Source organism: Rana temporaria, chromosome 10 (genome assembly GCF_905171775.1).
Source record: "Rana temporaria chromosome 10, aRanTem1.1, whole genome shotgun sequence".
Taxonomy (NCBI): domain Eukaryota; kingdom Metazoa; phylum Chordata; class Amphibia; order Anura; family Ranidae; genus Rana; species Rana temporaria.
In genome coordinates, this window is record NC_053498.1 from 78,491,657 (window position 1) to 78,746,656 (window position 255,000).

The 255,000-nt window shown below is 43.9% G+C and overlaps 3 protein-coding genes across 8 annotated transcripts in view; all 3 read left to right on the plus strand.

Annotated features, from left to right (window-relative positions):
* Positions 1 to 8,294, plus strand: part of OAF (out at first homolog) — a 92,570-nt gene extending 84,276 nt beyond the window's left edge. For both annotated transcript variants that reach the window (XM_040325535.1, XM_040325534.1), the window contains exon 5: positions 7,518 to 8,294. In XM_040325535.1, the coding sequence (XP_040181469.1) occupies positions 7,518 to 7,792 (275 nt within the window). In that variant the 3' untranslated portion in view covers positions 7,793 to 8,294. The remainder of the gene's footprint in view (positions 1 to 7,517) is intronic.
* Positions 8,295 to 33,215: 24,921 nt separating this feature from the next.
* POU2F3 (POU class 2 homeobox 3) lies at positions 33,216 to 170,221 on the plus strand. 3 transcript variants are annotated; one of them, XM_040325536.1, is made up of 13 exons: positions 33,216 to 33,379; positions 64,719 to 64,787; positions 106,276 to 106,310; positions 130,768 to 130,869; positions 136,783 to 136,885; positions 155,281 to 155,366; positions 155,482 to 155,658; positions 160,159 to 160,300; positions 160,431 to 160,567; positions 160,672 to 160,833; positions 165,514 to 165,580; positions 167,902 to 168,034; positions 170,133 to 170,221. In XM_040325536.1, the coding sequence occupies exons 1-13, from the start codon at positions 33,352 to 33,354 to the stop codon at positions 170,170 to 170,172; spliced, it is 1,281 nt and encodes a 426-aa protein (XP_040181470.1). In that variant the 5' UTR covers positions 33,216 to 33,351; the 3' UTR covers positions 170,173 to 170,221. The 3 variants fall into 3 exon arrangements, with proteins under 3 accessions (XP_040181470.1, XP_040181471.1, XP_040181472.1); XM_040325537.1 differs by lacking the exon at positions 33,216 to 33,379 and adding an exon at positions 63,876 to 64,113; XM_040325538.1 differs by lacking the exons at positions 33,216 to 33,379; positions 106,276 to 106,310.
* Positions 170,222 to 200,307: 30,086 nt separating this feature from the next.
* ARHGEF12 (Rho guanine nucleotide exchange factor 12) overlaps positions 200,308 to 255,000 on the plus strand; it is a 254,728-nt gene continuing 200,035 nt past the window's right edge. For 2 of the 3 annotated variants that reach the window (XM_040325540.1, XM_040325541.1), the window contains exons 1-4: positions 200,308 to 200,601; positions 237,925 to 237,948; positions 239,574 to 239,680; positions 251,531 to 251,587. In XM_040325540.1, the coding sequence (XP_040181474.1) occupies positions 200,570 to 200,601; positions 237,925 to 237,948; positions 239,574 to 239,680; positions 251,531 to 251,587 (220 nt within the window). In that variant the 5' untranslated portion in view covers positions 200,308 to 200,569. The remainder of the gene's footprint in view (positions 200,602 to 237,924; positions 237,949 to 239,573; positions 239,681 to 251,530; positions 251,588 to 255,000) is intronic. The other variant, XM_040325542.1, reaches the window with a different exon arrangement.

The window sequence follows — 255,000 nt, forward strand, 5'->3', positions numbered from 1 at the left end:
CGATGCGCAGTCGTATCTTTGTTTTGTATCCACAAAACAAGATACGACTGAATGTGGGCTAGATCCGACTGACGTAAGTCTTAGTACGCCGTCGGATCTAAGGTGCATATTTACGCTGGCCGCTAGGTGGCACTTCTGTTGATTACTGCGTAGAGTATGCAAATTAGCTAGATACGCCAATTCTCAAACGTACGTCCGCCCGGCGCATTTTTTTACGTCGTTTACGTAAGGCTTATTTTCGGCGTAACGTTACCCCTGCCTCTATGAGGTGTACGCAATGTTAGGTATTGACGTCGGGACAGCATCGAATTTCCAGTCGTTTACGTTGTTTGCGTAAATCGTTCGCGAATAGGGCTTTGCGTAAGTTACGTTCACGTCGAAAGCATTGACTATTTGCGACGTGATTTTGCGCATGCGCACTGGGATACGTCCACGGACGGCGCATGCGCCGTTCGTAAAAATCGTCAATTACGTGGGGTCATACCAGATTATCATACAACACGCCCACTCCAAGCCTACTTTAAATTACGCGGGCTTACGCCGGCAGATTTACGTTACGCCGGCCCGCATATGGGAGCAAGTTCTTTGAGGATACCCTAGGAGCCACTCTGATTTACGGCGGCGTAGCGCATATGAGATGCGCTACGCCCGCCTAAATATAAGCCCGTTTTTGTGGATCTGGCCCTAACTGTCTCCAGCTTGCGGATGGCACTGTGCATCTCACTGCACACACAGACCAAACAATCCACAACCTTTTTTTTTTAAGCCTATTACAACACCCCCCTCCCCCATTGGAATCCATGCATGTAGACCAGGGGGCAATTATGAACAAGCCGCCACTGCATCTTACAATCTGATTGTACAAACTCATTTAGATCTACCAACAAGTATGTAGTACAAGAACTTGCCTGATTGGATACAAATTGGACAGTTCAAGTACTGTATGTATTAGCGTATAACACTCACTTTTTTACCCTGAAAATAGAGGGTAAACTGTGCCTGCGTGTTATACGCAGGGGGCTATGGAAAGTTTTTTTTTCTGAAACTTCCCTCTTAAAGTTAGGGTGCATGTTATACGCCTGTGCGTGTTATACGCCGATAACTACGGTAGGTCCTTTTCATATTATATTGTTTTTGCAAGTCTAAAATCTACAAAGGTTGTATAGTCGGATTGCGCCATGTATGGTGACCTTGACTCTTTTGGCTGGGAAAAACCTAATGCCTGCTTTTCTGTTTTAGCATTTGCGTCACAATAAATATTTCTAAGTGCTAAGTTTGTTTAAATCAAATGGTAAAAATGCAAAATAAATAAAACTAAAATTCCAAGTTCTAGGACAACAAAGTGAATAAATGTTCCAGAGTCAGAAGTATTGCACCCGTAATTTTGGTCTGCTTGTGTGTGTGTGTGTGTGTGTGTGTGTGTGTGTGTGTGTATGTTTAATCCTTTGACTGGAATAACAAGTTAGATTTATTCATTTTCTCTGTGCTTGAAACCACGTCATCTCTTCTACGTGTGTACAAAGTAGGGTATCTGGGCATTTGCTCCAAGGCCTTATTTCAGCGTGCCCGTCAAGTGGATGAGTGGAATAGATCTTCAAAGGGCTGCCGAGGGCCACGCCTGTTTTAATTCCAGAAAAATATTCTAGCACCTTTGTGATGAACAGTATATAATTGCTGTTTACAACAGATTATCTCAGAAAGGGGCTTTAAAGCATCGACTGAAGAGCTCAGGAAATGTTCAGCTACAAAATGATGTAGTGAGATCGTCCATCAACTAAAACAGCTAGGCACTCATTGGGCCAGATCCACAAAGAAGTTACACTGGCGTATCTATTGATACGCCACGTAACTTCCAGTTTGCTCCGGCGTATCTTTGTTTTGTATCCACAAAACAAGATACGCCTGAAGCTGGGCTAGATCCAACTGGCGTACGTCTTAGTACGCCTTTGGATCTAAGGTGCATATTTACGCTGGCCGCTACTAGGTGGCATTTCCGTTGATTTCCGCGTGAGGATAGAAAAACAGCTAGATACGGCGATCCACGAACGTACGTCCGGCTGGCGCATTTTTTTACGTTGTTTCCGTAAGGCTTTTTTCGGCGTATATTTTCCCCTGCTATATGAGGCGTATCCTATGTTAAGTATGGACGTCGTTCCCGCGTCGAATTTTGAAAATTGTACATCGTTTGCGAATAGGGCTTTGCGTAGAATGTCATTCACGTCGTAAGCATTGGCTTGTTGCAGGTTAATTTTGAGCATGCGCACTGGGATACCCCCACGGACGGCGAAATGTCCTTATTTCTTCTGAGAAATCCTCACTTCCTGTTCTTCTGTCTGTAACTACCCACAGTAATGCGAGGCTTTCTCCCTGGTGTGGAGTGTCGTGCTCGCCCCCTCCCTTGGAATACAGGAGAGTCAGGACGCCCACTAACACACAGATCCTTTTATCTGCAACGTAGAGAGCGTCCTGACTCTCCTGTAGTCCAAGGGAGGGGCGAGCACGACACTCCACACCAGGGAGAAAGCCTTGCATTACTGTGTGGAGTTAGACAGAAGAACAGGAAGTGAAGATTTCCCAGAAGAAATAAGGACATTTAAAAGCAAAATGGAAGGATGAGGTAAGTGAAGAAGGACTTTATGTTTGCAACCCCTTTAAGTGGGCCACTATGCCCTTTTCACCCCCTAATGGAGATCACCCCCTAAGGCGATTCAGTTCGCATGTGTTGCGCTTTACAAGTTTCTCACTCACTCAAAGAGGGAAGTTAATGGGATCGGGGCGAATCAATGGTGTTAATTTACTCTCCGCTGATATATAAGATAGAAAGTTAAGTTTAAATGATGTGAAGAGGATTTATGGTCTATTGTTGTTTTTTTAAGACTCTTGTCATTCTTTTTTCTGTACAAAAGAAAAAAATCGAAAATAAAGAAATTGGGGGGGGGGGAAAATGTAAATCTGTGAAGGTCACAAATGGTTAAAAAAACACTGATTTTACATGCCTACCTATTGATTAAATACTTTCTAGCCTGTAGAATCCAAGGCTGGAAAATAGAAAGCAGAATGTTTTTTGAGTGGAAATGATGCCATCTACTGGTGAACTGTCAGACTGGAAATGCAAACTTTTGGAAAACATTCGGTTTCTCATAAGACTTAAAACCTACTGAAATAGAGAACCTAAACATAAAACTACAAAGATCTACAATTCCTGTAGTCCTGACTTACAGTTTGAACAATAATTTGCTGTGATAAATTTTTAGGATATGCAGATTGCAATCAGGATGTAGGAGCTGCACGATGGTATGACATGTTTCACACCATGTTTTTGTTTTTTGTTCATTCCTTTTAAAGTGTGTATTTCCATGTTTGCAGCCAAATTGGATTGACAACTCTCACACTATAATCCAAGGGGCCATTTTAATATCGTACCCTTCAGCAAAGGACAATCACAAGAGAAGATGACCCCCCTCCTCCACCCAACCAGTGTCAATCAAACACCTACATCAGTCACACAGAACCCTCCGACATCTGAGCCGTAGAGTCATTCCGCAGCCATTTGGACCACACTTCCCACCACATCCCGAAGCCATTTGGACCACATGTTGTCAAACTTTTTAGGGCAGTCCCTATACTGTATCTTTCCTCCGCATTTTCAGAGAGAAAAACAGGGGCAGGCTTCACAGTTACTGGTCACTGTGGTAGCCAGTCGGAGGATATAACAGTGATCAGGTGACCCAGCATCGGGAGTTCTGGGTCCTGATCGTTAGTACAGGACCTGGGGCTCTCTGTGCTGGGAGCTCTCAGCACACAGACAGATATGCATATATGCGGCCCCACAGAAAAAAGCCCAGTCCAGTGAGGCTGCATATATGTGTTGTGTTAAAGCTCATACAGTGTAAAATATTACAGCAAATCCCCTTACTAAAAGCCAGTTAAGCCGGTCATAGATGGATCAAAATCCAGCCAGCTCATCAGGCACCGGAGGACTTTTCTTCCATGTATAGGCAAGGATGTTGTAAAGAACTCAATCTGCCGATTAACATCTGTACAACTACCCTGTCCAGTTTACTCTGCTCGATCAGCACCGCAGGTTATAGCCAGCAGCGCAAACAAGTGTCTCCCCACTGTCAGAATACAACAGCTCAGCAGCAGGAATATCCCATCCACACATTCGATAATAGTGTTGACATAGAGTTTAAAAAAAAAAAAAAAAATGATTAATCGGTGGGCTTTGTTATTGTTCTGTATTATGCCTTAGGCTGATGCCAGATGGGCATGTCAGGTGCAGGAGACAAATCACCAGCAGGAGGATTGCTTAAGACTACCCCTATAGAATCACTCCTTCTGTAGCCAGATGCATCGAAATGTCACTCTTTGCTGTCCCAAACACTGCTGAATCTCATTTTCCAACAATGGGGGTGACCTCTCTCTGCCTAAAATCCAATGGGTGTAATTAAATTGTAATGCATTAATGTAATGCAATACCTTGGCTATCATTTGAGGAACAATCTATCCTACCATATCACCTTCAAGGCCTTCTATGGTCCAAATCCATTAAAGCGGAGGTTCACCCGCACATGACACTTTTTCCCCTTAGATTCCTGCTCGTTTTGTCTAGGGGAATCGGCTAGTTGTTTTAAAATATGATCTGTACTTACCGTTTACGAGATGCATCTTCTCCGCCGCTCCCGGGTATGGGCTGCGGGACTGGGCGTTCCTATTTTGATTGACAGTCTTCCGAGAGGCTTCCGACGATCGCATCCATCGCTTTACGATTTTCCGAAAGAAGCCGAACGTCGGTGCGCAGGCGCAGTATAGAGCCGCACCGACGTTCGGCTTCTTTCGGCTACTAGTGACGCGATGGATGCGACCGTCGGAAGCCTCTCGGAAGACTGTCAATCAAGAAGGAACGCCCGCTCCCGAAGACCCATACCCGGAAGCCGACGGAGAAGATGAATCTCGAAAACGGTAAGTACGGCTCATATTTTAAAACAACTAGCCGATTCCCCTAGACAAAACGAGCATCCATCTAGCATCCATCTAAGGGGAAAAGAGGAAAAAAAACATAATTGGGTGAACTCCCGCTTTAAAACTCCAAAAATTGGCCACCTCAACAAAGTGGTACATCAGGATTTGTTATTATGGCACAGACATAAACATAAATGTAATGTTTCTTCAGAGATTCCCCCCCTAGCCTCCTTCGTTGGGGACCCCCTTTTTACCCCCCCAGACCTAAACTCAAATCAATATGCTTTATGGCGTCTCCTCAAACTATCTAATCTAAAATCACTCACAAAAAATAATACTTTTCGTACATTCTCAGATTTGCAGTCAGAATATAACCTCACAGGTACTGAACTATCTGACTACAATAATATCAAGCTTTTTTACCAAAATAATTACCTTCTCACCCTCCAATCCCCTTTCACGATATTTGAGCAAATTTGTCTTACATCTCCTCGCGATAGAGGATTAATCTCCAAAATGTATAGGGACCTAAATGAACACAATATACCAGACAAAACACGTCAAATGTCACAGTGGGAATCGGATCTGAATGAGTCCTTCTCCACAGAACAATGGGACACTATGATTAACAACTTACGAAAGTGCACAAAGGTGGCCTCCATCAGAGAATCTGCCATTAAACTCCAATACAGGTGGTACCTCACCCCAGACAAAATTAATTCATTCTATCCAACAGCCTCTTCCCTATGCTTCAGAGGATGCCCAGACCAGGGCTCCCTTTTACACACTTTCTGGGATTGTACTCACCTCAAAACCACATGGCAAATAGCTATAAATAAAATAGAACAAATTACAGGTAGAAGTATTGTACTGACTCCTAAAATGTGCCTCCTTTTCTATCCTATTCCAGATATCCCTATAGCCCACACTAGGCTAATACACACGTTGTTCAGCTCAATACACTGGGCCATAGCCCTTAACTGGCGATCCTCTACTGTGCCATGGTCCCAAATTATGAATCGCATGCAGACCATCAAGCTATCAGAACACATTCATCACACCCTATTTGACACTATGGACACATATGATAGAAAATGGAAACAGTGGGATCTTTCCCTGCTGATTAATTGAACTACAAGTTGATATGATTGGCCTTTTAATTATTGTCAACTTCATTAGGTTTTTATGCCTTTACAATAGATCATCAGTGATTGTATTATACTTCACTTAGAACGTTCCCTTGACTTCTACTGCTGACTTTTAATAAATGGCCACTTACCTGTCCAGCGCGCCCTCGATGTCGGCAGCAGAAGACGAGCAATTGCTCGTCTCTCTGCTGCCCCCGCCGCCATCCTCGGTGAGGAAATAAGGAAGTGAAGCCTTGCGGCTTCACTGCCCGGTTCCCTACTGCGCATGCGCTAGTAGCTCAGCGCTTTCCCAGTGGTCCCCGCTGTCTCCTGGGACCAGTATGTTTCCCAGAAGGCAGCAGGGGGGGGGGCTTGAAGTTGCGTGAATCCCGTGGGAGTCATTTCCGGAAGTGGGTGCAAATACCTGTATTATACAGGTATCTGCACCCCCCTCCCCCCTGAAATGTGCCAAATGTGACACCGAAGGGGGGGAGGGTTCCGAAAAGCGTTCAGTTTTTGGGTGGAACTCTGCTTTAACATTTCTCTACAATTTCCAAAATCAAATATGTTGTTATTTATGGTATTGAGGCAATGCTGTATCCTGGCCTAGGCCAACAAGGCCCAGGCCTAGGACAGCACTTTGCATGGGGGCAGCACAAAAATAGCCCCCGCCGGCTTGCACTACACTGTTGGGGAAATTAGTCTAGCGCCCCCATAAAGCGGCCCCAGCATTCCGCAACTGTGTGTGTGGGGGGGGGGGCGGCTTCTAATTTTGACTGTCCTATCATCCTGGACCACAAACCTTCCTCACTGTGCTATGTTTCTGTTGCACCATTGGCATGGTTATATCTTATTAGCCCTCTCAATAAAATTATCAGAAATTTTTGCTTAAAGTAGAACTATAATCAACACTTTTTCTCTCATTTTGGAGTAAGGGAGGGTTATAACCCCTGTCAGTTTTTATTTTTTACCATCCCTGTCCAATTGCGGAGATTTCCCTTCACTTCCTGCCCCATAGCCAAACAGGAAGTGAGAGAAAAACTATGCAAATTAAGGGAATCCAATGCCCCCCCCAGGGCCCTCAGAACTAGTGTGCCCCCCCCCCCGAAAATTTCTTTCTGGGCGGGTCTTAAAAAAACAGGGTGTGACCTTGACAGGAAGGGGTGGGTCATTTTACAATTAGGAGGTGCAGAAGTTTAGTCAGGCCTAGGGCAGCACAAAACCTAAATACACCACTGTATTGAAGTATGAACATGCACTACAGACTAGTGTACATTTGGAAGTCATATTTTAATTTAGTTTTAGTCTTGGTCTATATTGCATTTTAGGTTTAGTCGTATTTTAGTCATCTCAATTGTTTTAGTCGACAAAATTCCAGCGGCTGGGTTACTTCGTCATTGATCTATTTTTATTTATTTTTCTTGTAAGGTGTCGACGGATCGATGTTTGAGATTCTTCCACAGTCTAACTCGCTTCCAGTTTTGCACCCCTGCAAGCTTTGCTCTCATGATTGGAAACCCTGCATCTGCTCATATCGTCTAAGCTTGGAATGGATACCATGCAGCCTGAAATATTGCAAAAGTCGGGATTCATCGGGCAAGACCACTTCTTACAAGTGTGGCATCCGCAGCTGCCAAAAAGGCTACAGCTTCCACTTCTATGTGCCCCAGAAACAGCTATGCCTGTGGGACGAAGAGACATAGCAATGTCCGTTTGTAGCTTGTATGTACACCATTGTGCCCAGAAATGAAAGAGGACCACAACTTCTTGAGATCCAACAAGTGCATTTCCCTAAAGTTACTTCTGTACTGTGAAACTTTAGGATCTGGTAAGAAGTAGACTCTGCACATTCACCTTACTTTTTGTTGAGAAGAAACAGGCTTATCTATTTTTTTTAATTGCACAATGACTGAACCTTCTCAGCACTCCTTAATGTGCCTTATCACAAATATGAATTTTCTTCAACTCCAATAAGTATCTTATCAAATGTAGGTACCGACCTCTAGTGGGACTTTACTGAAACAACCAGTATTAAAAATAAACTAAAAACTGTGAATATTTGGGAATTAACCCTTCCCTTGTCAACAGGACCAGTACTTCATGCCACAATGCCTTTTCCTGGTCCCTGTGGCAACAATGGGTTAAATACTTCCTGTGCCTTCATTTAATATGATGTATTTTGATATAGTTCAGATATTTTTTTTTTCTATGAAGATGCCTTTTTTTGTATGAAAGAAAGGTGAAAAGAAACCTTTTGAACAAAATATTTATCATTTGTAAAATAAATAAAAATGATTTTTAAAGTACGTTGTGTGCCATTGGCTTGCTTTTAAAGTTTATTCTGCTGCTTTTTTTTTCCAATACATTTCATGTCCGTGGAATGGTAGAAATTATGGGGTTAATTTACTAAAGCTAAAGAGTACAAAATCCAGTGCAGCTCTGAATAGAAACCAATCAGCTAGCAGTTTTGTTCTGTTTGTTTTTTGTGCTATAAAAGAAAAAAGTGGCATTATATATGCTATTTCTAGATCTTAAGGGCCGACTTGCATATAGTACTATTACATAGACATAAATAAAAAAACGAACCAATAACATCATAGCCATGTCCCCATCCTAATGTAATATTAAGCCCAAAAGCAAAAAATTTATTATATGGCAGCTTACCAATTCTTAGTTGTGTAAACACAAATCCCTGTCCTCAGGAGAGGAGAAACAGATTGTGTTCCTACTAGGGTTGTCCCGATACCACTTTTTTAGGACCGAGTACAAGTACCGATACTTTTTTTCAAGTACTCGCCGATACCGATACTTTTTTAAAATGTGTCCCCAAATGCAGCCATGTCCCCCACGAATGCAGCCATGTCCCCCACATATGCAGCCATGTCCCCCATATATGCAGCCATGTCCCCCCACATATGCAGCCATGTCTCCCCATACCTAGATGCCGCCGCCTAGTTAATCAGCATGCGGGGAACATTACAGCTTTCATTTGAATAGCTGTCTGTTCCGCGCCGCGTATAGACACTCCCCCTTGCTCGGGATTGGACGGGTGATCTGCACTTTGATAGACAGATCACCCGTCCAATCCCGAGCAAGGGGGAGTGTCTATACGCGGCGGGGAACTATTCAAATGAAAGCTGTAATGTTCCCCGAACGCTGATTAAATAGGCGGCGGGGGCGTTGCGATATGGGGGTAGTATCGGATCTGGCATCGGGGGCATTTGCGGGAGTACAAGTACTCCCGCAAATGCTCAGTATCAGTCCCGATACCGATACTGGTATCGGTATCGGGACAACCCTAGTTCCTACAAAGTAGAAACAACGATATGTCTCCTCCCCAGGGCTGTGGAGTCGGTAGATAAATGTTCCGACTCCTCAGTTTTATGTACTTCCGACTCCGACTCCCCGACTCCGACTCCTCTGTATTAATATGCGAATGTATTTTATACATTCCTTGAGGGAAAGAAACGCAACCTACCACAGGACTACTGGCTGGGAAGCCAACAGTCTACTGTATTGCACAGTTTAAGCAAAAGACAAACACAATGAAAACAAAGTTTTATAAAAAAAATAATATTAATCAATCAAGTGGCTGGATAGTAGCAGCAGGCATAAACATCAGGAACAGGATCTTTACCAGTTCAAAAATACAAACCACATTATTTGGTTGTTTTAGAACAAAAACAAAGCTTATCTATAATGAACCAAAAACAAAATCTGTAAAACCTAGAAATGGTTTATATTAATCTTGAAATGTAGTTATAGGCTTAGCAAATGCAAATCAATTCTATGTAGAGTTCTAAGGAAGAGAATTGCCTCTGCCAGATCCTCTTTCATAGAGGCTCTTAAGTCAGACTTTATTATTTTTAGGGCTGAAAATAATCTTCCGACACGGACTTGGGTGGGTGGCATTGCAGTAACTATTCTGGCCACATCACTAACGATCTCGGGATAAACAAGGATGGCTTCTTCAACAGTAAGTTTTGATGAGCGATCATACTTTTCAACTTCTTTTAGTGCTTTATAAAACTCCTGTTGGAATTTTTTTATTTGGACACTTACTGGTTCTCTAACATGCGTTCCCTGTAAAAGCAGGACACAACACTATGGAAAGTATAAGTATTGCAGCTCCTAATTGTGCGTTGCGTGCCATATAGTGAAGCACATGAAAAGCATGCTTATTCACGGTCACTTAACGTGTTCGTTTTGCGGTTACGTGAGGCACTGCATGCATTGGTCTTTATTCTTACAGTAGAGAAGTCATTAATTATAACTTTTTGTGAATTGGGACATTTAAACTTGCTTTTTTTTTTTATTATTCCAATCTAAATTTAGTAGGAGTCGGAGTCGGTGCATTGTTTGCCGACTCCGACTCCAGGTACCCAAAATTTCCCCCGACTCTCCGACTCCACAGCCCTGCTCCTCCCCCAGTCAGTCCAATCCCCTCACAGTTAGAACATACCTAGGGAACACACATTTAACCCCTTGATTGCCCCCTAGTTGACATTTATACAGTAATCAGTGGCTATTTTTAGCTCTGATCACTGTCTAAATGTCAATGGTCCCAAAAAAGTGTCAAAAGTGCAGTACACCCTACAACCTCGTACACACGACCGGCTTTCCCGGTAGGAAAACTGCCAGGAAAGCATTTGGCCGGGAATCCCGGCCGTGTGTATGGTGCCTAGCAGTTTTCCCATTAAGAAAACAGCTGGGAATCCTGACAGGAAAATAGAGAACCCTGCTCTCTATTTTCCCGTCGGGATTCCCGGCAGAGTGTTTCCTGCTGAGAAAACCGGTCCTCTGTATGCTTACCTGCAATGTAGTAAAACAGCGCATGCTCGATAACACTTTAACGCATTAGTGGTAGCATACAACGTTGGTCTGGGGTGTAGCAAGATGTCGGCGATGGAATCGAATGTGAGAAGACACTGGCTCGTCGTAATCGATGACGTCACCGCGTTCTTGCCATTCAAAAGAACGGCGGATTTTTGTGTGGCCGTCTGTATACACGGCTTTTCAGGGCAAGCCTGCCAGGAATCCCGTCGCGAAAACCAAAAATGTTTTCCCCAAACAGGATTCCCGCTCGTGTGTACAGGGCTTAATGGTTTTGCAAGAAACCTACCTCATGTATATATTTGAAAACCTTATATCCAAATTTCTCTATACAAGACAGAATAGCCAAAATCTCCAAAAAAATACAGGGTGTACCAAATCCTCCTCTTCACAAGATAAATGCTCCAGCCTCAAGCAAAATTTCCATACAAAGTCAAATTTGCAACCTGCAGATAACTCTGAAGTGAATCCTTTTCTGTGTGAGTGATATATAATACAGTATAATTCAGTACTGTGCTGAGATTAAAGCAGGGTAAACACCTTGGGCCAGATTCTCGTCCAGCGGCCTATCTCTGCGGCGGCGTAACGTATCCGATTTACGTTACGCCGCCGCAACTTAGACGGGCAAGTGCTGTATTCTCAAAGCACTTGCTCCGTAAGTTGCGGCGGCGTAGCGTAAATCGGCCGGCGTAAGCCCGCCTAATTCAAATTTGGATCGGGGGGGCGTGTTTTATGTAAATGTACTGTGACCCGACGTGATTGACGTTTTTCCCGAACGGCGCATGCGCCGTCCGTGGAATTTCCCAGTGTGCACTGCTCCAAAGTACGCCGCAAGGACGTCATTGGTTTCGACGTGAACATAAATGACGTCCAGCTCCATTCACGGACGACTTACGCAAACAACGTAACTTTTTCAAATTTTGACGCGGGAACGACGGCCATACTTAACATTGTTACGCCGCACTTATGCCACCATATAGCAGGGGCAACTATACGCCGGGAAAAGCCTAACGTAAACGGCGTAACTTTACTGCGTCGGCCAGGCATACGTTTGGGAATTCGCATATCTAGCTAATTTGCATACTCAACGCGGAATTCGACGGAAGCGCCACCTAGCGGCCAGCGTAAATATGCAGCTACGATCCGACGGTGTAACACAGTTACGCCAGTCAGATCTACGGGAAATCTATGCGTAACTGATTCTAAGAATCGGGCGCATAGATACGACCGCGCAACGCCCTTGTTTTTTTTTTGGTCAACCAGCGGGATAAATGGGAGAAGAAAAAAACATGACAGATCACCGCTTTCACACAAGAAATGTGTATGCAGAGATCTCTCCCACTGTGTGCTTTTGTATTCTGACAGCTGGAACTCCTCAAGCTTTGTACCGTCACCACCAGCTGTAAGAACAAGCTCCATTGGTATTCCCTGTCCTGCATCCTTCCAGCGTCGGCCACTGGGCCATGAATAATCTGTAGTTTCCCTGCCCATACTTGCTTGACCTCTAGTCTGTGATTATATGGACCTTGCTGCTTACGGTGTAGTCCAGTGATGTGGAAACATTGCCTTCCATGTGATGGTAAAGGGCAGGGATATCCTTATGCGTGGAGATATGACAGCTGGGAACCTGCAACTGTGGTGCAGCACAGGATGCACATTCCTAAAAGAGGGCAGAATCCACCAATTGAAAATGCAGGCATTGTAAATTTAGAAATTTGGCCAAGGGGCCTTTAGACACTGGGCATGGGGTGTAATTGTTGTTTTTCTCTAGTATCTGGGGCAGCAGAATTTACCTGCTCGATGCAACAGCTCAAAGGGTTGGGCTTACTAAATCAGATTAAGGTTGTAGCCTACACATGACCCTACCCTGTGTGGCCCCATGCAGACTCTTTCCCAATGAAGGAGCCATAGGGTACACCACTGACACCCCCTTAATAGAATGTCATCCCTAGACTACTGAGAGGGAATTATGTATAGTGTGGGTAGAGTTGGAAAGAGTAGCTGGGAGGAGAGGTGGTGAGAGGTCAAATGTCTCTTTACAAACTTGTTAGCCAAACTTGATGTGCTGGACGCAGTAATAACTATGGTGCCAGCTGCTGCACATGTGCTTACAAAAAGCTGAGCTATGGGGAGTGGACAACGGTGCCCTGCACCTTTTGGAGCTCTGCCATCCAGCAGAATAGGGCAGCTGTTTTCTCCGCCTCTTTGCTAGCTGCCTCTCTAGGGTCTTACCTTTCCCTCACTTTCCTCCTCTGCTTTATAAGGCGGGTATGGTCAGAGAACGCATGATCATACCCAACTTCCTCATCACTGGAGCCTGATTGGCAGTATGTTGTAGCTGTGGGAACATCACTGTGAATTGATTTTCCCTGCCAGGTGTCTCCTCCTCCTAAACTCTCATTACTCTCCTCCACAGCCTTGGAGCCAAGTAAATACTGGTCATATTTAGCATGTAGCCAACATTCTGCTCACACAATCCAGCCAACTGCCCTGCAACAGTTGGCAGAGCAATGGCAGGAGTAGCTGTGGGTAAGGAGTTGGAATAGGGTGCCTTGGCAGCTGTGGTAGTCTGCGTCTTGGTTAGCCACTCCCTCACCTCCTACACATACTCTGGCTGTATAGAACACCTTGCACCTGACAAAAAAAAGGGCAAACATGGCCTTTCTGTAGATGATGCACTAATCGGTTACGCATAGATATCCATTAGATCCGACAGGTGTAAGTCTCTTACGCCGTCGGATCTTAAGTGCATTTTTTTTTTGGACCGCTAGGTGGCGCTTCCGTTGAAATCCGGGTCGAGTATGCAAATTAGCTAGATACGCGAATTCCCGAACGTACGTGCGGCCGACGCAGTAAAGTTACGACATTTACGTTAGGCTTTTCCCGGCGTAAAGTTCCCCCTGCTATATGAGGCGCAGCCAATGTTAAGTATGGCCGGCGTTCCCGCGTCGAAATTTTAAAAAGTTACGTCGTTTGCGTAAGTCGTCCGTGAATGGGGCTGGACGTCATTGAACCTTCACGTCGAAACCAATGATGTCCTTGCGACGTCATTTGGAGCAATGCACACTGGGATATTTTACGGACGGCGCATGCGCAGTTCGTTCGGCGCGGGGAACACGCTTCATTTAAATGATACATGCCCCCTACCCGCCGAATTTGAATTCCGCCAGGTGATTTACGCTACGCCGCCGCAACTTACGGAGCAAGTGCTTTGAGAATACAGCACTTGCCCGTGTAAGTTGCGGAGGCGTAACGTAAATGAGATACGTTACGCCCGCACAAATTTGCGCGGCTGTTCGTGAATCTGCCCCAAAAAGTCTAACAAAATAAAACCCCATAAAAGAATGCACCAACACAAAAGGTCAAATTAAAAAAAAAAAAATTAACCCCCAAACACCCATTTAAAAGCATTACAAGCAAAATATAACCTTTACTATTAGGCCTAATGCCCACGGCCGTTTTAAAAACCGGGCTGTAAAGCTAGTACAGATGTTTTTAATGCAACTTTTTTTTTTTGCATTGAATTCAATTCACGTTTCGCTGCGCTAGCTTTCAGCTGCGTTTTTCTTTCTCTATTCCAAATCAATGGTTCCCTATGGGAGCCCATTGATTTGAATAGAGGTCGCATCAGAAGTCGGATCAAGGGGGGCGTGGCTTGCGCGCGCACGTGAATGGACGCCTGAGCTGTGAGCTCCGCAAACCGGACCGGACAACGAGCGAAAATCGGGTGCACTCACCGCTCCAACCGTCACCACGGACACCTCCCCGGCTCCCCCGGGTCCCGCAGACACGATGCCCCGCAAGAGGCCGCAGGATCGCGGCCCAAAGAAGCTGGAGACCTTCTCCTTCCAGCCGCGCCGAAAAATCCAAGATGGCGCCGGCGGAGGTACAGCGAGGCAGATGCTGGACTATACAGATCTCCCCACAGCACAGCCACATGAAATGCACTTACCTCAGCACGCCTTCCCGCCTGACACATCACCTGCTACCCCAGGGATGCAGAGCCCAGCGAAATCCAGGATGAGGATGAACAACCACGAGCAGGCCGCGGTCACAGTGAGTACAGGCCTGCATAATGAATCTGCCATATCAGCCTTACAGTCCTCCATTGCCCAATTTCCAACCACAGGACAACCAGTCCTAGACACTACAATGAAGGACATGTTAATGACCTTGCAGTCCTCCCTCATGACTAATCTGTCATCTCTGATCAACACATTCTCTTTAGAGATGAAACACATGGACAATAGAATGCAGTTCATAGAGAACAAAATGGAGGAGTGCACTGACACAGTAAACGAACTAGTAGATGCTTATGCTGAACAAAAAGAGGACACGTCCTGGATCAAAGCGAAACTCGCGGACCTCGAGGACAGATCCAGGCGCAATAATCTTAAGATCCGTGGGGTCCCAGAGTCAGTCCAACCAAAAGAGTTGCATGCCTATGCCACTGCATTGTTCTCTAACATGCTCCCCGAGCTCACCCCTATTGAACTCACTGTTGACAGGATCCATAGAATCCCTAAACCCCGCCATCTTGAGGCCGATGTCCCAAGGGACGTGCTGCTAAGGGTACATTTCTACCAGGCGAAAGAGCAGATTCTACTGAAAGCAAGGGAAATGTCACCGCTACCAGAGCCCTACGCCAACATTCAGCTGTACGCAGACCTTTCGCAGTACACACTCCAGATGAGAAGGCAGCTCAAAACCATCACAAAGGCATTCCACAACCACAAGATAATATACAAATGGCGACATCCAGCAACCATCCTGGTCACACATAACGGCATACCCCACGCCATCTCCACCATGGAAGGGGGCTTGAAGCTCCTGCACGCCTGGGGTATCCTACCAGAAACCTCCCGCAACGCTCCAGAATACAACGGGCAACCTAATCCATTCACCTTTGGAGCTGAAAAAGGGAGACCCAAAACGCAGCACCCAAGACAACAACCACGCTGAGCGACAGTATAGTCCGGTTCGGTCATGCGACCCTCCACCTGCTCACCAGACTCTCCCCCATACTTAGTCAGCCGCTCTCACAGAGCAGTTAGTAGCTGACACCTACTGGTCCCCTTAATAAGGGAACACTTCTCAAATTGTTCTACACTGATTGTGCCTTCATTGGTACCTGTTCTCACGTTTGCATTTATCTTGTTTGTTCCTACTTGTCTGTCTCTACTTTGAGTTTACCCACCTGTGCAGGACTCTTCCACCAGTGGAACTGTGCTTCCCTCAATAGCACCAACGGCACAAACTGCTCCCATCGAACCACTGAGGGAACCCACATCTACCACCTTTTTCCACACTCCAGCACGCAGAAAAGATCCGGATACCTGCCCAAGGAGTCGACTCACTTCTCCGGCACCCCCGCCCAACTTCCTACCCACCACAAGGAACTGTAAGTAAGCTTTGAATTACCACACTACCTCACACAAGAACATGGGTATTAAAATACTCTCCCTTAATGCCAAGGGTCTAAACCACCCAGCAAAAAGAAATTCTCTGTGGTCATCAGCTCTTACCCACAATTGCGACGTATTATGCGTCCAGGAGACCCACTTTGCCCAGAACGCTGCCCCCAAATGTTCACACAAACAGTTTCCACATGTCTTCCAAGCCCAATACACCAAGAAACAGCGGGGAGTGATGATAGCCATCAGAGACTCGGTCACCTTTCTCCTGCACCAATGTGTAACTGACCCGGAAGGTAGATACATCTTTCTAGACTGTGAAATCAACAAAGTGCACTACACCTTAGTGTCTATCTACGTGCCGAACCAAGGCCAAATGTCGTATCTTAGGAAAAGAATAAAAGCAATACAACAATTCCAAACAGGACACCTGCTCATCTGCGGGGATTTCAATAAGGTACCCAATAACACGTTGGACTCTACCGCTGCTCCACCACGCTGTACTTCATCTTTGGACTCATTTATTTCCTCTCATAACATGTATGATGTGTGGAGGTGTTGTCACGCGAGCGAGAGGGACTTCACGTTCCTGTCGCCCCGTCACAACACCTACTCAAGGATCGACCTGTTTTTAGCCGATAGCTGGATACTGCAGAGGGTTGTAGACGCAGAAATACACACCACCACCTGGTCAGATCATGCCCCCATAAGTCTCACTCTCTCTGACGATACCTCCCACTCCACTCCCTACATATGGAGGGTCAACAACTACCTCCTTAACACCCCCAGCTACTCAAACATCATTAAACAAAAATTAGAAGAATACTTTGAACTCAACCAGGCCTCTGTCTCTGACCCGGTGGTGATGTGGACTGCCCACAAGGCAGTAATCCGAGGGGTCTTTATCCAAATGGGAGCAAGAGCAAAGAAAAATAGAACCAAACAGATAGATGACCTCACTCAGACTCTGACTGCTACGGAAGACCTTAACAAATCCAATCCCTCCCCTGACTTACAGGCAAAAATATTCACCTTACGACACGACCTACGGGCGATTCTCCTCGAAAAACACCAAAAGGCATATAAAATATTTAAAGCACAATCCTACTCTACAGGGAACAAAGCAAGCAAAGCAATGTCCCTCAGAATCAAAGGGCATAGGACCAAAACGAAAATCCCCTACTTAATCCACCCCCTATCAGGTGAAAAACTTCTTAAACCCCAACTGATTGCGAATGCATTTAGTACCTACTATGAGGGCTTATATAACCTTAAAGATGACCCTGCCACCATCCAACCTTCCCCGACCATGATCCGACAGTTCCTGGAGAGTGTAAATCTACCCTCAGTTACTCCTACACAGCTGACCACACTAAATAGCCCCTTCACAACGGAAGAAATCTTTAGAGTAATCAACGAACTCCCATCCTCCAAATCCCCAGGCCCAGATGGGTTCACAGGGGAATACTATCACAAATTCCAACACATCCTAGCCCCCACAATGCAGCACATGTTCAACAGAGCCACTGGAGCGGCCTCGTTCCCAGCAGAAATGCTTGCAGCCACAGTAGTGACCCTACCCAAACCGGGTAAAGACCCCGACTCCCCGAAAAATTTCCGCCCCATTTCCCTACTAAACGTGGACCTAAAAATTTTTGCTAAACTGATTGCCAAAAGACTGGAAAACATTCTCCCCTTGCTCATTTCCCCTGACCAATCAGGATTCACCAAAGGGCGACAGGCATCTGACGCCACTCGGCGGATGATAAACATAATACACCATGTTGAGACTACTGGAACGCCTTCTCTGCTCCTTTCCCTGGATGCAGAGAAGGCGTTCGACAGGGTCCATTGGGGATACGTATCAGCAACGCTGACCAAATTTGGCCTAGTGGGCAGCATCCACGACGCCATTATGGCTCTTTACTCCAACCCCTCAGCACGTGTACTCTCGGCGGATGCCCTCTCTACACCCTTCCAGATCACCAATGGAACGAGACAAGGATGCCCCCTATCACCCCTAATATTTAACCTTGTAATGGAACCCCTAGCAGAAGCTATACGATCAAATAAAAACATTTCAGGAGTAAAAATAGCAGAATTAGAACACAAAATCAGTCTATTTGCGGACGATGTGATCCTCTCAGTCACAGACCCTGAGCGCTCCCTCCCTGAGATCCAGAGGATGCTAGCCTGGTTTAGCGAGGTTTCCTTCTACAAAGCGAATGAAACCAAATCATACATGCTTGACCTAGGAATCGGAAAAACCTCTAAGAACCACATAACCAGCAATGTTCCATATGTATGGGCCAAAGATAGTATTACATATCTGGGGATTCAGCTAACTCCCACCACTAAGGCCTTATTCGCCACCAATTTCCTCCCGATTCGATCCAGATGGCAGGCGGATCTCGCCAGGCTGACATCCTTTGAGCTCTCATGGTCGGGCCGCTTGGCAGCATTTAAAATGCTCTACCTCCCGCAAATACTGTATCTGTTCAGGACACTTCCCATACCCATACCCCGTAAATACTTTACATCATTGCAAACGATACTGTCAAAATGTGTTTGGAAAGACAAAAAAGCTAGGTGTAGTCATGCCAGACTGGTGAAACACCGCTCAGCAGGAGGCATGGGGTATGTCGACTTCAGAGACTACTATTTAGCCTCTGTGTTAACACAAACTAAAGAATGGTTAGCCCCCGGCCCTCCCTCCACACTATGGGGAAAAATAGAAGAAGCTTCGGTCCCGCATCATAGTCTACCAGCCTGGCTTTTTGCCACCGCACTGGGGGCGAAACCCCCCCCCCTTATGTCCCCTACCGTCTACGCGACCCTATCGGCCTGGTACCAACTCACACGCTCACTCACGACCCACGACATACAATCCACACTACCTATCCCAATAGAAACACTACAGATATTTATGGTGTCCACTTCCTACTCTCGCTGGAAGGCACTGGGGATAACCCATATCTCCGATCTGATAACAAGTAACGACATGAAGTCTTTCCCAGTCCTTCAAACACAATTCCGCATCCCAGAATCTGACCAGTTCCTCTATCTCCGTACCCGACACTGTCTCCTCTCAGTAGCCACGTGGACTTGCTCTCTCCCTCAAAAAGCGTGGATCTATTACAGATCCCCTTCGGTCCACAAAAAGGGAATCTCAATCTTTTACACTCTGCTCGGCTCCAAAACCACGTTCACCAGCTGCAATGCAATAATTAAGTGGGAAAAAGACCTAGGACAAGAATTTTCCTTGGCACAATGGGAAAAAGCAGGCCAATCCACGTACAAAGCCACGTGCTGTTCCACCCTGTGGGAACTGGCATTCAAACTGACCTACCGCTGGTATATTACCCCTGACAGGATCTCCAAATTCGACCCCACACGTGACAATACCTGTTGGAGGAAATGCGGCCTGAAGGGTGATCTACTACACACACTTTGGGGATGCCCGAAACTAGACCACTATTGGACCTTAGTATTCAAACTCCTCAAGGACGTCACAAAGATGTCTTTGGACAGACAACCGGCCGTGGCGCTCCTTTCACTGAACATAGAACGTGTCCCTACCCCATCAAGGATGATCACAATGCATATCCTCTTGGCAGCACGCCTTAACATCACTAGAAAATGGAAAGACCCAGACCCTCCTACACTCAGTGACGTGGTACACACCACACATACCCATTTTATATATGAAACCACCCTAGCACTCCGCCACGGCAATAAGACACAAAACCTCAAGAAATGGCAACTATGGACTGACTGGGTAGGATCACCAGGACTAAACGAAACACTTTCTTCTCCTCTTTGACTAACCAGACGCAGTGACTGGCCACACAGTAATGGGTATTACTCCTGGTTCCCCCGGGAGGGGGGGGGGGGTCCTCACCGGGACACAGTATAGTTCCCGAAAGGGGTGCCCCGGGAGGGGACCCGCCCTACCCTTCAACAGGAACTATGCAAAGATCCTTTAAAGCCTTGTATGTTCATTTAAGATGTTGAAAGTTCGACCCACGAACACAGGGCAGAAGGAAAACCTGCTCTATTTTTGTATGTTAATACATGTATGTTATATCATGTGCTTCCTGACAATGATCACAACGGATAGAGGTACTACGTGTTCTGTAATGGAAAGCTCTTAATGTTCCTCATCCGTAAAGAACATATGTAAAAACTGTATGGCACATGCAATGTTGAAATGTATGACAATTCAATTACCAATAAAAATCTATTGAGTTAAAAAAAGAAGTCGGATCAAGATTATCCGACTTGCAGGGTGATTCGTGTGCTGAGAATCTTGAAGGGGAACCCAGCGGAAAAAAAATGTTTTGCGTGATTCCCTAGACACTCTTTTCCGCCCAGGTGAATGTATAGGGGTAAAAGGGGTCTCCCAGATTCCGATAATCCCCCTGCCCGCAGACCCTGACAACCAACGGCCAGGGTTGTCGGGAAGAGGCCCTTGTCCTCATCAACATGGGGACAAGGTGCTTTAGGCCCCATGTTGCGGGCATGTGGCTTGGTATGGTCTAGGTGGGGAGCGCTTGCTCACCCCCTTTCCTGACCTGCCGGGCTGCGTGCTCAGATAATGGTCTGGTATGGATCCTGAGGGAACCCCCACGCCATGTTTTTTTTTTTGGTGTGGGGGGTTCCCCTTAAGATCCATACCAGACCAAAGGGTCTGGTATTGTCCTTGGGGGGAACCTCACCCAAATTATTTTTATAATTCTCACTGGGTTCTTCTTCAAGATTCTCAGCACACGAGTCGCCCCGCAAGTCAGATCATCTTGATCCGACTTCTGGTGCGACCTCTATTCAAATCAATGGGCTCCCATAGGGAACCATTGATTTTGAATAGAGAAAGAAACGCCAGACGAGGCTTAACACAGTGTTAAGCTTCGTTAAATCGCGTTTAACACCTTTTGCCAGCGTCTGACGACTTTACAGCTTAAAAACGCCTATGCCATTTACAGCTCAAAAAGGTCATGGTACGCATAAGGCTATAGGCTAACCTGGAGAGGCATTTTTAGGCTGCAAAAAATGCTCATAAAAGTGGCTGTAAAAACGTCCGTGGGCACGAGGCCCAAGACCAAAGAAAAGAAAACTGCTATAAAAAAAAGCAAAGAAATTACCCAAAATAAAGAAGAGGGTGGGGGGGCAGCAGCAACACAGCAATAAACACAGATGGTGTACAGAACACTTCCAGTCATATCATTTCCTGCCTGTGTGATTGGTTTACTTATTCTCCCAGAAGTCTGCACTAAGATACAAATCAGATTTTGAGCATCCCCTGCAACAAAAATGTCATTTTTGGCGTGATACTCTCAAAGGGAAATCACATCTAAAGGGATGCAGACCCTGCAATTTTAATCATTAGAACCCTGCAGATGCAGCAACTAATTGACTCCCATACAGATTCATTTTGCACAGGGACACAAACAGCTATTTCTTCAAAATAACAAAAGGTAGGAATCTGAAACAGTTTATTAAAATCCTTGCAATGTACACAGATCACCCAGTGGGGAAAGTTTTTTTTTATTATCTTGCTTTTTTTTCTCAAGTGGAGTTGCTCTTTACCCACTTAATGACCAGGCCATTTTTTGCAATATGGCACTGCATCGCTTTAACTAACAATTACGCGGTTGTGCAACGCTGTACCCAAACAAAGTTGACGTAATTTTTATCCCACAAATATAGCTTTTATTTGGTCGAATTTGATCACCTCTGTGGTTTTTATTTTTTGCGCTATAAACAAAAAAAAGAGCAACCATTTTGAAAAAAAACAATATTTTTTGCTATAATAATTGACCCCAATTAAAAAAAGGTCGATATTATGTTCTTCTACACTTTTTTGGTTAAAAAAAATTGCAATAACCCTATATTGATTTTGCACAAAAGTTATAGCGTCTACAATATAGGGAATAGATTTATGGCATTTGTATATTTTTTTATTTTTTACTAGTAATGCCGGTGATCTGCGATTTTTAGTGGGACTGTGACATTGCGGTGGACAGATCGGACACCTAACTGACATTTTTGACAGTTTTTTGGGGAAACAATGACACTATTACAATAATCAGTGCTAAAAAATATGCACTGTTATTGTATTAATGACACTGGCAGGGAAGGGGTTAACACCAGGGTTGATCAAAGGGTTAAATGTGTTCCCTGCAGGTGTGTTCTGTATGGGGGATGGGCTGCCTGGGGAAAACACACAGACCCGTCTTCCTGCATAGCAAAAAGACAGGATCTGTGCGATCTCCCCTGTCAGAACGGAGATTTGCCTTGTTTTCTGTCACTGCGGGGAACTGGGTGGCTGGCGGACGTCAAGTTGGCTCCCCCGCTGGCTAGTGATGGTGATTCGCAGTGGGCTCCATTCACAAAAGGAACTTGCATGCAATATTTAGGTGTCCAGACACATTTTGGCCAAATATCGCAAGCGATTCTGTAACTGTCAATTGACTAACGTTTTGCGGTATTTACAGAAAATATTGAAAACGCTTGGTAAGTACCACATGAAAAGGCATTAACCGCTATACTGCAGCAGGATGGCAGGATGCGCGTGCCCGACGGGCGCAGTGACCGCCAGGCACCCACAATCTCTCGTGACAGAGCAAGAACTGGGATCTGTGTGTTTAAACACAAATCCCGGCTCTCTTGGGGAGAGAACACTGATCAGTCTCCTCCCCTAGTCAGTCCCACCCCCTCTACAGTTAGAACACAATTAACACCTTGATTGCCCCCTAGTGATATTTATATAGTAATCAGTGGCTTTTTTTTTAGCTCTGATCGCTGTATAAATGTCACTGGTCCCAAAACAGTGTCAAAAGTGTAAAATCTGTCCGCCGCAATGTCGCAGCCACAATAAAAATCGCTGATCACCGCCATTTCTAGTAAAAAAATTATAATAATAATAAAAATGACATAAATCTATCCCCTATTTCGTAGACGCTATAACTTTTGCACAAACCAATAAATATATGCTAATTGCGATTTTTTTACCAAAAATATGTAGAATATATATTGGCCTAAACTGAGGAACATTTTTTTTTATTTTTTAAGTGGGACATTTATTATAGCAAAAATACAAAATAGTGTTTTTTGTTTTTTTTTTTAAAATTGGTGCTTTTTTTTGTTTAAAGCGCAAAAAATAAAAAACGCAGAGGTGATTAAATAGCACCAAAAGAAAGCTCTATTTGTGTGGAAAAAGGAACATAAGTTTTGTTTGGATACAACATCGCACGACCGCGCAATTAGTGTGCGGGGACCGCCCTGTCAGCCGCCGGCTCAGCAGGGATTTTACGGAGCGATCCCCGTTGAGCTGACGGACACACGGAGGCGGATCATTACTGATCCGCCCCGTGTGAAAGGGCCTTTAAGGAGCAGGTGGCCGCCGCATCCTTAATAACCAATGAGTCATCTGCTGTCAGCGGGATTCCCTGTGTAAAATGTAAAAAAAAAAAATTGCCAGCAATTAAAAAGTACGAGAAAAACTGTGCCCCCTGCCTGTAGATCCCTACAACCATCAGCCAGGGTAGCAGAGAAGAGCCCCCTGCCCCAAAGCACCCCTACCCCTCACGTTAAGGGCATATGGCTTGGTATGGTTCAGAAGGGGGGTCATCGGCTGACAGCTGATGACTCTTGGGTTGTTAAGGATGAGGTGGCCGCCCGCTCTTTAACCACTTGCTGACGGCCGTACGACTTTGTACGGCCTCAGCGCGGTTCCCAATCTCTAACAGGCCGTGTTTTTACGGCCTCCCCTTTGCACGTTACCCGCGCGCGCTCCCGAGCGCGCAGCGGGGAACTGCTGTGCTGGCCGTGTCCCTTGGACACAGCCAGTCACAGATCGCCGTGAACGGCCAATCGGAGCGGCCGTTTCCTAGGCGATCTGTGCGGCCAATGAGAGATGATCTCATATGTTTACATATGAGATCATCTCTCATTCCCGGCTCTCGCAGACAGCGGTGCTGTCAGGGGAGAGAGGAGACGGATCTGTGTCTCTTGTACATAGAGACACAGATCGGTCACCCCCCCAGTCACCCCCCCTCCCCCACAGTTAGAACACTAATTAGGGTACACATTTAACCCCTTCCTCACCCCCTAGTGTTAACCCCTTCCCTGCCAGTCACATTTATACAGTAATTAGTGCATATTTATAGCACTGATTGCAGTATAAATGTGAATGGCGCCAAAAATGTGTCAAAAGTGTCCGATGTGTCCGCCATAACGTCGCAGTCCCAATAAAAATCGCAGATCGCCGCCATTTCTAGTAAAAAAAAAGCATTTTTACAGTAATTAGTGCATATTTATAGCACTGATTGCAGTATAAATGTGAATGGCGCCAAAAATGTGTCAAAAGTGTCCGCCATAACGTCGCAGTCCCAATAAAAATCGCAGATCGCCGCCATTTCTAGTAAAAAAAAAAATTTATACAGTAATTAGTGCATATTTATAGCACTGATTGCAGTATAAATGTGAATGGCGCCAAAAATGTGTCAAAAGTGTCCGATGTGTCCGCCATAACGTCGCAGTCCCAATAAAAATCGCAGATCGCCGCCATTTCTAGTAAAAAAAAAAAAAAAAAATAATAATTCTGTCCTTTATTTTGTAGGCGCTATAACTTTTGCGCAAACCAGTCGCTTATTGCGATTTTTTTTTTTTTTTTTTACTAAAAATATGTAGAATACGTATCGGCCTAGACTGAGGATAAAAAAAAAACGTAAAAAAAAAAATTTTGCTATTTATTATAGCAACAAAGTAAAAATATTTTATTTTTTTTCAAAATTGTCGCTCTATTTTTGTTTATAGCGCAAAAAATAAAAACCGCAGAGGTGATCAAATACCACCAAAAGAAAGCTCTATTTGTGGGGAAAAAAGGACGTTAATTTTGTTTGGGAGCCACGTCGCACGACCGCGCAATTGTCAGTTAAAGCGACGCAGTGCCGAATCGCAAAAAGTCCTCTGGTCAGGAAGGGGTTTAAGTGCCCAGTAAGGAAGTGGTTAACAACTGTGTTTACTGTTTGTCAACTCCTTAACAACGCTGTGTTAGCTAATGGTAATAAATATACAGGTTGTTGCTAGGCATTAAATTACTGCATGCTTTCACTACTAAAGATACCACATGACTTTATTAAATAACTCATGCAGTATTTTAGTAGCATTTTTTAGTGAATGTCTAAAAACGTTTTGAAAAACGCTGTGCTGTATACTCGGATGCAGTAAGATACCGCTTTGTGAATGAAGCCCATCTTTAGCTTATCTTTTTTTAAGCACTTATAGCCAGATTCAGGTAGAGATACGACGGCGTATCAGTAGATACGCCTTTGTAACTCTGAATCTGCGCCGTCGTATATTTAAGCGTATTCTCAAACTGAGATACGCTTAAATGTTGCTAAGATACGAGCGGCGTAAGTCTTCCTACGCCGTCGTATCTTAGCTGTCTATTTACGCTGGCCGCTAGGGGCGTGTACGCTGATTTACGCCTAGAATATGTAAATCAGTGAGATACGCCTATTCACGAACGTACGCACGGCCGTCGCAGTAAAGATACACCGTTTACGCATGGTGTTTTCAGGCGTAAAGATAAACCACCAAAAAGATGGCGCAGCCAATGTTAAGTATGGACGTCGGAACCGCGTCAAATTTTTCAATTTTTACGTTGTTTGCGTAAGTCGTCCATGAATGGGGCTGGGCGTAATTTACGTTCACGTCGAAACCAATGAGTCTTTGCGGCGTAATTTGGAGCATGCGCACTGGGATACGTCCACGGACGGCACATGCGCCGTTCGTTCAAAACGTCATTTACGTGGGGTCATGTTTTTTTTACATAAAACACGCCCACCTCTTCAAAATTTGAATTAGGCGCGCTTACGCCGGCACATTTACGCTACGCCGCCGTAACTTAGGACGCAAGTGCTTTGTGAATACAGCACTTGCCTCTCTAACTTGCGGCGGTGTAACGTAAATTACATACGCTACGCCCGCATAACTTTAAGCTGCTGTACGTGAATCTGGCTACCAATATGTATTGCTGTTTTGTTCTTTTAAAATGGTCTGAAACTGTGCCACAAGATATTTCTTTCAGCTCCGATGGATGATGTCATGCACATATACACAGTTAACTCTGCGTTTAGGGCACACTGCCTGTGCCGTGAATGCAGAGTGCCGCATGCCATGATGGAGCATTCCTTGTGTATTCAAGAGAGTGACGTCATAGCGGCCCAGCCGTTCAAGCGGTCGGAGAGCACAAACCCGGAAGGAAGACTGGGCGAACATAGAAGTATCAGGATCGGTGACAACTGTGGACCCGGAAGGCTGTGTTTCACAGGTAGGTCTGTCATAATGTGTTAATATGCAGTACATACTAGCACATTATGATATATAATAAAAATAGAGGGGGAGCTTGAAATCAAAACGACTTTCGCCAGAAAGTCCACGCTGAGCAATTAGTAACTGTAGAATGCTAGGGTTTTAGAAAGGTAGATCTAGTCTGAAAAAAGCTAAACCATAAACATAGATAGAAGAAATATCATTGATAAAAAATGGCTTCAGCCAAACACTAACCATGTGTGAAAGAAATGTTTTTGTGTTATCATTCATATTCTCTGAAATATGGCCAATAAATCATAAATTCTGGTATGTAAACTTATGAGCGCAATTGTATTTCAAGCATTTCTTTCTTTTAATTTTGATGTTTATGGCTTATAGCTAGTGAAACCCCGCAATTCAGTCTCTCAAAAAATTAGAATATTACATAAGACTAATAAAAAAAAGGATTTTTAATACAGAAATGTTGGCTTACTGAAAAGTATTAGATATAAAAGTGCTACAGCGCTACTAAGATAAATGCAAAAGGAAAAAACAACAAAAATAACCAAATAATAAAGCTGCATACATAAAAGGTGTACTAAACCAATAAAGAAGTGAATAAAAGGTTAATAATGCGCTAATATCAGCCCTTGCTGCTATACAGTGCACAGCGTATACAAAAAGGAGGACAAGGACTACACGATATATTCTCACTCACGAATCCCTGGACATATGACTTAGTCCATATGACTAATTCACGTGACGAGGGACATAACGTGTGGGGGAGGAGCCGAGTGACGCGATCGATGGAGATCAATCCGTATGAGGAGATCGTCGCATTGAGCGGCATCAGAGGCTGTTTTGTGTCTATTCTGTCCAGGGATTCGTGAGTGAGAATATATTGTGTAATCTTTTTGAATTGCTTTGCTGAAATAAATTAACTGTTTGATGATATTCTAATTTTATGAGATGCACCTGTATATATAGTTGCTCGCAAGGTTTTGTGCAGATTTAAAAAAACAAAAAATTACAACTTCAGAAAACTCTCAATGCCTCTGTCTAAATACCTTGGACTGTCTACTTTCCAAAAAGGGGTAATTTTGGGGTTATTTGCACTGGTACTGTGCAGGCATTATAGAGCCTCAAGAAATGAAATAGGCCCTCAGTACATCAGGACTGATCAATTTTCAAATATATATACCATAGTTTGTACTATGGCAGTGTTTCTCAGCTCTAGTCCTCAAGGCGCCCCAAAAGGTCATGTTTTCAGGATTCCCCTCAGATGAAACTGCTGTGGTAATTACTAAAGCCTCGAACACACGACCGATTTTCCTGCCAGGAAAACTGTCAATAGAGCTTTTGGCCGGGGAAACCGCCCGTGTGTATCAGTGGCGGCCCGTCCATAGGGGGCGCCTGGGCGCCGCCCCCCTCCCCAAGTCAGTAAAAAAAATAATAATATAAAAAAAAAAAAATTTTATTTAAACATGTCCCTTTAAAAAAAAAAAAAAATCGAAAAAACGTCCTTATGTGCACTGTGTCCGAGCGCCGGGCAAGTGTAGATTGAGTAGCGCCACGTCTGTGCAATCACGAGATTGCAGATGTGGCGCTACATTGGCAGAAAAAAAATGCCTTTGTGGCGGAGCGCATCGCGCCACAGCTTCCGGCGCGATTGACTTGGACTTGAGCCGGGCGCGTGCACGGCACCCAGTATATATCTGTGCCTGTGCCGACGTCAGGAAGTGACGTCGGCACTCTGCAGCCCAGAGGGACGCACCTCCGTGAGCCGGGCATGAAGGAAAGGTAAGTCTGCAGCATTATACATTCCCCTCAGCAGCAGAGCAGTTTTCACAGCAAAGCTAGCTGCCTTATGTTCAGTGAAGCTAGCGGCCGGCCCCCCCCTTATTAAACTTCTTAATTCTATTTTGGACGAAAATAGCGGTCGGCTCCTGGTCCTGAGAGGAGAGGGACCGAGAGAGCCCGAGGAAGAGGAGGACACATCCTGGACAGGGTAAGTGTTACTGACATGTGATGGTGCGAGGAGGTGAAGGAGAGGGACAGACGAGCAGCTGAGAAACGGAGTGTAACAGCCTGTCTTCTACACAGACAGGGGAGAGATCACTCTGACAGGAGACACGTGGGTTGGAGATGTACTGTACAGTATAATGGTGTGGGACATAGCAGATATACTGATCAACCCACCCTCTCCATCTCCCTCCCCCTCTCTCACTTCCTACACCTCCCTCCCCCCTCTCTCATGACCCCCCTTCTTGCTACACCCCTCACCCCCCTCTTTCTACACCCCCATCACCTCTACCCACTCTCTCACTACCCCATCTTCCTACATCCTCCACCCCCTCTCTCACTACCCCCCCACTTTCTACACCCCCTCTCTCACTACCCCCCCACTTTCCACACCCCCCTCTCACTACCCCCCCAATGCCTACACCCCCTCTCTCACTACCCCCCAATGCCTACACCCCTCTCTCACTACCCCCCTCTTCTTACACCCCTCTCCTTCTCTCTCCCTCTTCCCCCTCTCTCACTACCCCCTCTTCCTACACCCCCCAACCACCTCTCCCCCTCTCTCACTACCCCCCTATTTCTACACCCCCTCTCTCACTACCCCCAATGCCTACACCCCCTCTGTCACTACCCCCTCTTCTTACACCCCTCTCCTTCTCTCTCCCTCTCCCCCCTCTCTATCTACCCCCCACTTCCTACACCCCCCCCCTGGGTTGGAGATGTACTGTACAGTATAATGGTGTGGGACATAGCAGATATACTGATCAACCCACCCTCTCCATCTCCCTCCCCCTCTCTCACTTCCTACACCTCCCTCCCCCCTCTCTCATGACCCCCCTTCTTGCTACACCCCTCACCCCCCTCTTTCTACACCCCCACCACCTCTCCCCACTCTCTCACTACCCCATCTTCCTACATCCTCCACCCCCTCTCTCACTACCCCCCCCCACTTTCTACACCCCCTCTCTCACTACCCCCCCTCTCTCACTACCCCCCATTACTTTCCACACCCCTCTCTCACTACCCCCCCAATGCCTACACCCCCTCTCTCACTACCCCCCTCTTCCCCCTCTCTCCATCTCTACCCCCAATGCCTACACCCCTCTCTCACTACCCCCCTCTTCTTACACCCCTCTCCCTCGTCCCCCTCTCTCACTACCCCCTCTTCCTACACCCCCCAACCACCTCTCCCCCTCTCTCACTACCCCCCTATTTCTACACCCCCTCTCTCACTACCCCCAATGCCTACACCCCCTCTCTCCCTCTGTCACTACCCCCTCTTCTTACACCCCTCTTCTTCTCTCTCCCTCTCTCTATCTACCCCCCACTTCCTACACCCCCCCTGGGTTGGAGATGTACTGTACAGTATAATGGTGTGGGACATAGCAGATATACTGATCAACCCACCCTCTCCATCTCCATCTCCCTCCCCCTCTCTCACTATCCCCCCCACTTTCTACACCCCCTCTCTCACTACCCCCCCTCTCTCACTACCCCCCACCACTTTCCACACCCCTCTCTCACTACCCCCCAATGCCTACACCCCCTCTCTCACTACCCCCCTCTTCCCCTCTCCTTCTCTCTCCATCTCTATCTACCCCCAATGCCTACACCCCTCTCTCACTACCCCCCTCTTCTTACACCCCTCTCCTTCTCTCTCTCCCCCCTCTCTCACTACCCCCCTCTTCCTACACCCCCCAACCACCTCTCCCCCTCTCTCACTACCCCCCTATTTCTACACCCCCTCTCTCTCTCTCTCTCTCTCTCTGTCACTACCCCCTCTTCTTACACCCCTCTCCTTCTCTCTCCCTCTCCCCCCTCTCTATCTACCCCCCACTTCCTACACCCCCTTCTCTCACTACCCCCCAATGCCTACACCCCCTCTCTCACTACCCCCCTCTTCCCCTCTCCTTCTCTCTCCATCTCTATCTACCCCCAATGCCTACACCCCTCTCTCACTACCCCCCTCTTCTTACACCCCTCTCCTTCTCTCTCTCCCTCTTCCACCTCTCCCCCTCTCTCACTACCCCCCTATTTCTACACCCCCTCTCTCACTACCCCCAATGCCTACACCCCCTCTCTCCCTCTGTCACTACCCCCTCTTCTTACACCCCTCTCCTTCTCTCTCTCCCCCTCTTCCCCCTCTCTCACTACCCCCTATTTCTACACCCCCTCTCTCACTACCCCCAATGCCTACACCCCCTCTCTCCCTGTCACTACCCCCTCTTCTTACACCCCTCTCCTTCTCTCTCCCTCTCCCCCTCTCTCACTACCCCCCAATGCCTACACCCCCTCTCTCACTACCCCCTCTTCTTACACCCCTCTTCCTACATCCCCCAACCACCTCTCCCCCTACCCCCCTATTTCAACACCCCCTCTCTCCCTCTGTCACTACCCCCCCCCCCACTGCCTACACCCCCTCTCTCACTACCCCCCTCTTCCTACACCTCTCTCCCCCCCCCTTCTCTCTCCCTCCTTCCCTCCCCCTACCTAAATCCCCTCCTCTCACCCACCCTCTCCTTCTCCATCCCCCTCTCTCGTTTACCCCCCTCTTTGTCTGTCTTTGTTTATAGCCCAAAAATAAAAGTGACACAGAGGTGATCAAATACCTCCAAAAGAAAGCTCTATTTGTGGGAAATAAAGGACATAGATTTTATTTGAGTACAGCGTGTGTGGGTGGGGACACAGGGGTCCTATGATCTTATTGCCCCGGGGCCCCGTGAGTTGTCAGTCCGTGCCTGGTTTGGGCTGCTCAATCTAAAATGCCTGGGCCTATTATTTGTCCCAGTCCATGCCTGATGAGAGATGTCAGTAAGGGACATGAATTGCAGTGTATTAGTATGAGAGATGTCAGTACAGGGACGTGCAGTGTATTATATCAGTATGAGAGATGTCAGTACAGGGACATTGCAGTGTATTACATCCATATGTGAGATATCCCTCCCCCAATGCAGTATGTCTGCAGTCTCTGGTAATTTTGTGCAGTATGTTCGCAGTCTCTGATAATCTTGTGCAGTATGTCCGCAGTCTCTGGTAATCTCATGCAGTATGTCCGCAGTCTCTGGTAATCTCGTGCAGTATGTCCGCAGTCTCTGGTAATCTCATGCCCATTTAGAGTCCTTCATTACTAACAGTGTAATTTTTTAGTTTGTTTGCGCCGATCTGTATGGCTGCGCTATATACCATGATTTGTGATGCTGGGGCTATATACTCTGTCCTGTGATGCTGAGATGTATACACCTGACACTATGGGTGGAAGCAAGTGGAATACAGGGGACGGAGTGGGTGGATTCGATAAGAGGTGTGGCTTATGAGAAGTGGGAGGGACCACATGTGGAGGGGCGGGGTCTTGCGCCCCCCCATCCTAAAACTTCACCAGCCGCCACTGGTGTGTATGCTTCCTTGCAGTTTTTCCGACAGGTAAACTGCCGGGAATCCCGGCGGGAAAATAGAGAACCTGCTCTCTATTTTCCCGCCAGGATTCCCGGCGGTTTTAAACCCGGCAGTTTTCCTATGGGAAAACACTGCGAGGGACCATACACACAACTGGGATTCCCGGCCAAAGCTCTCCCCACAGTTTTCCCGACGGGAAAACCTCTCGTGTGTGCACAGGGAAAGTTACTGAACAGGTTTGCGGTTTTCCCGTCGGAATTCCCAGCGGACTTTATGCTGCCGGGAATCCCGGTCGTGTGTACAGGGCTTTAGGCAGTAAAACTTATGAAATCACCTGTGCAAAATAATGGAAAGCCTGAAAACATGACCTGTTGGGGCGCCTTGAGGACTGGAGTTGAGAAACACTGTACTATGGTATAACTTTCACACAAACCAGTGGTGATCAAATACCACCAAAATAAAATATATACATTTAATTTGTGTACAGTGTTGCATGACTGCGCAATTCCCAGTTAGGCTGCATTCACACCTAATCGCTGTGTTTTGTCCCGCGAATTGCGGTGACAAATTGCGGCGTTTTGTACCGCGATTTGCGGAGACCCCCATTAACCCCCAGGTCCACATCTCCTATGCCGAACGCCGAAGCCGCCTGAAAAAAAGGGTCCGGGACTTGTTTTGAGCTTCAGGCGTTCGGCGTGGAAATGTGAACCATCTCCATAGAGGGCAATGCTATTTCTCTCCTCCAGCGTATCGAGCGTCGGGCGTCGGGCGTAAATACGCCTAGGTGTGAATGGAGCCTAAAAGTTGCACAGTGCTGAATAGCAAAAATGCCCAGGTTTAAACCTTCCGGAGCCCAAGTGGTTAAACGGCATGGGTTGTTTTACAAGGTGAGAGTTTGCATATAATTCAATTTTGGATAATATACTGCAAATAATAAAGTGTCCTCTAGGTGGCAGTGTTTGATGGAAATGTCTGAGCATCCAGCGCAGGTGACGGGTAAAGCAAAGATTGGACAGGTGTCTACCTTACAAATGGGTTAGGAAGGTGTGCCAACTGCCAGCTGCTCCCATCCCTTTTTCCTGCTCTCCTGGCCCATCACGCTATGCAAATAAATGTTTTGCATGGGCTGATAGCCAAGGGCGCAGGATGTTGCCTTGTGCAGGAGAGGTGTGGTGGTTTTTTAAACTGGAATTCTCTGTGCCCTCCTAGTGCCAGCATCTGCCCCCCTGCCTCCAGCACCTCCATGCCATCCACAGCAGGCACAGCACAGAGCCCTCAGCAGGATGGTGAATGTGGACTATTGTCACCCAGGTATGCTGCATTGTCAGGACAGTGATAGATGTGCTGGGATAATACTGTCATCATTTGGATACTCTGTCATGTGTGTACTCGTCTCTGTTATGCCACGCTCCAATATAAACTGGTGCTGGGAAATAGACATATCAGATCACCTGTTGGCATGAAGCATCACTGTGGTCTGTACAAGCCATGTGATGATGACACAAAATAACATCTGCTTACTATATTAAGATAGTTTATTAAAGTAGATCTAAACCCTGGATGGCATTTAGTTTGCTAAATCATAAACTGTTATGTTTTTTTATTATTATTATTGTTTTTGCCTTTTTTTCATCCTTTTTCTCTTCTTAGTGCTGCTGATCCAATGCAGCCTTTCTGTCTGCATTCTTTGGCTCCAGCAGGGGCTGCAAAGTGTTGCTCAGGTTGGGCTTCCTAATGATGGCAATGGCAGAACATGCCTGCACAGTGTTCATTGGCATGCTCATTGAAGTCCTCACTGGAAGTGAATGTGACAACGCTTAGGAGCAATTAGGAAACAGGGATAAAGTGTTGTCACTCCATAACAAGTGCCTGAACAAGAATCATGTATTGTGTTAAACTGAACGTGATTGCTAACACATTTTTTTCTTAATTGCTTCCTTTTCATCTGTTAAATATGCCTTTGAAAGCATTTTATTATATCTGTTAGATAAGAGCAATAACTTAATAAATAAAAAGCTGCTTCTTCAGCCAGAAATCTTGAAAGCTGATAACTTCCTGTGCTTTCTGCCTCTGGATTGTCATCTGTTAGCATTGTTCCCTGCTATCCCTGCGGACTACAAAACACCTTCCCCTCTTATGGAGAAGAGATAAATGTGTTCTGTATTCATGACCATGTTATGTAGTGCTAACATACTCGCTTTCCTGGGGTGACAAGGCTGCTCAGTACAGTTGTTACCCCAGGACAGGAAGTGTGTTAATGGCGGGATTAACAGGATAAAATAAAGGGGGGGGGGAGAAAACTAGTGCAGCCACCACACCTAAGGACTGGTAAACTGCAATATTATTGTTTTTTGCTTGGGATTAGATATGCTTTTGGAAAGTTTTAAATATTGAAAATTGACTTCTCAAATTACATTGACATGTGAATAAATGAATGAATGAATTAATGAATGACTTGTATAGCGCTACACATGCAAACTGAATCGCCTCTGGGTGCTTTTTCCAGCCAGTATATACAGTATACCGCGCACCCCTAAAGTTGCCCCCGAAATTCCTGTAAAAAAAAATGTTATATGATTTCATTACTTACAGTTTTGGTGTCTTCCCAGCATCCATCGTCCGGTCCGGCGTCCGTCTGCGGCCTCGATGGTGTCCTCCCGGCTTCTCCAGCGCGCGCGCCCTAAGTCGAGTCCCTGCTTCCCGCGCTCAGTTCGAACGCCTCCGCCGACATATACCGAGTGCAGTACACTCGGGTACATTCGGCAAGGCTCGGCGTCGCTCGCGCTCACGCTCTGTGACGTTTATGCGTGAGCACGAGCGAAGCCAAGCCTGGCCGAATGTACCCGAGTGTACTGCACTCGGTATATGTCGGCGCAGGATTTCAAACTGAGCGCGGGAAGCGGCTATCGGCGTATATTGCGCACCCACTATTTTCCCCTTATTTTAAGGGTAAAATAGTGCGCGATATACGCCGATAAATACGGTACATGTGAAGCCCTGTACACACAATCGGATATCTGATGGAATCTAATCCGATGGATTTTTTCGTCGGATATCCGATGAAGCTGACTTTCATCAGTCTTGCCTACACACCATCGGTTAAAATTCCAATCGTGTCCAACGCGGTGACGTAAAACACTACAACGTACTGAGAAAATGAAGTTCAATGCTTCCGAGCATGCGTCAACTTGATTCTGAGCATGCGTGGATTTTTGACCGATGGATTTCCCTGCAGACGATCGTTTTTTTAAGCATAAGAAAAATTTAAAACAGGTTCTATTTTTTTTCACCGATGGAAAAAAAAACGATGGGGCCCACACACGATCGTTTCGTCCGATGAAAACAGTCCATCGGTCTGTTTTTATCAGACAAACCGATCGTGTGTACAGGGCTTTAAACATTATATGAAAATGTGATTATTAGCTTAAGATATACTTTAACATTTGACATTTTCAGTTTTGTAGTCATTTACATATAATGTTGCTTTCTGTGATATTGATGATGATTAGTTATGCTGAATAAGTGTGTAATATTATTATTATTATTTAGGTACTTATATAGCGCTGTCAATTTCCGCAGCGCTTTACATATACATTGTACATTCACATCGGTCCCTACCCTCAAGGAGCTTACAATCTAAGGTCCCTAACTCACATTCATATACTAGGGCCAATTTTAGAAAGAAGCCAATTAACCTATCAGCATGTTTTTGGAGTGTGGGAGGAAACCGGAGTACCCTGAGGAAACCCGCGCAAACTCCAGGCAGGTAGTGTCGTGGTTGGGATTCGAACCAGCGGCCCTGTTTACTGCTAGGCGAAAGTGCTACCCACTATATGCATATTAATGTGCAGAAATGTGAACATACTACCAATATATTCTATATAATTGTCAATATATGCAGTATGATTATTAATCCAGGGTTTAGAACTTTATTTCTCAGCTTCATTACAGCAGCTATTTGTTATCTCTCCTTTGGTGTGTCATTTCATCTCAAGGACCCCTAAAGTAGCTTTTACTCTTATAGCAAGACATCGCTTGTATATCAAGTCAAAATGTATTAAAAAATGTTGCTTGTCTTGGAAAACGCTCTCAAACCAAGTTACTCTCAAACCAAGGTTTTACTGTATCTGCTTCCTATCAGTAACCACTGACACCGAGGCTCTTTTTTTAGCTATCTGTATGGGGGGCATGCTTCCCACTGACCACCAATATAAGGAGTGTTTTATCACTGATCACCAGAATAATGGGACACTTCTTTTACTGAATCTTACAATGACCACCAATGTAAGGAGGCCCTTCTCCAAATAATCACCAGTCTAATGCCGCATACACCGTGTGTAGGTCCCATCGGACATTTTCTGTCGGTTCTCAAATTTTCCGGCAACAAAATCCTTTCTCGGAAATTCCGATCGTGTATGGACAATTCTGACTCACAAAATTCCATGCATGCTCTGAATCAAGTAGGAGACAGAAGCGCTCGGTCTGGTAAAACTAGCGTTCGTAATGGAGATAGCAAATTTGTCACGCTGTAACGGACTCAAAAGCATGAGGCTATAAAGCGCGAATCGTCTCTCACCAAACTTCTACTAACACGATTGGTATTGAACTTCCCTTTTCTAGTGCCATCGTACGTCTTCTACGTCACCGCGTTCTTGACGTTCGGAATTTCCGAAAACATTTGACCGTGTGTATGCAAGACAAGTTTGATTACAGTATACTGTATGTGTACTATGTTTTTATTTATTTTTTAATTTAGCGCCGATCCCTGCCCCCATGCGTCGCAACGTCACAGAGAACGGAGCTCGGCGGCACTCGGGCACTGTGTGAATCGAGCGAGGAGACAGCTTGCTCACACATCAGGGAGACATTGCAGGATCTAGGGGACAAGGTAAGTAACTCTGCCTGGATACTGCGATGCGATCCCGAGTCTGGCTCGGGGTTACCACTATTGGTACTGAAATTCCAGACTCAGGAGTACCGCTCAGGAGGTTAAACCCAAAAGCAAACATTTATTATATTGCAGCCTACTAAATTCTTAGATGTGATGGCTACTTCAGTTTTCTTTTTTAGGCTTTCTTTCCTTTATGTTCACCTAGTGATCCAGCTAGTAGGTCTGTTGTTTTTTAACAGAACAAGCTCCCCTGCAAATAAAGTGTTGAGACAAACCATTTATCACTGAACGGGGTGCTTATATTGTTCAGCTTTTATTTATTCTTATACCAAAAAAAAATACCTGTTGCTATGTAACCATTTGTGTAATTGCAGTGTGAGCTGGAGTTTGGTTTTACTTTGTTAGTGCATTTCAATCTGCTAGTACATGTAACACTTCCTTCCTCCCAGACTGACAATGCTGCTGTCCAAAGGTGCCCCTGTTGCTCCTTAACCCAGAGTGGAGGCACTCTAATACAGGTAGTGTGTTACTGGCCAGATCACCAGGTAAAATCACACAGATCAGAGAGGGAAAAAATAAACAAAAAAAATAAAACTAATGCAGCCACCACATCTTAGGATTGGTACGCTGCAATACGTTATATTTTTGGTTTTGGGTTTAACACCACTGTAACGGAATGGCCCGTGATACCCAGAGACTTTTGAAGGATGTGGGGTACTCCTGTGCCAGCTTCACCAATGACTCTTACGTCTAGGGTCATCGTATGTCCAATAGGGGCATAGGATGACTGAGAAATGATATCTCGGATTACATGAGATGGGAAAGTAACGATAATTCATGTATTGCAGTATATCTTGAAATATTACAGGTGGTTAATTCTGACCCCAACAGGTCAATAGCAGAGTGACTCATTCATGTGGGGACACAGACTGTTGAGGTGCTAATTAAGTCTACCTGGCTGTAGTGATAAAAGCTTGCTGTGTTTGCATTCGATTGTCTATTGTGCTAATTAAGTCTGTCTCTCAAGAACCTTGCATTGTGTATGCTAATGACACTGTATTGTGTTAAAGTTCTTTTGATGATAGATATGTGTTGGCAGTCTGAAAGGTCAGATGTCTGACCTTTCAGGTGTAGTGGATTAGCATGTCAATTATGTTTACTAAAGAATGGCCCAGATTCAGGTACGATTTGCCCCTTTTTTACGGAGGCACAGGGCAGCGTTTTTGCCCTGCGCCCCCGCAAAATTATCTGCGCTGCGCGCGATTCACGGAGCAGTAGCTCCGTAAATTGCGTGTGCGCTCTTTAAAATTGCCCTGGGTAAGGGCGCCTAATGTAAATGATCCCGTAGGGGGCGGGAATCATTTAAATGAGGCGCGCTCCCGCGCCGAGCGCAGAGCGCATGCTTCGTCGGGAAACTTTCCCGACGTGCATTGCGGCAAATGACGTCGCAAGGACGTCATTTGCTTCAAAGTGAACGTGAATGGCGTCCAGCGCCATTCACGAATCACTTACGCAAATCACGTAAATTTCGAACGTTGCTACGCGGGAACGACGGGTATCCTATAGCATTGCCTGCGCCTGCTATTAGGATGTGCAACCTTACGCAAAACCCGACGTACGCAAACTAGGTAATTTGCGTACGCAGGGCTCGCGCAACGTTGTGAATCAGCGTAAGTATGCAATTTGCATACTATACGCTGACCACAAGGGGAACGCCCCCTAGCGGTCATAGCAAGAATGCAGCCTAAAATCTGCGTGGCATAAGAGCCTTATGCCACGCAGATTTTAGGCTGCAGTCGGCGTAACGAGTTCTCTAAATCAGGAGAACTCGTTACGCCGGCGCAAGTCAGCAATTGCGCTGCGTAACTATGGTTACGCAGGCGCAATTGCTTACTGAATCTGGGCCAATGTGTTTTATGTAGCAGGTGAGAATAACTTATCGCAGAGTCAGAACGTCTGGGGAATGATGAGTAATTAGCTCATCTGAATGTCATTATCTAACGGAATGTGTATTGAGCACCCATTGTGTCATGTTGTGGGTGGAAAACCTGAGAGTTTACCATTAAAGTGTTCATTCGTTTTGGAACCAGAGACAGAGCTGTGTGTGTCTCGTTTCTGGGGGAAATCCAATGGGTCCTGTCTGCTGAATTGTGGAGTGTCGGTAAGCTGTCGTGGGTTGGTGGAATGGAATATCGTAAACAGTGTTAACCCCTGACCGTTACAACCACCCTAAAACAGTAGAGAAAGTCTGCCTTAAAAGGTGTGCATTTATTATCCTTACCATATACGAGTTTTCTTAGAAGTCACTAATGCTTTTATAATGGTTATCCTTGTTTGTTTGATAGAACAGTATGTCAATTGTGTAACTTTCAACTCAAATTGAGTTTATTTTTCTAGGCAGAACCCACAGAAGCTGTGAGAAGTACATTACATGTTGAAAAATCTAGAATGCACTGTATGTGTGTATTTTGCAATATTTTGCAATGCATTAGCTTAGAATGTGGGTGGAGCAGGTTTGCACAATATATTACAGTAGATATTATATAACTGAACGTAGTCATTATTTTACATTACAGAACTGCCGTTTTGGTGTAATAGTAAATGCTTTATTTGCTGAGGTGAAAAGATTCTGTTTTTCATGATGCCGTCTTTTTGCAAATTATTTTGCTCTGGTGCGATGGACAATTTTTAGTTAATCGGCCAATGACTGCAGTCAGCACAATGGATTTTTGTCTTTTGGAAAACAGTAGTTTTGGATCATCATCTGCACACACTTGTGCTACTTTATTACTGCAACTGACTCTTGTGTGTTCCTCAGATTGGTCAAATTGGCCTTTAAAAAGCCAGTGAACCTTTTCTCATTTGCATATCTACAACTTATGCTGGATTTTCCACTCAAAAGAACAGAGAATTCAGCCAATTGGACAAAGTTAGGGATGGTGTAGGGGGGTTACCAAAGCAAGGAAGTGAAGCAACGATCCTTGGGGGATTTCTTCTACATGAGCTCTAAAGTTTGTACCAACCTAATGGCTGATTGAACCCACAGCAGTCGCGTAACTAGACCCTAGGGCCCCAGTGCAAGAAACCATAAAGGGCTCCCTTCCCTCCGAGCCCGGTGGTGGAATGCCAGGGCCCTGTCACAAGTGTAACCTTTGTGACCCTGGTAGTTCCTCCACTAGTGTCAATCGTTTTTCTTTTGTTTTTCTTCTTTATATTAGTTTTTTTTCAACTATTTTTTTCTTTTACAATATACCATTATTTTGCATGGAAATTTTGCGTTTTATATTGTAGGCCTGTAATTCTTAGAAATAACTCACTTAAATCTGTCCAAAAAAGAGTCTAGTAGACATCCCGGGTATAATACAATTTGAAACACAAAATCATAAATTATAATACAATAACTAAATATAAATAATTATAACAAATAATATAATAATAATACAAATTATTACTTTAAATTTTTTTGATGACAAATTTCCCCACAAATCACTATCACTCAATTCTGCTAGTGATTCTAATTTATTATCGCTGTTTTTTAGCTGGTCTAAAACCACTTTTGACATAAAGGGACACTTTTTTGGTTGCTATGGACAATCTCCAGTTTCCAGGCAGAAAGAACAGTTTTTATTATATAAAAGTGCATGTAGGACACTGGGCAGCCCACTAGGGACAAAGGGGGTGTTGTATTTTTTACATACAGTACTGTAATCTATAAGATTACAGTATACTGTATGTATTGTGTTTATTTACTTTTTTAAATTTGGTGCCGATCTCTGCCCCGTGCGTCGTAACGTCGCAGGGAACGGAGCTCGGCGGCACTCAGCACTGTGAATCGAGAGAGGAGGACACCGCTCGAACACACAGTGGGGCGGCATCGCAGGATCCAGGGACAAGGTAAGTAAACCCTGCCTGTGGACACTGCAAGGCGATCCCGAGTCTGGCTCGGGTTTACCGCTTTTGGTCCTCAAATTCCACCCTGAGCCAGACTCGGGAATACCGCCAGGGGGGTTAAAGTGGAAGTAAACCCTCTTATCATTTTCGGCCAAGAAAGCTGCCATCTTGGCCTCTGTTTAATCTCCAACTGCCATGATGCTGCAAATGTGATCAGTTATGACACTAGCCATTGGGTGGTTTGACAGTTTGGTTGACCGCACAAGCAAATGTGACCGTAAGCAATCCCGGCATGCCGGGAACATAACTGTTTTCTGAAACCTTTAAATCAATGGGTTTACTTAAGCTTTAAGGACAGAGAAAGGAGAACACAGCCCTCAATCTCAATCTCAGCAGCTTCAGCAGAGCAGAATGAATGGATAGGAATAGCTCTGCAGTGAGACTCCCCTCCATTCACAAATTAAAACAGAGTAAACACAGTTTACTCTGTTTCAGTTATCAATGGAAAGAATCAGTGATAGGTACGGATCACTGACTCTCCATTCAGAAAAGGAAGGGGCTGGTAAATCACACATTTACCTTCCCCTTCCCTACCCTCCACCCTGACAGATCCCCCCACAGCAGCTGGCAGGAGAGGGGAGGTGGGAACCCGGCAGAGCTGCAGGGGACAAGGGGGGCCATGAAAGAGCAGGGGGGTGGAAGGCAACCAGGGGGCAGTAGAAAAAAGATGGATAGGAGGAGCGGTTGTATGTAGAGGAACCAATCCCCTCCATTTTCAACCTGTAGCCCCTGAATTACCTGCTTCTCCTCCCCTCCCTTTCACAGACATTCTGCCGCTCCTCCTATCCAGGTGCTAGGGGGGCTGTATGGCCCCCTTCATCATGGGGCAGGGTTGACATTTACCCCTGCGACCCCTGTAGAGGTGCGCCCCTGATTTACAGTACCCACACATAACTGTTTCTGAATGTTCAGCTTAATTGAAATTTAAACAAAAGATGATGGCAGTGAACAAGATCCTCCAAGCTGATACAAAACTACACAATAGGCATAAGGCCTCGTACACACCACCCAATGCCCGCGGACCGTTTTCATCGGACATGTCAGCTGGGATCATTTGGTCTGATGTGTGTACACACCATCAGACCAAATTCCCCGCGGACAGAATACGCGGTGACGTGTCGGCTACGTGGCGGCGACGATGACACCGTGACGTGCGCGCACCAGGAAGTTCAATGCTTCCACGCATGCGTCAAATCACTTCAACGCATGCGTGGGATTTCGGGCCAGCGGACATGTCCGATGAGTCGTACTGACCATCGGACATGTCCGACGGACAGGCTTCCAGCGGACAAGTTTCTTAGCATGCTAAGAAACTTTTGTCCGCTGGAAGCCTGTTCGCTAGGCTGGAAAACTGTCCGGTCGGCCCTACACACGACCGAACATGTCCGCGGAAACTGCTCCGACGGACCAGTTTCAGCGGACATGTTCGGTCGTGTGTACAAGGCCTAAGAGATAAATATCTGTGATCCCAGGAATAATCTGATATTTGATCACACTGCATTTTGTAGACATAATCTGTGAAATTTCTAAAAAGTGCCACAGATATTCATTAGAAATTGTAGTAGTGGAGAAATGCCACCACTTTTGGTAAATATATGTCCCTTTTGGTAAGGTATTGAATCTGTTGTAGAATTGTCCCAGAAGAAAACCTTTGTCTGTGACACAAAACATACATATGCAATACAATGTATTCAAACATGGAAGGGATCTTTTTTATCCCCACTTACCTTATTACTGACTTGGTAGTATTGCTCTATGAATATGTCACAACAATAGTAAAAGAGTTGCAAAAAAAAAGCACATGAATGTGTGGCACATGTTCGTACTTAAATGAAAATGTTTCACAATGTTTGCTCTAGGCTTCTGACTACAACTATACTGCTAGAAATGTGTCGCAAATGCCTAACTCAATGTACACCAGTGCCACTCCCCATCACCTTTTTATCATTGTCAGGTTTTTTCTATAATTTGCTGTCAAAAACTTAAAGTGGTTGTAAATCTCAGTCATGGAATTTGAGCAAACCACATACAGTATATGTGCAGTGTTTACTTATCTCTCTCCAAAGCTCTAAGTGTAGTTTTTCTCTGGTGCTTTGTTCCTCTGTTAGCATGTACTGTAGAGCTGATGTTCTACATGCTAATAACTTGTATTTTTTGTATATGTTTATTATTCCAAAGGGGAAAATATTATGGTATACCGCAGCACTGTCTTAGCTGACTGCCATACTTTTATGGCCATCTTTAATGTTTTGCTCCTGACAAAAAAAGAGTCTGCTTCCAGTGCTTCTATTACCGTGTTATGTGGGGCTCCCGGTAGCATCATCCTGCCACTGGCACCCCTCCCAGCGTGAAACAACCTCCCAAATGCTGCAGCTGAGCTGCCAAAAAATAACTACAAGGGTGTGGGACGACCATCCATCCTTCATTTGCTGGTAGCTGCAGCAGTTGAAGGATAATCCTCGCCTTTCCCTTCTTCCAGATTAATTCCCTAAAAAGGGATTCTATCTTTTAAACCATTATTTTCCTATCCAAAATGTAGAGTTATGGAGCATGTAGAGCAATTGTGGCATCCAGATCATTTTAATCAGGTTACTTTGCCCTGCCGCTGATAGGGGGAGTCGGCCCCAAATATCAGCTTTTCGCTTAAATTTAACCAGAAGTGGCACTAGGTTATTACTGATATATTGGTCTGGGTCTCGTGTTATCACAATCCCTAGATAATTCATCTTTTCCACTGTTTTTAACTGGGGGATTCCAGGTAAGATGGGGTTGCTAACTGGGTCGCCAGGTAAAAGTTCAGATTTCTCCCAATTTATCACCAGACCCGAAAACCGTCCAAATTCCTCAACTATCTGCATTGCTGCCCTTAAAGATGCCGTAGTATCCCCCAGAAAAAGCAGGGCATAGTCCGCATACAGTGCGATCTTTTCCTCCCCTGACTTCCTCTGGAACCCTTGTATGCGCTGATCTAATCGCGATTGCTAATGGCTCCATTGCCAGGGCAAAATGGAGAGGCGACAAAGGGCACCCCTGCCTCGCCCCCCTCTCCAGCTGGAACATCTTTGAATATTCATTTAAAAAAATTATTTTGGCACTTGGGGCATTATAGAGTATTTTTACCCATCTAATGAAGAAAGGCCTAAACCCGAAAGGCCCGCCAGAGATAGTCCCACTCCAGGCTATCAAAAGCCTTAGCGGCATCTAAGGACAGAATGGCTCTTGCGCCCATATTCTCTGTTGGGGTCTGCAAATTCAGATACACCCTTCTGATGTTAGTACTGGTCGATCTATTGGGAATAAACCCAGATGTATACGTTTTTGAATACTTTTATTCAGCCTAGCCGCCATTATTTTAACATTAGGCCCCGTACACACGACCGAGTTTCTCGGCAGAATTCAGCCAGAAACTCGGTTCAGAGCTGAATTCTGCCGAGAAACCCAGCCGTGTGTACACTTTCGGCCGAGGAAGCCGACGAGGACCTCGGCGAGGAAATAGAGAACATGTTCTCTATTTCCTCGTTGTTCAATGGCAAAAGTCGGCCCGCCGAGTTCCTCGGCGGCTTCCACCCTGAACTCGACGAGGAACTCGATGTGTTTGGCACGTCGAGTTCCTCGGTCGTGTGTACGGGGCCTCAGAACATAATAGTGCTATCGCTCTATAAGAAGATGTATCCAGCTGATCTTCCCCTCTTTCTGCAGCACAATTATAGTAGCCTCCGACATCGAGGAGGGCAGCCTCCCCCTTCTGCCATCCACTCCAATGCCCTTAGCAACTCTGGAAGCAGAACCTCGCCATACTGTTTGTAAATCTCTGCTGGTAATCCATCTGGCCCAAGAGACTTCTGGTTGGCCATCCCCGCTACTGTCAGTTGACACATTAACACATTTTTAATAACGCTATAATCTTGCAGTAAACAGAATTGATAAATGTTTCCTTGTGTGTTTCATCTGGCCATAAACATGAGAAAATAGTAAGCAAAGTAGGATCTTCTAATGTGTCTTCTTGCACAGATTTAGTTGAGCTGTACAGGGAATTATGGAAAAAGAATATCAATTTAAAAGGATAAACATTAGATTATGTTGCACACCAAAGCAATGTTAAACAGGTCATGTGACACATTTATTACAAGGTTACGGCAGGAGTCATAAATTCCCGCCTCGGCTGCTCCAAAGTCGTGACAGTAAAGTGTAAAGAAAAGTAAATCTGTAACTGAATCTAAAAAGTGACAGATTTAAACCTGACCCTGACCAAGTCTTAATTGTGCATCTTGGGAATATGTGTCTCATTTTCAGCATTAAATCTGTCTTCCAATTTTGAAAACTGTTGCACTTGGCTGCCCAGGAATAAAGACGCACAGCTCTGTAAATCTGTCAGAGACTTTGCTGATAAAGAGGCAGCCTGATTTGTGACTAATTGTGCTGCTAATTGGTTTTGTTTTCACAACTACATAAAGAATTATTTTCTAATCTATATTTCTGTATTTCCTTTTTAAGGGGCAGATTCACAAAGATCTGCCCCGGTGCAGCGTATCTGAGATACGCTGCGCCGCCGTAACTTACTTGTTTTGGTTTGAATCCTGGAAGAATTTGCGCCGTAAGTTACTCTCGCGGCGTAACGGCACCTAATTCAAATCGGCGAGTAAGGGGAGTGTTTCATTTAAATGAAGCGCGTCCCCGCGCCGAACGAACTGCGAATGCGCCGTCCCTAAATTTCCCGCCGTGCATTGCGCTAAATGACGTCGCAAGGACGTCATTGTTTTGATGTGGACGTAAATTACGTCCAGCCTGATTCACGGACGACTTGCGCAAACGAAAAAAAAAATGTAAAATAATACGCGGGAACGACGGCCATACTTAACATTGAGTACGCCACCAAACAGCAGCTTTAACTATACGCCGGAAAAAGCCGTCTGGAGACGACGTAAAAGAATGTGACGGCCGCTCGTACGTTCGTGGATCATCGGAAATAGCTAATTTGCATACTCAACGCGGATTACGACGGGAACGCCACCCAGCGGACGCCGAAGAATTGCATCTTAGATCCGAAGGCGTACGAAGACGTAGGCCTGTCGGATCTAACCCAGATGCCGTTGTATTTTGTTTTGAAGATTCAAAACAAAGATACGACGCGGGAAATTTGAAAGTACGCCGGCGTATTAGTAGATACGCCGGCGTACTCGCTTTGTGGATCTGCCCCTAAGTCTCTTAATGCATCAGACTTTAAAAAGGTGTTCCTTTTGGCCATATCAGAGCAGTTTTAGGCCCCATTTCCACTTGCGAATAATTTTAATTATGGTTGTAAGAATCAGAGACTTCCAGCACTGTAAATAGCTGCGGCTGTAGGCAGGTTTTCTACAATAAGGATTTTTGCTTAGCAAGATGGCTAGCCTGCCTAGGCTGGGAAAGGGTTAACTGGGTCCGGGCTCCTTCCTGGGATTTTTTGGGACACCCAGGGGCTCTGTTGAAATGTGAACAGACTGTCCAGAAAACAATTGTTTACTATATACCCTTACACTGACTGGTATTGATACTGCACAAGAAAATACCAGTCACCTCACCAAGTATCATATGATATTGCTGACATACAGAACAAATGTACACCCAATTTTTTGGGACAAATAGCTATATAATTTTTTTTAATACACCCTTAGACCCCTTTCACACTGAAGCGTTTTTACAGCATTTTAGCGTTAAAAATATCGCTATTAAAACGCTCATAAAACACTCTCCATGCATCTCAATGGACCCTTTCACACTGAGTCCTGCAAGCAGCATCTTTGGAGCAGCTTTTGGGCGGTGAAAAAAAAAGCTCCAAAAACACCCCTCTCCATTGAAATGAATTGAAAGCGCTGTAAAAACGCCTTACCCTTTCACACTGAGGCACTGCAAAAATGCCCTAAGGCCCCTTTCAGACTGGGGCGGGAGCCGTGGTGGCGGTATAACGCTGCTAAAAATAGCGGCGTTAGACCGCCGGGATTGCAGCGGGAATCAGCCCCTAGCGGTGCGGTATTAACCTCCGCTAGCGGCCGATAAAGGGTTAATACCGCCCGCAATGTGCCTCTATAGAGGCGCATTGCGGGCGGTATTGCCGCGGTTTCCCATTGTTTCAATGGGAAGGAGCGGTATACATGCCGCTCCACTCTCACCGCTCCAAAGATGCTGCTGACAGGAGATTTTTTTGTCTCCCGCCAGCGCATCGCCTCAGTGTGAAAGCCCTCAGGCTTTCACATTGAGTAGGCAGTGAAGGAGTTTTTCAGGCAGTAAAGCAGCGCTATTTTTAGCGCTGTACCACCTGAAAAACTCCTCAGTGTGAAAGGGGTCTAAAACGTTAGGGTCTTAGCGGTGCTTTACCAGCACATTGGGATTGCAGATGAGGCTTCGCTCGAATAACGCTCGAAAAACGCTTGAATAACGCTCAAATAACACTTGAATAACGCTCGAAAAACGCCCCAGTGTGAAAGGGGCCTAAAAGTGATTCTTAAGCACCTGGTTTTGGCTAGTTTATGGTAAAACGATGTTCTTTCCACTTCCAGATTATGGCCCCAACAGTGCTCACTGGAACATTCAGAAGTTTAAATATCCTTCTGTAACCAATGCCATTAGTATGTTTTGCAACAATAAGGTTGTGAAGGTCTTGAGAGAGCTCTTTGCTTTTATCTATCATGAGATGTTTCTCTTGGTAATGAGACACCTTTTTATAGGCCATCAGTTGAGACAGAACCAGTTAATATGAATCTTTTATGACAAAGGGCAGGATTTCTTTCTAATTACTGATAGATTTCAGCTGGTGTCTTGTCTTTCTGTGCCTTTTTGCACCGCCCTTTCTTGATGTGTTTAATACATTTTCCCTGTGTCATTCTATTTTATTAAACATACATAACCTAATTTCTGAATGTATTTGTTTTCATTTCTTTGTATGTATGGGTTGCATGGGTTGTTACCGACATGTCGTGAAAATTTCATGCCAATAGCACCTTTCAAAATATATTTACATAGCAAAATGGTGAGGTGTTCAATGCTTATTTTACCTGCTGTATATAAGTACCCGAAATAAATAAAATAAATAAATAAATATGGCCCTGGAAATTCCAAAAGTGTTTGCCAGTAGTCTCTGCAGAAAGGTGGGGGGGGGGGGTTGTCCCTGAAAAGAGTAGGCAGAAGAGAGAGAGAGGGGGGAAGATTTACTAAAACTGGTGCACTCAGAATCTGAAGCAGCTGTGCATAGTAACCAATCATCTTCTAACTTCAGCTTGTTCAATTGAGCTTTGACAGAACAACCTAGAAGCTGATTGGTCACTATGTACAGCTGCAACCCACATTGTATACAAAGGCTGTTTGATCCTGTCTTCTTTGATCCTCCCCTTCTTCCACTGTCCCCAATCTATCTTCTAATAGAACAGAGCCTTGGGGGCACTCTGCACATGCTCAGTTTGGTGTGTTGCTTGAGTGTTTTTTTTTTATTCTTGGGAGGGTGCATGTGATCAGCACAGGGTCAATCATCACTGTCCAAATAGAGGGTCAGGGGTGCTGCAGCCTCATAGGACAATCGGGGTAGAATGAAAACTCCTCGTACAAGCTTTAACCAGACAGTGATAGAACTTACAAGACTGCTATATACTGCTGCTGAGAAAAGGTATTTAGCAGTTTATATTCACTAAAGTAATTGCATTTCCATTTTCTGTGTACTGTAGGAGATCAGATATAGTGAATGCAACACTTTAGGGGTCCATGCACACTGGACATAAAAAGTGCTGCTTATACAGGCATGTTGCATTTTTTTCTTCAGCCTGTAGAACAGTGTTGCCAACCTACCAGATTGACATTTACTGGCACGACACCCGAAATTTGCTGGCGCAACCAAGTTTTTACTGGCATTTCACAAGAGTTACTAAATTACATTTTTAGGTGCAAATTTCAGTATTTAGGCTACAAACAAGTACGCTAGGCAAACAGCAATGTGATTTAAGGTAGATATTAAGGTAAAAAAAACATATTTTTGTTATTTTCGATATAATAAGGGCAAATTATTTAGTCACATCACCCCCTGCCTCCATCCCCCTCTGCCACCAACACCCCCTGCCTTCACCCCCTTCTGCGGTGCCACAATCTCCCCTTGCCTCCAATCTCCCCCAGGCCCCCTGCCTCCAATCACCCCCTGCCTCCATCGTCCCCTACCTGCATCCCCCTCTGCGGTGCCACCAACAACCCCTGTCTCCATCCCCCACCCTCTGCGGTGCCACCATCCCCCTCTGCGGTGCCACCAACACCCCCTGCCTCCAATTACCCCTTGCCACTAACACCCACTGCCTCCAATCTCCCCCTGCCTCCATTGCCCCCTGCCTCCATCCACCTCTGCGGTGCCACAGCAGCCACCATCACCCCCTGCCTCCATCGTCTCCTGCCTGCATCCCCCTCTGCGGTGCCACCAACAACCCCTGTCTCCATCCCCCACCCTCTGCGGTGCCACCATCCCCCTCTGTGGTGCCACCAACACCCCCTGCCTCCAATCACCCCTTGCCACTAACACCCACTGCCTCCAATCTCCCCCTGCCTCTATTGCCCCCTGCCTCCATCCACCTCTGCGGTGCCACCGCAGCCACCATCACCCCCTGCCTCCATCGTCTCCTGCCTGCATCCCCCTCTGCGGTGCCACCAACAACCCCTGTCTCCATCCCCCACCCTCTGCGGTGCCACCATCCCCCTCTGCGATGCCACCAACACCCCCTGCCTCCAATCCCCCCTTGCCACTAACACCTCCTGCCTCCAATCTCCCCCTGCCTCCATTGCCCCCTGCCTCCATCCACCTCTGCGGTGCCACCGCAGCCACCATCACCCCCAGCCTCCAATCACCCCCTGCCTCCAATCTACATGCGCAGTTCCAAGCCGAACCAATCTCGGCTATTTTTACTGGCACATTCCCGCAACCACGGACATTTACGAACGGGGGGAAAAAGTGCCAGTTTTTACGAACTGTCCGTGAAAATACGGACGGTTGGCAACACTGCTGTAGAAGCAGCTCTATGTTAGCCTTTGTGTCTATGCAAATTAGAGACTTTACAGGCATATTGTCAGAGGAACGTTTAGAAGCAGAAAAAAAATACTTGCGAATTGTGTTTTTGAGAGGAGGATTAGGGAAGAAAAAAATGCTTCTAAGCATGTCTAAACATGACATTTGGGAGTGTTTGGCATTTTCAGGTGTACATTGATTATAGTGAAAAATGAGCAGAGGAGAATGTTCTGGACAAAAACTTGTAAAAGCAAATGCCCATAAAAACGCTCATGAACTCTTGTGCGATATGAGCCACTATGAGCATTTTGTATGTTGCTTGTTCTGCCAGAGGTTCTGTGTACGGACCCGAAAAGTGATGCCTTTTGAAGCCCAATGCACCTTATATTATACAGTAAAACCTTGGATTGCGAGCATAATTCATTCCAGGAAATGTGCTTGGAATCCAAAGCACTCGTATATCAAAGCAAATTTCCCCATGATTCCTTCCACAACCATTTATTCATAAATCCTGCAGTTTATATAAAGAGATTATAGCAATGTTGTGTAGCCATAAAATGTCCTTCCACAAATGGAAGCCTCCACAAGGGGATTAGAAGCAAAATCCAGCAGGAGCTACAGAGTATAAAAGAGAAGTGAGGCGCCTCTAAGTGTAGCAATATGGTTACATTTAATGAAGGTACAACATTTAGCAACTCACATCGTTGATGATTAAAAGAGGCACATCTAAGCATGCAGGGATCCGGGGTAAAGCTGTCCACGTTGACCCGGGGTAGGCAACCTTAAAGAGGTGGAGATCTACCTGAAGAACATGGGAGAAGTCAAAGATCACCAGGCCCAGTGTCGTCCAGTGTCACCTCCTCACACCCGATTTAAACCTCTTATGCCGCGTACAGACGGTCGTTTTTTGTGATGAAAAACAAACAACGTTTTGAATCATGAAATAAAACGACGTTTTTGAAACTTCATTTTCAAAAACGACGTTGCCTACACACCATCGTTTTTTCAACATGCTCTAGCAAAGCGCGGTTACGTTCAGCACTCTTTTCCATTGAAGCTAGCTTCATAACTTGCTTCTGAGCATGCGCAGGTTTAAAAACGTCGTTTTGAAACGTCGTTTTGCCCACACACTATCATTTTCATTGACACAAAAAACAACGTTTTTAAAAACGACACAAAAAAATTCGAGCATGTTCGAATTTTTTTTTGTCGTTTTTCAGAAGACATAAAACGACGTTTTCCCCACACACGGTCATTTTAAATGACGTTTTCAAAAACGTCGTTTTTTTTCATCACAAAAAATGATCGTCTGTACGCGGCATTAGACCCCATTCACACCTGAGCGTTTTGTAGCTTGAAGCCTGAAGCTACAAATCGCTGGAGGGGAAAAAATCTATTATTCTCTATGGAGATGGTTCACATCTCCACTACAAAACGCCTGAAGCCAGAAGTTCCAAAACGCCTGAAGCTCAAACAAGTTTCTGATTTTAACATTGGTGACCCTTTAGACCTGTCCAAAATCGCGGCAAAACGCGGTAAAAAACGCTGCAAAAACCGCAGCAAAAAAACTGTAAAAACGCAGCAAAAATCACGGAAAACGCTACGCTCAGGTGTGAATGCAGCCTAATTGCCATACTAGTGTTTTGCAATTATGTGCATTGCAAAGTAATAATGGGGTTGAATCAGGTGGTTGAGCAACATACTGCCTCTTCACCACTTGTCAAAACCCACAGGATATAATAGAAGTCTATAGCTAAGCACAGCAAACCCACAGGAAAGCTGCAGGTACACTGCACTGCACCCACGATGTGGGTAAACCGCAGCACACCAGTGTAAAAGCAGCTCTATACTATTATGCCCAGTGTAATGCTTTACACCATGGGTCTTTAAACTATGGCCCTCCAGTTGTTCAGGAACTACAATTCCCATCATGCCTAGTCATGTCTGTGAATGTCAGAGTTTTACAATGCCTCATGGGATGTGTAGTTCCGTAACAGCTGGAGGGCCGTAGTTTGAGGATCTCTGCTTTACACTAACCTGAAAAACTCTTCTTTCCTTCTTCTGGCACCACTCTGGAGACCTCTAGCCAGGATAAAAGGTGGAGTGCATTTGGTATCACACCGCATGGGACAGGAGCCAGCACTACAGAGGAGGCATTGGCTTATGTAGATTTTGCTCCCTACTACAACTTCAATGTTACAAGTTGTCGCTCTGTACTGCACTCTGTTCGATACTCTGGATGGCATCCATCCACGGATCCTAGGTGAGTTGAGCTCTGTCATTTCAAAGCCACTGTATCTAATATTTAGGGACTCATTAAAGACAGGAATAGTACCACTGGATTGGCGCAGGGCCAATGTGGTGCCCATATTTAAAAAGGGAACAAAGTCTTTACCAAGTAACTATAGACCTGTTAGTTTAACTTCTATAGTTGGGAAGATACTGGAACGTTTAATAAAAGACCACATGGATGAGTTCTTGCTGGAAAAAAACTATTTAAGCAGCAGACAACATGGATTCATGAAAGACAGAAGTTGTCAGACAAACCTGATTTCCTTTTATGAAGAGGTAAGTAAAACCCTGGACAGAGGCGTGGCTGTGGACGTGATATATTTGGATTTTGCAAAAGCGTTCGATACAGTTCCGCACACACGGCTCATGTGTAAGGTAAGGTCTACGGGATTGGATATATCGGTTTGTGAATGGATAGAGAACTGGCTGAAAGACAGAATTCAGAGAGTCGTGGTTAATGATTCTTACTCTGAATGGTCCAATGTTATGAGTGGTGTACCCCAAGGTTCAGTGCTGGGACCCTTACTTTTCAATATATTTATAAATGATATTGGGTCTGAGATCAAAAGTAACATTTCTGTCTTTGCAGATGACACCAAGCTATGCAGTGGAATAACGTCCTTACAGGATGTCTCCAATTTACAAGCCGACCTCAATGCACTGTCTAATTGGGCGACTAAGGCCGGGTACTCACGAGCAAACATGTATGGTGAAAGCGGTCCGTCGGACCGTTTCCACCATACATGTCTGCCAGAGGGCTTCTGTACGATGGTTGTACACACCATCGTACAGAAGTCCGCGCGTAAACAATACGCGGGGCGTGTCCGCGGTGTCGCCGCGTCGATGACGCGGTGTCGCCGCGACAATGACGCGGCGACGTGGGCGGCCCGCCTTTAAAATGCTTCCACGCATGCGTCTAAGTCATTCGACGCATGCGAGGGACGGCGGGCGCCTGGACATGTACGGTAGGTCTGTACTGACGACCGTACATGTCCGAGCGGGCCGAATTCCAGCGGACTGTTTTAAAACAAGTCCACGAATATTTGTCTGCTGGGAAAAGGCCCGGCGGGCAAATGTTTGCTGGAATTCGGCCCGCTCGCGCCCACACACGACCAAACATGTCTGCTGAAACTGGCCTGCGGGCCAGTTTCAGCAGACATGTTTGGTCGTGAGTACGGGGCCTAAGTGGCAGATGAGGTTTAATGTAGATAAATGTAAAGTTATGCACTTGGGGGCTAAGAATATGCATGCATCATACATACTAGGGGGAGTACAACTGGGGGGGTCTGTAGTGGAGAAGGATCTGGGGGTTTTAGTTGATCATAAGCTCAATAATGGCATGCAATGCCAAGCTGCGGTTTCCAAAGCGAGCAAAGTCCTTTCTTGTATTAAGAGAGGTATGGACTCCAGAGACAGAGATATAATTTTGCCCCTGTACAAATCATTAGTAAGACCTCATCTGGAATATGCAGTTCAGTTTTGGGCACCAGTTCTCAAAAAGGATATAGGAGAACTGGAGAAAGTGCAGAGAAGAGCAACCAAACTGATAAGAGGCATGGAGGAGCTCAGCTATGAGGAAAGATTAGAGGAACTGAATTTATTCACTCTTGAGAAGAGGAGAATAAGGGGGGATATGATCAACATGTACAAATATATAAGGGGTCCATACAGTGAACTTGGTGTTGAGTTATTCACTTTATGGTCATCACTGAGGACAAGGGGGCACTCTTTACGTCTAGAGGAAAAGAGATTTCACCTCCAAATACGGAAAGGTTTTTTCACAGTAAGAGCTGTGAAAATGTGGAACAGACTCCCTCCAGAGGTGGTTCTGGCCAGCTCAGTAGATTGCTTTAAGAAAGGTCTGGATTTTTTCCTAAATGTACAGAATATAACTGAGTACTAAGATTTGTAGGTATAGTTGATCCAGGGTAAATCCGATTGCCTCTCGGGGGATCAGGAAGGAATTTTTTCCCCTGCTGTAGCAAATTGGATCATGCTCCGCTGGGGTTTTTTGCCTTCCTCTGGATCAACTGTGGGTATGGAGTTGGGTGTATGGGATTTTACTGTGTTTTTTTATTTTATTTTGTTTTTTGTGGTTGAACTGGATGGACTTGTGTCTTTTTTCAACCTGACTAACTATGTAACTATGTAATGGCGGATCAGCAAGCCCTGACTGTGATCTACCAGTAATCTGTCTGCGATCTACTGGTAGATCCCGATCTACAGGTTGCTGACCCCCAACGTAGACTATCCTCCACCGTCGGCTCTCACCGCTGTCAGCCTGCAATCGTGACTGGAAAGACTGGAAAGACTACCCTGCAATAGAACGATCTAAAAAGCGAGGCTTCAAGCGCTGTGTGGAAGGGATGATGTTGATGGCGGTGAGGAGGATGGTCTGTGTGGACAGCTTTACCTCGGATGCCTACATACTTAGATGTGTTTGTTTTAACTGCTTGCCGACCGCCCACCGTCGTTTTACGGCGGCAAGTCGGCTCCCCTGCGCGAGAGCGCGTAACATAACGTCGGCTCTCGCGCACGCCCCCGACTCCCGTGCGTGTGCCCGGCGGGCACGATCGCCGCCAGGCACACGCGATCGCTCGTTACAGAGCGGGGAACGGGAGCTGTGTGTGTAAACACACAGCTCCCGGTCCTGTCAGGGGGAGAAATGCTGATCTTCTGTTCATACAATGTATTAACAAAAGATCAGTAATTTCCCCTAGTGAGGCCACCCCCCCTACAGTTAGAACACACCCAGGGAACATACTTAACCCCTTCCCCGCCCCCTAGTGTTAACCCCTTCACTGCCAGTGGCATTTTTACAGTAATCAATGCATTTTTATAGCACTGATCACTATAAAAATGCCAATGGTCCCAAAAATGTGTCAAAAGTGTCCGAAGTGTCCGCCATAATGTCGCAGTACCGAAAAAAAACGCTGATCGCCGCCATTACTACTAAAAAAAAAAAATATTAATAAAAATGCCAATAAACGCTTATTGCGATTTTTTTAACGAAAAAAATAGGTAGAAGAATACCTATCGGCCTAAACTGAGGAAATTTTTTTTTTATATATATATTTTTTGGGGGGATATTTATTATAGCAAAAAGTAAAAAATATAATTTTTTTTCAAAATCGTCGCTCTATTTTTGTTTATAGCGCAAAAACTAAAAACCGCAGAGGTGATCAAATACCACCGAAAGAAAGCTCTATTTGTGGGGGAAAAAGGACGCCAATTTTGTTTGAGAGCCACGTTGCACGACAGCGCAATTGTCAGTTAAAGCGACGCAGTGCCCTTTCTCAAAAAGTGCTCTGGTCTTTGGGCAGCAATATGGTCCGGGGGGTTAAGTGGTTAAACATCAACCATGTGAGTTGCTAAATGTTGTACCTTCATTAAATGTAACAATATTGCTACACTTAGAGGCGCCTCTCTTCTCTTTTATACTCAGTTGTGACGTGACACTACTTGTATATCAAGACATCGCTCATTTATCAAAAAAAATTAGCTTGTCTTGCAAAACCCTTTCAGACCGAGTTACTCTTAGAGGTTTACTGAATAGGTTTGCTTTTTGGATACTTGAATCCTAGCCATAGAGAATAGATGAGTATGCCTGTAGTAAGATATACTGTATGTCGTCGCTATATATAATATGTACATATTACACATTTACTGCGGTGTATTAGCATGTAAACTGCAGATGCCTTGTGTACCATCCAGGTGTTAAATACTATTGGCCATTCACCGTCCAGCTTTTAGACAAACATATAATTCTGTTTGACTAAGAAAGGTATGTCTGAAGATCTTGGCTCCACTCCAGGTCTCACTGTAATATCTCGGCATATGCTTTGTAAAGGTAACAAAAATAGTTTGAAATCATATTCAAGGATAAAGAAGACCAAACATTTCATGTGAATATGTATTTACTTTTAGCATCATCTGGTAGAGCTAACAAAACAAGGGATGTATTTATTTAATAAACTGAATCAAAAGTAGAAATGTTGTCCATAGAAATCACTCAACTTTCAGTATTCTTTCTCTAGGAGGATGCTGCTTGGTATCTAGTTGCTATGGGCAATGGTCCTACTTTAGCTGCAGTGTGACAGTGTTAAATAGGGCATGTTCAGCACCAGAGGCGGCTCTCTAATTAGGCAAATTAGGCGGTCGCCTAAGGCCTCGCACCCACAGGGGCCTTGTGACCACCTAATTTTCTGAATTAAAGAGCTAGAGGTGGGTAGGAATAGCAGCGCCCGGGTGGCTGGAGGATGGGGTGAGTAGCAGGTCCCCCTGCCTCTACCGCACTGGCTGCTTTGTGTCACCTTCCCTACTTGTGTGTTCTGCCGGTCACCGGCTCTTCCGTGTCCCTCAATCCTTCCCCATGCTGCGCCGCTCATCCCAGAGTCCTCCTCATCCAGAGCTCTGCCCCCTGAGGACAGGGACCCCCTTCATCTCCCCTTGGGACAGGGACCCCCTTCATCTCCTGGGGGGGGGGGAGAGAAAAAGTGCCCTGACACCAGCACTGAGAATACGCTGACACCAGTGCTGAGAAAGAGTGCACTGACACCAGCACTTTAAGGCTCTTAATAAATGCAATTTATGCAGTTAATTTTTATCGCTTTAATTTTTTTTCCATTACGGGGGCCTCATGTCTAAGTTATGCCCAAGGCCTCACAAAGCCTAGAGCCGCCTCTGTTCAGCACAGTATCTGTGGAGACACATTGAAGGGGCTAGGGCCCTACATAAGATGCTGAGGAACCTGTTTAGAGGTTAGTAGTATATCACTTACCACTGGCCTCTGGATTACTTACTACTGACCTCTGAACTCTGCATCATTTATCACTGACTCCTGACCTCTGCGTCATTTACTACTGAGCTCTGAGTCCTTTCTGACCTCTAAACTCTGTGCCATTTATTACTTAAACTTTGAGTCACTTACTACTGAACTCTGCATAACTTATTACTGAACCCTGAACCCTGAGTCACTTACTACTGACCTCTGGACTCTGCATCACTTACTGATCACTGAACTCTGCGTCACTTACTACTGACCCCTGAGCCATAACTGACCTCTGAACTCTGCTTTACATTCTACTGACACCCCTGAGCCATAACTGACCTCTGAACTCTGCTTTACATTCTACTGACACCCCTGAACCATAACTGACACCTGAACTCAATCATCTACTACTGACCCTTTAACTCTGAGTCATTATTGAACTCTCAACTCTATGTCACTTGCTACTGACCCCTGACCTCTGTGTCACCTACTACTGACCCCTGACCTCTGTGTCACCTACTACTGACCCCTGAACTCTTCATCACTTTCTACTGACACCTGAACTCTGAATCACCTACTACTGACTCATGAACTCTGCATCACTTACTACTGATCTCTGAACTCTGCGTCAGTTACCACTGACCTCTGAGCTCTGCGTCACTACTGACCCAAGAAATCTGCATCTCTTACCACTGACCCCTGAGTCGTTACAGAACTCTGAACTCTATGGCACTTTCTACTGACCCTTGCCCTTTGTGTCACTCACTAGTGACCCCTGAACTCTGCATTCCCTTACTAATAACGCCTGACCTCTGAGTCATTATTGGCCCCTGACCTCTGAGTCACTACTAACCCCTAAAGTCTGCACCACCCCCTACTGACCTCTGAACTCTGCATCACTTACTACTGACCCCTGACCTCTACATCACTTTCAACTGACCTCTAAATTACTACTGACGCCTGAACTCTACATAACTTACTATTGACCTCTGAAATCTGCATCACTTACTGACCCCTGAACTATGTGCTACCTACTCCTGATCCCTTAACTCTGTGTTAGTACTGACCTCTGAATGTTATTTTACCACTGACCTCAAAACTCTGAGTCACTTACTGCTGGCTCCTGAACTTTTACTGCTTACCCCTAAACTGTGCATCACCTACTACTGACCCCTAAACTCTACATCAGTTACCACTGACCTCTGTGTCACTGCTTACCCCAGAACTCTGCAACACTTACCACTGACCTCTGAACTCTATGTCACTTACTACTGACCCCTAAACTCTGCGTCACTTACTACTAGCCCCTGAACTCTTTGTCACTTACTGCTGACCCCTGAACTTTGCATTACTTACTACTGACTCCTGAATTCTGAGTCACATACTCCTGACCCCTGAACTTTGCATTACTTACAGTACTACTGACCCCTGAACTCTGTGTCACTTACTATTGGTCCCTTAACTCTGCGTCCCTTACTCTTGACCAGTGAACTTTGCATTACTTACTACCGACCTGTGAACTCTGTGTTAATTATGACTGACCTCTGATCTCTGCGTTACTTACTACTGCCCTCTAAACTCTGTGCCATTTACCACTGATCTATGTGTCACTTCTGACCTCTGAACTCTGTGTCACTTACTACTGACCCATGCATCACTACTGACTTCTCAGTTACTTACTGCTGAGTTCAGGGGTTAAAAGTAATCAATGCAGAGTTCAGAGGTCGGTATAGACACAACCTCCCTCTGCACTGCTTACCACGGCTCTCCTGCTTCCTGGACTCATCCCAGTACTCAGGGTACTACAGCTCCAGCTCTTTTCCCTCTTCTACTATTATCTGGTCTGGTTGGCAGGGTTAAATGACAGCTAATCATAGCCCTGTCTACTGGACCAGTAAAATAGAAGAAGTACTTGGTGCTGGCTGGACTGATTGGATTCAGCTTGTCAGAGCAGCATATGTTTTGGTCAGGACAATACAGGGGTCAGGAGTAAGTAATGCAGAGTGCAGGGGGCCATAAGTAAGTAATGCAGAGACCAGAGGTTAGGAGAAATGAATGCAGAGTGCAGGGCTTTAAAGAAATGAATGCAGAGAGTGGATCAGATGTAAGTAATGCAGAGTGCAGGTATCAATGCTAAATAATGCAGAAAGCAGGGTGGACTCGGGAGTAAGTAGTGCAGATTGCAGGGGTCAGAAGTATGTAATGTAGAGACCAGGTTTGAGGAGTCAGTAATGCAGAGTGCTGGGCTCAGGGGTAAGCGGGTAACAGTGATGATGAGTAAGTAAGATGCACTGAGTCCTGGCCCTGCTGACTGAGCTCTGGCCTGACTGATTGGCTGTATTCTGCACTAAATGGCTGCAATGGCGTCACTAGGGTGGGGGCAGAGGGGACCATGACCCCCCAACATTATCCTGTGTCCCCCCCCCCCAATTGAATGAAATTAAACTGACACTGGGTGCAGGTACATACACTATCATTAATTAAAAAAAGAGAATGAAATCCCCACTAAGGGACTTTATGGGCCTAAAGATATCCAAAACTCAGAGGTAACAATGACATTTAAAATCTCAATACGATTTTTTTTAAACAAAGTGTTTGAAATACTTCGAGGCTGACATCATTGTGCAACAATAAGCAGTATATACAGGCATACCCCACTTTTAAGTACACAATGGGGTTTATATACTTAAGCTGGCTCACTTCTGCATAGAAACCAATGAGCTTCCAGGTTTTATTACCAGGCTTAATTGAACAAGCTGGGGTTAGAAGCTCATTGGTTTCAATGCAGAAGTGAGCCTGATTTTGCGCTTTCCAGCTTTAGTAAATAAACCCCATTGTGTACTTAAAAGTGGGGTATGCCTGTACGTGAACAATGTTCTACAATATCTGTTGACATCCAAGCATGATCCAACAACAACCAGTCAAACAGAGGTACCCGACGCGTTTCAGGATCATATCCTTGATCATATGATCCTGAAACACGTCGAGTGCCTTTGTTTGACTGGCCATTGTTGGAATACAAAAAAACACAGTCACTTGCAGCGCTAATAGGTCTTCCAAGGTGTGATGTAACAGATATCAGATAAAATGGTGGTGTGAAAGGTATATATGTTATCCCAAAACTAGGTGGATGCTGCCTTCCTCAGATGGGGTAATCCGAAAGGAACTACAAGAAAAACAGAAATGGAGGGCGCGCACACCTAGTGCATTAACAGAGATAATTTAATAATAAAACATTTTTTAGTATAAAAGTGGGTACCCCCTTCCTAGCTCTGAGGAAGGGGGTGCACCCCTGAAACACGTTAGCTGGCCCCATGTTCTGTGCATGTCCATGCACTGTGTTTATGGCCTTTTGTCAGTTGCATTATGTGAGTACCCACTTTTATACTAAAACATTTTTTATTATTAAATTATCTCTGATAATGCACTAGGTGTGCGCGCCTTCCATTTCTGTTTTTCTTGTGGCCATTGTTGGACAATTCTTTGATTTCAACAGATATTGTAGAACACTGTTCACGTGTATACTGTTTGTTGTTGCGCTATGATGTCAACCACTAAGTATTTCAAACACCTTGTTTAATACAATTTGTATTGAAATTTTAAATTTAAAAATTACAGTTTTGGATCTAAATGCCCATAAAGTCCCGTAGTGGGGTTTTCGTTCTCTTATCGTTCTCTTATTTATTTTTTTTGCATATAATTGGATGTTGGCCTAACCTTTCACAGACCTGACCATTACTCACTTTAAATATACTATCATTAATGCGAATGGACCTTATGTTTTAAATGAAGTCTGTATTGAACTGTATTGTTTTTGGCATGGTTTTGGGTTATTAAAGTGGTTATATATAGACTGTTTTGCATACATTTTTTATACAACAAAACATTTTCACTCTGGATGCCATGAAGTACCTGAATGATTTCTATACTTCCAACTTGTAAGACAAATACTTGGCCTCATAGTGCTCATGCAAATCAGCATACCTACCATCAAAGTAGTCAATATTAATAAAACAAGTGCTTGTCTGACTCAGATGTCTATACTTTGTATCAACACTTCCCTGTTATGGTCATTTAACATTACAACAGCTCACTTAAAGCGGAGGTTCACCCTAAATTTTGACTTTGGCTGAATTAAACCACTAGCCATCGACAATACCTAATCCGTTTTTTTTTTTGTTTTTTTTTATCGCGATCTTTACCTTTGTAATCCAGCAGTTTCTGTCCTGTCAATCACTATTCCCCGCAGGAGTGCGTGTGTATCATATTTTTCCCCGACCAGCGCTATGTCTCCTGGGAGTGAGTCATGAGAATCCCAGGAGACGTGCTGTGCTGTAATTCTGCGATATCTCGCGGGTCACGTGACCTTTTCTATCAGCTGCTCAGTTCACGTTGTGAGCTATAGCTGATAGATAAGGTGTATGTCTTCACAACGGGGCGTGACCTACGCCAGCCGTTGTGATGGCAACAGTGCAGTGTTGACGGCGACGCTCGCCTTCAACACTGCGCATGCGCGGGATAGAGCGGTGAATGCTGGGTAGTCAACATTCACCTCATCCCGGAAACACATCCTGCTGGGCTTCAGAGTGCCCACACTGAAGATGGAAATGTCAATCGAGGAATTTTATAAACTATCGTTTACGGGCCAAACACAATGCGGGCGGCTATAATAGTGAGACACACGAGTGGCTGTATTAGAAAGGTAAGAGTGCCCGAGGGATTTAAAAAAAAAAAAAAACGAAAACCCGCGGAACCCCTGCTTTAAGACTTCAGGTGAACAGTGTGGGGTAGAAATAACATGATGTAAACACAAACATATAAAAACATCACTGCGTTGGCAGATATGTGGCCCCACATGCAGTTTAGGGACAACAGACATAACCTGGTTTTGGTTGGAACAGTTGTGTGTTATAAAATGCTGTACAGAATTATAAATAATTCCCACATATATCATACCGATATTAATTTGTAAAATTAACATCATTATATGTGAATGAATGAGCACTGGGACTAGTAGTTACATAGTTGGTGAGGTTGAATTACGAGTCCAGTCTATCCAGTTTAACCTGTGTGTGTGTGTGTGTGTGTGTGTTTATGTCACTACTATTTTCCATAGCCCTGTAGGTTACGCTCGCTAAAAAATATACATCTCAACTTTTTTACATTTATCTACACTCCTCACTGACAACACAAACTGTGGTAGGGAGTTCCACACCCTTATCGCTCTAATGGTAAAGAACCCCTTACACAGTTTAAGATTGAACCACTTCTTGTCCAGCTTCATTGTGTGACCGTGTGTCTTCTTTAGAGACCTTAGGTTAAATAGTTTTCTCCTAATGCTAGAGTCACCATTTAAAGATTTGTATATTGCTATCATATCCCTTCTTAAATGCCTCTTCTCCAGGGAGAATGAGTTTATTATTTGTGGGTGCTTCTAAAGACATCGCTGTTTGATGATAAAACGCATTAAGCGTATCTTCCTCTGAGTCACTTCCAGTCCGTAGATGGAATGTACGCCTGGTCACGGACAGAAACCATCTTATTGGATGTAACAGCAGAACCAATTTGTTTGATGCTTTATGGAATTTGTAGTGCTTTTTAACTATTTTTAATAAATATACCAATATACACCTTTTTATGGGAGGTACTCTAATGGGCTTTCCAATGGCATTTATAAAATGGTTGCAGGTCCTATATAGACATCCCACAGCTGCAGTATATAGGCGTGATAATCTCGCGCCAAGCTTCTGAATTTGTCTCCCTGAATTTCACTCCGATCCTAGGAGATATTAGGTTAAAGTTGAAAATGTGGGAGTCTTTACCATTTTCCTTATTGGGATGTATTAACCTCCTAAAAATGAAAATTATAAGAAAAATGTATACATAGAGCATATATCACGCCACACAGATTTCAAAAGTGAAATTCTGTGTTCTCATCTGAGTGTTGGCGGTGTGGTGCTGCTCAGGGGGATAACACACACATCTTCTGGACTTGCCCATATATCGTTGTTTTTTTTGTTTTTTTGGGTGGTAGTAGTGGATTTGTTGAATTATATTATTTCCGCTCCTTTACAGCTCTCAATGTATGTATGCTTGCTGGGTCTGGTGGAGGCTAGTGAGTGTTTGCTAACATTACATTATTTTATGCGAGAAAAGTCATTGCTTTACATTGGAAGATACCCTCTATACATACAGTATATATATATATATATATATATATATATATATATATATATATATATATATATATATACTGTATATGATGCCTGGGGCCACTGTGGTTAGAAGGAACTAAAGTCATTGCTTTACATTGGAAGATACCCTCTATACATACAGTATATATATATATATATATATATATATATATATATATATATATATATATATATATATATATATATATATATATATATACTGTATATGATGCCTGGGGCCACTGTGGTTAGAAGGAACTAAAGTCTGTTTTTGCTATATTGGATGTGGATTGATATTTAGTGTGTTAAATGGGATGGTTTAGATCCTAGCCCAGTTAAAATACTTAATTATATTTCTCTTTTTATTTTCCATTTTTTAATTAATGGCTGATATGTAATGTGATTGTATCTCAAACTTACATTAATATTTTGCTCCAATATGTATGATGTTTTGTCTGTTGTTTATTAAGGAAATGAAAAAAAAAGATTGAAGAAAAAAAGAAATGTAAATGTACGCCTGTAAGTGTGTATGATTTTGATGTATACATTGGACTAGTATGTATTTTGTAATAGTTTGATGTCTTTTAACAAGGTTGGATCTTTCTTTTTGCTTTTACTTTATTTCATTTTAGAATGTGGAAAAAAAGTTTAAATGCCCTGAAAGCAGCACATTGTTATCTTATTCAAATTTGCAATGACTGACTGCCTAAGGCCTATGCAAATTCTCTGCTTTATCTGTTTGGTTTACCTGTGTGCTAAGGGTTAAAGAGCTCCCAGGAAGGGTGGTGGAGGGGGGTCAGTGTCATTTGTATAAAATATTCCTTTTCTCCAACTGACTTCTTTCTCACCTGGAAAAGAGAAATAGTGCCCTGAATGAAGACGCAGCTACAGGTCTCATCTGAAGCTGCCAAGTTATAGTAAATCTGGGAGGTTGTAAAGGTGAGGAAATAGATGTGATGGAAAGGGGGGATCATGTGTTTATGAGGAAAGTTGAGTGAATGTGTTAATTTGTGGGCAAGGTAGAATGAGTTCCTTTTAATATTGATAGGCAATATTGCCAAGCCAACCCATTGTATGAATGTAGTAAGTATTATATATTACGTAAAAAGCTGCACTTCATTGGCTGATTGCAATAACTGACAGCTATTTGGAAGTGTCTGTTATTGGTATTCATAGTATTTTAAACAATATGTATTTACTAACTGGTCAGAATTTGACAGGTCATTGGTACTTCCAGTACTATTGCAAAAAAAGATGCTTAGAAGACAACATTACATTTTATAGGGAAAAAAGGTTTCCTCTGTGTTAGTTTCTCTGCTGAAGCAAAAAATGGAGAGCCTCAGGTCTGCAAAGAAGGGAACAAACTCAAACAAATTTAAAGAAATTCTAAAGGTTCCGCCACTCCCTACATGATGAATATGATAATAGCATGTGTACTCTTGAATTTGAAAGTCGAATGAATTTTATTATAATACAATGGTTTTGTTTAGAAATAAATCATATGCATTATTAAAATCATTTTTTTTCCCTTTGACTTCTCTCAGATATTAACATGAGCCGTGAACCAGATTCCACAGAGGAACAGCAAAACGGAGAGGCACACTTACAGAATGGTGAGTGTCTGAGATAATAGCTAGTAGAGAGATCTCTAAATCAAGATTTGGCTTCCTATGGTCACTGAATATGCTGGAACGTTAAAATATGACATTTGATGGGAAGGCTTTACTTGCTTTGAACTGTATTTTATTATTATTATTTTTTCAACATTTTTGGCATATTGTTTTTTTTTTCCAGGGTATGTTAGGAAAGATAAAATCAAATTTGGGCTAGTGTACTTGTAGAGAAGATCAAGTTGGATTTAGTAGTTATTTCAAAGCTCCTGAATGAATTAACCACTATCATATTGATTTCTTTGTGTTCCGAAAGAGCTGATTGCCAACTGATGCCGCGTACACACGGTCGTTTTTTGTGATGAAATAAAACGAAGTTTTTAAAAACGTCATTTAAAATGATTGTGTGTGGGCTTCACATTGTTTTTTGTCTTCTAAAAAACGACCAAATAAAATTCAAACATGCTTCAATTTTGTATGTCGCTTTTCAAAATGTCGTTTTTTGTGTCATAAAAAATGATCGTGTGTGGGCTAAAACAAAGTTTTAAACCTGCGCATGCTCAGAAGCAAGTTATGAGACGGGAGCTTGAATGGAACAGAGTGCCGTCGTATGTGTTGCTTGTAACCGCGCTTTGCTAGAGCATTTTCAGAAAACGATGGTGTGTGGGCAACGTCGTTTTTTATGATGAAGTTAGAAAATCTTCGTTTTTTTTCATGATGAAAAACGTTGTTTTATTTCATCACAAAAAACTACCGTGTGTACGCGGCATAACAGTTACATCAGTAACTTTTTTATAAAAAAACGATTTTCTTTTGTGTTATTAAATAAAGGGAAGCAGCTAGGATTTCGTACCTAAAAAACTAACACATTCTTTGTGCTTCGTTGAATAATGAAAGAAAATAAAAAAACTGAGATATTCAAAATATTAAAGTCTCAGCTAAATTCTTATCTTGTGTTAAATTGTACCAATAAACCTTTATTGTACAACTTAGGGTTCGAAGAAAAAAATATTATTTATCCAGCTTACCCAAGAAATAATATTAGGGCAAAAATGACAGTGAGTATAACCCAAATAGATTTTTTGTTGCTTAATTAAAACATTTAAAATAGCTTGGTTTGATTGTAATATGCCCCGATGGAAGTGGATCTGTAGCTTTCAGTACCTGTAGACTGGCAATGTCATCTTTTAGCACAGTATTGTGAGAGTATAGTATAGTGGCTCCAGGCAGAAGAAGAGAACTATGATACAAAAAGGTTACCAAATTTTAGGAATAGTAAGAAATTGAGAAAAAAATAGAACTGGAAAAATTGACTTTATAGGTACCGCTGATAAAATATATACATTTGATTAAACACGCCACATAAATATAAAAACAGAATTGAAAAAAATCCCAGTAATTCTCAATTACTGTTTTTTTCAATTCTGTTTTTATATTTATGTGTTTTTTTTTATAAAATGTATATATTTTATCAGTGGTGCCTATAAAGTCAATTTTCTCAGTTCTATTTTTTCTCAATTTCTCACTTTGATAGGACATGGCGCTTTGTTATCTTTGTACACCCACAGTGCTAGTTGCCTAGGTTTTTCTTAATATACATTTTAGGAATAAATATACAATAAGTTTAGGTTAATGTTAAGGTCAAGCATTAGGAAGGTAAGTTTAAATGGTAGGGTTAAGGTTAGGATTAGACTTTAGTTGGATGAACGTTTGAGGGTTAAGAGTTAAGGGGGCATTTTAGGGGTAAGATTAGTGATAAGAAGCAATATTTGTGGTACCAGGTTAAGTGTAGTGGAAGTAAATGATCAAGTCAATATTTTACGAGTTAAGTATTAAAATAGGCAGCATTAAGGTTTCTATTACGCTTACTTTTCTGGCTGTCATCCTGGTCCAACAGTTTATTGTGGGTTGATTATCTAAAGGAAAATAGTCTGTTTATTTGAATTCACTTTGCAAGGGAATTTTTCCTTAGCTTGGTGAATGAGGTGAATCTCAGCTGACTCCCATCATCCAACCACATGCAAACAAGGGGGGTTTTCATCACATTTACTAAGATAAAGGAAAAGTCCTTTGCAAAGTGAACATTACCTTGAAAAGTCAACACCATTGACTCCAAACAGGTGTGCAGACTGATAGTTCATTGAGGTTCTGGAATGTAACAGTGTAGGAATGGTTGTATTCATATTTGTGTTTTTATTCTTTAAAGCCCAGCTAAACGTTCAGCTTAAATTGGCTAAATACATTCCAGGTCTATTAAAACACCCCATAATGTATTTTATATGCAGCATGCTCCTTGTCTCTACTATCTTCCCAGCACCCCCTCTAATATCCCTTCCTCCCACCCTCTTCTTATGCCCCCTTCTTTTTCAAGTCTCCCCAGATGAATTGTATTAATCCTATAATAATGATTGGAAAACTGTCCCAAAAAATATGATTTTTTTTAAATGTAGCTGTATATTTCTTTTCACTACCATGACCGACCACCAGAAAAAAACTAAAATAATTCTCACACTCCTGAAATGTATAGGCATACTACATAGGTGTTCATTTTTTGTACCTGTAGAAGGGCTGAGAAACAATAGTGTGCAATCTTTTTTTTTTTTTTTAACACCAACACTGACACCAATTCTGACACTAAAATGATCCTAGATCAAACTATGATTTAACTATTTTATCTCCAATAAAGCAGGGAGAGCAGGGAGCTTTACTGATTGCAGAGGAGGAATGTGTACAAACATCAGAACATTTCCCAATGCAATTAGTAGCAGGGCCATCTTAATAGCATCATTGGGCCCCTGGGCAAAGTAAAGCTCTGGGGCCCCTACGAAGATGACAGTACAGGTAAACAGACATCAAGTAGGTAGGAGGCAGACTGCCTCCCCTGTGCATCTATCACTCTCAGTGCCATCATGGGGCCTCCAATTTTGGGGCAGCGTGGGTTCAAGGATCAGCTGCTTTGGGGAAAGTACAGGGGCCCCCCATGCTGCTGGGGCCCCTGGGCAGTGCCCAGGTGTGCCCTCTCATTAAGACAGCCCTGATTAGTAGACACCTTTAGGCTAGGTTCACACTAGTCCGGTGCGAATTGAAGCTCTGGTTTCCCTGTGAAGGTACAAATGATTAATTCAGTGGTTCCTCTCCATTGTAGCCATTGAGTGTGGATGCAATGCACGTATGTAAACCATACCCATTGAAAATAACATATGCGATGTAGGCCGCATCCAATTTGCATATGTGTAAACCCAGCCTTAGGGACACTTTTACATGCAGTCAATCCATGTTTTTAAATGTGTTTTTAATGCTGAAAGCCCTCCACCAAAAACTTCCAGCTCCTGGCTCCATTGTTAAAAACTAATGTAATGTTACAAACTGCCCTAATGTTTTAAAAGTTAACTTTTTATAGAATGTTTAGTTTGCTATGTGTTTTATACAACATATCATTTAACATATAATATTTTAATGTTGTATTAAACCCAGAAGCAAACATTTAATACATTGCAGTATACCTATTCTTATGCCTGGTACACACGATCGGAATTTCCGATGAAAGAAGTCAGACGGAATTTTTTCATCGGATATTCCGACTGTGTGTGGGCCCCATCTGACTTTTTTCCTTCAGAGTTTAGAAATAGAACATGCATTGAACTTTTTCTCGGCTCATCGTAGTGTTTTACGCCATCGCTTTTTGGACAGTCAGAATTTGGTCTGACAGTGTGTATGCAAGACAGCTTAAACAGAATACCGATGGAAAATTCCATTGGAATTTAACCCATCGGAAATTCCGATCGTGTGTACAGGGCATTAGATGTGGTGGCTGCATTCGTTTTCTTTTTTAGGCTTGCTTTCCCTTATTATTACCTGGTAAACTGGCCAGTAAGAGCCAGTTCACACAGGGGCGACTCTTCAGGCGACTCAGCCGCCTGACAAGTCGCGCTTCGCTCTGTTCAATGGAACTGTTCTAATAGGAGTGACTTAGAAAAAGGTTCTTACGCTACTTTGGGGGCAACTCGGGGCGACTTGCATTGACTTCAATACAGAAGTCATTTTGCAAGTCGCCTCTGACGTCGTCCTGAGATCGCCTCGAGTCGCCCCCAAAGTCGTGCCGCCCCTGTGTGAACCGCGTCTTAGTCTCTTGTTTTTCAAAATAACAAGCTGTCATGCATTTGTAGCAGTTACAGGGATGAGACAAACCTTTTACCACTGACAGGGGTACTAACAATGATCAGCTTTTATTTATTTATGTAAAATCTTTACTCCAAAATTAAAAAAAAATGTTTGCTGTAACTGCTTCTATAAGGTTTGCCTAAAAAAGAAAACAAATGTAGCCACCAGATCTAAGGATTGCTAAGCTGTAAAACATTACATTTTTGGTTTAATACCACTTTAAGCTTAATTTTGACAAAAGTAGTTGCTTTTATTCAAGTTCTTATTAAAAAAAACACAGCATAATATATTTGCAAAACTTATTATTTCCATACTTTTGGTACTATATTTATATAATGTGATCTATTGCTCTCTTTTGTGGTTGTTTTCTTTCCTTTTTTGTTTCTCAGTTTATAGCTATATATGATCTCGGGACAGAAATGCCAATCATACCTTCTGGGTGTTGGATATCTATCTGACCACTTTAAGCTGAACATGCTAATGTACAAATATTCTGTTTTGGCTATAAGTGTGATAATGAGATTTCCAGGTTCTGCTTGCCATAGGTCATTTGTCATAGTGAGGAACAACTGTTGGCTGTATGCACATAAAGATAATTTTTCCTTGAATTTATTTTCTTTTCTTCTGCATTTAAAATCCTGCAATAATCCCTATCGTATACATTATGCAGTTGTATAAAGACCCTGTCTCCTCCTCCATTGTATAGTTGAAGGAATCTGTTATTTTTTTCTGTTCAGTCTGCAGGCTGATACCAGGAACCAGATACCAGGTTTACCATACGTTGCTAAGACTATTTACGTACATTGCAATAAGCTCATAATATCCAGTCTCCTTTATAAATTGGCCTCCACGTGTTAAATTAAATTGTAACTAGAGTTAGTAGAACCACAGAGTTGCAGTGGTGTGACAAAACACGTCAGGGGTGTGGATGTATGACGTCATCATGCAAGAGTGGACCTGAAGTGAGATACCCTGTACATGTAACCGGTGCTAATGTATCCCTATGGGGATATAGATATTAAAGAGGTGGTTGCTATGTGTGCATTGGAATTCAGTGTGCGTATTTTGTTAGTGTGTTTTTGCTTTAGTTTTAATAAATAATTATAACTATATACTGCATAATGAGAGCTGTTTTATATCACTGAGCTATCTAAGTGCAGTAAGTATGCAGTTTAATAAAAAAAAAAATTGAGTACACTCACAAGATTGTGGTGATGACAGGCATAATGGGGTTTCATCCGCTCCGACTTCCAGTTGAGGGAAGAGTCCGATGTCACTGGTGTGGACTGGTGTCGGTGATCAGGTCGGTCCTCCGGCCACACTGCTGGTGCACGGTGCTTCCAGATGGATGGGACTACGATCAGTGGTACACTTCGGATGACGTCACTTGTGGGTCGGGTCAGCGGGGCGGTGCACCCGACCCGGAAGTGACGTCATCCGAAGTGTACCACCGATCGTAGTCTCATCCATCTGGAAGTCAGAGCGGATTAAACCCCATTATGCCTGTCATCAGCACAATCTTGTGAGTGTACTCAATTACGTTTTTTTTTTATTAAACTGCATACTTACTGCACTTAGATGGTGCTGATCTCTGTTCCCTTTTATATTTTAGAGTTTTCTTTTTCCTTCTAAAACTTTTTGAATCACGGCCTTCTCTATTCAGTTATTTACTTATTACTATTATTTTGAACTTTACATGGACTAAACCCTCAAATAGAATAGTTGCTATTCCCTTGGCCTCCCCACCCAATCTCTTATTTGTACAGAGTCTGAACCTGAGTGCACCATATTATCCAATCTTGTTTATATTACTGAGCTAATACTGCTGGAGGAGCCAGTGGAGGTAAAAATTGCAGAGGAGAGTGTAATTCATGGGGCTGGAGGAGAAAGTGGTGACATAAGATGTAGAGAAGATTGTATTACCTGGTGCAACCTGGAAAAAGTGGCCCTATTTAAAGGGCAAGGCATGCCTTGATATTACTGCAAAGCGGATCAATCCTTTTGCTAAGCAGTCTGTTTGAATAGTGGAGGAGCACAGTACTGGCGGTGAACATTATTATTGGTGGCACAGTTAAGATTAATATTGGTGACACAGTTTTGATAAATAGACTGAAGACACATGACTCTTGGGACTTTTATTGATTAATAATAGCAACACAGACATTTGGATTTAAATCTTTATTTATGCAGCTATAATTGATGTAATTATGAAATATATGTGTATTGGATAAGTAGCTGAAGGAAAGTGGTTGCACTATTTATGTTGAAGATATTTTCTACATTTTTTATTATTTCTTTTCCTTTTATTGGTTGAATTAGATAGACTTGGATCTTTCTGTGACACTGACCCTGGACAAGAATGCTGATCAGGAAAGTTAGAGTGAAAAGCAGAATGCATGATTTGCATACTGGTGGGCCAGTGACTAACACAAGTACTAAAGAGATTGAATGAGCAGATAAGGAATGACAGCCTCTATACTTCCATATTGCAGATTGACTTTGGAACAATATACTGGTTTACCTTATAGAACATATGTTATTTGTTATAGAGGAAGGCTGTTAAATCTTACTAATATGAGTTTACAAAAAATAAAAATAAATTCTGCTGTAGCAACATCGGGGACATCTGGGATTGGGCTAATCTTCCTGGGTGAATGGAAACTCACATTAATGAGGCACCAATCAGTACACGCCAATAACTTCATGTTGTAGCATTTTCATTTTAGTGGATGGTTAATAGGTATTTGCCAGCCAGTTTTTTAGTAGAATGAGACTGAAAGCAATAATACACAGTAATGCCACCGGCATCGTCAGAAACGGGCTTGAGGTACTGTAGGTATTTTTTTCTTCTAATTTGTATTATTTTTTAGCTTTTTTCTGTTGTGTTTTTTTTATTTGAGGGTTTAGAGCTCCCAGATTAGTGGACCTTACATTTTTATGTCATATCAGTAATTACCTTTTGATAGTAGATGCTGTGCGCAATCCCTGGATATTGAAATAAGCATTTATTGAGGCCATATAGATTTGTTCAGGGCAGTCTATTACAGGCAGCAAGAAAAATTTTTTTTAGACAGAATAAAATCAAAGCATTAATTAAAGCGGAGTTCCAGGCTTTTTTTGTTTATTAAAAGTAAGAAGCCACAAAAAGTTTAGCTGCTGACTTTTAATAAACAGACACTTACCTGCCCCACGGTCCAGCAACGTGGCCGCCCGGAGCGTCGCTTCTTTCCCCCTCCTCTCCGCTGGTGCCGTCATAGCCACTGTGGGCACCCGGCCATGACAGCTTTCGGCTTCACGGCCGGGCACACACTGCGCATGTGCGAGTCGCGCTGTGCGTTCCCAGTGAAAGGCAATCTTCTGGGACCTGTCACATGTCCCAGAAGATTGCAGAGAGGGAGGGGCCACCTAGGAGGAGAGGAGGAGTCGCCTAGGCGGCCTGTGGGAGGAAGGAGGAAGTGGGACAGGAAATCCCCTTCAAAAGTACCCACCCAATCCCCCCCAAAAAATACATGTCAAATGTCGCATATAAGGGGGCGAGGAGTACTTAAAGCAGAAGTTCCAATTTTGGGTGGAACTCCTCTTTAAAGCGGAGGTTCACCCTCAAACTTAACTTTATCACAGTCATGTCTGCAGCCTTAATACATGCCTCTAGTGTTGTCTTTTTTTTTCCTATCTGAACACTTACCTGTCTTTAGCCTCACTTCCGGGTCTTCTTCCCTGCGGGGAGTGGGCGTGTCGCTCCTTTTCCTCGACGAGGCGTAATTGGAAGCTGTGCGCAAGGTCTCCTGGGAGTGACGTTTCAACACTCACAGGAGACCATCTGAAATAGCTAGGCGTGTATTCTCGCGCTAGCTCGAGTGTCACGTGACGCGGGAAGTGGGTCACATGACTCGCAAAGCGTGTCATGTGACTCGGAATCCAGGAAGTGTTTGCTTGTGGGATTCAAATTGCCCACAAGCAAGATCAAAAAGGCCAGGACTATTTTTTATAAGGTATCCTTTTTGGCGAAAACAGAGCGGACGGACGTACGAGCGGCTAGCAGGTAGTAGCCTGCTAGCTATATAACCATGCATTGGAGATTTAAAAAAAAAAAAAAAAGCGGAACCTCCGCTTTAAGCAACTGAAAGAAACCCTGTTGCAACAAAAATGTTCCCATAAGATTATAGGTATGTGATTTTAACATATATTAGGCTAACCATACACCATACACTCTGACTGTACATTCTCCTATAGATTTAACAAAAACTATGCAGTGCAAGGGCCTGCTTGATTTAATACTTATTGCATATATTGTTTAGGTTTGTCCTCATATTACGTAGTTATGGTAAAGTTAAAATAGATTGTACTGATATTGTACAATCAGACTGTATAGTGTATGGCCAGCTTTAGGCATGTTATTTACCTGTAAAAGCCCCTCTTGTATAGACATCCAAAAGTTTAAGTTAAGGCTCACCTTAACTCCTCCCATGGTAGCTAAGTAAAAGGTTATGCAGGAAGGGTGAAGGGAGAAGTGGAGGAGCTTGGCCAGCACTGACAGTAATTACTGTATACACTCCCAAGACATTTATGACACAGCAAGGGGAGATGAACTGTGGTTGCTATAGAATTGACACTTCTCAAAGAAATCAAATCAGCTGGAAATTTTCAAGTCAACAGGCATTGCAAGTTCTTTATCCGTTCTGTACTTCTATTCTTTTCTTTGCTTCCTTTTACTTTTCTTCTTAACGTTCTTATCTTATTTTGTTTGTGTAAAAATTAGTGCAGCGCTACAGGTGATATAAATTCCAGGATTATTAATGACAAATATACACATGAAATAATATGAAAAATCACTGTGATTATACATTAAAAATATAGTGATGATTAAATAAAGTCCAGGATATATAAAATCCACAGTAAAAGTCCTAGGCTCAAATCAAGTGATCACCATGAAAGTCCATGTGTGTTCAAAAGTAGCAATCTGTGACAAATGTATAAGGGGGGGAACTAAGGCACTAACCAAACTGAGAAAACGAATAAACAATAAGTGAAAATCATAATAAGCAGCTGCCACAACCATTAAAGTGTTCACACACTAAACAGAATTGAGATAAGGGGATTGTTATAGTGCTTACTAATACATTACTAATTAATAATAAAGTGCTAAGTGCAATCAATTGTGCAATTCCAAAAAAGTGCATAGAACTCTAATGACAAAAAAAAACGCTGGCAACAGTGCGTATCAGCTGGCAAAATGAACATAAAAATAATCAATTTCCAATATCAAAAATCTCCATAAATTGCTAAGTGCAATCAATTGTGCAATTCCAAAAAAGTGCATAGAACTCTAATGACAAAAAACGCTGACAATAGTGCGTATCAGCTGGCAAAAATGAACATAAAAATAAATATTCAATTTCCAATATCAATAATGTCCAAAAGCAGTGAAAAAAAATAAAACAAAAATTGATAAATATATAAAATACAATAAATGAATAGTGAATGCTCTGTAAGAATCCAACTGTGATAATTTCTTCATGCAAAAATAAATGCAAAAGTGCAGCTGTGAGTCTCTGTGCAATATTAATTGAAGTCCAATATCATGCAAAACATTCCAACATCCACAATAATTCCTGAGTGTGCAAGTGCTCCAATCCAAGTGACCCCGTTTCCCCCAGCCTCTCGCCTTGGCTGGCTTGCAATCAAGCCTCTTTAATCCCACAATGGCAGCAGCTCCTGAATGTTAGTGTAACCTTTACCGGAACCTTTACCGTGGAGGGATGGCTCTCAGTAGCAAAATAAGAAAAGAGGGGGCTCCGTAGTGTATTACCGTTTTCAAACGTTTAATAAAAAAGGATAAATGCACTTACACTTAAGACGATAACAACATGCGCGTCTAACAATAACAATGGCACTTCCGCTCTCGGCCGCGAGCGGAGATGACGTCAACGCTGGCTCTCCTCCCTGTTTCTCCCTTACACGTTACGTGGCTGCACACGCCACTTAATCATAGGGTAACTTCAATTAATATTGCACAGAGACTCACAGCTGCACTTTTGCATTTACTTTTGCATGAAGAAATTATCACAGTTGGATTCTTACAGAGTATTCACTATTAATTTATTGTATTTTATATATTTATATATTTATATATTTTTATTTGATTTTTTCACTGTTTTTGGAGATTTTTGATATTGGAAATTGAATATTTATTTTTATGTTCATTTTTGCCAGCTGATACGCACTGTTGTCAGCGTTTTTTTGTCATTAGCGTTCTATGCACTTTTTTGGAATTGCACAATTGATTGCACATAGAACTTTATTATTAATTAGTAATTTATTAGTAAGCGCCATAACAATCCCCTTTTCTCAAATCTGTGACAAATTATGTCACTCTGTGATCCACCACCATGTGAAAACCATGAACGTATACCAGAGCGAGTGGACTCCTATACACTAGTCAATAATAGAGTCAAGCAGGATTCAGGATCAGGAATAACAGAGCCACAAAACTGAAAGACAATCCAGCAAGGATTCCATGCAGGCCTCAGGTTTAAAGTGGTTCTAAAGCCTAATGTTTTTTTACCTTTATTGCATTCTATGCATTAAGGTAAAAAAAAAAACTCCTGTGTAACTGTGTAGGAGCCATTGGCTCCTGCTGCTGTCAATCAAATTCTGTGACAAGGGAGTGGTGGCGAAGCCAAGCCGTCCTGTCTTTGTCAATAAATGCAGACAGGACATCTTGGGAGCGAGTCCAGGTGAGTGCCCTCATAGGAATGGCTTCTTTGGGGGCATTCGCCAAAGAGGAGCAGCCAGGAGCTTCGGCGGGAGACCCCAAAAGAGAATTATTGGGGCAGCTCTGTGCAAAACCATTTCACAGAGCAGGTAAGTATGACATGTTTATTATTTTATCAGAAACAAAAAAAGAAGCTTTAGAATCACTTTAAATAGTCACTGTGCACCAGAATCAGCGATGGCGATGCACGTCACTGTGCGTGCAATCCTATGTAGGTATTCGTGGGCATCATTGCATGCTTATTTATGCCTTGTACACACAAACTAGAGAACATGTTCTCAATTTTTCCAATGGAAAAAAATTATATTTGAACTTTCGTTCGTCTGGATGCAATTCCGATGGACTAAAAACCTTGCATGCTCAGAATCAAGTCGACGCATGCTCGGAAGCATTGAACTTAATTTTTCTCGGCTCGTTGTAGTGTTGTACGTCACCGTGTTCTTGACGGTTGGAATTTGGCGTGACCGTGTGTATGCAAAACAGCTTAAATGGAATTCTCTCCCCATCGAATGGTGCCTGGGACGAACGGCACATGCGCTGTATGCCATAGCACAACAGCTGATTTGCCGATCAGCTGGGCTGACGTAACCATGGCGCATGCGCACATCGTAGGAGGTATCTCTCGATGGGAGATACCATTTTAAAGTTAAACCTATACAAACAGCGGGGGGAGACCGTAGTTCTCAGATTGTGCATTGCTGTTGCTGGAGGGTGGCTTGTGGTTGTGTTGAAGGGCTGGTTTTGTCTGTGTTGTAACCCGCCCTTTCACACAGGCTACACTGGTCGTTCAGCACACTGTAAAGCCACCCCGCAACAGCGAGGCAGAATGTGACAATTCCGGTCCCGTCCCGTCCCCCGCTGTTTGTATAGGTTTCAATTGTGCCTGTAAAATGGTATCTCCCATCAAGAGATACCTCCTATGATGTGTGCTTGCACCCTGGTCACGTCACTCCAGCTGATCGGCAACTCAGCTGGAGTGCGGCTTCGTCCTGCGGGCACTATTCGATGGGGGGCACTTCTCGACAGAACACCAGCTCTCAAGTTCACACATTTATGGGGCAGCCCCAATCTGTACAGGGAAAAGGGTCCTGTACAGTGGTGGCCCGTCTGCCTCCTCTCTCCACGCCACCCCCTATATGAGTCATGGATAGATTCATGCATAGCATGAATCTATCCATGGCCACCCCCAATTCAGGTGTCTGGCCCCTTTCAGGACACCGGGCGCCTGAATTACAGAGGCGGGGGGGGGTGTTTTTTGGAGCACCTGATTAGAGCCATAGGCTCCAATAGGCTTCAAAATAGGATGGGCCCGGAGCGCAGAGCATTACGCCATGAGCCCACCTAGGTGTTACAACAGCGAATGAATATCATTCATTCTTCTAGAGTATTTATTTTTCTGAGCATTTTTTTTAGTTTATTTTGAAAAATAAAACATGCATGTCCTTCATTAAAATGGTAAGAATGTGGGAATTGATGGCCCATCGGTGCACAGTAGGCATCCTTTATCTGTTCTTTCATTATATAGATTCATTATTTTTTTGTTTTATTTTTTTTTCTTTCCTGTGTCACCAATATAACATCCCTGGTTGCGCGTGTTGCATTGAGGCTCAGTTTACGCTGCTGCGATTTGTCATGCGTCTTGAGAGTTCAAAGTTGCATGGCAATTCACACCCCATTAATGGCAATGGAACCATTCTAATCGGTGTGACTCAAGTCACGGTGACTTAGAAAAAGGTTCCTGCACTACTTTTGGGGTGACTTCATCTTGACTTGCATTGACTTCTGTTAATGAAGCCCAAAGCAAGCCGCAATGAAGTCATGCAGGATGTCAGCTGTTAAAGTCATGCGACTTTGATGTCGCATAGATGTGAACTGGCGCTTAATGAGATACACCACATTACTTGATGTGCAGCTGTTTGCAAATTTTGCAATCTTTATTGTTGCAAGGACTGTACTCAACTGTGTTATTGCAAGAGCATTACTTACAATCATGCTAGCTAAAATACCCGTAACTTGAACCTATTTTTGCTACAAATACCAAATCATATGCTTGTGATTTTCCTGTTGTTTTTTGTTTATTTGAGTTTTTTTGGTTCTCCTGCACATGATTGGTTCGTAGCACCAACAGAATTATTATTCTTCATTGAACCTACAATTAATCCCACTGTGCTAATTATATAGCGGTACAATACATATGAAATATAGTACCATGGTTAGCATTTTAGCAATTTGCTATTAACGAAACATATCCCAGTAATTATGGTAAATGTAGCAATTTTATTTTGCTCTGTAGACTATTGTTTGCGTTATGTTTACCAGCACTATTTGATTATGAAAACCACATGTTTCCAATGTGTATTTTGGCTGCATAACATTACAATCACCTGCTTCCCACTGTTTACGCTTCCCGTGAAAATTGGTTTTATGGCGTTTGTAGTGCCATGATATTTTATCTTTCTTCCTATGAGCCTATTTTATCTTATTTAATAAAAGAAAAAAAGAAAAAACTTGGATGGAATTTGTCTAATTAATAATAATAATAAAAATAATAATTATTATTATTGTCTGAAAATAGGAATAGTGAATAAACTTTTATAAACAAAATTGGGAATATCTGACCTGTTTATATCGCTCTTTTAATACTAGAAAGTGTATTTTTCCTATATATAAAACTATATAAATGGGAATAAAAAAAAAATTGTATCCCTCTCTATGTGAAAGAACAACATTTGTTTGACTTCAACTTACAAAACAGAAAGAGCACTGATGATATGTATGTCAGAATAAACGTAATGCAGAAAAATGCAAAACGATTGATTCCATTTACAGTATATATTGGCTGACACCGACACAATTAGGCTGTTCATCAAAGGAGAAGTATAGCCAAAGCTCTCTTGGCTATACTTCCCCTATGAATCACAGTAAAGCACTTTGTTCTGCACTCCTGTGACCTGTTTTCACAGAGCAGGTCCAAGCTCTGAAAACATCCCAACCATATGGTTGGGATCCACCCAGAACACTGGACTGGCACCTGGCTCAGCCTCTCAGCGACCTGCTAAGAGACTGAGCCAGCCCCTCCCGCCCCCTGATTCTTGTCAAGCTTGACGGGATTCTTGTCTAGCTTTCCTTGCATACACACTGTCAAGCCAAAATCTCGTTGTTCTCAAACGTGGTGACATACAACACGTACAACGGCACTATAAAAGGGAAGTTCGATTCCACTGGCGCCACCCATGGGGCTGCTTTTGCTAATCTAATGTTACCGCGTGTTAGTAAAAGTTTGAGAGACGATTCACGCTTTTCAGTCTTCGTGCTTTTCAGTCTGTTACAGCGTGACAAATGTGCTATCTGAGTGTACTAAACCCCCTGAGCCATAATTGGCCAAAGCCACCCTAGTCTCTTCCACAGCAGAGACTAGGGTATCCGTACATAGGACGACAATAAGGTGTACGCTCCATAGAGTTGGGCTTTATGGCAGAGTGGCCAGAAGAAACCCATTAACAAACAACAAAAAACAAAATGGCACATTTTGAATTTGCGAAAAGGCATGCAGGAGTCTCCCAAAATGTATGGAGGAAGGTGTTCTGGTCTGATGAGACTAAAATTGAACTTTTTGGCCATCAAATAAAATGCTATATCTGGCACAAACCCAACACATCACATCACCCAAAGAACACCATCCCAACATGGTGGTGGCATCATCATGCTGCGAGCATGTTTTTCAGCAGTTGGGACTGGGAAACTGGTCAGAGTTGAGGGAAAGATGGATGGTGCTAAATACAGGGATATTCTTGAGAAAAACCTGTACCACTCTGTGTGTGATTTGAGGCTAGGACGGAGGTTTACCTTTCAGCAGGACAATGACCCCAAACATACTGCTAAAGCAACACTTGAGTGGTATAAGGGGAAACATGTAAATGTGTTGGAATGGCCTAGTCAAAGCCCAGACCTCAATCCAATAGAACATCTGTGGTCAGACTTAAAGATTGCTGTTCACAAGTGCAAGCCATCCAACCTGAAGGAGCTGGAGCAGTTTTGCAAGGAGGAATGGGCAAGAATCACAGTGGTAAGATGTGGCAAGCTCATAGAGACTTATCCAAAGCGTCTTGGAGCGGTGGTAGCTGCAAAAGGTAGCTCTACAAAGTATTGACTTTAGGGGGGTGAATAGTTATGCACGTTGACTTTTTCTTTTGTCCTATTTGTTGTTTGCTTCACAATGAAAAAAACATCTTCAAAGTTGTGGGCATGTTCTGTAAATTAAATTATGCAAATCCTCAAACAATCCATGTTAATTCCAGGTTGTGAGGCAACAAAACGTGAAAAATGCCAAGGGGGGTGAATACTTTTGCAAGGCACTGCATAGGGGTGGGCTACACACACTTGTATTGTATTCTTTTTGTTGTTGCCAGTTGTTCGGCACAGCGGTCTGTCTAAATTACTGTACCTTTGCGCAGGTGATGTTTGTGTTATTAAAATTCTAATAAAAAGAGTTAAAAAAACTCAATAAAAATTACAATGTATAGTTAACCCTTAAAATGCTTCTTATCCAGTCACATAAAATATATAAAAATGATCTAAACTACAACAATTATATGAAATTGAAACAGAACAAACATACATAACACAACATGATGGAGAAATAGATTAAGGCCAAATCAAACCCTATTCAGGTATTAACTTTGGGACTTCCCTTTAGCACTGACAGATATCAGGGAGAATTTTGCCCAATTTTGTTATTTGCAGTCTAGTTTAAGAATGTCTGTAGGGTTTCTCCAATGACCACTTACATTTCCTTACCAATCCTTCTTGTGGAATTCAATCTTCTAAGATTGATATTTTCTGCCTAATTGCTATTTACCTATCCCTAGAGTGCATTTTTCGCCTTTATATAGCGGAAGATGTGCACATTCAAGCTCCAGCAAAAATGATTTTCTTGCTCCATTAAACGCACAGCGATTATAGCAATCTGATTGTTGTATACAGATTAGTTTACCACTATACTGTATATTTAATGTAATACAAAAATAATGGAATAGCTATCTTTGCACAGGCGCAGCTAATAACCAGACATCCTGATAATTACAGAATTGCAGTCAAGGGCAATCAAATTGAAAAAACTCTCTTTGTAGCACCTGGCAGTGTCAACTGTGACAATACTCGTTCTTGATCTAAAAAAATATATATTCCAAAATTAAGGACAGTTAGCAGGAGAATTGTCATCAGATTTGGTATACTACTGCAAAACGGTAGAAAAGGAAACAGTATAACAGTACAAAACAGTAAAAGGTGCCATGGAAGAGGGAAAGAGAAACTCTTGGGTATAGATGCTGAATTCTAGGTAGATAGTAAGAAACACGTTAATGCAGCTTTTTATTTTTAATGCAAGCCACGAGTCTTACCTATTATTAACCACTAGCAGCCACTGTATAGTAGAAATAGGGTGTTATAGGAAGAAGCAGTGCTGATAGGAGAATAAAGCAAAGTGACAGAGATTAGTTTATCATTGGACTGCTTCTCTTTTCACTGTCTAGCAGTGGCGGCTGGTGCTCCAAATTTTTGGGGGGGTGCAAAAAAAAACAATTGCAGCCTCACTGTGCCCATCATACACAGTTACTGTGCCCATCAATTGCAGTCATTGTGCCCATCAAAGGTAGCCACTGTGCCCATCATACACAGCTACTGTGCCCATCAATTGCAGCCACTGTGCCATGCCATCAATTGTCGCCACTGTGCCATCAATTGTCCCCACTGTGCCATGCCATCAAACGCAGCCACTGTGCCAATCAACTGTCACCACTGTGCTATCAATTGTCACCACTGTGCCCATCAATTGTCACCACTGTGCCCATCAATTGTTGTCACCACTGTGCCATGCCAAACGCAGCCACTGTGCCATGCCATCAAACGTTACCACTGTGCCCATGAATTGTTGTCACCACTGTGCCCATCAATTGTTGTCACCATTGCGCCCATGAATTGTTGTCACCACTATGCCCATCAATTGTTGTCACCACTGTGCCCATCAATTGTACTTGCCACTGTGCCCATCGAATGTACTCGCCACTGTGCCCATCAATTGTACTCGCCACTGTGCCCTGTTAAATTCTGCCACTGTGCCCTGTAAAATGCCCCCTCCCCATTTCAGCCCGGCACTTACCTTTTTGGAGTCAGCCATCCTGCTTCCACCGTCCCTCGATGTCTTCTCCCGCCCTCGATGACGCTTCAGCCAATCAGGTTACCAGGTTACCAGAACCGGTGAACCTGATTGGCTGAGACGCCTGTCAGTCTTATACAAGGAGCGCATCACTAGTGCGTTCCTTGTATAAGCTTCCGGGACCCGAGGGCTGTACTCGGAAAAGCCTATCAGAGCCGTTGGCTCTGATAGGCACTTCCGTACAGTCAACCAGCTGCCGTTATTTAGATGGCCGGACATGAGCGCCGACCATCTGAATAGAACAGCGGCAGCCGCGATAATAACATAGATTCATGCAATGCATGAATCTATGTTATTAGACTCAGTGGCGGTGAGAGCCAGAGGGGGTGGCGCTCCAGCGCCCTCTATGGACGAACCGCCACTGCTGTCTAGTATCAGACTGGGACAGGTCTGGGACAATTTGAGCTCAGAGGAAGTAAGTTGAATGATGGTGGCCATCTGACTGAAGTCATATATCTAAAGGAAAAAGTTATTTGGTGGAAATCTCTGGATTAAAGCTGAATTAGGTAGCAAAAGTTGGTTTGCTTATTTTATCTTTAAAGGGGGTATTCATTTTTATCTTTTTTTTTTATGGCATTTTGCTTTAGGAGTAATCCTTTATTTTCATTGTAACTGCTTAGTCCTCAGTAACCTACCAGTTATTTTAATCATTAACTATTCAATTTAGGCATATAAGATCTTAGGGCCTGAGCAAGTGTTGACGGTTGTCTGTTTCTGGTTAAGAAGGCTTTATATTTTTTTTATATTTTTTATAGCTTCAAGACTGTGGGACATACAGGGTCAATTTCACAGTTCTGTCTGGGCTGCAGCAGAAGCTGAGGGTAGAACATTTACTCCAAGATGCGGAGAACGGGGATGCACAGTACTAAGAAACTCAAAATTACAGCAGATATATAGTGACACCCTCTATTCAATTTTATTTAGAGCATCACTAAACATCTGAGCATCCCCGGATGGGCTTGCCCTGATTTCCACATATTTCAGGTTCTACAGGCTTTGACTCAAAATACGATGGACCAAACTAGTAGCCCAATCCTTCCTTGCCTCTCCAATTCTTGTCTTTTTTTTCTTTTCATGTGTTTACAAGTGATAGTGCTGAGCAGGGAGCAAAGGGCCTGAACCAGAGGTGGTGGAACTGAGTTCCACCAAGTTCCAGGGTTCAACTGTATACATGTGATACTGGAGATGTCATTTGATACTTTTGAATCTTATGCATTTTACTGTAATAAACATATACCGATCCACCAACACATGAGGATAAATCCTCTTCCGTTTGCTTTTAGTGGATCGGAGGTAGGCAGGTGTAAACTGACATAAGTCTGTTTATTTCCACCAGTCCACAGGAATGTCTGGTCCATCCGATCAGGTCCGCCTGAAGAACTGACAGGTGGACCTGATCTGATTGCCTTTGTGAAAGGGACCACTCTTTCCTACAGGGCCCTAGGTTTCTGTATAGCTTGCCTTGCCAATAATCCATCTCTGCATTGATGCACTCAGTAGAACTCACTTATTATGAAAATAGAACACCAATAATATATTTCTCCCACTTTGTAAAGACACAAACTGTAAACCATGTGCAAGGTCTATGCTCTACTAAATCCATTATTGTCTGTACATTTATTAGAGCATCCTGTTGGATAAACCCACCACTTAAAGTGAACAGAATGGCATTGCCTCCTTCCTATTTCTCCTGGCAACCTTCAAAACTGTACTTAAAAATCTCTATACCAAGAAGCTTCCATACATGAGACAATCAAATTCTGTGAAGTGGGTTGATTTACTAAAAGCAAATAGGCTGTTCACTTTTCAAGGGAAATTTCCCTCAGCTTAGTGAATGAGGTAAAGCTCTGCTGACGTCCATCATCCAATCATGTTCAAGCAAAAATATAGTTTTACATTTTTTTTTTAATCTTGGATGTGTTTGGGTAATTTTCTCCTCAGTCACTAAAGATGGGGGGAAAATCCTCCTGAAAAGCAAACAGCCTATTTGCCTTTAGTAAATCAACACCATTGCATGACCCTGTGGTGACTGGATTGACAAGACTGACATAGTAAGGCCTCGTACACACGACCGAGTTTCTCGGCAAAAACCAGCAAGAAACTTGCTGGGAGATGTTTTTTTGCCGAGGAAACCGGTCGTGTGTATATTTTCGTCGAGGAAACTGTCGAGAAACTCGACGAGCCAAAAAGAGAGCAAGTTCTCTATTTCCTCAACGGAAATGGAGAAACTTGCCTTGTCGAGTTCCTTGACAAGCCTAACAAGGAACTCAACAAGGAAAATGATGTGTTTCGCCCGTCGAGTTTCTCGGTCGAGATTTTGTCTTGACAGTGTGTACGCAAAGAAAGCTTGTCAAGATTCTCGACAAGCCTAACAAGGAACTCGTCGAGGAAAACAATGTTTCATTTACGACGAGTTCCTCGGTCGTGTGTACGAGGCCTGACACTCACTAAAACTTGGGTTACTACCTAGATGAGTGGTTAAACATCTTCAATACGACAACATGAGTTAAGCTGAACCTGACTAATCATTGCTAACTACACCATGACCACACTGACAATGCACCTTCTCTTTGTGTGATGTGATGCCATTCATTGTGAATGACATCCTAACGCACTGTACAGTAAAGTGTTGCAAGATGCACTGCACTGCACCACGATGCACATAATGTGTGTTGTGATGCGTTTCATTACTAAAGAAGGGTCATGTGCATTTTTTAATGAATAGAATTCCTTAATGCACTGCATGAAAATGCATGCCCTGAAAAAAAAAGCACTCATTAACACATGTGCATTACATGTGTGTTACATATGCGTTAATGTGCTGCAACACATCGCTTAAATTTGAATAGGCCCTTAGAGTTTTGTCTGCCTCCCTTTCGCACTACGGCAGTCCCTAATAGACATATGCAAATGAGCATCGTCTTTAAAGTTGGATTTTGTGTATGGCTAGGCATGCCCCCAGTAGAGTATTTAGGTTTTGTGCTACACTAGGCCTGACCAAACTCGTGCACCCGCTAATTTAAATATGACCCATCCCTTCCTGTCAAAGCCACACCTCTTGCTGTTTAAGACACGCCCTGAAATTTTCGAGTGGGGACACTAGCTCTGAGGGCCTCGGGGGGCAACATATGACTTATAGACCCCAGACCCCTCCAAAAGAGGACTTGTCATGCCCTACATTATAGGAATAAAAATAATCAAAAACATTTTTACAGGAAAGTGTAAACGTTTTTAAAGTGCACCTCATCCCCTCGTGCTTGCACACAGAAGCAAACGCATACGTAGGTCGCACCCACATATGTAAACAGCGTTTAAACTGAACATGTGAGGTATCGCCACAAACGTTACAGTGAGAGCAATAATTCTAGCACAGGACCTCATGTATAACTCTAAAAAGCTTACCTGTAAACATTTTTAAAGCGTAGTCAATGGAGATTTTTAAGTACCGAAGTTTTGGCACCATTCCACGAGTGTGCGCCATTTTAAAGCATGGCATGCTAAGTATCTATTTACTCGCTGTAACATCATTTTTCACATTATAAAAAAAAATGGACTAACATTAGTGTTTTGTTTTAATTCACAAAAGTGTTTTTTTTTCCAAATAAGTTTGAAAAATTGCTGCGGAAATACTGTGTGACATAAAAAATTGCAATGACCACCATTTTATTCCCTATGGTCTCTGCTAAAATATATCATGTTTGGGGGTTCTGAGTAATTTTCTAGCAATAAAATTATGAATTTTACATGTAGGCGAGGAATGCCAAAATAGGACTGGGCTGGAAGCGGTTTAACTGTCACTAGGATAGGTCAAATCGGGACACAGACAGCAAAAATAACCTGACAGAGCTTCCAACCCCTCATCACTCAAACCAAGAAAAAAAATCAGCCTTTAAACATCACTTCAAACTTATTTATTAAAAAATAAACATCCATATTACAATAAAAATGGTTAGTGAAGCATAATAATACATTGACATAGAGGCATGAAATACAGAAAAGGCATGACCAAGCATATTTTCAGATATTGAAGTGATGAGTTGCAAATAAAGTCCCAGGGGATTTGAGATCTACAGGGTTTGCCTGATTTGCATGTCTACCTTAGGTTATGAGCTTTAAAATTAACACAAATTCACAACAAGTGAGGGAATATTCATTCTTCTTTTGAACCTGTAAGAACCCGAGATGTAAAAGATCTTTTTAATGTTACTGTTATCGTTACTAGAAGTTTGAGGCATGTGTTATTTTTTCTTTTGCAATTGTTTGTTTAAGATTTTGCCTGAAGTTATTCAAGCTCATCATAAATCAGCTTGAAGCAGATTTAAAAAAATATATATATTAAAATGTTTCTAACTTCAAAGGGGTTTGAGGTTAGAAAATAGGCTTGGATTTTTGGTTTTGAGTTGACAGGAAGCCGGCTTAAGTGTTCCAATGTAATATTATAAGGTTTTGGGATGTATGAGTAAGCACACACTTTACTACAAGTTATCAACTGTAAATGTGCGGTAGCCATGTAGGAAATTATCTTACTATATCAAAAATAATTTGAATGCAAGCCACATAATGGACCTCAGTTATGTAAACTCAAGCACAGAATATACAGTGGTATTCCCTGACCCATGCTTACCCTTCAAAATGAACATATGAAGCTGAATGGTTGAATCCAGTTTTCTTTTCTCTAGTGTTTATGAATCCATTCCAGGGTGTATGCATGCATGGAGTTCCTGGTGGTATCTTAGGACAGTAGTTCTCAACCTCAGTCCTCATGTACCCCCAACAGGCCATATTTTGGGAACTTCCTTTAGATAAAATAGCTCTTAGCAATACCATGTCATTGATATTGCTTTAAAACAGCTGTGCAAAGTAAAGGAAAACCTGAAACTATGGCCTGTTGGAGGGTACTTGAGGACTGAGTTTGAGAACCACTGTCTTAGGGGTTCCAATATTTTTTCAGTCAATTTGTTTAATTATTTTTACAGACTATAGTGAATTACTTACTCATGAATTCGAATATATACCGTATTTATCGGCGTATAACACGCACCCTAACTTTAAGCGGGAAGTTTCAGGTAAAAAACTTTCCATAGCCCCCTGCGTATAACATGCAGGCACAGTTTACTCTCTATTTTCAGGGTAAAAAAGTGAGTGTTATACACCAATAAATACAGTATTTCTTCCCTTTTGGTTTTATTTCAAACACCTGGCTATGGTTTTCAGTGAAAACAGGTGTTTGTCATGATTGCGGATTTAACAGACAGATCTCCTTTATGTTAACTCTTGTGGAGCGGACATAATAGACCTTATTTGAATTTTAAACATTTGGATGACTGGTCATGAAAACTGTGAGCCTCAGTTAGGAAAATATGTCCCATCTCACCAAGCAGCAATATGAAAATGAGCAGGTTATGCAAATAGGCTAAGCACAGTTCTCATAGTAAAGCACTATACACATACAATAAACAGTCATATCATGTAGGAGATATATATATATATATATATATATATATATATATATATATATATATATATATACATTTTTTTTAAAACATTATTTCATTTTCATTAACGTTTCTTATAACATCAATTTTTCTCAGGACATACAGACTTGGAAGTATTTTTTTACAATTTATTTGCCTGTACTGTTATTATAGCAGGTCAGCAAACATGCCAGCTCTTTCTTTAGACAGATAATCATTTATTTTTTGGTGTTAGGTGAAAAACATTTGTAAAAGATAACACTATATTACCAAAGGTATTGGGACTCCTGCGTTTACATGCACATGAACTTTAATGGCATCCCAGTCTTAGTCCGTAGGGTTCAACATTCTTTGAAGCTATAACAGCTTCAACTCTTCTAGGAAGGCTGTCCACAAGGTTTAGGAGTGTGCCTATGGAAAAGTCTGACCATTCTTTCAGAAGGGCATTTGTGAGGTCAGGCACTGTGTTGGCCGAGGAGGCCTGGCTCGCATTCTCTGCTCTAATTCATCCCAAAGGTGTTCTATCGGGTTGAGGTCAGGACTGGACAGGCCATTCAATTTCCTCCACCCCAAACCGGCTCATCCATGTCTTTATGGACCTTGCTTTGTGCACTGGTCCAAATCATTTGGTGGAGGGGGGGTTATGGTGTGGTGTTGTTTTTCAGGGGTCGGGCTTGGCCCCTTAGTTCCAATGAAGGGAACTTTTAAGGCGTCAGTACACCGAGACATTTTGGACAATTTCATGCTCCCAACTTTGTGGGAACAGTTTGGGGGTGGCTCCTTCCTGTTTTAACATGACTGCACCAGTGCACAAAAAAGGTCTATAAAGACATGGATGAGCGAGTTTGGGGTGGAGGAACTTGACTGTCCTGACCTCAACCCAATAGAACTCCTTCAGGAGGAATTTGAGCAGAGACTTTTAGTAATATAGGAAATTGAAGCTTTGCATGAAACATGTCATTGTGAATGATAGATATGAATACATTTAGAAGAGTTGATCTAATTCATTTTGATTAGATGCCGTTCACCACCAAGGGTGGTCCATCATATGAGAGAGCAAAGAAATTATTAACTAAGCAACATAATATAATAATCTAGATTCAATCATACAAGATTTACATAATAATCACAATAGGAATAATTTGGGATGGAAACATGTCATTGTTTATTCGGGGTGCGTTGGGTCACTTTCATCCTTCTTTAATAACATAGTGTAGCTTAGGAGCCCATTTCACATTTTAGCTTTTGGACCTGTTCATTTGGCAATGACTTTCCTATTGCGTGACACCTGACGCCCAAAAGAACTTCACTTCTTTTGGGGCAACAGGAGTCCCACAATTCTGTTTGTGCGTTTTTACTGCGATTCGTCAGGTGATAATCGTAGAAAAAAATTGTTCCGTGATTTGGGTGCCATTCAAAGTAACAGGGATTGCAAGGGGGTCCCACGATTTGTGGCCCACAAAATGGAACGCCATAGTGTGAATGGAGCCTTATGCCTCAAAAATAAATCAAACAAGATGAACAAACATGATTTTCTTGTACAGATAGTATTTCTTTTTTTAATCTGCAAAAAGAGTAGCTAATGAAAGCATGGGAAAAAAATAAGATATTAATTAGGACTAGTCAGTGATAACAAGGAAGTATTCAGGGAAAAAAATGTTATATAAGGTTTTCTTCAGCAACTCCGGGGAAAATACTTTATAATTAGCATCTCTTGACAGTTGTAACTAATTACAATGTATAAACTTAGTTTACATTTTAACAAGTGCTAATGGCAGATCTGCTACAAAGATTTGGATCTTTGTAGCACCTACTATGTAACTACGTAAATCTTGACTGCCAAGCTGGAGCCCAATGGGGAAAGACTCCAGGATGTACTCAACTGGTTAAACTGGTTAAATGAAGGGCCCATTCACATGGGTTTTCATGCACTGAAGTGTGTTGAAACAGACTATGTTAGGCAGTCCATTTCAAATAAATGAGTTAGGTCTCTTTCACATGGGCGGACCTTATGTACGCTTTTTCATCCATCCGTGTACGGATGAAAAAGGGACATACATTGATCCCTATGAGATTGCAGGTGTCAGCGGATGAACATCCGGGTCCGCAATCCTCCGATTCTGCAGACGGAGGAAAACCATATTTTTCCATCTGTCTGCGTATCGGATCAGGTGAACACGGACAGACAGTCCGTGTTCATCTGATCCTCCCATAGGGGAGAGCGGAGATCTGACAGGGCGGTCCCTGCACAGTGTGCAGGGACTGCCCTGTCATCCGCCAGCTTAGCGGGGATCAGCGGAGCAATCCCTGCTGAGCAAGCGGAGGTTCACCGGGCGGATCATCACGGATCCGTCCCGTGTGAAAGAGGCCTTGGGTGTACCTCGATGCACACAAAAATAGGTGCACTTTGCATTTGTTCACAGAGCAATGCCTAAGAAGTAGTGCGTTGTGCTGCAGCCAACGCTGTATCCTGGCCTAGACCAACATGGCCCAGGCCTAGGGCAGCACTTTGCTGGGGGGCAGCACAGAAAGAGTCCCCGCCAGCTTGTGCTACACTGTTAGTGTAACACAAGCTGCTTCTAATTTTGACTGTCCTATCAGCCTGGACCACAAACCTTCCTCACTGTGCTATATGTTTTCTGCTGCACCATTGGCATGGTTATATATTCTTAGCCTTCTCCATAAAATTATCAGAAATTTGTGCTGATCTGAGTGTCTGTCTTCTGGCATTGTGAAGGGTAACAGTAGTGACTGCTACAGAGAAGTGTTGTGCCATTCCTCTGCCCCCCTTTGCACTGCCCTGGACTTCAAAAAATCTCTCTGATATTATTTAACATTTCAAAGGTACTGCATATATGTACTCCTTACCCCAATCTATCCACCTATATCCTTCTCTATCAGCTTTTAAAGGATCCCTGAAAACCCTCCTCTTCAGAGAAGCCTACCCTTCCCACACCTAACAACTGTATTTTCATTTGAGTCCATCTGATCATCTCCCACAGCTACTACTCTTTGTTCCACTTGACCCTCCCTTCTAGATTGTAAGCTCTAACGAGCAGGGCCCTCTGATCCCTCCTGTATTGATTTGTATTGTGACTGTACTGTCTTTCCTGATGTAAAGCGCTGCGCAAACTGTTGGCGCTATATGAATCCTGTATAATAATAATAATATATTGGGCAATTCATTGCCTGGTTATACCTTTAGCAATGTCAAGTATGTTAACTGCCAGATGATTGTACCACTTCTTATCTCCATATATCTCCACCCTGAAGTCAGATGCTTGGCTTTGACCTCAGGGAAAGAAAGGGGGGACTGCCACCTAAGTGCAGTATTATCAGTAGTGGCTGGTGCTCTATTTTTTGGGGGGGCGGCAAATAAACCACCCGACCTCCCCCTTGGTTCGACCGGTCAGTCAGTCAAACCCCCATGTCGCTCGGTCGGTCAATCAGTCAAACCCCCCTCATCACTCGGTCGATCATTTGTCCATCAGCCCTGCACTTAACCCATCCATAAAACAGGAAGAAGTTCTGGACAGCCGCACTCCAAAAAAGTTGTTGCCTTTTATTCAGAAAATTCAATTAAATCAAAAATAGATGACGCATTTCACACTAACAAACAGTGCTTAGTCATCAGCCCTGCACTTAACCCATCCAGGCAGCTTCGGCGGCTTCCCCCTGCATCTCTTCTTCTGTGCCTCCCCCCCTGCTCACAGCCAATACAGTCGCTTCTCCTCTCGGCCAATTGGGGCTTAAGACTCACTTCCTGATTGGCTGGGAGGAGAAGCAGGAAGACATTGATACGCTTTTGTCACACAACTGGGTGAGCTCAGGGCGCAGTGCTCTGCTCCCCCGAGCCCATCCTTTTTTGAAGCCTCAGGCTCTAATCACACGCTTCAAAAAAAAAATTAAATCCATGCGTCCGGTACCCTGCATGAAGATTAGGGGCCGGGCGCATGGATTAGGGGCCCATGATCTAGCGTTTTGCGGTGATACCTCACATGTGTGGGACGATCGCCGTTTGCGTGCATTTGGGACCGAGGCATGCGTTCACCTTTGTGCATTATTGATTTATTTTATTATTTTTATTTTTATTTTTACACTGTTGTTTTATTTATTTTTATTACTCTTGTTGCTGTCATAAGGACTGTAAACATCCTTGTGACAGCAATAACCATGTGACAGGTGCTCTTTATGGAGAGATCTGGGGTCACCGTCTATAAGACCCCAAATCCCTCCTCTGTTTTTGAATGCTTTTGATTTGGTGCCGTTGACATCCGGGGAAGCGGGAAGTGATGTCAGGTCATTGCTTCTGGGTTACCATAGCTCAGAGCCGATCAAAGCTGATCCCGGCTTTGTTCGGCTCTCCAACCAACTGACGGAAACAATGGCTGGTCAATGTGGACTAGTTAGTAGACACGTGCAAACATGAAATATTTAGTTTCGGAATTTCGTTTTCGTCCAAAAAATTCATTAAATTAGTTACTCCCGAAATTCATTTTTATTTATTTTGTTTCGTTAAAAAATGCATTCGTCCGAAAATCAGAATTAATTAAGGTCGAATCTGTCATGGAAGGCTTATGGTGTCTGTCGAATGTTCTAAGAAGATTCGACGGAGCAGCTAAACTGTACAACGCCGCAATCGTACATTTCCGGTCGAATGTTGCGCCTACAAGCTATAGAAGAATTCTAATGTTGTATGACACTAGTAATAATTATATTTATAAATTATTATTACTAGTCAACTAACATTCTAATTCTTCTATAGCCTATGGGCCGAGCATTTGACCGGAAATGTACGATTGCGGCGTCGTACAGTTTAGCTGCTTGTCGAATCTTCTTCGAACTTTCGACAGACACCATAAGCCTTTAACCTCCCTGGCGGTATGATTCTGTCTGGAATTACGTACCAAAAGCGGTACAATTATTTTGCAAGGAAATTTGGCGTTTTATACTGTAGGTCTGTAATTTTTAGGAATAACTCACTTAAATCTGACCAAACAAGAGTCTTGTAGGCATCCCGGGTATGATTTTTTTTTTTAAAACAAAATTATAAATTATAATATAATAAATAATTATAAATAATTATAACAAATAATAATATAATTATAATAAAAATTATTCAATAATGTAATCAACTCAAAATCACTGAAATTTGCTCAGTTGCAGAATTGTCGCTGTCATTACTTTTATTTTTTTATGACGTATTTCCCCACAAATCGCTATCGCACAATTCTGCAAGTGATTATAATTTATTATCGCTGTTTTCTAGCTGATCTAAAACCATTTTTGACATAAAGGGACACTTTTGGACAATCTACAGTTTGCAGGGAGAAAGAACAGTTTTTATTTTATAAAAGTACATGTAGGGCACTGGGCAGACCACTAGGAACAAGGGGTGTGTGTATTTTTTACATACAGTATTGTAATCTATAAGATTACAGTATACTGTATGTATAGTGTTTGTTTACTTTTTTTAATTTGGCGCCGTTCTCCGCTCCCGTGCGTCGTAACGTTGCAGGGAACGGAGATCGGCGGCACATGGGGACACTGTGAATCGAGCGAGGAGGACCCGCTCGCTCACACAGCGGGGTGGCATCGCTGGATCCAGGGACAAGGTAAGTAACTTGCCTGTGGATTCAGCGAGCAGGTAAGCCGCGCCGCTGCACACTCTGCACATCCACCCCAAGCGTGACTCGGGGATACCGATCCTAACAAGGGGGTTAATGATTATAGACAGGAGTCAAGTCCTGGGGAAAAAAGTGTGGGAACTCCCACCCAAGATAAACTCCCCCACCGAAACATAAAATTATACGCTCATATGCATAATTACTAAACCGCATGTTTTTTTTGTTTTTTTTCCCGATCCACTGTACCTTAGTAATCCTTTATGTTACTGGCCGCTTCCTGTATATGGATTCATCGGGTAGTGTGTGGGTATTCCATCACTTCCTTGATGCCGCAATGTCTCCTGGGACCTTTTTTCATTGTTCCCAGGAGACATTGCGGTGGTCTGCCGCGAGTTATCGCGGGATTTAGAAAGAGCAAGTTCTTTCTAAAACATTACTTGCCTGCCCCTGACAGTGACTCGAGCTGGGCATCGCCGCTTAGTGAAGGATTGGCTCGGGCGGCTCGGCTGCTCAAGGCTGCTCTAGTCCTGCAAAGGGAACTGCGTTCCTGCTGTGAAAAAAGTGCAGGGACTCCGTTCCCACGCGTTCCCGCAGGACTTGAGCCCTGATTATAGAGCTGCGTTTTCACAGGGTGTAGTGTATGTGCATTTATGTGCACTTTTGGCACACACTTTCGGTTTTAAACACTTTGGCCCAGATTCAGATACATTTGCGCTTTATTTGCGGAGGCACAGGGCAACGATTTCGCCCTGCGCCCCTGCAAATATTTTGCGCTGCCCTCGATTCACGGAGCAGTAGCTCCGTAAATTGCGAGGGCGCGCCGGCAAAATTGCCCAGCGTAAGCATAGAGCGCCGAGCATAGAGCGCATGCTCCGTCGGGAAACTTTCCCGACGTGCATTGCGGCAAATGACGTCGCAAGGACGTCATTTGCTTCAAAGTGAACGTGAATGGCGTCCAGCGCCATTCACGATTCACTTACGCAAACGACGTAGATTTTAAATATCGCGACGCGGGAACGTGGGTATCCTATAGCATTGGCTGTGCCTGCTATTAGGATGTGTAACCTTACGCAAAACCCGACGTACGCAAACTACGTAATTTGCGTACGCAGGGCTCGCGCAACGTTGTGAATCGGTGTTAGTATGCAATTTGCATACTATACACATCTCACAATGGGAGCGCCCCCTAGCGGCCAACGCAAGAATGCAGCCTAAAATCTGCGTGGCATAAGAGCCTTATGCCACGCAGATTTTAGGCTGCAGTTGGCGTAGCGATGTTCCTGAATCAGGAGCATTCGCTACGCCGGAGCAAGTAAGCAATTGCGCTGTGTAACCTATGGTTACACAGGCGCAATTGCTTCTTGAATCTGGCCCTTTATCTTGTCATGCATTGTACAACATGAGGGGGGAAATTCAAGTATACAAAATTGCTATAGATGTGGGATATGAACTGGCCACATAGTAATACATGAAATTTCTATTTGAAATGCTTTTCTGTGCATTTAAATGTATGAGCCTAACTGCAGGAAAACATCCAAGTGTGAACAGGTCTTTGGAATAGGGCACTATCCGCCATTTTAATCTCTTGCTACTGAAAGGTTTAATAACTTGTTGGCAAGTCATCTCCTTTGTATCACGCTGTAATCAGTATGCTGCTAAGGTGATGATTGTCAACTAGTGGGTACATCTCTTAGCAGCAAGAGACTGGCACTGCTCAGGTTGTCCTAGCCTGAAATCATCAGCTTAACTCTGCCCTAGAATAATGAAAAATCTCTTATACTGTATCCATTCATGTCATCTTTAAAGTGATATTAAAGCTTTGTTTTATTGGAGAAATAAATCGCCTCTAACGTTGGGTCTTCTACTTGGATTTGTGGATGTTGCTGCATTATGTAAAACTAGAATTAGAATAGTTTTTACATTTTAGAATGGGCTGCCTCGGGACTGTCCATCATTTTTAAAGGGTGCCTTGACTGAAAATAGGTTGAGAAACACTGCTCTATAGTTTCTTGGTGTAACGGCTACCCATGTAGTGAGAGGGTCTCAGCCGTTGGAGACGTCCTTTTCCCTGGCAAGCTGCGATATGCAGGTACCGCCGGTATATCCCATCGAACGCCCTTTCAAGAAACGAGACGGGCTATGTTTGCAGAGTCAAGCAGGACTGACTTTTAATGCTACATTTTACCTCCTTATATCTGGTTACAAACTGTACAAAAACAAATGACACTCCCCCCCACCCAGGGGGGGCTTCAATACACATACTTTGAAATAATGACATTCCCTTGAGCCAATCAGTCGCTAGCCGTTTTGGCTCCTAAACTTAGCTTGATCAGACAATAGAATTCAATTAACCTTTAAAACAATTATCACTCACACATAATCCCCATCAGCATACACCTCACAGGAGGCTGTTACCTACACAAAAGAGAGTTCATTAGCTATGCAAAGGGTACATTAGCATTCAGCAGTGAAAGAGACCCTTGTCCAATTAACCCTTTGAGCTCAGAATACAATGTGGTACATCCAATTGTGACAAGTCATGCAGTTCCTTGTAGTCCTCCCTGCATGAAGATTATCGATGTCCCGGCAGAATACATAGGTCTGTTACACTTGGGTCACTGGATCAGCTATCTAATTGGATGCTGGTGCTCCACGTGACCCAGGCAGCCATCTTGGGTCAAGCATAGTCTTTTACATTTACAAAGCCAGCCACAACTCGGCCCCCAGCTACATCACTAACCTAGTCCCAAAATACCAACCAAGCCGCTCTCTTCGGTCCTCCCAAGACCTCCTGCTCTCTAGCTCCCTTGTCACCTCCTCCCATGCTCGCCTCCAGGATTTCTCTAGAGCTTCCCCCATCCTTTGGAACTCCCTACCCCAATCTGTCCGACTGTCCCCTAATCTATCCATATTTAGATGATCCCTGAAAACTCTTCTCTTTAAAGAAGCCTATCCTGCTTCTAACTAACACTGTTTTACTTCCTCCATCAGCTCATCCCCCGCATCTATTACCTTTTGTATCAATTGACCTTCCCTTTTTAGATTGTAAGCTCTAAACTTACCACAACCCTGGTATTTTTGGGAACAGCGTGCATTTTTCTTTCAGAAAAAAGTGGTCTCCGTGACTGATTCGCCGCAAGATCACTTTTATCGGCAGCAGGAGAGGTGCCCCCCCTCCCACAGCGTTCCAGGCATCTACGCCGCTTACCGAACCCGCCGGTAGCGGCGGAGATGATCGCGTCCTCTCCCATGTATGTCTGGCTGCCGACTTAGGGGAAGATGGCCCCTGCTCGGTTCCATGGCATGGGAGGGCAGAAGCGATGTCAAACATCACTTTTCGCCCAATGCTCTTAAAGGAGAGATTTTTATTTTCAGTATTTTTTTTTTTATTATTGCATTTTAGTGTAAATATGAGATCTGAGGTCTTTTTGACCCCAGATCTCATATTTAAGAGGTCCTGTCATGCTTTTTTATATTACAAGGAATGTTTACATTCCTTGTAATAGGAATAAAAGTGACCCAATTATTATTATTTTTTATTGTGTAAAAATAAAAAAATAAAAGTAAAATAAATAAGATTTTTTTTTAAAGCGCCTCGTAGAAGGCACACTGAAGCGAACGCATACGTAAGCAGCGCCCGCATATGAAAACGGTGTTCAAACCACACATGTGAGGTATCGCCTCGATCGTTAGAGTGAGAGCAATCATTCTAGCCCTAGTCCCCATCTGTAACTCAAAACTTGTGACTTGTAGAAATTTTTAAACATCGCCTATGGAGATTTAAAAGGGTAAAAGTTTGTCGCCATTCCACGAGCGGGCGCAACTTTGAAGCGTGACATGTTGGGTATCAATTTACTCGGCGTAACATTATCTTTCACAATATAAAAAAATTGGGCTAGGGTGTTAGAATATATATATAAGTAATTTTCTAGCAAAAAAAAATATTTTAACTTGTAAACAACAAGTGTAAAAAAGAGGCTCGGAGGCTGAATTGGTTAAGACCCCGGCTTGGCATGCATTTCACGGGTGGGTAGTGTAAAACAGGTCACCCGTCTGTCAGGGACAGTGCTTGGCATCAGGGAGAGGTTTGAGATGAATAGGGACACTGCAGGGTCACGCAATTCTTCCTGGAAGCTTCCCTACTTGAGTACTGATGGGCCAGGCTGCATTCTGCCCCTTGACACAGACACTGACGGCATGCCTGAGACCTACTGCTACCACTCATCGCTGTAATCCTGTGAGTGCCCCCAGTCGGGTTGTCTTCCCGCCGGGCTTGTTGTGCATTGTTGTTGTGCGTTTATGAACCTAAAATTTAAAGTTCTGTTTACTGCAACTGGACTTTGAGTGTTGCCACTGCATCACACTTTGCCTCCCCACATGTGCACTGCACTATGAATGTATTTAGAAATTCTAGAGCATTTCAACATTTAACAGCCTTTAAATGACCACATTTTACAGTGTACGCCTTTTTTCATTAGGCTGGCCATACACTATACAATTTTCTTGTACAATTTCCCTTTAATATAATATGAGGTCAACCCTAAACACTTTCAATTTGTATGCAATCAGGCAGGCCATTGCACTACATGGTTCAAGGTAAATCTATTTGAACATAAAAATTGTATAATCTATGGCCAGCCTTAGAGAAAAGATCCTGGCAAATGTGTTTTCCTTGCTCTGGATATTGTGCTTTACAAATGGGGAAGTGACTCCCAAGCAATAAAATATTTATTTATAACTTTTCTCTAAGTGTCCATTTTCCATAATACTGGAGACTGAAGTCATTGCTTCAGAAGTCATAGGTTCCCCATCTGAACTATTTTTTCCAATTGATATTATGTTGCAAATGTATACAGATACAAATTATCTGTGACCATAAATTATTACCGTAAGAGAAGCTTAAGGCCCCTTTCAGACGTGCGGACCGTATGTCCGCATTTTCATCCATCCATTGCGGATCAAAACGGGACATACATGGGTCCCAATGTGATTGCGGGTGTCAGCGGATGACCATCCGCTGACACCCGTAATCACCCGCCTCCGCAAAGATCCGATTTTTCAGACGGAACAAAATCCTATTTTTCTTCCATCTGGCGGATCGGATCGGGAGAACACGAACATACGGTCCGTGTTCATCCGATCCCCCCATAGGGGAGAGCGGAGGAAAGACAGGGCGGTCCCTGCACAGTGTGCGGGGACCGCCCTGTCAGCCGACGGCTCAGCTGGGATTTTACAGAGGATCCCCCTGTGTGAAAGGGCCCTAAAGCTGATGCAAAGTAAGGCAGACTAGAAATGATGCACGCTATTCTAGAATCTATAATTGCATGTTCTTTGAAAAAAAATTCACATGTACCTGGATAAACATGCTTCTATTAGTATGTAACACAACTTCACAATCAAGGTTTTAAATTATAACAAGTACACTGATGTTTGAATCATGCAAACTACATTTTCTTGCCCCAGGGCTGCATATGCAAAATTTCCTTCTGAATTATCAGTATAGGTATGGCCATAAATAATAATGTAAAGAGAAGAGTCTACATGGGTATACAAGTGCAACCTAGGGGCAAACTGACAGCTCACGGGGCCCCCGGGCAATTTGAGATCATGTGGCCCCCTGTGTCCCCTTCCACACTCTAACCACACCCACACAAAGCACCATCTACATATTAGCTTGGATCAGGGTTCTCGGAATAAAAGGGCCAATCCACTGTCTTCCTGACTTTAGGAGGGCCAGACTGAGGCCAGTGGAAGTAGAAAATGCTCCAGCGTCAGAGGGAGTCCACAATGTCTCTGGCTTGGTGGTCAGTGGGATTTAAAAAATTACATAGAACCTGAGGTTAGTAGGAGGAGAAACAGTGCTCCATCCTTGGTGCCAGATGGAGGAATAGTTCCCCAACATTGGTGTCAGTGGGATTATTAGTGCCTCATCATTGGTATCAGTGGGAGGAATAGTGGCCCATCATTGGTATTAGTGGGAGAAAGAGTGCCCCATCATTGGTGTCAATGGGAGGAATAGTGCCACATTATTAGTATCAGTGGGAGGAATAGTGCCCCATCGTTGGTGTCAGTGGGAGAAATGGTGCCCCATCATTGGCGTCAATGGGAAGAATAGTGCCCCATTATTGGTATCAGTGGGAGGAATATTGCTCCATTATTGGTATCAGTGGGAGAAATAGTGCCCCATCATTGGTGTCAGCTGGAGGAATAGTTCCCCATCGTTGATGTCAGTGGGAGGAATAATGCCCCATCATTGGTGTCAGTAGGAATAAATGTGACTTAATGGCTGGACAAAGGCAAGCAAAGGGTCACATCCAGCCCTAGTGCCACAGTTTGGAGACCACTACCTTATGCCATGTACACATGATAATTTTTCGGCATTAAAAAAAAAACAATGTTTTTCGACATGTAGAAAAAACAAAGTTTTTCCAACTTCATCATTAAAACGACGTTGCCCACACACCATCGTTTTAAAAAAATGCTCTAGCAAAGCGCGGTGACGTACAACGCGTACGACGGCACTATAAAGGGGAAGTTCCATTCAGATGACGCAACCCTTTGGGCTGCTTTTAGCTGATTCCTTGTTAGTAAAAGACGATTCACACTTTTTTGTCTGTTACAGCGTGATGAATGTGCTTACTCCATTATGAACGGTAGTTTTACCAGAACGAGCGCTCCCGTCTCATAACTTGCTTCTGAGAATGCGCGGGTTTTTAACATCGTTTTAGCCCACACAAGATCTATTTTTACTACCCGAAAAACGACATTGTTTAAAACTACGTTAAAAAATGCAGCATGTTCGAATTTTTTTTTGGTCATTTTTCAGAACCTGAAAAATGATGTGAAGCCCACACACGATCATTTAAAATGAAGTTTTTTTAAAAAGTTTTTTTCATGCTGAAAAATGATCGTGTGTATGCGGCATCAGAGACTACTAAGAAATACCCTACTTGGAAACCTTCAGATACCTCTAAATCAAAACAACTCTATATTAGCATCCTCATCAAAAATTGCTCAGGCAGTCCCTTATGCCTGTCACCGAAGATAACTGCTTATGTGATTCTCACTCTACAGGAATAATAACTAAGATACACACAGCCCTTTCCTCTTCTGCAAATAATTAGAAATGTCCCTATTGAAATGGGAAAGCAATCTAGGAGGGTCCTAGAAATATCGGAGTTGGAAAAAAAATTGTGGACTGCTGCAGCAAAATGCTCAACCAACATTCTAGTCCAAGAAAATTCTCAGAGATGGGTTATGCTAAAAATGAACCCAACATTCTTAAAAGCTCTATTAAGTAGACCCATCTTCAACCTCTCCAAATATATAAAGGAAATTGGTAACCTTTATCTTTCTTGCTATCAGGCAAGCGCTAAAGCATGGAAACAATAAACGTTGAACTTTGCAGAAATGAAGCAGAGTGTAGTTGGCACCATTGGCAAAAATTCTCAATTACTTGCAACGACACTCACTCCTAATTTCTAAAAATATGGTCCCACCTGGAGTACAGCAGCCAGATGAACCTGGACCAATCATTACTTTCACTCTGAACACATTATACAAACGTATTATGGTTATTATGGTCCCATGCTCTCCCTCAGCCTTCCTCTCCTGCATATTGTCCTCTGGCCTTCTCCCCCTTTACTTGATTCTGGACAACTACTGTCTTAGGTTGGATTCACATCTATGCAGTTTTAGTGCTTTTTGTATTTTGCAGATTTGCACTAATGAACGTGTTCCATAGGAAACCATGTTAAATGGGCTGTAGTGCAAATCTGCAAAATGCAAAAATCACTAAAACTGCATAGATGTGAATCCAGCCTTATGCCTTGTACACACGATTGGTTTTCCCGGCAGTAAAAAGTCAGCCGGAAAAACCAAGGAGAAAACCGAGAACCTGCTCGGCAGCTTTTTCCCCTTCACACGGCCGGTTTTCCTGGCAGGAAAACTGCCATGAGAGCTTTGGCCGGGAATCCAAAGTCGTGTGTATGCTCCATCGCAGTGTTTCCCATAGGAAAACTGCCAGGAAAAATTCCGCTGGGAATCCGGGCAGGAAAAAAGAAAACATGTTCTAATTTTTCCTGCCGGGATTCCCGGCGGTTTTCCTGTTGGCAAAACTGCCATGGAGAATATACACGGCCAGTTTTCCCGGTGGGAAAACTGGTCGTGTGTACAAGGCATTAGATCACTCCCCCTGCTAACGACCCAAATTATCCTCCCTCTGCCTAGATCACATCTTGTCTACTCTCTCTTCACTCTACCCTCTACACCCAATAGGGGCAGAAACCCCAAAAATACATTTTACAACCTTTATTATATCATGCCCATCTTTGACCACCTGAACAACTTCACACTACATTAGAATCCGTAATGGAAAGCATTTTCTAACTGTACTATTGTAATATTTAAAACTATGTAAACGATCAATGAATGGTGTCAACAGATCATCTCTGGGACATCCCATATGGAATGCCACAAGTATGTTGGCATAAGGTCTGTGCATTTTGTGGAAATGCCACTTTGCATGCAATGGAATACAGACCTTTTCTACATCCACAGAACTATAAAATGTACGTAGAGACCCTAATTAGAAGGCACATTTTTATTAGCCTTTAATATACTTTTAAAACATCTCTGTTATTTTTTTGAACATTAAAAAGTGTGTGTCTCTTTGATTTACTTTTCCATCTTTACCATTGCTCATCTCTTTATAAAGATATACAGTATATACTTTCCTTTTTCTTTTTTTTTTAGCCCGCTCCAATAATCTTATGTGATCTGGCTCTCCTATGTCAGTAAGCAATGGCTGCATGGGAGGGGAGGGAATGCTGACAATGGATGGGCCGTGGGAACCTATGGGTGACGTCAACACTCCCAGGCATTCCCAGCTGTATTTGAATGCTCTCTCTCCTCTCCCCTGCAGCTGCCGCTGACTGACACTGGGGATCATGTGACCGGACTGGACTGAAAATAGGTAAGTATATACGTCTTTCTAAAGCCTTATACACACTATTAGATTTTCTGCAGATTTTTGGCTTCAGATTTACAGAAACCATGTAGTGCAAGGGCCTATCTTATTACATACAAATTGAAACTTAAGGTTTGACCTCATATTATATGGTTATGATAAATCTGAAGACAAAAATCTGCAGAAAATCTAATAGTGTGTATGGGGTTTTAGGCTGGATTCACACCTATGCAGTTTTAGTGCTTTCTGCGGAGTTGCACTACAGTCCATTATACATGGTTCCCTATGGAACACGTTCTGTACTGCAAATCTGCAAAATGCAAAAAGCACTAAAACTGCATATAGGTGTGAATCCAGTCTTAGGCTGGATTCACACCTATTCAGTTTTAGTGCTTTTGCATTTTTCAGAGTTGCACGACGGTCCATTTAACATGGTTTCCTATGGAACACGTTCTGTAGTGCAAATCTGCAAAAAGCACAATAAATGCATAGATGTGAATCCAGCCTTACACTGGTTAGTTAGCATAGGTGTTAGGAGGGAGAAGGGAGAATTTTTAGGACTAGTTAAGCATAGCCTGGACTTTTACTTTAAAGCAGGGAAATGCAATTAGCGGACCTCCAGCTGTTCCAAAACTACAAGTCCCATCATGCTTCTGCCTCTGGGTGCCATGCTTGTGGCTGTCAGAGTCTTGCTATGCCTCATGGGATTTGTAGTTCTGCAACATCTGGAGGTCCGCTAATTGCATATCCCCGCTTTAAAGGAACTCAGAACGGATGAATGCTTGTGGCCAGACACTATTCTGCTCCAATGATGGGTTCATGATAACATGTACATTGTGCATTCTCTTAGTTATTCCTACCTTCCAATCCTATACTTGGGGGAAGGGGGGTTTTGGAGGGTCATGGTTGAGTTCCTGCCCCTATTTTCTGAGGAAAAAAAGCCCTGCTTATTCCTACCTTCTAATCCTATACTTGAGGGAGGAGAAGCTGCATACATACTGTCTTCTTTCATGGCACGTAACAGTCATTCCTTAGTGCTTGTTTATACTTGCAGTCAGGGACTGTAAAAATAGACAGATGAGCTGTGATTTGACTGTCCCTGACTGCCCCACTTAACATGCAAAGGCTTCCAGATAGGGTTGTACACATGCCGTGGCCATGATGCTTAGCTTTTTGGTGCAGCGAAAATGTTACCTCCTGTTGCATTCAAAGGGCAATACTGTCTCTGAGGCCTCGTATACACGACCAGTTTCCTCGGCAGAATCCATCAAGAAACTTGGTGGGAGTGCTATTTTGCTGAGGAAACTGGTCGTGTGTACATTTTTCATCCAGGAAACTGTCGAGGAACTCAACGAGCAAAAAAGAGAGCAAGTTCTCTATTTCCTTGACGGGAGTCTCAAATTGGCTCGTCGAGTTCCTCGTCGGGCTGGTTGCCGAAGAGAAACTTGAGCGTGTGTATGCCAAGAAACCCGCGCTTGCTCAGAATAAAGTATGAGACAAGAGTAAAAGTAGCATTTGTAATGGAGAAAACACATTTTTAAAGCTGTAACAGACTGAAAAGTGCAAATCGTCTCTTACCAAACTTTTATTTAACACGCAAACACATGAAATTAGCAAAACCAGCCCCAAGGGTTGTGCCAGTGGAATCGAACTTCCCCTGCCGTTGTATGTGTTGTATGTCACCGCGTTTGAGAACGAGGAGATTTTGTCTTGACAGTGTGTACGCAAAGCAAGCTTGTCGAGTTCCTCGACAAGCCTAACAAGGAACTCAACGAGGAAAATTATGTGTTTTGCCCGACGAGTAACTCGGTCGTGTGTACGAGGCCTTAAAGTGACCCATTCAAAAGAACGGGACCATGCTACAACCACAAGCGAAATGCTAGGCTCATGGTTGTAGCATGGCAATCCCATTGAAAAACTCAATTTAGCTGTAAAAAAAAAATCAGGCATTAAGGAGGCAGTTGTACCTGTACATCTTTCTGAAAAGCAATCCACTGGAGACCATTTTTCAGAGGTGTGAACCAAGCCTTATTTACACTGTATTGTCACTTCTTTTGGAAGAATGGTCAAACATTCCCATAGACACACTCCTAAACCTTGTGGACACCCTTCCCAGAAGAGTTGAAGATATTATAGCTGTAAAGGGTGGGGCAACACAATACTGAACCCTGCAGACTAAGACTGGGATGCAATTCACCTCCCCGGCGGTATGATTATGTCAGATTTTTGAGGCTGAAAGCAGTACCATTATTTTGCATGTAAATTTGGCATTTTATATTGTAGGCCTGTAATTCTTAGAAATAACTCACTTAAATCTGTCCAAACAAGAGTCTAGTAGACACCCCGGGTATGATAACGTTTGAAAGACGAAATCATAAATTATAATATGATAAATAACTATAAATAATTATAATTCTAACAAATAATAATATAATAATAAAAATTATTCAATAATGTAACCAATCAAAAACACAGAAATTTGCTCAGTTGCAGAATTGTCGCTGTCATTACTTTCAGTGTCTGATGATGAATTTCCCCAGAAATCGCTATCGCTCAATTCTGCAAGTGATTCTAATTTATTATAGCTACAGTGTTTGTAGCTGCTGACTTTAAAAAAAAAATCGCGGGTGGAACCCTACTTTAAGTTTCTTAAATTAGTGACGAGGTATAGCAAATACTAAGGATGCGTCTTTAATAAATTCTAGAAGTTCAGAATTAGATGGACATTGGAGATGGGAAATGTTAGTATGATCTGTATGTGCTCTTAAAAAGTAATTGTTGACATTTTGGGAACAGGTTGCATAGTGGACTTCAATCCATATTAATAATAACATGACCTTCAAATTCTATCTGGGCAGTGTATCTGCCAGGCAATTTGCTTTTATTATATTAGCAGCTGCTAAAAATGCAAATTTGCAGTCGTAGACACTCACAGTCTCTGTTTATAGTACTTTACATTGAAATATATTTCTAAGTTTGTGTGTTTTTTACTGTAAAATATTAAATACAATGCTCCAAAACTTGGGCTGTGCATTCCCTATTCAGTTCTATGGAGAGTTTGTAGTATGACAAAGCAGAGTATGAAAAAATTGCCTCCATAATCTTCTGGTGCAGGAGGGGTTAGTAAAACGAAAGGCCTGTCACAGACTTTCATCAAGAGAGTCTAAAGCCTCGTACACACATACGATTGTTGGCCAACCGAGCGTCTGATTTTTGTCAAAAGGGCGTGTGCCAGGATCTTGTCTTGCACACTAATGATACAAAATTTGTCGTGCCACAAACACAAACGTGGTGAGTATTGATTCCGAGAATGTGTTTTTATACTTTCGACTTTTGTGTGACAGATTTGTGTACTGACCATCAGAAAATCTGACGTCAAACCGTTGTCCGCCGAAAATTTACTAGCATGTTATCCAACATTTGTTGGTCGAAAGTTGAACAACAATTGTCAAAAGGAGCGTACTAATGGTAAGATTTTAGGACAACACTCTGTCAACAGGCAATCCCCTGCCAACAATTGTATTGTGTGTACGAGGCTTAACTATGCCTGCTCTTTCTGCCCAGCTTCAGGCATCAGCACAAGGAACACATCCTGCTGACTGTGGTGTTGATTTACTAAAACTGGAGAGTGCAAAATCTGGTGCAGCTGTGCATGGTAGCCAATCAGCTTCTAACTTCAGCTTATTCAATTATTCTTTGACAATAAAACCAGGAAGCTGATTGGCTACCATGCAGAGCGCCAGATTTTTCACCCTCCTGTCGTAAGCCTCGTACACACGACCGAGGAACTCGACGGGCGAAACACATGGTTTTCCTCGTCGAGTTCCTTGTTAGGCTGTCGAGGAACTCGACAAGCCAATTTTCTCCATTCCCGTCAAGGAAATAGAGAACATGCTCTCTTTTTGGCTGGACGAGTTTTTTCGACAGTTTCCTCGAGGAAAATGTACACACGACCGGTTTCCTCGGCAAAAAAAATCTCCCAGTTTCTTGCTGGTTTTTGCCGCGAAACTCGGTCGTGTGTACGAGGCCTTAGTAAATCTGCAGTCCCATGTGCTGATTTTTCTGTCCCTTGTGCTGATTTTTAGGGGGCGGGGTTTCCGGCACCTAGACGTTAATATTGGACTGCCAACTTTCTGAACAAATATGTTAAACTGCTTTTTTTCCATCAAAAGGTGATTTATTAAAAAAACTTCAAATCTTCTTACGTCCTACATGTACATTTGTCTGAACTAGTTCCATAAACATACGATTTTGTCTGTGCTTCCATTTTAGGCGGTGAGAGAAGCAGCCTGGATTTTAGCAGACAGGTATGTACAACATTAACTAAGCAAAGAAAGGAAATCTGAATAAACTCTAGACCAGGGGTCGTCAGACAAATGGCCAATTGACTTTCCTTCAGACCTTAGTAGGGGTCAGTCAGTTAGTCTGGGGAGGAATTGTCCGTCATTGGTGTTATACTGCCCTATTGTTGGTGTCAGGAATAGCGGTGGGAGGTGGGAGGAATAGTGCCCATCTTTGATTTCATTGGAAGAATAGTGCTCCATCATTGGTGTCAATGGAAGAAACAGTGCTCCATTTTCGGTGTCATTGAAGAATAGTGCCCCATTGTTGGTGTAAGTGGGAGGCATAGTGCCCTATCTTATGTGTCAGTGGGAGAAATACTGCTCCATAATTGGTGTCAGTGGATAAAATATTGCCCCAAGGGCCAGTTAAAGACAAGCAAAGGATCTTTTCTTGATAAATTTGTCCTGCAGGCTGCAGTTTGGGGACCACTGCCCTAGGCTTAGCAAGAGGTTTTCTCACCATGCGGCTTCATTTTCATAGTTAATAGGAGCAATGCACGTCTATCATCTAGACCAGGGGTCTCCAAACTGCGGCCCGAGGGCCAGATGTGGCCCTTTGCTAGCCTTTATTCGGCCCTCGGGGCACAATTCTTCCCACTGATATGAGGCACTATATCCCACTGACACCAACAATGGGGCACTATATATTCCACTGATACCAATGATGGGATACTATTCCTCTTACTAACAGGGGGAATATCTCTCCTCTTATTGGCCACCAAACCCGAGGCCATATTTAGTCCCACTGATGCTGGGCCCGTGACATTTCCTGCCCCTGTTGGCCACAATCCGGCCCTCCTCAAGTCTTAAGGACAATAAAGTGGCCCTGTGTTTGAAACGTTTGGAGACCCCTGATCTAGACTTCAATGAGTTGAGGTTCTTACATTCATATCAATGGGAGGTTAGGCAAATGTTTTTCCTATGGTGCGGTAACTGGTTCAAGCTTCTGCATCAATGCTGGGGAGCATTTTCAAAGGCACTAGAAGATGTAATTTGAAAGAATTATACCACAAGTAAAATCCTTAGCAAACTCAAGACACGTGTACTGTATAGCATGGTGTGCACATTATACCAGCTGAACATAGGTGTGAGCTTGTTATCATTGATAATTGAGATGCATCATTCAGAGGTAAAGCACCTGAATACTTACAGTTCTATTTACAGTGCTGTATACAGTAGTATAACTTTATGCAAATAAACACAAGTCTATTACTCGCAACAGAAACATACAGCAGCTATGTTAATGACTTTATAGGTTGAAATAGGCAATTGAAATTGTAATTCAATGTTCATGCATGTCTAATGTTTAGGGACGTCAACTCCAGTTTATTGAGTTTAGAGAGCCTTTATTTTTATCTATGGTCTAGGTAAAAAAACAGTCTACTGTACATAGAATACTTTGGGGGTTATTTACTAAATGCAACTCCACTTTGTACTATAAATGCAAACTGCAAGTGCAAAGTGCGCTTGAAATTGCACTGAAAGTACACAGTCGCTGTTAATCCTAGGGGGACATGCAAGGAAAATAAAATACAGCATTTTAGCTTGCACATGATTGGATGATAAAATCAGCAGAGCTTCCCCCCATTTCAGATCTACCCTTCAGATTTACAGCGACTCCCCTTCAAGTGCACTTTCAGTGCAAAGTGGATTTGCCTTTCGTAAAAAAAAAAGTGTTTAAAGGTTCCATTGCTGTACGGGACCTGAATGTTTTCCATACCAAAAAAAGGATGAGGCACACAGAATATTTCCACCTATTGTATTATTGAGTCGTTTCTACAATTCAAAACACTGTCAGATTTCTCATTACATGGTAAACCAAACTGCTATATTATGTTGAGCGGCAGATAGAAATAAAGTGACTCTTCTTACTCAGGGGTCAAGTCAGGGGCGTAACTAGAAATCACAGGGCCCCATAGCAAAATGTTGTATGGGGCCCCCCAGAGCCGCCCTAGTGTCAATGCAGCGTGACCTGTGCCCCATACAGCGTGACCTGTGCCCCATACAGGGTGACCTGTGCCCTATGCAGCGTGACCTGTGCCCCATACAGCGTGACCTGTGCCCCATACAGGGTGACCTGTGCCCTATGCAGCGTGACCTGTGCCCCATGCAGCGTGACCTGTGCCCAATGCAGCGTGACCTGTGACCAATGCAGCATGACCTGTGCCCCATACAGCGTGACCTGTGCCCTATGCAGCGTGACCTGTGCCCCATGCAGCGTGACCGTGCCCAATGCAGCATGACCTGTGCCCCATACAGCGTGACCTGTGCCCCATACAGCATTGCCCGTGCCCAATACAGCCTGGCCTGCCTGTGCCCAATACAGCCTGGCCTGCCTGTGCCCAATACAGCATGACCTGTGCCCAATACGGCATTGCCTGTGCCCAATGCGGCATGACCTGTGCCCAATACAGCGTTGCCTGTGCCCAATACAGCCTGGCCTGTGCCCAATACACCCTGAACTGCCTGTGGCCCATACAGCATGACCTGTGCCCAATACAGCATTGCCTGTGCCCAATACAGCCTGGCCTGCCTGTGCCCAATACAGCCTCACAAGTGCAGAGGAAGAAGCAAGCCGGCCGGATCAGCAGAGAGCGGGATTGCCCACTGTAATAGCTTTCATTTGAATTTCCAGTCTTCCCGGGGCTCATCGTCACATAGCCCCACCTCTTAGCCCAACGCCTTAGATGATGTCACATGTCCCACACTGGATCGGCGTTCTGTCGATCAAAGGTGCCGGGCCAAGAGGTGGAGCTATGTGACATGAACCCCGGGAACACTGGAAGTTCAAATGAAAGCTATTACAGCGGGCAATTCCACTCTCTGCTGATACAGACAGCTCGCCTCTTCCTCTCCTCTCTCTTCCCCTGGCTGGGAGACCATGCCGGCGATGCTCTTATCCAGTGCCGGCCCAAGACATTGTGCTGCCTGGTACCAAGAATGAAATGCTGCCCCCCCCCAAAAAAATAAATCACGCCCACCAAAATGCCCCCACATTCATTATTTTATATCAGGATAACTAAAGTGGACCTGTCATGGCTCTATACATGTATATAGAAGAATAAAGAGGACCTGTCATGGCTCTATACATGTATATAGAAGAATAAAGAGGACCTGTCATGGCCACACAGAGGCCCCGCTTACATCAGAGCCTGCACAGAGGCCCCCTTACATCAGAGGTTGCACGGAGGCCCCCCCATTACATCAGAGGTTGCACGGAGGCCCCCCCATTACATCAGAGGTTGCACAGAGGCCCCCCCATTACATCAGAGGTTGCACGGAGGCCCCCCCATTACATCAGAGGTTGCACAGAGGCCCCAATATTACATCAGAGGTTGCACAGAGCCCCCCCATTACAACAGAGGTTGCACAGAGGCCCCCCCCATTACAACAGAGGTTGCACAGAGGCCCCCCATTACAACAGAGGTTGCACAGAGGCCCCCCATTACATCAGAGGTTGCACAGAGGCCCCCATATTACATCAGAGGTTGCACAGAGGCCCCCATATTACATCAGAGGTTGCACAGAGGCCCCCCCATTACAACAGAGGTTGCACAGAGGCCCCCCCATTACATCAGAGGTTGCACAGAGGCCCCCCCATTACAACAGAGGTTGCACAGAGGCCCCCCCCCATTACATCAGAGGTTGCACGGAGGCCCCCCCATTACATCAGAGGTTGCACGGAGGCCCCCCATTACATCAGAGGTTGCACAGAGGCCCCCATATTACATCAGAGGTTGCACAGAGGCCCCCCCATTACAATAGAGGTTGCACAGAGGCCCCCCCATTACAACAGAGGTTGCACAGAGGCCCCCCCATTACAACAGAGGTTGCACAGAGGCCCCCCCATTACATCAGAGGTTGCACAGAGGCCTCCATATTACATCAGAGGTTGCACAGAGGCCCCCCATTACAACAGAGGTTGCACAGAGGCCCCCCCCATTACATCAAAGGTTGCACGGAGGCCCCCCCATTACATCAGAGGTTGCACGGAGGCCCCCCCCATTACAACAGAGGTTGCACAGAGGCCCCCCCATTACAGAGGTTGCACAGAGGCCCCCCCATTACATCAGAGGTTGCACGGAGGCCCCCCATTACATCAGAGGTTGCACAGAGGCCCCCCATTACAACAGAGGTTGCACAGAGGCCCCCCCCATTACATCAGAGGTTGCACGGAGGCCCCCCCATTACATCAGAGGTTGCACGGAGGCCCCCCCCCCATTACATCAGAGGTTGCACGGAGGCCCCCCCATTACATTAGAGGTTGCACAGAGGCCCCCACATTACATCAGAGGTTGCACAGAGCCCCCCCCCCATTACATCAGAGGTTGCACGGAGGCCCCCCCATTACATGAGAGGTTGCACGGAGACCCCCCATTATATGAGAGGTTGCACGGAGGCCCCCCCATTACATCAGAGGTTGCACGGAGGCCCCCCATTACATCAGAGGTTGCACAGAGCCCCCCCCCATTACATCAGAGGTTGCACAGAGCCCCCCCCATTACATCAGAGGTTGCACAGAGCCCCCCCCCATTACATCAGAGGTTGCACGGAGGCCCCCCCATTACATCAGAGGTTGCACGGAGGCCCCCCCATTACATCAGAGGTTGCACAGAGGCCCCCCCATTACATCAGAGGTTGCACAGAGGCCCCCCCATTACATCAGAGGTTGCACGGAGGCCCCCCCCATTACATCAGAGGTTGCACAGAGGCCCCCCCCCCATTACATCAGAGGTTGCACGGAGGCCCCCTCATTACATTAGAGGTTGCACAGAGGCCCCCACATTACATCAGAGGTTGCACAGAGCCCCCCATTACAACAGAGGTTGCACAGAGGCCCCCCCCATTACATCAGTGGTTGCACAGAGGCCCCCCATTACAACAGAGGTTGCACAGAGGCCCCCCCCCCATTACAACAGAGGTTGCACAGAGGGCCCCCCATTACATCAGTGGTTGCACAGATGTAATGGGGGGCCCTCCACTCTCTGCAGTTTTTAGGCACCGCTCCCTCCACTCTCTGCAGCGGGGAAGAAGGGGGGGGGCCGGGAGAGTGCCGCGGCGCAATTAGCCTCACAGCGGAGCAGGCCGAACGGGATGGGGGCCGGCTCTGCTCTTATCCTCACCGGGCCCCCCTGATCCTCACTCGGCCGCGGGCCCCATAGCGCCCGCGTGGGTCCGCCACTGGGTCAAGTCCTGGGGAAAAAAGTGTGCGAACCCAAGATCCACCCAAGATCCACTCCCCCAACAAAAAAAAAAAAATAATACGCTCATGTGCATAATTACTAAACCGCATGTTCTTTTTTTCTTTCGATCCACTGTACCTTAGTAATCCTTTAAGCAAGTTCTTTGTAAATCCCGCGATGACTCACGGCAGACCTCCGCAATGTCTCCTGGGAACAATGACAAAAGCTCCCAGGAGACACTGCGGCATCGAGGAAGTGACAGAATACCTGCACACTACCCGATTAATCCATATACAGGAAGCGGCCAGTAACATAAAGGATTACTAAGGTTCGCCTGCCCCTTACAGTGACTCGAGCTGGGCATCGCCGCTTAGTGAAGGATTGGCTCGGGCGGCTCGGCTGCTCTCGCCTGCTCTAGTCCTGCAAAGGGAACTGCGTTCCTGCTGTGAAAAAAGTGCAGGAACTCCGTTCCCGCAGGACTTGAGCCCTGCTCTTACTTTGGTATACTTACAAACGTTATATAAGCCTGAGCAATAGGTGTGGCACAGTTGATGGAGCTAACATAACATTTATGTTTCCAAATAATCAGGAAATTTAGCTGATTTATTAACAGAGTTAAGAATCTTTACTCAATAAATTTTGCAAAGATTCACTTCAGTTATCCAGTCCTGTGAACAGCAAATTTTGGTTTTACAGTATTTATTTAATCTTCCCATGATTGGGCGTTCAATGTGAACCTAGCGTCCACCATTGAGCCAAAGTGAGGTCCTTCTGCACCCGCCAATATAATTTAAGGAGTTACTCCACTATTGTTAAGAGAAAAAAAACGTTCCTCTCTGGGTGATCTATGTACATGGCAGGGCTGGACTGAGACAACAATTTGGCCCTGGACTTCATTCAGACCGGCCCAAATTAATTTTGCAAACAAGCACAAAAACAATTGTGAAAAAAAAAAAAAAAAACATAAGTATCATAACATAAGGAGTCCTCTTTTATTATTTTACTTATTCTCCTCTGTATTTTTCTCATCCTTCTTACATCACTTCATGAAGTGGAGGGGGAGTAGTGCAGCCATTACTTGACAGGCTGTCACGGAAACTGGCCCACTGAGCCATCGGACCACCGGGAAACTCCCTGTAGTCCTAATGGCCAGAACATGCCTGTTGCAGGGTTTTAACAAATTTTGTTGCAGGTTCCTAACTTTCGTTCTTCTGAAGAAATAGCTGTTTGCCTGTGTCGGTGTGCAAAATGGATGTGAATGGGAGTGATTTTATAATTAGAAACTAGCTGCTGCATTTGCAGGGTTGTAATGATGAAAGAGGCAGGGTCTGCATCCCTTTCAACTTGATTTTCCTTTGGGAGTATCTTACCAAAAAGTGAACATTTTTTTTGCAGGGGATGCCCAATATCTGACTTTTATCTTAGACCCCATTCACACTGAAATGTTTTTACAGCGTTTTAGCGTTAAAAATAGCGATATTAAAACGCTCATAAAACGCTCTCCATGCATCTCAATGGACCCTTTCACACTGAGTCCTGCAAGCAGCATCTTTGGAGCAGCTTTTGGGCGCTGAAAAAAAAACGCTCCAAAAACGCCCCTCTCCATTGAAATGAACTGAAAGCGCTGTAAAAACGCCTTACCCTTTAACACTGAGGCGTTGCACTAGCGGGGCGTTGAGAAAAGTCCTGCAAGCAGCATCTTTGGAGCAGCTTTTGGGCGCTGAAAAAACGCTCCAAAAACGCCCCTCTCCATTGAAATGAATTGAAAGCGCTGTAAAACGCCTTGCCCTTTCACACTCACTGGGGTACTGCAAAAACGCCCTAAAACGTTAGGTTCTTAGCGGTGCTTTACCAGCGTTTTTCAGGCACTGGCAGTGTGAAAGGGCTCTGAAAGCACTCGGGCTTTCACATTGGGATTGCAGATGAGGCTTCTTTCAGGCGCTTTACAGGCTTTTTTTTAACGCCAAAGCGCCTGAAAAACGCTCGAACAGTGTGAAAGGGGCCTTAGTGCAGACTTTTGGGGAAATCAGTGAGCCAATCACACAAGCAGGAAATTACATAATGGGGGGCGTTCCTTACACCAACTGTATACAGAACACCTCCAGGTTACCATATTGCATTGCCTTTTACTGAAAATTACAGTGCCGCAAATTGAAAAGGAAATGTGATTTTTAATAACATTCCATTGCAATAGGACTTTTGTAGCAATTTTATAATTTACATTATCTTTTTTAATTTGCTATTTTTTTCCCACAAAATATGTTTTATCCACACTCTGCTGTTACACAACCTTTTAAAATATTGTATGCTAATTTATACGTTATTGTTCCCCTCCCCAGCTTCACATACATACTTTTCCATTGCCCCTTGCTGCTCCATTCAGCCACAAAGATTGAAGAAAGACCAGAGGCGGCTCTAGGCTTTGTGAGGCCTTAGGCAAAACATGACATGGGGCCCAACTCTCAGGCCCCGTACACACGACCAGTTTCCTCGGCAGAATTCAGCTTCCGACCGAGTTTCTGGCTGAATTCTGCCGAGAAACCCGGCCGTGTGTACACTTTCGGCCGAGGAAGCCGACGAGGACCTCGGCGAGGAAATAGAGAACATGTTCTCTATTTCCTCGTTGTTCTATGGGAGAACTCGGCCCGCCGAGGTCCTCGGCGGCTCCAGGACTTAACTGGCCGAGGAACTCGATGTGTTTGGCACGTCGAGTTCCTCGGCCGTGTGTACGAGGCCTCACCCCCACGATGGGAAAAAAAATTCAAGGACAAGAGCCCTTTCCCCACAACACTGGCCGATGGTTGTGGGGGTCTGCGGGCAGGGGGCTTATCGGAATCTGGAAGCCGCCCCCAGATCCTGCTCTTTAATAACTAAGGGGCGGGGGCCACCCAGAGATGTCACCTGGTAAATCCGCCCCCTTGTGACGTTATTGACTGGGGGCATGCTGGGTCATTGCCGTCACAAGGGGTGCGGTCACCGATATTCACTGGTTGTTAGGGATGCTGGCAGCACCGCTCCTGAGTCACGCTGCCTGAGCACAGCGGCATTAAGGTCCCCTGTGCCTCAAAACTGGGGTAATGCATTGGGTAAGTTAGGTGGCCGTGAGGCCCCCGTGAGCGCAAGGCCTTAGGCGACCACCTAATTTGCCTAATTAAAGAGCCGCCTCTAAGAAAGACCGACCTGTATCAGTTGGGCTGCTCCACTCAGAGCTTACACAGGGCTGAGGACTATCTCCCTGCCCCCATGAGACCTATCTGGGCCAAACATCAAGCACTAGTATTATCACATGGAGTGAATCACATGCTCCTCCAAACCCAGAGGTAATGGGTGTTCTCTTCTGTCCCAGTGGCTTAATAGAGCAGCAGGGGAGCCAAAGGGGAGTGTATACAGCTGAAGATCAGGATCTGGGGGCCACCTTGTTAAAGGGGGCTTCCAGATTCCGATAAGCCCCCTGCCCGCAGAGACCCACAACCACCGGCCAGTGTTAAGGTACAGATTTGCTTTAAAGCGTATAATTAGTATATTTTATTCAATTGCACCTGTGAAAATTTCATTTTTTTCCCTGTACTGTATTTACATAATTTAAGAGCCCAGACAACGTACATGTTTTTTTAGATTGAGGTTTCAGCAAACTGATTATCTTTGGAGAGAATTGTATTTTCCTTTGGGAACTCCTGCAAGCCTGAACAGGCCGTTTGTGCGTAGAGTTTTTGTAGCTTTGTCTCTGTCATGCAAATGAGGCTGAGTACAGAGAAGTTCTAGAATGTGTGCAGCTCCTTCGTATGTGTAATTTGTGTTTTGGGAGCAAATAAATGAAAGGCAGAAATAAACAAGTGATCTGAAAAAAAATCTGATACAAAAAAGCAAGTACAAAAGCAGAGCATTCATTTATAAAAATGCCTATAAGGTAAACTATTGTATGTAGTCTTTATACAATTTAACTGCTTAACGACCAGCGCACGACTATATACGTTGGCAGCATGGCACGGACAGGCAGAAGGACGTATATATACGTCCCCTTTAAGAGCGTGGCATTGTGGGAACGCATGCGCCCGCTGCAAACTCCATGAGATACCCTCACGGTAAGGAAGAACTGATGTAAACAAGCATCTCCCCGCTCTGCCTGGTGACAATGACAGTGATGACCGCTTCCTGTAATTGGAATCGGTGATCACTGTCTTGTCACGTGTAACCCATCCCTCCTACAGTAAGAATCACTCACTAGGGCACACTTAACCCCTACAGTGCCACCTAGTGGTTACCCCCTTCACTGCCAGTGTCATTTTCACAGTAATCAGTGCATTTTTATAGCACCGATAGCTGTAAAAATGACAATGGTCCCAAAAATGTGTCAAAAGTGTCCGATGTGTCCGCCATAATGTCGCAGTCACGATAAAAATCACTGATCGCCGACCATTACTAGTAAACAAAAAAAAATATTAATAAAAATGCCATAAAACTATCCCCTATTTTATAGACGCTATAACTTTTGCGTAAACCTTTCAATAAACGCTTATTGAGATTTTTTTTAACAAAAATATGTAGAAGAATACGTATCGGCCTAAACTAAGGGGAAAAAACTATTTTTGGGGGATATTTATTATAGCAAAAAGTAAAAAATACAGGCATACCCCACATTTAAGTACACAATGGGGTTTATTTACTAAAGCTGGAAAGCCCAAAATCAGGCTCACATCTGCACAGGAACCAATGAGCTTCCAGGTTTTATTACAAGGCTTAATTAAACAAGCTGGGGTTAGAAGCTCATTGGTTTCTATGCAGAAGTGAGCCTGATTTTGCACTTTCCAGCTTTAGTAAATAAACCCCATTGTGTACTTAAAAGTGGGGTATGTCTTGTATTGAATTTTTTTCAAAATTGTCACTCTATTTTTGTTTATAGCGCAAAAAATAAAAACCGCAGAGGTGATCAAATACCGCCAAAAGAAAGTTCTCTTTGTGGGGAAAAAAGGACATCAATTTCGTTTGGGAGCCACTTCGCACGACCGCACAGTTGTCAGTTAAAGCAACACAGTGCCGAATCGCAAAAAAGTGGCCCGGTCATTTGGCTGCATAATGGTCCGGGGCTTAAGTGGTTAATGACTGCTCACACCTCCCTTCCTGTCCTTGCATAATAACATCTGTCTTTAAACATTTTTTTTATATATATATATATATTTTATATAAAATAAAGTATATATTTTCAACAACAAAAGAAACTGTCTTTCCATGGTGACTGGGTTAAAGAGGAAGTAAACTTCAATCTTTAATTTTTTTTCCTATAGATAAGGCTTACCTGTAGGTAGTGTAAATATTTCCTAAACATGCACCATTTAGGAGAAATTTACTGTACATGCAGCCAGTGAAATCAGTGGTGCATTCGCTCTGAAGGAACTTTCTTTATAGCCCTGTGCTGTGACGTCATCACGGCTCTAGTCAGTCATAGAGCCGGAGTCTGCAAACCTGGAAGCAAGACGGTGAAGGTGGAAGCTGTCTCCAGCGATGACATTCCATCGCCGGAAGGCTTTGTTTTGAGGTAAGTTTCAAATAATGTGCTAGTATGTGATGCATACTAGCACATTATGTCCTTGCCTTGCAGATTAGAAAAAAAATGCAGCAGTATACAACCGCTTTAAGGTGTAGCTGCTACCTTTATGGATATAAATGCTGGGGCATTGTACTTATTAGAACTGAAGAAGTGGCTTGTACAAGCTACAGAATGTCGTTAACGGCTTCAGCCCCAGAGGCTTCTTACTACGTGATCAGCTGTGACCAATCACAGCTGATCATCGCGTGAACCAGGAAGTGCCGTGCTGACAGGGAGAGCCGATCGGCCCAAGGGCCTGGTAATGGACTGGGGGGGAACCCATGTCGTTTTTTTCAATGACTTTTATCTGTATTGCAGGGACCCGACAATTCATTATAGTTTTTTCCTTTAGAAATGTCATTTTGTGCAGGGACAGTTCTAAACATGGGAAACATGCGCTACTTTACAGGCATACTATAGACACCACCCAGGTATGAAATTTAAAGGAATCTTTCACTTTTATTGTTTCACTTTAAGCATTATTAAAATCACTGCGCCAAAAAAAACAGCTGTTTTTAAAACTTGTTTTGCATTGATACATGTCCCTTGGGGCAGGACCCAGGTCCCCAAACACTTTTTATGATAATAACTTGCATACTGTATTTTCCAGCGTATAAGACGACCTTTTGTACTTAACAATATCCCCCAAAAGTCGGGGGTCGTCTTATACGCCGGTACCTGTAATGCAGAGTCAGTCATTTTTCAAAAGCCGCGCCTCCTCCTCGTCCTGTTCTGTAATAGGAACACTCAGTTTCCCAGTAGAGCCTGTGTTCAGTGTTCTGCCTATCAGGGAGGTCCTCTCATCCTCGACCTCGGATGATAGGACCTTCGTGATAGGCGGAACACCGAACACAGGATCTGCTGGGAAACTGAGTGTTCCGCCTATCACTGAACAGGACGAGGAGGCGGCGCGACTTTTGAACAATGGACGCCCGAAGTCTGACTCTGCATACAGGGATAAGACATGGAGATCTGAATATCTGAAGATCGGCACAGTGAGGTAGACAATGGGCACAGTGAGGTAGGCAATGGGCACAGTGAGGTAGGCAATGGGCACAGTGAGGTATGCAATTGGCACAGTGAGGTATGCAATTGGCACAGTGAGGTATGCAATTGGCACAGTGAGGTATGCAATTGGCACAGTGAGGTAGGCAATGAGCACAGTGAGGTAGGCAATGAGCACAGTGAGGTATGCAATGAGCACAGTAAAGTATGCAATGGGCACAGTGAGGTATGCAATGAGCACAGTGAGGTGTGTCGAAAATAGTGGGTCGTCCTATACGCCCCGTCGCCTTATACGCCGGAAAAAATTTGCACTATTGATTTCTCCCATAGACTTTTAAAGGGTGTTCTGCAGCTTTCAAATTTGCTACGAACACCCCAAATTGTTTGCTATTCAGCGAATGGGCAAAGAGCCAATGTTCGAGTCAAACTCATGTTCGACCCGAACATAAAGCTCATCCCTAGTGCCTACCTATTTTGTTATTTTATATTATATTTAGTATGGCTGAATAAATAACTAGATCACTGATACCTTCAAATATTTCTTCCTAGTGGGCAGTGTATTTTACTATTTCACAAATGCAAGCCTATTTATTTTGGTATCTTAGGGCCAGATCCACGTACGGGCGGCCGAGGTACTGCATCCTAAGATCCGACAGTGTAAAACTATTACACCTGCCGGATCTTAGGAATATCTATGCGTAACTGATTCTATGAATCAGCCGCATAGATAGAAACAGGCATACAATGGCGTATCAGTAGATACGCCTGCGTATCCCTTTTGTGGATCTGGCCCTTAGCCTTTAACCTTAGGTACCAGCTGGGCTGCTGCTAAGGCAGCACAACTGGTCCTGTAGTACTGGGCCCAGGCCAGATTTTACTAGACCACACCCTGGCTCCTACTTGCCTAACATTTCTTAAATTGCATTTCCCTGGGCCCCACAGGGTCAACAGGCCAATTTTATCCGCGTAGGCGGATAAAGTGCCGCTGTTTACTGCACATTGAGGGGTGGGGTATAGGTAGAGTTGGGGGGGCCCCATAAAGACGCCTGTACGGGGCCCCATGATTTCTAACATCGGCCCTGTGTACCATGCAGTTCAAGTTCACATGGTCGTGAAAAGTTGCTGTACTTTTTTGCTAGAGGTTGCTGTGGTACTTCTTGAATTTTTGCACATATATTGATATAGATTTTCTGTATTAAAGTGTTTATGAAATTAGTTATTGCACAGTCCTGTTGTCCCACAGCCATGGCTAATCAGAATCCACATTTCCAAACAAGTCTGGAATGAGGTGTTGCAGTCTTTGGTACAGGGCAGTAAAAGTATAGAATGAGGGCAATTTTCTACACTCTTGGGCCCGGATTCAGATAGAATAGTCTAAGTTGTAGGCGGGCGTAGCGTATCTGAGATACACTACGCCGTCGTAACTTAGGGCGCAAGTTCCGTATTCAGAAAAAACTTGCGCCCTACGTTATGGCGGCGTAGTGTAAATGTGTCGACGTAAGGCCGCCTAATTCAAATTTGGCTGGTAGTGGGCGTGTTGTATGTTAATCTATCATGACCCCACGTAATTGACGCTCTTTACGAACGGCGCATGCGCCGGTCGTGGACGTATCCCAGTGCGCATGCTCCAAATCACGTCGCAAATAGTCAATGCTTTCGACGTGAACGTAACTTACGCAAAGCCCTATTTGCGAATGTTTTACGCAAACAACGGAAAATTCAACGCTGTCCCGACGTCCATACTTAACATTGGCTACGCCTTATAGAGCAGGGGTAACTTTACGCCGGTCCGACGCCTTACGTAAACGACGCATATAGATACGCCGGGCGCAACTACGTTCAAGAATCGGCGTATCTACCTAATTTGCATATTCTACGCGTAAATCTCCGGAAGCGCCACCTAGCGGCCAGCGTAAATATGCAACTAAGATACGACGGCGTAAGAGACTTACGTCAGTCGTATCTTAGCCAAATTTCGGAGTATCTTGCTTTCTGAATACAGAAAGAAGATACGCCGGCGCATGCTAGAATTTACGCGGCATATCAATAAATACCCAGACGTAAATTGTTTCTGAATCCGGGCCCCGTTTTTTTAGACAAGTTTCTTCATGCTACATATCTACTACCTTTGCATTTTCCACCTGAAAGCATTTTTCATATTTACTGCTGCAATGCCTTGAATGCACACCAATTTGTCTCAAAACCTACCATCATATGTGTATCCAGTTATTTGCAGAAAACAAATGCTGTTATTTATTTTCCTTGCTTGTCCAATTTAAAGTGCACTTTGCACTTGTAGTGTAAATAACCCCCATTGCTGTGCTTTATAAATGTGCAATTTGTTTTAGATCAGTGGTATGGTTGTGATAAATCCACAAAAATGGCCAAATGGCCCTGTAATGAACCAACATTGTGCTGTGCTCCCGGACACAGTAATAATTTCAAAGAAGGGTGATTTAAAATGAAGGTGAACACCTTTTTTAGGACATCTGCAAGAGACTTAAGCCTCGTACACACGATGACAGGCTGTTGTCGGAAAATCCGACCGTTTGTATTCTTCATCGGACAATTGTTGACGGATTTTTCGAGGACAAATGTTGGATAGCATGCTTTAAAATTGTCTGCCAACAATTGTGTGCCCTTCGGACAAAAGTCCTACGCTTTGTCCGCAGAAAATCCGATCGTGTGTGTGAGGCTTTAGACACAAATAGACTCCACCACCGATTCTATAAAGTTAGGGACTGTCCCCAGAAACTGAGGACATCCAGTCACCCTACTTTAACTATCGGGCCTCGTACACACGACCGAGAATCTCATCGTAAAAGAAACGTTGTTTTCCTCGACAAGTTTCTTGACAGGCATGTCGAGAATCTTGTCAAGCTTTCCTTGCATACACACTGTCAAGACAAAATCTCGTTGTTCTCAAACGCGGTGACGTACAACACGTACGACGGCACTATAAAGGGGAAGTTTGATTCCATTGGCGCCACCTGTGGGGCTGCTTTTGCTAATCTCATGTTACTGCGTGTTTAGTAAAAGTTTGGTGAGAGACGATTGGCGCTTTTCAATCTGTTACATCGTGACGAATGTGCTAACTCCATTACGAACGTTACTTTTACCGAAGGTGCGCTCCCGTCTCATACTTTATTCTGAGCATGCGCGCGTTTTTAAGCATACACACAAATGTGTTTCTCGTCGGAAACCAGCCCAACGAGAAACACGACGAGGAAATTGAGACTCCTGACGAGAAAAAAAAAGAACATGTTCTCTTTTTTTTTCTCGTCGAGATCCACAACAGTTTTCTCGACGAAAAACATACACACAACCGGTTTCCTCGGCAAAAAAGCTCTGCCAGCATTTTTCTTGATGGATTTTGTCGAGGAAATCGGTCGTGTGTACGAGGCCTCAGTGGTTATGGATCATCTAGTGTTGGAAACAGCAAGTGTCATACTGACTGAATCCTGTTTACGGGTCTGTGATCAATATTCTTGTGACAGTACAATCACATGACTACAGGTACACATGACACTGTGCCTGATAGAAGACTTGGCTGCAGTTTCTAAAAACACAGACTGGAAAATTCAATAAAACCTTAACAACACTACCTGAAACGAATTCAGGCAAGCATTAGTGTCAGTTTAGGTATCATTACTGACACAGGTGTAAAATTCAGGTAGTTACTACTATTGCTTTAAGAACCTATCGCTATGGCAGTGACAGGTTCATAAAATTTACCAAAAAATAATTCAAATAACACCAAGTGATACTGAAACTGAAAAACTGAAGAATCTATATAAAATATGAAAAATAACAAAAAGTGAAACAAAAAATCCAATAAAAGTCCATTAAAAGTAATAAGCTGATTAACTTGGTGACATCCCTGATCTCCTCAGTCAGGCAGAGCTCCAGCTGTTGCAACAGAATTGTATGATGGCATTTCTTCAGAGGAAATTGGCATTGCAGTTTATTGTGAGCATTGATCAATTCATTTTATGGTGGAGCGATCCTCTTCTGATGAGCACCGTTGAATATCGAAAAGTTTGATTAACCCTGATGGGTTTAAGAGCATATGTGCCGAGCATGAGCGTGCAAGGCATTTACCGTATTTATCGGGGTATTGCGCGCTCCAGCGTATAGCGCACACCCCTAATGTGGACCCGCAATTCCTGTAAAAAAATGTTTTAGTACTTACAGTTTTGGTGTCTTGCGCGGCGTCCATCGGCGGCCTCGTCGGGTCCGGCGTCCGTCTGCGGCTTCGGTGGTGTCCTCCCGTGCTGTCTCCCCGTCGAATCGCCGCTTCCCGCGCTCAGTTTGAATGCCTGCGCCGACATATACAGAGTGCAGTACACTCAGCTACATTCGGCCAGGCTCGGCTTCGCTCGTGCTCACGCTCTGTGACATTTATGCGTGAGCACGAGCGAAGCCGAGCCTGGCTGAATGTAGCCGAGTGTACTGCATTCGGTATATGTCGGCGCAGGCATTCAAACTGAGCGCGGGAAGTGGGTATCGGCGTATATCGCGCACCCACGATTTTACCCCTATTTTAAGTGCGCAGTATACGCCGATAAATACGGTAAATTTGGTGATTGCGTTTCTTAAAGCGGTTGAAAACCCCAAAATAGATTTAAAAAAAATAAAAACCTGCAAGACAAAGCCATAATGAGCTAGTATGACTTGCATACTAGCTCATTATGCATTTCTTACCTTAGATCAAAGCCCCCTAAGCCAACCTCATCTCCTCCTCCGACCGCAGACATCCTTTCGGAAGGTTACTTCCGGGTATCGCCGATCCCGAGTTCTGATTGGCTGGAGCTGCAATGACGTCACTCCGCGCATGTGCGCGGGAGCGTCAAAGCTGGCATTATCCATTAATAAAACCGGCATTCTCAGTGCGCCTGCGCCGTTGTCTATGGCGCGCATGCGCCGCAGACAACGATGCATTCTTTGTAGCAAATATCTCCTAAACCGTGTAGGTTTAGGAGATATTGCAAACGCCTACAGATAAGCCTTAATCTAGGCTTACCTGTAGGTAAAACATGTCAGAGAGGGTTTACAAGCACTTTAAAGGGAGCGGAATCACTGTCACAAGCGGTGAGGTGGAAGGAGGTTCACGTTTTCATAAGAAGATTTGTCACCAAGTTAATCACTTGAAGCTTATTACATTTTATGGACTTTTATTGGATTTTTTGTTTCACTTTATTTTTCATATTTTATATAGATTCAGTTTCACTAACACTTGGTGTTATTTGAATTATTTTTAGATTTGTTTCACTTGACATTGTGATTATAGTGCCACTATTTTTTAATTCAAAATACGTTTACACTTTATCTTTACTTTAAGTGGCAGCTCCAGGGGAGGTCATTTACATGAGGGCAGTAGTGGGACAACAAGCATAGATGCATAGATGCACGTGACTTACTGACCTACAATTGGATATATCATAAAAATTACCACCAGTTTGCAGATAAGGGAACTGGCAGTAATTAAGATCAGCTGTAAATTGGCATATGGAGGAACACCAGTGCTCAGAGTGGGGCATGTCTGTGCTATAAGCTGTCGTGAGCTTGCCAGTTTTCCCACAGGGCTCTATCCCTGGCCCCATTCAGCTATAGGCCCGGAGATTCCCCAACCAAAAGCTAAATGAATACAAAGGGACTGGGGATAATGGGGATGTCATTACACAGATTTGGCCATATTTAGGAAATTACTTAAGCCACTGGGTGGGCAAAGTCTGATGGGGAATTGAGTGACTAGTTCCCCATTAGGTTTGTCTTACTTTTGATTGCCCCATGGCCATGGGTGGCAGAGGGCTGATTCGAAAGCCACTATTGGACTGAATAGTGCCTATGGATCCACTCACTGCCATGTGCCATCAGTCAACTGCAAGACCTACCTGAGGAAAAACTAGTCTCTCAATTCTCCATCAAACTCTGCTCACCGCACTCCAAAATTCCTTGGCCATGTACCTGTAAGTGTGATGAGTACAGGGAGGGAGGGCACTCCAGTATGGACACTCCGACCTCAGTGCCCAGCTCCCAAAGGTTCATGTACCCATTTCTGACAGGTGCATAAGCTCCAACAATGTATCAATCTGATAGCATGGAATCATAGAATGTCAAAAGGGTATTAAATATTATAAATAATGGGCCTTTTTTATATGTACGTATACTTCAGTTCATTTTGTTGTTTGGGTTTATATTTTCTACCATCTGTATATTGATTTCAGTGTGAATTATATATTTAATACTATTCAAATGTCAATATTTTTAAGCGTTAAATATATGAAAAAATAAAGAAGAAATACATAGATCAAGGTTTGATCTAGGTTAGTGTTTGGATCAAGTAAGGCGTCAACGTTTTTATTAAGGCAATCTTAGTATATGAACAAATACAGCATTTTGCAGAGTGTTGTCCAACATGGCAATATCCTCAGCATTTGCTTGCCTTGGCCCTCTTTATTTCCTGATATCTCTACTACCAGGAAATGTTGTGGGCGAGGAGCTGTCCCTGGAGGGAATTTAGTTCTCCAAGTTGGTTCCTGTCTCATTTCCTTGGGGAAATAGGTGGGGGCGCCAAAGATGTGGGTGGGGAAGCTGCAAGAGCCAGGTTCTTATAAAACATTTGGGTGAAAACAGGACTTAACTCCTTCAGTGCTTTTAGGAACCATGTGCATACATCCATTATCTTCTTATTATCATTACATACAAGTGAAAAGATCTTCATGCTGTAAATGTATTGTTAATTTATGTATGTGCAAAATATTAAGAGAGCTTAATAACTTCATACCACCTCCCAAAAAATTACATACAGTGCTGCATATGCCACTGGTTTGTTATAAAAATGGCATTTATGCCAAACTTTTTATATTTATTACACTGTAAATATAGTTTTGATGTAACCACGTCGTAACCTCAGCAGATTTTTGGATGTGCTTTGTCTTCTCTAACAAATTATACATAATCTATTTCATTGCAGGTAGTTCTGTAAATTTGAACTAAAACTATCTAGAAAATGCCATTATGCAGCTTTAAAGCTGAACCCCGGGGAGAATTTGACTTGGTATCAGTTTCTTGCAGTCCTTGTACAGCAGAACCCAGCTTGGAAAAAACTGAAACAGCAAGGAGCATGCTGATAGGAAGAGAGCTCAAAGTGACAGGGTTCATTAGTTTGCTGCTCCTACTTTCACTGCCCATGGGGAAGGATAAGACCTCTATGTGCAGTAGAGAAAATGGAAGTCTCTTGCCATGCTGGACAGGGTTAGGCTGTGTGACGGAGCTATGCAGCTTTCTTTATTTAAAGGGCAGAAATACAAATTATTTGGCAGATAAAACAGCTCCCTATGTATTTTATAGGTGTAGCTGTTTGCCTTGAATTCAGTGTTAACCACTTGAGTTCTTAAACTTTTCTTATATATTCTTTATTTATATTTCAAAAAATAGTGTACAGATTTTCCATTACATATTATATACGGTATATACAGATAATTTCTCGTCAAATCGCACATTTACATATCCCAGCCTATATCCTCCGGTACAGGCAAGCTGGGTTCTATGCTCTCCTTATATTTACTTCAAGTATCCCTCGTTGTTTGTCTTTCTTTAAATATCAATGTACTACCCACTTATCCCTTTTATTTTATACTTTACATATCATCCCCTTCCCCAAACCATTATCAGGAACAACCTCATTGCATCCTCAATCTAGCAAACCAAACCAAAACAAAACCAAAACCGAGGGCCATTTTCAAAAGGTGCAGAAGTAAACAACTATTTGCCCAGTGCCACTTTAAAATGGCACCCAGATTCAGAAACTCCTGGGGGCTTCTGTCGGCACTAGTACTGAAACCACCAATTAAGCCCTAAGCTTGGGAGCTAAAATTAGCTTTGGGTGTTCTAATGCTTCTACAGATTGCTCCATAGGAATGCACTGTATAAGTGAATACAAACACACTGCTTCCAGTCAGTATTTTGGCTCAGGCAGAGATTTGGCTTTGTTCAGCATCTCCTTATAGCAGTTGACCACTGCTATACCAATCTATTCCTGGCTAATGGCAGCTAGCAACAGATCAGTATTCAGCCTTGTGTATGCCCATGCGACTACCCTGTTTGCAAGCACGAGGATGCAGAGGTCTTCTGTGCATCCCTTTGCAAGAACTCCTATTTATGTCAATGGGGACACAGTAGCTGGCAGGGCCATTAACACCTTGGCACCAAGCGCACACAAATATGCAGCCTCTCAGCGGCCAAGCTTTAGCGCCAGGCAGCCGCATATTTGCGTGCAATAGCGCCCATAGAGCAGTGCCAAGAGCATGTGCCCTGTGCGCTCCAGGCACAGTGACCCGGTGGCTAACGGAAAGCTTTTGATCATGTGAGCGCTGTGGCAGCGAATCATGGTGGCACATGATAACAAGCCCCGCCTCCCTGGAATTCCAAACCCCTTAGGGCTTGCAGAAGCAGGCGCCAAGAGGTTAAGTTTAGTTGGAACGCAGCGGCAGCACTGACACAGCCAATGTTCCCAATTTGACAGCCATGCGAATACGGCCCCGAACACACACACACACTGTCTGCATTTGGGTCCATGTACCTGCACCCACATGGCTATCCAATTGGGAGCGGCCGCTGCATCCCAATTAACATGAATGGGACTGCCTGCACGGTACACCTGTGTATCCATGTGCTGGAAAACACAGCTCTTGCATGGGTGTATGCTGTAGTACACCTGTGTGAATGAGGCCTTAGAAGAAAAATGCTGCATGAAGTGGTATCCACTGATCCACTGATCTTGCCTGTAAAGTTGCGGCGGCGTAGCGTAAACCGCCCAGCGGAATTCAAATTCGGCGGGTAGGGGGCGTGTATCATTTAAATGATGCGCGTCCCCGCGCCGAACGAACTGCGCAAATGCGCTGGCCGCAACTGAATCCCAGTGCGCATGCTCCTAATGACGTCGGCAATTCGTCATGCTTTCGACGTGAACGTAAATTACGTCCACCCGTATTCGCGAACGACTTACGCAAACAACCGACTTACGCCGAATTTCAAAACTCGGCGCGGGAACGACGGCCATATCTAACATTAGCTACGCCTCATATAGCAGGGGTAACTATACGCCGGAAAAAGCCGAACGCAAAAAACGTAAAAAAAAAGCGCCGGGCAGTCGTTCGTTTCTGAATCGGCGTAACTCCTCATTTGCATATTCCTCGCGTAATAATACGGAAGCGCCACCTAGCGGCCGGCCTGGAATTGCAGCCTAAGTTTCGACGGTGTAAGTCACTTACACCTGTCGGATCTTAGGGATATCTAGGCGTAACCTGATTCTATGAATCAGGCGCATAGATACGACGGCCGGACTCAGAAATACGACGGCGTATCAGGTGATACGCCGTCCTATCTCCTTTCTGAATACGGGCCAATCTGTTTTTCTTTCCCTTTGTGTTTCGTAATGTAGCATCGAAATCATAATAAAGCTTTCCTAAAGTAAAACACAAATGTTCTCTTCTCTACATTACATAAAAGTCACACTATTGTGATATAATTTTATACAGCAAACTTTGTTGATTATATTTTGCAGTAAATATTAGACATGTGCACACTGAAATATTTTGTTTCGGAATTTCGTTTTCGTCCGAAAAATTAATTTATTTTAGTTACTCCCGAAATTCGTTTTTATTTACTTTGTTTAGTTAAAAAATGCATTAGTCCGAAAATCCGAATTAATTAAAGCGGTAGTTCACCCCCCCCCCGACACATTTTACCATCGAGACAGGCATTGTAGCGCGAGCTACAGTATGCCTGTCCCGATTTTTTTAACCCCGTACTCACCTTGTAGTCGTCCATCGTAGATTTCGGCTCCCGCGGGGAATGGGCGTGCCTATGGAGAGGGAGGATGATTGACGGCCGGCCCTGGCACGTCACTCTCCCCGAAGACAGCCGGAGTAGGTCTCGGCTCTTCACGGCGCCTGCGCACAGGCTATGCGCACGCGTCGTGAAGACCAAGCCTATTTCGGCTATTTCCGGAGAAGCGTGACGCGCCAGAGCCGGCCGTCAATCATCCTCCGTCTCCATAGGCACGCCCATTCCCCGGTATCTTTGATGGACGACTACAAGGTGAGTACGGGGGTAAAAAATTCGGGACAGGCATACTGTAGCTCGCGCTACAATGCCTGATTTTAGGGTAAAAGAAAAAAAATAAAAAAATTTCCCGTCGATAGGGTGAACCCCCGCTTTAAGGTCGAATGTGTCATTGAAGGCTTATGGTCTGTTTTATGTTCTCAGATTCGATGAAGCAGCTAAACTGTTCGACGCTGACGCCGCAATTGTACATTTCCGGTCGAATGTTCCGCCTACAAGCTATAGAACAGGGATATGCAATTAGCGGACCTCCAGCTGTTGCCAAACTACAAGTCCCATGAGGCATAGAGAGACTCTGACAGCATCTAGCATGACACCCAGAGGCAGAGGCATGATGGGACTTGTAGTTTGGCAACAGCTGGAGGTCCACTAATTGCATATCCCTGCTATAGAAGAATTCTAATGTTGTATGACACTAGTAATAATTATATTTATAAATTATTATTACTAGTCAACCAACATTCAAATTCTTTTATAGCCTATGGGCCGAGCATTTGACAAGCAGCTAAACTGTACGATGCCGCAATCGTACAGTTTAGCTGCTGTCGAATCTTCTTACAACTTTCGACAGACACCATAAGCCTTCAATGACAGATTTGACGTTTGTATGTTTTTCGCTGCTTCGTCGAATCTTTGTCCATGTCGAATGGTCTACCCCAACACTGTCTCTATAATGTCAAATCTTTTTCCTCTATGTCAAATCTTTCCTCTCTATGTAGAATAATCTTGGACTAATAGACTTAAGATTAGGCACATTCGACCGCAAGTTCAATAGACACAGATCACTATTGTCAGTGTCATGTTGAATCTTCTATCTATATCGAACTGTTGTCGCAACTAAAACGAAAATAAAGCATTATTTTATGTCGGATCTTTCGGATTTTGGACTCTGCACGTTAGTTTTCGTTTGTTAAAACGATAACGAAAATACCCGAAATTAGAAATGCACGAAAATGCATTCGGACCAAAACGAATGCACATGTTTAGTAAATATATGGGTACAAGAAAGGTGTATGTGTACAGTATAATATTCAAAACAGTACAAAGAATAACCAGCACACTTTCCAGCTACTCAGCAAAATCCAAACAAAACTTTTAAGAGCCCATTCACACAGGGGCAACACGACTTCCAGCGCGACTTCTAGCACGACTTTGGGAGGCAACTTGGACATGACTTGAGTATGAATCATCAGCCAACTTACAAGTCAACTTCAAGTTGCCTGCAGGACAGTACAAGGCAACTTCAAGTCACCTCCAGGACAGGAGGCTATCCAGTGGCCAATCAAACAACAATAAGCTCTGTGGGAGGGAGGGGGAGGGAGGGGTTTAACTGAGAAATGTATGTTATCTTCCTGTATTGTTGCTTCAGTTAAGACAGTGATCAGACTTCCGAGGCAACTTCCATTGAAATCAATGGGTACAAGTTGCCTAGAAGTCGGATTGAAGTAGTACAGGAACCTTTTCTGAAGTCGGAGCAAATATTAAGTGTACATTAAGACGGCTCCCATTCACTTCCATTCATTTTCTCAACCGCGCGACTTGGGGCAACTTGGGGCGACTTAAAGTCGGATCCCAGGTCGCCACAGTGTGAACCGGCTCTAAAAGTTTTTTTGTTGCACATATCTACAAATACAGAAGGTGCGCTGGCATGTATAGGGCATGGGCGTGTCTCAGCCCCAAATTGTACATACACAAAAAGAAAACACTGCTCACAGGACTTTAATGAGGCACAGACAGAAAATATTAAATATATAAAAAGATTTATTGTTACAAAGAACAGATGTTAACATACATTTAAAAACAAATTGTCATACATAGTTACCAACAATATATGTACATGAATGACCATCATTAAACTGGTTGAAGTGAGACTATACTTCCATAGGGTGGATAATCTGTACTGATTTTCTCTACGCATTTCTACAAATACCTTGTACATGCAAAGCCACAGTGCTGCATCAAGGCACCACTGAAAATTGTAATCCCTAGCTCAAAACTCTCTGAGTTCCTAAATATGGGATATACAGTATATAGTAATGCATACATTGAGAGCAGGCTCACCTCGAGACAGACCTTTCCTCCTTTAGTTAGGTTTTTGCTGGTTGGCTTGAAACTTTGCTGGCAGGCAAAAGAGAAGCAGACGTGGAACTATATCCTTTCATCTTAAGGCTGTAGTTCCACTATAACATAAAGCAAGAATAATCATCGATATCTCTTTACAAGAAATATATGGTGCTAGATACTGTGTTTTTTTCTTTAATTTCATACATTTTATTGGAAAGCAATGACATAAATCCAAGTTGTGCTGTTACATACATTTCAAATGTTATTGATATTTTATTAGATGGTAGAAAATCATTTACTGCCTGTTCTTGCACTTTATTTCCAAAAAATGTATCTACTGAGCTGTAATTTTAGCCACCAGCATTTTCTCCAAAATCAATTATTGTGAAGTTGACTTTTAAATGTGTTTTGTTCATATCACACCTATCATATTTAAATGTGTTTCTATGTGTTACAGATTAAAACAGAAGATTTTAGTGAAGCACTGCAGCCTGGAATACCTCATAGACCATGCCATCTGTCTCAAGGATCTATAATGGGCGGAGGACAAATGACTGGGGTATGACACTACTGTATTATTTACAATCTAATAGGTATAAATGTATTTTTGGTTGATTTATTAAAGGCAAATAGACTGTGTACTTTGCGTGTGCAGTTGCACAAATTTTCCACAGAGCTTAGCAAATGTGGTGAAGCTCAGCTGATTTCCATCATCCAATCATGTGCAAGCAAAAATTCAATTTTTTCTCCTTGCACCTGATTGGGTAAGCTTTACAAAGTGAACTTTCACCACATTCACTAAGCTCGGGAGTAACTGAGTGCAACTGCACTTACAAAATGCACAGTCTATTTGCTTTTAGTAAATCAACCCTATTGTTTTGGTATAAGTTCTAGGTTTAGCCTATTGTCACACACAGACCCACACCAGTTAGGCTACATTCACACCTGAGCGTAGCGTTTTGCCGCATTTTTTACCTCGTTTTGTTGCGATATTTGCAGCGTTTTTTACCGCGATTTGCCCCGATATTTTCAGCGTTTTTTACCACGTTTTGTCGCAAATTTGGACAGGTCTAGGGTAACTAATGTTAAAAACAGAAAACGCCCAAATCTGCCTAAAAAAAGTCCCAGAACTTGTTTGAGCTTCAGGCGTTTTTGAACTTCTGGCTTCAGGCGTTTTGTAGTGGAGATGTGAACCATCTCCATAGAGAATAATAGATTTTTTCCCCTCCAGCGTTTTGTAGCTTCAGGCTTCAAGCTACAAAACGCCAAGGTGTGAATGGGGTCTTAAAGTTGAACTTCAGGCACAAACCTTTCGTTCAAATATATTTCACAATAGTCTCAGAGGACATAAATCCATATTGTATGCAACAAATCCAGGGTATCCAGATATCACCAGGGGAGGGCTGGCAGGGGGGGCAGGGTGGAAATCTCCCCCCGGGCTGGTGACACTATGCACAGCCACCGGCCGCCACTACTAAATGTTGTTTTTGCAGAGCAGGAATATGCCTGTTGGAGCTCTGTTAACACAGGTTAACACGGCTGCTGCTCACCTCCGACTGTGCAGCCGTGCCTGTGTCAGCTCCGAGGAAGAAGGCTGCAGAGCTGAGCTATGTCTCGTCTCACACATAGCTCAGTCTCAGCGCACACCAGCGCTGACATCCCCTTCTCTCTCTGCATAGACACGAGGAGAGATAGAGCTCATCTGCTGCTCCTCCTCCTTCTGAGTCTGCCCTGCCCACACTCCCTGGGCATGTGTGGGCACTGGACAGGAAGTTTGAACCCAAAAAAGCATTAGACAGCCTGCCTGCGCCTCAGCCTCCATCCTGGTAAGCTCACCCTCTCTAGTCTCTCCTGCCTCCCAGTGTATAAAAGGGGTGCTCTGTGGACTTTGTTAAAGGGGAGGGGGGCAGGCTTTGGTGAGCAGAGACCCTCTTTACACAATAGTCCACAGCATGCACCCTTAAATCAAGTTTCCCAGAACACCCCTTACATCAGATCTGTTGTATATGGGGTCTGTGCAGACTCTGATGTAAATGGAGAGGCTCTGTGCGGACTCTGATGTAAGGGGAGGCTCTGTGCGGACTCTGATGTAAGGGGGGCCTCTGTGCGGACTTTAATGTAAGGGGGGCCTCTGTGCGGACTCTGATGTAAGGGGGGCCTCTGTGCGGACTCTGATGTAAGGGGGGCCTCTGTGCAGACTCTGATGTAAGGGGGGCCTCTGTGCAGACTCTGATGTAAGGGGAGCCTCTGTGCGGACTCTGTAAGGGGAGCCTATGTGCGAACTCTTGTGATCATGAAAAATCTTAGACTGTTTTCCTCGATCCATCACTTTTCCACACTCTATGGGCCACTTGACTGGACTTGCCCCCCAGGCCTAAGGCTGCCAGCCCTCCCCTGGATATCACATTGTTTATTAAGTGGCAAGAGGCAGCACAGTTGTCAGGCAGCAGGAGCCAGTGTCGGGAGCTTTTTTTATTCTCCGGGTCAGCAGTGGCGGCAGGCATCGTGATTGACGATGGATCTACACTGGGGATTTTTTTTTTTTTTTAATAAAGGATTTGTCAAAAACTGCCTCCTGTGCTTTTCTATGCTACACTTTTTTTGTTGAATGAGTAGGGGTACCATGTACCCCTACTCATTCACATGGCGTGGCAGGATCCACTAAGCTTCCAGATTCCAATAAGTCCCCCCCACCCACAGACCCCCCACAACCACCGGCCAGGGTAGTAGGGAAGAGGCCCTTGTTGTGGGGACAAGGTGGTTTGGGGTGCAGAGCCCCCTTTCTCCAAAGCTGCCCCCCATATTGGTATGGTGTGGTATGGTTTAGGACCTGCTGGGCTGCATGCTCAGATAAGGGTCTGGTATAGATTTTGTGGTGGATCCCACACCAATTTTTTTTTGCCACAGGGGTTCCCCTCAAAATCTATACTGGAACGGATTGGGGAGGGGACCCCATGTCGTTTTTTTTCCCTAATATATTATTGCTGGTAGTTCTTTTTTTTACATTCAGCTGTCAGCTGTTCCCCACTGACAGTTGATGACTCATCGGATATTGAGGACGTGGTATCAAATTTGCTGGTTGCCACATGTTTTCACCACTAAAATACTGCATGACTTCATAAAATAATTCATGCGGTGTTTTAGTAGTGTTTATTAGTGAATGCCAAAAAACTTTTTGAAAAACACTGTAATATCACTTTGTGAATGGAGCCCAATGTGTCAAGATTACACCAAGACATAGTAATCATGATACTAAAGGCAAGTGTATTGCACACATTGAGAAAACTAAGTAGCCTTTTTCTAAATCTGATAATATATTATAGGTGGGAGATGTAATTATACTAATTTGGGCAATTACTTGAGCACTATACTGTTTTATGCAGGACATACTTATAAACCAGTGAAAGTGATGTTAATCGAATATGCGATTGCAGTGAAACTAATGTATTTTAAAATAAATTCACCACATTCACTGCTTTATAAATGTTATTATAAATGTATTAATTATAAATATTATCTTGAATGTGTCACAGGGATCATTAAAATTTAAAGCATGCTTGGCAATCTCAGCAGGAGATGAACGACATTTTCCAAATAGGCAGATAATATCTCTGAATAATGTAAACAATGTTATAGCTATTAATAATTAGAAAATTAGAAAGATGACAACACTTATAAAAATAAATCCATGCATGACCAGCCTGGGTTTTAGAATAGGGCCATTAATTTTTACAGACAAATTTGTATATAAAAATCAAACATCTCAATTATATCAAATATATTCCAAAGATTCCACGAAATCTATTAAAAGTTAAAATTTAAAGTGCTAAAAAGTGGAGCACCATAATCCAGCATGGGCAACATTTTAAAACATCAGTTATGTTATGATGTTCCCATATTAATATAAGTACTCTTATTCACTTATACTTCCACTTATATACTTACACTTATATACCAATGTTTTATTAGTCATACCATTTATTTTAAAAGTATTCATAGCAATAAAATGTAAAAATTCCAATTACTCTAAAAAGTACAATCCCAAATGTAAAAAAAAAAAAAAAAAATTCAAATGTTAATTTGAATTGCTAAAAATCAAGCCTATAAGTAAAATGTTTATGTTAAATCAGTTGGCTCAGTACGCCAACCCTCTGGCAAGGTATAACATAAGGCTTGTGTAGACCCTATGTGAAAAATAGATTTGTCCAGTTTCTGTGCTTCTCTAGTTAACTTCTTTACTTTATTTTTCTTCTTTACATATTTCTATATCTTACTCTTTCACAATTTCCCCATTTCTGTATATAATTATCATTTTGCAATCTCTATAGAAACAATAGATTTTAGACTCCCTAAACTTACTCTGATGCATTCTAAATATGAGAGAGGCCTAGGACTCCCTAACTTCCAGAAATACTACTATGCAGCTCAGTTAACGCAACTCTAAGAAAATACCCCATGGGTAGGTTTAGAGGCTGCGGACTGTGACCCCTTTCCTCTTGTTAATATCTTATGGTTTAAACCTTCTGATTGTAGAGGTGTTCAATCCAGTTCTATTACATACTCTAGCCTCATGAGATAAGCTTCTGCGTTCCTTCGGGTTGTCCTCTCCCCACGTACCACTTCTTGCCTTTCTTAAAATTCTATCATTCTACAGGGTTCTTCTTGCTCCAAAGTCATTTCATGTATGGGTAAAATTAAGTTAAGCTAAGCTACGTTATTTGGCCACATCTACTGCTGTGAAATCTTTTGCTATTCTATGTGAACAAAACAAATTGCCCAGCTCTAAAATGTAATGATATCTCCAAATCAAAAAAAATTCAGACTTAGGACTCGTACACACGACCGTTTTCATCATCAGAATCCATCAAGAAACTTGGTGGCAGAGCTTTTTTGCAGAGGAAACCGGTTGTGTGTATGTTTTTCATCGAGGAAACTGTCGAGGAACTCGACAAGGAAAAAAAGAGAACAAGTTCTCTTTTTCCTCGACGGGAGTCTCAATTTCCTCGTCGATCACACGATCGTGTGTATGCTAAGAAACCCGCGCATGCTCAGAATAAAATATGATACGGGAGCGCACTTTCGGTAAAAGTAGCGTTTGTAATGGAGATAACACATTTGTCACGCTGTAACAGACTGAAAAGTGCAAATCGTCGCTTAGGCCTCGTACACATGACCGAGTAACTCGTCGGGGCGAAACACATAATTTTCCTCGTCGAGTTCCTTGTTAGGCTTGTCGAGGAACTCGACAAGCTTTCTTTGCGTACACACTGTCAAGACAAAATCTCCTCGTTCTCAAACGTGGTGACTACAACACATAGAACGGCAGGGGAAGTTCGATTCCACTTGCACAACTCTTGGGGCTGCTTTTGCTAATCTCATGTGTTTGCGTGTTAAGTAAAAGTTTGGTAAGAGACTATTTACACTTTTCAGTATGTTACAGCTTTAAAAATGTGTTCTCTCCATTACAAATGCTACTTTTACTCCCGTCTCATACTTTATTATGAGCAAGTGCGGGTTCCTTAGCATACACACGCTCGAGTTTCTCGTCGGAAACCAGCCCGGCGAGGAACTTGACGAGCCAATTTGACTCCTGTTGAGGAAAAAGAGAACTTGCTCTCTTTTTGGCTCGACGAGTTCCTCGACAGTTTCCTCGATGAAAAATGTACACACGACCAGTTTCCTCGGCAAAAAAACTCTCCCACCAAGTTTCTTGATGGATTCTGCCGAGGAAACTGGTCGTGTGTACGAGGCCTTACCCAACTTTTACTTAACACGCAGTAACATGAGATTAGTAAAAGCAGACCCAAGGGTTGTGCCAGTGGAATCGAACTTCCCCTGCCGTCGTATGTGTTGTATGTCACCGCGTTTGAGAACGAGGAGATTTGGTCTTGACAGTGTGTACGCAAAGAAAGTTTGTCAAGTTTCTCCACAAGCCTGACAAGCAACTCGTCGAGGAAAACAATGTGTCTTTTCCAACGAGTTCCTCGGTCGTGTGTACGAGGCCTTTGTATCTGATCATCTATTGCTCTCGACCAGATGATGGTGTCTGAACATATGTGTGATTCTGCCCCCCATGCCCCAGGGAAAATGAAAAAATAATATCTGTACTAAAAGATAAAGTAGGCGCTATTTAGATACATAAATCCTTAACTTAAATATATACTAGTATCTAGATGATTTAAGCCTAGGGCTTAGGGCTCTTTCACACGTACGGATATTGGAAAAAAATAAAAATAATATCAATATCTTGTGAACTACCCTACCAAAAGTGCATCTTCTTACACAAAACGCTAGGAGCATGATCTTGGTAACCTCTTAGGCCGCGTACACACTATCGGTCCATCCGATGAGAACGGACGGAAGTCTTGCATATTAATCTTAAATTTGTATCTTGTGTTTGATGTTCTTTGTTGAGATTCCACTTCAGAAACAAAACAATTGATTGTTTTATTGTATTTATGTATTCCTGCAGGATATGGCTTCTATACACTCTCTCCAGCAACTAGTCCTGGTCCCCAGCCACCTACAGTCAGCTTCACAGTTCCTTCTGTCACAAGCACAGCCTGTCCAGCAAGGTAACATGCAAGACTAGAATTATTAACCTCTTTTTTTTCCCTTCAATAACCAGACATGAAATACATTATCATATCTATTAAAAAATATAACAAGGAAGAAATCACACCATGAAATAATATATGGATGCAGAAGCAGAGCACCTCTGACAAATATTTTAATGGGTTTTGTGATGCTAATGTTAGATTAGCATCACATAGTAAGGACAAACATAGGTGATATCAAGAGGTGATAGAGGTGTGTGACCACCTGTAGTTAACCATCTTTACACCCTGATAGACTAGGACTTTGACAAAGGACGAGCAAACTTTTACCACATACAGTGCCTTGAAGTATTCATACCCCTTGAAATGTTCCACATTTTGTCATGTTACAACCAAAAACGTACTGTAAATATATTTTATCGGGATGTTATGTGATAGACCAACATTAAGTGGTTTTCCATTTTTTTCCAAATAAATAGCTAAAACATTTTGTGTACATTCGTATTCAGCCCACATTACTTTGATACCACTAACTAAAATCTAGTGGAACCAATTGCCTTCAGAATTCACCTAACTAGTAAATTGTCCACCTTTGTGTAATTTAGTCTCAGTATAGAAACAGCTGTTCTGTAAAGCTCTGAGGACCTTAGTGAACAAACAGGGTCACGAAGGCCAATGAACACACCAGACAGGTCAAGGATAAAGTTGTGGAGAAGTTCTGGAGAAGTTTAAAGCAGGGTTAGGTTATAAAAAAATATCCCAAGCTTTGAACATTTCACGGAGCACTGTTCAATCCATCGTCCAAAAATGAAAAGAGTATGGCACAACTGCAAACCTACCAAGACATGGCCGCCTATCTAAACTGACGGTCCGTTTTCATCAGACAAACCGATTGTGTGTACAGGGCTTTAGAGGGGCCTCTCTTCTCTTTTATACTCTGTAGCTCCTGCTGGATTTTGCTTCTAATCCCCTGATGGAGGCTTTCATTTGTGGATGGACATTTTATGGTTACACAACCTATCAAATTGCTATAATCTTTTTCTATGGACTATAAACTGAAGGACCTATGAATAAATGGTTGTGGAACGAACCATTTTCTATTATTTTTTATGCGTAATTTTAATATACAAGTGCTTTGGATTACAAGCATGTTTCTGGAACGAATTATGCTCGTAATCCAAGGTTTTACTGTATAGTGAATGTTGCTAGCACAAGTAAAGGCAGACAGGGTTCATTAAATATTTATTTAAACTGGCCAAACATTTAACAAGCAGACATGAATAAATATATTGTTTGCATCAATGAAATACAGTGTTGTTTAAAAGGGAAAAAATACATACAAAACCCGTTCACTAATTATACCATTGTCTACCCAGAAATAACATGGATTAGACAGCACAAAGAGAAATAGTAATGTGCACTTGCAGTTGCCAAAGGTAACCTATCAAAATTGTGTTTATTATAGTCAAGTTCAAATTTTTAATTGTTTGATGTGGTGCTTAATAACCTGACTGGTTACCCTTTAAAACCTGATTACTTCTGTTCGAAGTGGTAAGGGATATGTCATTGAATACAGGTACAACTGCACCAAAGTAGTTGAAGTGTTTGTTGGGTGTAAGAATTCAAATTAGTGTTACTATTGAATCACAGCAACAGCAAGAAAGGATTCAGAGATCTCACTTTCAACATAATTGTCCTAACACATTTACCCTTTAAATATATCCAGGGCACCAAGCAACCATAACTCATTGCCTCTGCCGTTTCCTTCCCTGTGCTTCCACAGGCTGGGAGCATGCTGCTTTCTACATTGTACAGAGCAGAATGCAGATCACAGACAGACTCAGTGTAAGCAAAGCAGCTGCATTAAAGAACTTTTAGGGACTGCACCTGTACCACATCCCCATAAAGCACACAAGTAAAGCGGCAGAAAAAAATTGGACTTTTAAGGTGTAAATTTCAGGAATGGAAAACAATCACATTCTTGCATATAAATATTTAAAGAAGAATATAAACAAAGAGCAACCCTGTCTCAAAACCTGCATAGCGTTATCAGACACCATATCACATACAATAACAATTTATAGGTAAATATGTGTGAAAACTTTGCAATATAAACAATTAAAACAGTTCTTTCAGATGTGGATTCGCGGTAAAGCTTCATCAGGAGTAGTTTTGGTGAGCTGATGTGCAAACAGGGGGCAACAGTGTGTTAATATGGGAGAACGTACCTCGGGATGCAACGGAGACCGGCATCCAAGGACCCACCACACCAAGGTGCCCATAAGGAGGGGTCTTATATGGGGGGAAACAAAATCCACCACCACCAAACCTCATACACAAAGGTAGGAGTGCTGTTTAGAAAGGAGGGGGGTCACCATCCAAGGCAGAAGCTCAAAAGTGGGCCTCCAGCTGTTAAAGCGGTTGTATAGTCTCATAAAAACAAAATTGTCATCTGTAAGGCAAAAGACATAATGAGCTAGTTTTCACTGCATTCTAGCTCATTATGAAATACTTACCTTAGAACGAGGCGTCGGTAACTTACCTGGTCCACGCAGAGGTAGCTGACATGTTGCCTCGGCGTGTCTTCCGGGTATCGCGGCTCCAGCGATGTGAGTGGCTGGAGCCGCGATGTCACTCCTTCACATGCGCGGGAGACTTCTTTCTGGCAAGGTCCGGCGTCAGTCGGGCCTTTAGCCGAGAATCCCCTGTGCTCATGTGAGTGGTGGCGGGGAAACCGGAAGTGACCCTGCGGTGCAGCAAAAAGCACTGCCCACCGTCCTTCGTTCCCTGCTAATCAAACTCAACAAAGGAGCCAAAGGGACAAAGGTCCATAAAGGTCCAGAAGACATGAATGAGCGAGTTTGGGGTAGAGGAACTTGACTGTGCTGTCCTGACCTCAACCTGATATAACACCTTTGGGTTGAATTAGATCAGAAACTGTGTGTCCAGGCCTTCTCAACCACATCAGTGTCTGACCTCACAAATGCGCTTCTGGAAGAATGGTCAAACATTTCCATAGATACACTTCTAAACCTTGTGGACAGCCTTCCCAGAAGAGCTGAAGCTGTTATAGCTGCAGGGTGAGCCAACTCAATATTCAACCGTAAGGACCAGGACTGGGATGCCATTAAAGTTCATTTACATGTAAAGGCAGGCGTCCCCATACTTTTGACAATATAGTGTACGTTGACTTACATTTCTAAAGACTCATCGTGCCTCTGAAAGTAAAAAAAATATATATCTTCTTTCAGTCCATTTAGTTGTATGCAAAGCCAAAACTTTTTTTTTTGTTTTGGATAGATTGTAGAATGACTAACAACCTAATCAAGTTTTTTGCTGTTGGTCCCCGCACTGGGGAAAAAGTTGTTCAATTATATTAACAAAATACTCAAGAAATCCCAATGAAATTGAGTAGCCACCCACCAGGGTCACCTTAGTAACAGCAGTCACTTTACAAAATGTGGCCTGTCAAACAACAAAGCCTTTTCAGCACATACAAGCATTGTAGAAGCCTGGTCTCAAAAATCTGCCTATAAATCCTGATGACACCATGATCCACTATGAGGAAAGTTCACTTCCTCTGTAAAAGCTTTTTCTGATCTTACAATAAAAAGCAACAATTCCTCCATCAAAAGTCAAAGAGTAAAACACAGCACAATGGCTACAAGCACAAAAACACTATAGAGATCTACACTATAAAACATCAAACAGGAGCCCCATACACACAATCAGACTTTTCGACAACAAACTTCAAAATGAGCAGGTTTTCAAAAAAATCCGACCATGTGTACGCTCCATCGGACAAACTTTTTCGGTTTTCATCAGACAAAAGCTCGCTCTGCAAACGGACAAACTTTTCGGCAACAAAAGTCCTACGGTGCAGAGTCCTATCGTGTGTACAGAAATCCATCGGACTTTAGTCCAAAGTACAAACACGCATGCCCAGAACCAATGTTAAAATCAACCAAGAATAGCAGAAGTTGATCAAAGGGTGGCGGTTAGAGGTTTTATGATGTTTTTCTTGTCTTAAAGAGGAAGTAATAGGGGCGTGGCCAGGCACCGGATGTAGCCGGACGCAACTGAAGTGAGCTCCGCTGAAACTCCGATCAATTATCCTGAGGAATAGGATACCAGTACCCCTAAAAAGCCTAGACGGGTGTCGGAAGGTACCGGGAATACGTACATACCTTTCTCGGATCGATCCCCCCATGATGTTCTCCGCCAAGCGCCAACTGGTGAATAAGCCGACGTACGTTTCGTATAGTTACGTTTTCAGGGCTTGAAAACGTAACTATACAAAACGTACGGCGGCGGCGGAACCTGGTCACGTGTACTATGTCCTACGTCACTTCCTGATCGTCTGGACAGTGTCAGCAGCTGGTGGAACGCACGTCGCCACAGAGGTGGGCCAGCCAGTGTTTTTTTTTTAATAAAGCTTGCAGCCCCAGTGCCGGGAGAAGGGCACTTTTTATGTGAGTAGCCAATTGGCTGGTGTTTTTATTCCATTTTAATAAAATAGCGTTGCACTATGGAAGCTCTCTGTTTGTATTCCATGTTCTAAAATCTCAACATTCAGAGGGTGAGGTTTCGTACATCTGACCGTATTTTCCATTAAAGAGGTCAACCAGGTCTGGTAAGCACAATTTACTACTTGTGCACATTGGGTGTCGTACTGATTATCCAGGTGGTGGAAGATCAACTAAGTTTGCACGACCGGAGACGGTTTTTGTATCACAGCAAGAAATATATCTAGAGGATATTCGAGCATTGATGTTGTATCTTTGTTTGCACTAATGGGACTTTATTATTTACTATTGAATTATTGATTGATTTATCACGATTTATTGGCGTGGAATTGTTTTTTATAATTGTTGCTAGAACAGCCGAGGAAAGTGGAAAGATAGCGATGGACCCATAGCTTTATTTTACTGTTATTGTTTTCGTAAGGTAGTAATGTTGGTATAGATCAGGGGTAGGCAACCTTTTGAGCACATTGTGACAAAAAATGTTTTCAACGAAATTGAGCGTGCCGATTATTTAACAAAAAAATTTGAACTTCACACTCTCAATCACGAAAATTATTTTTTATAAAGTAAATACTGTAAACTACTTTAGTAGTGAGAAATTACCAAAACCCTGCAAACCTCAGATCAGCCCCAATTCCTGCAACTCCATGCCTAAGATGAGCCCCAATTCATGCACCTTTACAACTTAGATATCTGTCCCACCACTGTAGTCCCCTGCTCATCTATCCCACCACTGTAACCCCCCTGCACATCTTCCCCAGCACTGTACATCTGCCCCACCACTGTACTACCCTGCAAATCTGCCCCACCACTGTACTACCCTGCACATCTGCTCCACCACTGTACTACCCTGCTCATCTGCCCCACCATTGTACCACCCTGCTCATTAGCCCCACCACTGTACCACCCTGCTCATTAGCCCCACCAATGTACCCCCTTTCTCAACTGCCCCACCACTGTAACCCCCTGCACATCTGCCCCACCAACACACCTCCTTTCACATCTGCTGAACACCCTTCTCATCTATTCTACCACTGTACCTCCCTGCTCTTCTGTTCCACCTCTGAACCCCTCCTGCTCATTTTCCCCACCGGTGTACCCTCCTACTCATCTGCTCCACCGCTGTACCCTCTTCTCATTTGTGATATGCGTGAAATGCAGAGTGGTGAAAGGAAGCAGAGATGAGACATACAGTATCTACCTGTCCTGGCACACTCATCCTGCTGATCCACCTCTCGCATCCAGCCCACGTGCTTGTAAGATATGTATAGGATGTATGTGATATATGGGATGTCACATACAAGCATACGGAATGGATGCGCAATGATGAGCTCAGGTCAGGGGTATTTTCTGAAAGCAGTGGGCCTGTGTGCAGTATTATAAGTTGGGCACCGGCAGCTGAGAAAAAGTGGTTGGGTGTGATTTTCATTGCGCTGAATACTGGCTGTGGCTTGAAGGGACACAGAGTGCAGGGGTTCAGTAGTAAGTGACGCAAAGGTTCAGAAATAATTTCAACAAAGTTCCCAGAAGCTCAACAGTAATTCCAAAAACTGTCACCTGATTGTGGTTTTCATCACAGTGAAATACCTTCTTTCTGAGACTGGTAGTGGCAACCAAGCGAGTCATCTTCCTCCAGATTGTGAACGGGCTAGTAGGACTGTGATTGGCTTTAGCAGTGGCCAATCACAGTTCTTCTCTTCCTGGAAACGGGGACCGCCCCCCCCCCCCCCTAGCAGAACTGCAACCAATCTCTTCCCCATTACAAAAGCTGACGATCGCAGAAACAGCAAAGTTAGAGAACCAAACAATGTTTCCCATCTTTTACAATGTGTGGGGGCACAGTACTTCCCCTCAGTGCAGGTGCGGTGTGGGGAATTCTGAAATTGGAATGCATTTGTGTCTCACTGACACTTCCCTGCACTGCTCTGCTGTTGGGGAGGTAGTCAAGTGCCAGCAAAAGTAGCTTTGTTTGCCACTTGCGGTACCAGTGCCAGGGGTTGCCTACCCCTGGTGTAGATTATCTGGTTCCTGGGCAAGTGGCTTATACACCCCAGAAGATCTCCACAGTCTCCTTGGCTTATAGTGTAACAAGGGTTGAAATTAAAGCACCACACCACTGCTAAGAGGTCCATATACAACTTTATTCAATTAAAGGTCAAGGATACAAATCAAGAAATAGCCAATATGTTTCGGGAGTCCACGTGCCCCCTTCATTAGGGCTTGACTGGCAACCAAGTGAACAAACCAGTAGTGAACTGGACCTGCCAAACAAGCTGCTGACTAGGTCTGTGCTTTCAACTCACACTGGATGAAATACCATTGTAGGTCCAGTTCACTACTGGTTTGTTCACTTGGTTGCCAGTCGAGCCCTGATGAAGAGGGCATGTGAACCCCCCTAACGCGTTGACTATTTTTTGATTTTTACCCTTGACCCTTAATGGAATAAAGTTGTATCTGGACCTCTTAGCAGTGGTGTGGCGCTTAAATTTCAACCCTGCCTTGTTGCTAGGATGTTGCTAAGAGACTCCCAGCTGTTACTGCTCACCTCCACCATCACAGGAGCAAACTATCAAACGATGAGCTCAGAGCTACTGCATCAGGGGAGAGAAAGCACATGTGTTGGGGGTTGAATCAGAGACATAGCTACTTCCTGTGATGGTGGAGGTGAATAATAGGAGTTAGGAGTCTCTATGCAACATCCTAGCAACAAGGCAGGATGGAATGATGCAATCTCTGGGAGTTGTTGAGTCAGATTCCAGGAGGTTGTAAATGGCCTACACCTTTTGGAAGTGCATTATCCAACTATTATACAATCCAAGTTTGTTTTTATCTACAGGTACCAGGGCTCAAGTCCTGCGGGAACGCGTGGGAACTGAGTTCCTGCATTTTTTCACAGCAGGAACTCAGTTCCCTTTGCAGGACTAGAGCAGCCGAGTCGCCCAAGTCAATCCTTCACTAAGCGGCGATGCCCAGCTCGAGTCACTGTCAGGGGCAGGCGAACCTTAGTGATCCTTTATGTTACTGGCCGCTTCCTGTATATGGATTCATCGGGTAGTGTGCGGGTATTCCGTCACTTTCTCGATGCCACAATGTCTCCTGGGAGCTTTTTTCATTGTTCCCAGGAGACATTGCGGAGGTCTTCCGTGAGTTATCCCGGGATTTAGAAATAACTTACTAAGGTACAGTGGATCGAAAAAATAAATAAATATGCGGTTTAGTAATTATGCATATGAGTGTATCATTTTTTTTTTGGTGGGGGAGTGGATCTTGGGTGGAAGTTCCCACACTTTTTTCCCCAGGACTTGACCCCTGACAGGTACCCCTTACTCCATAGACAGTTTTTTGGTAAAGGTAAACCATGCCTTTAATGTTATGCACTTACTGCTTCTGTGTTCCATAGCTTTCTGTTCGTGAGGGTGTTTTCATGTATTATTCAACTTTGTAAAATGCTATACGTTGAGGAATATTTATTGATGTTTATTGCGAAATCCACAGCAGTTTCCTCAGCGGGATTGAACGTCCCTGTTGGCAGATTAGGGAGTATCCTGGATTTAGGTGCCAAGTTGTGTGGCTGGGTTTGTACAATAATATGCCAATGTGTTGTGAGACCGTGCTTTTAAGTCACAGTATTCACAGCGTGTTTAGTTCTTAATGTGATCCTGGCAGTGTCTGCTAACTCCCATTTAGATTGGCTTTCTCGTTGTCTTCGATCTCAGCTTTGTGGAGCAGATAACATATAATGGCTAAAAATGGGGTCACCACTGTTCTAGACTTAAAAACAAACTGTGATTGCTCATTCAGCGATTCCCTGCGAGTGATCAGCCCTGGACGCAGACAGGCTGAATGAGCGATCAAATGCGAGTGGCTGTGGTGAGCTGTGGGAACCATCAACCTCCCATTGCTTTCAGTTGGGCTGCCTTAGGCCAAATAATCGACGAGAACCCCTACTGGGGTTCTCACATATAATTGTAGTTTGGTATATTCACAAGTGTGAGTTTACCCTTACAGGGAAAGAAACCCATTTAACTGTTTCCCAAAACAGTTACATTTAAGGAATGCTGTGAATTATAACTATCACAGTTGCTTGTGCTCTCAAGCCATCATGTGGCTAGTGTCATAACAGATACCATAATATTTATTTATTTAAGGTACTTATATAGCACAATCAATTTACACAGCGCTTTACCCTCAAGGAGTGTACAACCTAACTCACGTATACTATACAAATTAGACAGGAGCCACTTAACTTACTAGCATGTCCTTAGAGTGTGGGAGGAAACCCACACAGGCACATGGAGAACATGCAAACTCCAGGCAGATGGTGTTGTGGTTGGGATTCAAACCAGCAACCCTTTTTCACACTCACTAAAAGTGTAAACATTTGTTATAGGTGCAAAGAGCAGATAGGGGAAAATAAAAAAAACAATGGGCCATATTCAGAAAGAGATACGACGGTGTATCTCCAGATACGCCGTCGTATCTCTGAGTTCTGCCGGTCGTATCTATGCGACTGATTCAGAGAATCAGTTACGCATTGATATTCCTCCCATACACCGTCGGATCTTAGGCTGCAATTCCAGGCCGGCCGCTAGGTGGCGTTTCGTTTTTTTTTACGCGACGAATATGCAAATGAGGATTTCCGCCGATTCAGAAACGAACGACGGCCCGGCGCATTTTTTTTACGTCGTTTGCGTTCGCCTTTTTCCGTCGTAAAGTTACCCCTGCTATGTGAAGGGGTATCCTCTGTTAAGTATGGCCGTCGTTCCCGCGTCGAATTTTGAAATTTTACATCGTTTGCGTAAGTCGATTCAAAAAAGGGCTGGACGTAAGTTACGCTCACGATGAATGCAATGCACGCTAGGAAATTTGACGGACGGCGCATGCGCAGTTTGTTCGGCGCGGGGACGCGCCTGATTTACATTTTACACGCCCCCTACCCATGGAATTTGAATTCCGCCGGGGGATTTACGATACGCCGACGCAAGTTTACAGGCAAGTTCTTTCTGAATAAAGCACTTGCCTTAAAAACTTGCGGCGGCGTAACGTAAATGAGATAGGTTACGCGGATCTAAAGATCCGCTCACCTATCTGAATCTGGCCCATTGGTTTTATGTAAGTCTATCCTCTTAATTTGTTAAAAAAAATTAATACATAAAAAAAAATTGCATTACCCCAAACTATGTTTACTATCAATTTCCTTTGCAAGTGTGATGGAAACAATGATAGGAGACAAGGACAATGTTTGTAGGTAATACATGTTTTGGAACACCTATGACTAATGACAGTGATAATCACAACCAAGGAACCACTATCACAAAAAATAGGTATTCTAATTAAATCAATCTTTATTTTTTAATCAAATCCAAAACACAATCCCAGGAATAAACAATGTAAAAACAAAACCTGTTGCATAGATTCACTTTTAGAACAGAAAAACAGTTAAAGCCCATCTCATCCTGAGTTCACACTAAAGTTCAGCTGAACACGCATGATTTCAAATCCGCATTTCAGTCTGACTGTGGGAGCGATTTCAGAGACATCTGTGCAGATGTCAATTGAAAATTGACCCAAAGTCGCCAAAAGTAACGCAGGAACTACTTAATCTGTGCGGCTTTGCAAAATCAGCGCTGCACCGATTCAGACGGTGCCATTGCCGGTAATAGGATCCAATTTGTCATAAGATTTGACATCTCAAATCGCATGTCAAATCGGCCCGATGTCCGGGGGGCTAAATCCTTTTTTGGAGGGTGTGGGGAGTGGAGATTAGAAAGATTTTTAGGGCTCCACTATCATCTTTCTCCAGTTGGGAGATTTTTCCCTCACTTCCTGTTCTGTCACACCCTGACAAACAAGGTGTCACCAGAAGAATAAAGGTAGATTTAGACATGTGTGTAAATCCCTCTTGCCTCTGAAGGCCGATCCGCGTTCAGATTGCGCTCCAGAGGGAAATGACATGCGTGGAGGTAACAATTTCAATGCCTTTTCACAGCCTGTTTTAACCCCATTTTAGCTGACAAATGCACCGCAAGTGCGTGCATTGCATGTGTTTGTGGGGCATATGCGCTTCTCCATTTACGCGACTGTGTAGGGTCCAGCAGGCTTTCCGCTTAAACAATGGCTACAAGTGGGGTGAACTTTGTCCGTCTGCTGCCTATTGCAGCTTAAAGTGGGGGCACGTAAAAATGCGAGTCAACCATGCTTTTTTGCTCCCCCCAACTGCAAGTCTAAGCAAAGCCTAAGCGAGCAATGAGGTGTGTTTTTATAAATAATTTGCAAAGCCATTTGTCCTGAAAGACTGTATGTACATTTGTTCTATGCAAATGGGGCCAAATCATTGAAAATAACAGTATGAATGTGGAAAATACAGCACTTATTTTCTATGATACTCAGCGCTATCTAGTGGCCATAATTTACTGTAACTGCTGACTTTTAATATTAGGACAATTACCTGTCCTTAAAATCCAGTGATGTCGGCACCCCAGCTGATGTTTCCATCGGCTCTTGGGTGTTGCTGCTACCATTCGTGGTAAGGGAAACTGGCAGCAAAGCCTTTTGGCTTTACAGCCAGTTGCCAACTGTGCATGCGCAAAGGATGCTGCACTTTTTGAATGGCCCAGTGGTGGGGGCAGGAGGAGGGGGCAGAACTTCCGAATGATCTCATTGTGGCAAGATATCATGAAAGTGGGGACAGGTACCTGTCAAAAAAAAGGTACCCGCTCCCCCCTTCCCCCCCTGAAAGGTGACAAATGTGGCACCGGAGGGGGGAGGAGGCAGATAAGCTTCCACTTTTGGGTGGAACTCCGCTTTAATGCTCAACACATAAACCGATAATTTAGCTTGAGACCATTTGATTATGTCCAACATTTGCACAGAACTAATGTACACGCAGTTTCACAGGATAAATAGCTATGCAAATATTTTTATAAATACACCCCTCTGTGTTTCTTTGTGAGAAGTTTCTCCTTACCCCTCCCTAGGAGAGACAGCAATAATATCTAGACAGACAGACAGACAGCAGTAGTAGTAATACCTTCACAGAAGTTCTAACATTTCTTCATTCTATCCACAACCTGATATAATGAATTAAACTTTAGGAAAAAAAAGTAACTAAATAAAAACTCTTTATACCCTCTCAAGGTCATTTTCTGCAAAGGGTGCTATAGATTTGGAAAACAGTAGTCTTAGCAGAAGTATTAGAACTCATGTAAGATGTTTATTGTTGTCTTTGTCCTCATTGGGGAGAAACACTCTTTTCCCCAGGGACCACTGTCATTGAGACTGAAATTAAGGTAAAGTTCAAAATGTTGCGTTGTCACTAGAACAAGAATAGAAGGGAAATCTTCCAATAGGGCCATTTGTTCTGGGGACAACTGTCTAATGCCTTGTACACACGATCGGTTTTCCCGGCGGTAAAAAGTCCGCTGGGAAAACCAAGGGGAAAACCGTGAACCTGGTCGGCAGCTTTTCCTGGCCATGACAGCTTTGGTCGGGAACCCGGCCACGTGTATGCTCCACCGCAGTGTTTTCCATAGGAAAACCGCTTGGAATCCCGGCAGGAAAAACGGAAACATGTTCTTATTTTTTCTGCCGGGATTCCCGTCGGTTTTCCTGTCGGGAAAACTGCCATGGAGCATACACACGGCCAGTTTTCCCAGCCGATGGGAAAACTGGTCGTGTGTACGAGGCATAAGAGGAGATAATACTTGACATTGGAGAGGTTTCCTCTCACTTACCATTGTGTCTGCAGTACAGGAAGGGTGAATCTCCATATTTGGGGACACCGAACAGGTGTTTTTACCACTTCCTATTTTATCCAAAGTGATATAAATATTTTGGGTTTAAATATATGTAGCGCCCTGCCAACACTTAGGTTAAATTTTGGCTTCACTGTACTCAGCGAGGAAATGATCTGTTTTTTGATCTGGTCAGGGTTTCCCTAAGGTCAGTGGTTGATTACTCCTGCTTGTTTCTGGAGGAAGCTACCAGAAAACAGAACAGGAGGGTCAACTACTGATTCATGAATCTTTATTAGACCCCAGCCATTCCCTGGGAAGAGGGTGCCCAGAAGATGACTGGAGAGGTGATAAATGTTTGGGGAGGCGTGAAGGGGTTGTAAAGGTACCATTTTTTCCCTAAATAGCTTCCTTTACCTTAGTGCAGTCCTCCTTCACTTACCTCATCTTTCGATTTTGCTTTTAAATGTCCTTATTTCTTCTGAGAAATCCTCACGTCCTGTTCTTCTGTCTGTAACTCCACACAGTAATGCAAGGCTTTCTCCCTGGTGTGGAGTGTCGTGCTAGCCCCCTCCCTTGGACTACAGGAGATTCAGGACGCCCACTAACACACAGCTCCTTTCTCTATCTGCAACTTAGAGAGTGTCCTGACTCTCCTGTAGTCCAAGGGAGGGGGTGAGCACGACACTCCACACCAGGGAGAAAGCCTTGCATTACTGTGTGGAGTTACAGACAGAAGAACAGGAAGTGAGGATTTCTCAGAAGAAATAAGGACATTTAAAAGCAAAATCGAAGGATGAGGTAAGTGAAGGAGGACTGCACTAAGGTAAAGGAAGCTATTTAGGAAAAAAAAATTGTACCTTTACAGCCCCTTTGAGCAGAGTTTTTTTCTTCTACTAGTATGGTTAATGTTCTCCTGGGGCTGCTGTCCCTGGTAGACAGTTCGTGTGAGACCAGAGTTGTAGTCTGGGTCTCAGCAGGTGCTAGGCTGGGGTCTGGAGAAGATTGCTAAAGGATTTTTGCAGGAGGGCATTGTTCTGGAGTTCTGGTCTGGAAAAGGATATTTGTCTCCTTCACTGAAGAGTGTAGTTTAAAAGCTGGGTAGCAGACAGCTCTACATATACATTAATACCTGGTTCACACTATTGCGTGTGGTTGTCGGTGCGGAAATCGCAGCGATTTCCACACCCGCAGTCAAAACATGCTGGGCTGCCATTCATTGTTAATGGCACCCCACGCATCTAAAAACACTGCATGTTTGCGGGTGGGAAAACTACAGGGAAATTGCATGGTGCAAAAGCACCATGTGATGTCCCTGCAACTGTATTTTGAAGATGCACCTTTTTTCTGTGGGAAATGTAGACACCAGACACAGCAGCCCAAACAAGTTCCATTCACCTGAATTAAGCTGCATTGAAATCGTCTGCAATGCACATAGTTGCAGCATGGTAATTAGGCTTTTTAGGCGTTAAAAAAGCCAGTGATCCACCATGGATCGCTCTTCAGAGGGTATAACAAGTGTAAAGGATACCTGAGGGAGCCAACACTTTAGGGCCCTTCACATTTTTGCGGTGCCCCCCAAAATTTGGACTTAACCTTTTTTTCCCAGGCATAGCACAGTAATGAGTTACAATGTGCATTGCAATGCAGGTCAGGTGCCTAAGTATATTCGGCTAAGATTCCTGCAGTTTGCTCAAATAGTAAAGTGAAATGACAAATAACAGTAAATAACTGCCAGTACCAGAGATTTTGTGCCTTTCTTTACTAACAATTTAGCATAACTGTGAATTGAAAATGAGGGCCATCCATCTGCCAGGAGCAAGTGAAGTCTAATGATGTTATTTTGTGTATTGATATTTATTAAGCTCTGTTGAGTTACTTGACAATTGCTTTTCCTCTGTATTAATTTCTTCACATATTGGACCTATTGATAAAATGACAGGTAGCTGAAAACTCTACATATATAAAATGTAGATTACTTGTTCATGCTTATTGGGTAGAACCCTGATCAGTAACATCCAATTCTTTCCAATAATTTTAGGTCCTAGGAACCAGCAAATATCAACCTGTACTGCATAGCAAGATGGTGTTACAGTGCCACCATCTGGTGAACATCATCATAACATCATTTTCTTAAAAAAAACTAAACTAAAATGCATACACTAAGGGGGTTATTTACGAAAAGCCAAATCCACTTTGCACTACAAGTGCAAACTACAAGAGCAAAGTGCACTTGAAATTGCACTGAAAGTGCACTTGGAAGTGCAGTCGCTGTAAATCTGAGGGGTGGATCTGAAATGAGGGGAAGCTCTGCTGATTTTATTATCCAATCATGTGCAAGCTAAAATGCTGTTTTTTATTTTCTTTGCGTGTCCTCCTCGGATCTACAGCGACTTCAGTTCTAGGTGCACTTTCAGAGCAATTTCAAGTGCACTTTGCACTTGTAGTGCAAAGTGGATTTGTCTTTATTAAATAACCCCCTATGACAAGTTAAATAAATGGCAACATATAACTTGGTAGCAGGTATAATTGCAGCGTGGCGGTTAAAGAGACCCTGTCACCAGACCATTCACTGGGCACAAAACATACAAAAAAAATCCCTAATGAATATATGCAAACAAATAAATCTATTCCAATTAAATAAACAGTATGTATCATTTTTAAGTGTAATAGTGCAGTCCCAAAAAAGCAAAAACTTCAACTTCCTTGTGTGAATAGTGCTGTCCTTGCAATAGCACCTAGCACCTAAGGGCCAGATCCACTACTGATACTCCGGCGTATTTTCAAATTTGCCACGTCGTATCTTGATTTGTGATTCACAAACAAGATACAACGGCTTTTGGCTAAGATCCGACAGGCTTACGGCTTCGTACGCCTTCGGATCTTAGGCTGCAATACTTTCGGCCGCCGCTGGGTGGAGTTTGCTTCGTTTTCCAGCGTCAGGTATGCAAATTAGCTTTTACGGCGATTCACGAAGCTACTCGAGTCCGTTATGTCGTCGCAAGTCGTTTTTTCCCGTCGCAAAGTTAAGACTGATTTTTCATGCCTTAACTTTAGACCAGCCATGTTAAAGTATGGCCATCGTTCCCGCGTCGAATTTAAAAAAAAAAAATTTCGGCGTAAGTACGTTACGCACGTCGCCATTCACAAACACGTCGGGGTGCCGTAATTTCGCGCAAAGCACGTCGGGAAATTTACTAACGGAGCATGCGCAGAACGTTCACCCCATTTGAATTAGGCGGGCTTGCGCCGGACGGCTTTACGTTACACCGTCGCAAGTTTACAGGTAAGTGCTTTGTGAATCAGGCACTTACACTGAAAACTTGCGGCGGTGTAACTTAAAGACGATACGTTACACCGCCGCGATTCTTTCTGAATCTGGCCCTAAATGTCTTCCTTGATAAAAAGTAACACTTTGCTGTGAACTTTCCCCTCCACCTTGTTATACTTCTTTTTTAATCGAATCACCAGATTCTTTGACCTTTAGCCCTCATTCACACCTAGGCGACAAAACGCCTGGAGGGGAGAATTTCCATTGATGTCTATGAGATGGTTCACATCTCATAGACTCCGTACGCCTGCCGCCTATAAACAAGTCCCGGACCCTTTTTTTCAGGCGGCATTGGCGTTCGGCCATAGACATCAATGTAAATTCTTTGTGAAAAAAAAAAAAGTTAACTAATCGCGGCAAAATACGCCGCGTACGCGGCGTTACAATGTGAATGGAGCCTTAATGAATAAAAAGGTAATTTTGCACTTTCCCACATTGAGAGACAAAACCATGTTCTTTCAAGAGTTGAGTACATTCCTCCCAAATGTGATGACATCACTGGTTCCGCCCTATGTCCTTTATCACTGCAGACTTCCTCAGGAGCCCCTGAAGTTTTGTTTTTTTTAGGGACTGCACAGTTGCACAAAAGAAAAAGGCATGCATAGGTTTATTTTATTGGAAGTAATTTATTTGTGAATACTGTATGTTTGCATTAAATCACAGGTATCTCTTTAATTTGCTTTCTGCGTAGCAGCGTATATAAAGGACAGGAGATTGAGGTGAAAGTTAGTTAACGTAATAATAGTTTAGAAACAACTATTATTATAACTTATTTTAGCAAACCTTATAACTTCTTTTCACCCCAAAAATTAGACATGCTGCAAACATATGTATTGGAACAAAATTGGAAGCAAGTTCTTTTTGGAGGAGGGACAGTTGGGGATGATGCTAGAGGTAATGCACATAATAAAAAATACTTCAAAAGGAAGGGCTGGTTTCTGTTTAATTTCAATCACAACAATTTTATTTCATTTTGATAACCCTAATTAATCTCCACGTCTTTGCATTCTGTGACAGCACTAAATGGTTAGGATGGTGCAGAGTTGTCTGCTGCAATGATGTTCCAATGCAGAAAGGAAAAACTGCAGAGGGAAAATGATTTCCTCCACTGTGTGTATTGCAGAGCTGTAGTGTGTGTGTGTGTTTTCATTGAAAAAAGATTTTAGACTTTGTGCAATGGTATAACACAAAGCAGACCCTTACCGCCTGTTTTGGATTGCTCTGCACTCTCCGCTCCTCCCTCCTGCAGATGTCCTCTAAGCAAGCAGTGTGCTTAAGAGGCACCAATGTGGGAGCGCTTCTGACCTGGGCTATCACCGTCCATAGACGCACACAGTACAGATAAGCATCACACCCTCACTCCTCACAGAGTTGGGCCTATAGCTCCTGCTTATGCTTGTGTTTCCTGTGAGACCAAGTGTTGCAGGCGGGGCAATGCTGGATCATGAAAGGAGTCAGGTAAGTGTTTAGAGATGGGGTGAAGAATACGTAGTGAGGAAATTTTTACCTTAATGCAGAGAATGCATTAAGGTAAAAAGGAAAAACATGTGTAGCGCCCTGGGGTTTAGTCAGGGAGCTCTTCACCAAATTCCTTGTCAGGAGTAGCTACTGTAGTTAATTACTAGGGATCCATTGACTTCTCCCTAAGTTTGGCCTGGTTATACTTTCCTCTTCTGCCACCAGGTGGCCGGGCACTGGGAGGTATTAGATTGAGAAGGACAACTCAAGGTCAGGTTATGGGTATATGGGGTATCTCAGCCAATGGGCACGCATTTTGTTGAACCCCTTGGCCTGCTGGGAGAGCCTATATATTCGGGTGAGGTCAGGTGATCCAGGTTCTTGTGTGCCACCCAGACCGCCGTCTGGGTGGATGTGCGTCGTATACGCCCCGGGCTGCTAGAAAGGAAATTGGGCCTACCCCGGAGGCATCAGGCTGCCAGGCTGTATGAGGGCTTATCCAGAAGTAAGAGGGCAGCGCAGGGTTGGGACTGAGTTAGAAGGGAAGCTGTCACCATGAAGGGACCAATTGCCTTTACTAGGGACCACAGTGAGTAACTGAAGTAAGTACTAGAGCAGTATTCTCGCCAAAGGGGCACAGTGGAGAATCAGGAAACTTCAGGCGGTGATCAAGTCAGGGACCCAACAAGCGGAGGTGACACTTGCAGAGCAGCCTTGTGTGTCAAGCTAGGGACCAAGACAGTCAGCAGGGGTGAAGCTTGAAGGTGCCAAGCTAGGGACCCAGCAGGAAAGCATGGGTGACCCTTGAGGAAGATTCAACCGCAGAAGCCTTGAAGAGCTCACAGGATTCAGAGTTAGTGAATCAGAGGGTCCAGTGAGAGACCAGGAGCTCAAGGGGCTGAAGAACTATAAGGAGAAGTTGTAGTACAGCTGAGAGAACTGTTACTTTAAATTAGGAACTGTTTAAGTACTGTTACCATAGGAGTCAGCAGTCCTGCACATGCAGAAGTGGCGCGTTGCTGTGGCCTTTCCCTGTACGGCTGTTCTATTGAAGTTTCGGAGTCTGCCATTTGAAATTGTAACTACTTAAGGATGTAATGGTCCTAACCCTCTTTCCTCTACAAAATATAAAAAGGACTGTCAAAGAAATAAAACCTCTTTACATCCAGAAAGTGTCTGGCGCCCAATGACTTTTACCACCTTTGCACCCACTATGCCTCACAACCCACCACTTAAAGAAGGATGTCAGTTAACTTTGGCCTTGAAGGTTCCCATTAGACTGGAAAAGGTCAGAGATTCTGCTTCACATGTTTGACTTTAGAACCACTTTTTATACTAAGGTATTATTTTCTATTCTAATTTTAGGTCTTCTTCAACAAAATCTTATTGCTTTGCCTCATCAACAAGGCGGTTCATTACAGTCTCAAGCTGGAATGGGCCTGGTTAACCAGGTATGGTACCTTTCTTGCATGCATTAGTTACATTTCTAGATTAAAGCAATTTGGATAATGTTTACAATGATGCTGGAGACTAAATGTCATTAATCAATTTGTGCTTTTGATGCAGGCAGTTGGACGATCCAGCCTTTCAGGTTCATCTGTAGAACCACATTTAGAATTGGGACAGCACTTGCATTCTTCAAAACACATATCTGTTGCTTCAGATGAACCCAGTGATTTAGAAGAACTGGAAAAGTTTGCTAAAACATTCAAGCAGAGGCGAATAAAACTAGGCTTTACACAGGTAAGGCTATACTTCTTCCTGTGGCTACCAATGTGTTAGTATGATTATGTATAGGCTACAGGATATAAAATACTGTGCAAATCGTATTATTCTGCATGGCAAATACACAATGATTTCTTGATATCTCACTACTGTGCAATGTTTTAGAGCCTACTCAGAGCCTGTGCTTATTGTATATAGCGTGGTAATTTTATATTTGTTGACTGCTAATAAAGATTTTTTTCTTGTAACAAAGCCTCAGCTAAATTTATAGGGCTAGATTCAGATAGAATTGCCTATCTTTAGGCGGGCGTAGCGTATCCCAGATACACTACGCCGCCGTAACTTAGTGAGGCAGGTACCATATTCACAACGAACTTGCGTCCTAAGTTACGGCGGCGTAGTGTAAATGGGCCGGCGTAACCCCCCCTTAATTTAAATTGTCCAGGCAGTGGGCATGTTGTATTATAATGAGCCTTGACCCCACATAATTGACGCTCCTAACGAACGGCGCATGTGCCGTCCGTGAACGTATCCCAGTGCGCATGCTCAAAATCACGTCGCAAATAGTCAATGCTTTCGACGTGAACGTAACTTACGCACAGCCCTATTCGCGTACGAGTTACGCAAACGACGAAAAATTTGACGCTGTCCCGACATCCATACTTAACATTGGCTACGCCTCATATAGCAGGGGTAACTTTACGCCGAAAAAAGCCTTACGTAAACGACGTAAATCAATGCGCCGGGTGGACGTAAGTTTCTGAATCGGCGTATCTAGCTCATTTGCATATTCTACGCGTAAATCTACGGAAGCGCCCCTAGCGGCCAGCGTAAATATGCACCCTAAGATACAACGGCGTAGGAGACTTACGCCACTTGTATCTAGGCCAAATCTATGCGTAACTGATTCTATGAATCAGGCGCATAGATACAACCGTGCTCATTCGGACATACGACGGCGTATCTGAAGATACGCCGTCGTATGTCCTTTATGAATCTAGCCCATTTTGCATGGATCTCCAGATTGTATCTGTACCCCAGTGAACAAATTTAAAGCAATTATAAAAAAAACAACAACATTGGCACAAAGGAGTAGGCATCATAAAGCAACAGCAATTAGAAGTTGTTTTCTATCCAGAGTGAAAAGTTAGTGGTCTTTAACCTTTCTTCGGCATATAAACCACCTCCCCACACCTCCTACCCTGGCATCCCATGTGGCAATGACCAGGCCTCTAAATATCCTATATAGGCACCTAGCATTGCAATGAGGGAATCAGAGTGGGGGGGGGGGGGCACTGTCTGCCTGACTATGCTTCACTTTGGTTGTGGGTAAAGTCAATTTCTAGACAGTCTTCCTGAATTAGCTTTGTCCATGGAAATAGAAATTTAGACTAGAAATATTGACTTTAGGCGGCACACGAATAATAAATATAAAAATCAATAGATATTTATTGTAGAAATTTGTATAAAAAGTTTCATAAATCATAATACAATATTCATCAGCATATGGGCCCAACAAGTACTACAATAACATTTCCAGAAAATTGTAATAATGCAAGTACACTCAATATATGAGAAAATACATAACCAGTAAACAGTAGAGGTTTATGTGAAATGTATGGCCTTAAACATGGGTCCAATATTTTAATACTTGTTCTGCTCTACATGTTTTGCGTGAAAACGCTTCTTTAGCTTTGTCTATGGGTCCAATCCAAAGCCTAGACAGCTTCACTAAAGCATTATCTTAGTGCAGCCTGCCACTGGGAAAGAGTGCTTAGTTGACTGTCCCTCCAGATCGGACCAGGGAACTGACAGTGGTATTCTCTACTGGTTGGGTTTAAATGCTGTGCCATTGAAAGGGGCAGGTTGATGAAAAGAGCATGCCCGGGGTGTTACAGTGTGGCATGGATGTGTAGCAGTTTTGTAGGCGGAGCAGGTGTGGTGAGTTGTGAGTGAGGTGCCTGTAGGACAGGGCTCAAAATTTCAAGTCCTGAGCTACTAGCCAGGCCTCAAGAGTTACTCGCCACCAGTTGCCCCACCTAATTCATACACTGCCCTGCGCCTAATTGCACCCGTAAACACGCCCTCGTAGATTATCTCATGGAATGACAATGTTTTATGCAGAATCAAGTTACAAAATTAAATATTACCAACAACAACTTTAACAAAATGGGACAGGGCACTGAGGGCAGACCAGAGGGACAGGGCACTGGGGGCAAACCAGAGGGACAGGGCACTGGGGGCAAACCAGAGGGACAGGGCACTGGGGGCAAACCAGAGGGACAGGGCACTGGGGGCAGACCAGAGGGACAGGGCACTGGGGGCAGACCAGAGGGACAGGGCACTTGCTGTCTCCTCTGCAACTCCCATCCATTCTCTCTCCCATTCATCTCATCATCAGGAGCCTGTGTGTGCGGCTCCACGCTTGCATGTCCCCACTTCCCCCTTTTATTCAGGCTGGCAGAGAGGAGAGGAGCTGCAGCACAGCGGGAGGGAGTACAATCCAGCGCTGAGATCCACATAACTGCACAGCCATTGGCACCATAGCACAGCGCACACTGACAGCGCACAGCACACATTGAGACCAGACTGTTCACAGTGCTCAGGCTAAACTGTTGGACACTTACATAGAGCACAAGGAGAAGAAAACTGCACAAACTAGAAGGCTGCCGCTCTCATGTCAGGGCAACTTTCAGTGAGCGCTGCACCGGAGTGGTAATTTTTGCAATCCTCCACCTCACTCATTACTCTCTGCTCTCCAGCTACATTGGTTGGGGCCCGGGGGAGGGGGGCAGGCTCAGAGAGGTCATACTGTTGGGTCCCATGGCTTAATGAGAATTGTAAGGAGAGCACCTGTGTACTGCTCTGCCTGTGCGCGGCTCACCAGACTACTTTTCCCGAGCATTCACCTTTCCTCTTCGGCCGCCACAGATTGGAGGGAGATTGGTCATGCAGCCCTGTCATCACTCGCCCCCAGCTTAAATCCACTCGCCAAATGCTAGTAGGCAAGTGGAAATTTTGAGGGCTGCTGTAGGAGGTGGGTTCTTAGTGAGCCCCCCCCATCTTACGCCCACAGTGAGCTGCTATTGGAGGAAGAAAATAGCAGAATTCTACCTCCAGCAGCTATTAAGGCCCCTGCTCCTTCTTACACTCCTGTAAGTGAGGCAGCGGCAAAAAGCAATGGACTCAAGTTCCCAGCACGCTCTCCCACTCTCTACATAAAAACACTGAGCGCATATCTTTTTGTCCCCTATTCCCCCTTGACCTGGCTCTGGTATGTGGCTTCAAAACCTTTCTGAATTATGAAAACATCATAGTTCCCTTCAGATTTTAGGAACACAGCATTGTACCATATATAGGTTAGGTCAGGGTTTGAAAAATTTGCTTGGAATCTAGGAGCCAGCTAAAAAAGTTAGAAGCCAAAAAACACACCCCGTCCCGCCAAGCTCGCGCGCAGAAGCGAACGCATATGTGAGTAGCGCCCGCATATGTAAACGGTATTCAAACCACACATGTGAGGTATCGCCGCAATTGGTAGAGCAAGAGCAATAATTCTAGCCCTAGACCTCCTCTGTAACTCAAAACATGCAACCTGTAGAATTTTTTAAACGTCTCCTATGGAGATTTTAAAGGGTAAAAGTTTGTCGCCATTCCACGAGCGGACACAATTTTGAAGCGTGACATGTTGGGTATCAATTTACTCGGCGTAACATTCTCTTTGACAATATAAAAAAAATTGGGCTAACTTTACTGTTGTCTTATTTTTTTAATTAAAAAAAGTGTATTTTTTCCCCAAAGTGCGCAAATACAGTGTGACAGAAAGTATTGCAACGACCGCCATTTTATTCTCTAGGGGGTTAAATAAAAAATATATATAATGTTTGGGCCCTAAAGTATTAATTAGTGACTTTGCTTTACTACTTCTGCCTCTCAGTAGTCTATGGGTCAGGTCTGATTTGCCGGAAAACAAGCCTAATGGAGCCTAACATAAACCATTTTGGTGGAGTTCCTAATTGCATTCTGTGTTATACTGCTAAACATATGGGGGGTTATTTAAAACTTGTATAAGAGGTGTATGGAACAGCCAGCAAGTGCAAATGTCAGTTGTAATCATGTTTAAACAGCAATGTAAAATACTCTAAGGCTGCATTCACACCACCGATTACCGGCCGGCACGATCGCGCAGCGGGGAGGTGGGGGCGCACGGAGACACAGGATCCCGTGTCTCCGTGCGCCCCCACCTCGTGCGACGGGCCCGGTAATTGAGGCCGCGGCTTTGCAGCCTTCTGCAGGCCTAAGCTTCACTGGGTGCCAGGTCACAATTTCTTGTCGCAATGGGCCCTGGGTTAGGTGATCTGAAACTGCCTAAGAATCAGAAGCTCAGTATGAAACTAAAAAAATCTTTATTGATAGTAGGTGACCAATAGCTGAACAGCAGATTACAGAATGTGTAATTATGAGTTTATATACTGCAAATATTAACACAATGCACATATAAATGTATTTATTTGTTAACAGGGTGATGTTGGCCTGGCTATGGGGAAGTTGTATGGAAACGATTTTAGCCAAACAACAATATCTCGATTTGAAGCTCTGAACCTGAGTTTTAAAAACATGTGTAAGCTGAAACCTCTTTTGGAGAAATGGCTAAGTGATGCAGGTAATACTTATACATGAGTATGTACAAATGCAATGATGTATGTAATCAGTATGTAACATAAATGTTATGTTAAAAAAGTACAGATGCCAAATATGGACAGATATACTCATACTATCTTTTGGCCTTTTAGAATCTGCCCCGTCTGATTCCGCTATGACACAAAACAGCACATATCCACAATTAAGTGAGCTGTTTGGGCGTAAAAGGAAAAAAAGGACCAGTATAGAGACTAACATACGCTTGACTTTGGAGAAACGGTTTCAAGATGTAAGTAATATTATGTGAGGCTCTAATTATTATCTCTAATATATAGAGTCCCTGCACATCTCCTGTCAGTTACCTGTACAGACATTGTAAATCTCTTCTTCTAGAACCCAAAACCAAGCTCAGAGGAAATTAGCATGATAGCTGAACAGTTGGCTATGGAGAAGGAAGTGGTACGGGTTTGGTTCTGCAATCGTCGCCAGAAGGAAAAAAGAATTAACTGTCCAATTAACTTGCCTCTGAAGTCTCCTATCTATAACTCAAGAATGGTAAGACTTAAAACTGTCTACAAAAGGGTACCTGCCATATTTATTATATTGTAGCCTTCACAGTTGGCTATTTTAGGTCAAGTTTTGTTCTTGCTGTTGAAACCCACAAGTTCAGCAAAAAAAAAAAAATGAATGGGAAACGACAAAATGAACACTGTCAGGCCTCGTACACACGACCGAGTTTCTCGGCAAAAACCAGCAAGAAACTTGCTGGGAGATATTTTTTTGCTGAGGAAACCGGTCGTGTGTACATTTTTCCAATCGGGAAAAAATAAAACATGTTTTATTTCTAAACACTGATGGAAAAAAGTCCAATGGGGCCCAAACACGATCGGAATCTCCCATGAAAAAACACTTAAATTCCGATCGTGTGTATGTGGCAAAAAAGTGCTCTTGCCAGAATCTTCCTATCCAATACTTCTGGGAATGTCAGATACCTTAATCACTGTGCCCTATGGTTCTCTCTGCTAGCCCTTAGATCACTATTGTATTCTGTACGGATCTAGGGCCACAAGATGTTACCACAGTGCAAGAGAGCTAAGATCAGAAGTGCTACTCTCTGTAGGGGTAAATTCATTTTATCATCTTTTCTTATCATCTTATCTTCTATTGATAGATTTCCTTCAATGCATATGAAAACCAGGGATTACCAATCCTTAGATGTGATGACTGCATTGGTTTTCTTTTTGCAGGTGTTTTACTTTATTTTCACCATATGGTCCTGCCAGTAACACACTTATTTTTCTAGAATGACTGTATCTATTGGGAAGAAGTGTTGTTGCCATAGGACAAGACAACAAACACATTACCCTCTCCTCTCCTCCAAAAGATAGATAGTAGGGGTTCTGTAGTCCTTATGCCACGTGCACACGACCATTTTTCGGGTTCTAAAAAATTATGTTTTTTTTTTATGTCATTAAAAACGATCGTGTGTGGGCTTCAGAGCATTTTTCGAGTTCTGAAAAATGGCCACATTTTTTTTTCGAACATGCTCTATTTATTCACAAAGTTTTTAACGTTGTCGTTTTTCGGGTTGTAAAAAATGGTCGGGTGTGGGCTTTAACGACGTGAAAAATCTGCGCATGCTCAGAAGCAAGTTATGAGACGGGAGCGCTCATTCTGGTAAAACTACTGTTCGTAATGGAGTAAGCACATTCATCACGCTGTAACAGACAGAAAAGCGAGAATCGTCTTTTACTAACACGAAAGGGTGGCGTCATCCGAATGGAACTTCCCCTTTATAGTGCCGTTGTACGTCACCGCGCTTTGCTGGAGCATTTTTTTTTTCACGATCGTGTGTAGGTAAGACCGTTTTAATGATCAAGTTGAAAAAAACTTTGTTTTTTCTAGAGCCTGAAAAACGTCGATTTTTACAACCCAAAAAATGATCGTGTGTATGCGGCATTAGAGATAGCTGGCAACAATGTAATTCATAGGAGAATAGTACAGGCGAAGAGCACAAACATTTATCAGCTGATATAATTTCTGGCAGAATTACTAATATTTGCAGTTTTTTAAAAGATATAACAAACTGTAATTAGTAGTATACTTAATGGACCAAATAAGAGAAGTTAGGAGAGGAGGAGCTGTTAGGCCCCGTACACACGATAGGTTAACCAGAGGACAACGGTCTGATGGACTGTTTTCATCGGTCAAAACCGATCGTGTTTGGGCCCCATTGGTTATTTAACCATCAGTTAAAAAAAAGCCAACTTGCTTTAAATTTAACCAATCGATTCCTAACCGATGGGAAAAAAACGATCGTTAGTAGGCACAACCATCGGTTAAAAATCTACGCAGGCTCATAATCAAGTCGACGCATGCTTGGAAGCATTGAACTTTTTTTTCAGCACGTCGTTGTGTTTTTCGTCACCGCGTTCTGACACAATCGTTTTTTTAACCGATGGTGTGTAGGTGCGACGGACCATCAGTCAGCTTCATCGGTTAACCTAGGAAAATGGTCCATCAGACCGTTCTCATCGGATGGACTGATCGTGTGTGCGAGGCTTTAAGGGTTTTTCATACCTTTTAAATAAACCCAAGAACAAAAATGCAAAATATTACAACTTCTAGTTCTTTCACGCGCTAGCTGGCTTTTCTTCTTTCTTCTTTTTTCAAGTAAGAACATTATCAGCAAATACAGAAAATACATGTTGATTTTGTCAGAGATACCATGTCCTTGTCACTTCCTGTAAGCTGCACAGAAGTATATCTTCCTTCCAAGCTATATGCCAGATTCACGTAGAATCGCGGCGGCGTAACGTATCGTAGATATGTTACACCGCCGCAAGTTTTCATCGCAAGTGCCTGATTCACAAAGCACTTGCGATGAAAACTACGCCGGCGGCCTCCAGCGCAAGGCGGGCCAATTCAAATGGGTGTGTGCCATTTAAATTAGGCGCACTCCCGCGCCGGACCTACTGCGCATGCTCCGTTTCGCAATTCCCGTTGTGCTTTGCGCACCGTGACGTAATTTTTTCGAACGGCGACGCGCATAGCGTACTTCCGTATTCCTGGACATGTTACGCAAACGACGTTAAATTTTTAATTTCGACGCGGGAACGACGGCCATACTTTAGACAGCAATACGATTGCTGACTAAAGTTAGGGCACCCAAAACGACGACTAAATTTGCGACGGTAAACTAGACTAGCGACGACATAGCGAACGCTAAAATTGGTCGTGGATCGCCGTAACTCCTAATTTGCATACCCGACGCTGGTTTACGACGCAAACTCCCCCCAGCGGCGGCTGCGGTACTGCATCCTAAGATCCAACAGTGTAAAACAATTACACCTGTCGGATCTTATGGATATCTATGTGTAACTGATTCTATGAATCAGTCGCATAGATAGAAACAGAGATACGACGGCATATCAGGAGATACGCCGTCGTATCCCCTTTGTGAATCTGGCCCTATATTCTTTACCAATTGCCCTCCATGTAATGGAGACACACACATATTTGTATTCCATATGAGAAGAACAGCCTAGGGTTACAACCATGGCTCACTGCATAGATACAGTGGAGGAGTGTCGTAGCCACCCAGGGACAAGAAGTGTTTTATTGGCAGGATCACCAGATAAAAAACTAATGCAGCCAGTACACCAAGGACTATTACGTTTTTGGATTTAGGTTTAGATACGCTTTATTATTCTCCATTAGTCTATTAACTTGAAATATAGCTACTGTATATAGCACAAATCTTCTGATTGGTGGGAATCATGAGGTTTTCTCAGTTGTTGATTGAAAGAAGTAGAAAATAGAGACATTTACTAAAGATAAAATGCACAGTGGTGGAACTACTAGGATCGCAAAGGTCACACTTGCGACCGGGCCCTAGAATTTTGCCACTGTGGAAGGCCCAAGAGCCTGAACTCTGGGCTCTGAACTATGAGTGCCTGTCACAGCTCAGAGCCAGCATGGACAGGAGAGGAGAGAAAGAGTTGATCAACTTTTCCTCCTGCCCTCTTCCCCTGTGTCTGCCCTGCCCACACTCCCCGGCAGTGCTATGCCTCAGAGAAGGGGATGTCTGGGCAGGAAGTTTGAAACCCAGCAGCCAGAAGACAAAGGGTGCTCATAGCTATGTAAAGGGGGACTCTGAGGATTCAGATGTAAAGTGGGACTCTGTGCATTCAGATGTAAAGGGGAACTCTGCGCATTCAGATGTAAAGGGGAACTCTGCGCATTCAGATGTAAAGGGGAACTCTGCGCATTCAGATGTAAAGGGGGATCTGTTGATTCAACTCCCATTGACTTCAATGCAAAACCGCATTCCATTGACTTCAATGCAAAAACACCCCCTATTGACTGCAATGCAAAATCACATTCCCATTGACTTTAATGCAAAAAATCACGTCCATTGACTTCAATGCATAACTGCCCCTATTGACTTCAATGCATAATCGCATCCCATTGACTTCAGTGTAAAGATGCCAGCCACTTGACAACATTTAAAAAAAACTGTCCGTTTGTTCAGCCAAGTGCATCTTGAGTTTTCAGTTTTGGCACCGTTAGAGTGTTCAGATTTGACTTGAAAAAAAGTGGCAACCCTACCCAAGACGGCAGGAAGGAAGCCCGCTGTGGGACTGTATTAAAGGGCCCCGCTATGGGAGTAATTGACCCCAGGATCAATGGGAAGGGCCCTGGGCTTTGAGAGAAGAGGGAAGTCAGAGGGGGCATTTCATGGATTGTTGCACTGGGGCCCTTCTAGTTATGTCTCTTAAAATGCAGATTCATAAACAATAGTGCCATTCAATAGTTAAATATTTATTTCATGCTATAAGATGCCTATTCCATAACAGTAGTCAATATTTGTTTGTAAATTGAACATTTTGACAAAAAAATTGATGTGAGGTATAAGTAGTACTGTAAAAAGAATTTGCCTATCAATCAAACTATACCATGCTAAAAACATAAAAACGTAGGAAGCTAGGGGCTGTCCTGACATTTTCATTTCATTTCATTTTAATGAGCACACTCAACACTACAACATGGCATTGCGATCAGTAGATTATAATTTGTATTACTAATACTACCTATGAAGTCAGATGGGAGAGGGAATTGTAGAACATAACATACAGTAGGAGATGTTATGTACACGCTGAATGAAAATATATATTTATACACATACACTGTATATTGTCCTGTTGCCGTAATGATATTTTTTTTCTGTGTCAGGTATCAACGTCCGGTTCTTTGGGGTCTTTAGGTATCGCTCCAGTGCACAGCACAATGACCAGCACAGGTAAGATAACATTAGCAGAGGCAATATTTACACATACACTGCACAAGTCGACCCTATTAAAATGTAACTAATGGCAAAACATATTTTTTTTTTTTTCATTTTGGATAGTCTGGGTTGTTGTTTTTTATGTTTTGTCATTTGTGTCCGATTGAGATTTCCCTTCACTTCCTGTCTCATAGCCAAACAGGTAGTGAGAGGAAACTCCTCCAAAGTTAGGTAATCGCAGTGTGTCACCAGAACTAATGTGCCTATTGATTTACCCTCTATTATGCCTCGTACACACGGTCGGACTTTTTAACGTGCAAAAGTCCACCGTGAGTCCGTCGAAAGTCTAAGGCCCCGTACACACGACTGAGTTTCTCGGCAGAATTCAGCCAGAAACTCGATCGGAGCTGAATTCTGCCGAGAAACCCGGCGTGTGTACACTTTCGGCCGAGGAAGCCGACGAGTTCCTCGTTGAGCCAAATAGAGAACATGTTCTCTATTTCCTCGTTGTTCAATGAGGAAAGTTGGCTCGCCGAGATCCTCGGCGGCTTCACACAGAACTCGACGAGCAAAACGATGAGTTTTGCCCGTCAAGTTCCTCGGACGTCTATACGGGGCCTGACGGAAAGAAAGAGAACAGGTTCTCTATCTTAGGTCTGTTGGACTTCCGACAAAAAAAGTCAGATGGAGGCTACACACGGTTGGTCTTTCCGAGAAAAAAAAGGCGGTCTGAAAGTGGGACCGTGTGTATGAGGCATAAGTGTTCTGATGTTGACCTAAAATTTGTGATTTTCTTTTGCCTTGACTTCCAATGAAAATGGTAAAGCAAATAGAGAGGGTGAATCTCCATAACGGGGGCACAAACAACAATAAAACCTGACAAGTGTTCTGATCCCTCTCTACTCTACTCAAAACCTTTACATTCACCAATACTGCTAATGCTATTTTGGTCTGCAATTGTATTATTTTTCCCTGAGATTTCATCATAAATGATTCTCAGTGTTTTACATTCTGAACCCATTTTTGTCATGAGTGCTTCCTAAGGCCGCGTACACACGGGCAAACATGTACAATGAAACCGGTCCGCCGGATATGTCTGCTGAAACTGGTCCGTGGACCAGTTTCAGCAGACATGTTCGTCGTCTGTACGGCCCATAAGGAGACACTGTCACTATACATTCTGTAAAGCCCTGTACACACGGGCCAGAATCTCATCAGGAAAAAAAATGTGTTTTTCCTGACGAGATTCTTGGCAAGAATCTCTTGCTGCCCGAGTGTACAGACACTCCTTTCAAAAGAACCGCGGTTCTTTTGGAAGGCAAGAAAGCTGTGACGTCATCGCGTACGACGAGCATGCGCTTGTCACATTTGATGCCATCGCCGCCATCTTTCTGCACCCTACCTATGCCTAGGAAGCTACCGCGCATGCGTCAAAGTCATTTCGAGCATGCAAGGGTTTCCACAGCGACAGGTAAGTATACACACTCTCGGGTTTCTCGGCAGGAAAACACTGCCGAGAATCACGACGAGAAAATAGAGAACATGTTCTCCATTTTTCTCGTCAAGATTTTAGGCAGTTTTCTTGACTAGAAACCTGAAAGCCTCGTACACACACACGGTATACTCTGCCAGCAGTTTTCTTGCTGGTTCTTGCAGAGAAAACCGAGCGTGTGTACGAGGCTTAATGCTTTGGCTTCTGTGCACACTGGGCCAGGAAAATTTTAGTGATAGAAAATCTGGACTTTCTTGGAAGTTTATTTGTTGCATGCTTGTTCCAAGTCTCTGACCCTGTATTAATGCTAGACAGTGCTAATGGATTAGCCTTTCCAGGTATATCTGGCATCTTTATCAGATAAGGAGCCACTCAGAACCTGTCCTGATAAAATAATAACTGTTAAAATTATGTCTCAGTGATCAATCAATGTTACTTTGTACAATCAATACAGTTTTGCACTCCTGTAGCCTTGTCAGTGCAGATCACAAGTTTGTTCTATAATCTTATTCTAACTAAGGTTTGTATTACTTTTTGGTGTTGTGTATAATTACAAAATGCACACAATAGTGGAAATCAACAGAGTTTTCTTTTTTTCTTGTACCAAACTGGTGAAGTGGCATATGCCACATCAACAAAGCAGAGATAGACTTGCTGTGCTGGGGGGGGGGGGGGGTGCTGAGAGCAAGATGGAGCAAGCAACTTTAGCACTCCTACTCTTGTTGCTGGGCATAGAAAATAGAGCTGCTTTAAGTCTCGGAATCAGGGTGAGCTATTAAAAGGTATAGATGAATTCTCAATATGTGCACTTACAATGTTTGCTTTGATGGGTTCTTTATTACAGTAACTTCATCTTGTTCACCTGGGAGTTCCAGCAGACCATCCTCACCAAGTTCAGGCCTTCATTCTTGCAGCCCTGGAATCTCTCTAAACAGTTCAAAACCCAATGTGAATACCTCCAGCTACAGCTCATCTGGGTAAGCGTTCTTTTGTTTGCCTATCATATATATATATTATACAGTATATATACACACACACAGTAAGGCCTCGTACACACAACCGAGTTTCTCGGCAAAAACCAGCAAGAAACTTGCTGGGAGATATTTTTTTGCCGAGGAAACCGGTCGTGTGTACATTTTCGTTGAGGAAACTGTCGAGAAACTCGACGAGCCAAAAAGAGAGCAAGTTCTCTATTTCCTTGACGGGAATGGAGAAAAACGGCTTGTCGAGTTCCTCGACAGCCTAACAAGGAACTCGACGAGGAAAACGATGTGTTTCGCCCGTCGAGTTTCTCGGTCGTGTGTACGAGGCTTCAGATTTACTCTTTTACTTTATTTGGCACAGACAGAATTGTCTTGCATGCATATTAAATTGTTTGTGTACCTTTTTTGGGAGTATAATGAGCAATTGAAAGCTCTAGGGAGCAAATAAAGTGATTGTAAAGCTTCTTTTTTTTTTTGTTTTGTTTTTTAAACAACAAACATGTTATACTTACCTCCTCTGTGCAAGAGTTTTACAAAGAGTTGCCTAGATCCTCCTTTTTTTGGGTTCCCCCGCGGTGCTCCTGGCTTCTCCTCCTCTCGAGTGCCCCCATGGAGAGCCGCATTCCATGGGGAGACTAGTGCGGGCACGCCCCCGAGTCCTGATACTGCATCCATTGACACAGACAGTAGGACAAGGCTGCCTCACCCTCTGGCTCCTGTGTCACTGGATTTGATTGACAGCAGTGGGAGCCAATGGCTCCTGCTGCTATCAATCTATCCAATGAGGACCCAAGATAGTGGCAGGAGCTGCTGTGCTTGTCCCCGCCGCTGGAACAATTGGGTTTAGGTAAGAAAAAAGGGGGGGGGGTATGGGGGGAGCTGCAGCACAAAAGAATGCATTAAGGTGAAAAACTGTGAGGGTTTACAACCCCTTTAAAGTAAAAAAAAAAAAGCAAACAGAAAAATAATAAATATAGCATATACAATTGAGACACAGGTCATATTGTAATTGAATGTTATTAAAAATTACCAATTCCAATCTGTAGCTCTGTTATTTTCTGTGAAATTCAATGCAATATGGCTACCTGGAGGTCTTATGTACATAGAATGTGTACAGAACACTCCCCAAATATGTCATTTCCTGCTTGTGTGATTGGCTCACTTATTTTCCCAGAAGTCTGCACTAAGATAAAAGTCAGATTTCAGGCATCCCCTGCAACAAAAATTTCATTTTTGGTGAGATATTTCCAATAGGTAAACACATCTAAAGGAATGTAGGGCCCTGCAATTTTCCTCATTAGAGCCCTGCAGGTGCAGCTGCTTGTTGATAATTAAAAAAACACTCCCATTAAATTCACTTCAGAACATGGGCACAGACAAATACACAGGGATTTCTTCAGAATAACAAAAGGTAGGAATCTGCAACAAAGTTTGTCGAAATCCTTGTAATGTATATATATATATCACCAAGGGGATGAGTGTTTTTTCTTTATCAACAAAAAAGGGGTAACTTTTTACCAACAAAAAAAAAAAAAGGGTGCACAGGCAATGATCTGCAATAAAGTTACTTACCTGCCTGTCCGACCCTGTACAGTGAGCTGACATGCGCATTGAAATTCGGCAATGCCAAAGCTGACTGCACTCCTGTGAATTCACGGGAGTGACCCCACCCTCGCCCAGCCAATGAAGGTGGCTGGTAATGGAGAACTAGAATCCAGCTGCCTGAAGACGTCAGCTGCCAGCAGGGAGCTCTGGGACACCGCATTGGTGGATTCAAGGTGAGTATAGTTCCACTTTAATAACTTTATATAATTTTCCTTTTGCCCCCCTTTTGGATTATTTCTGAATTGGATTATTTCTGGCCTAGGTCAAAAATTGTTTCTTATGTGCCCTTGTGTTGAGCCTTCGTTCAAAAATATGGTTTATCTAATTTTTTTATGTACTTTAAACACATTACTAAACAGAGTTGATCTAGAAGCCCCTTATAATTACACAGTCCAGTTATATAAGGAGACTGTAAATAATAATTTATTTCTCTTTAATTCAATCAGTTTTATTGCCAAGTAATAATTTCATGACTCTCTTTATGTAGACCATGGTATCGATGGAATTCTCCAACATACCTTCATTGAAAAACGTCTTTTGTCGCTAATAAAAAAAAAGGAGACAAGTAAGCCAAAACAATGAAAGTGCCTCCATTGTTGTAGAATACCTTCTACCCGTAAATGAAGATGATCCACAAAATGAAATCACTGAAGATCATGTTGGGAAGCTTTTGAAAATGTTCTTTTAAAACTACATTCTGTCTCAGGATTCCACAGACTGTACTGTGTTTTCTAACAAGCTAGAGCCACCAATGTAACATATTTTAATCATGTTTAAAATGTTGATTTTTTTGTTTTGTTTTTTTGTTACTTAGTCCTGCCAAACCTTATCCATAGGATATAATCCAGAAGTCTCAAAAGGAAACTATCTTAACTGCTAAATTATTTAAATGTGTAAATATTTTTCTTAATATTTTTACTTGATGTGTGACTTTAACAATTGCATTGTAATTCTAAGGAGATTTTCTGGATGTCAGTTTATCATAAAATGTCTTTATATATATATATATATATATATATATATATATATATATATATATATATATATATATATATATATATATATATATATATAAATGCTGCATATGATGATGTAGATTCATCTAATATTTTACACATGGTACTTACCATTGTTGATGTATATACATACAGTATGAAGATGTGACGTACAAATGCTACTTCAATTAAAAAAAGTCTACTATGCAACTCTCTGATTTAAAAAATAAATAAATCTCAGTCTACACATCATTATTCAACTTATGTTAACAAAGTGTGTGATATTTTTTAATTATGAAAAACTGTTACCTCTAAGTGAGTCTGCCATCTATTCATTGCTTTTAGGGACCACGTATCAGAGGTGCCTTGACACGGCAATGTGGCTTCTACATGTATTGGCAAACAAATACAATAAAAACCTCTGGTTTTAGCCCGTGTAGCTGAAACAGATTTATTTTTGCTGGTTAGCTTTAATCCCTTTCCTGCCGACGTAACACTGCACTGGGCTTTTTTTCCATGGGGCATATGCATATCTCCCTGTGTCACCAAGAGACCCAGGCCCTGTACTAACGATCGGGACCTGGAACTCCAGATTCCGAGTCATCTGATCGCTGTGGTAGCCTCTGATTGGCTACCACAGTGATCAGTCACCGTGAAGCTGGATCCTGTGTTTCTGTCTCTGTGAATGTAGAGAAAAGTGACAATGTATCTTTCCTTGCAGTGGAAAAAAAGTGCGCCTTTCTTTCTCCCTTTTTGGAAAAAAAGTGTGTTTAAAGAAAAAAAAAAAAAAAAAAAAAATAAAGACAAAGGGCCAGATTCACAGCGGACTTACGACGGCGTATCTCCACGTACGCCGTCGTAAGTCCGAATGTGAGCCGTCGTATCTATGCGCCTGATTCTTAGAATCAGTTACGCATAGATTTGGCCAAGATACGAGCGGCGTCTCCTACGCCGTCGTATCTTGGGTGCATATTTACACTGGCCGCAAGGGGCGCTTCCGTAGATTTACGCGTTGAATATGTAAATTAGGTAGATACGCCGATTCACGAACGTACTTGCGGCCGCTACGCCATTTACGTTAGGCTTACGTCCGGCGTAAAGTTACCCCTGCTATATGAGGCGCAGCCAATGCAAAGTATGGACGTCGGCAAGCGTATCTTTTTACGTCGTTTACGTAAGTCGTACGTGAATGTGGCTGTGCGTAGGTTACGTTCACGTCACAAGCAATGGGCCTGGCGTATCTTATGGAGTAAATTCGACATGATACTGAGCATGCGCGTGCATGCGCTGTTCGTTAGGCGCATCATTTACGTGGGGTCAAGATTGATTTACACACAACACGCCCACCTCTTCCACATTTGAATTACGCGGGCTTACGCCGGCCCATTTACGCTACGCCGCCGCAACTTACGGAGCAAGTGCTTTGTGAATACTGCACTTGCCCGTTTAAGTTGCGGAGGCGTAGCGTAAATAGGATACGCTACGCCCGCACAAAGATACGCTAGGATACGTGAATCTGGCCCAAAATACCTAGATCAAGGTTTGAGATAATTTAGTGTCAGGGTTGGTGTTTGGGTCAAGTTAGGGTCAAAGGTCAAGGCCAGGGTCGAAGGTCCGGGTCAATATATTTGGCCAGGATTTAAAAAAAAAAAAAAATTAAATGGCATCAGCTTCTGTGTTTTAGGTAGGACAAAAAAAAGCAAAATGCGCACTATTGCTTCTTGGCTGTACTACTAGTACAAACAACAAATAATATACACGTATGTGGTATTGCTGCGATTGTTAAAAGTAGGAGAATTTATTTTAGGTGGTTCCTTGGTGGAAGGTTATGGGAGTAACAAGAAATATACAGCTAAATTAAAAGAAAAATATTTTGTACAATTTTGGGACAGTTTTTCTTTGATAATAATAAAATAAAATAAAAATCAGGAGATATCCATAACCATTTACTACCAAATGAAAGCCCAATTTGTCCTGAAAAAAACCCAAAGTATAATCCACCTTGATGCACAAAGTAGTTGTGATGATATGTGTTTTACTAACACATGTCAAAGTTGCATTACAATTTGTTTTACCCTTAGGCATGAAGGGATTAAAATGTACTGGGAGCCGTCTATAACATTGTAGTTTTGAAATTTCTTTTAATTGTGCTGACACCTATGACTAAAGATATGAACATTAATCATAAAGAAGTGGTGCCACAAGGCTGGGTCCCTGGAGCAAACCATGGTGTTACAAAAGGCATCTACAAGCAACAAGAACAAGCCAGAAGGCAGCCTTTTTTTATTTTAGGTGGAGTAGGGATCGGTTAGAAAAGTATGTAAGGCTCTGTTCACTCCAAAGTGTTTTTATGTTTTTTAGGTGCAGTGTGCTTTGGGTGCTAGCATATATCAATAGGTAGCATGCGTTTACCTAGAGACCATATCAAATATGCAGAAAACAGGACTTTTCCAATGCACAGCACCTGCAATGAACATAACATATACAGGTGTGAGCAGGGCCTAAATTAAAATTGATTTTTCTCAGTTGAGATTTACCCTAACTTCCTATCCCACTGACATCATGTGTGTCCGGCTGTGGCAAGAAATGGAGAAGGAAAGCCCAAGGTATTTAGTAAGAGGCATTGTGAGTTTTTTGAAGTTGTAAATTTTGTTACATAACTGAAGAAATAAAATGTGTTTTTGTTTACAAATTTGTAATTTTAAGAAGTTATTTCTCACACACACAGCATAGGCATACTTATAATTACACCCCAAAACACCATCTGCTATGTCTCCAGATTGTGGCAGTACCAGATTTGTGAGATGTTTTTGCAGTCTGGTCTGCTTATATACCAGACATTGGGCCAGATTCAGCGTAAGTGCTTGATTCACATAGCACTTGCGTGTAAACTTTCGGCGGCGTAGCGTAAAGCCGTCCGGCGCAAGCCCGCCTAATTCAAATGGGGCGTGTACCATTTAAATTAGGCGCGTTCCCGCTCTGAACGTTCTGCGCATGCTCCGTTTGGAAATTTCCCGCCGTGCTTTGCGCGAAATTACGGCGCCCCAACGTGTTTTTTGAACGGCGACGTGCGTAACGTACTTTCGTATTCCCGGACGTCTTACGCAAAAAAAAAAAAAATTAAAATTTGACGCAGGAACGATGGCCATACTTTAACATGACTGGTCTAAATCTAAGCCATGAAATAGCAGGCTTAAAGGGTCACTAAAGGAATTTTTTTTTTTAGCTAAATAGCTTCCTTTACCTTACTGCAGTACTGGTTTCATGTCCTCATTGTTCGTTTTTGCTTTGAAGTAGCTGTAATTCTGCTGTGATCTCCACACCTCCTGGTTGCCTGTTTCCTTATAACCATCGTACTGGGAGATTTTCACGGTGGTCTAAACTGTCATTACTGTGTGTCTAAAACTCCTCAGAACCAATCAGATTCATTTTAAAAACAAAACACTGCCCTGGATTTGTTGTTTTTGTTCTGTGAGTCTTCCCGACTCACCTCTCACCCGGAACTTCATGTATGTACCTTTAAAACCAAACGTGAAACTAGAGGCACATTATATGATAGATTAAATTCAATTTTTAATCATTTTTAAAAGGAATCAGTTAACTTTTATGTCTCTATACCCTTTAGTGACCCTTTAAGTTTGCGATGGGAAAAACCGACTAGCGACGACGTAAGAGAATGCGACAAACGCGCGTACCTTCGTGGATCGCCGTAAACAGCTAATTTGCATACCCGACGCCGACGCAAACTCCACCCAGCGGCCGCCGGAGAATTACACCTACGATCCGAAGGCGTACGAAGCCGTACGCCTGTCGGATCTATGCCAAAAGCCGTCGTATCTTGGTTTGAGAATTCCAAATCAAGATACGACGCGGCAAATTTGAAAATACGCCGGCGTATCAGTAGATACGCCGGCGTATTTCTGCTGTGAATCTGGCCCATTGTATTTTGAGTATCACACAAATCAACCAATTGTATCCAAACCAATGTACTGTAATGGGTGCCTCTATGGTCATGGAATATAGCTTAGTTTAGCATCACCTATAGTAGTCCCAGTCCCTATAAGCCAAGCAAGCTTAGCCTACTGGCATATGGCTACCCCCTAGAATGTCTTGTTTACTGACCAGGAAGTACAGGAGGCTGAAGAAGAGAACAATAGAGCCCTTGTGGTTCCAGGAGTGCAGTTGTGCACAGGGGATGATGTTTAACCACTTTAGCCCCGGAAAGTTTTTACCCCCTTAATGACCAGAGCACTTTTTACAATTTGACACTGCGCTGATTTAACTGGTAGCACAGTCATGCAATACTCTACACAAACAAAATTTGCATCTTTTTTTCCCCACAAAAATTGCTTTATTTTGGTGGTATTTGATCACCTCTGGTATTTTTATTTTTTGCAAAATAAACAGAAAAAAAGGCACAAATTTTGAAAAAAAAATTGTTATACTTTTTATTCGAAAAATCCAAGGAACTCAATTTTAAACGGCACTTATGGGACTTGCCACGTCACCAAGTGATACTGCAGTACTGGTTTGTCTAAGACCAGGGTGTACTAAGCCGCTAGTGCTTGTCAGTTCACCAGAAGGTTGAGCAGCACTAGTACTGACACTCTGCTGCATACAAGTATTATGTGGTTGTTGCATCTCAGCAACAGAAGAACGGGGTCGGGTACGCCTGACCTTAGCAGGGACCACTACTCCGTCATCTGTCGGGGTGCCACACTCTACAGTTTAAAATACTGAGCCTGAATCTGACAGTGAGGACACCCCGCTCCTCTTCACTAGCATAACTTCCGTTTGACATTTTGGCCAAAAAATTTATAGTTTACTAATGTGACTCACAGGTAAAAGAGCACCTGGTTGTCAGAGGACTGTTTATACTGCTACAAAAAAATGTAACTGTTAGTGCTAGCAGGGATCAGGCCTAATTCTGCTAAATGCTGCGGTTTGGTGTGATGTATTTTGTAAGTGACAGTAATTTATTGATACTGCACTTGGGTGGGCTGGGCTGGGCGGAGGAGCTAAACGCAGGTGTCTGGGCTGATCCTGCTAACGCTGCATTTTTGGGAATACTATACTACTGGGGATGCTAGTATAGATCAAAGATATTGATCTGTTCAGACACTATTTTAGTAAGGGAGGTGAATGTTGTGAGCGTGTGTGTTAGGCCTCGTACAGACGACCCAACACGTTCGATGAAAACGGTCCGCGGACCGTTTTCATCAGACATGTCCGCTGGGATCATTTGGTCTGATGGCTGTACACACCATCAGACCAAATTTGCCGCGGACAGACGACGTGGTGACGTGGCGGCGACGATGACGCGGCGACGTGCGCGATCGGAAGTTCAATGCTTCCACGCATACGTCGAATCACTTCGACGTCATGGGCGGGTTCTCGGGCCAGCGGACATGTCCGATGAGTCATACTGACCATCGGACATGTCCGGCGGACATGGTTCCAGCGGACATGTTTCTTAGCATGCTAAGAAACAGTTGTCCGCTGGAAAATTGTCCGGTCGGCCCTACACACGACCAAACATGTCTGCTGAAACTGGTCTGACGGACCAGTTTCAGCGGACATGTTCGGTCGTGTGTACGAGGCCTTAGTGTTACTGGCAATCAAAGGGTTAAAATCTGATGCTGTCTGGGATTGTCACTAACTGACGCTAACACCAAAACTGACATTGACACTAACTAACACTAACTAGTGTCACACGTGACACTAATACAGAGATCAGAAAAAAAATCTCCAGAGGTTAAACCTTTATTAGGGAATATATTGGGGGGTACCCTAAACCTATCCGGGCTTACTACTTACTGCCCTAATGCTGGCCATACACTATACGAAAAATCGGACGAAAATCGGTCGTTCAGACAGTTCATTCGTTTTTCGATCAGTTAATGGGCACAAAATCAATAATCGTTGGAAGTTTTTGAGCCGAAAAAACAAAGGACAAGTATGGACATTTTCTGCCGAACGAACGATAAATCGGAAGGTTAATGTGTTTCCCGTCCGAACTTTCTGCACTAGGTATATGTAAAAAAAACTAACCAATTTTTTTTTATTTATGTCCACTGAACGATTTATCGGTTATTACATGATGGCACTATCGTTTGCGCTCACGACTGAACGTTCGTTTTTCGAAAGTTCGTTCGGACGATTTTTCTTGGGGTGTATGGCCAGCATAACACTGACACCAATGCAGAGATCAGTAAACTGCACTTGGTGATACTGTGACAGAGAATGACAGGGAGCAAAAGGGTTAACTGGGTTCAGGGGGTGAAAATATGTGCCTACGCTTACTGCTGTTATTGTGGTATTGATGTACTCACAGTGAGATGCTTCTCTCCCACACGCTGGAACCAAAAAGGCTCCAGGACGGAAGATTACATTACACAGGAATAGGAAGTTTGTCCATTGGTCAGCACCGATCAGCAGGTACAGGCCATAAATCATTGGCCTGGACCTGTTGAGTGATCGGTTCTGAACCAAAACGAATCGCCGCCGTGACGGCGGGGGCTCGAGTCAAGTACCTGTATGTGACTGCACAGCGGGGGCACCCTGCTGCAGTATTTGTATGTGGGGCAGTCCGAAACTGGTTAAAAGAAACAGTCAGTCAGATGGTCAGATTATTATTATTATTATTATAGGTACTGTACGTATAGTATACATTCACATCAGTCCCAGCCTTCAAGGAGCTTACAATCTAAGGTCCCTATCTCACACTTATACATACACATACAAGGGCTAATTTACACAGGAGCTGGACTGGGACAAAAATTTGGCCCTGGACTTCATCCGGACTGGCCCACTTTGACAGGTCTCTCCCATGGCGACCAGACAACTCCCGCACCCCCCCCCCCCGGCCACCCAAGCCCCCTCTTCCCCTTCACTAGCTGTTCTACTTTATTAGAGTAGAATGGCTGGTACTGGTACTCTTATAGGCAGTACCAGTGGGTAAGCTAGACATTATTTCACCCGGGGCAAAGAATCAGTTCGGTGCCCCCACCTTATGGGGTAAGATTAGGCTGAAGTGAGAAACCCCCAGGCCATAGCTGTTGAGTCAGCCGACTGTCCCCTCCCCCATGCTCCTCTGTCATCCCCCCTGCTCCTCTGGTCCTCCCCCCTGCTCCTCTGGTCCTCCCCCTGCATCTTTGTTCCCCCCAGGTGAGCACTGCAGGGAGGGAGAGGAGGTGAGTGCTGTGGGAAGGGAGAGACAGAGGAGCGGAGGGGGGCGGCGGTCCGCTGTCACTGAAGCCGGCCCACTGAGCCATCGTCCCACCGGGAAACTCCCTGTAGTCCCAATGGCCAGTCCATCCTTGACAGGAGCCAATTCACCTACGTACCAGCAATCTCTTTGGAGTGTGGGAGGAAACGCACGCACACAGGGAGAACATGCAAACTTCAGGTAGGTAGTGCCCTGGTTGGGATTTGAACTGACAAGCCTAGTGCTGTTACAGTGCCTTGAAAAAGTATTTATACCCGTTGAAATTTTCCACATTTTGTCATGTTACAACCAAAAATTTTAATTTATTTTATTAGGGGTTTCATGTGATTGACCAACACAAAGTGGCACATAATTGTGAAGTGGAAGGAAAATGATAAATGGTTTTCACAATTTTTTACAAATAAATATCTGAATAGTGTGGAGTGCATTTGTATTCAGCCCCCCCGAAGTCAATACTTTGTAGAACCACCTTTCACTGCAATTACAGCTGCAAGTCTTTTTGGGTATGTCTCTACCAGCTTTGCACATCTAGAGAGTGACACTTTTGCCCATTCTTCTTTGCAAAATAGCTCAAGCTCTGTCAGATTGGATGGAGAGTGTCTGAAAAAAGCAATTTTCAAGTCGTGCTACCGATTCTCAATTGGATTTAGGTCTGGACCTTGACTAGGCCATTCTAACACATGAATATGCTTTGATCTAAACTATTGCATTGTAGCTCTGGCTGTATGTTTAGGGTCATTGTCCTGCTGGAAGGGGAACTGCTGCCCCAGTTTTAAGTCTTTTGCAAACTCTAAAAGGTTTTCTTTTAAAATTAACCCTGTATTTGGCTCCATCCATCTTCCCATCAACTCTGACCAGCTTCCCTTTTCATGCTGCCACCACCGTGTTTCACAGTGGGGATGGTGTGTTCAGGAGGATGTGCAGCATTAGTTTTCTGACACACATTGCATTTTGCTTAGGTCAAAAAGTTTAATTTTGGTCTCATATGACCAGTGCGCCTTCTTCCACATGTTTGTTGTGTCCCCCACATGGCTTCTCGCAAACTGCTAATAGGACTTCTTATGGCTTTCTTTCAGCAATGGCTTTCTTCTTGTCACTCTTCCATAAAGGCCAGATTTGTGGAGTATAGACAAAAAGAGAAAATGCGCCAACCTAAGTGCAGTAAGTGGGTATTTAATTCAAGCAATTTGCACAGTAAAAATGGATCTCAGAAGCGGCGTGCGATCCATCTGATGAACCAGCGGAGGCTGAGAAACGCGTCATCCCATTGGCTGTCCGAAGCCCCTACGTCACTTCCGGTTGTACGGCGATACGCTGCGTTCCACGCTGGAACGCACGCCGCTTCTGTTACAGCATCCACGGCTCCTGTTCTCTGTGGGGTTCCCCAAAGGCTCCCGAACACCTTGGACCTTCGTTTCCATCACCCTGGGGACCAGGATAAGAGACCAGCCTGTTGTACTGCTGATAACACGTTGTGACATCGGACCAGCCGTCTCTTCCATTACATGCCTGTATTTACACTGGTTTTGTGAGTAGCCATTTTTACTGTGCAAATTGCTTGAATTAAATACCCACTTACTGCACTTAGGTTGGCGCATTTTCTCTTTTTGCCTATACATATCTTTCAGAGTCTGCTTCTGCTTCAGGATTTTGCTGACACTATAGTGCTATTGGACTTATATTGGACTATTGATTCATTGACTCATTCATTCATTTATTATGTTTCATTTTTTGTTATTGACATGGACCATATAATATATGTACTTTTCTATTATTGACTGTGCTCTCCTGGTTTTTGCGCCATCTATCTATATATATTACACAGATTTGTGGAGTGCATGACTAATAGTTATCCTGTGGACAGATTCTCCCACCTAAGCTGTGGAACTCTGCAGCTCCTCCAGAGTTAAGATGGGCCTCATGGCTACATCTCTGGTTAATGTTCTCCTTGCCCGGCCTGTCAGTTTAGGTGGAAGATCATGTCTTGGTAGGTTTGCAGTTGTGCCATACTCTGTCCATTTTTGGATGATGGATTGAACAGTGCTCCGTGAGATGTTCAAAGCTTGTTTTATCCCTGATCTGTCTGGTGTGTTCCTTGGCCTTCATGGTGCTGTTTGGTCACTAAGGTTCCCTACTAAACCTCTGAGGGCTTCACCGAACAGCTGTATTCATACTAATAAATTACTCACAGTTGGACTGGATTTACTAATTATGTGGCTTCTGAAGGCAATTGGTTCGACTAGATTTTAATTAGCAGTATCAGAGTAAAGGGGGCTGAATACAAATGCACGCCACACTTTTCACATATTGATTTGGAAAACCATTTATAATTTTTCTTCCACTTCACAATTATGTGCCACTTTGTGTTGGTCTATCACATAAAATCTGAATAAAATACATTTATGCTTTTGGTTGTAACATGACAAAATGTGGAAAATTTCAGGGGGTATGAATACTTTTTCAATGCACTGTAGGTGGAAGTGCTAACCACTTAGCCACCGTGCTGCACCAATGGGCAGTCCCAGTTCCTATAAGCCAAGCGAGCCTAGCCTACTAGTACATGACTGCTCCTTGGAATGCCATGTTCACTGGCCAGGAAGTACAGGAGGTTGAAGAGAGAAAGAACAAAAAGGTTCCTGTGGTTTCAAGAGTGCAGTTGTCCACAGGGGATAGCTGGGACTGGTGTCTCACAAATATAGTCAGTGGGATATGGAGATGGGTCAGCAAACAGGCAAAAGAATTGGGCCTTGACAACAGGCAAAAATTTGGTCAATTAACATGTCAGAGTCAGTACAGGCGGCAGGCAGAGGCAACACTGCATTGGTATGGTGGTGATCAGTAACATTGTTACACACTGGAGACTAGTGAGGCATACCTCCCAACCCGCACGGACTTTCCTGCATTGACACTTTTTTCCCGCAGTCACGCAATAGAGGAAATTTTCCCGCACAGGTAGAGGAGCCAGTGGAGGCAGCACGGGAGGAGGAGGTAAGAAGATATCACCCTGCGCCCCCCCCCCCCCCGCTTATCCACTAATAATACCTGTAATGTCGGGTGGTCAGCGGCAGTCCCCCCCCCCCTGCTTATCCACTCTAATGTTGGGCGGTCGGTGGCACCCCCCCTTACAAACTGTAATGTCGGCCAATTGAATGAATGTTCCGCAGTTGAATTTTGAAAAGTTGGGAGGTATGGTGTGGCAGCAATCAGGAATACTGATTCTGACTTATACTGGTCAAGTGACACTGGGACTGGTGTGGCGACAATTAGGGATATTGGTGCTGGCTTACACTAGTGTGTTGACAACTGGTGTGGTGGTGGCCAGGAACACTTTAAGGGACAGTGATTAGGGAGAATATGACTTGTGTGGTAGGGATCAAGGATACTGTAACTAGTGTGGCGGTGATTAGGGACAATATGACTAGTGTGCAGGGATTAGGGACAATATATAACTGAATCATAATAATTTCTCTTTGAGATTATTTTAAGAGTTCTGAATCTGAAGGACTAATGAGGTGGTGATCAGGGAAATTGTAACTGGTGTGGCAGTGATTAGGGACAAAATTACTGGTGTGGCGGTAATCAGTGACACTAACTGGTGTCCCCCACCTGGCAGCACTGGTCTGGTGACATTGTACTGCTTGGCAGTGATCAGACATAATGGCTGGGGACACTGATATACAGTGATATTAGAACAGCCAGCTATTGTATATACATTGTGTAAAAAAATATATATATTTACAGTATACATACTGTATATTACATCCTGTCCCCAGAGCAGTGCAGTGTAAGACCCCTTTCACACTGAGGAGTTTTTCAGGCGGTACAGCGCTAAAAATAGCGCTGCTATACGCCTGAAAAACTCCTTCACTGCCTACTCAATGTGAAAGCCCGAGGACTTTCACACTGAGGCGATGTGCTGGCGGGAGAGAAAAAAATCTCCTGACAGCAGCATCTTTGGAGCGGTGAGAGGAGCGGCATGTATACCACTCCTTCACCGCTCCTTCCCATTTTAAACAATGGGAAACCGCGGCAATACCGCCCGCAATGCGCCTCTGCAAGGGGGGGCATTGCGGGCGGTATTAACCCTTTATCGGCCGCTAGCGGGGGTTAATACTGCACCGCTAGTGGCCGATTCCCGCAGAAACAGGTGTATGCAGAAGCAGGTGCGCACAGCTGGCAAAGACAGGAACTGGCTTGGAAGCTGAGGATGCAGGTCAGCGGAAGCAGGTGCGCCAAAGAGCAACAGATGCACGCAGGTGCAAACAGCAGGCAGGAGCAAGGTCAGATTAGCCAGGTAATACACAGCGGATCAATACAGGCAGAAGCAGCAGGCAAGGGATGGTCAGTGTTCAGGCTGGATCAGCAATGGAGGATCAGGCAGACACTACCTATTACACCTTTGTGAGGCACCGATAGGCACTATAGTGCCACTGATAGGCACTGTGGTGGCATGGATGTGGCACGGATGAGAACTGATGTGGCATTTATGAGTCATGGATGGGGATGGCCGAGCCATGAATGTGGATGAATGAGCAGTGGATGGGGATAGCTGAGCAGTGGATGAGGATGGCTGAGTATGGATGGCATACCCGAGTATGGATGGCATAGCGGAGTATGGATGGCAGGATGAGTATGGATGGCAGAATGAGTATGGTGGCATAGCTGAGTATGGATGGGATGGCTGAGGATGGATGGCTGAGTATGGATGGCATGGCTGAGCATGGATGGTTGGCTAAGTATGGGGCGCGTGGGAGCGCGATCCTGGGATGCCCTGCCCTGCAGCCGTTTTTCGGCTATGGGTGGTCGGCAAGTGGTTAATAAACTAAAGCTGGCCATACACTGTTCAATATTTGGCTGGTTCCTAATGAATTGGTTTAAATTTTCTCAATGGGTGGCCCAGTTGGCACCTTCATGTTAACATTCCTCAATAAAAAAAATGTGGAGAAACTGTTTATATTTTTGTATTCAGACTGCAAAAAAAAAAAAAATCTATATGAAAAATTTTATATGAGAATTTTCTACTCCAGGTCTCAGTCTACAAGGCCTTCCACACATTCAGGCTCAGGTATCAAATGTTTGTTTGTCAGGTCTAAGGCCGGTTCACACCATGCCCGCACAGTGTGTTCCTGTGCTATTTTTGAAGTAGTGCATATACGACGCTTTAAAACGCTCTGTAAACGGATCACATGGTACAAAAGTACCATGCGATCCAGTGCATGCAGGTGCGAGCAAGCGCAATGCATTTGTGACTTCCTTTTGTGGTGTTATTAACGTTCTATTGACACCCACTTCAAATTGCAAATGGCCTGCGTTTTGCATGAGGTCTGAACCGTTATTCTTTCATATATATACACTTGTTTGTGAAAAACTGGCTTAATGTCAATTTTTTTATATATAAATATATATATATAAAATTATATATATATATATATAATGTTTATATATATTATACACAAACACTTGTAGTTACACCTGTCCATGTAGTACCCTCTATTGTGTGCTAGATATAGTCTAGGGTTTGTAGTGTAGGTACATTTATTTAGCTGAGCTGTGAATATGGATGACAGCTCTTGTGTTGCCTCCTTCGGTTTCTGGGACATTGGAGAATGTTCTAGAGCTGGAGGGTAAGAGGTTAGGAGGAGCTGCCTGGAATAGTTATGAGAGCCTCGACCAAACCCCAGTATAGGGTTGGCGGGGGCAGGGCTTATCTCATAAATAGGCATTAGCCATGCCGGCAGGGGCAGTCAGGTGGCAGATGGAGATATAGTGCTGAGGAGGCTGTTGGTGGCCCTCAGGGGGTGACCTTGGGCCGGGGGGGATCCTGCCTCTACACACAGAGGAATCCCTTTCTGGAGGCACGAGAGCAAGAAAGAGAACAGTGTGACTAGATCAACACTACTGGGGACTTACAAGGGGGAGACTGCCACATGTAGCCAGTTCTCCCTGAAGACAACAGTGGGCTAAGTCTTCACCCCCAAGAGATCTCCTGGGAGTAGGCTGGTGATAGTCAGCCGGGTGGGCTGGTGAAGAGTCAGTCTGGAGGGCTGTTATGAAGAACTTGGCCTGGAGGGCTAGTGTAAGGGGGAGCTGCAGCCAGGTGGGTGGGCAGTGCCTGAAGAGGTTGTACTGGGATCAGTAGCCACAGAAGAAGAAGAAGTGCAAGCTGTTTCACTGCCATTTTTGCTACACACCTAGGGGCTGCAAGTCACTGCCTGCAAAGAGCCATTGCTTGATCTGATTAAGAGTCAGATCAACCAACAGTGATCCAGCTAGGGTCTGCAGGCAAGTGTATATAGACTTTATAAGGCTAGAGTTCCCCCATAATCTCAATGCATTGTAAGGCTTGCTAGAGTTTCCCCATAATATCAATGCTTGTAAAGATGTATCCTTTAACCCAGAGCCTCTATGATTAATTACACAGAAGCTAAGAACAGCCTTGCCAAATGTTATTATGTGCGAGCAGAGAACAATAACATAGGTAAGGCATGCGGTAGAAACAAGGTTTAGTTGTTCACACATTTGTAATTGAACAATTTTCTGGGCACAGTGGTGCATTATCTGACCGAAATGCAGGGGTGCCAATATTTTTTGCCATGACTGTATAGGAAGATGTCCCTGAAGTTGTTGTTGTTTTTCTGAAGTCAGGTGGGCATCCCATAACCTCCCATCCCTATCCAAGTTATTAATCCTCAATAAACAAAACAAAGCCACAGACTGTTCTCTGACTCTGGAGTGCCTGTGAAAATTTGGTGTGTCTAGAAAAGCCCGGAGTAAAAGCACAAGGAATAAACGTAGGGCTGGCATGACTGGGGTGGAATCAGGGCAACGGAGGGTTAAGATAGCAGGAGAGCTCTCAGTCTCAGGGGAGTGGCTGGAGGAGCGGTCCGGTGAGGGGGCGGAGCCTTATATATAGGGGGCGGGAGCGGCGCCAAAACCACACGCAGGCAGAGTGAGAAGAGGGAGGCAGGATTTCTTGTTGCTCCCTCAAACATATTCAGAGATATTTGTTTCCCCTCAAACGGATTCAGAGATGGATGTCGATGTAATACTAGCAAGACTCAGAGCAGCGGCAGCTAACAAGGAGGAAGGATGGCTAGAATCTCAGGTGGGGGGCCTACTAATAGACGAGGCGGGGGGGTCCCAGACGGATGCGGTATTGACCCCACGCGCTCGGCGCTCACGAGCACCGCAGCGCTACTCACCTACCCCAACACCGCGGTCCCGGCGGTCTAATAGCAGCCCACAAAGCCACCCTTCACCCCCTCCAGCCAAGCGAACCCACGCTGCGGCTGGGGGTGCTGGCAGACATAATTTAGGCCCGGGGGGCGGGGCTTCGGAAAAAAATGGCGCCCGATCCTCACACACGAGGCATAGCAGCATGGCAGAGGCCTTTCATCCCCTAATTAACAGTACTGCAGCAGGGAGGGGGGGCCAACGATCCAAGCAGAATTCCTCCACAGGGGGGCCTGCCAGGAACACTACAACCAAGTCCAGGACAAGGGTTAGCCCCAAAACAACAGATACATTGAGGGATGCCGATCGAAGTACCAGCGGGGGAAGCAGCGGAGCAGGGACATCCACGGCAGGGTCGATCGGGAGAGGACGGTCCGCCGGGAGGCTGGGATCTACGGCCTCCAGGCTTGCCACGCCTGGGAGGCAGACTTCGCCAAGGACGCCGGCCTCGGAAGATCGATCGGAGGGTGAAGCTTCAGGATCGGATGATGAGGAGCAGAGAGAACATTCGTCTACGATGGAGTTGCCAGTGTCGGCTGTGAGGGACGGTCCCGGCCAGCCTGGTAAGTCCGCTAATAATTTATCTGGGGATTTTGTTAATGCTTTATGTGCTCTGTTGGGGGGGGGGCGGGGGTCCTCCTGAAAATGTTGTTAATATGGGGAGTTCAGTGCGAACGCAAGCCGGGGCCCCCGGGGTGGCGGGATTAGCTCCTGCTGCCCAGGGTTCCCCTGGGGGGATGCAAGAATTATTGTGTGGTTTGGGTGAATTGTTGCATCGCTTTGCCGGGGAGGGGGGGGTTGGAGGAACGCTTCCTCAGGCTGCGCCCTGGATTGGGGGGTCAGTGGGCGGGGTTCCCTTTGCGGGGGGGTTACCTCCCACGGTGGGGGGGAATACGGGGTTGGTGCCAGATAGCACTGCAAGTAGTGACACGGGGGGGGGTCAGGACGGATGTGGTACGGATGGACGATGGGTCAAAAGGTGAAGTATATATTTGCTTTGAAGGGCCACTGGGGTCACATCTAAAACAGGAGGTTCGGGAGAAAATCCAAAAAGGTGAGTACGTTGAGATTTTTTCCCTCCTGCCGTTAGAAAAGTTTAACTTGGATAGGGTGAAGCCGGATAGTTTCAAAAAGGACGACGAGGAGAAACGAAGGTACAGGCTGATTCCTCGCACTTTCACCAACTGGTTACAAGCATTTGTGATTATGGCCAGCGTCATAGGGGAGAAGAGCCCGGAACACTGTTCTGCGCTGTTCTGCTATCTGGACGCGATAGGTGAAGCATATAGGGTATATGGGGGGACAGGATGGTTGAGGTATGACGAACAGTTTCGCCAGCGGCGGGCTGTGCGTCCTTCTATACGTTGGGATCACAAGGATATAAGCCTGTGGATGCGGATCATTTCTGCGCCACGGCCTAATACGCCGTTTTTTCAGGGCGGGGCCGCGGGTACTCCCTCCTCCGGATCACCGGCCGGAAAAAAATGGGGGGGGGTGCTGGAAGTTTAACGAGGGTTCCTGCAAATATGGAGGAGCCTGTCGCTTTAAACACGAATGCTCCGGATGCGGGGGGGCTCACCCCTTGTCGCGTTGCTTCAAAAAGGGCAAGCGGGGGGGGATGCTGCTGGAAAGGAGGAGAACGCCAGTGAAGGTGGAAAAGATGGGGCCTTTTCTAGATAGGTACCCAGACAGAGGGGCGGCGCGGCTGCTTGCGGCAGGGTTTTCGGAGGGATTTATCATTCCCTGTTCCTTGTCGAAGGTGCCACCCTTGGCTAGGAACCTGCGGTCTGCCTTAGAAAACCCGGCGGTAGTGTCAGAAAAATTAGCAAAAGAAGTTCAGCTGGGTAGGATGGTGGGGCCATTCACAGAGATGCCGCTGCCTGATTTGGTGGTGTCCCCTCTGGGGGTGGTTCCCAAGAAGGAACCAAACAAGTTTCGCCTCATTCATCACCTGTCCTTCCCAAAGGGGGGGTCGGTGAATGACGCTATAGATCCCGAAGCATGCACGGTATCGTATACGTCGTTTGAAGCGGCAGTACGATGGGTGCGGCGGTACGGAAGGGGAGCCCTGATGGCAAAATCGGACATTGAGGCCGCGTTCCGCTTACTGCCAGTTCACCCAGACAGCTTTCGGCTGTTGGGTTGTCGGTGGCGGGATGAGTTCTACGTGGATCGATGTTTGCCAATGGGCTGCTCGATTTCTTGCGCGTTTTTCGAAACGTTTAGCTCTTTCTTGGAATGGGTGGTCAGGGATGTGGCGGACACGGATTCAGTAATCCACTACCTGGATGACTTCCTGTGTGTTGGGCCCCCGTCGTCCAATGTGTGCGCAATATTGTTGGCAACGTTGCAGCACATGGCGGAAAAGTTTGGAGTGCCCTTGGCAGCCGACAAAACGGAGGGTCCAACCACGGCGTTGAGTTTTTTGGGAATCATGATTGATTCCGAGGCTATGGAGTGTAGGCTTCCAATGAACAAGGTGGAGAATCTTCGGATGGAGATTCGGGGGATGCTGGGGCGGGACAAGGTTCAGCTGGTGTCCCTGCAGTCTTTGTTGGGAAAGTTGAATTTCGCCTGCCGCATCATCCCTATGGGGAGGGTTTTTTGCCGACGGCTGTCGGCAGCAACAGCGGGGGTGAAGGCGCCGAAACATTATATCCGTCTAACGGGTGAGCTGAAAGCAGATTTGCACATCTGGGATACGTTTTTGGAAACGTATAATGGAAGGGCGATCTGGATGTCAGGGCCTGTCAGCAACTTTGACCTGGATTTGGTCACGGATGCGGCCGGGTCCACGGGTTATGGGGCCTTTTTTAAGGGGCGGTGGAGCGCTGAGGCATGGCCTAGGTCATGGACAGCAGCGGGTTTTGAGAAGAACCTGGTGCTGCTAGAACTATTCCCGGTGGTGGTGGCAATCGAGTTGTGGGGGGAAGAATGCAAAAATTTGAAGATCAGGCTAAATTGCGATAACATGGGGGTGGTACAAGTCATTAATCGAATTTCCGGTTCATCGGTACCGGTGGTGAGATTACTGCGCCATCTCGTGTTGCGTTGTTTGCAGTGGAACATATTCTTGTATGCTGTACACATCCCGGGGGTGGATAACAAACTCGCTGACGCCTTGTCTCGATTTCAGTGGAACAGGTTCAGGGAGCTGGCGCCAGGGGCGGATGCAGAAGGGGTTCCTTGCCCTGGGTGGATGTGGGGGCTTGCATTGGAGCCGCTGCAGACTGGATCAGGAGGTCGGTGAGTGGGCAGACATGGGCTGCATACTCGAAAGTATGGGAGGAATGGGCCATTTTCAGACGGCTGGCAGGCGCCGAGCTGGGGGAAGGCGATATGGGCTTGTTAGTGGTGTATTTTGTGGTAAGACATATAGAGAAGGGAGGGTCGGTATCTGCTTTAGAGAAAAAACTAGCAGCTTTAGCGTTTTGGTTCAAATTGGAGGGTAGGACAGACCTCACGAAAACATTTTGGGTAAAACAGACGGTAAAAGGATACAAGAAAGGGCGCCAGTACAAGGACGAGCGGAGGCCAGTGTCATTTTCAATTTTGGGGAGAATTTTTGGGGTTTTAAAGGAAGTTTGTTCGTCCGAATACGAAATGCGTTTGTTTCGGGCGTTTTTTTCGGTGGCATTTTTTGGGGCATTTCGGATAGGGGAGTTGGTTAGTCCCTCAAAACGGGTGGCCGGGGGTTTTTTGGGGGGTGACGTACGGTCAGATGATGATAGGGTGGTTTTTCGGCTGAGACGGTCAAAGACGGATCAGAGGGGAAAAGGGAGGGACGTAATTTTGTATGCGATGCCGGGTTCAGAGATGTGTCCGGTAAGGGTGGTAAGGGAATATGCAGAGGGACGCCCTGAGGTTGGTGGCCCGTTTTGGGTACACGTGGATGGGTCTTTTGTTTCACGGTTTCAATTCATTGCAATTTTTAAAAAATGTTTGAAGATGGTGGGGTTAGACGAGCGGCTGTTTGCCTCGCACTCCTTCCGCATCGGGGCGGCAACCGAGGCGGCCCGGTGTGGGTTGGATGAGGCGGCAGTGAAGCGGATTGGGAGATGGCAGTCGAGGAGATTCCGTTCGTATGTTCGCCCTCATTTGTTGATGGATTAATAAATGGGGGGGAGAAAAGTAGTCTACAGGAAAGGCCGGTATCTTTTCTGTGGGGGCAAATTGTTAATAGTCATGATTTATTGTTTGTTTTTTCAGGTGGAAGACAGGCGCGCCTCGTATGGATCATGGGGCATTCTTATGTCTGTAGGGGGGCTAGAAGAGCGGATGCTAGGCCAGGGGGTAGGCAATTGGGAATTTCCAGGCAGGAGGCTACTATTCGTTGGTTGGGGATCCCTGGGATGGGTTGGGGCAGGGTGCTGTCGGAAGTACAGCGCTATGCTCGGCTCGACCGACCCCCAGATGTGTTGATGTTACACGTCGGGGGGAATGACCTGGGGATCCGGCCTATAGGGGATTTGATGACGGCAGTTAAGGCGGACGTCTTGACGATGCGGGCATCTTTCCCCAATATGTTGATCATCTGGTCAGACATTGTCGCGCGAAGTACATGGCGCATGGCAAGGTCGGTGGATCGGGTCAATAAGGGAAGGGTAAAAGTAAACAAGGTACTAGGGAGGTTTGTGGCTAAACACGGGGGTTTAGGGGTGAGACACAGGGAGTTGGAGGTTAATGTGGGTTTGTATCTGCTCAAGGATGGTGTTCATCTGACGGATGTGGGTATAGACTTGTGGATGATGGGTATACAGGAAGGGGTTCAGAGAGCCCTGCGGGTGTGGGGGGGCCCATAAGGAAAAGGGGGGTTTTCCTTCCGGGCTGTGGCGGTGTCCTTGGTCCTTGACGGTGACAGTGAAATGATGGAATGGAAATGGTTGGGGGGCTCATCGATGGGATGGCCCCCTATGGTGGTTATTGCAGTGGAACGGTGTCTGCTGCAATACGGTTACGGTGCACTGCGGGTTAAAAAGGGGTCTCAGAGCTGGGTCGGCTGGAGGCCTGGGTTATGGTAATTGGTACCGCAGTGTAAAAAAGGTTAATGGGGGTAGTTACTGTCAAGGATCAGTTGGGATTGGGTTAAAATATTAAAAGTGTTAATAATTTGGTTAAATATTGATTTGGTTACAAAATAAAAATGGCTGTTGTGGCCAATTTTCTCCAATTCACTGTGTCGGTCTCATTACTGGGGTGAAACTGGTTACGGGAAAGTGGGGGGTAAAAAGGGAAGTATTTAATGGAGGGAGGGGGTGCATAGAGAGTGGCACATTGGAAACTACACTAGTCAAGAAAAGCCCGGAGTAAAAGCACAAGGAATAAACGTAGGGCTGGCATGACTGGGGTGGAATCAGGGCAACGGAGGGTTAAGATAGCAGGAGAGCTCTCAGTCTCAGGGGAGTGGCTGGAGGAGCGGTCTGGTGAGGGGGCGGAGCCTTATATATAGGGGGCGGGAGCGGCGCCAAAACCACACGCAGGCAGAGTGAGAAGAGGGAGGCAGGATTTCCCACCCACCCGCCCTTGTTTGTTTCCTTTTTGTTGTGTGGTGCATCTGTTTTCTTTTCTTGCAGGTATAAGGACGGGTTGTCACGACAGCGGAGGCGGTGTCCTTGGTCCTTGACGGTGACAGTGAAATGATGGAATGGAAATGGTTGGGGGGCTCATCGATGGGATGGCCCCCTATGGTGGTTATTGCAGTGGAACGGTGTCTGCTGCAATACGGTTACGGTGCACTGCGGGTTAAAAAGGGGTCTCAGAGCTGGGTCGGCTGGAGGCCTGGGTTATGGTAATTGGTACCGCAATGTAAAAAAGGTTAATGGGGGTAGTTACTGTCAAGGATCAGTTGGGATTGGGTTAAAATATTAAAAGTGTTAATAATTTGGTTAAATATTGATTTGGTTACAAAATAAAAATGGCTGTTGTGGCCAATTTTCTCCAATTCACTGTGTCGTTCTCATTACTGGGGTGAAACTGGTTACGGGAAAGTGGGGGGTAAAAAGGGAAGTATTTAATGGAGGGAGGGGGTGCATAGAGAGTGGCACATTGGAAACTACACTAGTCATGCTGTGCAGAAGTGGGGGATCTAGTTCATCTGCAGTTCTTGTCCTGGAATAATTATAATAATCTATGTTCAATTAGTTTTGATTTTTGTTTAATTGTTGAAGTTAACAAACTGAAATTTGTTGTTGTTATTACTACTGTTATAATATTATTGTTTTACAAAAGAAACTCCAATTCCTGTATTAAAAAAAAAGAAAAGAAAAAAACTTTACTCTGGATTTTTTTAAAATTAGTAATGCAACTTTTACTGCCACTAGTATTTCAGCTTGAACAGCCAGCCATATCGGCCTGAGGACTGCAGGAAATAAGGTATGTGCAAAGTACATATTTTTTTATAAAAATGTATATATATATATATATATATATATATATATAGATACACACGCACACACACACTGGGCGAGGGCGAGACACAAAAAGCCAGACATGTGGACTGTTTAATAAGAGAGACCAGAACTAACTTTGCACTTGTTGACTACTCGTGCTTCCTGAACTTCCGGCCTCTCTAGTCACCAAAAGGAAGCACATCTATTTTAATAGCAGTTCAAAATAAAAGTTTTTCTCTGTTATGGCCTACTATACATGAAAAACTGGAAATTGTATACCCACCTTTCCGTAATTTTCCTTTCCTGGTGCATCTTCGTGGCAGCATACAAAGGCCCAGATTCAGGTAGAATGGAGCTATATTTGCGTGGGCAAAGAGCAAAGATTTTTCTCTGCGCCCACGCAAATATTTCGATTTGCCCAGCGATTCACGGAGTAGTAGCTCCGTAAATTGCGCGGGCGATATGCTAAACAGCCGGGCGTAAGGCTGCCTAATGTAAATGATCCCGCCGGGGGCGGGAATCATTTAAATTAGGCGCGCTCCCGCGCCGAGCGAACAGCACATGCTCCGTCGGGAAACTTTCCCGACGTGCATTGCGGCAAATGACGTCGCAAGGACGTCATTTGCTTCTAAGTGAACGTGAATGGCGTCCAGCGCCATTCACGAATCACTTACGTAAACAACGTGAAATTCAAATTTCACGAGCGGGAAGCGCAGCTATACTTTAGCATAGGTTGCCCCTGCTATAGCAGGAGCAACCTTGCGCTAAAGTCGCCATACGGAAACTCCGTACCTTGCGTGCGCAGGGCCCGCGCAACTTTTGTGAATCGGTGGTAGTATGCAATTTGTATACTATACGCCGATCACAATGGCCGCGCCCCCTAGCGGCCAACGCAAGAATGCAGCCTGGGATGTGAAGGCATAAGGAGGCTTATGTCTGTCAGATCCTAGGCTGCATTCGGTGTAACGAGGTTCCTGAATCAGGGGCACTCGTTACACCGGAGCAAGTAAGCACTTGCGCCGCGCAACCTATGGTTGCGCGGGCGCAAGTGCTTCTTGAATCTGGGCCAATGGGTTTAACTGTAAGTTAAACACACATCACATACGGCACTGTTAAGCTTAAACTGACAATTGCGCAGTCATGTGACACTGTACCCAAATACAATTAAAGTCCTTTTTTCCCACAAATAGAGCTTTCTTTTGGTGATATTTTTTTTTTGTTGCGCTATAAACAACAAAACAGCGTGGGGGCCTTTTGGTGGGCGTGGTTTTTTGTTTGTTTTTTTGGGGGGGCAGCATTTAATTTTTGGTCCCAGGCAGCACAATGTCTTGGGCCAGCACTGTTTCCTGGTGCATCATGGCACCATACAATGTGAACTAACTCGCCATACAGGAGGGTGCAAGAATTTTTTTGTGAAGGCCAGTATGCACAATGAATGTAGCCAGAAATGATAGGATAGAATGATAGGATAGAACTTAGGCCTTGATAGAGCTAAGGACCATAAGCAAGTTCCACATTGAGAACAATGGTTTCCTGGCGGGTCTACAACTTCGTGCAAGCCATTTTAAGAATTGCATCACTAAAGGGTTAAGGATTCCTTAAACTCCTATGAGTGCAGACAAGGCTGAAATTTTAACCTTAAACATATTCGAACTTAGGCCCCTGTTCAGCCTCAGTTGTAAGAACTGCAGAACCTTGGTTGGTTTATGTGATAAAGGACTCCAGGCTTTTGCTGCGTAAGATCTGCATAATTTACCCATATTCTCTGGTAGGTCTTATTTATGGAGACCTCTCTGGTTTGACACAAGGTAGACACTACCTGCACTGAGCATCCTTGACTTGGTAGCCTCCACCTCTCAACCTCCATGCCATCAAAAGTAGTCTCTTGGAGTTGGAGCTTTTTTTTTTTTTAGCTAAATAGCTTCCTTTACCTTACTGCAGTACTGGTTTCATGTGCTCATTGTTCATTTTTGCTTTGAAGTAGCTGTAATTCTGCTGTGATCTCCACACTTCCTGCTTGTCTAGCTCCTTATGAAAAAACTCATGGGAGCTTCTCACTGTGGTCCAAGCTGTGTGTCTAAAACTCCTCAGAACCAATCAGATTCATTTTAAAAACAAAACACTGTCCTGGATTTGTTTGTTTTTGTTCTGTGGGTCTCTTTACTTCACATAAACATGGAACCAGTTTAAAAACGAAAGTGAAACTACAGGCACATTATATGATTGAATTTAATCTATTTTTAATCATTTTTAAAAGGAATCAGTTAACTTTTATGTCTCTATACTCTGTAAACAGTCATTTCAGCAGAAAAATGTTTTTCCTTTAGTGCTCCTTTAACCACTAGCCAACCAGCCGCCGCAGTTTTACGGCGGCAGGTCGGCTGCCCGAAATCACGTAATATAACGTGATTTCGCATTTCAGCCAATAGGGGCGCGCGCTCCCCCTGCTCGACGGGCGCGATCACCGCCAGGCACCCGCGATCGCTCATTACAGAGCGAGAACTGGGAGCTGTGTGTGTAAACACACAGCTCCCAGGTCCTGTCACAGGGAGAAATGACTGATCGTCTGTTCATACAATGTATGAACAGCGATCTGTCATTTCCCCTAGTCAGTCCCACCCCCCCCCCCTTCAGTTAGGACACACCTAGGGAACATAATTGACCCCTTCCTCGCCCCCTAGTGATAACCCCTTCCCTGACAGTGACATTTTTACAGTAATCAATGCATTTTTATAGCATTGATCGCTATAAAAATGCCAATGGTCCCAAAAATGTGTCAAAAGTGTCCGCCATAAGGTCGCAGTACCCATAAAAATCGCTGATCGCCGGCATTGCTAGTAAAAAAAAAAGATATTAATAAAAATGCCATAAAACTACCCCCTATTTTGTAGACGCTATAACTTTTGCGCAAACCAATCAACGCTTATTGCGTTTTTTTTTTTAGAAAAATATGTAGAAGAATACGTATCGGCCTAAACTAAGGGGAAAAAAACTATTTTTTTATATGGGGGATATTTATTACAGCAAAAAGTAAAAAATATTTTTTTTTTTTCAAAATTGTCACTCTATTTTTGTTTATAGCGCAAAAAATAAAAACCGCAGAGGGGATCAAATATCACCAAAAGAAAGCTCTATTTGTGGAAAAAAAGGACGCCAAATTTGTTTGGGAGCCACGTAGCACGACCGTGCAATTGTGAGTTAAAGCGACGCAGTGCAGTATCACAAAAAGTGGCCAGGTCATTGACCAGCAAAATGGTCCGGGGCTAAAGTGGTTAGGGAGTGCCCAAGGCCCGGCCTTAACATTTTTAAGTCTAATAAACAGGATTATATTATTTCGGACCTTATCTTCTTATTTGCATATGCCGTCCTGAGTCTCCATGGTCTAAGAGGTTGTTCCATTGTCTGCTTATTCACCTGTTAATAGCAAAGTTCAACTTGCTACGAAGCACATTTGACCACTTTTTTCAGTAAAAGATCAACTACTTGTGGTAAGCTGCCATCTTTTGAGCACTTTTGTGGTTGTCCTTATTAGAGTCAGTGAAGGCGGACCATTAACAGCTTCTATCACTGGATATTATTTCACTGAATGTTCGTGGCAATTGTTGTGTATCTTGCAGTACACTACAGTTCTATGGACTCATATTAGCAGCACATGTATTTATTTAATTTATGTTATTGTGATTATTTATGGAATATTGGCCCGGATTCACGTAGATGCGCGTAACTTTGTGCGGGCGTAACGTATCCTAACGTATCCTGGCGTAGCGTAAATAGGCCGGCGTAAGCCCGCCTAAATCAAATTGTGAGGAGGTGGGCATGTGTTATGTAAATTAACCATGACCTGACGTGATTGCCGTTTTTTACCAACGGCGCATGTGCCGTCCGTGGAATATCCCAGTGTGCATTGCTCCAAACTACGCCGCAAGGACGCATTGGTTTCGACGTGAACGTAAATGAAGTCCAGCCCCATTCACGGACGACTTACGCAAACAACGTAAATTTTTCAAAATTCGACGCGGGAACGACGTCCATACTTAACATTGGTACGCCGCATGTACGCCACCATATAGCAGTGGTAACTTTACGCCGGGAAAAGCCTAACGAAAACGGCGTATCTGTACTGCGTCGGCCGGGCGTACGTTCGTGAATTTGCGTATCTAGCTGATTTATATATTTCTAGGCGTAAATCAGTGTACACGCCCCTAGCGGCCAGCGTAAATATGCAGTTAAGATCCGACGGCGTAAGAGACTTACGCCGTCGTATCTCCTTTGAGAATCTGGGCTATTAACTTTATATTCATTTATTTTCACCAAATGACCACCAATTATCTAGTGTAACTTTTAGGCACCTGTCACGTTGGGGTCTAGATGTTAATGTGTTTTTTTGTGTTATTTAGGTTATATTAGGAAGGCTGGTGCATCACTTGTTATTTATTTATTTATTCATTTATTTTCTATTATAGTTATTATTTTTATTTAATACCTATTAGCGCACTCACCCGTTTTTTTAATCCACATCGCAGCAGTGGTGTCCACTGTTTTTTTTGAGGTGCAGCTCATATTTAGTTAAATTTTTTGTTTAATTGCACATTTGGCGCGAGTTACATTTTTCCTTTTAAGGCCGGGTACACACGAACAAACATGTATGGTGAAAGCGGTCCGTCGGACCGTTTTCACCATACATGTCTGCCAGAGGGCTTCTGTACGATGGTTGTACACACCATCGTACAGAAGTCCGCGCGTAAACAATACGCGGGGCGTGTCCGCGGTGTCGCCGCGTCGATGACGCGGTGTCGCCGCGACAATGACGCAGCGACGTGGGCGGCCCGCCTTTAAAATGCTTCCACGCATGCGTCGAAGTCATTCGACGCATGCGAGGGACGGCGGGCGCCTGGACATGTACGGTAGGTCTGTACTGACGACCGTACATGTCCGAGCGGGCAGGATTCCAGCGGACTGTTTTAAAACAAGTCCAGGAATATTTGTCTGCTGGGAAAAGGCCCGGCGAACAAATGTTTGCTGGAATTCGGCCCGCTCGCGCCCACACACGACCGAACATGTCTGCTGAAACTGGCCCGCGGACCAGTTTCAGCAGACATGTTTGGTCGTGAGTATGGGGCCTAAGAGTCAGTGAATCAGCAGATCTAGTGAGAGATCGGGAGCTCAGTATTGACGAACTACAAGAGGCAGTTGCAGTGAAGCTCAAAGGACTGTTAAGTTTGAGTTTAAGACTGTTACCATAGGAGACAGCAATCCCGCAAGCGCAGATGTGGCTTCTTGCTGGGTCCTTTCCCTGCACGGCTGTTTTTTTTACTGAAGTCTCGGAGTCTGCTAATTGAATTTTCAGCTACCTAAGGCCTCTTTCACACGGAGCGGATCCGTAATTGATCCGATCCGTGTGTGTCCGTCGGCTCAGCGGGGATCCCCGCTGAGCTGTCGGCGGACAGGGCGGTCCCCACACACTGTGCAGAGACCGCCCTGTCTCTCCTCCACTCTCCCCTATGGGAAATCGTATGAATACAGACCATGTGTCCGTATTCATCAGATCCGTTCCGCCGGACGGAAGAAAAATAGGGTTTTCTTCCGTCCGCAAAAGCGGATCTTTGCGGACGCGGATGGTGGCGGACGTTATCATCCGCTAACGTCTGCAATCCCATAGGGATACATTACAAGTCCGTAAACGGACTTGTAATAAACGGACCGTTCGTCCGTACGTCTGAAAGGGGCCTAAGGGTGTCCTGGCCCTAACCCTCTTTCCCCCTAAAATACAAAAAGGACTGTCTGACTGTCATCTCTGTCCTGCAGCGGATCCTCCTCTGATCCGCTGTTGACTCACCGACATTAAAACAGCGATATCAGAACTGATTCAATCATACAGTTTGTAGTGTACATCGATTTGCAAAACAATGTGATAAAGGAATATTCCTGAACTTTGTTTTATCTCATGGTTACTGTGAAATTGTGTAAATGCAACAATGCAGTTCATGTTATCTCAGCTTGCAGAGCTTGGATTCATTGAAAAATGTAAATATTGCAGAATATCCAGCCTCATGCTACATAACTAAGCTTCATTTCATACTGAATAAACTAAATTGTTAATGTATCTTAAATAGAAAACTATCTTGAGATATATTTTTACTCCAAAAGCATTTTATTAAAACAAATTTGATAAAAAAAAGAAAAATCGATTTAAATAAAAAAAATCTGATTTAAATTAAAAAAATCATTGATTTATATCCATCCTGCTCACAACCCACCACATACAGAAGGATGTCAGCTATCTCTGGCCTGGGAAGTTCTCATTAGACTGGACAAGGCCAGAGACCTTGCTACACTATATTTAATTTTTTTTTAAGCCCTGTTGAGGGGCTTTGATTAGATATCAGGAGTCTTAACAGACCCCTGATGTCTCTTTTTTGAAATAGTGAAAGGGACTGAGTCCTCATTCTCTTTTTCTCTCTCTCCACAACCTCGGCTCCACTATAGTTGAATGAATTGAAGTCTCTGTATAGAGACTTCCATTTAATGCATGAACTGAAGCATAGTACACAGTTTACTTTGCTTCAGTGATGAGTGAACACAGGGAGCGATCGGTATTGATCGCTCCCTGTGTTCATTTAGGAAGTGGCTGCTGAACATGACATGTTTACCAGCCCCCACCCTTCATCCGAACACCGATTTATCCAGGGCTTTTTTTTAGGGGGAACTTGGGGGAACTCAGTTCCACCACCTCAGGCTCATGCCCTCTGGAGCCTGCTCACCACAATCACTTGTAAACACAGAAGTCTTGTTCCTGTGTTTATAAGTGACAGCTCTGCACTCTGTACGTAATACAATCCTGGTATTTGATGCCCCTTTAAGATCCTCCTACTGTTTGTGAAATTTGACTGACCACACCCACTATTTGATGTGATTTGGAGGGTGCGCGTAGGGGGAGTGGTTTTTGTGGGGTCATGGTTAAAGGGGTTTTAAAGGTAAATGTTTTTCACCTTAATGCATCCTATGCATTAAGGTGAAAAAACATCCGACAATACCGCCCCGCCCCCCCCCCCCCCCCCCGAGCTCCCGTTTTACTTACCTGAGCCCTTAAAAGTCCCGCACTCGCCCCCGTCATTCTCCTCGTTTCTGCGCCTGGCCATTGATTGGCTACACTAGATGGATTCAAAGCAGCGCAGTCATAGGCTTGTGCTGCTGTCAATCACATCCAATGATGCGCTGGGGGCGGGGCCAAATGATGCAGTGAGAGGCAATAGCCACCAGCTGTATAACGGGAGCTCGCCCGCAGGAACTCAACACCATGCGAGCTTGCTTGCATGAAGGTGTTGAGTTCTTGCTGGAAGAGCAGAGACAGCCGCCGAGGGACCCCAGAAGACCAGGTTCGGGGCCACTCTGTGCAAACCGAGCTGCACAGTGGAGATAAGTATAACATGTTTGTTATTTTAAAAATAAAAAATAAACTCTACAACCCCTTTAAGTTCCAGCACCTATTGTTTGAGAAAAAAAGCCCTGGATTTATTACCCCAGCAGCAGCTTGCAGGAGGGGAGGGGCGAAAAGCAGCCAGAAGCACTGAGGAACGGGGGACATAGCAGGGATCGGTGCTGCTGGGGGGTTCAAGTACAGGATGGGGGGGTTTGAACAGCAATAGAGGCTTTTATTTACAATCCTCCTGCGGCTCCCTTTCAGCAGCTAAAGCCCATGGGAGAGGAGAGGAGGAGAAGCTGCCAGCAGGGGAGCTGCAGGTAGATTGGTGCTGCAGTGGGGGGCGGCAGAGAAGAGCGGCGGGCCCAGTCCGGGAACATGGACATGGTGGGACACCTTTCTGAAAATTGTGACTGTCCCGGCAAATCCGGGACGGTTGGTAACTATGTTTTTGGGTCCATAGACATCAATGGAAGCACAATAAACATGCATGTTCATGCATTTTTGGTTGGGTTTTGTGTTCAACAATCAGTCTCCTTGTTCCACAAAACAAACAAAAAAAAGGCATTAAAATGCATAAAAAATGTGCTGAAAACACACTAAAAAACACACTGTTACTGTATACCGAACCTTAGCGGTTTAGTGTGCGCCAGCTGTCCATGACGGCAGTGTAATGTGTGTTACGGTTCTTTTTTTGTAAGTTGTGAACAAAGTGACACTTCATTTATGTCACTGTAGTACAGCAGACATGTGATCTTGTCCTGTGTGCTGCAATAACGCGCAGCGTGTCTGCGTTTTATCACAGCTCACTTTATTGCACTTGTGGAGTGTCTTGTGAATAGGACAGAATTGTTCTGTGTTTTCCAGAAGCGACTGCCATTCTCCCAGCGTGGAAAAACACCGGTCACCACACTTATATGTAAACTGGCCCTAAGGCTTCATAAAGGAGCCTTTTGTGCTACAATGTGTCTCCATGTCAGGATGTTGATATTTTTCAGACCATCATGACGTAACAACTTTATGTAACACACAAAAGCAAACCTAACTCCCCCCCAGGCTCATGTGCAGCACAACTCCCCTCCTCAAATTCGGCACCCTGCATTTATTTATAACTAACAGGAAGCAAGAGAGCAGAACACAAAATGGAGCCAACACTGTTTCCCTCAGCGAGCGCCCACATCGCACACTCAGCTCGTTGCAGCACAAGTGTCGCGAGACTTGCCCTAACCTCTCTCGCTCACTACGCACGCGCCGGAAAACCCTCCCAGTCGCTCCTGCCGACGTGACTACTGTGCGCAGGCGCCGCTCGCTGCAGTCGAACACCTGAAGACTTCCCGAGCCCAGGAGCGAAGAGCGCACGCGCCGCCAAATCTCGCGTCCCTGGCCATTCGCAAGCTGCGCGAGATTTGCCTACGCCTGCGCAGTGAGCAGGATGAGTCTTGGAGAGGTGCTGGTACTTAGTACCCTTGAGTACCGGCAGAGGAAAGCCCTTGTTTTGATGGCTTTAAAAGTTTCCTGCCGCAGCCTGTAATTGGTGCTCGAGCTTATGAGCCGCGGCCTGGAGCGGAGATCCCCCCGCGGGGCCCGAGCGCTCACATTTAGGTGGAGATAAAGTACCATGCGAGTGGAGTGAGGTGAGAACTATCCCAGAGGAGCCCAATGAGCGGAACACAGTCTGCGGCCTCGGACAGGTGAGTGAGGACACACTGTGCATGCTTCTCTATGACTCCTATGTGTGTCTATGGGACTCCTTCACACACCACAGACATGGAGGGTGTCCATCCACTGCACAACTTTACACAGCTCTGCCTGTCAGGACAGGAGAGTGAGGACACACTGCATGCTTCTCTATGACTCCTATGTGTGTCTATGGGACTCCTTCACACACCACAGACATGGAGGGTGTCCATCCACTCCACAACTTTACACAGCTCTGCCTGTCAGGACAGGAGACTGATTCTTACTCTGCTAGAGGCGAAGCAGGATGACATGAACCCCCAGGAGCTTTACTCCATAAGATTCCAGCACAGTATGGCACACTTACCTAGAAAGCCACCCTCTCCAGTGCTGCGCTGTCCGTACACCTGCTGGTCACGGGGGGGGGGGGGGGGGGGCGCCGCCGCCGCCGCCATCTTCACCTGGTCTTTCTTTCAGGTTCGCCTACTGAAATGCCCAGATGTGAGGATGTCACCCCCACGCCTGATCGTGGCACAGAGCGGTACCATAATATACGCTGAGCTGCGCATGTGCGGCGTAGTGTAGATTATCGCTGACAGGCGTGGAGAAGCCATTATGACAGATGCTCAAATACTCTGCCTGTCAGCATTTTTCTTTTTTACTTCTGTTTAACCCCTTGTGTTCATGCTGCCACGGCTTCTAATCCCACACCCCTGTGCCACTTCATCGCCGCTTCCACTTCTTTAACAAAAGGCAATGCAAGGCATGTTAAAGTTGTGCAGGATTGTGGGCTGTCTGAATGTAACCTTGCAAAATGTGTAAGGAAAAAGTAGCGCAGGAACCTTTTTCTAAGTCTGAGCGACTGGAACAGTTCCGAACTTCCATTGCCACTAATAGGGTGCCACTTGTCATGTGACTTTGAACTCTCACGTCCTGGAAATGTGAACCGGGGCTTGGAGTATTAGGCCTCATTTACACTTCCTTTGACTTCACCACTTGCAGGGCCGATCCGCCCTATAGGCTCACTCTGCAAGCCGCTTAGGGCTCCGCAAAGCTGCAAAGGGCCCCCCAAATTACTAGAGGACCCGCCTGGTGAGAAGTAATTTTCGCCCCTCACCCTGCTTCTCAACTCACTGGCTGCATGGGAGAAGAGGTAAGAAGTCAGCACCCCCTGCTTCTCAATTTAATGTAAGATGTCATTTCCGACAGCAGAACACCCCCTCCCCCCGCTTCTCAACTTTCTTTAATGTGACATGTCACTGTCGTCAGCGCCCCCCCGTTTTTCATTTTTAATGTGCCATGTCATTTTGCTTAGGGCCCCAGGGAGGTCAGGATCTGCACTGACCACTTGAACTTCGGAAGATTTGACCCCCTTCATGACCAGGACATTTTTTTTTTTGCTATTCAGCACTGTGCCACTTTAATTGACAATAAAACACGTTCAATAAAATCAAGTTTCTTAAAGTGGTTGTAAACCCTTACAGACCACTTTAACCTACAGGTAAGCCTAGATTAAGGCTTACCTGTAGGTCCAAGAAATATCTCCTAAACCTACACGGGGAAGGAGATATTTTCCAAAAAATAAAGTATGGTGTGTGTGTAAATGCTGGAGTTTTTATTTTTACAACATTACTAATGGCAGTGATCAGTGACTTTTTATAATGATACAGCAATAGTGCAGTGGACAATCTGACACTAACTGATGCTGGGGGGGAGGGAACTGACTAACTGACATTAACAGTGATCAATGCAAAAAATATGTGCTGTCACTGTAACAATGACAACTGACTGGGAAGGGGTTAACACCTACGGCAATCAAGGGGTTAAATATGTGCCTAATTGTGTGCTGCTTTTTTTTCTAATAATCTGTCAGATTCTCATCCCTGCGTAGCACCCTGTGCCCCCTGCCCGGGCATGCAGATCATGTACTAGGTACGTGATCTGCTTTGTGGCTTCACATCTGGTAGCCGATCAGCAAGCGATTAAAGCACCTACCACTTCAACACTTTTTTTTTATGCTTCAGGAATGCTTTAATGAAGCATGTGTGTGTTGATTTTCTATTTGTTTTCAATAGTACCCCTGTTCAGCCGATCTCCAGCTTATTGGTGCCCTCATTCAGCAGATCCCCAGCTTATTGGTGCCCTCATTCAGCAGATCCCCAGCTTATTGGTACCCTCATTCAGCAGATCCCCAGCTTATTGGTACCCTCATTCAGCAGATCCCCAGCTTATTGGTACCCTCATTCAGCAGATCCCCCAGCTTATTGGTACCCTCATTCAGCAGATCCCCCAGCTTATTGGTACCCTCATTCAGCAGATCCCCCAGCTTATTGGTGCCCTCATTCAGCAGATCCCCCAGCTTATTGGTGCCCTCATTCAGCAGATCCCCCAGCTTATTGGTGCCCTCATTCAGCAGATCCCCCAGCTTATTGGTGCCCTCATTCAGCAGATCCCCCAGCTTATTGGTGCCCTCATTCAGCAGATCCCCAGCTTATTGGTACCCTCATTCAGCAGATCCCCCAGCTTATTGGTACCCTCATTCAGCAGATCCCCCAGCTTATTGGTACCCTCATTCAGCAGATCCCCAGCTTATTGGTGCCCTCATTCAGCAGATCCCCAGCTTATTGGTGCCCTCATTCAGCAGATCCCCAGCTTATTGGTGCCCTCATTCAGCAGATCCCCAGCTTATTGGTACCCTCATTCAGCAGATCCCCAGCTTATTTGTTCCCTCATTCAGCAGATCCCTTGCTCAAAGAAGTGCTCCTGGCTCTGCTAATCCCCCACTCAGTAGTAACATCCAGCTGTGCTGATCCTCTTCTCTCTCTCTCCGGTCCCCGCTCACCTTCTGTAGCGTTCCCATGTTGCACACCACATGTTCTGTCTGCTAGTGGATCCTTTCTGGTCCGGACCTCACTCACCTTCCTGCTGTTCTACACTGCGCACCAGATGTGACATCTGCACCAGACACTTCCACAATATATACACATGTAGTGACTTCTTTCCGGTTCACTTGTTGGTTTCCCAGTGTACCCTGGGATATCTCATACCTCCAAAGCAAAGCTAAAGTCTCTCAGAAGCGGCAGGTGCTTCAAGCAAGCGTTATCAAACTTCTATGGAGGCTTGGAAGCACCAAGAAAGTGACATGGGGTATCATTTTTGAAGCAAATAAAATATGTATACAGGACTGTACCTTACACTAAATAATGATAAATAACAGTTTTATTTAGTGACAGGGACTATGATTAGTATTTAGAATGCTTTAAGCCCTCATTCACATTGAACACGGCTTTGAAATTGTGCGACTCCATCTGAAACCGCAAAGCTGCATTGTTGGGACCGACTTTAACCACTTAAGACCCGGACCAATATGCAGGTAAAGGACCAGGCCCCTTTTTGCGATTCGGCACTGCGCCGCTTTAACTGACAATTGCGCGGTCATGCGACGTGGCTCCCAAACAAAATTGGCGTCCTTTTTTCTCGCAAATAGAGCTTTCTTTTGGTGGTATTTGATCACCTCTGCGGTTTTTATTTTTTGCGCTATAAACAAAAATAGATCGACAATTTTGAAAAAAAATCAATATTTTTTTACTTTTTTGTTATAAATATCCCCCAAAAATACATAAAAACTTTTTTTCCTCAGTTTAGGCCGATACGTATTGTTCTACCTATTTTTGGTAAAAAAAAAAAATATCGCAATAAGCGTTTATCGATTGGTTTGCGCCAAATTTATAGCGTTTACAAAATAGGGGATCGTTTTATTGCATTTTTATTAATCATTTTTTTTTTTTTACTACTAATGGCGGCGATCGGCGATTGATTTTTTTATTTTTTTCGTGACTGCGACATTATGGCGGACGCCTCGGACAATTTTGACACATTTTTTGGATCATTGGCATTTTCAAAGCAAAAAGTGCTATAAAAATGCATTGTTTACTGTAAAAATGACAATTGCAGTTTGGGAGTTAACCACTAGGGGGCGCTGAAGGGTTTAAGTTTGACCGCATGTGTGTTTCTAACTGTAGGGGGGCGGGGCTGGACGTGTGATGTCATTGATCGCCTTTCCCTATTTTAGGGAACAGACGATCAATGACAGCGCCACTGTGAAGAACGGGGAAGGTGTGTTTACACACACCTCTCCCCGTTCTTTAGCTCCTGTGACTTATCGTGGGACTCCGACGGCGATCAGGTGCCGCGGAGCTTCGGACCGGGTCGCGGGCAAGGTACGTGATTGTGCCCAGCTGTGCCATTCTGCCGACGTATATCGGCGTTAGGCGGTCCTTTAGTGGTTAAAGACATCTGTTCGGCTACATGCACCAAAGTCTTTTGAAGTCGCAGGAACTACTTTTGCAAATCGGTGTGGCGCCGCAAAGTCTGCATCGCTCCAATTGGAACGGTGCCCTTGCCAGGAATAGGCTGCGACTTGTATGACAAGTCGCTTCAATGTGGATGAGGGCCTAAAAAGTGTGCCCAATGCCACATTTAGAATCAAGTGTAAACAAGCCCTTAAACCCAAAAGCAAACCTCTTACATTGCAGCTTACCTATTCTTTAATGCAGGGGTGCCCAACCTTTTGAAGGCCGAGGGCCACTTAAAGCGACTTGGTAACCAGTCACGGGCCACAGTGAGCGGAGTGGGCAGATGACAGGTCTGTGTCCAGTCTGCATATGCCATGCAGACACAGCCCAATCTACTCCATGGGCGCTCTGATCCAGATGGAAGGGGACAGATCCACTTCTGGTGTGTGTGTGTGTGTGTGTGTGTGTGTGTGTGTGTGTGTGTGTGTGTGTGTGTTTGTTTTTGCAGATCGGATTGGAGGTAGGCAGGTGTAAACGGACAAAAGTCTGTTTACATCTGCCGAGGTGAATGGAGGGTCCGATTGGGTCGGACCGATCGCTTGAAAGGGGCCTAAGGCTGCTTTTATACTGATGGTCTATTGCGGCGCAGTGTACCTGTGATTTTTATTTTTTTTTCCCGCCAGTTAGCTGCACTTTGCCATAGACGTCTATTATATCCTGCAGGTGTGGTGCACTTTCTGAAAAGCCGCTTGCTTCCTCTACTGCCGGCTTTATTTACAACACTGATGCTCTCAGATGGCAGGCCGGCAACCTGCAATCTGGGCTTGCCAACCAGCCATCCCAGAGCAGGAGGTCGTAGGCCACATCAGAGGGCTCTGCGGGCAACCGGTTGGGCACCCGCAGGGTTTGACAAATTTGCTTGGAATCTAGGAGCCAGCTAAAAAAGTTAAAAGCCAGAAAACGCGCCCCGTCCCGCCAAGCTCGCGCGCAGAAGCGAACCCATAGCTGAGTAGCGCCCGCATATGTAAACGGTATTTGAATCAAACCGCGATCGTTAGAGCGAGAGCAATAATTCTAGCCCTAGACCTCCTCTGTAACTCAACATGTAACCAGTAGAATTTTTTTAACCGTCGCCTATGGAGATTTTAAAGGGTAAAAGTTTGTCGGCATTCCACGAGCGGACGCAATTTTGAAGCGTGACATGTTGGGTATCAATTTACTCGGCGTAACATTATCTTTCACAATATAAAAAAAAATTGGGATAACTTTACTGTTGTCTTATTTTTATTAATTAAAAAAAGTCAAAATTTTCCCCAAAAAAGTGCGCTTGTTAGAGCGCTGCGCAAATACGGTGTGACAAAGTATTGCAACGATCGCCATTTTATTCTCTAGGGTGTTAGAATAAAAAAATATATAATGTTTGGGGGTTATAATTAGCGGGAAGGAGATGGCAGTGAAGAAACACTTTAAGAACTTTTGTTTTACTTGTAATGCCAACGGCCACCACCAGATGGTGCCAGGTCACAGAAGGAAGCTTGGGCCTTCACAAGGCTGCAAAGCCGCGGCTGTCATGATCGCGCACGGAGACACAGGATCCTGCGCCCCCGCCGGTAATTGAGGCCGCAATTACCGGCAGGCGCCAGGTCACAATTTCTTGTCGCAATTGCGACCGGGCGCCCGGATTTAGTCGAGCCCTGCCATGAGATGCCATGTTGAACTTCCAGTATGAGAGATTGATAACACCAAATGTAGCACACCTGCTCCCAATTCACACCAGCAGTTTAGACATTATTGGCTGTGTGTTGAGTTATTTTGAGGGGTCATCAAATTGACACTGTTATACAAGCTATACACCCACTACACAACATTGTAGCAAAGTGTCTTTTCTTCAGTGTTGTCACATGAAAAGATAAAATATTTGCAAAAATGCGAGTACAGTACCTATACGTAAGCCTTATTATAGGTTTACCTATAGGTAATCATGTATGGGAGCTTAAGGCCCCTTTCACACTGGGGCGTTATTCGAGCGAAGCCTCATCTGCAATCTCAATGTGAAAGCCTGAGTGCTTTTAGAGCCCTTTCACACTTCCAGCGCCCAAAAAACACTGGTAAAGCACCGTTAAGACCCTAAAGTTTTAGGGCGCTTTTGCAGTGCCTCAGTGTGAAAGGGTAAGGCGTTTTTACAGCGCTTTTCAATTCATTTCAATGGAGAGGGGTGTTTTTGGAGTTTTTTTTTTTCAGCGCCCAAAAGCTGCTCCAAAGATGCTGCTTGCTCCAAGGGTCCATTGAGATGCATGGAGAGCGTTTTATGAGCTTTTTAATGGCGCTATTTTTAATGCTAAAACGCTGTAAAAATGTTTCAGTGTGAAAGGGGTCTAAGAGAAAAGCGGCTGTGAAGGAGATCTGCCTTATAATTGGCTACACGTCTTCCCCTCTTCATATATTATGTAAAATGTTTTCTTTATATGGTAATATTCCATAGCTATGCCTGAGCAAGAGGATAGTTGCATGTGGGTAGCAATGATGTCATTCAATACTTTGTTTCAAATATCCTAAACTTTGGGTCCCACATTTTCCTCCTCTTGTGAGATTGTGAAAGTTTGGAGTGCGACCAACCACTACTGTTGTGGTTATTGTTTTTTATGGTTATACTGATACTGGTGTATCCCTTGAGTCAGGAGAATACCCGGATGGCTCTGTTTTTTTTGTAATTCTGCTCTGTGAAAACTTAATAGAAGAACTGCCTAGCAAAAAGCAGCGATTTTAACCAGTTTTGAGACGTAGGCTGTCTGGTTGCTTAGATAATGCTTGGCATAGAAAAGCTCAAATGTGGGAAACCCCGATCTAGATACACGTGCTGTTTGTGTACACCCCTGTAGATGTCGTGTGTGTGTGTGTGGGGTTTTTTTTTTTTTCCAGTGGCCACACACTTATTACTGTATTTATTGGCGTATAACACTCACTTTTTTACCCTAAAAATAGAGGGTAAACTGTGCCTGCGTGTTATACGCAGGGGGCTTTGGAAAGTTTTTTTTTTTTCCTGAAACTTCCCTCTTTTAAAGTTGGGGTGCGTGTTATACGCCGATTAAATACGGTATTTAAAAAAAAAAAGATTGTGAGGTTTTTAGCTTCTATGTAGAATTTACTAATTTACATATGGCATTATTTCTATCTCCAAGTCTCATAATCTAGTATGGATGCACCGATACCAGGTGTTTTTTTTTTTTTTCTTTTGTGACAGTACAGATGAAACTCAAAATTCGAATATCATGCAAAAGTTCATTTATTTCACTAATGCAACTTTAACCACTTAAGACCCGGACCAATATGCAGGTAAAGGACCTGCCCCCTTTATGCGATTCGGCACTGCATCGCTTTAACTAATAATTGCGTGGTCGTGCGACATGGCTCCCAAACAAAATTGGCGTCCTTCTTTTGCCACAAATAGAGCTTTCTTTTGGTGGTATTTGATCACCTCTGCGGTTTTTATTTTTTGCGCTATAAACAAAAATAGAGCAACAATTTAAAAAAAATTCAATATTTTTTACTTTTTGCTATAATAAATATCCCCAAAAAAAGATATAAAAATAGTTTTTTTCCTCAGTTTAGGCCAATACATATTTTACATATTTTTGGTAAAAATAAAATCGCAATAAGCGTTTGGTTTGCACAAAATTTATAGCGTTTACAAAATAGGGGATAGTTTTATGGCGTTTTTAATTAATAATTTTTTTTTTTTTTACTACTAATGGCGGCAATCAGCAATTTTTTTTCATTATGGCGGACACTTTTGACACTATTTTGGGACCATTGTCATTTTCACAGCGAAAAGTGCTATAAAAATGCACCGATTACTGTGAAAATTACACTGGCAGTAAAGGGGTTAACCAGGAGGGGGCGCTGTAGGGTTTAAGTGTGTTCTGAGGGAGTGTTCTTACTGTGGGGGGGCGTGGCTGTTTGTGTGACGTCACTGATCGTTGTTCCCTAACACAGGGGTCCGCAGGGGTGGTCACGGAGAACGGGACCAGGTTGCGAGGGCGCCCCCGACCCACAGCTGTGCTCTTAAAGGCGATGTACAGGTACGTGCCTGTGCCCAGCCGTGCCATTCTGCCGACGTATATTGGCGTGAAGGGGTCCTTAAGTGGTTAAAAGGTGAAACTAATGTATGAGACGCATTACATGCAAAGCAAGATAGTTCAAGCCATGATTTGTCATCATTGTGATGATTATGGCTTACAGCTCATGAAAATCCACAATCTCAGAAAATTTGAATATTGTAAAAAGGTGGAATATTCTAGGCTCAACGTGTCCTACTCTAATCTGCTAATTAAGCCAGAACACCTGCAAAGGGTTCCTGACAATCACAATTATGGGGAAGACTGCTGACCTGACAGTTGTGCAGAAAACCATCATTGACACCCTCCATAAGGAGGGAAAGCTTCCAAAAGGTAATTGCAAAAGAAGTTAGATGTTCCCAAAGTGCTGTATCAAAGCACATTATAAAGCCCCATACACACGGTAGGTAGAAGCTATGAAGAAGCACTAAGGCATAGTGCGAAACGTCAGCTTTTCTTTTGTTGTGCTGTTTTTTGCTGTGGCATGTATTTTGTGATTTTTAATTAAAGGAGGAGTTTTTTTGGAGTGCGGCTGTCCCAGCTTTTTTCCTTTATCCTAACCTACACGGTAGGACTTTTTGACGACAAACTTCAAAATGAGCAAGTTATCAAAAAAATCCTGTGTGTACGCTCCATTGGATAAACTTTTTTGGTTTTCATTGGACAAAAGTTCGCTCTGCAAACGGACAAACTTTTCAGCAACAAAAGTCCTACGGTGCAAAGTCCTATCGTGTGTGTGTGTACAGAAATCAATTGGACTTTTGTCCGAAGTACAAACACACATGGCCAGAACCAATGTTAAGATTAACCAACAATAGCAGAAGTTGACCAGGGTGGCGGTAAAGAGCAGGTAAATCACGTGATGGGAAAGTTTGCAAAATAGTCCTGCTGTGTGTATGCTATGGGTGTGCCCGGCCAACTCCCTTCAAACAAAAATCCATGGAAATGTTTGTTTGAGGTCCGATCATGTGTATGAGGCTTTAGAAAGTTATGTGGAAGGGAAAAGTGTGGAAGAAAAAGAAGCAGCAGGGATGACCGCAGCCTGGAGAGGATTGTCAGGAAAAGGCCATTCAAAAGTGTTAGACTTTCACAAGGAGTGGACTGAGGCTGGAGTCAGTGCATCGAGAGCCAGCATACTAGCTCATTATGTAGTACTTACCTGAGATCGAAGCCCCCACAGCGGTCCTGGGTGACCTCCTCTGTCGCCGCCATGATACCCGGAGTGACTTCCGGTTATCGCTGCTCTGGCGCTGTGACTGGCCGGAGCAGCGATGACGTCACGCGCACGGGTGCCGCCACGAACGGCATGGTTGCCGTTAGGGCGCAGGCACACTGAGCGTGCCACCGTAGACATTGTGGCCGGTATTTTCTGAAAATATCTCCATATACATTTTAGGTTTGGGAGATATTTGTTGCACCTACAGGTAAGCCTTAATCTAGGCTTACCTGTAGGTTAAAGTGGTTGTAATGGATTGCAATGTATGCCTTTCTGGTTATAGACACCATCCACTCTTAAAGCGGGGTTTCACCCTAAAACATTTTTTTTTATTCTTTTCTACCATGCCATCCAGCATACTAGCGCGAGCTACAGTATGCATTTATTTTATTTTTTTGCGCCGTACTCAGTTTAATCCCGTAGTTAAGTTTCAGACTCCCCGCGAGGAGTAGGCATTCCTATGCAGAGGGGAACATGATTGACGGCCGGCTATGGCGCGTCACGCTTCCCGAAAATAGCCGAAATAGGACTTGGCTCTTCACGGCGCCTGCGCAGTCAGCTCCTAGTCTGTGCGCAGGCGCCGTATAGCGCTGTGAAGAGCCGAGTCCTACTCCGGCTATTTTCGGGAAGCGTGACGCGCCATAGCCGGCCGTCAATCATGTTCCCCTCTGCATAGGAACGCCCATTCCCCGCGGGGAGTCTGAAACTTAACTACGGGATTAAACTGTGAGTACGGCGCTAAAAATAAAGGCATACTGTAGCTCACGCTAGTATGCTGGATTTCATGGTAGAAACTTGTTTTTTAGGGCGAACCACCACTTTAACGTTTAATACCATGGTCCTTACTTTTGTATTGTGAAAAATGTGACAACCACTTTAAAGGGTCAGTCCAAGTCTTCTACAGTTGGGTCCATATATATACAATTTTTATACTTTTGGCTCTGTATGCCACCAGAATAAAATTAAAACGAAACAATCCAAATGAATTTTGAAGGGCAGACTTTCAGCTTTTATTTAAGGGGTTGAACATAAATATCAAGTACGTATTTTAGGAACTAAGTAATCTTTTATAGTGCAGTGCTTCTCCATATTATGTGAATTTATACTAAATAAATCTTAACAATATATGCAAAATCCTTGAAACCAGTCTGTATGTGAACGATGTTCAATAAATCAAGACTGGTTTCAAGGATCTTGCAATGGCTGTTGTTGTTTATTTAGTATAATTCGCATATTAAGCAGCGCTGCACTATATGATTACGTGACTTCATTGTGTGGTGTAGTGGAAACACTGTGAGTGTCACAGCAGCTGCAGATAATTACTATCATATTGCACATTATCTTAGTACTTTATTAGTCAGTAGTGGCACTGATTGTTATAGACACCAAATTTTAGAACTGCAACCATTCTTTTTACATAGTCCCTCCATTTTCAGGGGCTCTCAGATGTAATGGAACAAATTAATACAATCCTCAATAAAATGTTTGTTTTTAATATTTTGTTGAGAATCCTTTACTGGCAATGACTGCATGGTCTGGAACCCATGGACATTACCAAAGACTGGGTTTCCTCCTTTTTGATACTTTTCCAGGCTCTTACTGCAGCTGTCTTCAGTTCATTGTTTTTTTTGTGAGTCTTTCTGCCTTTTAGTTTTCCCTTTTAGCAAGTGAAATGAATGGTCAATTGGGTTGAGATCAGGTGATTGATTTGCCATTGCAGAATATTCCACTTATTTTCCTTCAAAAGCTCCTGGGTTGCTTTTGCAGTGTGTTTTAGATCATTGTCCATCTGTACTGTGAAGCGCCATCCAATAAATTTTGCTGAAGCTGGGCTGACAGTATATCTCTAAACACTGTAGAATTCATTCGGCTGTCACATCAATAGGCACCAATGTCCCAGTGCCACTGGAAGTCATGCATGCCCATGCTATAACATTGCCTCCACCATGTTTTTCAGAGGACTTTGTGTGCTTTGGACCATGAGCTGTGAGCTGTTCACACTTTTTTTTTTTCCTTCAGTCATTCTGGTACAGATTAATCTTTCATCTGTCCAAAGACTGCTTTTCCAGAACCGGTCTGGCTTTATTAGAAGTTTTTTGGCAAAGTCTTATCTGGCTTTTCAATTCATCAGGCTTATGAATGGTTTGCACCTTGTGGTGAACCCTCTGTATTTGCTCTCGTGATACGCCCACCTCCTTGAGCGTGTCCTTCACTTGTCTGGATTGTTGTAAATGTGTTTTTTCTTTACCATAGAGCGCATCCTGCTATCATCCACCACTGTTATCTTCCATGGGCATCCAGGCTTTTTTATGTTGCTGAACTCTCCTGTGCGTTCTTCGTTCCTCAGCTATCTCTCTGGTGGATTTGTTTAATTTTTGAATCCTTAAAATGGCCTGTTTCACTTGTATGGACAGCTCCTTTGAGCGCATGATGTAGGTTCACCGCAATAGATTCCAAATGCAAATACCACACTTAAGGCCTGTACACACGATATGAAAATCGCAAGAAAAATGTAATCTGACGATTTTCGCATTGTTAGTATGGTGCTTCCGACATCCGATTCCAGTTTTTCGTGCGACAAAAGCTGGATGTGCATACTTTAAAATTTTTGTCGTACGTGAACTTGACGTCCAATTTTTGTTTTAATTAGTACGGTTTTCGTACAAAGAATCATAAGAGCAAGACTACGCATGCTCAAAAACGAAATACGTACAAAACTAGTCAACACATTATGTCACTTCTGAAATTGTATTCTGTCGTACAAGATTTTTCGTATGGTGAGTAACCTCTTCAGTTTTGACACAAGACTAGCATGCAACAAAAATGGACCAACGGTCATCCGAAAATCTGATCATGTGTTTTGAGGCTTTAGAATCCACTCCAGACCTTTTACCTGCTGAAAAGGAGTAGCCCACACCTGGCCGTTAATTGGCTTTTGATTCAATTGTACAATTACTTTTGGTCTCTTGAAAAAGGGGGTGGCTATTAACCACTTAAGGGCCCCTTCACGCCAATATACGTTGGCAGAATGGCACGGCTGGGCACAGGCACGTACCTGTACGTTGCCTTTAAGAGCCCCCCGGCGGCGCGCTCTTGACCGCGGGACCCGCAGACCCGTTTGCCGCCGTGTCCGGGTCACAGAGAGGAAGAACGGGGAGAGGTAAGTGTAAACAAACCTTCCCCGTTCTTCCTAGTGTGGCTGTCAGTGATCGTCTGTTCCCTGTGTTTAGGGAACAACGATCAGTGATGTCACACGCACAGCCACACCCCCCACAGTAAGAACACTCCCTCAGAACACACTTAACCCCTACAGCGCCCCCTCCTGGTTAACCCCTTCACTGCCAGTGTAATTTTCACAGTAATCGGTGCATTTTTATAGCACTTTTCGCTGTGAAAAAGACAATGGTCCCAAAATAGTGTCAAAAGTGTCCGATGTGTCTGCCATAATGTCGCAGTCACAAAAAAAAAACGCTGATCGCCGCCATTGGTAATAATAAAAAAAAATAATAATAAAAATGCCATAAAACTATCCCCCATTTTGTAAACGCTATACATTTTGTGCAAACCAATCAACGCTTATTGCAAATTTTTTTTTTCTTTACCAAAAATATGTAGAGGAATACGTATCGGCCTAAACTAAGAAAAAAATATGTTGTTTTTTATATCTTGGGGATATTTATTATAGCAAAAAGTAAAAAATATTTTTTTTTTTTTAAATTGTCCTATTTTTTGTTTATAGCACAAAAAATAAAAACCACAGAGGTGATCCAATACCACCAAAAGAAAACTCTATTTGTGGGGAAAAAAAGGAAGCCAATTTTGTTTGGGAGCCACATTGCACGACCGCATTTGTCAGTTAAAGCGACGCAGTGCCGAATCGCAAAAAGGGGCCAGGTCCTTTACCTGCATATTGGTCTGCGTCTTAAAGCGGTAGTTCACCCTCTCATAGTTGATTTTACCATCGAGACAGGCATTGTAGCGCGAGCTACAGTATGCCTGTCCCGATTTTTTTAACCCCGTACTCACCTCGTAGTCGTCCATCGTAGATTCCGGCTCGTGCGGGGAATGGGCGTGCCTATGGAGAGGGAGGATGATTGACGGCCGGCCCTGGCACGTCACTCTCCCCGAAGACAGCCGGAGTAGGTCTCGGCTCTTCACGGCGCGTGCGCACAGGCTATGCGCACGCGTCGTGAAGACCAAGCCTATTTCGGCTATTTCCGGAGAAGCGTGACGCGCCAGAGCCGGCCGTCAATCATCCTCCGTCTCCAGAGGCACGCCCATTCCCCGGTATCTTCGATGGACGACTACAAGGTGAGTATGGGGGGAAAAAATTCGGGACAGGCATACTGTAGCTCGCGCTACAATGCCTGATTTAAATGTAAAAGAAAAAAAAATATTTTTTTTTCCCGTCGATAGGGTGAACCCCCGCTTTAAGTGGTTAAGAGCTGCAATTTCCAAATCCTTCCTCCGATTTGGATATACATACTCTCAAATTTAAACCTGGGAGTGTGCACTTTCAGCCCATACCCATTATATAACTATAGCTTGAAAATTGGACTAAACTAGTACCAATCAGAGGTGAATTGCCAAAACATTTAGGCACCACTTCCCATACAAATTTATTTGAAAAAAGGGATTTTTACGGTGCAATGAATGCTCATGTAGTGATGAGAAAAATATTTTTTGATAAACAGGTATAAAAATATAAATTGTTATTGAGGTATGAACCAATTAAACTGATCCTGATAGATTTGTACATGAACTGGCATATAGCAAAATATGGTGGTCGCAGTTTAGCAGGTTATAATCAAGCCAAGATGAAAAACAATCGCATGGTCCCGACATGTTTCACTAACAAAGCTTCTTCAGGGGTATGCGATGGCAATCCATGCTAATATTTACAACTGTACAATTGAGAAAACATACAATTGTTATTACATACCTACAATTAGAAAATACAATAAAAATGAAAAAATGTATGCAATGGGTGGTCTTGGGTACCGCTGAAGCCAAGCAGGAAAATCGTACTTGCCCAACTGCTCATTAAATCCACTGTCCACCAACAACAAATGTACTGGATCAGAATAGGGATCCCCTGGTAGGGAGAGGAGTGTCCCAATATAACTACAGAGGACACTGTAGTGGACTAGATGGGTAAAAAGCAGAAAAAAATTGAATAAATATATAGTTTCAAAATACTGAACTGGATACTGTAGTCGTGCTAGCACTAATGATGTCACTTACATAAAAGCAAGTGTAAACTGTATCAAAACAGGGGATGGTGGTGTGCAGCCCACCAGAAACGCCACCAATAGATGTTGGTCTAGAAACTGATAAACAAAAACAGAAATTACAATGATTTATACATGCCACTATCCTCACAAAGGGGCATATAATGAAACAAGGACAAAGACAATTTAAATGAAATAAATTTGATTTTGCTTTCTTAAAAAAAAAAAAGAGTGCATTGCTTTAAAGAGAAAAGAAAAGGGTAACAAATAAGGGTTTATCGGTCTCTGTAACAAAAGAGGCACTAATAAACAAATGTCTCAACATCTTGGGTAATCCTAATAAGTAGTGTTATCCGATTTTGTTAGAGAAAAAGGGGAAGAGAAAAATGAAACATGGAAAGGGCAAAAAAAAAAGACAAAAAACAGGTCTCCAGATCAAAGCAGAACGATTACCGCAACACTGCTGTAGCCGCTAACCCAGGTTCCCCTGTTCTCAACACGGCAATCGCCGTGAGAGCAGGTATATATAGTATCCGACCAACGTACCCAGCGTCTGACGTCACCGGGAACGAGGCGGGCAAGTAGGCACCATTGCGCGTGCTCGCAAGGTCCGATGGATTTCCTACTACAAGGCCCAGGGTGCATAGCGGCAGAGGGGGGAGGGATGCCGATTCATAACACCGATGACAAGGGCGAAAGAGACAAGACCCTCCCCTACTCTGAAACGCTCCAACCAATAGATGGAAAAGGAATGGGAAGAACCAATGGGGTGGAGGATGATAAAATGGGCAAATGCCACTGGGCTAGCAGCAGAAAACCAAGGGGATCTAGAACACATTGCCGCACCAAAAGAGGGAGGCTAGTGGAGGATCAAAAAAGCCTCCCCGGGCGCCCATGTGGTTACCGTAAGTCGGACACTACACAAGGGTATCCCAACCTAATACAAAGTAAAGGCAGACAAAGTGGGAGCAGGGGACACAGAAGGCATGACAGGGGGGGCCTGGCTGACTAACCACATACAGTCACAACCCTCCTAGATGGCCAGCAGTCCACAAGACCGCATTATAACATACATAAAGAGAAACAAGAATAGACAAATTAGATACATAAAAAGCCCAAAATATATAAACAACACAGTAGATAACTTAGAAAATACAATAATGAAAAATGAAACGTACTATATTGTTTAATTGTAGGTATGTAATAACAATTGTATGTTTACTCATTTGTACAGTTGTAATTATTAGCATGGATTGCCATTGCATACCCCTGAAGAAGCTTTGTTAGTGAAACATGTCGGGATCATGCGATTTTATTTATTTTTTTCCATCTTAGCTTGATTATAACCTGCTAAACTGTAACCACCATATTTTGCTTTCTGCTGGTTGGTGTACAAATCTATCAGGATCCGTTTTTAATTGGTTTATACCTCCAATAAAAAAATTTCTCATCACCACATTAGCATTCATTGCACCGTAAAAATCCCTTTTTTCCTCTTTTTCATATAGCTTGAAAATGTTTTGGTAAATACCTGCAAAATATCTAAAATTGTGCATGTGGCCAAATATATATGGACCTAACTGTTTGTTGGCTATTGGTGGAGCTTTGTGAAATGTCACCCTTGGCTTTTAGCACTATGGTTAGATTCCTTGCCATACATTCAGATTTTTTTTTTTTTCCTGCTCACCTAAGAGCCGATTCACACTGGGGCAACCTGGGATCCGACTTGAAGATGCCCCAAGTCGCGTGGTTGAGAAAATCAATGTAAGTGAATGGAGCCGTCTTAATGCACACTACTGCAGTCGCTCCGACTTCAGAAAAGGTTCCTGTACTACTTCAATCCGACTTTTACCTATTGATTTCAATGGAAGTTGCCTCAGAAGTAGGATCACTGTCTTAACTGAAGCAACAATACAGGTAGATAACAACATACATTTCTCAGGCACAGAGCTGATTGTTGTTTGAATGGCCTCTGGAAAGCCTCCTGTCCTGGAGGCGACTTGAAGTTGCTTTGTAAGTTGCCTGATGATTCATACTCAAGTCGTGTCCAACTTGCCTCCCAAAGTCGTGCTGGAAGTCGTGTTGCCCCTGTGTGTACCGGCTCTTAGTGTGTTTGCACCAAAGTGTTTTGGGCATTTTGTGTTTTTGTTATTACTAAAGAAACTTATTTTGCCCAAAGCAGATGCAGTCAGGTAGAAGTCTAGTTTTGGACACCAGATTGTATACAGAACATTGGAGTTTTGGAAAGGGATCAGAGGTGTGTGTGTGTGTGTGAATGAATATGAATATATATATATATATATATATATATATATATATATATATATATATATATATATATATATATATATATATATATATATATATATATATATATATTTCTACATACACCAGCGTATATATGAACTTGTGATCTTAGACTTTTTAATTTCATTTTTAGAATTTTTCAATTGGAATTTTAGTCTGCAGCTGTCAGTCTGTGGCTGGCTTTTGATTTCTAGTTTGACCTTTTTTAATAAAAGCGTTTGTAGTGGAGAAATCTTGTCCTTTCTGATCTAAGCTGGTGTTCTTCAAAACAATGTGCACTTAAGAAGTAACATACTTCCCTGACACCACCCAAAACCTGCTTGCAAACTATGAAATAACAAGGCAAGTTCTGCTTATACATAATTATTTCTGAGACTGGAATTTGTACATTTTTGTCATATGCACAACATGAGTGATGAGATACCTTACTGTTTTGTAAGGCTGGAAGTGATTTTCTGCTCTATGAAGGATAAAGTTTAATAAAAATGTTGGTTATGCAGAGATGTAATCTGGCTTAGTGTGTATTTCTGTAAAGAATGTTATGACATTTATTTTGCACTTCTTGGTTCTAAGCTAAATTGAAACATGTGCAAGGTCTGCTTGTTGCCTAGCCCCCCACTCCCCATTTAAATACAAAAACATTAAGGCCCCTTTCACACTAGGAGGACTACCGCTCTCAATCCAGAACGGTGCCCTGCTTCTGATCTGTGTACACCTGGTGTAGGCAGAATTATTCCACTACTGCACTGACATCGACACTGCTGTGTGTTGGGGTTGGAGGGGGGTAGTAGGTGATGTAAAGAGGCAGAGAACATTGTGGGGGGGGGGGGGGGGCAGAGGGCTCTACTGTGGGGGAAGGGGTGATGTTAAATGAGCACCATTCACTTCTCTACTGCCACTGTTGCCTGCCCTACTTCCACCAGCCACTGCCTTACTGCCACTGTCGCCTGCTTTACTACCGCCAGCTACTGTCACTGCCTTGTTGCCAATGTCACCTTCCCTGTTGCCACCAGCCATTGCCTTGTTGCCCTACTGACACGTCAACTTTTAAGGTAGGCTAAGTTTTTATATTTTTACTGTGACTTTTTTTTTTTTATAATGTCTTTTAAAGTTATAGTTTTCCTTAATATTTAGTTAGGCCTTGCTAATGTCTTAAAAAAAGGGGGGGGCTGCCAAACACTGGTGATATTTGCTCTCTTTATGTTCAGGTAGATCTCCACCTCTCAAAGGTTGCCTCCCCCCTGCTCTATGGATTACTGGAGTGCAAGTCGTCCGGGCAGATCCCGACCATATGGTCTGCCTGGACTGACAGCTGGCTCCTCCTCTCGGTGATCCTCTGAGAGACTGAGCCAGCCCATCCTGTCCCCTCCACAGCCCAGCACTCCAGTGAGCGCTAGATGGGCTGAGCAGAGAGCCAGTGACTGACAATCACTGCTCAGAGAGGAGGGGGAGAACTGAGCTATCAGCAGGAGGGTGTGATCGCTTAGTTCTAGATGTAGAGCTGGCATCAGCGCTGCTGCCCACTAGGCAAGTGTGAATCCCCCCCCCACCCATTCCCACTCGCCTATTTTTTAAACAAATTATAAGTTAGAGGAAAAAAATACAGACTTCCATCCTGGCCTTTTGGCATTGATGTTTTCAGGCCAAAATCCTGAGAAAGTTGAGTATTCATTGTGAGAATCTAGTCATGCATAGTTTTGGAGTGTCTTCTCATGATTATCAGCTTTCCCAGGACAACTGATGACACCATCCCCTTTTACGAGAGCACCAAAACCTAGGGTTGTGACGTGTTTTTTCCTAATGTTTAATTTTCCAAATGTTTTTGTATGTGAAGGGGTGAAGTGCTGGGCACCTTGCATTTTTGTGCTTCAAAAGCGGACTTCTTGCAGTGCTGGAGTCCTGGGTCCAATTCTGGTTAGGAACACTGCTTGCATTAGTTGTGTAGATTCAGCCCATATTTATTTTTACTCTAGGCTCATTGGTTTTTAGATAAAACTCTGCATGTTTTGGATAGTCTAGTCACAGTATCCAATTTGTGTGTGTGTGTGTGTGTGTGTGTGTGCTCACATTACTCGATTCACATCTATGCATGTTGCTTTTGAGTGTTTCTGAAGTGCCTTTTGCTGTGCTTTCTGTATAAATTTTTTTTTTTTTTACCTGTATGTAGCTGAATGCTAAGGAGAGGGCCGGGAAGCTGGCCGCCGCACCCGTAACGACCGATCAGTCCATATCAGACCATTGCCGCCGCCCCCCCCCCCCCCCCCAAAAAAAAAAAAACCATACCAAGCCCCTTGATGGGGACAAAGGCCTCTTCCAGACCACTGGTGACTCCTGACTGGTGGTCGGGGTCCGCGGGCCACCAGTCAGAATCCAGAATCACACTAAGAATCCAGAAGCACACATTAACAAGTGGATCCCCACATCCTGCCCCCCCCCCCCCAATTGACTGAGCAGACAGTTTATGACAAGTCCTTTATTAAAAATGTCATTTTCTTCCTGTCTTCTTTGTCCGGTCTTCTTCCTCCGCTGACGGCCCTCCTCCAGTGCTGATCTGTCCATGTCAAGCATTTCTAAGATTATTATGGGGCGTGGCCATCGGGGATGTCACTGACCCATCATGCCCCGGGCGGAGAAGTTAGTTAGGGGGCGGGGCGCAAACAGATCGGTGGGACGCAGCTTCGGAGGATGGTCGGCGGCAGCGTAGCGCTTTGACACATTTACTAATGCTATAAAGTACAAAATGTGGTGCAACTCTGCATAGGAACCAATCTGCTTCCAGGTTTTATTACCAAAGCTTAATTGAACAAGCTAAAGTTAGAAGCTGATTGGCTACCATGCACAACTGCCCCAGAGTTGGCTGTTAAGGATGCAGTGGCCGGCTTTGTGGCCCTCTCCTTGGCAACCAGCTATATACAGTGTAAGAAATGTAAACGCAAATCATAGTAAAAATGCATTTTGGATGCAGGTTCATTGAAGTCTATTGCATGCAAAATGCTGCATTTTGCAGGATAAAAGCCCCAAACCTTTCCAAAAATGCAGAGGCACAAAAATGAATTGATGTGAACGTGTTCCATAGGAACCCATGTTAAAAAAAAAAAAAAAAAAAAAGAAATCCTCTGCATTTATGCAAAATATAAAAATCATCAAACGCATTAGTGTGAATCGAGCCTTGTAAGTTCCTTTGTGACAGATGCTGGTTGATTTCAAATACCATGCAATATATTACTGCCATTTAGGTAAAATAACTATATATAAATATAATATTTTTTTGATAAGTAGTTGTATAATTCTTGGCACAGTTATTTTTGTGCCAGACAAACGATGCATAAAGCTACTTTTTGCTTTTCTAGACAGCATTTTATTCTAACAGTACAATAGATTGTTTACCCAAGAATAGGAAATGCAAAATTAGACACCAAGCATTTTTGTTTTCTTCTAGTACAAAAATAGAGAGATGCCCTATCTGGCACTTTGCCAGTGTACTTTGCAGTTCTAATGTATCTTGGGAAGTAGTTGGAGCAGGTTTTTCTGCTATTAGGAGTGCATATCTTTAGTAAATGTCATTATTTTTTTTTTTTGGCCTTGCAAAATGCCTCTCCTGTATTTGCTTATAGATGCAGGAAATGAAAACTTCCTGCTCTAAGAGTGCTACAAGGCCTGTCCTGAAATGTAGATTCTGTTTTTGAAGAGTGATCTTGTCCTACACATAGCAGACTTCTTTTGTCTAGTGATTGCACAGCAGAAAGCCTCCAAAGATTAAATGCACTTCGGCGTGGTTCACACTGGTACGACAAATGCTCAGACATTGCGAACGCATGTCACATGACTCGGATAAATCAAGGGTTCCCTATGAGGGCCATCTTAACTGGTCCAACTTTAAAAAGGGTTCCTGCACTACTTTGGTCTGATTTTGATCCTATATTAAGCCCTGGTTCACACTGGGCTGCGGGAGTGAAGCCGTGCGAGTTCAGCTGAACTCGCACGATTTCACTCCCGCTGGCAGTCCCGATTTTGGCCGCGATTTAAGAGACATCTGTGCAGGTTTCTCGTCGCACCGATTAGGACAGTGTCATTGCCGGCAAATGCCGCCGATTTGAGATGCGATTTCACAAGTGAAATCGCATCTCAAATTGAAGCAAATCGTACCCGGTGTGAACCTGGGCTGAATATGATTAGTCGGATCATCGTCTTAACTGATCTGACTTTGGTATGTGACTTGTGCTCTGAGAAACTTTAGGGGAAACCCATGCCAAACTAAAAAAACACAAACCTTAATGCCCCAGGATGTGATGTCACAAGGGGCGGGGCATCCAATGTCACTGGGTGGCCACGCCCCTTGGCTATAGTAATGGCATGCGGCAGACCCAGCTTACAGCAGGAGAGAGCTTTGGGAGAACAGAGGGAGAATACAGTGGAGAGAGGAGACCTGGCAGAGGGAGAAGACAAGGAACAGAGGAGAATCGGCAGCAGAGGGAGAAGAGGGCATTAGCGGAGTGAGAAGAACTGGAAGATGGACATCTCCGGAGGGGGAGAACAAATCGGAAGAAGAAAAGACACTGGGACCTGCTTTAATTACTTTGTCAAAAACCTGTGTGCTGTTTTTTTATTTTTGACAGGTGAATGGGTAGGGGTACAATATACTCATTCACATAGGGTGGGCGGCCTGGATCTGGGGGCCCCCTTTTTAACCACTTCCATACCATGCACTTACGCACCTTCCCGCCCAAGCCAATTTTCAGCTTTCAGCACTGTTGCAATTTGAATGACAATTGCACGGTCGTGCTACACTGTACCCAAATGAAATTGTTATCATTTTGTTCCCACAAATAGAGCTTTCTTTTGGTGGTATTTGATCACCTCTGCAATTTTTATTTTTCCCTGTTCGTCTTTCAGGACAGGTACTGTAGAGAGACACAGGCTCCTCCCCTCACAGGAAACACCGCCTTCCAATTAGGAATTTAAGTCTCATCCTCCCTCAGCTCCTCAGTTTATGGTGTTTCCTCCGGAGGGGAGACACCGCTTGGGGCCAAGGGCCAGACAGCTGGGGAAGCTGAGGCCAAATTTCCTGAGAGGGGGGACCTGTTCTCCCTGGGCTCAGGGCTATTTTTCTAAAACACGGCGTCCTGGCTAGCTGGGGAAGCTACTTACCCAGGACATCGCCGTGTAGCGTCCCGCGGACATTCCTGGGGTGGTTTTTTTAACCGCGGAGGTCTATTTTACTACTCGCACAGGGGTGGCGCTGCAGGCGGTGTGCACACTCCCTGTGAGAAATCAGTCGGCCAGGAAGCTGGGCCGGACCGGATGACGAGTGACGTCAGTTCCGGGGGGGGCGGGCACTTCCGCCGGATACGCGTCACTGGTCCCAGACGCTGCAGAGTGAAAAGGCCTGACGCTGGGCTGGTGCGGCCTCTCTTTTCAGCCGTAGTGTCGGCGTTTTTGGAGGCAGTCGCGACCACATTCCTCAGCGAGATGTCGGAAGCAGAGGCTTCACGTGCACCTCCGGATGACGACAGCACCAGCCACTCTAAGGTAAGGAGAACCCTGGGGTGGTGTTCCCTTATCATGTTACAGCTTCACTGGTGATTTTGTCACTTTTTCTTCTCCTGGTGGTCGGGGAGTTTTTGTCTCTGTAGTGTGTCTAGAACCCTGGTGGTGGTTGGTCCTGGAACACTCCTGGTGGTTACCTATGTTAAGCGCTGGGCTCTCTCTCATTTAGCCTCCACTTTGCTTCTGTTTTTTCAGAAATCCACAGAAAAATCAGCCCACAGCAAGAAGAAATGCCCTTCCTGCAGATCTTCCCTTAGTGAGAATTGGAACAAAGCACTTTGCAGGAGATGTATTGAGGGGCTGGTTAAGGAAAGGGAGGCAGAGCAGGCATCTGAATTAGCAGCTTCTATGAAAGAGCTTTCTGGCACCTTTCAATCCTTTAAAGACATCTTTGCTAATTTTCAGTTGCCCCAAAGCAGCCCTTCTGTAGCGCAACAGTTAATTCCACCCAATCCTGAGGTTCTTCCCTCTGTGAGTAGAGAGAAACCTGCGGACATCAGAGAGGACGCTGAGGAGGAGCAAGATAGTGCCGCTTCTAGCTCCCAAGAGGAGTCAGATGGTGAGGGGACAGAGGCAGGGCCCTCAAAGGTCTCTCGCTACAAGCTTTCCCTTGAAGAGGTGGAAGAATTGTTAGAAACTATCCACACTACTTTAGGGATAGCTGAGGAGAAAAAGACACTGTCACTCCATGACCAGATGTATAGTGGCTTGGGAGAACAAAAGAGAAAGGTTTTCCCAGTCCATGAAGTCCTGGTCAATGCCATCAAAAAAGAATGGCAGGATCCAGAAAGGAAACCTTTCTTCTCAAACTCGTTGAAGAGAAGATTTCCGTTTTCTGAAGAGGAAGCTTTGGTATGGAACAAATCCCCCAAATTGGATGCTGCCTTCTCGCAGGTATCCCGACATACGGACTTGGCGTTTGAGGACATGGGGGTCCTTTCAGACCCAATGGACAGGCGGATGGACTCACTGTTAAAGAAGTCCTGGGATGCTTCTCAAGGGAACCTTAAGCCAGCTATGGCAGCAACGGTTGTGGCCCGTAATCTAGAGCATTGGCTCTCACAGATCAGGGCACATATTGAAGCCGGAACGCCTAAAGAGACCATACTATCCTCTTTTCCAACTTTGCTGAATGGCGTGCGGTATGTAGCGGACGCCTCAGCAGAGTCAATCCGCATGTCGGCCAGGTCTGCAGCTCTATCTAATTCTGCAAGAAGGGCTCTCTGGCTCAAGACATGGCAGGGGGATAGCGCCTCAAAGGTGAAGTTGTGCGGGATCCCCCTTACAGGAGATTTATTATTTGGGCCAGGCTTAGAGGCTGTCTTAGATCGTACAGCCGATAAGAAAAAGGCTTTCCCCTTAAAGAAAAAATTTGGGGGACAAGCAAAGAAAAAATTCTGGACCCAAAAGAAGGTGGAAGTCTCAAAACCTGAGGGAAAGAAAGTTTTGGGGACAAAAGGGTAAGGGCCGTGCCGGGGCGCTTTTTCGTGCTCCTGAACAGCCCCAAAAACCTCAATGACAGAGTCAAGGTGGGAGGAAGGTTGGGGGCCTTTCTCCCACAATGGGAGCTGATCACCAGCAACCAATTCGTGCTGGGGATCATAAGGAGAGGGTACAGACTAGAGTTCTCAAGTCCCCCCCCATCCAGACTCTTAGTCACCAATTTACCACAGTGCAAAGAAAAATCTGTGGCCCTGCTCTCCTCTCTTCAGGAGTTGGAGGATCAGGATGTGGTGGTTCGGGTTCCATCGGAGGAAACGGGCAAGGGCTTCTACTCCCACATCTTCGTGGTCCGCAAGCCTTCCGGGAAATTCAGACTTATACTGAATTTGAAACCTCTAAACACCTCGGTCACATACAAAAGGTTTCGGATGGATTCTATCTATTCCGTGAGGACGCTCCTCCTTCCGAACTGCTTCATGGCATCCATAGATCTAAAGGATGCCTACCTACACATCCCAATAGCAGAATGCCATCAGAGATTTCTCAGACTGGCCGTGAGGTCCAGAGAAGGGACGTTTCACCTACAGTTCAAAGCACTCCCCTTCGGGCTCTCCTCTTCCCCCCGCATATTCACCAAAGTGATGGTGGAGGTACTAGCCTTTCTACGTCTCAGGGGCATCCTGGTGGTGGCATACCTGGACGATCTGCTATTTTTTGCAGATTCCCCGACACGGTTGTCCCAGGACCTCCAGGTTGCAAAGGAGATTCTGGTAAACCTAGGTTGGCTACTCAATCTGGAAAAATCCAGCCTGACACCCTCCCAAAGAGTCACTTTTCTGGGATATGTACTGGACTCAACCAGACAGATGACTTTTCTCCCAACAGAAAAAGTTCAGAAGGTGGACAATGTAATATCACTCCTTCAGGGAAGCGGCCAGCTTCCGATAAGGAAAGTCATGTCAGCTCTGGGGTTATTGACATCTTCTCTTCCTGCAGTGCAGTGGGCAGGTCTGCATTACCGACCCCTGCAACTGTTCATACTGAACATTTGGGATCACAAACCGGACTCCTTGGATTCCCTGATATCCATACCGGTTCATATCAAGAGGTCCCTTTGGTGGTGGAGGAAGGGGGCGAACCTTTTACAGGGCCTGGATTGGGTCTCCCCAATCTCCAGAACAGTGACAACAGATGCCAGTGGCTCCGGTTGGGGAGCACACCTGGACTCCCTTCTGACACAGGGTCGCTGGGCAAAAGAGGACTCGCAAAAATCTTCGAATTGGAGAGAACTAAAAGCGATAGAGTTAGCTCTCAAAGCCTTTCAGAAGGAGCTGCAGGGTCAGCATGTTCGAGTCAGGACAGACAACTCCTCCGCAGTAGCTTATGTCAACAAGCAGGGGGGCACCAGGAGCAAGTCCTTATGGGATCTGACAAAGTCTATTCTCATATGGGCAGAGGCCAATGTCTTGTCCCTCTCAGCCATACATCTGAAGGGAGAATTAAATCAGGTCGCAGACTTCCTCAGCAGGAAGAAACTGAGGGAGGGCGATTGGGTTCTGAATCAAGAAGTCTTCAGAGCGATCACTCAAAGATGGGGTCTCCCGGAGGTGGATTTATTCGCCTCAAGAGAAAATGCCAAGACTCGGCTCTTTTTTTCCCTAAACAGGTGGGATGGAGCTCTGGCGGTGGACGCTCTGGCCCAAACCTGGCAGTTCTCCAGGTGTTATGCTTTCCCCCTTCCGGTTCTAATACCAGCAGTCCTGAGGAAACTGCAGGGGGAGAACACAACACTGATTCTCATCGCACCTCATTGGCCCAGGAGACCATGGTTCTCTATCCTGAAAGGTTTATCGATAGAACCTCCTTGGATTCTGCCAATCCGGGAGGATCTCCTTTTACAGGGTCCAATCTGCTGCCCGCAGGTAGAGAGGTGGAATCTGGCAGCTTGGCTTCTGAGGAAGAGCTGCTGAGGGGCAAAGGGTTTTCAGAACGCCTGGTTGAAACACTCTTAAGCTGTAGAAAGAAGGAGACGCAAGCCATTTACCAAAAAGTGTGGAAACGGTTTAACATCTGGTGTGCAGAAAGCTCCTTCAGTGTCAACAGCTCTGTGGCTGTTTTAGAATTTCTACAAGCTGGGGCTGATAAAGGGCTGGCAACTAGCACGCTGAAGGGTCAAGTGTCAGCACTAAGTGTATTTCTTGAAAAACAACTAGCATTTGACCCCTGGGTCTCTAGATTTTTGTAAGGCTTTGAGTAGACGGAGACCTGTAAAAACCTCCAACTTCCCAGTTTGGGATCTCTCATTGGTTCTTCAGGCCTTTACAGTAGAACCATTTGAGCCTTTAGACAATTGTAGTTTAAAAGTGATCACTCTCAAAACAGTATTTTTAGTAGCGATCACTACTGCCAGGAGAGTGAGCGAACTCGAGGCCCTATTAGGGCCCCCTTTTTTCAAGTTTTTCCGGATCGCATCATTTTTAAGACAGATCCGGCTTTTCTACCAAAGGTAGCTTCTAATTTTCACAGGAGTCAAGAAATAACATTGCCTTCTTTTTGTTCAAATCCTGTGAGGGAACAGGAACACAAGTTTCACAACCTAGACGTTAGGAGGTGTGTCCTACAATACTTGGATTACACAAGTCAGTTCAGGAAATCTGATTCACTATTTGTTTTGTTTTCTGGGTCCAGGAAAGGGTCTAGGGCTTCTAGACGCACGATAGCCAGGTGGTTAAGGGCAGCCATCGTTCTAGCTTATTCTTCTAGGGGAGTAGAGCCTCCACAGGGTATCAGGGCTCATTCCACCAGGGCAGTAGCAACTTCCCAAGCAGAGTGTGCTGGTGCTTCCCCGGAGCAGATCTGCAAGGCTGCAACATGGTCTAGTTTTTCAACGTTTGTAAAACATTACAGACTGGACCTACTTTCAACCAAAGACCAAGCTTTTGGACGCAAAGTACTGCAAGCAGTTGTCCCACCCTAGGGTAAGGTGCTCGCTTATCCTCTCTACAGTACCTGTCCTGAAAGACGAACAGGGAAAAACGGGGTTACTTACCGGTAACATCCCCTTTCCAGGAGTCTTTCAGGACAGCACTGGTACCCACCCTCTTTGTTGTAGGGGATACTATGGAAACTCTTTAGACGAGGCCGTCAGGTAAGATGTAATTTTATACTTTTATGACGTGTTCTTGTGTCTCCCCAGCCGGCCGGAGGTACTCTGGAAAAAACTGAGGAGCTGAGGGAGGATGAGACTTAAATTCCTAATTGGAAGGCGGTGTTTCCTGTGAGGGGAGGAGCCTGTGTCTCTCTACAGTACCTGTCCTGAAAGACTCCTGGAAAAGGGATGTTACCGGTAAGTAACCCCGTTTTTTGTGCAACAACTAAAAAAAGACCGACATTTTTGAAAAAAAATTACGGTTTTATCTTTTTTCTGTTATTTTTTTTGTAAATAAGTACGTTTTCTTCTTCAATTATGGGCACTTAAAGGTGGCACTGGTGGGCACTTATAGGTGGCACTGGTGGGCACTTATAGGTGGCACTGGTGGGCACTTATAGGTGGCACTCATGGGCGGCACTGAAAGATGGACACTGGGTGGCACTGAGGGGTGGTACTGATGGCATTGCTGGGCACAGTCAGTGCCCATGTTGCCAGTCAGTGCCCATTTGTGGGCACTGATTGGCATCGATTGCATTAAAAACTTTTTTTTTATATGTATTTGTGCTCTATTGAGCACTGGGGGGGGGGGGCACTCCCTGGTGGTCCAGTGTGGGGATCCGAGGGGGGGGGGGCTGCGCTGATAATTAGCGCGAACCCCCCCCCTGTCAGGAGAGCCGCCGATCGGCTCTCCTCTACTCGCGTCTATCAGACGCGAGTGAGGAAGAGCCGGTCAACGGGTCTTCCTGTTTACATCGTGATCAGTCTTGATTGGACACGGCTGATCACGTGGTAAAGAGCCTCAGGCGGAGGCTCTTTACCGAGATCGGAGATGCAGGGTGTCAGATGCACGGGCGCGCTCCGGCATGAAATCCTGCAGGACGTCAATAGACGTCCAGTCAGGATTTCACAACCACTTCCCGGACGTCAATCTCCTATTGACCGGGCGGGAAGTTGTGAAAGAACGCTTCCAGAATCCGATAAGCCCCCTGCCCATAGACCCCGACAACCAGCAGCCAGGGTTGCCGGGAAGATGCCATTGTACCCACAAAATGCTTTGGGGCAGGGGGGCCCTGCACCCACCCTGCCACCCCCATATTGAGGGCATACGGCCTGGTATGGTTCGGGGGGGGGGGGGGGAGTTGCTTACTTGTCCCCATCCTCTTTCCTGACTTGCAGGGCTGCGTGCTCGGGTAAGGGTCTAGAATGAATTGGGGGGGGGGGGGTTATCCCCTTGAAGTCCATACCAGACCGAAGATGCAGGGCAAAGTTGGATCCACGGTCGTACGACTGTCATGTCGTACCAGTGTGAACCCAGACTTATGCCTGGTACACACGATCCGATTTGGATCACTTTTGAATTGATCGTTCGATAATCTGATCGTTGGTACACAGCGTTCAACAAAATCCGAAGGGACAAACGCGAAAACTTTGCTCGGACGACAGCCCATCGTACGACAAACATTTTGTCAGTACAGTATGCCGTCTGCTAAAAATCGATAGATGAATACCATGCATTGCATGATCAGAAACCCGAAAATAAACCAGAAGGACACAGGGGTCACACGTATTTGACATCATTTCAGATGTGTAGCTACGCACACCGGAAGGTTTTTCCAGAATCGTACGTCAAAAATCGTACTTTTCCCTTATCGTCTTTCAGGACAGCACCTTGAGAGCGTGGCTCCACCCACTTGATGCTGTTTTATTCGATATTAGTTTTATGCAACAAAATGCGAACGATACTTTGTGCGAAAATCGGATCGTGTGTGTGTGTGTGAGGCATTAGGGGGTGATTTGCTAATACTGGAGAGTGAAAAATCTGGTGCAGCTGTGTATGGTAGCCAATCGGTTTCTAACTTCAGCTTGTTCTATAAGCTTTGACAAAAAAAAAATGGAAGCTGATTGGTTTTTATGTAGAGCTGCACCAGATTTTGCACTCCAGTTTTAGTAAATTCACCTCCACATTATCCTGTTTCTTGTCAAGTGTTTGGTGATATTCACAACTAATCAAAAAAAAAGAGCACATGAACGCTCGTGTGCGAACAACATATTGTATTTCGTAATCTCTGGTAGCTTACAGAGAGATGCTTCCCATGCATATAACATTTTCGCTTCCAAAAAGAAAAGGAAGCTTGTGGTTTAGTTTAACTGGTAATTATGTAAAATATGGTCACTAAAGCACTACAATTACAAGACATCTAACCATTTCTTTCTCCCAGCTATGTTATTGTTATCTAATCCAGTTAGGGGTTGGAGAGGTTGGTTATTATAATAATCTGATTTGACTGGTTTTACAGTGTATACAGTCTTTTACAAATCAACATGACGGGATTGGCAGAGGTGGTGCGTGTTTTTTTTTTTTTTTATGTTAACTACACCACCCAGTAAAGGGAATAATGGAGAGAAAGTATCCGTACTCGGTTTTAACAAAAACTGGTATCTGTGCATCACTAGAGATCAGTAATTTGTGTGCAAGACCCCTTTCACACTGAGGGCATATTGCAGGCACTATATCGTTAAAAATAGTGCCTGCAATCCGCCCTCAAACAGCTGCTCCATTGTCTCCAGTGTGAAAGCCTGAGGGCTTTCACACTGGAGCATTGCGCTAGCAGGACGGTAATCAATGGGACAGCGCGGCTATACTGTACTTGTAACCCTTTCTCTGCTGCTAGTGGGGGTTAAAAGCGTCCCGCGAGCGGCTGAAATGTCCCGCAAATCCGGCGGTAAAAAGACTCGATGAGTGCCTCAGTGTGAAAGGGGTCTAAAGCTCCGTTTTTGGTTTGAGATCTGATAACTGTCAGTTCACAGCAGGCGGTAAAGAGTTTGTGGTTTGCACTTTTGTAAGCCACAATGGGGGTTGCTCTGTTTGTATCTTGGCCAGGGCACTATCTGCATGGAGTTTGCCTATGCTCCTCATGCTTGCCTGGGTTTTCTCCAGGTATTTGTTTCCCCCCACACTCCTAAGAAATGCTAGTAATTGACCCTAGTGCGTACACATGTCTAAATTACCAACCGCACTTTTGTTGAAATTCTGTGTGGCTAGTGCAGCTCTGGTACACATTTTCAGGCATTGCGTTGAGGCTCCCTGGGGGGGGCGTCGGCAATGGGGCAATTGCTCCCCCCGAGGAAATAAGGAGCGGGTAAGCCGGCAGGTGACTGAGTAGGCCGGCGAGTGAGCAATCATGTCGCCGTGCCGGCAGTCAGCCAGGCTTGTGAGCGGGCAGGTGTTTTCTGTCAGGAAGCCGCTCCCCCATTTGAATATGCAACTGAATTGACGTTGTGTCGCGGCCAACTTGGTACACTCGCACGCAGTAAGCCTAGCGTTAGAAGTCGGCAAGCGGACATCTTTATACACCCACCCGGAGTCTTGCTTTTCACAGATATTTTTAACAGTAAACCCAACTTATATTTCACTATATAAGCTGAGTTTCCTGTTAAAAATAACTGTGAAAAGCAAGACTCCGGGTGGGTGTATAACGATGTCCGCTTGCCGACTTCTAATTCTAGGTTTACCAAGATGGCCGCAATGCAACATCACTTTGGTTGCATATTGTGTAGCAGCTTTCTGACATCTCTCACTGCCCGCCCTCACTCTGGGACACAGCCACTGGCAAGTGACTATTCACATCTGGTGGCAGGGGATGTGGCAAGTGACAATCCGCATCTCGTGGCAGGCAACAGTAGCAAGTGACATGCTCAGGGCTCCCAATGATTCTGCATTATGGTGAGTTGAACTATTAAATTTTATATTACAATATAATAATAGAAATAATGTGCTTCAATCATCCTAACACCATAACAACCATGGTGCCGTGATGATTGAAGCTCTACCACCAGCCATTGCCCCGACAAGTTGCCTGCAAAATTTTCTGGCAGTGCCCCTCCCGAGAATGGACTCTGGATCCGCCCCTGATGGTTCCATGGTCAGAAGTGCATTTAAAGTGGTCAGGAAAGGGTTTGGTACCCCAATGATGTTTTGAGGTGCTGAATGCTCAAAGAGCTCTGCAAACCAGCTTTGCTCAAACTGTCATGGCAAGAGACCAGCAGTATTGGTGCTAAGAGTTGACATAGCCTTTAATCATAAGGCTGGGTTCACACTCGTGCAAATTTGCATGAATGGCTCTCAATGGAGCCGGTTCACACATCTCCGGGCGGCCGCGAAGCGCACTGCAGAAAAGCCCTGTGCGTCTTTGGCTGCGTTTCAGGTCCGAGTTAAGGCAAAAAATCAGTCCTGATTTGCACTGAAACAGAGAACAGGGACACACCGGACCCCCTGCTGCAAGCTGCTCCGCATATAGTGAGAAATCGCCGTTCTGTCATCAGTACAGTTCATATCCTTTTTATTTAGAAATCTATATCCGGTCTTTTACATATTAGGGCTTCCAATTAGAAAAAATTATATATTTATACACCTTATAAAATGCCCAGGGTAAATAGTTTGCTTTGCATTGCCAACATTTTTCATCTGGTTACAGTTGGTTGATATTGATGTACAGAAACCCACAGTAATCGGTTACAAAATAATTTTATATTGAAGACAAAATAATAAAGGTTATATTTCCCTGCTTTGTGCTCTGTACTTACCTGCTGCAGATATTCTGACTGCCTGCTTTTTTTTCTCTACCTGTTAGCAGATTCATTTGCTAAATGTGACACACTCTCTTTTTTATAGAGGAATTTCACCCCCCCCCCCTCCTCCCCCAACATTGAAAAAATAATAATTATTATTATTATTATTATATCTTGCCTTTTTTGTAGGGTTATCCACAATACATACTTGCAGTCCGGCGAATCCAGTGATTTTCTTTAGCGATCAGCTGTTGCACATCCAGTCCCTTGCCGCCATCTTCTCTGATGTCCATTAGACTTGGCTGCTTTATCTTGGTTCTTTTATTGCTCCCCATGATGCATCATCAGAGTGCTGGCGGAAAAAAACAGGAAGAGACAGACGTTGGGTTTCCTGAGGCCTCTTATGATAAATTTTGCGAGCATCCCAGGAGGCTATGGGCATTCTTGCCTAAATGAGAATCCTGTAAATGTGCGGGTTCCCTCAAATTATAAAAAATAAATGTGTGACTGTGGGGAGGGAGGGGGATTAGTGGTGAAATGATAAATAATGAAAAGGTCCTCTTTAAAGTGGTCACCTTTCCAGAAATACTGTTAATGTGACCTAAATAAACACACACAGAAAAAAAAGCCAGCGCTATCAACAATATGTGTTAAAGTGTGAGTAGAAGTGGATATACCAATGGCTTCTTTGTAGTAATACAATAAGGCCTCATGTACACTGCTGCTGGTATAGACATTGAGCATGCTTTTCACACTGAAAGCGCCCGGGCGTCGGCAGTGAAGCGCCACTATTTTTAGCAGCATTTTGCCATAGTTTTTGCTGCGCCTTTCGGCCACCAGCGCAATGGTTTTAACCCCCGTTAGCAGGCGAAAACGGGTTAAAAGTGCCAATTTGGCGGCGCTGCCCATTGATTTAAATGGGCAGGGGCGCTTTAGGAGCGGTGTATTCACTGCTCCTAAAGTGCTGCAAAGAAGCTGCTGGCAGGACATTTTTTTTAACGCCCTGCCAGTGCAGCGCCCCAGTGTGAAAGCACTCAGGCTCTTTTTTCAGGTGCTATTTTTAGTGCTAAAGCGCCTGAAAAACGCCTCCAGTGTAAAAGGGTCTTAGGAGCAGTTGGGCGTTCAGCATCTTTTAGCGTTATTGCGGACAGATCGGACACTTTTTTTGACACATTTTTGGGACCATTGACATTTATAGAGCGATCAGTGCTATAAATATTCACTGATTACCTAGGTGTGTTCTAACTGTGTTTTGGATGGGTCTAACTAGGTGAGTAGGCAGATTGTGTGTGTGTGTGTGTGTGTGTGTGTGTGTGTGTGTGTGTGTGTGTGTTTCTACAAAGTAGGAACAACAATCTGTTTCCTCTTCTCTGACAGCACAGGGATTTGTGTGTTTAGCCTCATTTCCACTGGCGTTTTTACAGCCACGTTTCTGAGCGTTTTTTACAGCTTAAAAACGCCTGTCCATGTTATTCTATGGCTTCATTCCCACATAGGCGTTTTTGAGCTGCAAGTGGCATAGACGTTTTTGAGCTGTAAAAAAAACGCGGGACCAGGGCGTTCTGAAGCTCCAGAGTAGAGCTGTAAAAACGCCAGACGTTAAACGCTCAAACGCGTGAAAACGCTCAAAAACTCGTGAAAACGCTGAAAAACGCGACCGCGGCATTTTTAAAGCTGCAGCTCACAAAAAAAAAATTATTTTGTAAAAAAAAAAAAATGGACAGGCGTTTTTAAGCTGTAAAAAAGGCTAACAGTGGCTGTAAAAACGCCAGTGGAAATGAAGCCTTGCACACCCTTTTTCGGCCGCTAGCGGGGGTTAAATGCGCCGCAAATTCACCCATGGCGTCGGCGGTAACAGCTGCGTTTTTCCCGCTGGCGCTATGGGTGGCTCAGTGTGAAAGGGGTCTATATCATTTACCCTTTGCTTGCCTTTACCTGGCCCTTAGGTCACTATTTACTCCCGCTGATGCTAGACACTCTTCTGCCAACTGACGCCAACAATGAGGCACCATTTCTCCCACTGAAACCATAAATGGGGCACTAGTCCTCCAACTAATGCCAATGATGGGGGCACTATTCCTTCCCCCTAACACCAAATGTGGCAATGTTTATGCCAACTGATGCCAGGAAAAGCTTCATTCCCGCTGGCCACAGTCTGGCCGCTCTAAGTCTGAAGGACCATAAACTGGCTCTTTTTGTTAAAGTTTGGAGACCTCTGCACTATAGGATTGAGCCATATATTACATTAAAACACTGCAAATATTATTGTGTAAATGTGACCCAACACTCGACACCGCCAACAATCCTCAGTGGTCATGGCTCCCGCAGCCAATCCACCAGCTCTCTTCTCCATCCTGTGCTGCCAGGACAGACTGGATAGATTGTCATTGGTCCGCACCATCACATGGTGTTAAGCCACCTCCTACAGTTTTTCTGTTAGGATGAACTAACACTTTAGGCATGCAGAAGTTACAAAAACGTTTTGCTGAACAAAGTTTGAGGTAAACAATGTATGACTGTTGGTTATAGTTTGAGACAAGCACTTTGAACACCTGAGTCCTGAGTTAGCTTTGCCTTGTTCATGTAATGCAACTCAAGCTTGAAATCATATGAGGAAGGCAATCAAAGAAAGAGAATGTAGGCAATATGTACTTTAATAGATAACAATGTTGGGTCGGTATGTGTGCGTGCGTCTAGCAATGCCAGACAACAGTTTAAAAATTCTTATACTAATATTTGAAGAACTTGTATGTACAGAGGGTGGACAAAATAACAGGGACACCACATGAGGGGGTATTTTTTTTACAAAATTGCAAGGGTGAGCCCAGAATATTTATTGACAATATTGGCTTATTGTTTAAAAGTTCCACACATTTCAATTGAAGGTGCATTTGTCTGAGAAACTGCTGAGAATTCTATTTCAAGTAGAGCCATCGCGGATATTGACCTCTTATGCTGAACATGGACAAAAGTGCGTCAGAGGAGGAAACTTCCCTTTCTCAGTAAGAATGCCAGATTGTCGGCAAGAATAGTTTCCAGAAATGTACTTTTTCTACAATCTGGCTTTTACTATTTGCTGTCCTAATCAACTGCCAGTGGGAAAACGGCTCCACCTATTAACTCTGGGAGATTTTATGCAGATTTAGTCTTTGGTACAAGGGTACATTATTTCAGTTCTGGTCTCTGAAGAAGTCGATCTCTGCCACATCCAGATTCTGACCGCCTTTTCTGACACTTTTTTTTTTGTTTACAGGTAAAGATCTGTATTTTTTGCTAGAGAATTACTGAGAACCCCCAGACTAATATTAAAAAATATATATACACACACACACACACACTAGAGAATAAAATGACGATCAATGCAATTTTTTTGTCGCACAGTGTTTGCGCAACGGTTTTTCAAACACCTTATTTTTTTATTTTTATATTTTTATTTATGCCGAGTAAATGGATGCCCAACATGTCTCGCTTTAAAATTGCACATGCTCGTGAAATAGTGACAAACTACGATACCTAAAAATCTCCATAGGTTACACCTTAATTTTTTTTTACAGGTTACCTGTTTAGAGTTGGAGGAGGTCTTGTGCTAGAGTTATTGCTTTTGCTCTAACGTACGCAGCAAAATGTTTACATGTGTGGTGCAAATAGCGTTTACGTAGGCATGCACGACTTGTGTATGCACAAACACTGAGTGATGGGGGTGTGCGTTAATTTTTTTTTTTTTTTCCCACAATTATTCTTGTTTTAAGGAATGTAAACCTTTCTTGTAATAGAAATAAGGGATGACAGATCTATAAGACACCAAATCTCTCCTCTACCTGATTTAAAAATAAATAAATTGTGAGGTAGTCTACTTCTGCCTCCATTATGTTTCGGTCCTCCCAGGACTTTAGAGGTGATCAGAGACTATCTGGTCCCTGTTCACCTCTATGGACAGTCACACAAACCGTCGCTTTTACAGTGACCCCCTCCCTCTGCTTCTGAATGCAATCCAGTGACTAATTGGCTGTTGGGCAGCATTGATGAGTGACCATATTGGGGTTATGACCGATGGCTTCAGCCATAACCCCGGGAAACCACTTTGAAGCCGGAAACGTCTATATACGTATTGCGGTCGACATATGGTTAAAGCCGTATTAAACCCCCAAAACAAAAAGGTTTTCAATGCAGCTCACCATTGTCAACCTACATGAAGTACACACAAATGGGGATGATGATAATAACTGAATAATTGGGGTCTAACACTAGTCCAATTACCAAAGCATAAATTTGACATAGATGCAGTAGCGCAGTGTCAAAGTTAACCACAAGATGTCACTCTGTCAGCACATAGAGCCAGTGGGTTATAGGGGATACTGTACATTGTTTTTGTGAGCTGATTGGCTTCTCCCATCTTTCTTGTCACTTTCACACTTTCCCATGTCTGAGTACTTTTATAGCTATCCAGATGTTTTCATTTAGTTCAGAATGTGCTTTCTGCTAAATGTGTCATAGATTAATTGCAGCATTGCATAGTTTGTTGTAGGAAAACACAGTAGTGTTACAGCTGCTCGGTTATATTACTTTAGCAGAAAAAAACACTGATTTATGTAAATATTCAGAATGTTCTATAACCTTCTCATTCCGGCTGGCACTCCTCTACAGCTGCAGGCCTATAGTAGCAGACAGTCTGGTGACAAAGGCTTGATGCACCGTTGAGCCTGTCACTGTGATGTGTTTGCTCTTATGTTTGTGTTTTGTGATTTCTTATGCATCTCCATCCTAAATATGCTTAAAGCGGAGTTCCACCCAAAAGTGGAACTTCCGCTTAATCCACTCCTCGCCCCCTTACATGCCACATTTGGCATGTAATTTTTTGGGGGGGAGTGGGGGCTTTAGGGTTAAAGACAACAAAAATAAGTACGAAAAGAGCAAATAATCGCTACTGTACGGGGTTCATTTTTTTTACTGTGGGACATTTACATATTTACAGTAGCGATTTGCTTTTTTGTACTATAAAGGGCTAATTTTTGTTTTTTTTAACCCCATTATGTTACTGGCCGATTGATTATGAAAATTGTAATCGATTAATTTCATAATCGATTAGTTGTTTCGGCCCTAGAACGTTTGCTTTGTTAGTCAAATCCTCTGATGAGGGGACAGGGCTGTGCTGTCTGTGTCTATAGACGAAGACCGCATGGCTCAGAATTAAGCCCACACAAGTGCCTCCATAAGGAAGTGGCTTTCTATGTGTCCGCTTGCCAATGAGGTAAAGCCAGGAGCACCGGCTGGGGACCCCAGAAGAGGAGAATCAGGGCTGCTTTGTGCAAAACCTTTTACAGAGCAGGCAAGTATGACATGTTTATTGTTAAAAAAAAATAATAATATTATATTCACTTTAATACATTAGGCCTAGTTTTATTTTTGTACTTGTGGATGCAATTTATTATAGATTAAAATTGTGGTGTTTTTTTTTTTTTGCAGGTTTCATGCAAGAAAACCAACCAGGTAATTTTAAAAAAATTTTTTTTTTTTTTTTTTATGTTGATTCATTATACAAAAAGTTGATGGTAAAAACTGAAAGGGTAGTTGAGCTCTCCCTAGCTTGTTTAGACACAATTTCTCCCAATTTTTTATTTTTCTGAAGGAAATGGAAAGCTGATATTAATGAATTTTAGTTGCCTACCTGTCATGGTGGTCCTCCTAGATGCAATAATTTGGGCCACTAACACAGAAAATGTATGCATAAATTCTTCTATTTCTCTGTGTGGTACATTTTCTTCTCTGTATGTTCTAGATCAATGACTTTTTTTTTTTCATTGCTATTCTCCATAATCTCTCCAAACACAATAACCTCATATGGAACCTGCAAATTCTGGCCTAGGACATGCAAGAGCCAGGTGTAAGGGGAGAACAAACGTGTCATCCCACTGACACTTACACTCAATGGCTGCATTCTGTACCTAGAAATTGGCTCTTTACAGGAAAATGCCACCCAGAATGAATTCTTCAAAGTGTTGGCTAGAGTTGAGGGCTTAGAAGCCCTGTTAGGTTATTGATTTTTCTTGTAATCTCTTGCTTTGGGACCGAAAGGAAGGGAAAAATTGAACACAGAGCTCGACAAATACCAGGTCGCCATGGCGACTAGAAATTGCATCCTGGTGCCTGGGCATTTGCCAGCCCCAGTAGCATAACCTGGTTGGGGGTGGCAGCCGGACACAACAGGAGTCACAGAACAGACGCCAGTCTTGTCATAGCCAGGTGCCCGGTAGGCAGGTGTCACTGTGCCTCGTTTGTGCATGAGGCCAGGGGTGGGAAGGGGTGGTGCTGTGGGGGCTGGTTAAAGGAGAGGGACGGGACTGTGCAGAGCGGAGCCCAGGCAGGAAGTGTACCCTGTGCGACTCTGACACCATGGCAGTGGCTCTTCCTATAGGATCACTGGGTGCGACTCCAGGCCGAGCTGTCCTGAGAGACTCTTGGCCCCATCTCGGAGAAGGAACTGGCAGTGCTCATCGGACCCCTGAGCCAGACACCCCCTCACAGGGAACCCCCCCCCCCCCCCCCCAGGCGCTTTGGTTACCCCTCCTACCCAAAGGGCTTCAACGGCAGCTCCGAGTTTGGTCTGGACAGCCCAGAGTCATTGTGGCCAGCTATTTGGCAAAAAATACCCTGTGGTGAATAAATGCCAACAAAGCTTGATATGTGTGAAAAACTTTATAAAAATGTCAGATGTGTACAGTGTTGCATGACCTCGCAAATTGTCATTCAAAGTGCGGCAGCGCTGAAAGCTAAAAATTGGCCTGGGCAGGAAGGGGGGAAAGTAACTAACTAGTAGGCAAGTAGTTTAAAAAAAACTGGCTCCTTTTTTAGGCTGGCTCCTAGGTTCAGACAAATGTCACTTCCTATTGTGTTTCTAGGATATGAAGTGAAGGGCAGGCTCACCAATACTTGCTAATACTAATGGGATTTTAGCCCTTCCCTACAGTACCCAAATGTAAGCATAGTGTTTGGAAGCATTTCTATGGCACTGTTATCCAAGACCATGTCTGTTGGTAGGATTATATAATATTCTATATAAGATTTTATTCATGTACTGTAAGCTAGTTTATTAATCCAAATGGGGTTCTTTTCAGGCAGGGGAGCATTTTGTGCAGCGACACATCAGCAGACAAGAAGCAGAAGTTTGAGCGAAGTGTCAGCTCATCCCATGACGTTTTATCGCATGACTTTGATCCTACAGGTAGGGTGTCTCTTTTTACTACCATTTTACTTTTAAAGCAATTCTACTAAAGTCAGACAGGGTAATATGATGCTAAAAGCATGTTTAAATATTATTTTCATGCTTGTCTTGGGTATATCCAAAGTTATTTATGCTGTGTGCTGCTATATTTTAAAATCTACCACTGAATTTTAGATTCATATTACTGAGCAAAAAAAAAATGGGGGGAGTTTGGGACTTTAAATGAGGCACATATGAAGTGCACCTCCATCCCTGGTTCAACATTTGAAAAAAAGAAATTTGGGACTTTAAATGAGGCTGCAGACATGGTGTGGGTAATAAAAGGAGGTACATATTTGTTAATCATGAAATTGCATGACATGTCTCAAAAAACAGAAACCACATAAAGTAAAACAATCATTTTATGTAAATGTCATTTCATGATGCTGAATACACCCATATATTGTGTGCATGTGCAAAATAGGCAGCAAGAGTACAACCTTGCATAACCTGGCGCCACACAGTGGTCTGTATTGATCGATGAGTACAGTATATACATTAACATATTGTAAGATTGGGGTTATTAGACTCCACCGATGGATGCGTTTTCCAGTGAGTACGCCAGTCCAGAACTGATTTTTTTTTTTTTTTTTTTTAAGGGCCTGGTAGCCCACTTTTATTTAAAAACACAAAAGTTCACAGATACATTAGCAGCTCTCGCAGGGGGTTCTACCATTCCTGTATCTTGCCAATTCAACAGTTTTTAGCCTCCTGGCTTTTATACTTGCCTTTCAGCTGTTTTAGGCCTTTAGCCTAGGCCTAAGTTTCTGTTCCTCAGAACAAACAGTTTCCTAGAGTTAAAAAGGATCACTAAAGGAATTTTTTATTTTTTTTAGCTAAATAGCTTCCTTTACCTTACTGCAGTACTGGTTTCATGTCCTCATTGCTCGTTTTTCCTTTTGATGTTGCTGTAAAACTGCTGTGATCTCCACACTTCCTGGTTGTCGGTTTCCTTATAACCATCATACTGGGAGCTTTTCACGGTGGTCTAAGCTGTCATTACTGTGTGTCTAAAACTTAACAGAACCAATCAGATTTATTTTAAAAACAAAACACTGCCCTGGATTTGTTTGTTTTTTTGTTCTGTGTGTCTCTTTACTTCACAGAAACATGAAACCAGTTTAAAAGTGAAACTAAACTGCAGGCACATTATATGATTGATTTTAAATTATTTGTAATCATTTTTAAAAGGAATCGGTTAACTTTTATGTCTCTATACCTTGTAAACGGTCATTTCAGCAAAAAATGTTTTTTCCTTTAGTGACCCTTTAAGCACACACCTAGTTTACTCCTGTCAGCGTCTTGCTGCTCAATCATTAATGACATCTGCCTCTTGCAGACATGCATACAGCCTCTGACTCCTCTCAGAGGGATTTGGGAATCCATCTGATTCCCAGGACAGACTTCCTGTCTGTAGGATTGGGCCCTGAGCCATGTCAGGTCAGTCTTAAAAAGCCCAAGACACAGCTGTGCAATTAATGTGTCTTTCTCTACAAAATATGGCGTAAACGAGCAATCTTTCACATAGCACAGAGTCCCACCCTCACAATATGTGCAGATGTCACATTGACAGCAGTAGCGGTGAGGGAAAACAAATGGAACCATCAGGGATTGATAGTAGTATTCATCAACTTTAAATGATATAAGGGCATATATCCGCATCTCTTGTGCCCGACGCGTTTCGTGTCAATGACACTCATCAGGAGCTGATGCTTGGGATATCTACAAAGTAAATAGTATAGGGTATAGTTATTTTGATCTAGTGGTGATCAAAATAAATAACAATCATAATGATAAAAGATGGAACAAAAAGGTCCGCCTTGAGTACTTACATGGGATCTAGGAGGTAGGTGTGGTAAGTATGGAGCTGAGGCCAAATGTTTTAATATTTTTTATTTTCCTCGCTGCTACTGCTGTTAATGTGACATCTGTACATATGTTAATGTATATACTGTACTCATCGATCAATACAGACCACTGTGTGGCGCCAGGTTATGCAATGTTGTACTCTTGCTGCCTATTTTGCACATGCACACAATATATGAATGTGTTCAGCATCATGAAATGACATTTACATAAAATGATTGTTTCCTTTATGTGGTTTCTGGTTTTTGAGACATGTCATGCAATTTCATGATTAATAAATAGGTACCTCCTTTTATTACCCACACCATGTCTGCAGCCTCATTTTAAAGTCCCAAATTTCCTTTTTTCAAATTTTCACATATTACGGAGCAATGGAAGGATGTTGCTTATATAGGATGCTTTACAGAAAAGTGTCTGTCCCCTATAAGAACCACTTGGATCCTAACTGAAAAGTATATCCTGATGGTTACGATCAACCTTCTTTTTTTTTTTTTTTTTCTTTTCTATCGGACATTGTACCTGCTGCGTTTTCCTTTAAGGAGACTGTTTAGCACACACCTATAGGTACTGTAAATATCTCCTGAACGTGCACTGTTCAGGAGATAATTACTGTACATGCAGCTGGTGACATCAGAGGCGCATGCACTCGGCATGAACAGTCACCCAGGCCATTTCTGCAGAGTCTGGAGCCGTAAATGGCAGCTCTAGTGGGAGTAATGTCATCGCTGCTCTGATCCCTCCCACAGCCATAGTGACGCAGATCCTCCCCTTCTTTCTACAGTCCCCAATTCATCTCCTTCTTTCTACAGTCCCCAATTCATCTCCTGATGGAACGGAACCTTTGGAGTCACTCTGCACATGCTCAGTTTAGTGTGTATTGCTACAGAGTTTTATTTTATTTTTTTTTTCCTTTTTTTTTATTTTTTATTTTTTTCTTGGGAGGGTGCATGTGATAAGCACAGGGTCAGGGGTCCTGCAGCCTCATAGAACAGTCAAACGAGAATGAAAACTCCTACAAGCTTTTAACCAGTGCTCAGCTGGACACTGATATAAGTCACAAGAGTGCTATAAACTGCTGATAAGGTATTTAGCAATTTTATATTTTACTAAAATATTTCTATTTCCATGTTCTGTGTACTGTGGGAGACCAGATATAGTGAATGCAGGCTCCTGGGTTTAGTAACACTTTAAGATTCAACAGTGAGACACACCCCCATGTACTGTGCTGCAATCAATAATGCTGTTCAGGGAGCATTAAGGTTATTGATTGTAGAAATGCGCAGGGAACATGTTGTACCAAGAGATCCAAAGCAGAAAGATGTAGACACCAGTCCACCATACTCTAGACCCACTTCCCCATGAACAGGTGCTGGTACAGTTGACACTTGCAAAATGTAAGCAAGATGACATAGGTGACCGCATGCTATTTTAATTGGAAACCCAGCAGCTTTATTGCAGACATTTTATATGTAAAAACATCACCGCCTCAAAGACAAAAGCAACATTTTGGCTGTGGTGTTTTTACATATGAATTTTCTTCAATAAAGCTGCTGGATTTCCCATTAAAAGCAAAACGTGTCGCCTTCCTCTTCTTGTCCTGTACCAAGACTCAGAGTATTGCTCTTTGTGTGGGAGCATTGGTCCAGATCTCCAGTGTGTTGGCACATGGCAGCTTCGTATAGCTATAAGCATGAACACGCATTGCATAACAGGAAAAAAAAATGTAAAGTCTAGGGAAAACTATCAATAACAAACAACTCGGGCTTTCACATTGGGATTGCAGATGAGGCTTCTTTCAGGCGCTTTACAGGCTTTTTTTTTTTTTTTTAACGCCAAAGCGCCTGAAAAATGCTCGAATAACGCCTTAAAGGGGCCTAAAACCAAGGTTTTACTGTATTTGCTGCTGAATAAGTTTGTGATGCAAGGAATGTCCACTAGGTGGCGTCCATATCTCCAAACAATAATAGCATGTGTATTGGGATAAAATCCCAGTGTATTATATCAGGCTTGGAGACCAGGGAAATGAGCTGTCCATACAGGGGCACAGTTAGAGCAAACCCAACAATAAAATTGCCAAAAAAAAGTTTACCTAATAGACGAACATGTGGGGATACAGTCCGGCGTCCAGACAAGCTGCTGGATGGCGGCATGTTCCCCACGTAGTCTGGCCTAAATAGCCCCTCCCTGCCAATCGGACACAGCCTGAAGGAATTTTCTGCGTCTGAAGGCCAGGGAGGAGATCCGGGGTTTAATGACATCCGCTTCCACATCCTGTTCGAGCATGTGCACTGCGAACGCGGCAGAATGATGGCCCGCACCACCGGAACAGTGGCTTCAACGGCGTACAGCGCGTGTGTGCTGGAGGAGCAAGATGGCAGCCGGATGGCATATAGCCGTGTAAACGGCCAGCCAATACAATGCCGCCATGGATTACCAAATCCGGGCGGCTCTGTGTGCCGGGTATGTCGAGTGCAAATCCAAGATGGGAGGTTGTAAAATAAGGGTGCTAAAAAAATCCAATAAATAACTCATAAATATATATAATACAATAATAATGTTCCTACATAATCGCCTCACATGTCCACTAATGCGTCCTTAAAGTGGAGTTCCTTACGTTTTTTTTTTTTTTTCCCCCTTAAAAAAAATTACTTAAAATTACAAATATATATATATTTTTTTATACTCGCCTGAAAGGGCTGTTGCTATGCAGAAGTAGGTCTTCTGCCTCTTCTTCCGCCGCGGTGAATCTTCTGGCTCGATCTCCGTCACGGTGTCTTCTGGGAACTGTGTATCCCAGGAGGCAGCCACCCATTCACAAAGCGCCGCGCATGCGCAGTAGGAAACGGCTTCACTGCCTTTTTCCCTTAGTAAGAATAGAGATGCCAGGACTGAGTGATCGCCGTCGGGGGACCGACATCGCGGGCGACTAGGACAGGTAAGTGTCCTCATTAAAATTTCAGCAGTTACAGTGTTAGTAGCTGCTGACTTTAAAAAAAAAAAAAAAAAAAAAAAAATCGTGATTGGAATCCCGCTTTTAATGGTTAGCTATGTTTTAGCTGAAATGTGTTCAGAATAATGAGACTAAAGGGGTGACATGTATAGATCAAAACTGTATGGATGTGCCGTGCATTGCCAGTCCTTACTTGCACCCCAATGCACATATATAGTAAAAGCCCCACAACACAGATCACACCCCATCATACTGTGGATGAATAGTGTGATAAAGTACGATCTATCTCTCTGCACTGTTCTATTTTCCTATTTGTGTATAGAAGCAATATGTCTCTCTGCTATTCCAAAGGAATGAGATTTTCAGCTCCTCTGCAAGATCTTTTCTGCTGCATCCTATTAAAATTCAAATGAATGAATAACTTACAGATTGGCATAAGTAAATAACATTGTTTTTGAATAAAAAGTATATACTGTTTATGACTATGTTTCTGTCTGATGTGTATTGAATACATTCCGCTTATCTAGTTGCTTGGTTTGGCAATCTCTGTTTTTATACAGAGCTCCCTTCACTATTTACCATATGATTTGTAGATTGAATTCTCTTTAAACTCTTAGAGTATGCAGTTTTCAGGGTTGGATCGAAGGACATAAACCTACAAAAATAATTAAGGTTCTTGCTTTTAGATTCATGCAGGATTTTTGTCTTGTAGTAATCTTCCAGGTCAGCAATTTGAGAGATGTTTTGGTTCCCCTTTTCAGGAAAACACAAGTGGGGGCTGGAGCCATTTCATTTTTAATAGCTTTGCACCATCTCCTTCACTGTGAAGACAAGCTGTGTTTTTTTTTTTTTTGATAATTTTTTTTTTTTTTTTTTAATGCCTAGACATAGGGCCAATGTCTCATTGTCTAAGGATGTTGGGTTACTCAGAGAGGTTAGCTTTGCCATCTCCCCCCAAACTCCTCCATAATTCATTGAACATAAAAGCCCCTGGTGCTATTAAAGCTTTATTTATATTTTAGTTACTGGTGGGCATTATGTAAATGCCAAGAATCTCGGGTAAAAATGTAGTAGTAACTTTTTTATTTTTTTCTTCTTTTATTATGTCGATCAAAAATTGAAGGCATCAAATATAGAAAATAAAAAACTGTGTTTGACACAAGTGTGTGTGTGTGCGCGTGTGTGTATTATATAATCTATATCGTAGCAGCGGTCAGCATCCCAGCCCCGGTTCACACTCAATGCAGGTAATGAAAAAAATGGGAAAGGATCGCCATAGGTAAAACCAGGTGGTATGATTTATTTGGTGGTTAAAAGCAGTAACGCTCACAAGCGTAAGGATATCTCCAGTATGAAATGTAAAATGCAAGCCGGCCGGCTACAATACGAACGCCTGTGCAAATGGGATGTGAAACTGCGTGGCGATTTCCTGCTGAGCCCTGACACTGTGGTCGGTCTACGTGCCTCCGTCATCCGCAGCCCTGCTCTGTCCTCTCCCCCCTTCTTGCCTGTCTGCTCGTGTCGGCGACCCCTCTTATAACTACTATAAAATCCTCCCATCCACTCTAACATAAAAATACTTGCCCCTGTGTTATATAAAAAATATGCAGATTTGTACCTATATCAGAGTGGCTCACGTGACTCCTCCCTCCCGGATGATTTCATCGTGACATGTCCGATGGAGTTGTCAGTCGAGGAGTCACGTGATCGCCGGGAGCCGCTCTGATATAGGTACAGATGAGCATATTTTTTAAATGTAACACTGGAACACATATTGTTTTTACAGAGAAGATGGAAGGTTTTTATTGTAGTGGCTTAACAACCACTTTGGTTAAAAAACGCGCATGCAGAAAAGCATCGAACGCATTCGGACTGTGTTTCTTTGGTGTGAACTGGCCCTTAGGAAAGTGTCTTGGGTACAGGACTGAAACTTGTAAAACATAAGAAGTTCTTCCTATGTATCCGTTCCTCCTTAAGGCCTCTTGCACACTATAGCTTTAAAAAGCTCAGTACATCCTAAATGAGTCCCATTTCAGCAATCCGGTCACTTGTTTAGATCTTGAAATTGCATTAAAGGAATTTTTTACCCTGAATGACTCATTGCTACGATCAGAGGTTCCCCGATTAAGACAGCTGCCAGGTATAGGAGACACTATAATGCTTTATTGAAAAGAGGGATTTAGCCGCCCTACTCAAAGAACACAAAAAAAAATTCCCCATCTAGACCCACGGGCAAGAATTAAGTCCACTCGCCTGGACAACTGCGTTGTACTCGGGCAAAATGTTATTCCCAATTGGATAAACCGGGTAAACTTTTATTGTGTCCCTAAGACCAGGAAATCTGATGGGTTCCTTCACTCAAAATCCTAAATCGGTTCTGCCGGAATTCCACAAAAAATTGTTTAACTATTGCAAGATCACAGGCCAGCAGGAGATTGATGCATTTTGTCTAAATCTTGTCCTTCCTGACCTTACAAGATGAACATGGAGCCTTTCTAGATAAAGATATCACTGTGGAAGAGGTTCTGGCTGCTGTAAAACACACGCACGCACGCATATATATATATATATATATATATATATATTTTTTTTTAAGGGGGTTAACTGTGTTCCCAAGATGTGTTCCAACTGTGTGGAGTATGGCTGACTAGAGGAGGAGGCAGATCATTGTTCCTACTTATTAGGAACGCATGATCTCTCTCCTCTCCCCTGATGGAACTGGAATGTGTTTGTTTACACACGCAAACATCCCGGTTCTCCCTCCGTCCATGAGCCATCGCGGGTGCCCGGCGGTCATCACGCCTGCTGGGCATGCGCATTGATTCTGTGACGGTCTGTGGGCGTAAGCACACCTGCTACAGCGTCTTAAAGAGCTGACGTACAGCTACGGCGGCTCGCGCAGGGGAGCCAACCTGCTGCAGTATAACTATTTTTGTTTTCTTGTTCACCTGTTAATTTGATGCACATGGAGCAAGCGAGGATTGTTCGCTGTTCTACTGACTGTTCTTTATTGTTTTACCAAAACAAATAATAAAAACCAATGAAACAGAAATAGCTCAGTACATTAACGCAGAAATTGCACAAAAATGTGCACAAATGCATACAAAAAAAAAAAGTCTGAGAAAGATGCTCAAACAGGAGTATTGTGTGCCTAATGCATTGCATGCATGCATTAAGGTACAAAGTCTTTCCTTTACAGCTACTAGATTTTTTTGGAGTTGGTGTTCCTTGTTTGCTGCTTGGTCACAAGATCAGTGATCGAGATCCATGCATTATCCATCTGCTATAGTGCGAGAATATTGAAGTGAGGCTATGTTGCATAAAGCAACCACCAAAAGATATAACTGCGATAACCAGTTTGGTGGTTTACAATTGATCAGTGTATGTGTAAAGACTGAAGAAATTAAAGACTTTCAGCCTGAGCTTTTTTGGCTGGGCTTCTCCCCTGGGTCACTCCTGTGAACAGTTTTTAGCGGAGAGCGGTCTGAAGTCCGCTCTTCGCTGACGTCACTGCCATCAGTCGGGGCAGCGAGTCATCGCGACTTCCAAGTCGGGATTCGCCAGCTGCCTAGATTGATGGCAGTCTCAGCGAGCCACTGAGACAGCCTCTTCCCGCCGCTCCACACTCCAGTGAGCGTGGAGAAGCAGATAGGAAAGAAGCTGACTGTCAGGAGCTTTCCTCTCGGGGAGGAGTGAGAACCGAGCCATCAGCGGTTTTCGGAGGCTCGGTTCTGAGTTCAGAGACGGTGGGGGACAGCTGCAGCATCGGTCCGATGCTCCATCCACATAGGTAAGTATGAATAAAAAATAAGCCCGTACTTTTCTTCTAAATGTTCAGAAAGATTATTCCCCATTGGATACAGATTTAACTTGTTGGTGTCCAATAAATAACTGATTTGGATGGACTAATCTTTTTATTTTTCAACTGTGACCAAAGATGCGCTATGGTCTGTTTTTGGCTCCATTCACCCTTGGTGCAATTTTAGATGTGACTTTAGATGCATAGAAGGGAAATCGCATTGTTTTTCAATGGTGCCCATTCACATCAATGTAACTCGGCATGGTGCGCTTTTTGTAAAAGGTTACTGTACGGTTTTGGTGCCATTCCAGCATGGATGTTTTTTTACAGCACTGTTGCAGATTTAAACTTAAAGTTCAGGTGGGCTTTAATGTGCCAGGCAATCATGTTTCATGCTGTGAATATTTACATTGTATTTAAGGGGTTGTAAAGGTTTGTCTTTTTTATTTTCTAAATTGGTTCCTTTAAGCTAGTGCAGGAATATGCAATTAGCGGACCTCCAGCTGTTGCAGAACTACAAGTCCCATGAGGCATAGCAAAACTCAGACAGCCACAAGCATGACACCCAGAAGCAGAGGCATGATGGGACTTGTAGTTTTGCAACAGCTGGAGGGCCGCTAATTGCATATCCCTGAGCTAGTGCATTGTTGGTTCACTTACCTTTTTTCCTTCTATTTCCCTTCTAAATGTTTTTTTTCTTTGTTTGATTTTCTCATTTCCTGTTTCTTACGGAACAGGAAATGAGAAATTCAGACAAAGAAAACAAAGAAAAAAAACATTTAGAACGGAAATCGAAGGAAAAGGTAAGTGAACCAACAATGCACTAGCTTAAAGGGGTAGTAAAGACAAAAATATTTTCCTCTTAAATTTAAGTCTGACAGTAGCTGATAAAGTAAAAAGTAATGTTTTGCATTATAATTAGTTTGATACCTGTTGAAATCGAGCTGTTTTATTCACCTCCATCACTCCTGAATCATTATTCTCACTGACTTCCTGGTTTGCGGTGCGCATTCATTCTTGCAACATCATGGCCTAATGGGAACTACAGTTCCCATTAGGCTTAGCCTCCATGCCTGTGAGGGATAAGAGAGCATCTACACGCAGGGCTGTAGTCATAGGGAGGGGGTGAGCACATTCTGCTTTCCACCATGCAAAACAGCTCAGATGCTGGTGGAAAGCAAGAAGAGGAGAGACGGGAAATGGCATTTTCAAACCTGGATTACTGTATTTTGGAGGTCAAAAGGAAAAACGAGGTAAGTGATATTTAAATGCTCTAGCTTACAGCAATCAATTGATCTAATAAAAAATGAACCTTTAGTGTTCCTTTAAAGCAACCTATTTAGAAAATAAAAAACAAACCTTTACAACCCCTTTAAACACTGTAACTGCTATTTTTGCCCATAATGTTTTTTTTATTTTATTTTTTAAGAATGCATACTGTATACATTTCACAAAAACTTTCTGTTAAACATAACAAAAAACTTAAAATATTTTATAGCTTAAAGCCCAGAAATTATCCAAGTAGGTCTAAACTGCTCATCCAAAGGAGTGATGACATTGGGTGAGTTTCAGAAAACACCAGACGTTTAGAGCAGTTTTTTTTTTTTTTCTTTTTTTTTTTTCTTTTTGGATAGACCAGGATTGGTTAAAACTCCTGTCTGGGCTTTTTTTTTTTTTTCATTATCTGTGCCCTATTCAGATTTCCCTTTTACTACTTGTCCCATGGACACAGCAGAAAGTGAGAGGAGAAATGTGAGGTCAAATCTGTTGTCCCCAATAAAAGATTTTTGCTCTTTTTGTTCTGGTGACAACTTGGTACTGTATTTCAAATATAACTTCTTATTTATGCCTCCTAGTGACCACTGTCATGGGGAAATAAAAATGAGCAAATCTTCCTAGCTGGGACAAAGACCTGGCACAGGATTGTGTTCTAACCTCTAATGATCCTATAGGGAAAAAAATGGTTGTCACATGATGCATCTTATATTTAAAGCTATACTCTAGGCCAGAGGTCTCAAACTGGCGGCCCTCCAGCTGTTGTGAAACTACAAGTCCCATGATGCATTGCAGGGCTGACAATTACAAGCATGACTCTCACAGGCAGAGGCATGATGGGACTTGTAGTTTTGCGACAGCTGGAGGGCCGCCAGTTTGAGACCCCTGCTCTAGGCAGACATTTTGTAGACACCAATGATTTAAAGCGGTATTAAATTCAAAACCAAAAATCTAATATATTGCAGCTTACCATCTCACACTTTATAAGCAGATTACAGCCAACCGATTTCTTTATTTTATGAGATAAAGGTTTTGCATGAATACATAAAAACTGATTGTTCCAAGCACGCCTGCCAGTGTTAAATGTTTTTTCTCATGCCTGTAAGTGTGAGAGAGTTCTTTGAAAAACTGACTTGCTGGCTGGATCACCAGATTAAAACAGAAGAGCGAGCCTATAGAAAACGAATACAGCCACCCCATCTAAGAATTGGTAAGCTGCAATATGTTTGCTATTGGGTTTAAAGGGTAAGTTCACCTTTTACATAAAATCTGTAAGGTGAATTTACACTGGACGATCTCCCGCTGTGAGACATCGTATAGCCGCTTTACCTGTCTGGGGATTTGAAATCTCTGCATCTTTCTCTCCTCTACTGCCCAGCTGACAGGCTGGAATGCCTTCTATACTTACCTTTACAGAGTACCTTTAGGAGATTAAGCCACAGGGATTTCAATCTCCTAAATGTATATGTAAAGGTACATATATAGGAGGCATTCTAATTGGTCGGCGCCAACCAATCAGAACCTGCAATGGCTCAGCCTGTCAGGAGTAGGGTAAAGGGTTGCCCTGTGCAAAACCATTATACAGAGCAGGTAAGTATATTCATTGTTTTAATATGATGTTAATATTACTTTAAGTAATGCACTTATTACAACAAAATAAGTATTAACTGGGTTTTTTTTTTTTGCTTTTTTAAATAGGTACTTGGATTGTGTAGTTTGTCTTATTGCTACTAACATTTTTTTTTCCACTGGGGTAGATGTTTGTCTTGTCTTGGGATCTTGCTAATATGGTTGTACCATCTGTGACGTGCTATTTAATAGTACCTAATTTGTGTTGTTATTGCTGTTACCGTTTTGTTTACATTTTACCTGTGTTGTCTCCACATCTTCATCTTTCATTCTCTCTCCCGCTATCGTGCAGAGAGTTCGTCCAGGAAGACAAAATCTGCTTGGGATGAGAGTAGGCACGAGACCTATGGTAAGATCTTGGTGCCAGCGTGGATCTTTGCCACCTGCACATGCATTGCTGTGTCTCTTACCTGTGTGCATTTGCATGGCATCTTTTGTCTTGGAGTAAGGGACTTTGTGGCTTTGAGTTCTCCTGCTGTCGCTTTACAGCATGCTCTTTTTATAATCTGCTTTTCTGTGGCGATCACATTCATGGCTCTACAAACTGTCTACTGAAATCATTTGAAACCTAATTGACTTTAATTGATTTATTTTTCTGGATTCTGCAACTGGCTAAAAGCTTGTAGCTTACTTTGAAAATTGTAATCTTAAAGTGTAATAAAAGGCAAAACTTTTTTTTTTTGTTTTAAATATAGTGGCGTGGATTAGAACACCTGTCAGTTTTTAATTAAAAATATAATCAAATGAGCCCCAACACAATCGCCAAATCTCACCAGAATATATAATATATAAATAAAAGTGTGACGTGCATTTGTATTCAGCCCCCTTTACTCTGAAACCCCCTAACTAAGATCTAGCAGGACCAATTTCCTTCAGAAGTTGCCCAGTTAGTGAATAGAGTCCATCTGTGTGTAATTTAATCTCGGTATAAATACAGCTGTTCTGTGAAGCCCTCAGAGGTTTGTTAGAGAACATTAGTGAACAAACGGCATAGGAACACACTAGACAGGTCAGGGATAAAGTTTTTTTTTTTCACAAGAAAAGGGATAAAGTTTAAAGCAGGGTTAGGTTATAAAAAAAAAAAAAAAGCTTTGAACATCTCACGGAGCACTGTTCAATCCATCATCCGGAAATGGAAAGAGTATGGCACAGCTAACTGCAAACTTACCAAGACATGGCTGTCCACCTAAACTGACAGTCCGGGCAAGGAGAACATTAATCGGAGAAGCAGCCACGAGGCCCATAGTAACTCTGGAGGAGCTGCAGAGATCCACAGCTCAGATGGGAGAATTTATCCACAGGACAACTATTGGTTGTGCGCTTCACAAATTTGGCCTATATGGAAGAGAAGGAAGAAAGCCATTGTTTGAAAGCCATAAAAAGTCCCATTTGCAGTTTGCGAGAAGCCATGTGGAGGACACGGCAAACATGGAAGAAGGTCATCTGGTCAGAATTTTTTTTTTTCAGCATTAAAGCAAAACGCTATGCGTGGCAGAAAGCTAACACTACACATCACCCTGAACACCCCACTGTGAAACATGGTGGTGGCAGAATCGTGTTGTGGGGATGCTTTTCTTCAGCAGGGACAGGGAAAGCTGGTCAGAGTTAATTCCAATATAGATGGAGCCAACTACAGGGCAATCTTAGAAGAAAACCTGTTAGTCTGCAAAAGATTTGAGACTGGTGTGGAGAGTTACTTTCCAGCAGAACAGCAAGTCAAAACCTACAGCCAGAGCTCCAGTGGAATGGAAGACTGGGCAAAAATGTCCATCTCTAGATGTGCAAAGCTGGTAGAGACATCCCCAAAAAGTCTTGCAGCAAAAGGTGGTTCTACAGAGTATTGACTCAGGGGGGCTGAATACAAATGCACTCCACTTTTTTTCACATATTTATTTGTAAAAAAATGTTAATTTTTCATTCCACTTCTTCACAATTATGTGCCACTTTGTGTTGGTCTATCACAGGGGGTCTCCAAACATTTTAAACAAAGGGCCGGTTTACTGTCCTTCAGATTTTTGGGGGGCCAGTCTGTGGCCAGCAAGAGTATAAAATGTCTAGGTGTCAGTGGGAATAAGGAGAGAACTAGTGTCCCATCATTGGTGGCGGTGGGAAAAATAGTACCCAATCGTATCTGTCAGAGGGAGAAATAATTCCCCATAATTGGTGTTGGTGACAGAAATTATGCCCTACTGTTGGTGTCCTCGAATAGTGCCTTTTACCACTGGTCTATCGCATAAAATCCCAATAAAATAAATTTTTACGTTTTTTTTTTTTTTTTTTTTTGGTTGTAATGTGTCAAAATGTGAAACCTCTCAAGGGGTATGAATACTTCTTCAAGGCACTGTGTATGTACGGGTTTGCTACCACTTTTAATCTAAGTGATAACATAAAATCCTTAAATACTTTTAAATAAAAATCAGCAACAAAATGTTCTTGCATGCTGGCAGTGGTATGACTTATCCAAAGTAAAGTGAACAAAATGCACTTCAAATATATACATGTGTATTATACACCCTTGTGCATAAGTGAAAAAAACAAACAAACCATAAAGTCCAACATAAATATATTCCTCCTCTGTCTCTTCTGTGTTTATGTTGCACAATTTATCCCAAAACCTAATGAGGAGTATTTTATTCATTTACATTGGAATTTATATTTTTGTTTTTCACTGTATGCACAAGGTGTGTAACATAGTGGTATATTTGGAGTGTATTTTATTTTTTCTCACTTCATTTTGGATAAGTCGTACAACTGGCAGCATGCAGGAACATTTTAAGCTGTCTGGTTTTTATTGCCATCTGTGCCAACTTTAGGAAGATTCACCCTCTATTTGTCCTGTTAACCGTTCAAAAAAGTGTAGAAGAAAATTCAAAATTTAGGTTGGCTTCAGTGCTCTAAGGCTCCATGCACACTGGACGCTAAAATAATGTTATAAAAATGGCAGTAGCTTTGCAGTGATTATTTCAATGTTTTTTTAGTGTTTTTGCAATAGAGTTTTTAGCATTTTTCTTTTTTTTTTTCAATGGATCAAAAACGTTAAATGCTGGTGAGCCACGTTTTTGAGCGTTTATCGACATTTATCAGCGTTTGGCGTTTTTTGTGGCCAGAAAAACGACTCCTAAACGCGATTTTAGGGCGTTCAGAAAACAGCCCATAAACTTCACCACTGATAAATGTCCAAAAACATCCATGGACACATAGGATAACATAGAGTGGAGTTTTTGTGCTTGGGGGGGGGGGGGGGGGAAAAAAGCCAGTTTATGAGCTTCAGTGTGCATCGAACCTAATAGAGGGGGAATCTTCCAGTGGGGACACGAGTTCTGTGGTGACTCTGGTGCCACACTTTGGAAGTGCAGGGAAATCTCCCAAATGGAACACAGATGGCAAAAAAGGGGATATAACCCTCCCCTACTCTATCCAAAATGTGTGTGTGGAAGGGGGGGGGGGGGGGGTTTTGCCTTTTGTTAGACTTTAACTGTTTAACACTGATCAGCCGTAAAATTATGACCACCCATCTAATATTGGGTAGGTCCCTTTTTGCAGCCAAACAGCCCTGACCTATCGAGGCATGGACTCCAAAGTTACATCCATGGCTCAAAGAACATTGCCCAGCACATCACATTGCCCTCACCGAATTGCCTTCTTCCCATACTGCATCCTGATGCCATCTCTTCCCCAGGTTGGCAACACAAATGCACATAGCCATCCGTATGCTGTGAAGGAAAACACAATTGATCAGACCAGGCCACCTTCTGCCATTGC

Coding starts and splice junctions, on each gene's coding strand:
- POU2F3 (XM_040325536.1), top strand. CDS start 33,352: ATGGTGAATGTGGACTATTGTCACCCAG. Junction 64,788..106,275: donor AGAGGCACACTTACAGAATG/GTGAGTGTCTGA, acceptor CTTCCATTTTAG/GCGGTGAGAGAAGCAGCCTG. Junction 155,367..155,481: donor GAATGGGCCTGGTTAACCAG/GTATGGTACCTT, acceptor CTTTTGATGCAG/GCAGTTGGACGATCCAGCCT.